Below are 266,528 nucleotides of genomic sequence, written 5' to 3'. Positions count from 1 at the left end.
TGAGTTTGCTTGCATTTCAGTTTTCCATTCAAACCATGGAAAACCTTGTAATCCACTGAGGAAGTCAGCAAAAACACATTTTAAGTCCAGGCCTGAGGTGATGATGTGGAGCAACTGAAAAAAATCTCGCTTAACCTGAAAGATGTACTGAGTCAAATCAACAAATTAAAGAGTAGTAAATCACCTGGACTGGATGGTATACACCCTAAGGTACCGAAAGAACTCACAATAAATTGCTGATCTGCTGATAGTGATCTGTAACCTGTCCTTAAAATTGTCCATAGTACCTGAAGATTGGAGGGTGGCCAATGTAATACCAATTTTTTAAAAGAGTTCCAGGGATGATCCGGGAAATTACAGACCAGTAAGCCTGACTTAAGTGCTGGGCAAAATAGTGGGAACTATTATAAAGAATAAAATTACGAAATACATAGAGTCCATGTGGATTTAGCCAAGAGAAGTCTTGCCTCATTTCTTTGAAGGCATGAATGAACATGTTGATAAAGGTGAGCCAGTTGATGTAGTGTATCTAGATTTTTTTTTTACAAAGTTCCTCGTGAGTGACTTCTGAGAAAATTTGAGTCATGGTATAGGAGGCAATGTTCTGTTGTAGATTAGGAATTGGTTATTAGACCGAAAACAGAGGGTAGGGTAAAATGGACATTTTTCTCAATGGAGGAGGGTGAACAGTGGAGTGCGACAGGGATCTGTGCTGCGACAGGTGCTATTTAACATAATTATAAATGATCTGGAAATTGGAACGAGTAGATTAAATTTGCAGATGACACAAACTATTCAAAATTGTTAAAACATTGCAGGAAGACCTTAGGAAATGAGATGACTGGGCATGGCAAATGAAATTTAATGTGGACAAATGCAAAGTGATGCACATTGGGAAGAATAATCCAAAACATATTTACCTGATGCTAGGGCCCACCTTGGAAGTCAGTACCCAAGAAAAATATCTAGGTGTTATTGTAGACAATGTTCTCAGATCTTCTGCCTAGTGAGTGACAGTGGCCAAAAAAGCAAACAGGATGTTAGGAAAGAGATGGTACTATAATGTCTCATTCCATGGTGTGACCTCACCTTGAGTATTGTGTTCAATTCTGGTCACCATATCTCAAAAAAGATATAGCAGAATTAGAAAAGGTTCAAAGAAGAGCAACCAAAGAGGGGATGGAACTTTTTTCATATGAGGAAAAGCTTAAGAGGTTAGGGCTCTTCAGCTTGGAAAAGAGAAGGCTGAGGGGAGATACGATTGAGGTCTACAAAATCCTGAGTGGTGTGGAACGGGTAAAAGTGAATTGATTTTTTTACTCTTTCAAAAAATACAAAGACTAGGGGACACTCAATTAAGTTACATGGAAATACTTTTAAAACAAATAGGAGGAAATATTTTTTTACTCAAGCAATAGTTAAGCTCTGGAACTCATTGCCAAAGGATGTGGTAACAGCAGTTAGCATAAAAAAACAGTTTCAGACAAATTCCTGGAGGAAAAGTCCATAGTCTCCTATTGAAATAGACATGAGGAAAGCCACTGCTTGCCCTGGGATTTGTAGCATGGAATGTTGCTACTATTTGGGTTTCTGCCAGGTACTTGTGACCTGGATTGGGCAAGTTGAGAAACAGGATATTGGGCTAGATGGACCATTGGTTTGACCAAATATGGCTATTCGTATGTTTTTATGTGAATCTGTATTCTCTGAACATCTCCTGACACAGTGGAAGATGTATGTATAGCACATGTACTGCCCCTCTATTGTTTCTAAGTCTAGCAGTCTGAGAAGTATGAATCAATTTCTGATGAAGCTTCCAACCACTGATATATCAGTTAAGGGTTTTGCCCAATGTTTCAGTGGACTTTTCATGAAAAAAAGTTCAACAGTTTGATCAGTGCCAAACCTCTACCCCTTTATAGCCATTCTGCAACACAAGTTTTATTAATTAATAATTTGGGTTTCTGATGCAACTCATGCAGGTAGGATCCCAGCATCCTCTGCAGTAATATGTCTGAAATATGCATGCAGCCACATCTGGGGTAGTGAGCCTAGGAGCACATGATCATAATTCAAACTGCACAGAATTTTCTAGGAACAGGCATAAAGTTAATATTATTATGATCAGCATGGCAGAGTGAAATAACCTGCCCTGCTCAGAGCCACACAGCATCAATTGTAGAAAAAACATGGCTGACCTCTAGAATCCGCTACCTACGTTCTTGTGCCCGCTCTGCCGAACGCCTTTGGCTGAAATCCCGTGCCCATGCTGACTTCATACATTTCAAATTCTTATTGATCTCCTTCCAGTCTGCTCTTTTACTTCCCAAACAGGACTATTACATCCAGTTGACAAATTGTCTTGGCTCAAACCCTCAACGTCCCTTTGCCACACTGAACTCTCTCCTCAAAGTGCCTTCACCTCCAACTCCCCCTTCACTTTCTCCCCAGACTCTGGATGAGTACTTTCATGATAAGGTTCACAAGATTAAACTTGAATTCTCAACCAGGTCACCTCCATCTCTCCTTCTCTTAGTCTATTCTCTCAACCCTCTAGCCCCTGCCTCTTTTCTTCCTTTTCTGAAATCAATGAAGCGGAAACTACACATCTTCTTTCCTCCTCAAAACTAACTACCTGTTCCTCTGATCCTATTCCCACCCATCTACTTAACACTATCTCTTCTACTGTCATCCTTTTTAATCAGTCATATCCTCAATCTTTCACTTTCCACTGCGACTGTTCCTGATGCCTTCAAAACATGCCGTAGTCACACCACTCCTTAAAAAACCTTCATTGGACCCTACCTGTCCTTCCAACTATCACCCCATCTCCCTCCTCCCTTTCCTATCCAAGATACTTGAACGTGCTGTTCACCGTCATTGCCTTGACTTTCTTTCATATCAAGCTATTCTTGATCCACTTCAATCTGGTTTTTGCCCCCTTCATTCAACCAAAACAGCGCTTGCTAAAGTCTCCAATGACCTGTTCCTGGCCAGATCCAAAGGTCTCTATTCTATCCTCATCCTTCTCGATCTATCCGCTGCTTTTGACACTGTTGATCACAGCCTACTCCTTGATACACTGTCCTCACTTGGATTTGAGGGCTCTGTTTTTCCTAGTTTTCTTCTTATCTCTCCAAGCGTACTTATAGTGTATACTCTGGTGGATCCTCTTCTACTTCTATCCCACTGTCAATTGGTGTACCTGTTTGTGCTTTTCGTGCCGCACCTCCAGAGTCTTTAATCACAGTCAGCACTACTTCCACAATACAATCCTCTCAACCGATATCTTAAGAGCTGGACAGCGGATAAAACTTATTTAGCCTGAAACAAAGAAAAAAGCACCAGAGAAGTGCTTCTCGGGGTTAACACTGGTTTATTTAATTATCCAAAGAAGATTAGGATAAAAAAATTAAGAAAAATAGTCATAGAAATAGTCTAGAATATGACAGAAATGAAAACATATATAGAAATGGAAATTACAATGGAAAGTGGAAGCAGGACATTCTTTCAAACTCCCTGGCTTGGGAGCCAAAAGAGATGTACACTGCCCAACCTCCTATCTGGCAGAGAAATATTATATAGGGTTTCTTTTCCCTTACAAGACAAAAAGGGAGCACAAGGGGGAGGGGTTGTCACACCCCCTTAGTTAGCACCTTACAGTCAGTCAGGATCTCTAGTATCAATAAAATACACAGCATCTGTTTATATTTCCTTTTGAAGATGCATTTGGTCTGTTGTCCAAAAGTTTTGGACCTCTTCTATTCATCTATAAATACATTTCTCAAACCTTTAATTAGTATTTCCCCTATTCTAAAAGAGGAGACAAAAGTTAACTACTGCTTCCAGTTGCTATAGAGGTGTTAGGTTTCTCTTGTCAATAGAACTATTGCTTTTGACTCCAGGTATCAGGGAGATAGTGTTTGAATTGTTCTAGGCAGAGAAGGAAATAAGGTGATACCTGGTTTATGGCTGTAAAAAAAAGGGTAATTCTCTCCTGGATAGTAGCCTTACTTCCAAGGGCATGGGAAAGAATTCTGTCTCCTGGCCATATTCAAAGGGAGAAATTCTCCCCCTTCTGCAATAATATTTTCTTATCCTGTCCTGACTACAGGATTTCTCTTTCTCTCCTCTGTCAGCCCTGCCCCCTTCACCTGGAACTTCCTTTGATCTGCATCCTAAAAGTCTCTCAAAGGCTAATAAACATACTCATGTAAACAGCAAATGGACAGCAAATGGCAGGAGCTCATTGTCTTTCACTTGCTTGGTCAGAGGAAGGTGGGGGAAGAGGTGGGGGTACTTGCTCCACCTGGCCTGCTTAATATCATTGTAATTTACAGAAAAAAAAGAGAAATTTCCACTTCTCGTCTGTACATTAATTCTTAGATATTAGATACTTAGCAGCACTGAAACTGCTTGGTTCAGGCCTTCATAAGTACAAAGTACACCTCCACCAACATACCTCAGGGATGTGTCCTGGGACCTCTTCTTTTCTCCATCTATACTTCTTCCCTTGGTACTCTGATCTCATCCCATGGTTTTCAGTATCATCTTAATGCTGACGACTCCCAGATCTACCTCTCCACACCAGAAATCTCAGCAGGAATCCAGGCCAAAGTATCAGCCCGCCTGTCTCACATTGCTGCCTGGATGTCTCACCGCCATCTGAAACTAAACATGACCAAAACTGAGCTTCTTATCTTTCCACCTAAACCAACCTCTCCTCCTCCCCCATTCTCTATTTCTGTGGATAACACTCTCATCCTTCCTGTCTCATCAGCTCATAACCTTGGGGTCATTTTCGACTCCTCCCTCTCCTTCTCTGCACAGAGTGCTAAAACCTATAATTTCTTTTTCTATAATATGACCAAAATTCGCCTTTTCCTTTCTGAGCACACTACCAGAACCCTCATCCATACTCTTATCACCACTCACTTAGACTATTGCATCTTGCTTTTCATAGGTCTCCCACTTTGCCATCTCTCTCCTCTTCAATCTGTTCAAACTTCTGCTGCACGACTAATATTCCGCCAATGTTGCTATGCTCATATTAGCCCTCTCCTCAACTCACTTCACTGACTCCCTATCCGTTTCCACATACAGTTCAAACTCCTCTTATTGACTTATAAGTGCATTCACTCTGCAGCTCCTCAGTACCTCTCCACTCTCATCTCTCCCTACACTCCTCCCTGGGAACTCCGTTCGCTGGGTAACTCTCTCTTATCTGCACCCTTCTCATCTGCACCCTTCTCCTCCACCGCTAACTCCAGACTCCGTTCCTTTTACCTTGCTGCACCATATGCCTGGAATGGACTTCCTGAGCCAGTACGTCAAGCTCCTTCTCTGGCCGTCTTCAAATCTAAGCTAAAAGCCCACCTTTTTGATGCTGCTTTTAACTCCTAACCCTTATTCACTTGTTCAGAACCCTTATTTTATCATCCTCACTTTAATATTCCCTTATCTCTTATTTGTCCTGTTTGTCTGTCCTAATCAGATTGTAAGCTCTGTCAAGCAGTGAATTAATTCAATGTAAATGCTTAGGTCTTTTTACCACCTCTCCAAATCTTCATATACCAGTTACCCACAATTTGTAGAGATAAAAGACCAAGGCTGCCACTTATGAGAAAAGTAATTTATTTACTTACCAAGTATAGATACAATTAATATTTTCGCATGGGAGGATAGAACTACTGCATACATATGCTTTCTATATCTATCACTCCAACATACTGAACTGAAACAGTTATTTTTATACACTTATATCTGTCTATTTAATTTTATTAAGACTTCCATGTGTTTGTATGTAACACCAATTGCTATCCTATAATCTGGAATGGCGAATGCCATAACGGTACATTGTAAGCAACATTGAGCCTGCAAATAGGTGGGAAAATGTAAGATACAAATGCAACAAATAAATAAACAATGATTTACAAGGCTTCAGCAAGTTATCTTACTCGGGATCATCTGGTCTTTTTTCAAAACTATCTGGTTTCCCTCGTCTGCTAGACCACATTCTCATGTTTGTGTATACTTCCTCCTTTCTCAGGCCTGTTTGCCCATAAGGATATCATATCAGATCATAAGTTCCTGGGCCTCATGATTTATGTCCTTTGCCCTTTGACTCTACTCCAGGGTGCATAACTGTGTTTATTATCTACAGCAGGGACTGTCTCTTCATGTTCAAGTGTACAGCACTGCGTACATCTAGTAGCGCTATAAAAATGATAAGTAGTAGTATTAGTAGTAGCCTGGATAGGCAGTCTAAGCCCAGTTTCTGTTGAGAAGGCACATAAAAGATGCATTTCCTGGGTCCTTAGTGACACATCCTCAGTAAAAGAACCCTTATCTAACTTCAAAGGTCAGGATCAAGTTCTCACAGAGTCCCCACCCTTGCAATATGTCATTCTCCTTTCCTTGTCTTTAGGCTACAAGAATATTCTCTCTCCTTCCATGTCAATTGCCTTGCTCCCTTCAAATGGTAATTAGTTCTCAACAGATAGAAACCTGCTGCAGCCAAGTAGTCTCCAAATGGCCTCTTTGAACACACCCACAGTGAATTGCATGACTCAGGGCCAGATGCACTAAACTTAACAAGCCAGCAACGTGGGTTTTAAACTGGTTCTAGCCAGTTTAGCGCACAAGTAGTAAAACGGGGACATGCACAAAAGGGCATTTTCCTGTCACAGTAGCAGCTAACGAAAACGGAATGCAAATGATCCAAAGACTATTATAATGAGATGCACTACCGTTTTCTGATCCCTTTACCATGGAAAACCTAATGAGAGGTCTACACCTCTCGGGGCAAAGAATAGAATCTGAAGAAAACAAATGTTGTCAGGGACGTCCTTTTTGGATGTCCTTCACTAAAAAAAAAAACCCTCTAAAAAGACATCCTTTTTGGACGTCCTTCACCTGTAACAAAAAAACCCCACTCCAAAAAGACATCCTTTTTGGACGTCCTTCACTTATTATTATAATAATAAAAAACCCACTCCAAAAAGACGTCCTTTTTGGATGTCCTTCACTTGTAGGATCCCACTCCAAAAAAGACGTCCTTTTTGGACATCCTTCACTGCGTGATCCCGTTTAGCTCAGCTGAGAGAGACCTGGAGGTCTCTCAGCCAATCAAAGTGCGTTTAGCTGAGCTAAACACGCTGTGATTGGCTGAGAGAGGCCTAGGGGCGGAAGATGGATGGGTGTCAAAGACGTGGATGATGGACGTCCTCAACTGCGCTCTCCTGCTAGGATCACAGAAGGGAGGAACCCGAGCCACATCGGAGCCTTCCTGCAGCAGGCCATGGAGGAGGTGAGCGGCGTGGCATCTTCCTTTCCCGGGCGGCACAGGGAGGCACAGGGACGGTCACAGGCAAAGCAGAAAAGGTGGACGTCATCAGGGACATCCTTTTTGGACGTATTTGGCATGTGCAGAGCAGCCAGCATAACGCTTGGCTGCTCTGTGCATGCTCGACCGGTCGACTGGCTTCGGAGGGAATAGAGAATGCAAGTGAGCTACAACGAGCAGCTCATTTGCCTTCCATTTCCTTGATGCATGGCCGTTCCCTACCGATTCACTGTGGAATCGGTAAGGGAAGGGCTCTTCCGAGGACCTTAGTGTATTTGGCCCTCATTGTCTTTCAATTACCTGGCCAGAAGAGGGGAGGAAGGGGGGTGCTTGCTTGTGCTGGGCACCAAATGGCCTTGTTTGTTATGTAATCCTCAGAAGAAAAAAAATGCTCCACACTTCACCATTTGTAGATTATGTTTTTTTCTTTATATTAAACATTACCAGCACTGGACCTGCATAGTCTGAGCCTTCATCATTGCATGCCCACCAACACCACATATATTTACATCTGCCCGTAGTCGATATATATATATGGATGCACTCTATATATGTAACTGAATATTTTATAAAATATATATGCACATCACAACTCCACCTCTGCTCTACCCAAACTATGCCTCAGGAACGTCTATATCAAATCGCAAAAAGTAGGCGCATATTTTCCATGCACATACCTTTTATGAGTGTATTCGATTGCACTATTTTTTAAAATCCCTTTTCTGTGTGTAAAGCAGACTTTATACTTGGAAAAAGAGGTATAAAATTATTCCCACTGAGGTCAATTTTTAAAAAAAGATTTGTTGGGCTAACTTTAGGAGTTAGCTGAACAGAATAAATTCCCCCCTCTTTCCCGCCCACTGCTTGGGTATATTTTGTCTGGGTGAATTGCTCTCTGCAAATCTTTCCCTGTATAAAAAGCGGCATGGCTGGAAGCAATCCAAGGGCATGGTTACACACTGATATTCAGTGCTGAGAAACTAAAACTTATGGGTGGAAGTCCAGTTGGGAAAAAGTACCATCCTAAAGTTCTCCAATAAATTTACCCTTATATATTCAGCAGTAGATTTATAAGTCCAGCTGAATATACAGCTATAATTATCCAAAAAACTTGCCCATCTAGCAGACTTTTTTCAAAATATAGAACTCCTTCTAACTGGCTTGTGTCCAGGTGCTAAGGCACTGCAGGTCTTTTTCTTGTGAGCTGTGGAGGGTGACTGACTTATCTTCACTGCTCTGTAGAACGCTCATGTTCTCTGCTCACAGAACCTTCATTGTGGAAGTAGTGTCTGGGACCGACATGTGGGGCAGGTCTGCTTCATGTCCAGCCACTTTTCAATGCACTGTGAAAGAAAGATGGAGAATATAGAGAGAGTTGAAACAGAGGGAACCAGATTAGTAAATGGTGTCCTAATTTGGGCAAATAGCAATCAAACACAGCAAAGATGACAATGAAATCACGAAAAAAACACAGATAATATTGGTGCTGATAGAACTTTGATCCAAACAAGGCACAACGATACGGGCCTGTGTTTCAGCCACCTGGCCTGCCTCAGGAGTCCAATCTCATAAACTGGTTTCTTTCATTTGAGACAACACGCCTAGAGTTTAACGAGCAGAACACGAGTGCAGTGGCGTAGCTAGGGTAGTTGACACCCGGGGCCGGTCATTTTTTAACACCCCCCTCCAAAATCCAGTACTAGGCATACCAAGAATACAAAACACTCAGGATCTCTAGAGCAATTCTACCATACCATAAGCAATAATTTCTACGAGTCACATAAGGAAAAGGAAAGCATTTTAAACACTACAGTGAGCACTACAACATCAATTCACCTATTGTAAAACGAAACCAGACAGAATAGTACAGATCGTCGTTCCTGCACAGTGAATGCCAACTGAGAGCCATGTCTTTTTCACAAACACAGATACACCCTAAACCACTATAGAATAAGTAATCATAAACTTTCTATTTAGACAAACATTAAACTGAACCCCCCAAGAGGCCAGACTGAGCATACAATGCAACACCACAGAAACAGAAAATGTCCCCAAGTACTGTGCGAAATATAAAGACACTAGATGTAAATTTGAAAAAACTAACAAATACCAATCACTTTACAAATTAACTAATAGAAATAAAACAAAAATAGAAAATAAAATAATATCATTTTATTGGACTAATACATTTAGATTTCAGAGGCCAAAACCTCCTTCCTCAGATCAATACAGTATAGTGCTGTTACAGTATCCTATCCTGACCTGAGGAAGGGGGTTTTGTTCTCCGAAAGTTAGTCAAAATGTATTAAAATTAGTCCAATAAAGCTTACCTTATTTCCATGTTCTATTTATAAGCATTTATTAACACAGCAACAATACTATATCCTAAAGCAAAAAAATAAAAATATATATTTTATTTACAGTTTGTTGTCTCTGGTTTCTGCTTTCCTCATCTTCTTTTCACTGTCTTCCTTCCATCCAGCATCTGCCTTCTCTATTTCCCTGCCATCCTGTGTCTGCTCTCTGTCTCCTGTCCCCTCCATAAAATGTCTGCCCTCTCTCCCTGCCCCTTCCATCCACTGTCTGCCCGTGCGCTCTCTCTCTCTCCTTTCCTTCTAGCATCTGCCCTCTCTCTCTCCTTTCCATCTAGCATCTGCCCTCTATCTCTGCCCCCTTCCATCCACTGTCTGCTCTTTCACTCCCTTCTATCCACTGTCTGCCCTTTCTCTCTGCTCCTTCGATCCACCATTTGCCCTCCCTCTCCCTCTCCCATCCATTCAGGGTCTGCCCTCCCTCTCACTCCCCTTTCCATCCAGGATCTATTCCCCCTCTCTCACTGCCCCCTCTTTTCGGCTCCCAGTTTCAGCCCCATTATCCCAGCTGCGGCTGCCCCTAGTTCCAGATCCATTGATTCTCCCACCTACCCCTGCCCCAGGCATAACCCCATTCTCCCTCCTGCCCACTTTTCAGACCCCAGTTCCAGCTCCATGCCCCTTCTCCCATCTGTCCCCCCACCCAGTCCCTTCTGCCATCTGAGTCCCTCTCACCCCATCTGTCCCCCACCCAGTCCCTTCTGCCATCCAAGTCCCCCCACCCAGTCCCTTCTGCCATTCGAGTCCCTCTCACCCCATCTGTCCCCCACCCAGTCCCTTCTGCCATCCGAGTCCCCCCACCCTATCTGTCCCCCACCCAGTCCCTTCTGCCATCCGAGTCCCCCCACCCTATCTGTCCCCCACCCAGTCCCTTCTGCCATCTGAGTCCCTCTCACCCCATCTGTCCCCCACCCAGTCCCTTCTGCCATCCAAGTCCCCCCACCCTATCTGTCCCCCACCCAGTCCCTTCTGCCATCTGAGTCCCTCTCACCCCATCTGTCCCCCACCCAGTCCCTTCTGCCATCTGAGTCCCCCCACCCCATCTGTCCCCCACCCAGTCCCTTCTGCCATCTGAGTCCCTCCCACCCTCACCCTGCCTTGTCTTCTCCCTGCCACCCGGTCTTTAAAAAGAAATCTCCGACGCGATAGAGAAGCACAGCACCTCGTGTCTGCATGTAAAAGAAGTGGATCTTCTCTCAGATTCGGGCCTTCCCTCACTGTCCCACCCTTGCAGAAATAGGAAGTTGCATCAGAGGAGGGCGGGACAGGTGAGGGAAGGCCCAATGAGATGATCCGCTTCTTTTGCTTGCAGTCGCAGACGCGAGGTGCTGCGCTTCACTACCGCATCGGAGATTTCTTTTTAAAGGGCTGGTGCGGTGGGGGGGTGCCAGAGGAGCAAGCAGCGGGAGCGGTGGAGCACCCCCTCTCTGCTGACACCCGGGGCAGACCGCCCCCACCGCCCCGCCCTTGCTACGCCATTGCACGAGTGACAGTTCTGCTTTCAATTACATTTGCTGATTAACAACACTTTTGGTGACTAGAGAGTACAGTACCTTTTATGAGATTGGACTCCTGAGGCTGAAATACAGGCCCGTGCCGAGTCGTGCCTTGATTGAATGAAAGTTCTATTAGCACCAATAGTGACCATCTGTGTTTATTTGTGATTTCATTGTCATCTTTGCTGTGTTTGATTGCTATCTGTGATATCTGCAAGAATTGATTCTTCTGTATTGGATGCAGCTGCAGCCATGAGCAGAAGCAAATAGGCATTACTTCTGCCAAAACAATCCCTCACTGGACCATCAGGGATGAAGGTAGTGCTGGGGAGTGTGTGTGTGGAGGGGAAGAGTATCCTGCTGAGAGGGGTCAGAAGCGATGCACTAAGATTATAGAATAATAGCATTTATATATGTGAATGTAACATTCATGTGTGTAAGAGCCAGTTGGACACTAAGCAGTATTCTACAAGCAATTCAGAGCTGCAAGAGGGTGTATACGTGGGCAGTGCATGGGCGGGTCCTACACTTACATGCTAAAATGGCACAAGTGAAAGCACCTAAATGTCAGCACACAAATACTGACTTACACTCAATTCTAGAACAGAATTTGGATGCCCAGCTGCCTTTATAGAATTTATGAACATGTATACCCTGGAGGAAAGGAGAAACAGGGGTGATATGATACGGACGTTCAAATATTTGAGAGGTATTAATCCGCAAACGAACCTTTTCCATAGATGGGAAGGCGGTAGAACTAGAGGACATGAAATGAGATTAAAGGGGGGGCAGACTCAAGAAAAATGTCAGGAAGTATTTTTTCACGGAGAGAGTGGTGGATGCTTGGAATGCCCTCCCGCGGGAGGTGGTGGAGATGAAAACGGTAACGGAATTCAAAAATGCGTGGGATAAACATAAAGGAATCCTGTTCAGAAGGAATGGATCCTCAGAAGCTTAGCTGAGATTGGGTGGCAGAGCTGGTGGTGGGAGGCGAGGCTAGTGGTTGGGAGGCGGGGCTAGTGCTGGGCAGACTTCTACGGTCTGTACCCTGAAAATGGCAGAAACAAATCAAGGTCAGGTATACACAAAAAGTAGCACATATGAGTTTATCTTGTTGGGCAGACTGGAAAACTCTTTTTATTGGAAAAAACTAAAAACAAATAACATACAAATCAAAACCAAGCCCCTAGCTATACACGGTCCTCCTATCTATGTACACCCCCTCCCCCTCCTCAATAGTACAGTGGAAACTGTTTATTAGAAAGACCAAAGAAAAAAACCGGACATGCAAATCAAACCCCAGGCTCCTAGCTAGACATGGTCTGCCTATCTATGTACACCCCCTCCTCAATAATACAATGGATCAACCCCCCCCCCCCCCCCCCGACCCTCCACAACCCCTTCAGACAACTGGCACACACTCCCCTGGGAAGCATGTCCCCTCATGGCGGCTTAAGCCTCACGTGTCTCCACCACCTCGAAGCCACCCCCACCCCTTTTTCCACCCTTTCCCACTTCGCCGCTTCCTGCACCGCCCTTACCACATCCCAGCTGACTACCTCCACCGGCCGGACCTCCTGGTACAGGGACACCCTGCAGCGCGCCATCCAGAGGCAGTACCGCAATATCACCGAAATCAGAAAGCGTGTTACCGGATCCCCGCGTCCCTCTCCACCCTCTGGGCCATACACCCAGTCCGCATAGCTGTAGTTGCGGAAACTGGGGATCTGCAGCAACGAGGAAACCCGGTCAGAGACCTGGACTGTAAATGGGCACCTCACCAGGAAATGCTCCATCGTCTCTTCAGTTCCAGCACATTCCTCCCGTGGGCACCCTCTATCCCGCACATTGCGATATTTCAAATTTCCTCGGACGTACAGTCTACCGTGAAAGGACAGCCACGCCAGGTCTTTATACTTCACCGGGATGCGGTTCGAAGCAATCAACCGTAACCCCTGCTGCATCCGTGGGGCCGGCGCGTCCCTCAGCGCCAGAGGAGCTGAGAACACCTGCGCCCGTACTCTGTCCATCCAGACCCCCCGTTGTCCTGCCTTCACCTCCCCCACCGTCAGCCCCCACACCCTCACCAATTTCACTAGGGTCTTGCAATAACTCACCCCCCCCGGAGCCCCCCTTCGCAGTGCCACTACCCTCCCCCCCTCCCGCCATAGGTCCCAATATCTCGGCCACCACTGCAGGACACTCCTAGCCCACCCCGGTGGCTCCCGCCCTACCGCCCTCCCCAGATTGAACTGCAGGAACAAAGCGCTGAAAAACAGGACTGGGTTTATCATGCCCACCCCCCCCTCCCTCCTAGGCAGATAGGTAACATTCCGTTTTACCGGATTCGTCCTGTTGCCCCAGAGCAGCCGGAAGAACACCCCATACAAGGCCGTGTACCGGCTCTCCGGCAGCAGGCAGATGTAACTGACGAACAGAAACAAAGGAACTAAGTGTGCCTTGATGAGCTGTACCCGCTCCCCCATGGTCATTTTCCACCCCTTCCATCTATCCACCCTCCCCTTCACTTCTTGGAGACACCTATCCCAGTTGTAGAGCCTATAATCCCCCTTCTCGAAGTATATTCCCAAGACCCGTATACGTTCCACAGCTGTAGGAAACCTACCTCCCAACTCAAATTGCAGCCCCTGATCCCCAACCCACAGGCTATTGGACTTTTGAAAATTGACCTGCGACGCTGTTGCCTGCGAGTATTCCTGGATCAGGTTCTGCAATCTACCTCCCTCCCTCTGGTCCGCTACCCACACTGTAACGTCATCTGCATACGCCACGACCCTTAACTGGTTATTGTCCCCCACCTCCACCCCTTCCAGCCCCTCCGCCCCCCCCTTCTCCAGCCGTCTTATAAAAGGGTCGATGGCGTATGCATACAACAGCGGGCTGAGTGGGCACCCCTGTCGGACCCCTGCCCCTACCTCAAACCCCTGCCCTCTCCACCCGTTAACCAGGGGAAAACACCCCGCATGCCGATAGAGTAGCTGTAATTGCTCTATCCAACCCTTCGGAAACCCATAGCGCTCCAGAATGCTCCATAGGACACCCCACTGCACTCTATCAAACGCTTTTTCCTGGTCGAGTGTTACCAACAGCCTACCATGCCCTCCCACTCTACTGCGTTCTACCCCCTCCCGCACCCACGCTGCAGCTTCCAAGACCCCTCTCCCTTTAACCCCACATGCTTGCGAGGCTGCTAGCAAATCCCCAGACACCTGCCTCATTCTCTGGAATAGCATTCGCGCAAAGATTTTTCGATCCGTATTAAGCAGTGCTATAGGCCGCCAGTTGGCCAGCATCGCCGGGTCCTTCCCCTTACTTAGTAGGATAAGAGCCGCCTCTGTCAAGGAACTAGGCAAGGAACCCTCCAACTGGGCTGCCCCCCATACCCTCACCAGGATCGGCACCAGCTGCTCCTTAAAGGCCTGGTAGAACTCAGTTGTTAGCCCATCCGGCCCCGGCGAGGTCTTCCTGTGGAGCGCCCCGATGGCTTCCTCCACCTCCTGTTCTGTCCACGGGTTCAAGAGGGCCTGAAGCTGGGGTCCCCTGTGACCTATCCCCGGGGTTCCTTCCACATAACACTCCATCTGCTCCATATCAATCTGCTGGGCTGAAAGGAACGCCGCAAAGTGGTCCCTCACTGCCCCCAGAATCCCCTCCTTGGTGTCCTGCAGGACCCCCTGTGCATCCCGCACCCCCTCCATCACCCTGCGCGCCCTCCGCTCCCGGCAGCATGCGAAGGGGTCCGGGCTACACATTTTCCCGAAGTCCCGCTCATACACCAAGGAGGTGTAGCGGTTGTACTGTACCTGCTCCAGGAGTGCTTGGAGATCATGTATTTCTTCCTCCCTCCCCCCTTGTGAAATCAATGTGTCCCTCTTTTTCTTTATTGCCATGCCCAACTTTGTCCTTTCCCTCCCCTCCCTTCTCGCCTGTCTGAGAAAGAATCCCCGCGTTCGTCTTTTCACTGTATCCCACCACTCCCCCAATGACTGAAATGCTCCCTGCACTGACACCTGATCTTCCAAAAACCGGCGGTACTCCTCCCGCACCTGCTCGCTACCTAACCACTTTAAATTTAGTCGCCATAACCCCCTCCCTGGCCTCTGCGCTGCCGCCCCCCCCACCTGAAGGAGGACCATGTGGTGGTCTGAAAAGTCCACGTCCACGGTTCGTGGACCCCCCAGACAAACCCCCTTCTTTACCAGGAATCTATCGATTCTACTTTTACACTGCCCTCGAAAGAACGTGAACCCCTCCTGTTCCTCACAGAAGGCCACATGCGCGTCTACCAGCTCCGCCTCCCGCATGATCCCTGCCAGCCTCACCCCGTCATAGCCCACCTGTACCGATCGTCCCCCACTATCCTTTTTCCGCAATATGGTGTTAAAATCTCCCCCCCAGACTACTTGGCGCGAAGTGTATAGGTAGGGCTTGATCTTCCCAAAGAGGAGCACCCTTTCCTTCTTGCTTTGGGGCCCGTACACATTCACCACCCTCAGTGCTCTATCCTCCCAAATCGCATCCACAACAAGACATCTCCCCACCCCCAGCTCCACCACTCGCTGAATATTCACCCGGTGGGACTTAAATAAGATCCCCACCCCACCATACCTCTCCCCCGCCAACCCCCACACCGAGGGACCCCACTTCCAGGCCCGCCTTGCCCGCCTGATCACCTCAATGGACCGCAGCCGAGTCTCCTGGAGCAGGAAGCAATCTGCTTGGACCCTCGCGAACCAGTCATACGCTAAACCCTGCTTCTTCGGAGAGGCGATGCTGGCCACATTCAGCGTGGCAAATGTCAACACTAAGCCTGCCATCCTCATTGCGAGTCACGGGTCTGCTCACTCCCAACTTCTTTCCTTATCTCCTGGGATACCCCCTTCTTACCCTGAAGCAGGTCCTCTGCTATGCGGTCTACATCATCCCCTGCCAGATCCCCCTCCCCCCCCCCGCAGCCGTCCTGTCTGCACCTTACCCCCCCCTCCCCCTTTCTTCCTTCCTTTCTTCTTTGCTCTATCCGGACCCACCCCCTGATCCCTCCCTCTCCCCTCTTCACCCCCGCCCCCTACCTCCTCCTCCGAGTCCTCCACCTCCCCCAAGTCCTCCAAGTCCTCCAGATCCTCCTCTAGCTCCACTCTGTCCCCCCAAGCCTGCACTTGGGCCTTCACCACCTGCCCGGCCCCCTCAGCTTTCCTCTTACTCCCCTTTCCCCTCCCTCCCTCCCTTCCCTCTTCCTCCTCCCTCACCCCTCCCCCTCCCCCCAGAGCCTTCCCGCCCTTCTTCCTACCACCAGTACCCTCCTCCAGTGCTTCCTCATATTTCCGTTTGCCCTCTCCAATCCCCCCTGCCGCCCCCTCTTCCTCCATTAACTCCACCTCTTCTCCTTCCCCCTGTTCTTCCTCCTCCCTCCCAACCTCCCTATCCTCCTCCTCCTCCTCCAACACCTGAAATCTGTTCCTCCCCCTCTTCCCCTGCAGCGACCCCTCCCTGCCCACCCCTACTTTCCCCCCCCTCCGAAACTTCCCTTTCCTCTGTGGCACTTGTACCCACTCCCCCTCTCCCCCCTGCTCCACTCCTGACACAGCCCCCTGCCGCCCCCCCTCCTGCATCCCCTCCTTCTCCCCCCCTTGCCCCTCCCTGCCTATCACCCCCTGCCCTATCCCCTCCTCCATTACCCCCCCTCCCCGTCCCTTCCCCCACATATCCCACTCGTTATGGGCCGCCCTAGGGCAGTTCCGATATGCATGGCCTAACCCGCCGCAGAGGTTGCACCTGATCGCGGTGCAGTCCTCTGTGGCATGCTGATCCCCGCATCTTCCACACTTTACCACTGGGCATGACATGCTGAAGTGCCTAAACGAACCACATCTGAAGCACTGCCGCGGCTGCCCCTTGTAAAAGCACAGTATCCTGTCACGACCGATAAAGGCAGCCGAAGGAATGTGCTGGACCACATGGCTCTCCTGTCTCAATTTGACCAGGGCTCCCCAACCTCCTGCCCAAACCCTGCTTGGATCCGGTAACTTTGTAAGTGGGGATCTCAGCTCCGCGTACCTCTGTAGCCAGTAGGCTAAATCTGCCCCAGAGATAGACTCATTTCTCACGAGCAGGGTGATCTGCACCAGGTCCGGCTTGCTGACTGGAATGGCCCTGAGGTCCCGCCACTCCCCCTTTCCCCTCACCCCCTCGTACCTTTCCCAGAATATTTCCATCCCCCTCTGGGTCATGAAGCTCAAGTCATATTCTGGGATGTTGATGGGGTGTATACACGCGTAAAAGTCCTCGGGTATAAACCCCATCCCCATCACCAGCCTCAAGACCCGATCCCTGGAGGGCATTGCCCCCTCCCCTATCCATTTGAGCTGTACCACATTTCGCCGCTTAGGCAGCTGTCCACCCCCTGTCCCCGCTCCCCCCCAACCCCTCCCTGGGCCCTCAAAACCACCCGATCTCCCCCCCTCCCTCCTTCCCCCTCCCTGGACTACTGCCGCAAAGGACTTGGACCCCAGCCCCCACCGCCCCCCCTCCACACTTGTTCCAGCCCTTCCCTCTGCCTCCCCCCCCTTCTGTCCCTCTGCCCCTCCCCTCATCCCTCTCCCTTCCTCAATATCCACCGCCCCCTCCCCCTCCCGTTGTCCCCCGTCCCCTTCCCTCTCAGACAAACATCCAGCAACGTCCATAGTCAGTTCTGCGGCTTGGGCTGCCTCCAACTGATTGTCCTGCCCATCACCACTTCCTGGAACGTCCCTGCTCGTCCCTGCCACTGCAGGCTCCAGCCTCTGGGCTAATCGCCTCCTCTCCTCTGTCTCCTGGCGATACTCTGGCACCTGCCCAGTCAGGTCTGCAGCTGGCGATACCAGACTCCCTGCTCGCTCTGCCCCCGAACTCCCTCCAACCTCCGGCACCAGGGGCGAAGCCTCCGGAACTCCGCCGCTCCCCTTGGCTCCTCGCTCCCAGCCGTCCTGCTGGCAGGTCTGCTCCACCACCCGCTGCACATCTGTTAGACTTGCCATGTCCACTTCTGTAGTCAACGAAAGTCTCTCAACAATCGGGTTACTTCCCTCTTGCTTCTGGTGCAGTCCCTCCTGCGTTCTCCCAATGGCTGGCGCTTCCCGGGGGCATGGCTTGTCTGTTCCTGATTCCGCCACAGGCTGGCTGTTAGCACCCCCCGATTTCACCTCTTGTAATGGACAGCTGGTCAAATGAGCTCCCAGCTGCTGCCCGCTCCTATTCCTCTCTCTCCGACCCCTCTCCTGTAAACCGCCAGCTACTCCATGCTCAGGGAAGACATCCCCTGCTCCCGGACTTCGTGGGCGGGGCTTCTCCAGATGCCATGCTGCTTCGGTTTCCACTTCAGTCATTGCAGACCCGGCCAAAAATACCGGAGTCTGCCTCTGCTGACCCTTTTCCAACAGGGCCTCCTTCACGGCAACTGTCTCTGCTGTTTGCACAACTGCAGGTAAGCCCTCTGAGACTTCGACCACCACCTCTGTAGAAAACAGGCTGCTACCTGCGTCTCCCTCTGCTGCCTCCATTATCTGGAGTTTTGAAAAGTTACTGAGTTCTGTCCTCCCCTCCACAGGTAGGATCTCTACTCCAGCCCCCACCTCAGAGCCATGTCCTGCCGCTGCCTCCTTATCCTCTGGCTGCTGGGTAAGTGCTCTAGACTGTGTTGCCAACTGTCTCATGTATTTTAAAGTGGGGTCACCTCTGAACCCAGACAACTCTTTTGAGTCTAATGCTGCTGAAGACACTGAAGCTTGCTGCAACTGTAGTGTTCCTGAACCCCCAGACTGTGGTATTGAAGCCATCCTTTCTCGGTTAACATAGAGCTCCCTCAAAGGATTCACAGAGCCCTTTTTTAAACAGTTCAACAAGTGTTCTTTTTTCCCCAACAACTTTGATATCCGGGCTTCCTCTTTAACATACATTTGTCTGTGCTCCGCTGGGGCAAATTTACACATAGTTCTTGCCATTTTCAGACGTTTTCCTAGCTCCACTACTTCTTTTTCCACCAGCTTAATTCGTCTTACAATATTTACCACACTACTTGCTGGATCATCAGGGTCATAGCTCACTTCAAGGAACTCCTCATCTGACGATCCACTCTCCTCACTCTCACTCTCAGCTGCCTCCAGCAAAGGCTTCTGGCAAACTTCCATCGCCTCTTCCTTCTCCCTTCCTTGGAAGCGCCCTTCTGGGGCCTGTACTATCTTCCTCCCCCCTCCACTGTCTTCTCGCTTACCTTCCGCAAGCTGGGCCATGGAGGGGGAAATGCTCTGGTGGCCTCCACTGGGCTGCTTCTCCCTTCGGTCCACTGGACTCCTTTCCCTTCTCCCGGTAGTCAAACCAGGGAGAGAGCCACTCCTTTCGGCCTTCTGGTCCCGGGCCCCAGGAGGCCCCATAGCCTGGGACTTTCCTGAGGCCTTCTCCCCAGGGACCCTCCTCATCTTTGGGGAGGGAGCTAGGTCTCACTCCCTTTCCACTGGAAGTCAGCAGAGCTCTCTAAAACACCTCCTTCCTCCTCAGCAGACTGGATGACCCGTGCAGGTCTTTTTCTGCCATCATCTACTATACTACTATGTTTATGTTTATTAAAAGCTTACTACACTGCCCTTCCTGGCAGACAGGTCGAATAAAAACAAAATTTTAGCATATAAATAATAGAAAAAATTAATCCAGAGATAGCATTCAAGTGACCTTGAATTTTTTTCAGGCAATCAGACCTACAGAGACCAAACTAAAGACTGCTGATCAAAAGCTAGTGTAAATAGGTGAGTCTTTAGCAGAACCTTACATTTTAAAGAATAATTCTTTCTTTAAGGAGACTGGAAGGGCAATCCACCATAAAGGAACAACAAAGAAAAAAGCTGATTGTCAAGTGGATTCCAAGTGGACACAGGCAGAAGGGAGAAGGACCAAGCGTTGTTTGTGAATGGATTGGAGAGAATAACCAAGGACATGTGGAGTAATCAGAGAGACAAATAAGATGAAAGAACTCAGAGCAGCCTTTATAGAATAGCGCTGGATGCTAATGCCCAAATTAGAACATAGAACAGAAGAAACAATCCTCGCAGATAGCAATCAAACACAGCAAAGATAACAATGAAATCATAACTAAACACAGATAGTCACTACTGGCATGACTCAACATGGGCCTGTGTTTCTGTCTCAGAAGTCCAATCTCATAAAAGGTACTGTACTCTAATCGCTATTCACCTAAAGTGTTATTAATCAGCAAATGTAACTGAAAGCACAACTCTCACTCGTGTTCCGCTTGTTGAACTCTAGGCGTGTTGTCTCGAAAGAAACCAGTTTATGAGATTAGACTCCTGAGGCAGGCCAGGTGGCGAAACACAGGCCCATGTCATTGTGCCTTGTTTGGATTAATGTTCTATCAGGACCAATACTATCTGTGTTTATTCGTGATTTCATTGTCACCTTTGCTGTGTTTGATTGCTATTTGCCCAAATTAGGACACCATGTAATGCATGATGAGTCTTGTGCTCAGTGCCCTGCATTTTAGTGCCCACATTTGGCTGACCTTTATAGAATTGCCCTCTGTCTATCCCAGGAGTAGGCAACCTTTTTACAGAGAGAGCCACATGAATCTATCTCTAGTGGGCCGCCACATTGCATAATATCAGAACTGGAAATGCACAGAGCTCCGTAGACCTTCTGTGATAAAAGACATAAGCAAAATGTTAACTAAAAACCAACGGCTACTCTGAAAACACCTCAAGACCTACCTGTTTAAAAAGTTCTTCCCCAAAGACAACAAAAACTAAACCATTCACACCATACAACACGTTGCAGACCCCCCCCCCCCCATAACCTCTCTTCTTACCACGTCCCTTCTCCTCTCTATGTTCCAATCCTCCACCTTTCCTATTAAAATGTAATTCACTACTTCCACTTTCCTATCAAAATGTAATTCACTACCTCCACTAACATTGTAGGCCACATCGAACCAAACATGCTTGGAGAATGTGGGGTATAAATGCTGCTATAAACAAAATAAATAAATTTGCAAAATACAGTATCTAAAATGGCCAAAACCCTAGTTAATGATGTTTTCTGTGTATACTTCCCATGGTCTCACGAGATGCAGGTTACCCACCCCTGGTCTGTCCCAAGGAGGTTTAATTGACAGTGACAAGGGTGAAGCCATAGCTGCCACCTTGATACACTCAAACCAAAGCAAACTATTGGTCCACACCAAGCCACGTATAGGCAGTCCTTATTTTTAATAATCATTTGCTATTGTTTTGGATGATTCAATATGGCGGCAAGCTTAACCTACTGGCTTCAGGTCATATAATGGGCCAAGCATGCTCCCGCTATCTTCTGTCCATTAAACCTCCTTGGTCTATCCTGTCTCATGAGTATCACATTCAGAGTCTTGTCATTTGCCAGTACCTCTTTGTGAAATCTGTGCCCGCAGTGAAGTTCCCTTATACTGCTAGTCTGGAGGTCATCATGGCAGATAAGACATGGATCCTCATCTTCGTCCTTCATAGGGAGAACTTGAGATGTTAGCACTTACATTACCATGACACAGAACAAGTACCTCTATGTAGGTGTCCTAGTCCAGCTTAACACACATATGAACATTGGAGCATGAATTACATGAAGGATGCCCGAGGTGGATGCAATTTAAGTCTCTGTTCTTCATACAAATTTAACCAGTACCTCATATAAAAGAAAAGTTTCATTCATTGACTGAGTGCAAATGGACTATATCTCTTCAAATACCGTGTAAAGGAAAGGTTTGTTATTGACTCACAGCATTGGTCTGATGAACACATCATACACTGTTCAAAGGTCCTACAGGCTGGGATCAATGAACTTGAACGGGGAAATATGCTTCAATAAATTTATTTTGAATTAATTATTATGTACCTCTTTTGTAAAATACCTGTACCTCCTTCAGAAAAACTGTAGGACCTGCTTGACAAATAGACAAGTACACAGGAGCAGAGGGAATGGGGTGTGACAAAGCATCCTAGTGGTCAGAATCATTAACTTTACACCAGGGAAACATGGGATCAAATCCTGCCTCTCGGCACTAACATGCCTTAGGCAAGTCCTTTTATCTCCCATTGCTCTTAAAGACACCAACTTAGTATCAATGTCCAGCACTGTATCCATCCAGTAGTAATGTAAAACAATAAGCAGTATTGACCCAACATTTTTAGATGACAAAATGCTAAATATTCCTTCTTTCCCTTAATGTATTGTCCCTTCTTTCCTTAGTTTTGTTAAAACACTCTAGCAAAAAGGTTCTATATTTTTGTAATACCAAATTGCTTCCCTCATCTTCGGATGCTTAAATTTGAGTAATTTGTATATATTTTGGAGGTCATTGTATAATGAATTTTCATGTGTACACACTAGTCTACATATGTAAAAGGCCTAGAAACTACCTCACATGTAGAAGTACACATGGTCCAATTAGGCACATATTTGCGTGTGATTTTAGAGCAGGCATGTTCAGGGGAGGAGCAGGGACTGAGCTGTGATTTATGCATATATTTTATAAAATATGCACATTTATGTGTACTATATGCACTAATATTTACACCTCCACCTGCGCAGGTGTAGATGATGGTAGATCAACCTAATCGCTATTTCTGCAGGATATACAGAGGCAAACTTTCAAAGCACTTGGACATACAAAGTTCCATAGAGGGGCATTTTCGAAAGAAACATCTAAATCAGAATTTGGAAGTTTTACAAAGATGTCCAAATTCCGAACAGGAAAGAAGGTTATTTTCGAAAAAGATGGACGCCTTATCTTTTGCGTTCAAAAATATTATGGACGTCCTGTGACTTGGACGTTTTGTGATTTGGACTTCTTTGTTTTTTGACCATTTTCAGGAAAAAAAACGTCCAAGTGTAAAACGTCCAAAATCAAGCCATTGGGATGTAGGAGGAGCCAGCATTTTTAGCAGACTGGTCCCCCTGACATCCCAGGACAGCAATAGGGCACCCTAGGGGGCACTGCAGTGGACTTAATAAAATGCTCCCAGGTACACATCTGACCATTGCTCCCTTACTTTGTCTGCTGAGCCCCTCAAAACCCACTACCCCCAACTGTACACCACTACCATAGCCCTTACGGGTGAAGGGGGCACCTATATGTGGGTACAGTGGGTTTCTAGTGAGTTTTGGAGGGCTCGCAGTTTCCTCCACAATTGTAACAAATAGGGAGAGGTAGGGGGCTGGGTCCACCTGTCTGCAGTGCACTGCACCCACTACTAGACTACTCCAGGGCCCTGCATGCTATTCTGATGGACTTGAGTATAACATCTGAGGGTGGCACAGAGGCTGGCAAGTAATGTTTTTCATCACATTTTTGGGGGGTGGGAGGGGGTTAGTGACCACTGGTGGAGTAAGGGGAGGTCATTCCTGATTCCCTCCTGCGGTCATCTGGTCATTTGGGGCACCTTTTTGTGCCTTATTCGTAATAAAAACAGATCTAGCTCAAAGTTTTAGTCCTGGACGTTTTTGCTTTGTTCCATTATGGCTGAAAGACGTCCGAGTCTTAGGAACATCCAAGTCCCACCTCAACCACACCCCTGTCACGCCCCATTGAGATTTGGACATCCTTCTGATGGACTTCAGAGAAAGACGTCCAAAAAGAGGTTTCGATAATACTGATTTGGACGTTTCTGTGAGATAAACGTCCAAATGCTGACTTATGTCACTTTTTGGACGTCTATCTCTATTGAAAATGAGCCCGTTTGTAACCTAATGAACTTTGTAAATCTAAGTGCTTGAAAATTAGCCCCACAGTATGCTAAAATTTTGTCGACACATAGAGGGGCATAATCGAACAGCACCGGCCATCTATATGGCTGGCGCCGCAAACAGCGGTCCCGAACCGTATTATCGAAAAAGATGGCCGGCCATCTTTCGTTTCGATAATACGGTTCGGGCCGGCCAAATGTCACAGATGGCCAGGATCGGTTTTCACCGATAATGGAAACTGAGGCCAGCCATCTCAAACCCGGCCAAATCCAAGGCATTTGGTCGTGGGAGGGGCCAGCATTTGTAGTGTACTGGTCCCCCTTGACATGCCAGGACGCCAACCGGGCACCCTAGGGGACACTGCAGTGGACTTCAAAAATTGCTCCCAGGTGAATACCTCCCTTACCTTGTGTGCTGAGCCCCTCAAAACCCACTCCCCACAACTGTACACCACTACCATAGCCCTTAGGGGTGAAGGGGAGCACCTACATGTGGGTACAGTGGGTTTTGGAGGGGGGGTTGGAGGGCTCAACACTTACCACCACAAGCGTAACAGGTAGGGGGGGGATGGACCTGGGTCCACCTGCCTGAAGTGCACTGCACCCACTAAAAACTGCTCCAGGGACCTGCATACTGCTGTCATGGAGCTCAGTATGACATTTCAGGCTGGCATAGAGGCTGGTAAAAAAAAAAGATTTTTAAATTTTTTTTGGGGGGTGGGAGGGGGTTGGTGACCACTGGGGAAGTAAGGGGAGGTCATCCCCTATTCCCTCCAGTGGTCATCTGCTCAGTTGGGGCACTTTTTAGAGACTTGGTCCTAAAAATAAATGGACCAAGTGAAGCCGGCGAAATGCTCCTCAGAGCCTTCTTTTTTCCATTATCGGCCGAAGCCGGCCATCTCGTAAGCACGCCCCCGTCCCGTCTTCATATCTGTCGAAACGCCGCCTTGAAGTTTGGCTGGCCCTGCGACGGAAAGCAGTTGAAGCCAGCGAAAATCGGCTTTCGATTATACCGATTTCACCGGCTTCAGAAGATGGACGGCCATCTCCCGATTTGTGTTGGAAGATGGCCAGCCTTCTCTTTCAAAAATTAGCTGGATAGGCACTTATATGTCTTTATAAAAATAGTTTCAAAATAGGTGCCTATGTGTCCTTCACATTTAGGCAACCTGTTATAAATTTACGTTCTTTATGTCCTTTTTCCTCTGGCTTGCAAGCCTGGGAACACACAATGGCCTTTCCACTCTTGATTGTGTAAAGTGTACTCAGATGGCTCCAACACTATTTTTCCTGTGTGCTCCGCGTCACCACACTTCTTCTGTGGGCACCAGACTGGGCATTCCCAACCTCTGAACCTCCCAGCCCTGCTGCCACCATTTAACCTTTCCACCTGTTCAGTTGTACCAGCTACAGATTCCGGACACCCTCCCTCCTGCTACAGAACTAATTAGCTGTACTTGCAGGTTGCCCTGTACCATAACTCATGAACTGTTGACAACGTGCTGTACTAATACTGTAGAAGTCCAAAATCCATTTCCCCTGCAACCCATCACTTCTGGCAGTGAAGCACTAAGGGATGAATTCTATAAATTGCATTTAAAAAATCAGCACCAAAAAAATGCTTAAACGCTATTCTATAAACCATGCCTAAAGTTAGGCGTGGTTAGTAGAATAGTGCTTAAGTCCTGGGGGTCGCACGTAAATTTAGCTGCATCCGTTTGCACCAGTGAAAACTTGGTGCAAATGCCCCTGGCTAAATTTACATGCAAAACCCCCTTATTCTATAATGCATGCATAACCCCAAACCACACCCATGATCTACCCCAAACTGCGCATGACCCTTCCATTTCTGTGACCCCCCCCCCCCCCCCCCCCCCCCCGTTTTTGGGACACGCTTAAAATTTAGGCACAGATCATGTGCCTAAATTTACACACATATCATAATTGATTCCAATTAGCACTAATAATTGTTTGTTAATAAGCCAATTATTGGCACTAATTGGCTTGTTTTTCAATTAAATTGTACACACAATTTTGGCGACTTTTATAGAATTAGGGGGTAGATGTGCTTCCAGAAGCCAGAAGAACACTTTCAATCATGTTTGCAAGCCCACAGCATGTTCAGAAGTACCGCAAAACAGGACTTGTTCAGGTTTCAGGCTTGTGGCAGAAGAAATGAACCTGCTAGAAAACCTATTCTTTAAAAGGATTTTGCTAAGGCAAAGAAAGGATGATTCTCAGAAACCAGTTCAGAGATCTATTAAGTTAGTACAACAAAAAGGTCTCACCTATAGTTTGCTGTCCATTATTTCCACACATCCAAGTAGACTAACATTCTTTGCTAAAGAAGGGCAAGACCCTCCTCCATGCTTTTCTTTTCTTGCTCAGGTCATGACATAAGACATCTGCTTAATGGAAATAGTTTTGTTTGTGATTGCCATATATCGCTTCCAGTTGGCACTGACCTACAGCCTCCTTTTTCTCTATCACCTCTCTCCCCACCCCAAATACACACACAATACTTTTCCTCTTATGACATCCAAAGTGTATTGGAGCCTGGCAAACTTTCTGCTTTATAACATCCCCCTGTTTCCAAGGAAGAGGAAAATAACTCTGCAGAAAGCACATTTTTGCCAGTGTTTTATTTCGTGTTTTCAATAAATATAATTCAGAGAATCATGGAAAATACAAGTAACACTGTTTAACAGAACCACCACCAATAAAAAAAATCATCATGACACATATCAGCAGCATTTTAAAGTTATGAAAAAGTACAATGATACAAAGTGCACAACAGAAGAGAGAAGAGAACCAGGATAATGCAAGCCTGTGGCAGTTCACTAATTCTCCAGTCTATCTTATTAATGACATGAATAACTGGGCTTTCAGACTAACCACAATGAATATGCATGAGATATATGTATAATGGTAACCCCCTACAGCAAATTTATCTTGTGTATATAGATAGCTTGAAAACCCAATGGGTTTTCAAAAAGAGTAAGGGGAACCACTGAAATAGATTTATTTATATTTGTATATGTAGACCACCTCTCCCCAGAAAGCTACATAGTGGTGTGGAGAAGTTATACATAAACAACCATCAATTCAGAGAGCAATAAAACAATTGGATTATAGACATACACTAAATTAAAATTAAAATACACGTAGCACACTGCAAAACTAATCACTCAAGGTCTTATGCCCTTGGTTTTCCAGCCTTTGAGGGCTGCCAAATGGTCAGGCTTTCAGGATATCCCTAACGAATACGCATGAGAGACATCTGCACATCCACTACTTCCATTGTATGCAAATCTTGCTCATGCATATTCATTAGGAGCATCCTGAAAACCTGTACTGTTGGCGGCCCTTGAAGACAGGGAGTGAAGACGAAGGTTATGCAGTTAAATAATAACCAGAGATAAACTTCTGAAGTAGGTTGTAAACAGAAATCAAATCAGAATCCACGCAATCCCAACGTAATATTATTTTAATTAGGTTTTTATTTATAGATGTTTGTAAAATTGTTAATTTAGGTGTTTATTTTCCAGCATATTAGGGGTTTTGTTGAGGCTGCAAAAAAGTGTTTACCTGTGTTTTTGCACCATAGGTGCTAATGCTTGGTATATTTTCCTATAAAAGATTGTGCGGATTATAAATACTGATAAAAATAAATAAATAAATAAATGCATGTTTGTATCACAGGCCACTTTCTAGCACTGCTTGGTTAAAGGGCCCCTAATTGTCTCTTTTGCCATATTTCCTCTTCCCTCTAATTTCAAATTTTTCTTTTGGCTCAGAAAAGAAACAATACAGAGTGAAGGATACAAGATAATGCTCCTCCCCTGGCTTAAGGAAATATAGTAGACACGTGGGAAAAATGAAATTACCGCAAGAGCCACATGGTAGCCGTGAAGTAACTCCAGTTGGGTGCGCATTGGGCGCACGTAGACGCTTACGCAGCTTAGTAAAAGGGTACCTCAATGCCCAGAAACTAGAGATGAGAAGAAGGGAGCCCTACAGATATGTTCCTAAAATTTAATTCCATGCACATTCTACTTTAGCTTATATTTGGTTTGTCTGAAGTACATATGGACTCTGTTTGAGGAAGGTGAAGATTCAGAATGCTGGGTCTGGATTAGCGTCTATTCCCAGCTCCAGGTTTACCTTGTATGGTACCTACCAAAGATGTAGGGTGCCTGCTTCTGAAATGAAATTGCTTCCCAAAGGATTCCAAAAACTGCAAGGAGTTGGAGCTCTTTTTTGGAACTTTACTTCCCTGGAGTGGACTTTCCATTAACAACATTTTGTGTGGCTTCATGTGGTCACTACAGTTGAAGTCTTTATCCTCTCTGGTCTCTTCACAGCCTTTGAGATACACAGGAGATGGTTCTTTCAAAGCTGTGTGAAGTCTAGCCACATGTATGGCAGAGAGCTGGCCCTGCAAGATCATATAAACATAGAAATAACAAAGACAATAACTGAAGAGATACCAATAGAAAGCTTAATATTCAAAAACCGTTTAAGCTCCTACATTTATGCTCCTAAGTTTGGTGCCATATTTGTTTATGCTTTGGCTTACAGGGCCTGCATCAGGAGTATTATTAGTTATGCTAGACAGTTTGGGCGTAAAGTTTTTTCAACTTACAGAGAAGCTGTAGTTTTGTCTTGACATAATTTGTAGTGACTCTTCAGCCCTAGTTCAGTCTTTGCATTGTATCAAACCTTATAAGTTATATGGTGACAAAATAAGACTCCTGGCCCTGTAAGCTGAAACATGGCCGTGTCGAGTCGTATAAAAATTGTTAATATGTTTCTTTTGCTACCTCCAATGTTTTCACTATGGTGTTTATTTGGTATTCTATGAGATATGAAACAAAAAGTGAGGAGAACGAATGAGGATACCAAAAAATATATTTATTCATATAAAAAATAATGAAAGATGACAACCCGACACGGCCGTGTTTCGGCCCAAAGGCCTGCCTCAGGGGTCTTTTTACAATCTAAACATAAACAATGGAAAAAATAAAATAGAACATTGTGAATAATTATATTGTATATAATAAAATAGCAAGTGACAAACAAGTACTAGGAGTTACAACATGACTTAATATGTAAATTTGAATTAAAATTATGTAATAAAAATATATAATAAAATTTCTTAACAAATATGGATTTTAAAACACATGGCATACACAATGGATACTGCATGAATCTATATTACGAAACATTATCATTTTATTTAAATTAAAACTAGAAAATGAGAGAATTTATGTGTAATTTATATGTAAAATTGAAAATTAAATAAAAATTATATAATAAAGGATAAGGAATGTGTGGATGTGCATACATCTTCGATTATCATATAACAGAATATCAACCATGAGCTAAGCATATTAAATAATAAATGAACTTAAAACTGAGGACACATCCATATGTATGCTTATTTCTAAAAAATCATAATTACCAGTGATGAAAACCACATCGTAATGATGGCTCAATCGTACACAATCAAAAGTTATACATTGCTCATACTGTAATTGAGAATCTGATCAATTAATTATAAAGTACCTCAGGTAGTATGATGTGCATACGCTCTGAGAAGAATATTGAAGCCGGACTCACTTGGATCTATATATGTGTATTGAAAAAAGAAAACAATAAAGAAATATTGTGAAAAGCGTAAATGAATGCTTGTATGAGATCAATCGTATCAGTCTGTAATTTCGTATGCAATGATTCTAAATGAGACTAATAATGTTAATGAAACGTGAAAGAATACATCTAAGATAGTGCGGTGTCAAACTAAACTGTGAAATAAAAAAGATTGAATGGTTAAAGAATAAATGCTACCAATTCTATACTGTGAACAAGAGACAATGAAATGTATTTGTGCAAAAAAACATTTGTGAACGGTATTTGTGTTGAACATGGTCTGGACTATAGAGAATCGGAACGAGCTTACCTCCTCTCCTTGGAAAAAATTCTGGTAATGATCAGGAACGAGCCTGTAATACTGCAAGAAGGAAAAAATGAAGTTGGACAAGAACAAAAATGAAACAGTCAGTGAAATAAACGCAAAGTGGAATGACATCTTGGAAAAAGTTTTTATATGCTACTCATATTGTGAATGACCGGAATTTATGAGATATGAAGTATGTTATTGCTAATTTTATAATCACTTGGTTATCTGTTAAAACGATACTCGCTCGAGAAAAAATTTTTTTTGGCAACCTATACTAAGTGAGTGCCTCTATAAATTACGTGTTATATAGGTATGTATCCACACGCTAGAAACCTATGTTACCAAAAGTATTATCTGTGCGAAACCAACGGAGATATGTAAACTAAATCATTGAAATGTTGGTGTGGTAGTCAAATGCTCTGAAACAAAGAAAAATGCTTGATTCTTAATGCTTACCTCCTCTCGTAATAGACGTTTGCAAATGCAAAATGCTATAAAAAATGGCGGTGGCAACAGTGCCTATTAAATAAATTAAATGAAGGAAATGACGTTTTTCAAATTTTTGGAGGGAAAAAACGTCTAATTATCACTTATTTCGAAACGGAAATTGAAGTGCTTCTAAACTTATACTAAGTCAATGATATGCGATAAGACGCAACTGATCTAAATGACAAATAGAGCCTACCGTTGCATGAACGTTGCCAATTATTTATTCCAATCAAAGAAGAATAATGATAGTAGTCAGTAAATAAGAATGTGATAAAACAAATTATATGATGTGTATCAAAAAAGAAAATGTGCAATAAAGCACTACTTATCTAAATGATAAATAAAACCTATTGTGTGTAAACATTATCAATTATTTATGCAAGTGAAAGAATATACGTGATTGAGAAATAAAACGCTCTGATTATGTGTTCGAGTGAAAAATAGAACCTGCTGTTGCTTGAACGTTACCACTTATTTATTCCAATAAAAAGGTAATAGTAAATATAATGAAGAATGAGAATGTGATGAAACGAATTGTGTGATGTGTATGAAAAAGAGAGATGTGCTATGAAGCGCAATTTAACTAAATGATGAAGAAAAACCTTTGTTATATGAACATTACCAATTGTTTATTCGAATGAAAGAATATACGTGATTAAAAAATAAGACACACTAATTATATAAAAATGAGAGGGGATTGTGCCGCCATGAAATACGAAAGAATGGATTTAAAAAGATGAGATATAAGTGATATCTAATTTTTAGTTCGACAATCTAAAATAATATATTAAAACTACCTCAGATACTTGATAGCAATCCAATAGTTACATATGACAAGGAAAAATGAAGCCTAAATTTGCATTAAGTTTCAAAAAGACTATATATATTGGATACGAATATTATATGACTTGATTATATGTAAATAAAAACTTAGCGGCAGAGTAACCAAGAGCTACACAATAGATCTACTCTTAATATAACAGTAGTATAAAACGAAGGAAAACGCAGAAAGGGTAACGCGCAGAATTGTAGTAATGTGCAAAACACATATTGGTGAAACGTTGTCCACGTAATGTGAAAAGTGAAAACCATGAACACGTGTTTCCAAATGTGATTCTGATATTTAAAGTGTAAAATTATGCCCAGAATATGCAAAATGCGAGATTTAAAGGACTTGCCTAATGGGTGATAAAGGTGAAAATAAAAAATGTATGTATATACTAAAAAAATATATTGCAAAATACAAGAATATGATGATGAAAAGAAAATTGTGAGGAAAATGTGAGAAAAATTATGAACATAGAGATATGTATTTGTATATTATATAGTGTAAATTAGGTAGCGGGTCTCATAGGATATTTATTTATTTGTTGCATTTGTATCCCACAAATAGACAAAATGGTTCATGGGACCCAGTTATGTAACCTCCACTCAAATCCTTCATGTCTGAGAATCCTGACCACCTGCCAGAGAAATAAGGAGAAGGTTCAGCAGTCCATAGCTCCATGTTCCAGAACAAAATATTGCTATTAGTATATTAGCAATAGTCAAATTTGCTATTAGTCTGTTGCTAATAGCATATTTATGGATTTTGTGTTCTGTTATATTTCTATCGCCTGCTGATGTGACCCTCTTTGGAACCAAAAATAAAGCGAATGCTACATACCTGTAGAAGGTATTCTCCGAGGACAGCAGGCTGATTGTTCTCACTGATGGGTGACGTCTACGGCAGCCCCTCCAATCGGAATCTTCACTAGCAAAGGCCTTTGCTAGTCCTCGCGCACCGCGCATGCGCGGCCGTCTTCCCGCCCGAACCGGCTCGTGTTCGTCAGTCCCATACGTAGCAAGACAAAACAAGGGAAGACACAACTCCAAAGGGGAGGCGGGCGGGTTTGTGAGAACAATCAGCCTGCTGTCCTCGGAGAATACCTTCTACAGGTATGTAGCATTCGCTTTCTCCGAGGACAAGCAGGCTGCTTGTTCTCACTGATGGGGTATCCCTAGCCCCCAGGCTCACTCAAAACAACAAACATGGTCAATTGGACCTTCGCAACGGCGAGGACATAACTGAGATTGACCTAACAACTTATCCAACTAACAGAGAGTGTAGCCTGGAACAGAATAAAACATGGGCCTAGGGGGGTGGAGTTGGATTCTAAACCCCGAACAGATTCTGAAGCACTGACTGCCCAAACCAACTGTCGCGTCGGGTATCCTGCTGCAGGCAGTAATGAGATGTGAATATGTGGACAGATGACCACGTCGCAGCTTTGCAGATCTCTTCAATAGTGGCTGACTTCAAGTGGGCCACTGACGCAGCCATGGCTCTGACATTATGAGCCGTGACATGACCCTCAAGAGCCAGCCCAGCCTGGGTGTAAGTGAAGGAAATGCAATCTACTAGCCAATTGGATATGGTGCGTTTCCCCACAGCCACTCCCCTCCTGTTGGGATCAAAAGAAACAAACAATTGGGCGGACTGTCTGTTGGGCTGTGTCCGCTCCAGATAGAAGGCCAATGCTCTTTTGCAGTCCAATGTGTGCAGCTGACGTTCAGCAGGGCAGGAATGAGGACGGGGAAAGAATGTTGGCAAGACAATTGACTGGTTCAGATGGAACTCCGACACTACCTTCGGCAAGAACTTAGGGTGAGTGCGGAGGACTACTCTGTTATGATGAAATTTGGTGTAAGGGGCCTGGGCTACCAGGGCCTGAAGCTCACTGACTCTACGAGCTGAAGTAACTGCCACCAAGAAAATGACCTTCCAGGTCAAGTACTTCAGATGGCAGGAGTTCAGTGGCTCAAAAGGAGGTTTCATCAGCTGGGTGAGAACGACATTGAGATCCCATGACACTGTAGGAGGTTTGACGGGGGGCTTTGACAAAAGCAAACCTCTCATGAAGCGAACAACTAAAGGCCGTCCTGAGATCGGCTTACCTTCCACACGGTAATGGTATGCACTGATTGCGCTAAGGTGAACTCTTACAGAGTTGGTCTTGAGACCAGACTCAGAAAAGTGCAGAAGGTATTCAAGCAGGGTCTGTGTAGGACAAGAGCGAGGATCTAGGGCCTTGCTGTCACACCAGACGGCAAACCTCCTCCATAGAAAGAAGTAACTCCTCTTAGTGGAATCTTTCCTGGAAGCAAGCAAGACGCGGGAGACACCCTCTGACAGACCCAAAGAGGCAAAGTCTACGCTCTCAACATCCAGGCCGTGAGAGCCAGGGACCGGAGGTTGGGATGCAGAAGCGCCCCTTCGTCCTGTGTGATGAGGGTCGGAAAACACTCCAATCTCCACGGTTCTTCGGAGGACAACTCCAGAAGAAGAGGGAACCAGATCTGACGCGGCCAAAACGGAGCAATCAGAATCATGGTGTCTCGGTCTTGCTTGAGTTTCAACCAAGTCTTCGCCACCAGAGGTATGGGAGGATAAGCATACAGCAGACCTTCCCCCCAGTCCAGGAGGAAGGCATCCGATGCCAGTCTGCCGGGGGCCTGAAGTCTGGAACAGAACTGAGGGACCTTGTGGTTGGCTCGAGATGCAAAGAGATCTACCAAGGAGGTGCCCCACACCTGGAAGATCTGGCGCACTAATCGGGAGTTGAGCGACCACTCGTGAGGTTGCATAATCCTGCTCAACCTGTCGGCCAGACTGTTGTTTACGCCTGCCAGATATGTGGCTTGGAGCACCATGCCATGACGGCGAGCCCAGAGCCACATGCTAACGGCTTCCTGACACAGGGGGCGAGATACGGTGCCCCCCTGCTTGTTGATGTAATACATGGCAACCTGGTTGTCTGTCTGAATTTGGATAATTTGGTGGGACAGCCGATCCCTGAAAGCCTTCAGAGCGTTCCAGATCGCTCGTAACTCCAGGAGATTGATCTGCAGATCGCGTTCCTGGAGGGACCAGCTTCCCTGGGTGTGAAGCCCATCGACATGAGCCCTCCACCCCAGGAGAGACGCATCCGTAGTCAGCACTTTTTGTGGCTGAGGAATTTGGAAAGGGCGTCCCAGAGTCAAATTGGACCAAATCGTCCACCAATACAGGGATTTGAGAAAACTCGTGGACAGGTGGATCACGTCTTCTAGATCCCCAGCAGCCTGAAACCACTGGGAAGCTAGGGTCCATTGAGCAGATCGCATGTGAAGGCGGGCCATGGGAGTCACATGAACTGTAAAGGCCATGTGGCCCAACAATCTCAACATCTGCCGAGCTGTGATCTGCTGGGACGCTCGCACCCGCGAGACGAGGGACAACAAGTTGTTGGCTCTCGCCTCTGGGAGATAGGCACGAGCCATCCGAGAATCCAGCAGAGCTCCTATGAATTCGAGTCTCTGCACTGGGAGAAGATGGGACTTTGGATAATTTATCACAAACCCCAGTAGCTCCAGGAGGCGAATAGTCATCTGCATGGACTGTAGAGCTCCTGCCTCGGATGTGTTCTTCACCAGCCAATCGTCGAGATAGGCGAACACGTGCACTCCCAGCCTGCGAAGCGCCGCTGCTACTACAGCCAAGCACTTCGTGAACACTCTGGGCGCAGAGGCAAGCCCAAAGGGTAGCACACAGTACTGGAAGTGACGTGTGCAGAGCTGAAATCGCAGATACTGTCTGTGAGCTGGCAGTATCGGGATGTGCGTGTAGGTGTCCTTCAAGTCCAGAGAGCATAGCCAGTCGTTTTCCTGAATCATGGGAAGAAGGGTGCCCAGGGAAAGCATCCTGAACTTTTCCTTGACCAGATATCTGTTCAGGGCCCTTAGTTCTAGGATGGGACGCATCCCCCCTGTTTTCTTTTCAACAAGGAAGTACCTGGAATAGAATCCCAGCCCTTCTTGCCCGGATGGCAAGGGCTCGACCGCATTGGCGCTGAGAAGGGCGGAGAGTTCCTCTGCAAGTACCTGCTTGTGCTGGAAGCTGTATGATTGAGCTCCCGGTGGGCAATTTGGAGGTTTGGAAGCCAAATTGAGGGTGTATCCTTGCAGGACTATTTGGAGAACCCACTGGTCGGAGTTTATGAGAGGCCACCTTTGGTGAAAAACTTTCAACCTCCCCCCGACCGGCAGATCGCCCGGCACTGACACGTTGATGTCGGCTATGCTCTGCTGGAGCCAGTCAAAAGCTCGCCCCTTGCTTTTGCTGGGGAGCCGAAGGGCCTTGCTGAGGCGCAAGCTGCTGACGAGAGCGAGTGCGCTGGGGCTTAGCCTGGGCCGCAGGCTGTCGAGAAGGAGGATTGTACCTACGCTTACCAGAAGAGTAGGGAACAGTCTTCCTTCCCCCATAAAAACGTCTACCTGAGGAGGTAGATGCTGAAGGCTGCCGGTGGGAGAACTTGTCGAAAGCGGTATCCCACTGGTGGAGCTGCTCTACCACCTGTTCGACTTTTTCTCCAAAAATATTGTCTGCTCGGCAAGGGGAGTCCGCAATCCGCTGCTGGATCCTTTTCTCCAGGTCGGAGGCACGCAGCCATGAGAGTCTGCGCATCACCACACCTTGAGCAGCGGCCCTGGACGCGACATCAAAGGTATCATATACCCCTCTGGCCAGGAATTTTCTGCACGCCTTCAGCTGCCTGACCACCTCCTGAAATGGCTTGGCTTGCTCAGGAGGGAGCTTGTCCACCAAGCCCGCCAACTGCCGCACATTGTTCCGCATGTGTATGCTCGTGTAGAGCTGGTAAGACTGGATTTTGGCCACGAGCATAGAAGAATGGTAGGCCTTCCTCCCAAAGGAGTCTAAGGTTCTAGAGTCCGGGGGCGCCGAAGCATGCTCCCTAGAACTCTTAGCCTTCGTTAGGGCCAGATCCACCACACCAGAGTCGTGAGGCAACTGAGTGCGCATCAGCTCTGGGTCCCCATGGATCCGGTACTGGGACTCGATCTTCTTGGGAATGTGGGGATTACTTAGAGGCTTGGTCCAGTTCGCCAGCAATGTCTTTTTTAGGACATGATGCATGGGTACTGTGGACGCTTCCTTAGGTGGAGAAGGATAGTCCAGGAGCTCAAACATTTCAGCCCTGGGCTCGTCCTCCACAACCACCGGGAAGGGGATGGCCGTAGACATCTCCCGGACAAAGGCCGCAAAAGACAGGCTCTCAGGAGGAGAAAGCTGCCTTTCAGGGGAGGGAGTGGGATCGGAAGGAAGGCCATCAGACTCCTCGTCAGAGAAATATCTGATGTCCTCTTCCTCTTCCCACGAGGCCTCACCATCGGTATCAGACACAAGTTCATGAACCTGCGTCTGAAGCCGTGCCCAACTCGACTCCATGGAAACACGGCCACGGTGGGAGCGTCGAGACGTAGACTCCCTCGCCCGCACCGGCGAAGCTCCCTCCGCCGACGTCATCGGGGAGCCTTCCTGGGAGGCGACCGCAGTCGGTACCGCAAGCGGCACCGATGCCGGAGACCTCACCCCGGGCAATGGGCCAGCCGGCGCCTCACTTGACGGTACCGGTGGCGCAAGCACCCCCGGTACCGGAGGGGAAGGGCGCAACAGCTCTCCCAGGATCTCTGGGAGAACGGCCCGGAGACTCTCGTGCAGAGCGGCTGTGGAGAAAGACATGGAAGCCGATGCAGGCGTCGAAGTCAGAGTCTGTTCCGGGTGTGGAGGCTGTTCCGGACTGTCCAAGGTGGAGCGCATCGACACCTCCTGAACAGAGGGTGAGCGGTCCTCTAGGTGCCGATGCCTACTGGGTGCCGACTCCCTCGGCGACCCAGAGCTCTCGGTACCGATGCGGGAAGGAGACCGGTGACGATGCTTCTTTGACTTTTTCAAACGAAGCATGTCACCGGAACTTCCCGGTACCGACGAGGAGGACGTAGAATCCAACCGTCGCTTCCTCGGGGCCGAGGTCGAAGAAGGTCGGTCTCGGGGGGGGCTGTACCGCAGGAGCCCTCAGGGTAGGGGGAGACCCACCCGAAGGCTCACCGCCACCAGCAGGGGAATGGACAGCCCTCACCTGCACTCCAGTCGAAGCACCACCGTCCAACGACATCAGCACTAGTGGAGGTCCCGGTACCACCGACGCCAACGCAGCCTTTCGATGTCTCGGTACCAACGATGCAGAGGGTCGATGCCTCGATGCAGTCGATGCCGAGGTCGAAGGTCTTGAAGCTGTCGACGTCGATGCACTCGATGCCCCCGGTGCTGTTGCCGACGAAGAGCCCGAGAACAACACGTTCCACTGGGCCAATCTCGCTACCTCAGTCCTTTTCTGTAAAAGGGCGCAAAGACTACAGGCCTGCGGGCGGTGCCCAGCCCCCAGACACTGAAGACACGGCGCATGCCTATCAGTGAGCGAGATTACCCGGGCGCACTGGGTGCACTTCTTGAAGCCGCTGGAAGACTTCGATGACATGGGCGGAAAAATCACGCCGGCGAAATCAAAACTAGTAATGGCGGTAAAGGCACCAAAAAGAGGGAGAGAAAAAACCCGAACCAAGGCCTCAAAAGGGCCTACCCCGAAAACGAAAGGAAACTTAGCAGGGCAAAAACTGGAAACACGGGAAAAGGGGAAAAGACCGTAAAGGTCTTCCTCCAAGTTCTTTTTTTTTTTTTTTAAGATAAAGCTCAAAGACGCGCGAGGGTCAACTTGAGCGGCGCAAAACGGCACAAACACGACCGTCCCGAGCGCGGACAAAAGAAGACTGACGAACACGAGCCGGTTCGGGCGGGAAGACGGCCGCGCATGCTCAGTGCGCATCGGCGCGCGAGGACTAGCGGCCTTTGCTAGTGAAGTTTCCAATTGGAGGGGCTGCCGTGGACGTCACCCATCAGTGAGAACAAGCAGCCTGCTTGTCCTCGGAGAAATAATGTTAAGGAATTACATTAGCAGGAAGGAACATGTCAGACTCTGAGAAGTTATAGCAGAAGTGGAATTATATTCCTTCAGTGGGAATAGCTGCAAGTGGGAATCTGCTTAGAGACCAGATCAGATATTTGGTGCTTAATGTCCCTGTATTTGGCTATCTGCTGTGCAAATGAGTTTGCATCAGATTAGGTAAACTGATTTTCTGATGCTTGTGGCAAAAAGAACCAAACAAAACAAACTGAATTATGTGAAGTCCTCCCACCCTCAAAATCGAATTCTGATTAATTCACTCATGACTGATTCTGCATGTTGCACCGAAGCCTTGTATACAGCTAATATCGTTCTAAAAGCAGCATGGGACAGACACATATAAAACAGAAAGTCATAGAAGACAGCTGTATTTTTGTTTATTCTTTTAGAAGGGGAGGGGATATAAGAGCATAATCCTTCCCCTGGTTTTTATTTGCCTTTTGGGGATATTTCAGTTTCCTAATTGATTGATGATCTCCAAGATGTTTCAGACATGTCATCTTTGTCACATCCGTCGCTCCCTCCGGTTCTGTTACTCGAGGCCAGTCTCCGTGGTTCCTGTGTTCAGTTGGTTTCCTGGTGTTGCTGATTTTGGACTTTTGGACTGTTTCCTGGTTTACTCTGCTAGCTGCCTGCCTTGACCTCTTGCCTGACTCTGACTACTCTGCTAGCTGCCTGCCTTGACCTCTTGCTTGTCTCTGACTATGCTGTTAGCTGCCTGCCCTGATCTGTTGCCTGATTGTGGACGTCTCTATTCCACCTGCCCGCTTCCCTTCTGGTTCCAGTCCCGGTCAGTCCGTCAACCCCGCGGTTCCTGAAGTCCCGTTGACCGCCTGCAGCTGGGGGCTCAACCCTTGGTGAATGGCGGTCGCCGCGGGTGAAGACTTGGGGTTGCACGGCTGTCCTTTGAGGTCCTTCGGGGCCTTACGGGACCTAAGGGCTCACCTTCATTGTGGACAAGACAATCTTTTACAACCAGATTTTTTTTTAACATATTTAAGGTTTATAAAAGGATAGGGTTGTGTGTGTGTGTGTGGGGGGGGGGGGGGGGGGTGGAGATATTTCTTGACCTCATGTTTACTTCACACAAAAATTGTAAGAAGTCAAACCTAAATAAATTGTAAGCCATATTCAACCGACATCTAGTCTGGAAAATGTATGGTACAAAGGCAGAAATAAATTAATAAGAATGTCTGAGTTCCATGTATCAGTTCAGACTCTGTTCACTTGTATGGAAATTGCTTCTCTGTTTGACTCTGTAGCTTAGCAGCGTCATTTATTATTTTGTGGGTGTAGATAATTCTTACATACCTTCCTTTTGTGTGACAAACCATGCTACTTCTTGGATGGGTCTTGGAGTCTGTTTCTGTATGATGTTTTTATGGCGATTAATAAGCTAGGGGAGGGGGAGTAGGGGATTTTATTGGAAAATTGTTCAATGATTTGAGTATTTGCTGTTGTTGGTATGGCTCTTCCTTCATGTTTTTTTTTAGACAGATACTTGTAAGATTTATAATGCCATGTCTTTTGTTTATATTTCATAATAAAATGAAGGGAGTGGCCTAGTGGTTAGGGTGGTGGACTTTGGTCCTGGGGAACTGAGGAATTGAGTTCAATTCCCACTTCAGGCACAGGCAGCTCCTTGTGACTCTGGGCAAGTCACTTAACCCTCCATTGCCCCAGGTACAAATAAGTACCTGTATATAATATGTAAGCCGCATTGAGCCTGCCATGAGTGGGAAAGCGCGGGTTACAAATGTAACAAAAAAAAAAAAAAAAGAATGATCCTGCTATAGAGAACTTACAATCTATTCTAGACAAACATGACAAAAACCTTTGGCATTCTATGCTCTAGGCAGAAGAATACTAAGGCCCCAGTTTATCAATGTCTTTTTCCAAAGATACGGAACAGGAGAAAAGCCTCAAGGGTCCTTTTACTAAGCCGCGTAAGTGTCTATGCACACCCAACGTGTGCCAAAATGGAGCTACCGCCCGACTACCGTGTGGCTTTTGCGGTAATTTCATTTTTGGCGCGCGACTGCTACACATGTCTGAAAAATATTTTTTATTTTCTGGCGCACATAGCAGACACATGCCAAGTGGCATCTAACATGTGTAGGTCATTACCACCCAAATTCTTTACCGCTAGGTCTATGGCTGGCAGTAAGATCTCAGACCCAAAATGGACACGCAACAATTTTAATTTTGCCGCACGTCCAGTTTTGGCTAAAAAATAAAAGGCCTTTTTAACAGGTGCGCTGAAAAATGATTCTGCGGGTGCTCAAAACCCGTGCCTACACTACCGCAGGCCATTTTTCAGCGCACTTTTGTAAAAGGACCCATCAGTCAATTAGGTCTTCATTCTTTAGTACTGAATCTTGTAGTGAATCTATGTGAAGCACCATCAAACACCAAACTAGCAGCTTGAGGGGCCCTTTTACGAAAGTGCGTAGGCACCTATGCGCATCCAACGCACGTCAATTTGGAAGTACCACCCAGCTACTGCGAGTCCCAGGCGGTAATTCCATTTTTTATGCGCATCTGATATGCGCGTCTGAAAATATTTTTTATTTTCTACCGCGTGGCACTAATCGGCAATGTACGTGTGCTGACGATTACTGCCCAGTTAACCCGTGAGACCTTACTGCTAAGTCAATGGGTGGTGGTAAGGTCTCAGGCCCAAAATGGGTGTGCGCCAATTTTTATTTTGCCGAATATCCATTTTCAGCCAATAAAAAAAGGCCATTTTGCAGGCGTGCTGAAAAATGGACCTGCATGCGTTCAATACACACGTCTACAACAGCGCAGGCCATTTTTCAGCGCACCTTAGTAAAAGGACCCCAGAAATACTAATCTGTGCTACTGTGCTATTAGTAACTAGGTCCCATGGCATAAAATAGGATCTGCAATAAAATAGTGCACACTATCAGTACAAAATTAACAAACCAACTAAATGACTGATATGGTCTCATCCATATTATTGTATTTTATTGGGCCCAGAGGTATATTATTGCTGCTTTAGGCTTCCAGCTCAATGGGAATCAGGGCTGAGATCCTTTATTTGCAACTCCCCATGCATTTGTTCACCATTTTTATTTATTTATTTATTTAATACATTTATGTATACCCCACATTTTCCCGCTACTTGAAGCTCAATGTGGCTTACACAAATCTGTATTTATCTCATCGCCTCTTCCCCTCCCCACCCAACAAATACACGCACACGCACACACACATATTGTCCCTAGTCCAGTCATTACAGTGATAGTCATTGGCTATGGGCCATTCACCAGGGCTTCTTCTGGAACCCTGTAACTGAACCTTAAATCCAGCCATTAGGTGTCACCCTTTACAATGTCTAGGGCCTCCTCTCCCTGCAGGCTGTGAATTAGAGGTGTACATGGGGATGGGGACAATGGGATACCCATCAAAATCCGTAGTGATCTGAGATGCTGGTGACAAAAAAGTCATTAATACCACTGGGAAGGGAAGGGTTGAATTGGAAGTGAATGAAGATGAGGGATGATGGGAAACAGATAATGCCCCATGTATACCTCGGCTCAGAAACTTAACACACCAACACCACAACTAAAAATTAAATAAATCTTGCATATTTAACAAAGTAATACCTATTGTTTTATGTTAAATTTTAACACGTTTATTTGAATTTACAAGATCTTTTAAATGTGAGTTCATTCGGTGGATGTGATGATCAAATTCAGTCTTCACAGAGGACATGTCCCTAGCTCTTGGAAATTTGCATCAGTCTATTCAAAACCTAAAATTGCTTCTCAATCTCTATCAGACCTTAGTAACTTCCGCCCTATCGCAAATATACCTTTTCTGGCAAAGATCATAGAGGCTACAGTCCATAACCAACTTACTGATTCACCCACACTAGACTGGCTTTCAATGCAACCACAGCACAGAAACAACCATGTTGGGTATCACCTCATATGTACAAACTAATTTGGATAATTCACGCTCCATTTTTCTCCTCTCTCTAGACCCAAGTGCAGCTTTTGATCTAGTAGACCATAAGATTCTACTGCAGCATCTTTACACCACAGGCTTATCTGGAACAGTTCTTAATTGGTTCAAATCTTCTCTCACAAATTGTACATATTGTGTCCACTACAATAACTCTACTTGTTTTCCTTACTCCCCTGCATCAGGAGTGCCCAGGGCAGTGGCGATCCTAGGTCAGCTGCCACCCAGGGTGGATCGCTGCTGCGAACCCCCCCCCCCCCCCGGGTGCAGCGGCGTCTGTCAATCCCCCCCCCCCAGGCACAATGGCACCCCCTCCCCAGCGCATCAAGCCCCCCCCCCAGATGCATTCTTGGCTGCTGGAGGGTGCAGAGAGCAGCTGCGCGCCTGTCGGCTCCACTGGCCCCGCCCTTGCTACGCCACTGGCCCAGGGTTCTATACTGTCCTCCATTCTGTTCAATATCTTTCTCTCACCTTTGCTCTCTTGCCCAATCTCTTGGATTCACACTATGGGCTAGATTCTATATATGGCACCTGAAAAATCCGTGTACGCTTATATTTTCTAGAATAGGCTTAAATTTCCATGTGACCAAATTTAGTCATGGTCATTTATGCCATGTTTTACTTGATGTAAATCCTGATGCCTAAATAAGGCGCAGAGCAGGTGTATTAATACGCATAGATTTTAGAAATGCCCACACCCCACCCATGGCCACACCCTATTTTCAACTATGTGACTTAGAATTTAAGTGCACTACGTTACAGAATATGCTTAACAAGTTGTCTGCATAAATCTTAATGCCAATTAGTGCTGATAATTGCTTATCATCCAATTAATAGAACTGATTAGCTAGTTAACCAATTAAGTTTCTCTGAATACATCTTAATGCCAATTAGTGCTAATTGCTTATCATCCAATCAATAGCACTGATTAGCTAGTTAACCAATTAAGTTATGCGCATTGTTATAGAATGTGAGTGGTTCCCAAACCTGGTCCTGGAGGCAGTCAGGTTTTCAAGATAACCACAATGAATATTCATGAGAGAGATCTGTATGCACTGCCTCCACTGCATGCAAATCTAACTCATGAATATTCATTATGAATATCCTCCAGGTGACTCCAGGATCAGGTTTGGGAACCACTGAAATATGATTTGATTTCCACACAGAAATTAAGGTACCATATATAGAATCCTGGGGTATATGTCTATGCTGATGACATTCAACTCCTCTCTCTGGTAGACCATCTTTAAATTTCACTAAGCTCTCGGACATCAACAATCAACTTCAGAAGATCACCAATTGGTTACAAGATAATCACCTCATTCTTAACTACAACAAATCCAAAATTATTTTATTTACCAATCATTCACTTAAACATTTCATTCAGCCTATCCACCTTTGCAATACCCCTGTTCCTCTACTTTCAGTCACCCATTTCCTTGGTGTATTAGTAGACAAGGAGCTCTCCATTCAACCACAAATTGGCCAGGAGATGCAATGCTTTTTATTTCGGCTACATCTTATACCAGTGGTTCCCAATCCTGGTCCTGGAGGCACTCCAGCCAGTCAGGTTTTCAGTATACCCACAATGAATATTCATGAGAGAGATTTGCAGTGGAGGCAGTGCATGCAAATCTCTCTCATGAATATTCATTGTGGGTATCCTGAAAACCTGACTGGCTGGGGTCAGGACCGATGCTAGGGTCTCTGGCGCCCCCCTGCAAACTATCAGCTGGCATCCCCTCCCCCCTGATCCAGCATCTCCTTTCTCTCTTCTCCCTCCCCCCTTCTCCCACCCCAGTGCCTTAAAAGTGAAGAACAAAAGTTGAGTTTTTTTAACTCGACAGCTTTTTAATTTATTTGAAAGCTTCCCACATGTAGATATAAATATCATGAAATAAAATTGAATATCACTAAAACTGCTTTAAAAATTGTAGCTGGTGGAAACAGCACTAATACAGAAAGCACGGCTTGGGTACACCTCTGAAATGCCAAAGAGTTCTCCCTTTTGTCCTACTCCTCCTCTTTCTCTTGAAAAATGTTCTCCCCTCTCTGCTTTGTCACATAATCATTCCTATCTCCTCTCTCTCTTGAAATATTTTATTGTAAGACACCTAGATGGCATAGCTGACTGGCGGATTAGAAAATTCAAATATAACTTGAAAGAAAACTGTGAGGATGGTGAGGGGATAGTACCATTATGTTTGGGGATGGGATGGGGATGGAAAAGAATTGACTGGTGATGGTGAGGGGATGGTAGCAATATGATGGGGGTGGGGACATAAAATAACTGACTGGGGACAGGGACCAGATTATGACCCTGTGCATTCTTCTACTGTGAATGCTGCCTCTGTGCAGCATCCTCAATGCTGGTTGGCCTAGGGAGCAGAAGGCCTGGCCCTGGAATTGACCACAGGTCTCCATATGTTAGTGCACAGCGCCATCAATAAACCAACAGGCTGGCCTCTTCATCCCATTTTGTAACAGACCATTACGGCACTCCCAAAAACATAAAACTATGATATTACACAATTGTAACAAACAACAGAGAATCATATGCTGTAGGGATAGCACAGAGGCCAATGCACTAAGCCAAACTGCACATCATGGAAATGGGTTTTTAACATGAAATATTTTATTACTGTATGTAATTATTATTAATTTGGACTTAGCTCATACCTTCTCGATAACAGTAGCCTTTTCATGAATTAATGCCTATTTGTTTGATATGTAAATTGGCTTCCCATAAATTCTCTTGCTTTAAAGATCAAGCAAAATATTGGACTTTAACATAACACACAAAAATTTAACTGTACCTCCTAGAGTGTGCCTAAGTTTCATGCAAATAGGCAGTTTTGCACGTTTTAACATAATTCTGTAAACATAGATAATGAGCAATTTTGCATGGTTTCTCGCTGACTGATATTCAGGTGGCGGTAGTCAGTGTTTTTTTAAACACTTACTGTTGCCGGCTAGCTTAGTCCCCAGTATTCAGTGCTGGGCCATGTCCAGGCACCAGCACTTAAGATTGGGGGCTAAATTTGTTGGGGATGGCTGCCAGAGCCTATGCAGGTCCCAGCCAATTATATCTGTGGCCTACAAAAGACAATTATGTGGGCCCTGGCTGAATATTGGCTGGGACCCACGATCTACATCCCGTTCAAACATGATTTAAAGGAAAACACCAATGACATCAACCAAAGCTTCCAAATCATTCATTCATGGGCGGATGCATTTCAGCTGAAACTTAATGCCGAAAAAACACAATCCAGCTTATAATCGAAAAAGAAAAACGCCTATATTTCGACCCAAATTGGGAGATGAGCGTTTTTCTCGCAAAGGCACCCAAATCGGTATAATCGAAAGCCGATTTTGGGTGTTTCCAACTGCACTCCGTCGTGGAAACGAATAAAGTTGATGGGGGTGTGTCGGAGGCGTGGTGGAGGCGGGACTGGGCGTGGTTATCAGCTGAGAAGAAATGGGCATCTTTAGCTGATAATCGAAAAAAAAAAAAAAGGCGTTTTGACCGCGATTTTGGGTCACTTTTTTTGGACCCTTTTTTCTCACGAACAAGTCCCAAAAAAGTGCCCCAACTGCCCAGATGACCACTGGAGGGAATCGGGGATGACCTCCCCGGATTCCCCCAGTGGTCACTAACCCCCTCCCACCAAAAAAAAACCCACTTTAAAAACTTTTTTTTCCAGTCTGTATGCCAGCCTCAAATGCCGTACCCACCTCCATGACAGCCTTTCCCTGGGTCAGATGTGGCTCTCGGGTGCAGTACAGGGTCACATCAGCATTGCATTGTGGTGGGTGTAGGGTATTGGGCTCCGTGATTTCATTAGCTTGTGTTACAGTCTCACGATGTTGGTAGTTGGTAGGCTCTTCTTCCATGGTGCTTTTCCCCCTGCCTACTGGGTCAGAGTGTGCCCTGTTGTGTTTCCTGTTGTAGTCCATGCAGTAGTGGCCATTTTTGTAAGCCAGTTTTAGTTCCCTTTCCTGTGTTAGCCACGTTAGAGAACTTAGTTCTTACCTTGAATGTGGCTGAAAGAGGGCATTGTACAGCATTCTGCCAGCTCTGACCTACTGCTAATCTCAGTACCAGGGAGACTCGTTGCCAGTGGGGCACAACCTCTGATCTGCAGTTAACTGTGAGTAAACGCGGTTATTCCAATAAAGGACGTTTTCGGAGAGATTAGTCTTCAGGTGTCAACTGGTGTGCCAAGGTTATACAGCAGCAACAAGTCCTAGAGGCCTGCGTGTATGCAGGTCCATGGAGCACTTTTAGTGGGTACCGCAGTGCACTTCAGCCAGGTGGACCCAGGCCCATCTCCCCCCCACCTGTAACACTTGTGCTGGTAAACGGGAGGCCTCCAAAACCCACTGTACCCACATGTAGGTGCCCCCTTCACCCCTAAGAGCTATGGTAGTGTTGTACATTTGTGGGTAGTGGGTTTTGGGGGAGGGGGGTTGGGAGCTCAGCACCCGTGGTAAGGGAGCTATGCATGTGGGAGCTTTTTCTGAAGTCCACTGCACTGACCTAGGGTGCCCAGTTGGTGTCCTGGCATATCATGGGGGCAAGTGTACTATGAATCGTGGCCCCTCCCACGACCAAATGGCTCGGATTAGGACGTTTTTGAGCTGGGCGTTTTTAGTTTCCATTATCCTTAAAAAAAAATCAAACGCCCAGCTCAAAAACGTCCATTTTTTCGAAAATACGGTTCTGCCCGCCCCTTCACAGACCTGTTCTCGGAGATAAACGCCCATGGAGATAGGTGTTTGCGTTCGATTATGCCCCTCCACGTCTCATACTTACTTCACAACACAACACAAGCAAATTCATCACCATAACCACACCAAACTTCTCCCTTCCCATCTCAGACACCCTGAAAATTCTCAGAGTTACCATTGATCGAAATCTTACACTTGAAAATCATGTGAAGAATACAACCAAGAAGATGTTCCATTCAATGTGGAAACTTAAAAGAGTAAGACCTTTCTTCCCAAGGACCATCTTTCGCAATCTGGTACAGTCAATGGTGCTAAGTCACCTAGATTATTGTAATGCACTTTATGCTGGTTGCAAAGAACAAATTATTAAGAAACTTCAAAACAGCTCAGAACACTGCAGCTAGACTCATATTTGGAAAAAAAACAAAATACGAAAGTGCAAAACCCCTAAGAGAAAAGTTACACTGGCTTCCACTTAAAGAACGTATCGCGTTCAAGGTATGCACTCAAGTTCACAAAATCATTCACGGAGAAGCCCCAACCTACATGCTAGACCTGGTCGACTTCCCACCCAGGAACGCTAAAAGATCATCCCGCACATTCCTTAATCTCCACTTCCCTAGCTGTAAAGGTCTAAAATAAAGACTAACACATGCGTCCAGCTTTCCCTACATATGTACGCAGCTGTGGAATGCATTACCGCTTAACCTAAAAACAATTTATGAACTAATCAATAGCTCAACGGTCAAGAACTGTAAATGTAACACATCATCACTTTACCTTAAATGCTGAACTGTTTTCTTCCTATATCTGTTTACTTAATTCTACTATGTCATCCATGATCTTTATGAAACACCAATTGTTATCTTCTACTCTGGAATGGCGAAAGCCATAACGGAGCATTGTAAGCCACATTGAGCCTGCAAATAGGTGGGAAAATGTGGGATACAAACGCAATAAATAAATAACTATATTTTAACTTTAAAGAAGTCCTGATCACCCTTCCAGCCTCCAACAAAGTACCCCTTCCTATCCCCTCCCCCAGCCCATAAGAATCAAAGCCCTACCCCCACACCGGAATGAGCCCACTCCCATCCCCAACTCCCCTGAGGTCTAGGTAGCCTAGGATTACCATATTTGCCCTAAGGAAAAAGAGGACAAGTGCCCTGCCCCCTTTTACACCCACCCCATCACATCCCGCCCCTCCCCCTGTCACACCCTGTCCCACCTGTCACACCCCCACCCCAACTCGAGAACTAGCAAGGCTGGAACTCAGGAACAAGCAAGCCTGGAACTCAGGAACAAGTGTGGCTGATACTCTGAGTTGCAAAGGCACCAGAAGAGGGTCTGGGCTTCCGCGAAATATTCCCAGACCCTTGACACCATCATGGATGCACCCCTGGAGGTTCCTGCTGCTAGCCCAATAATTTAATGGTTGCGGTACGCATGCATGCACCCTAGAAGGGTGACGCTCAGCTGACTAGAAGTGAGCCACCATCCCACAGAGGCCCTGAATGGAGCAGGAAGCCCTGGATGGGAGACATCACAGTAAGACCAATACATCAATAAAGAATGAGCCACCCAAAATTCGTAGAAAGTCTAGTCAATATTCAAATCAAAACTAAACCCACATATTTTGGTGTTCCTGCTCTGTTTGTTTGTTTTTAATTGTATTTTATTTACATATTATTATTTTTTTAATTTTATATGTAGGGCATAACACAGGAATTTGTTATCACTGGAGAATTCACACTTCATCCAGAAGCTGAGGAATTATTAAAATTTCACTGCAAAATATAGCTTGAAACCTGCAAAAAAGTCCTTTGATGTAAAGTCTGAATTTTAAGGTTTTGTAGAAAACCTGTCCAGCCAAAATATTGATGAAAACCATAGTATTTGTTTTTTATTACTCTGATATCGGTTATGTTTGTCAGTCTGTTTGAATTTGAAAATCCCAAACTTTCTCTACTTAAAGGAATTGTTTACCCAGCACAAGGATCCCATTCTTCTCTCAATCCCTCACCCAATACCAATGCCTCCAGTTTTGAAAGATTTATTTTAAAGCCCAGAAATGATTCAAAAGTCTCAAACATTACCAACAGAGTCCATAAAATCCCTTAAATGTACTAAAAGGTCATCTGTGATCACTGACATCTTAAAATTCAAATTTTTCTATTTTTATACCTTTTATTTGGGCATCTTCTTGAATCACTCTTAATAAAGAATCCAATGTTAAGATAACTAGTAATGGTGATAGAGGGCATCCTTGCTTAGTCCCTCTCTGGATCACATACTCCTCTGACTGTGAGACACTAGCTCATATCGCTGCCTTGGGTGCCTCTTGATAGAGCCCCCTCAAACCATAGGCATTCAACTAAAAAAAACAAATAATCCCAATCTACTCTACCAAATGCCTTCTCCACCTCAAAACTGATAAGCAGAGAAGGTATTCAATTTATCTGCATATACTATAGACGTCAGAATTCTCTGAACATTTTTTATTGGGTAGCATCTGTGCACAAATCCTGCCCGCATCTCAAACACTAATTCTGGCATTATAAGGGCCAGCCTATTAGCCAATATTGTTGCAAACAGCTTAACTTCACAATTTATTATTGACATATCTACTATAATAAAACGCACCCTCAACGTTCTGAGGACAAAGGTTCTGAACTCAGAGCACAACGATAAAGGGTTCATAACTTCATGGTAGTGAAACCATCCCACTATGACTTTGTGCCCCGCCCTCGCGTCAAACGTCATGACGACAAACGAACCCTTTAACGTTGTGCTGTGATTTCAGAACCTTTGCCCACAGAACGTTAAGGGTGACAACGAACGAATCGCAAACAAGCAGGGGGAGGAGTAGGGAAACACTCATCCCCGCGCCGCCCCCCACACAAAGCCAACCACGAAAAACCACAAAAAAAAGAAGCCCCGCTCCAACATGCTGGAGGTGCAACAACCACCCCCGCGCCGCCCCTCCACCAACCCACCCACGAAAAACAAAGCAACAAAATAAGCAAAGCAACACCCACCCCCACCCCTACCCACCCACCGACGCGTAGCTTTGCCGCCAGGGAACCCGAAACCCCGCAAGAACAAGTCCTGTCTTCTGACTCCGGTGTGATCTTCAGCATTACTAGCCTATGCAGGCAGGGCTTCTGTGCGTCTGACGTCCTGCACGTGCAGGACGTCAGACGCACAGAACCCCGCCCTGCACAGGCTACCAATGCTGAAGATCACGTCGGAGTCAGCACAGCACACAACACAGGACTTCTGCTGGCGGGATTTCGGGTCCCCCGCCGCAAAACTACGAGTCGGTAGGGTGGGATGGCGGGGGGGGAGCGGCATCGCGCGGCAGCGGGTGCCTCGCGCGGAGAACACTCCGACGAAAACCTTGCTAGCGCCCATTTCATAAGTGTCAGAAACGGGCCTTTTTACTAGTGTGCTTATAAGATTCAATTTGAAGTGGGTCCTGTTTTTTGAAATACTATAATATGGAGGCATATTTTCAAAGCACTTAAGAGGTCTTTTAATAAGGTACGCTAGCCTTTTTAGCTCACACTAAAAATCAGCTGCTGCTAAATGCTGAGATGCCCATAAGAATATAATGGGTGTCTCAGCATTTAGGGCTAGATTCTATATATGGCACCTAAAAAATCTGTACAGAAATATGCGTATTCTATAAAATATAGGCACGGTGTTGAACAAAAGTATGAAAGATTTGTTGAATAAAAGCATGAAAGATAGAAGTGGAAAGCTTCAAAGATCATGCAGAACAAGCTGTTTCAACACTAAACTAAATCTCCTGAGACATGAGGCCCACATCAGCCAAAGGCAGGCTCCAGAAAGTCTGTGGGATAATGGGAACCAGATGCAGCATATGTTCTGCTGTAGGATTTATGGTATGGTACAGCCTGCAAGCACGTGATATCAGGAGAAGATTATAAGGAGAGTGGAACAAAGAAATAAGTAAGCATTTTGAATTTTTTCTTTGTCTGTATATAGCATCCTGATTTCTTTGCTTTACATTGCTTTGTTTTGATCATTCATTCTGGCTTGTATATTGCTTATCAAGAAATGCTTCCTGACTACCCCAATTGATGGTAATCAGAGTAAAATTTTTATATTAAATATGAACTTCGTCTAGTCTTTTCTTCAAAGTGGCGAGCCAGCCAGGAGTAGGCCGCACACGGAAAAGAGAAGGCGAGACGAAGGACAAATTAAGTTGTTGTTAATGAAGTTTTTTACAGGATTTTGAGAGAGAGCAAGCGTTGTTTACGCCTGATTACTATGTACCACGGATTTGGGAGTGATCAAACTATTGAAGTGGACATACAGGTGACGACTCCTGGGCTTGCTAAAAAGAGAAATAAGAAGACGCGTGAGTAAGCTTACATTGTGGACGTATTAGTGGTATTTGTTTAGCTTTGTAGTTTTCTTTTTTGTATATTTTCTTTGTTTAAGTGCATTAGTATATTTTTGTAGGTTGTGGCTCTATAGGAGAAATTGTAATAGTCAGAATAAAATGAAAGGGAAAGGGGCAGATAAGAAAGAAAAGCCTCCTGTATATGCTATGTATTTAGATTTAGATAGTTCAAAAAAATGCTCCCCTTTGCAGCATGTCATAGAATTATTCCCATTAGAAAAAAAACAGATTGAAAAAATACATGAGAAATGGGTCAAATATGAAGGAAAAGATTCTGTTTTGAGCTGGTCTCAGTATGGATCGTTTGATCGTCCAAAATTATTATCTCTCCTGAGATACTTACAAGAAAATAAAAATAAGCAGAAGAAAAGTTTAGAACAACATCTTACAATTTGGAATTTATTTTCTTTAGCAGCAGATTTGTTTCATGCTGATGTAGATAGGATACAAAAAGAGGCAGAAAGAAATAATCCCCCGTCATATGAATCTAGCAGGGACACGTTGTGCCCCCTAAGGGCGACTGATAAAATGAAGGAATCCAAGGCAAAGCGACCTGTGCCATGCGCTGGGTATTCGGCTCTTGATGACCCCCCCAGTGATTCAGAAAGTGAAAAGGGAGGGGATAATGAGGACAGTGATGTGGGGACTTGGGAACAGAAAAAGGAAAAAAAACGGGTGTCTGGCTTGGCTACAGGTTAGAAAGAACTGAAATTTGTTTTGTTCCTTTTAAAAGATTGTTTTAGATTAGATTTAAATAAGTTCTTTGTCTTATAGGGAATTCTGATCTCTGTTTATTTTAAAATATGTGTTATTCTGTTTCTAGTTCTCTATGTGGAATGTCTTTGCAATTTAACTTTGTTTTTTTTTAAGTGAGATTCCTGCAGTGTTAAGAGATCATCTGGCTTGAATTAGTCACAGTCCTAGCTAGTTTTGTGTGTAGGGCTAATAGGTGAAAGAGGTGATTTAAAATCTTTAATAACATCTGAACAATATGATTTGTCAGCAATATGGTCACTATGCTTCAGAATGTTATCAGAATGCAGGAATGCCCCAAGTACAAATGCAGACGCAGCAAGGATTAATGCCACAAGTAGTAGGGATACCTGCGAGTGCCCCGCAGACTGCAATACAGCAGCCGGCGACGCAATCACAGGGACCAGGGGCTGCAGTACAGAGACAGGGTACTGTAAATGCCTTTCCAACTTGGCAGAATACTCCAGACCAATGCTATTGACTGGAAGCAAACCCGTGTCAGGAAGAGGGAATGATTTTCAGATTAGACACAAGGGAACCCTTTATTACATTGACAATTGGCAAATATGGAACTCCTGTGAGATTTTTGATAGATACAGGGGCGAGTACCTCTGTGTCGTGTGCAAAACCACAGGGAGTTAAACTTTCAAATCAGTATAGAACAACAGTGGGATTTACGGGGATAGAACAAAGAAAAAGGCTAACAGAACCCACTCTGGTGCGCTTGGAATGCCAACCGCACGGTTCAAGGGAGGCTGTGGTACCCTTCTTAGTGGCACCTGATTGCCCAGTAAATTTGTGTGGTAGAGACTTGTTGTCTCAATTAGGATTGTGTTTAGATTTTGGAAATAAAGAAATACCAAAGTTATTGACAGCTATAGTGGCTGCAGTAGGCAAGTGGAGAGCACAAATGCCTTTTGTTCCTATTGTAATACATACCAACCACACGATTAAAACGCTGTTGAGCCCTAGCCAGACGGCATTGACAGTCACTAGATTTGGAAAATATCAAGCAGTACTTTTAGGACAAGATATAAGAATAATACCATTAACTAAAGAACAGAGAAATAAGATAGATCTGCTTTTTCCTGTCGATCAAGAGGGTGAGATCGATACTATAGAAATCCCTACATTTCACTGTCTTACTTTTGAACCCTTATCTGATGGGTTAATATGGTTTACAGATGGAGCTTGTGAAAGGACTGTTGCAGGCTTTGCCTGCGTGCAGGTAGATGAGAATCTAAGAAAGATAATGCAAGTACAATATAAAACCCCTCCTGATCATACTGCACAGCATGCTGAACTTTTAGCCGTTATTACGGCCTTACAACACACTGATATGACTCAAAATGAAACTATATATACTGATAGTGGTTACGTTGCAAGTTCACTACAGTATCATATATTAAAATGGCAGCGTAGGGGGATGATAACCAGTGCAGGTAAAAATTTACAACATTACACATATTGGAAATTGCTGTTTGAAATTTTGGCAAGAAGGGAACGTGAAGGTAGAAAAACTGCAGTTGTGTGGACCCCGGCCCACACTGAAAGGTCAACCTTTGAGGCACTAGGTAATGCAATGGCTGATGCAGCAGCAACGGAGGTGGTTAAGCAAAGTGAAAAGATTTTGTATAATACTAGACAGACACAGGAAGGGCCACTTATGAATGTAGATAAGATTGAAATGTGGCAGCCAGAGGGACAGGAAAGTGAAAAATGGTTGAAGAGAGGATGTATGAAATTGGGAAGTGAATGGTTTAATGCAGAAGAAGGATTACCTTGTATGCCAATGAGCCAGGCGATTAAGGTATTGGCTGAGTGGCATGCAACCATGCATTGGAATAAGGAAACAATGAGGCAACAATTTGAGCAAAGATTTTGGACTTTAAAAATTGATAACCTGATTCAACAGGTTGTGCAAAATTGCATGGTATGCAATATTAACATACCTAAACGAGGTCCTAAAATATCACCTGGGACACTTCCAATACCAGAAGGCCCAGCAAAAGAATGGTATATCGATTTCACTGATATGATTGTTCCAGTGCAGGGAAAAAGATATTTGTTAGTTTGGGTGGATGCTTTTTCAAGGTGGATAGAAGCATTTCCATGTAAAAGGGAGACAGCACATGAAGTGGTACAATGCCTGGTAACTCATATTATGCCAAGACATGGGTGTCCGTCTAGAATAATTTCTGATAACGGGACACATTTTAATAACAGTGTTTTGAAAGAAATGGAAACGATTATGGGTTTAACACACAGAAAAGTATCAGTGTATCGCCCCACCTCCAATGGTTTGGTGGAGCGCTACAATGGTATTTTAAAAACTAAATTGAGAGTATTACTGAAGGCTTTAAACAAGGAAACAGCAGGTAAATCATATACCTGGCTTGATTTGTTACCATTAGCTTTGATGGTTATAAGGGCCCAACCTAATGGGCGTACTAAATTGACCCCATTCCAAATTCAGACAGGACGTCATTTCTTCCCGATGCAGACAGCAAGTACTGATAGCACAGCTCAGTACTGGCAAAAGCTACAACCTATGTTGAACCTGACAAGTGATATGATCCGAACAAATGTAGCATCACAGGCAGGGACTACTAATGATGTTTGTGCTTTTAAAGTAGGTGATCTAGTACTGCGAAAGAACTTTACACATAAAACATGGAAAGATCCTGTGTATGTAGGGCCTTTTGCTATCACGGCCCTTACTCAGACCGCTGCCCGTCTGGAAGGTCATACTTCCTGGATACATTTATCAGATATTCGACGAATCAATAATACTGAAATGGACAAAGAATAAACATGATGGTATTGGACTGTTGTTGTTTGTTAATGGACAATGAACACATATGATAATAGACTTGTTGCAGCGGCCAAGATGTTGAATTTGACTGATTGTATCATATGTGCCCACTGACTGACATCATCCTTGTCCTTGCCAGCTATGATATATGGGACTACAATGATAAAACCATGACTGTGATCCCAATAATACCTATGTAAGGGATGATGAAAACCTTCATTGGACAAATGAGACTATTTATAAGCAAGCCTTGCTTATGGACAAGTGCCCACAGACATCATGTTGGTGTCTGATTAATAGTATGACAACTGAACACATTCCCCCGATAAAGTGCACTTACATGCAGAATGTTGTAACAACTGATTCAATGAATGTTATGCTTTTAATTTGTGTAATTTTTAATGCCACATTAACTAATGCAATTGGGCATTATCCTTATAATTGTTCTTATATGAAACATAAGAATGACAGTGTACTTCCCTTTGATGAAGCTCACTGTCCTATAAATTATATACCTCAAGAGATATAAATTTTGTACCCTAGTACAATTGAATCTGTTTAATGCAACATGTATTAGCATGTTTGCAAAGATGTGCCAGGATGCTTTTAAAATAACAATGATAACTGAAATCAGGAATGAATAGAACGTTAATATGTCAGCAGAAATATTGAAAGATGTATAAAGATGATGAAAAGGCAGAGCTTGCAGGCACAGCATATCATAAATAACAAGGGGGAGGAGATTTAGAAGGGAGGTAAGGAAACAGACTGGAGCTAAAACAGATGTTTGAGTCCTGGAATACCAGGCCTCAAAAGGGAGGATTTGTTGAACAAAAGTATGAAAGATTTGTTGAATAAAAGCATGAAAGATAGAAGTGGAAAGCTTCAAAGATCATGCAGAACAAGCTGTTTCAACACTAAACTAAATCTCCTGAGACATGAGGCCCACATCAGCCAAAGGCAGGCTCCAGAAAGTCTGTGGGATAATGGGAACCAGATGCAGCATATGTTCTGCTGTAGGATTTATGGTATGGTACAGCCTGCAAGCACGTGATATCAGGAGAAGATTATAAGGAGAGTGGAACAAAGAAATAAGTAAGCATTTTGAATTTTTTCTTTGTCTGTATATAGCATCCTGATTTCTTTGCTTTACATTGCTTTGTTTTGATCATTCATTCTGGCTTGTATATTGCTTATCAAGAAATGCTTCCTGACTACCCCAATTGATGGTAATCAGAGTAAAATTTTTATATTAAATATGAACTTCGTCTAGTCTTTTCTTCAACGGTATATAGAATACACATTATCAATACTGCAGCACCTAAATCTACATGCGTTCATTTACGCCAATAAAAACCTGGTGTAAATCCATGTGTGTAGGGTGTAAATCCATGCATGTAGATTTAGGCGTACTGAGCCGTATTCTGTAATTGCGCACATAACTTTTGGAACATCCATGGAACGTCCACAAACATGACCTATTTCAGGTACGCATGTTTATTTTGAACTGTGCACTTTGCAATTTAGGTGCAGTTCTTTATAGAATATGCTTGGTGATTTCCACGCATAAATTGTAATTATTGCCAAATAGCGCTCGTTATTGCTTGTTAAATGCTGTTAAAAACACTAATTTATCTTGTTCCACCAATTAAGTTACGCAGTTATCCCTGCGCAAATCTAGGTGCCATATACAGAATCTGGGGGTTAGCGCCAGCTGATTTTTAGTATGAGCCAAAAACACTAGCACACCTTAATAAAAGACCCGCTTAGACTTATAAAGTTATGTGGAAGGGCATAATCGAACGCGAACGCCTATCTCCATGGGCGTCTATATCCGAAAACGGGTACGTGAAGAGGCGGGACAGACTGTATTTTCGAAAAAATGGACGTTTTTCAGCTGGTCGTTTGTTTTTTTTTAGCGAAAATGGAAACTAAAAACGCCCAGCTCAAAAACGTCCTAATCCGAGCCATTTGGTCATGGGAGGGGCCAGGATTTGTAGTACACTGGCCCCCCTGATATGCCAGGACACCAACTGGGCACCCTAGAGGTCAGTTCGGTGGACTTCAGAAAAAGTTCCCACATGCATAGCTCCCTTACCACGGGTGCTGAGCACCCAACCCCCCTCCCCCAAAACCAACTACCCACAAATGTACAACACTACCATAGCTCTTAGGGGTGAAGGGGGCACCTACATGTGGGTACAGTGGGTTTTGGAGACCTCCCATTTACCAGCACAAGTGTTACAGGTAGGGGGGGATGGGCCTGGGTCCACCTGGCTGAAGTGCACTGCAGTACCCACTAAAAGTGCTCCAGGGACCTGCATACATGCAGGCCTCTAGGACTTGTTGCTGCTATATAACATTGGCACACCTGTTGACACCTGAAGACTAATCTCTCCGAAAACGTTCTTTATTGGAATAAGCACGCTTACTCACAGTTAACTGCAGATCAGAGGTTGTGCCCCACTGGCAACAAGTTTCGCTGGTACTGAGATTAGCAGTGGGTCAGAGCTGGCAGAATGCTGTACAATGCCCTCTTTCAGCACCATTCAAGGTAAGAACTAAGTTCTGTAACGTGGCTAACACGTGAAAGGGATCTAAAACTGGCTTACAAAAATAGTCACTACCTCATGGACTACCGGAAACAAAACAGGGCACACTCTGACCCAGTAAGCAGGGGGAAAAGCACCATGGGAGTAGAGCCTACCAACTACCAACATCATGAGCATTTGCCACAAGCTAGTGGAATCACGGAGCCCAATACCCTACACCCAAAACAATTAATTGCTGATGTGACTCTGCAGTGCGCATAACAGAAAAGGTGTCACACTCACCCAAGAGCCACATCAGAACCAGGGAAAGGCTGTCACAGGATAGAACACATTCTGCTGTCATAGAGGTGGGTACGGCATTTGAGGCTGGCATAGAGGCTGGAAAAAAGTTTTTAAAGTGGGGTTTTTTTTGGTGGGAGGGGGTTAGTGACCCCTGGGGGAGTCCGGGGAGGTCATCCCCGATTCCCTCCAGTGGTCATCTGGGCAGTTGGGGCACTTTTTTGGGACTTGTTCGTGAAAAAAAAGGTCCAAAAAAATTGACCCAAAATCGCGGTAAAAACGCCTTTTTTTCGATTATCAGCTAAAGACGCCCATCTCTCCTCAGCCGATAACCACACCCCAGTTCCACCTTCACCACACCTCCGACACGCCCCATAGCAGCTACGCCCCTGGTGTACAGTGAATCAATATCCAAGGTGACCAGCAGAATGCCTAACAAAGCACCATCAAATTGTTCTAAAAGATTGATCATGTGACCTGAATCTCTAACATATGACCTAAATTTAGGGATGTATGGTCTCAAAAAAAGAGAGGTTGGAGGTGGCGTAGGGAACGTCCCACTTGGAAAGTATGCCCTGAGGGGGTTGAGATTTAGTTCCTCCTGATGAAGGTTTACCGAAATGCGGTAACACATTGAGGAACAGTCTGAATCAAGCCGACGGCTTGCCATAAATGTGGACGGGAAGTACAGACAGTTTTCCCTGACCAAGGCACAGAGCCCAGCTTGATTGACAAACAAACGTCCAAAATGTTTATAACCCTGAGTGGATTATTCGTACAGCTTGGATATTGGGAAAAGCTGTTGTGTGGACTACAGTTTGTTGACAGGATGTAGTGGTGTGAGTTATCATTGGAACACACCCAATAGAAGAACTAATAACAATGTGGGAGTATTTGTTGAAACCCAGAAAATTGGTGTATGTTTAATCATATGTTTATTATGTACGAGATAAGACTAGATGTATGAAAGCTGGTATGTATGTGAAGTGGCAGGGGGAATAGTGTCTGAGTAAGTTTATATGTTTGTGTGTAATGTGGGGATAAGTGTTTTGTAATAATAAATTATGAACATGGTTTGAGTTTTCAGATTGCAGTTTTATTGGGTATTTAAGATATAGCACTCTGTGTATAAGATTTGTTCCCCTGTTATATATAGGTTGCTCAAAAAAAGAGAGTCACAAAAACAGACAAGGATTCAAGTACAGACCCATTGCTCAAGTGAATGGGCCAACCAGGAGGATTTGTGACAATACACTAATAACAAACCAAGTGAATGGTTAACAGGATCCCCGACAAGATGGCAAGGCAAACATTCAAGGCCAGAATCAGAAAATGAATCAACTAGTAAGGGTAACAAAACTCTTATATACGATAACCAGAACTCCTCCTGCTTTGTTTACTTGAGGCATGTGTAATACCCTGTATCCTGGAGGATATAAACCTAGTAGTAATGCATCAGAAGATTCACTCAACCAGGTCTCAACTATAAACACAATCCCTACATCAGCTTCATAAATCATATCATGTAAGACAGTTGTCTTATTGCAACTAGATCTTGCATTTATATAGCAACATGGGATCTGTGTAGGGGATGGTAAGCATGAGGATGAAGCCAAAGAAATAGGTTTAACATGTACTTGAGAGGGCTTTAAACATACTGAATGTCATGGTCTATTACAGTCTATGACCACCTCTATGGGTTATTGCATCACTTCAGAACAGTCTAAAATCCATCTTTCATATAACAATTTCAGTGATGTCTATCTAGGTTTCCTAATATCAGAAACAATCACTGGAATTTTATTATGGGGATAGCTTAACACAAATCCATGCAATCTCTCTAGGGCTATAAGCCCAAGTATCAACAACATAAGCCACTATATAATTATTATATTAAAAACATCAGACTAAATATGAAATAATGAAATATAAACATACTTAACTTTAAAACCAATACCTTAAGATCCTTATAATCTCACTGTGATAAGGAGCGTGCCTTAGGCGATGTACCCTAATAGGGATAGCATCTGATGTCAGGAAAGTGGGTGGTGCAATCTCCCATGGCCAGGCACAGAGCAGCAGAGTAGTGAGCTTTCAGGAGATGGCAAAAAAAGAAACTCTAGGACACACTCTCTTTGTCAGCATTCATTCAAACAGCCCTGTTAGTTCCTGCTCCATGCTGTTCCTGCCTTGCTTCAGAAGTTCTGCCATAATTTGGTCTAAACTAGTGGCTTTGTTGTTATTCAATGTTTTTACTGCTTGATAAGTGTCTCTGATTGTGATCCTGCCCAGGTGTACATCCAGTTTGTCTGGGAGATTGGAGGTACTGAAATCATAGGGTGTACCTTGGCTTGGTGTATTAAGCAGCTAGCATGGGTTTTACCATGCATTAGATGTTAGTATCCACCTGCACTAACATAATACTAAAAGGGAATTTCAAAACCATCCAGAAATATAAAACCTTTGAAGTTAAAATGATGAAATATTTTTGACACTCACCAGACAGGACTTAACAAAGATCTGGGTTTCCTATCACATTATAAACCATAAAATTATACTTCTTTGTCACCTTTTTATCACCCATTCATCTCTACCTCACCCACTCCTACCTTTCCCCATGAGACTGTCATTGGAATGCTTTTATGTTTCACATATATATTCCGACATGTCATCATTTGCTCATTTTTGATCTGAGGAAGAAGGTATTGACTTGGAAAGCTAATCAAAACATGCATTAAGATAGTCCAATAAAAAAGATATCATCTTGTTTTCTTTTCTTTGTTTTATTTCCATTTACTTTAAAAGTGGACTAACATGGCTACCACAACACTTCCCTTAGGTAACAGAACAGAATGGGCCTATGGCCCAACTAACTTTTTGTCCCACCTAGCACTAACAACTAGAGAGTTAGAGAGCGCAGGGGTGGAAGCTGGTTTATTTGGTTCCTCCAACAAAAAATTCTCTCCTGCCCCTGGGTAGGCTAATGAATATACTTTACACCAGGTATGTCAAATTCATGACTAATGATGGGCTGCTATGGCAGCCACACATTCATCGATGGGCCACACTAAAACATCCTCCCTATTCTTCCCAATACAATTACTTAGGAGCCAAATTTCCATTATGTAATTAACCAAATGTTAAATATAGAATGGGCATTGGATACCACAATGCAGGCCGCACAGAACTTCCCTGCTTCACATCATGTTTTTTTTAGCTGGTGTATGGATACACACTTTTATCCTTATAACAAATTAATATTAAAACAAAATCCCTTGGGTCGCGGGTCTCATGTTGGCTCTGGGACATCAGATCCTCCTCCATTCCGGCAGCTAGGTCCCTAGGTGCATGCATGTGCCTTCATACACCTTTTCTACAGGCCAGCTGCCCTAGGCACACCCCAATGATATCATGCCTCTGACTATTGAAGGTGGACAGCCCATCCCTTGTTGCCTTTACAACTTTCACCAGCAGTACCTGCCCTGTGTTGTCTGCCCCCCATCTGTCTCCAGTTCCAGTTTCTAGTCAAGCCTGCCTGTCTCCAGTTCCTGTCAAGCCTGCCTGTCTCCAGTTCCAGTTCCAACCAAGCCTGCCTTGTTGCCTGCTTCTCTGTGCTTGCCTTTGGCCCTGCCTGCTTTCCACCTCTGGAGTGGCTCGTCTACCATCGACTTTGACCCCCTGGTCTTTGGGTTGAGGACCCAACGGTGGGCCTTTTTAAGTAATATAGATCTTATAAATTATACATATATGCATAAATCTTACTGGCACATACACGCACAAAGTTACTTTTGCCTCGGAGCTAGTATAACTTTTTGTGACAGCCTCCTGGTGGCCTATTTTATAAAGGCACATACATATATATTGCCTTTGTAAAACAGATCATATGTGTTTTTGTGCCTTCCCTGCCTAGGTGCCCTGTTAAAAAAATTAATCTCAATGTTTGTAAGTCATTCAAGTCTGAAAACTGGCTAAGTTTGTGCATGCTAAAATTGAGACTGTAAACTGCCAGTTAGTTATCCTACTGAATATCTGTCTCATGACTGTAACAAGCTGTATGCAGGCAGTGTAGCAGCACAGGGCACAAAGGAGGTGCGGATACCAAACTTGCACCCTGTGTCCACTGCCCCACAGTAATTCCATGACTTAGAAATTGGAACCATTTTCAGTTTACAAACTCTTTTGAATCAATGAGAAATTTATAAAGAAATTACCCAGTATGGGGTACGTATTCAAAAGGATTTAACTGGGTAGGAAGGCTCCTATCTGGTCACTCTGCCGGTCGGCCCCAGAGCACATATTCAGTGGCACTTAACTGGCTAGTGCTGCTGAAATTGTTCAGACTGCTGCTGTGCGACTATCCGGTTACTGCTAAGAAGATGTGTGTGCAGTGGTAGGGTAGAGATGGAACTTTTACCAGTTAGTGGCAACTTCCAGTCCACCAACCAGGTAAACGCCCAGACAAAGTTAGGACAGCAGAAAGGCTGACCTAACGTTATCTGGGCACGTTTGAATTTTGGACAAGACTGGGATAACTTCCAGCAGCTGGACATGACCTGGCTAGACAATCCCAGTGCCTGGATTGGGCCCAGCATGAAATATCTGGGTCATAGGAACCAACTTTTCAAAATGATTGGGGGTGCTTTTGTTTTTTTACAGGTGGTGCATTTGTCCTCCTCCCCTCACCCCCCTCCCCCCTCTCCTCAGAGTTCCAGCCCCCCTCCTCAGAGTTCCAGGCCCCCTCCCTCTCCTCAGTTCCAGCACCCCTTCTCCTCAGAGTTCCAGACCCCAATCCCTCCCTCCCTCCTTCCTCTGAGTTCCAGACCCCCCTCCCTCCCTCCCTCCGAGTTCCAGACCCTCCCTCCCTCCGACTCGAGTTCCAGCCTGACCTCTTCTCCCACAACAGTCCTTTGCCTGCCCCTCGCCTTCCTGCATGCCGCCCATAACTCAAAAGTCATCTTACCGGGGTCCCAGCGGCAGCAGTTGTGAATGGCGAGCATGAGCAGGCTCGGCGAGTCGGCGCTAAGTTCAGCCTGCCTTCCCTTCTCGTTGCTCTCAGCTTTGCCTCTGGTCCCGCCCTCATTTCCTGTTTCCGCAAGGGCGGGACCAGAGGCAGAGCTGAGAGCAATGAGAAGGGAAGGCAACGGGTCATATTCAGCCGGTGGCAGTCAGCACTTTTAAATTCGCTGGCCACCAAGGTCTCAATATCAACTGCTATATTAATTCTGTATCAAACACCAATGGTACATTTGGCACACTACAAAGAAATCACTCAAGTAAAGATAGCTACACAGTGTGCAGCTGACAGTTTGTATGCACTGATCACTGAATAAGTAGATAGCTTAAGGTTGGGTTATATTTAAAAATTGATAAACATGAGACATTCCCAACTTTCTAAGTGTTCTCATGTTTTTAGAAGTCAAGATGTTAATATGACTCTCACTTTTAAAGAAGCCTTGCTAGCAGCTTCATAACTTTCCTATTTTTTCTATGAAATCTCTGGGAGAACAGCAGACCGCTTCTTACCGGACACGGAAATGAGGATCTTCTTTCATTAAGTCCAAGTGTGAGACGCTTCTTAAATGCCCGCACGTCCTTCCCTGGCTCCTCCATCCAGCTGTGGCCCCAGAAGCTGCTCATCCATTTGGCAAAGAGGACATCGTCATCCTCCTCGTATTCCATGGACAATCAGGTCTGAAAAGGAGGAAAGAAAACTTCACTGCATGAGCCTCAAGTGCTTCTCTGTTAAACAGAAGGAAAACACTGCATCTGCAGAAGCACCCCCTTAAACTGACCCTCCTATAAAAAGCTAAAGCAGCTGAAAAGCATAGCCTTAATAAGCCAAGCTCTTGTAATCTGTTTAGTGATGGTGGGGGGAGGCTTGTAATCTTTCCATGGCTGTGTCTGCCCATGTTGCATAGCTGCAAGAGCTCTGAGGGGAGGGTGCAGGAACATGGCTGGGAGGTACAGTGTGTGCTAGGATTCTTACAGGGCTGCATGGCTTCGGAAAAAGGAATGGACATATTGACAATTGCCAGGAACTGGCATGGTCGTTAGGAGGTTTAACAGGATTCATGAAAAAACTTTCAGTTCTGCAGCCCTGAAAATATTCTGCCTGGGAAAAGTATCTGACAATGGCTCACAAACGCTACATATCAGATACGAGAGGTTCCTTTTCATTTATTTTTATTTGAAATTCTGGATGTCTGTGCTGCTGTTATTTCACTTCAAAAGCAAGAAGGACAAAACATTAAAAAACAGTAACTAAATATTTCTATAGCTATCTTTCTACTGTTAACAATAATCAGTTTTGAACCACCTTTCCAAATGAAGTGTGATTTATTTGGTAAAATTTGAGAAGGAATGGGCAAAACCTCTGCCAATTTTGGAAAACAATTATGGCACAGATTTATTGATGATGATTTTTTTATGGACAGGTGATCAGACAGAGTTAATATCTTTTTTTAGTGGATTAATATATATATATATATATATATATATATATATATATATATATATATATATATATATAAAACAACAACAACATACAATTTACTACTCATTTTTCAAAGATAAATATTTTAGATGTTTTGATATTTCAGACAGAATTTATTTTCATGAACGTTTACGGGAAGGAGACTGAAAGGAGCACCCTGTTAGATTACAACAGCTGCCACCCTATTGCTTTGAGAATTTACCCTATTCACAGTTTCTGAGAAGTAAAAGGATTTGTGCAACTAGACTCAAGTTTTACACACAATCAAGTGAATTACACAAAAGAATGATATAGTGTGGATATCAATAGAAAGTATGAAAGAAAGCTTTCAAATGAGCTCTATATAGCAACAGAGATTTATTATTGAAGCACATCCCAATAAACAATCAAAGAATGACTCTTCCACTTGTACTTTGAGATTTACCCTTCAGATTGTGAAAATACAGGGGCCCTTTTACTAAGCAACCAACAGGTGTGGGTTTAATTAACGTATCCCTGGAAGCCTCCCATTTGCCTGAAACACTTCATGGTTGCCTTTAAATTAAAGGTTTGACTGTGTGTAGGATCACAGAAGATTTGTGTGATTTTGCAATCCCCAGTGTCTCTCTGTGTGCTTTTTTATCACAGGGATAAGAACAGTGGTTTTATATTGTTTGCAGTGAGGATTTTCCCTCTCCTCACCTGAGAACTTGCTGGATACAAAGAGCAGCGACGTCTACTGCTGAAAACTGGGTTCTGTATGCCATTATTTTCTATGGCTAAGTGACTGATTTTTATTGAGTCTTGTGCTCTGATGATATACAGAGACTGAAGAAACTGCAATTTAGGGTCCATGATTACTGTTCTCTGTGGGATTTGCATATGTGATCAGGGTATAAGTGTGGTGTGGCTGGCTATGCGAGTGAGTTGCAGAGATATTAATTACTATATTACATCCACCAAATAGCAAACTCAAACTTTACTTCTTGGATAACTATGTTTGTTTAAAGAGGAAAGACTTCAGACTCCCGGTCTCGGCTTATCTTGCTATTAGCTAAACAGCTGACCGCAACGCTCAGCGTGATTTATTGTATACACACGCTGGCGAGAATCTTCATTAGTCAAAACCTCTATGCTATATGAACAATATAAATTTATTCCTTTTCTACTATTAATGCTATACTTAGCTGTGGTAGTTGTGCTGGAATAATTATTAGTGGGCGCGGACACTAATAATTATTCCAGCACAACTACCACAGCTAAGTATAGCATTAATAGTAGAAAAGGAATAAATTTATATTGTTCATATAGCATAGAGGTTTTGACTAATGAAGATTCTCGCCAGCGTGTGTATACAATAAATCACGCTGAGCGTTGCGGTCAGCTGTTTAGCTAATAGCAAGATAAGCCGAGACCGGGAGTCTGAAGTCTTTCCTCTTTCCTCTTTAAACAAACATAGTTATCCAAGAAGTAAAGTTTGAGGTTGCCATTTGGTGGATGTAATATAGTAGTATAAGACAAGAGCAAACGCCAGTGAGAGGGATATTATTTAGTAGTTTTTTAATGCACTGATTTATTCTCACTAATAAAGATTTTGTAATTTATATAGAACAGGAGTACTACTTGCTATCATTAAATTTTAACTGCCAGACCCATGACCATTCTTCTACCATTTGGAGATCCCTTCTCATGGTTTCAACTCCCTCCAGGGTATCCATTCTATTGCCTATCTTCATGTCATCTGCAAAAAGGCAAACTTTTCCTTCTAATCCTTCAGTAATGTCTCTCACAAATATATTAAACAGAATCAGCCCCGGAACTGACCCCTGGGGCACTCCACTACTCACTTTCTTTTCCTACGAACAGATTCCATTTAGCACCACCCTCTGCCACCTGTCAGTCAATCAGTTTCCTATCCAGTTCACCACACTGGGTCCTAAGTTCAGTCCTCTCAGCTTATTCATGAGTCTTTTGTGAGGGACCATATCAAAGGCTTTGCTGAAGTCCAAGTAGATTACATCTAGCACATGTCCTTCATCCATTGCTTTGGTCACCCAGTTGAAGACGTCAATAAAATAAATTTGGCAGGATTTTCCTTTGGTAAAGCCATGTCTCGGATCTTGTAACCCATTGGCTTCTAGAAAGTTAACCATCTTTTCCTTCAGCAGCGACTCCATTATTCTTCTTACCACTGACGTGAGGCTTACTGGCCTGTAGTTTCCCACTTCTTTCCTGTCTCCGCTTTTGTGAAGAGGAACCACATTAGCTCATCTGCAGACCTGAGAAGCTTCTTCCATCTCTAAAGATCTATTAAATAAATCCTTAAGAGGTCCTGTCAGGATTTCTCTGATCTCCCTCAGTATCCTGGGATGTATCCCATGCGGCCCCATAGCTTTGTCCACTTTCAGATTCTCAAGCTGTTTATAAATGCTTTCTTCCGTGAACAGCACAATATCCACTCCATTCCCAGATACTCTCTCGGCAGCCAACCGCGGTCCTTCTCTAGGATTTTCTTCTGTGAACACCAAAGAGAAGTATTTGTTTAGCACGTTCACTTTATCCCCATCACTCTCCACATAGCCATTCTCAGCATCTTTCAGTCTACCAATTCCATTCCTATCTTTTCTCCTTTCCCCAATATATCTGAAAAAGGTCTTGTCACCTTTCTTAACATCTTTAGCCATTTTTTCTTCCACCTGTGCTTTCGCTATCCATATTTCCCTCTTCGCTTCTTTCAGTTTAATCCGATAATCTTTTCTGTAATCCTCTTGTAACTGCACTTAGGTGTTATTCTATAAACTTAGGGCCCGATATTCAGCCAGCAGCAGGCAGTGCTTTTTCTGCGGTTTCCGGCAACCAGCATTGAATATCCAAGTTTTTTTTTTAACCACTAAAAAGTTAAGTGGTTAAGCCGATATTCAGCACTAATCCCTTAAAAGTTGCTAAAAATTGGGAGTGCAAATTTGGGCATATGTACCCAATTTGCGTGTGTAATTTAATTGAATGAGCTAATTAGTACTAATTGGCTTTTTAACAAGCAATTATTGGCACTAATTAGATTTAATTAAATGTATGCGCTTAAATTTAGGCACGGGATCCGTGTGTGTCAAAAAGGGTGTATGGAAATGGGCAGGTCATGGGTGGGTCAGGGACATTCTTTTAAGTTATGCATGTAGTTAGGGCATCCATGCCTAAATTTAAATGCAGGTATTTGTTCGACAATTTAGTTGGTGCAAATGGCCATGCCTAAATTTAGGTACAATTCCCAGGTGTAAGCGCTGTTCTACAAACTGTGCCTAACTTTGGGTTCCTTTTACAAAAGGTGCACTAGCGTTTTTGGCGTGCACTAAAAATAAGCTTGTGCTAAACGTTAGAGATGCCCATATATTCATATGGGCATCTCTAGCATTTAGCATGTACTAATCATTATCATGTCTTTGTAAAAGACCCCCTTTAAGTGCATTTTGTAGAATAGTGCTTTTTTCGGTGCCAACTTTTTGGGAGCCATATATAGAATTTACCCCCCTCCAGTTAACTTTATAACTGTTAAAGACAGACCTGTTATTCATGTGGCCTACTTTAAGTGCTGAACATAGCTGGTTAAGTACTGAATATCCATGCCTAACCAGGTAAGTCGTGCGATATAGCTGGTTGGCTGCTAGCCACTAACTGCAGATATTTGGTGGGAGATAACCGGTTATCTCCCGCTGAATATCTGTGTTTAGGCACCAATATGCTATTCAGCCAGTTAAATAGCTCTGAATATCGGGGGGGGGGGGGGGGGGGGAGCAAGTTCTATAAAAGCAAAGGGGATGTTAACATGGGAAGGGCATCGGAGAGTCAGAGGAGTGTCAGACACTTACACACTAAGGCCCAGATGATCAAAAGCCCTGCGCTGTTCCAAACAGCGCCCTAAAAATAGCGCCGGGACAGCGCAGGGCTTTTCTGCATCGATGATCAAAGATAATTCATGCAAATCTAAGCAGCGCTATTATCTTTGATCATCATGTTTAAAGTGCGGGAGAATTGTGCCGAGCATGCGCTCAGCACAATCCTCCTGCACTTGTTTGACAGGTCTGGGCTGTCAAAAGCCCAAACCTGTCAAACAGCCTGCCGAGGCCCGAACCTCCCCCCCCCCCCCCCCCCCCGCCGAACCCCCATAACTCGTGGTGGCCGCCTCCGGCCAAACGCTATCCCACCCTCCTTCCCACTCAGCGACGGGGGGGGGGGGCTGGAGGTTCGGTGGGTCTCCAGCCCACCCCAACTCCTCCCCCCCCCCGAAGCGTTCTGAATCCATGGTCCCCCAGCGTTCTGATTCCCTGGTGGTCCGTGGTCACCCACCCTCCCTGCCGGCCCCCCTGGCTGGCCCCCTACCTTTTATTGGAGGAGGGACGCAGCCTGCCTGCCTCCCTCCTCTTTCTGTCGACGCCGCTGCAAAATGGCGCCACCCAGCCCCGCCTATCGCATCCTGGGATGCGCTGGGCGGGGCTACAGACCATGGTCTGCAGCCACCACGAGTTATGGGGGTTTGGGGGGGGCTGGAGACCCACCGGATCTCCAGCCCTCCCTGGGCATGGAGGGGCTCGGATCGTCAGGGGGACCTCCAGTCCCCTGTTTGCGTTTGCTTTGGGGGGGAACAGGGGCCTGCCAGCATGCAACTGCATGCTGGACAGGGCTCATCATTCCTCCTCAATGATCCGCAAAGTCTAACGCCAGCTCAGAGCTGGCATTGATTTTGCCGCGGCCAGCAACCCAATCTTTGGCACGCTGGCCGCTGATCATTGGGGATGAATGCTGGAAGCCCTGTTTAGCATGCATTTGCATGCTACTTGTGTTAAGAGCCCTCGAGTGCGTTGTTGCAGGCGCTCGAGGGCTCTGATCATGGGTGGTTTGCAAACTCCGGCGCTAGTATGGCGTTAACAGCCTCTAGCGCCGGAGTGCTTTTGATCATGAGAGTGTCTCTTTCTAGAATAGTGTCAGTTATCCCCCAGATTCTATAAAGTGCGACTTAAGCTGCGCACGCAAATCTAGTCATATTCTGGATTTGCACAGGCAACTTAATTAGTTAACAAGCCAATCAGTGCTGATATTGCCACTTAACAAGTAATTACTGACAATAATTTGCATTAATTAGAATTTACGAGAACTGTCTAAGCTTATTCTATTGAGAAACAGAAAAAAAAGCAACACTGGGCCTTCAGGATAGAGATAACGGTCGTCCTTTAATCTGAAAATGACTGGGTCATTTTCAGATTAAAGGACGACCGTTATCGCTATCCTGAAGGCCCAGTGTTGCTTTTTTTCTGTTTATGCTTGTATAGCGAATGCTACATACCTGTAGAAGGTATTCTCCGAGGACAGCAGGCTGATTGTTCTCACTGATGGGTGACGTCCACGGCAGCCCCTCCAATCGGAATCTTCACTAGCAAAGGCCTTTGCTAGTCCTCGCGCGCCCATGCGCACCGCGCATGCGCGGCCGTCTTCCCGCCCAAAACCGGCTTCTGCCGGCCAGTCTCATATGTAGCAAAACAAAAACAAGGAAAGACACAACTCCAAAGGGGAGGCGGGCGGGTTTGTGAGAACAATCAGCCTGCTGTCCTCGGAGAATACCTTCTACAGGTATGTAGCATTCGCTTTCTCCGAGGACAAGCAGGCTGCTTGTTCTCACTGATGGGGTATCCCTAGCCCCCAGGCTCACTCAAAACAACAACCATGGTCAATTGGGCCTCGCAACGGCGAGGACATAACTGAGATTGACCTAAAAAATTTACCAACTAACTGAGAGTGCAGCCTGGAACAGAACAAACAGGGCCCTCGGGGGGTGGAGTTGGATCCTAAAGCCCAAACAGGTTCTGAAGAACTGACTGCCCGAACCGACTGTCGCGTCGGGTATCCTGCTGCAGGCAGTAATGAGATGTGAATGTGTGGACAGATGACCACGTCGCAGCTTTGCAGATCTCTTCAATGGTGGCTGACTTCAAGTGGGCTACCGACGCTGCCATGGCTCTAACATTATGAGCCGTGACATGACCCTCAAGAGCCAGCCCAGCCTGGGCGTAAGTGAAGGAAATGCAATCTGCTAGCCAATTGGATATGGTGCGTTTCCCCACAGCCACTCCCCTCCTATTGGGATCAAAAGAAACAAACAATTGGGCGGACTGTCTGTTGGGCTGTGTCCGCTCCAGGTAGAAGGCCAATGCTCTCTTGCAGTCCAATGTGTGCAGCTGACGTTCAGCAGGGCAGGAATGAGGACGGGGAAAGAATGTTGGCAAGACAATTGACTGGTTCAGATGGAACTCCGACACGACCTTTGGCAAGAACTTAGGGTGAGTGCGGAGGACTACTCTGTTATGATGAAATTTTGTGTAGGGGGCCTGGGCTACCAGGGCCTGAAGCTCACTGACTCTACGAGCTGAAGTAACTGCCACCAAGAAAATGACCTTCCAGGTCAAGTACTTCAGATGGCAGGAATTCAGTGGCTCAAAAGGAGGTTTCATCAGCTGGGTGAGAACGACATTGAGATCCCATGACACTGTAGGAGGCTTGACAGGGGGCTTTGACAAAAGCAAACCTCTCATGAAGCGAATAACTAAAGGCTGTCCTGAGATCGGCTTACCTTCCACACGGTAATGGTATGCACTGATTGCACTAAGGTGAACCCTTACAGAGTTGGTCTTGAGACCAGACTCAGACAAGTGCAGAAGGTATTCAAGCAGGGTCTGTGTAGGACAAGAGCGAGGATCTAGGGCCTTGCTGTCACACCAGACGGCAAATCTCCTCCACAGAAAGAAGTAACTCCTCTTGGTGGAATCTTTCCTGGAAACAAGCAAGATACGGGAGACACCCTCTGACAGACCCAAAGAGGCAAAGTCTACGCTCTCAACATCCAGGCCGTGAGAGCCAGGGACCGGAGGTTGGGATGCAGAAGCGCCCCTTCGTCCTGCGTGATTAGGGTCGGAAAACACTCCAATCTCCACGGTTCTTCGGAGGACAACTCCAGAAGAAGAGGGAACCAGATCTGACGCGGCCAAAAAGGAGCAATCAGAATCATGGTGCCTCGGTCTTGCTTGAGTTTCAACAAAGTCTTCCCCACCAGAGGTATGGGAGGATAAGCATACAGCAGACCCTCCCCCCAATCCAGGAGGAAGGCATCCGATGCCAGTCTGCCGTGGGCCTAAAGCCTGGAACAGAACTGAGGGACTTTGTGGTTGGCTCGAGATGCGAAGAGGTCTACCAAGGGGGTGCCCCACACCTGGAAGATCTGTCGCACTACACGGGAATTGAGCGACCACTCGTGAGGTTGCATAATCCTGCTCAACCTGTCGGCCAGACTGTTGTTTACGCCTGCCAGATATGTGGCTTGGAGCACCATGCCGTGACGGCGAGCCCAGAGTCACATGCTGACGGCTTCCTGACACAGGGGGCGAGATCCGGTGCCCCCCTGCTTGTTGACGTAGTACATGGCAACCTGGTTGTCTGTCTGAATTTGGATAATTTGGTGGGACAGCCGATCTCTGAAAGCCTTCAGAGCGTTCCAGATCGCTCGCAACTCCAGAAGATTGATCTGCAGATCACGTTCCTGGAGGGACCAGCTTCCTTGGGTGTGAAGCCCATCGACATGAGCTCCCCACCCCAGGAGAGACGCATCCGTGGTCAGCACTTTTTGTGGCTGAGGAATTTGGAACGGACGTCCCAGAGTCAAATTGGACCAAATCGCCCACCAATACAGGGATTCGAGAAAACTCGTGGACAGGTGGATTACGTCTTCTAGACCCCCAGCAGCCTGGAACCACTGGGAAGCTAGGGTCCATTGAGCAGATCTCATGTGAAGGCGGGCCATGGGAGTCACATGGACTGTGGAGGCCATGTGGCCTAGCAATCTGAACATCTGCCGAGCTGTGATCTGCTGGGACGCTCGCACCCGCGAGACGAGGGACAACAAGTTGTTGGCTCTCGTCTCTGGGAGATAGGCGCGAGCCGTCCGAGAATCCAGCAGAGCTCCTATGAATTCGAGTCTCTGCACTGGGAGAAGATGGGACTTTGGTTAATTTATCACAAACCCCAGTAGCTCCAGGAGGCAAATAGTCATCTGCATGGACTGCAGGGCTCCTGCCTCGGATGTGTTCTTCACCAGCCAATCGTCGAGATATGGGAACACGTGCACCCCCAGCCTGCGAAGTGCCGCTGCTACTACAGCCAAGCACTTTGTGAACACCCTGGGCGCAGAGGCGAGCCCAAAGGGTAGCACACAGTACTGGAAGTGACGTGTGCCCAGCTGAAATCGCAGATACTGTCTGTGAGCTGGCAGTATCGGGATGTGTGTGTAGGCATCCTTCAAGTCCAGAGAGCATAGCCAATCGTTTTCCTGAATCATGGGAAGGAGGGTGCCCAGGGAAAGCATCCTGAACTTTTCTTTGACCAGATATTTGTTCAGGGCCCTTAGGTCTAGGATGGGACGCATCCCCCGTTTTCTTTTCCACAAGGAAGTACCTGGAATAGAATCCCAGCCCTTCTTGCCCGGATGGCACGGGCTCGACCGCATTGGCGCTGAGAAGGGCGGAGAGTTCCTCTGCAAGTACCTGCTTGTGCTGGAAGCTGTAAGACTGAGCTCCCGGTGGACAATTTGGAGGTTTTGAGGCCAAATTGAGGGTGTATCCTTGCCGGACTATTTGGAGAACCCACTGATCGGAGGTTATGAGAGGCCACCTTTGGTGAAAAGCTTTCAACCTCCCTCCGACTGGCAGGTCGCCCGGCACTGACACTTGGATGTCGGCTATGCTCTGCTGGAGCCAGTCAAAAGCTCGTCCCTTGCTTTTGCTGGGGAGCCGAGGGGCCTTGCTGAGGCGCACGCTGCTGACGAGAGCGAGCGCGCTGGGGCTTAGCCTGGGCCGCAGGCTGTCGAGAAGGAGGATTGTACCTACGCTTGCCAGAAGAGTAGGGAACAGTCTTCCTTCCCCCAAAAAATCTTCTACCTGTAGAGGTAGAGGCTGAAGGCTGCCGGCGGGAGAACTTGTCGAATGCGGTGTCCCGCTGGTGGAGCTGCTCTACCACCTGTTCGACTTTCTCTCCAAAAATGTTATCCGCACGGCAAGGCGAGTCCGCAATCCGCTGCTGGATTCTATTCTCCGGGTCGGAGGCACGCAGCCATGAGAGTCTGCGCATCACCACACCTTGAGCAGCGGCCCTGGACGCAACATCAAAGGTGTCATACACCCCTCTGGCCAGGAATTTTCTGCACGCCTTCAGCTGCCTGACCACCTCCTGAAATGGCTTGGCTTGCTCAGGGGGGAGCGCATCAACCAAGCCCGCCAACTGCCGCACATTGTTCCGCATGTGTATGCTCGTGTAGAGCTGGTAAGACTGAATTTTGGCCACGAGCATAGAAGAATGGTAGGCCTTCCTCCCAAAGGAGTCTAAGGTTCTAGAGTCCTTGCCCGGGGGCGCCGAAGCATGCTCCCTAGAACTCTTAGCCTTCTTTAGGGCCAGATCCACAACTCCAGAATCATGAGGCAACTGAATGCGCATCAGATCTGGGTCCCCATGGATCCGGTACTGGGACTCGATCTTCTTGGGGATGTGGGGATTAGTTAAAGGCTTGGTCCAGTTCGCAAGCAATGTCTTTTTTAGGACATGGTGCAAGGGAACAGTGGACGCTTCCTTAGGTGGAGAAAGATAGTCCAGGAGCTCAAACATTTCAGCCCTGGGCTCGTCCTCCACAACCACCGGGAAGGGGATGGCCGTAGATATCTCCCGGACAAAGGAAGCAAAAGACAGACTCTCAGGAGGGGAAAGCTGTCTTTCAGGAGAGGGAGTGGGATTGGAAGGAAGACCCTCAGACTCCTCGTCAGAGAAATATCTGGGGTCTTCTTCCTCTTCCCACGAGGCCTCACCCTCGGTGTCAGACACAAGTTCACGGACCTGTGTCTGCAACCGTGCCCGACTCGACTCCGTGGAGCCACGTCCACGATGGGGGCGTCGAGAGGTAGACTCCCTCGCCCACATCGGCGAAGCTCCCTCCGCCGACGTAGTCGGGGAGCCTTCCTGGGAGGCGATGGCAGCCGGTACCGCACGCGGCACCGACGCCGGAGACCTCACCTTGGGCGATGGGCCAGCCGGCGCCACGCTCGACGGTACCGGTGGCGCAAGCACCGCCGGTACCGGAGGGGTAGGGCGCAGCAGCTCTCCCAGAATCTCTGGGAGAACGGCCCGGAGGCTCTCGTTCAGAGCGGCTGCAGAGAAAGGCATGGAGGTCGATGCAGGCGTCGACGTCAGAACCTGTTCCGGGCGTGGAGGCTGTTCCGGGCTGTCCAGAGTGGAGCGCATCGACACCTCCTGAGCAGAGGGTGAGCGGTCCTCTCGGTGTCGATGCCTGCTGGGTGCCGACTCCTTCGGCGACCCAGAGCTCTCGGTACCGACATGGGAAGGGGACCGGTGACGATGCTTCTTCGACTTCTTGGGACGAAGCATGTCACCGGAGCTTCCCGGTACCGACGAGGAGGACGTAGAATCCAGCCGTCGCTTCCTCGGGGCCGAGATCGAAGAAGGTCGGTCTCGGGGGGGCTGTACCGCAGGAGCCCTCAGGGTAGGGGGAGACCCACCCGAAGGCTCACCGCCACCAGCAGGGGAATGGACAGCCCTCACCTGCACTCCAGACGAAGCACCACCGTCCGACGACATCAGCAGACGAGGTCCCGGTACCACCGACGTCGATGCAGCTATCCGATGTCTCGGCGCCGATGCAGAGGGCCGATGCCTCGATGCACTCGATGTACTGGCCGCCGAGGTTGAAGGTCTGGACGCTGAAGACGTCGATGCACTCGATACCCCCGGTGCCGATGCCGACGAAGAGCCCGAGAACAAAATGTTCCACTGGGTTAACCTCGCTACCTGAGTCCGCCTTTGCAAAAGGGAACACAGCCCCCAGACACTGAAGACACGACGCGTGCCTGTCAGTGAGCGAGATTACCCGGGCGCACTGGGTGCACTTCTTGAAGCCGCTGGAAGGCTTCGATGTCATGGGCGGAAAAATCACGCCGGCGAAATCGAAAGACGAAATGGCGAAATTTGGCACAGAAAAAAGGGAAATTTCGACCGGGGCCTAAGTAAGGCCTACCCCGACGACGAAAGAAAACTTAGCGGGGCGAAAAAACTCGAAGTAGAGGGAGGAAAAACCAAAAGTGGTTAATCCAAATAATTTCTGGGATTTCTCACAGAAAGCAGTCGAAAACGACGCGCGAGGCCGACTTTTCGGGGCACGAACGGTAAAGCACAACCGCACCGAGCGCGGAGAAAAGAAGACTGGCCGGCACAAGCCGGTTTCGGGCGGGAAGACGGCCGCGCATGCGCGGTGCGCATGGGCGCGCGAGGACTAGCAAAGGCCTTTGCTAGTGAAGATTCCGATTGGAGGGGCTGCCGTGGACGTCACCCATCAGTGAGAACAAGCAGCCTGCTTGTCCTCGGAGAAGCTGTTTTTAACCCTCTCTTCTTTGACTGTGTAAGCTTATTCTATTAACATGATGTGCTTAAATTCTAAGTCACACAGTTGAAAGGGGGCGTGGCCATGGGCGTGGAATGGGCATTTTAAAAAATCTATGCGTGTGGTTATAGAATACATCCAGTCTGCGTGTAATTTAGGCATTGACATTTACACCAAGTTTCACTTGATGTAACTGCCCGCAACTAAATATAGGCACACAGATGGGCACTCGGCATATTCTATAAACCGTGCGGAAAGTTAGACTTATTCTATAAAGTATGCCTAGGCGTATTCTATAAAGTATACCTAGGCGTATATTGTTTCTGTGCTGATTTTTTAGGCATGATATATAGTCTAGTTCTATGTGTGCAACTGACAGTATTTAGGTGCAAGCATTTATACCACTCTTTGACATGGCGTAAATGTTTGTGCCTAAAGTTTGGCATTCAAATAATGACTTACACTAGTAATCTATTATGGCTTCAGTGCCCAACTTTGCTATTACAGAATACTTGCTTATTGCTCAAACTTTTGTACCTAATTTTTGTACCACTTTCTTGAATCTACTCTTGAGTATTGCATTTAACTGCACAAGAAATCATAATTTAAAAGAGATTTTGAGCCCTTCTATTTTATCAGCTGACAATACAGCAAATGCTATAACCGAAATCAAAACCGAACCCAAAATGCGGTTAGCCTCTAGTGGCAAATCTTTCCCCTTCATCCTCCTGGAAGTTTATTAACACATTTTGCATACTGACCGTGAAAATGATGTTAAGCGAAGTTCTTGTAAATTCATATGCTGAAGTGCATTAGGGAAGTTGAAAGCTAAATTTAAAACAAATGTTTACTCTTGCTTTCAACTGTTAATGTAATTCTATTTTTGGCCTAAATGTTCTTGAAGTGCATGCCTGAAAAAAATACTTCATGAATGATGTAGTAGCCTATCTTCTGTATGTATATTTTAATTTTTATATATACAGCCATAACAATAAACCCAGAACTAACATGCAAAACAGAAAGGACATTTAACAGTAGAAGTTTTTCTCAGACACCTTGAGATATTTCACCAATGGAAGTGAAGCCCATATCCCCAAAAGCACAGTTATGAAACAGTAAATTACTTTTAGAAAAACCAACAATGCAAAAAAAAAAAAAAAATCAGAATGTAACACACACAAAAAAGGCAATTGCAGAGCTGTAATGTTACCCAGTTCCAGAAGAGAGATTTTAGACCAGTTCTGAATCTGACAACCCCATCTTGATGCATTATAGGACCTGCAGCACTGATGTCAATGCATAGAATCAGGTACTACAAATACAACATTGCTTTGGATTGTAAGTCTGAAATCAGGATTGGCATAAAGCGAATGCTACATACCTGTAGAAGGTATTCTCCGAGGACAGCAGGCTGATTGTTCTCACTGATGGGTGACGTCCACGGCAGCCCCTCCAATCGGAAACTTCACTAGCAAAGTCCTTTGCTAGCCCTCGCGCGCCCGCGCGCACCGCGCATGCGCGGCCGTCTTCCCGCCCGAAACCGGCTCGAGCCGGCCAGTCCAGTATGTAGCAAGACAATACACTTCAAGGGAAGACACAACTCCAAAGGGGAGGCGGGCGGGTTTGTGAGAACAATCAGCCTGCTGTCCTCGGAGAATACCTTCTACAGGTATGTAGCATTCGCTTTCTCCGAGGACAAGCAGGCTGCTTGTTCTCACTGATGGGGTATCCCTAGCCCCCAGGCTCACTCAAAACAACAACATTGGTCAATTGGGCCTCGCAACGGCGAGGACATAACTGAGATTGACCTAAAAAATTTACCAACTAACTGAGAGTGTAGCCTGGAACAGAACAAACAGGGCCCTCGGGGGGTGGAGTTGGATCCTAAAGCCCAAACAGGTTCTGAAGAACTGACTGCCCGAACCGACTGTCACGTCGGGTATCCTGCTGCAGGCAGTAATGAGATGTGAATGTGTGGACAGATGACCACGTCGCAGCTTTGCAAATTTCCTCCATGGTGGCTGACTTCAAGTGGGCTACCGACGCTGCCATGGCTCTAACATTATGAGCCGTGACATGACCCTCAAGAGCCAGCCCAGCCTGGGCGTAAGTGAAGGAAATGCAATCTGCTAGCCAATTGGATATGGTGCGTTTCCCTACAGCCACTCCCCTCTTGTTGGGATCAAAAGAAACAAACAATTGGGCGGACTGTCTGTGGGGCTGTGTCCGCTCCAGATAGAAGGCCAATGCTCTCTTGCAGTCCAATGTGTGCAGCTGACGTTCAGCAGGGCAGGAATGAGGACGGGGAAAGAATGTTGGCAAGACAATTGACTGGTTCAGATGGAACTCCGACACAACCTTTGGCAGAAACTTAGGGTGAGTGCGGAGGACTACTCTGTTGTGATGAAATTTGGTGTAAGGGGCCTGGGCTACCAGGGCCTGAAGCTCACTGACTCTACGAGCCGAAGTAACTGCCACCAAGAAAATGACCTTCCAGGTCAAGTACTTCGGATGGCAGGAATTCAGTGGCTCGAAAGGAGGTTTCATCAGCTGGGTGAGAACGACATTGAGATCCCATGACACTGTAGGAGGCTTGACAGGGGGCTTTGACAAAAGCAAACCTCTCATGAAGCGAACAACTAAAGGCTGTCCTGAGATCGGCTTACCTTCCACTTGGTAATGGTATGCACTGATTGCACTAAGGTGAACCCTTACGGAGTTGGTCTTCAGACCAGACTCAGACAAGTGGAGAAGGTATTCAAGCAGGGTCTGTGTAGGACAAGAGCGAGGATCTAGGGCCTTGCTGTCACACCAGACGGCAAACCTCCTCCAATGAAAGAAGTAACTTCTCTTAGTGGAGTCTTTCCTGGAAGCAAGCAAGATGCGGGAGACACCCTCTGGCAGACCCAAAGAGGCAAAGTCTACGCCCTCAACATCCAGGCCGTGAGAGCCAGGGACTGGAGGTTGGGATGCAGCAGAGCCCCTTCGTCCTGCGTGATGAGGGTCGGAAAACACTCCAATCTCCACGGTTCTTCGGAGGATAACTCCAGAAGAAGAGGGAACCAGATCTGACGCGGCCAAAAGGGAGCAATCAGAATCATGGTGCCTCGGTCTTGCTTGAGTTTCAACAAAGTCTTCCCCACCAGAGGAATGGGAGGATAAGCATACAGCAGACCTTCCCCCCAATCCAGGAGGAAGGCATCCGACGCCAGTCTGCCGTGGGCCTGAAGCCTGGAACAGAACTGAGGGACCTTGTGGTTCACTTGAGATGCGAAGAGATCCACCAGGGGGGTGCCCCACGCCTGGAAGATCTGTCGCACCACACGGGAATTGAGCGACCACTCGTGAGGTTGCATAATCCTGCTCAACCTGTCGGCCAGACTGTTGTTTACGCCTGCCAGATATGTGGCTTGGAGCACCATGCCTTGACGGCGAGCCCAGAGCCACATGCTGACGGCTTCCTGACACAGGGGGCGAGATCCGGTGCCCCCCTGCTTGTTGACATAGTACATGGCAACCTGATTGTCTGTCTGAATTTGGATAATTTGGTGGGACAGCCGATCTCTGAAAGCCTTCAGAGCGTTCCAGATCGCTCGCAACTCCAGAAGATTGATCTGTAGATCGCTTTCTTGGAGGGACCACCTTCCTTGGGTGTGAAGCCCATCGACATGAGCTCCCCATCCCAGGAGAGACGCATCCGTGGTCAGCACTTTTTGAGGCTGAGGAATTTGGAAGGGACGTCCCAGAGTCAAATTGGAGCAAATCGTCCACCAATACAGGGATTCGAGAAAACTCGTGGACAGGTGGATCACGTCCTCTAGACCCCCGGCGGCCTGATACCACTGGGAGGCTAGGGTCCATTGAGCAGATCTCATGTGAAGGCGGGCCATGGGAGTCACATGAACTGTGGAGGCCATGTGGCCCAGCAATCTCAACATCTGCCGAGCTGTGATCTGCTGGGACGCTCGCACCCGCGAGACGAGGGACAACAAGTTGTTGGCCCTCGCCTCTGGGAGATAGGCGCGAGCCGTCCGAGAATCCAGCAGGGCTCCGATGAATTCGAGTTTCTGCACTGGGAGAAGATGGGACTTTGGGTAATTTATCACAAACCCCAGTAGCTCCAGGAGGCGAATAGTCATCTGCATGGACTGCAGGGCTCCTGCCTCGGATGTGTTCTTCACCAGCCAATCGTCGAGATATGGGAACACGTGCACCCCCAGCCTGCGAAGCGCCGCTGCTACCACAGCCAGGCACTTTGTGAACACCCTGGGCGCAGAGGCGAGCCCAAAGGGTAGCACACAGTACTGGAAGTGGCGTGCGCCCAGCTGAAATCGCAGATACTGTCTGTGAGCTGGCAGTATCGGGATGTGTGTGTAGGCATCCTTCAAGTCCAGAGAGCATAGCCAATCGTTTTGCTGAATCATGGGGAGAAGGGTGCCCAGGGAAAGCATCCTGAACTTTTCTTTTACGAGATATTTGTTCAGGGCCCTTAGGTCTAGGATGGGACGCATCCCCCCTGTTTTCTTTTCCACAAGGAAGTACCTGGAATAGAACCCCAGCCCTTCTTGCCCGGATGGCACGGGCTCGACCGCATTGGCGCTGAGAAGGGCGGAGAGTTCCTCTGCAAGTACCTGCTTGTGCTGGAAGCTGTAGGACTGAGCTCCCGGTGGACAATTTGGAGGTTGAGAGGCCAAATTGAGGGTGTATCCTTGCCGGACTATTTGGAGAACCCACTGATCGGAGGTTATAAGAGGCCACCTTTGGTGAAAAGCTTTCAACCTCCCTCCGACAGGCAGGTCGCCCGGCACTGACACTTGGATGTCGGCTATGCTCTGCTGGAGCCAGTCAAAAGCTCGCCCCTTGCTTTTGCTGGGGAGCCGCGGGGCCTTGCTGATTCGCACGCTGCTGACGAGAGCGAGCGCGCTGGGGCTTAGCCTGGGCCGCAGGCTGTCGGGAAGGAGGATTGTACCTACGCTTGCCAGAAGTATAGGGAACAGTCTTCCTTCCCCCGAAAAATCGTCTACCTGTAGAGGTAGAAGCTGAAGGCTGCCGGCGGGCGAACTTGTCGAATGCGGTGTCCCGCTGGTGGAGAGACTCTACCACCTGCTCGACTTTTTCGCCAAAAATGTTATCCGCACGGCAAGGCAAGTCCGTAATCCGCTGCTGGATTCTATTCTCCAGGTCGGCGGCACGCAGCCATGAGAGCCTGCGCATCACCACACCTTGAGCAGCGGCCCTGGACGCAACATCAAAAGTGTCATAAACTCCTCTGGCCAGGAATTTTCTGCACGCCTTCAGCTGCCTGACCACCTCCTGAAAAGGCTTGGCTTGCTCAGGGGGAAGAGCATCAACCAAGCCCGCCAACTGCCGCACATTATTCCGCATGTGTATGCTCGTGTAGAGCTGGTAAGACTGGATCTTGGACACGAGCATAGAGGAATGGTAGGCCTTCCTCCCAAAGGAGTCTAAGGTTCTAGCGTCCTTGCCCGGGGGCGCCGAAGCATGTTCCCTAGAACTCTTAGCCTTCTTTAGGGCCAAATCCACAACTCCAGAGTCATGAGGCAACTGAGTGCGCATCAGCTCTGGGTCCCCATGGATCCGGTACTGGGACTCGATCTTCTTGGGAATGTGGGGATTAGTTAATGGTTTGGTCCAGTTCGCAAGCAATGTCTTCTTCAGGACATGGTGCAAGGGAACAGTGGACGCTTCCTTAGGTGGAGAAGGATAGTCCAGGAGCTCAAACATTTCAGCCCTGGGCTCGTCCTCCACAACCACCGGGAAGGGGATGGCCGTAGACATCTCCCGGACAAAGGAGGCAAAAGACAGACTCTCGGGAGGAGAAAGCTGTCTCTCAGGAGAGGGAGTGGGATCAGACGGAAGACCCCCAGACTCCTCGTCAGAGAAATATCTGGGATCTTCCTCTTCCTCCCACGAGGCCTCACCCTCGGTGTCAGACACAAGTTCACGGACCTGTGTCTGCAACCTCGCCCTGCTCGACTCCGTGGAACCCCGTCCACGATGGGGGCGTCGAGAGGTAGACTCCCTCGCCCGCATCGGCGAAGCTCCCTCCGCCGACGTAGTCGGGGAGCCTTCCTGGGAGGTGGCCGCGGTCGGTACCGCACGCGGTACCGACGTCGGGGACCTCAACCTGGGCGATGGGCCAGCCGGCGCCACGCTCGACGGTACCGGTGGCGCAAGCACCGCCGGTACCGGAGGGGTAGGGCGCAACAGCTCTCCCAGAATCTCTGGGAGAACGGCCCGGAGGCTCTCGTTTAGAGCGGCTGCAGAGAAAGGCTGAGAGGTCGATGCAGGCGTCGACGTCAGTACCTGTTCCGGGCGTGGAGGCTGTTCCGGGCTGTCCAGAGCGGAGCGCATCGACACCTCCTGAACAGAGGGTGAGCGGTCCTCTCGGTGCCGATGCCTGCTGGGTGCCGAATCCCTCGGCGACCCAGAGCTCTCGGTGCCGACACGGGGAGGAGACCGGTGTCGATGCTTCTTCGATTTCTTCCGAAGCATGTCACCGGAGCTCCCCGGCACCGACGAGGAGGACGTCGAATCCACTCGTCGCTTCCTCGGGGCCGAGACTGAAGAAGGTCGATCTCGGGGGGGCTGTACCGCAGGAGCCCTCAGGGTAGGCGGAGACCCACCCGAGGGCTCACCGCCACCAGCAGGGGAATGGACAGCCCTCACCTGCACTCCACCCGATGCACCACCGTCCGACGACATCAGCAGACGAGGTCCTGGTACCACCGACGTCGATGCAGCTATCCGATGTCTCGGCGCCGATGCAGAGGCCCGATGCCTCGATGCACTCGATGCAGGGGCGGCCGAGGAAGATGGTCTGGACGCTGACGACGTCGATGCACTCGAAGATCCCGGTGCCGATGCCGACGAAGAGCCCGAGAACAACACGTTCCACTGGGCTAGTCTCGCTACCTGAGTCCGCCTTTGAAGCAGGGAACACAGACGGCAGTTCTGAGGGCGGTGCTCGGCCCCCAGACACTGAAGACACGACGAGTGTCGATCAGTGAGCGAGATAACCCGGGCGCACTGGGTGCACTTCTTGAAGCCGCTGGAAGGCTTCGATGTCATGGGCGGAAAAATCACGCCGGCGAAATCAAAAGCCGAAATGGCGAAATTTGAAGCACCAAATTTAGAGGGAGAAAAATCTCGACCGAGGCCGAAAAGAGGCCTACCCCGACGACGAAAGAAAACTTACCGGGGCAAAAAAGCTGGAAGTACGGGGAGGATTTACACGAAACCCGGCGGGGGGTTTCCGGAGCACTTCCCGACTAGGACAAAGCTTTCCCGAAGGAAAAAAACACGTTCAAACAAATTGGACGCGCGAGGTCGACTTTCCGGGGCTCGACACGGCGAAAACACGACCGTACCGAGTGCGGACAAAAGAAGACTGGCCGGCTCGAGCCGGTTTCGGGCGGGAAGACGGCCGCGCATGCGCGGTGCGCGCGGGCGCGCGAGGGCTAGCAAAGGACTTTGCTAGTGAAGTTTCCGATTGGAGGGGCTGCCGTGGACGTCACCCATCAGTGAGAACAAGCAGCCTGCTTGTCCTCGGAGAAAAGACTCATTTGTTTCAGCATGTCTTTAGTACTGTTGCCTGATGTTCTGATTGGATTAGTTTTGTGTTTACTGTTTGATATTTTGTTGTCATTTTTACGACTATGATTATATATGTAGTTCTGTACGCTACTGAGAATAGCAAATCATGCGGATTATAAGGCGTGGAAATAAAATAAATAAAAGTCTCTCTCCTGGAACTGGGTAACTTGGCAGCTCTACAATTGGCAAATATGTACAAAATACAAGATGATGTGGCCAGTTTGAAAATTGCACCTTCAACTCATAAGCCATGCCTGCTGATATCATTCACTTGGCCTTTACCTCAGAATACGCTGTTGTCAGAACCTACCAACAAGATAGAAATAATCCGACCAAGGCATTGCAAGGGAGTGTTTAAAGCTGGGACAATAAGGAAGAATCCTGGGGGTCACCCCAGCTTAAACTCTTCATAAAGGTGGTAAAATCCCAATAAATAAATAAACTTGCTAAGGATTTCTTTTCTCTAAATCTCACCAGAAATATCCTCCCTTTAAGAAATGATTGAATACAAGACAGTATTTTCCCTGACAACCCAGACAAGCACGTTTCAAACAGTAGATCAAACTTAACTAAAACTGAGGTTAGATCCAGAATAATCGCCAGCACAGAATCACGTAGTAAACTGAGTCCAAATGGCAGGTGATTTTTAATGTGAGCAAGTGCAAAGTAATGCATGTGGCAAAGAGGAACCCGAACTATAGTTGCATGATGCAAGGTTCCACATTAGGAGTCACTGACAAGGAAAGAGATCTACGTGTCATCATTGATGATATGTTAAAACCCTCTGCTCAGTGTGCGGTGGTGGCTAAGAAAGCAAATAGAATATTAGGAATTATTAGGAAAGGAACATGTTTATTTCAGTTTGTAATATTCTCCTTACAATACTTTATAATTCTATTTACTATGTAAGCCACATTGAACCTGCTGTGTGTGGGAAAGCGCGGGGTACAAATGTAATAAATAAATAAATAAAAACAAAAATGAGAACGTTATAATGCCTTTGTATCACTCCATGGTGCGACCGCATCTCAAGTACTGTGTGCAATTCTGGTCACCACATTCAAAAAAGATATAGTGGAATTAGGAAAGGTACAGAGAAGGGAAATGAAAATGATAAAGGGAATGGGAATGGGACAACTTCCCTATGAGGAAAGGCTAAAGTGACTAGGGCTCTTCGGCTTGGAGAAAAGACAGATGATGTGAGATATGACAGAGGTCTATCAAATGATGAGTGGAATGGAATGGGTAGACGTGAATCGCTTGATTACTCTTTCTTCATTCAACGTGTAATTAAACTCAGGAATTTGTTGCCAGACAATGTGATAAAATCGGTTAGCTTAGCGGGGTTTTAAAAAGGTTTGGATAGATTCCTAAAAGTTCATAAGCCATTACTAAGATGCACTTGGGAAAATCCACTGCTTATTTCTATGATAAGCAGCATAAAACGTATTGTACTGTTTTGGGATCTTGCCAAGTAATTGTAACCAGGATTGGCCACTGTTGGAAACAGGATGCTGGGCTTGATGGACGTTCAGTCTGTTAAAATATGGCAACACTTATGTAAGTGCAGGCAACAAGTATTTTGACCTATTCCCTTCTCTAGAACCTCCTTGTCCCTCATGTGAACAAGTGCAAAGTGGGTACATAATAGGGAAAAATAACCCAAATTATAGCTACACAATGCTGAGTCCCACATTAGGAGTCACCACCCAGGAAAAGGAAGCTGAGGCCGTTGCTGGAAGTCTTGGCAGCCATTTTTAAAGAGTGATGCAGCAACAGAGGGGTCAGTGCTGGCAGTGGGCAGGAAAGACTGCGGATCTTTCATGTCCCGAAGACTCCACTAGACCACCAGGGTGGCTTCAGGTAGGTGCCGGGAGGGCACCCTGCGGCTCGGGGGAGGGGAGGCAAGGAGTCAGATCGTAGCAATGGTGGGGAGGAGGGAGCACCACGGGGCCCCTGGAGGTGCGGGGTCCTGTGCAACCGCTCCTGTCGCCCCTGCCTAAGACCAGCCCTGTTGGCTCTGAATGCAAGGAAAGCCTCTCCCTTCTCTATTTCTAGGCCTCTCAATCGTGGAAGTAGTTCCCCTTTTTGGAGAACTAGGCTCAGATGAAGAAGTCATGACAGAAAAAGCATATTCCAGTCTAGGTTTTTATTCCAGCCCTATCAATTGGCTACAGATGTAAGTCACAAGCACTTCAAAGAGCAGGTTACTTCTCCAGCACTAGTATATAAGCCAGACAGCAGACTTTACATGGTCACGACTCCTCAGGCTTTATCCTTGTTATAGCAAGATCTGTGTCTCTAAACCTTGCACTGTTCCTGCCAAGCAGCATCAGGGTTTGTAAACAGGCTGACGGCACTGCTGGCACTAGCCCCCTTTAGCAGAGCTGCCATAGTAATACTGTCCCAACCCTCAAGTTCAATTCCCGCTTGCCAAAGCATTAAAAAAACAATACACTCCCAACTGGTGTTTCTCTCCAGCAGTCCTTTTTAACAAGTTGCTACCCTTTGCATGTCTCTGCTCCACTGCGGCTCCCCCCCCCCCCTCCCCGAAGCAGAGAGGAAGGCTCAACTCATTCCCTTAATTTCAGGGGCCCTCCCACACCTTCCGTGGGCAAGCAACTAAAACAAATACAAAACAGTTGAACAACAACTCCCTGCAAGATCAAAACAAAAGTCATAAAAACTTAAATCCTAGAGATGGCGTCTTTGCATCAATTCAACATCGAACTTGTCTTTACCTACGGTTCAGGGAGCTTAAACACAGTTCCAAAATACCTTCAACACCAGCCAACGACTGCCCAGATCCGGGTAGGTTCTGGCATGTTTACCAGCTGCAGCCCTTTTCGCTCTCCTCTGCCCTCTTCCCCTGGGGCATTTCTTCTGTTGCAGCAGCTCTTGTAATTTTGCCCCACCCTCACACTCCAGCCTTTGCAAAGCTGGTCAGGAGCTTCCCCTCCAATTGGGCCTCCTTGCATTACGGCTCCAGGAGACCTTGTGGGTTTAGCAGCCCATTCGCCTTCAGAACTTGGGATTTCCCTCCCAGGGAAAGGGCAAGCATTATGCTACTAGGATTTCCCTCCCAGCCCAGACTAGTCTGCATTAGGACCAATGGCGTAGCCACAGGTGGGCCTGGGTGGGCCGGGACCCATCCACTTAGGGCTCAGGCCCACCCAACAGCAGCACATATTTAGTGCTAGCTAGTGGGGATCCTAAGCTTCACCAGCTAAAGACCTCCCGCTGATGGTGCTGAAAACACTGCTTTCCACTTCAGCAGTCTAAGCTTCCTAAGCTGCTGATACTGGTCTCATCGCATGGGGGGGGGGGGGGGGGAGAACACTCGGTGCCCACCCACTTCTTGACTAGGCCCACCCAAAATCTGCTGTCTGGGTATGCCCCTGATTAGGACCCATTCCATCTCATTTCAAAAATCCAAACTTCATTGCTTTAGTCAACATTCTCCTCCCCCCACTGCATGTCATGATTCCAGGGAATAACACATATCCCTGTATACCCAGGTTCAGTATCTGGGTCCTCACTGCCTGGCAGTGCTGTTGACACCAAAAAGGTGTCACAATATATGAACTTGAACTGGCACTCCCTCAATTCTGCACTACTCACCCAATGGGGTATAGCCCTAATTAATCTCAAAAGATCATGCAAAGTAACAGGTTGTTGCAAATCTGCACTCCGAGTCACCAAACGAGAAAAGCCCTTGGAAGATACAGAGGGGCATTTTCTATAGTGCGCCTAAGTCGGACTTTGAACGTTTTGCACTAAACGCACCAAATCCAAATAGGAAATATACCCATTTTCAAAAAAAGAAAAACATCCTTTTTTTCAAAAATACCATTTCAAACAAGGTTTTGTGCTTTGTGCGTTTATCTTTTTATGGCCATTTTCAAACAAAAAATGCATGAGTTAAAAATGCAAAAAATCAAGCTATTGGGATATAGGAGGGGCCAGAGGACTGGTCCCCCAGACATCCCAGGAGAGCAATTAGACACCCTAGGGAGCACTGCAGTGGACTTCATATAAATGCTCCTAGGTACACATCTTACTGTTGATCCCTTATCTTGTCTGCTGAGCCCTCCAAAACCCACTACCCCCAACTGTACACCACTATAATAGCCCTCATGGGTGAAGAGGGTACCTATATGTGGGTACAGAGAGCTTCTGTTCAGTTGTGGAGGGCTCACAGTTTCCACCACAAATGTAACAGGTAGGAGGAGGTATGGGTCTGGGTCCACCTGTTACTGTGCACTGCACTGACCACTACAGTACTCCATGGACCTGCATGATGCTCTAATGGACCTGGCTATGACATCTGAGGCTGTCATAGGGGCTGGTGAGTACTATTTTTTTTCACATTTTTGGGTGGTGAGAGGGGATCAGTGACCACTGGTGGAGTAAAGGGGGATCATCCCTGAATCCCTCCAGTGGTCATCTGGTTCTCAGTTTCTCACTTTAACACCCTCTTTCAATCTTCACCTGTGTTCCACTATCCCTACTCACCAGAATGGCCACTGTCTTGATCTTGTCTTCTTCTCCAACTGCTCACTCTCCAGATTCTGCACCTCAGTTCTTCCCCTCTCTGACCATCCTTTGATAACTTTCACACTTAAACACCCTCCCCCCCCCCCCCCAGTCCCATTCAATCTCCACCAATACATTTAGGAATCTTCAGGTTATTGACTCTTGCACTCTCGTCACCAGTGTTTCAACCTTCTTCTCAACCACCACATTATCCAAGTCTGTCAATGAGGCTGTCTCTTCCTATAATACTGATTTCTCCTCTGCTCTGGATACTCTTGTTCTTCCCATTCTCCATTTTGTCAGACATACCAAACCCCAGCCTTCGCTGACCTCTAGAATCCATTACCTACATTCCTGTGCCCTATCTGCTGAATGCCTTTGGCTGAAATCCTGTGCCCATGCTGACTTCATACATTTCAAATTCTTGCTGATCTCCTTTCAGTCTGCTCTTTCACTTGCCAAACAGGATCAGTACATCCAGTTGACAAACTCTCTTGGCTCAAACCCTCGATATCTCTTTGCCACACAGAACTCTCTCCTCAAAATGCCTTCACCTCCAACCCACCCCTTCACTTTCTCCCCAGATTCTGGCAAAGTACTTTCATGCTAAGATTAACCTTGAATTCTCAACCACGTCACCTCCATCTCTCCTTTCGCTAGTCTATTCTGTCAACCCTCCTTCAACCCCTGCCTCCTTTTCTTCCTTTTCTGAAATCATTGAAGAGGAAACTGCATATTTTCTTTCCTCCTCCAAACTATCTGTTCCTCTGATCCTATCCCACACATCTACTCAGCACTATCTCTCCTACTGTCATCCTGTCACAGATTTGAGTATGGTGAGCCCTTTTGCTGTTCCAAGAGCAGATGTGGGACTTCTGTTCCAGGAGAAGCAGTTGGCAAAACCCGGATATTCACCTGTGATGATCACCATTCCCCAGTGGTTGAGCCCATGGGTGCGGGCAGTCGACAGGACTTGGGGTAACTGGGGCAGGAGACTAGAACTGGCTGAGCTAGGTGGGAACAGGAACCAGGAACAGTCAGTTGTAGCAGGAACAAGAGTCTGGAACAGACTTGGCTGTAGCAGACACAGGAATCAGGAGTAGACTTGGCTTGGCAGGAATCAGGAACCGGGAACAGACTTGGCTGTAGCAGGGACAGGAGTCAGGAACAGACTGGCTTTAGCAGACGCAGAAATCAGGAACAGACTGGCTGTAGCAGACACAGGAATCAGAACAGACTGGCTATACCAGATAAAAGAATCAGGAGCGGACTGGTTGAAAGGCGACGTCAGGTTCAGGCTTCTGGTCAAGGCAGACATCTAGCAGAAAGGCAATGTCAGGTTTGGGCTTCTGGTCAAGGTAGGTAGCTAGCAGAAAGGCCAACATCAGGTCCAAGCTAGTGGTCAAGACAGGCAGCAAGCAGAAAGGCAACAACCTCAGGTCCAGGCTTCTAGTCAAGGCAGGTGGCTAGCAGAAAGGCAATGTCAGGTTCAGGCTTCTGGTCAAGGCAGGCGGCTAGCAGAAAGGCAATGTCAGGTTCAGACTTTTGGTCAAGGCAAGCGGTTAGCAGAAGGGAAATGTCAGGTTCGGGCTTCTGGTCAAGGTAGGCGGCTAGCAGAAAGGCAATGTCAGGTTTGGGCTTCTGCTCAAGGCAGGTGGCTGCCAGAAAGGCAACATCAGGTTCAAGCTTCTGGTCAGGACAGGCAGCTAGCAGAAGGGCAACATCAGGTCCAAGCTTCTGGTCAGGGCAGGCAGCTAGCAGAAGGACAACATCAGATTCAAGCTTCTGGTCAAGGCAGGTGGCTAGCAGAAGGGCAATGTCAGGTCCAAGCTTCTGGTCAAGACAGGCGGCTAGCAGAAAGGCGACATCAGGTCCAGGCTTCTAGTTAAGGAAGGTGGTTAGAAGAAAGGCAAAAAGCAAACCAGGAACACACCAGCTCTGACAGGAAGAAGTAGCTGAGGCTCTGAGTCCCAGACCAGCTCCTCCTTAAAAGGTGAGGGTGTCTGACATCAGCAGGACGCCCCCACCCCAGAAGAGCTAAGCAGAGGAGGAGCCGGCATAGTTAAAGACGTGGCAGCTGCCCACACTGCTGCGTGGAATTCTGGAACTGCAGCTGTCACTGAGAGAGAGAAGGAGGAGGAGCCAAGTGCCACGGCGGCTGCCCGCATTACAAAGCAGGACCCGAGGCCAAACACTGTGGCAGCCGCCTGCACTGCTGAACCAGAGCCCGGCCCAGGGGGAAAAATGTTGAGTCTTGACACATCCCTTCTATTTGTCATATCTTCAATCTTTCACTTTCCATTGCAACTGTTCCTGATGCCTTCAAACATGCTGTAGTTACACCACACCTCAAAAAAACTTCATTGGACCCTACCTGTCCTTTCAACTATATATCGCCTCATCTCCTTCCTCCCTTTCCTATCCAAGCTACTTGAATGTGCTATTCACCGTCGTTGTCTTGACTTTCATCTCAACCTATTCTTGATCCACTTCAATCTGGCTTTCACCCTCTTCATTCAACTGAAACAGCCCTTGCTAAAGTCTCCCATGACCTGTTCCTGGCCAGATCCAAAGGTCTCTACTCTATCCTCATCCTTCTCAATCTATCTGCTGCTTTTGACACTGTTGATCACTGCCTACTCCTTGATACGCTGTCCTCACTTGGATTTCATGGTTCTGTTCTTTTCTGGCTTTCTTCTTTTCTCTCCCATTGCACTCCACTTCTATTCCACTATCAGTTGGTGTATCTCAGGGCTCTGTCTTCGTACCTCTTCTTTTCTCCATCTATACTTATTCCCTTTGTGCTCTGATCTCCTCCCATTGTTTTCAGTATCATCTTTATGCTGATGACTCCCAAATCTACTGCTCCACACTAGAAATTTCAGCAGGAATCCATGCCCAAGTCTCAGCCTGTCTGACACTGATGTCTGGATGTCTCACCACCATCTGAAACTAAACATGGCCAAGACTGAGTTTCTTATCTTTCTCCCTAAACCCACCTCTCCTCCTCCCCCATTCTCTATCTCTGTGTATAATACTCTCATCCTCCCTGTCTCATCAGCTCATAACTTTGGGATCATCTTTGATTCCTCTCTATTTAGAAGACTGCTAAAACCTGTTGTTGTTTCTTTCTCTACAATATCACCGAAATTCATCCCTTCCTTTCTGAGCACACTACTAAAACCCTTATCCACACTCTTATCACCTCTTCCTTAGACTATTGCAACTTGCTTCTCACAGGTTTCCCACTAAGCCATCTCTCTCCCCTTCAATTTGTTCAAAATTCTGCTGCACGACTTATATTCTGCCAGTGTCGCTATGCTCATATTAGCCCTCTCCTCAAGTCACTTCATTGGCTCCCCCTCAGTACCTCTCCACTCTTATCTCTCCCTTCTCCTTCTCCTCCACTGCCAACTCTAGACTCTGTTCCGTTTATCTTGCTGCACTATATGTCTGGAATGGACTTCCTGAGTCAGTGCATCAAGCTCCATCTCTGGTCATCTTCAAATCTAGGCTAAAAGGCCACCTTTTAGAGACTGCTTTTAACTCCTAACCATTATTCACTTGTTCAGTACCCCGTCTGTTTTATCATTCTCACCTTAAGTAATTCCCTTATCCCTTATTTGTCTGTCTTGATTAGACTGTAAGCTCCCAGGATGCACTGGGCAGGGCACGGCACTGCCATTTTGATGATGGCGCTGGAAGAGGAGGGAGTGTGCTACTCCTTCCTCCATCAGGGAGGTACAGAAGGGGGAAGGGGGCCGCTAGACCACTGGGGGTGTTGGGTTTGCAACCCACTGGGCCACCAGGGTATTTTTTTGGAGTATGAGGGAGGGTTAGGGGGGCTGGAGATCCACCGGATCACTGTCTGGGGCCAAAGCAATTTGGCGTCTGAAAAATCTACATGGAAGAAATTTCTGCCAAAGTGTATTCTATAAGTGGTGCCTCGATTTAGGCGCAGTATGTAGAATACACTTAGTTGAAATGCCAGCGCCTAGAGCTACGTGCATTCAATAACACCAAGAAAAATGTTGTATAAATACCGGTATGTAGATTTAAGTGCAGAGGTGCATATTCTATAACAGCGTGCATAAATTTTGGAACACTCGCTTCTCCACCCATAACCATGCTCCTTTTTGGCTGTGTGCATTAGAATTTTCATGCTCTGCGTTACAGAATATGCTTAGAGAGTTGTGCATGTAAATTCTAATTATTGCCAATTAGTGCTCATTATTGCTCTCATTAAGTGCTGTTATCAACACTCATTAGCTTGTTAAACAAATTAAGTTACACATGTTGTTAAAGAATATGCTTGGATTTCAGCATGGAACACTAAGCTCAATATATAGAATTCAGGGGTTAGCAAGAGCAAACAAGCAAAATACTGCAAAATGCTTTAACACATTTTGCAGTAGCCTGTTTTTCTCATGCTAAGTGCACATTAAGGCTTAATGAGAGTGGAGGAGTGGCCTAGTGGTTAGGGTGGTAGACTTTGGTCCTGGGGAACTGAGGAACTGAGTTCGATTGCCACTTCAGGCACAGGCAGCTCCTTGTGACTCTGGGCAAGTCACTTAACCCTCCATTGCCCCAGGTACAAATAAGTACCTGTATACAATATGTAAGCCGCATTGAGCCTACCATGAGTGGGAAAGTGCAGGGTACAAATGTAACAAAAAAATAAAAAATAATAATGCCCTTTAGTAGTAGGAGGGCCCTCTACAAGGTAAAATTATGTATCATACCTGATAATTTTCTTTCCCTTAATCATAGCCGATCAATCCATAGACTGGTGGGTTGTGTCCATCTACCAGCAGGTGGAGATAGAGAGCAATCTTTTGCCTCCCTATATGTGGTCATGTGCTGCCAGAAACTCCTCAGTATGTCGATATCAAAGCTCCATCCGCAAGACTTAGCACTTAGAGAATTACACCCACAAAGGGACACTCTGCCCAGCTCACCACCGCCGAAGCGGGGGAGGGGAAATATTCCAGCGCACCACCGCCGGGGGGAACTGGCTTATCCTGCTACCGCAACCGCGGGAGGAGCTGGCTTACCCTAACACCGCCAAAGAGGGAGGGATACAAAGCTACCCTACCGCCGCACGAAGCAGGAGGGAGCGCCGGCATAATTTAGTTATCAATCCAGCCACCGCCGAAACGGGAGGAGAGGAAGCAGCAGCTCACTGTAACACAAAATCGCCTCAACTCAAAGAGACTTCAATTGGAAGAACTTGAACATGTCCTCGTGAACAGGAAATGAAGACTGAACTTGAACCTGAAACATAACCAGAACACAAACAATACAGATATCTGGGAGGGGCTATGGATTGATCGGCTATAATTAAGGGAAAGAAAATTATCAGGTATGATACATAATTTTACCTTCCCTATCATCAAGCCGATCAATCCATAGACTGGTGGGATGTACCGAAGCAGTACTCACCCAGGGCGGGACATGGAAATCCCTGAACGCAACACTGAAGCCCCAAACTGGGCCTTGGCCCGAGCAGCCACATCCAAGCGGTAATGTCGTGAGAAGGTATGAGCCGATGACCAAGTAGCCGCTCTGCAAATCTCGCCTGCAGACCCTTACGAGGGCCTGCGAACAGCACGAACAGGTGATCCGACTTCTGGAAATCATTGGTCACTTCCAAGTATCTGATGATGACCCGCCTAACATCCAGGTATTTGAGTGCAGGGTACTCCTCTGGATAATCCTCCCTACGAAAGGAGCGTAGGTAAAGCTGCTGATTCACATGGAATCGAGAAACAATCTTGGGCAGGAAGGAGGGCACTGGGCGAATCGATACTCCTGCCTCAGTGAATCGCAGGAATGACTCTCTACACGAGAGAGCCTGGAGCTTGGAAACTCTTCTGGCTGATGAGATAGCCACCAGGAAGACCGCGTTCAGCGTCAGGTCCTTCAGCGATGCCCTTGGCAAGGGCTCGAAGGGCGGCTTCTGCAAGGTCCGTAGTACCAGATTGAGATTCCACGTAGGCACTATCGAGTGGCGCAGGTGATTAACTCCTTTGAGAAAGCGTACCACATATGGCTGTGAAGCCAGGGAAGACCCTTCAGGCGACTCCTGAAGCAAGCTAGAGCCGCCACCTGGACTTTCAGTGAACTGAGCGACAGGCCTTTCTCCAGCCCCTCTTGCAGGAACGCCAACACTGAAGAAATTGGAGCAGTGAAGGGCGATACAGAGCCTGCCTCGCACCACGATGCAAAGGTACACCAAACCCTGGCGTAAGTGGTAGAAGTAGAACGCTTCCTCACTCTCAGCATAGTGGCAATGACCTTGTCTGAGAAGCCCTTCTTCCTCAGTTGCTTCCGCTCAAGAGCCAGGCCGTAAGACCAAAGGGGGAGGGATCCTCCATCACCACGGGACCCTGATGTAAGAGGCCCCGCTCCGCTGGCAGCCGCAGAGGGACGCCCACCGAGAGTCTGACTAAGTCCGCATACCAGGGACGTCTGGGCCAATCTGGACCCACCAGGATCACCTGGCCCAGATGCTTTGCCACCCGGCCTAGCACCCGGCCCATCATGGGCCAGGGTGGGAACACGTAGAGAAGCTCCTGTGCCGGCCACTGCTGGAGAAGAGCATCGACTCCCAGAGATCGAGGGTCCCGTCCTCTGCTGAAAAAACGCGGCACTTGGCAATTGGCCAAGGTCGCCATCAGATCCAGGCTCGGCCGGCCCCAGCGTTTCGTGATGTCCAAGAACACCCGAGCAGACAGTTGCCACTCTCCGGGCTCCAAGGTGTGGCGACTGAGAAAGTCCGCCTTGACATTCATGACTCCCGCAATGTGGGCCGCCGACAGCTGTTCCAGATTCGCTTCTGCCCACAGGCATAGCTTCATGGCCTCCTTGGCTAGAGGGGCGCTCCTGGTACCTCCCTGGCGATTGGCATAGGCCACAGCCGTGGCATTGTCCGACAGGACCCGTACAGGCCTCAACATCAGTGCCGGGAGAAACTCTAGAAGCGCCAACCGAATGGCTCGGAGTTCCAGGAGGTTGATGGACCATTTCGTCTCTGCAGGAGACCAGAGCCCCTGCGCTGTCCGTCCCAGGCAGTGGGCTCCCCAGCCCATCAAGCAGGCGTCCGTCGTGACAACAACCCACTCCGGGGTCATAAGAGGCATTCCTGCGGACAGCTTGCCTGGCCTCAGCCACCAGCTCAGCGCCTTTCGGACCGCTGGATCCAAAGGAAGGCGTACGGCGTAATCCTCCGAGACTGGAGTCCACCGCCGCAGAAGAGAGTGCTGTAGTGGTCTCATATGAGCCCTGGCCCAGGGCACTACCTCCATCGTGGCCGTCATGGAGCCCAACAGCTGCACATAGTCCCAAGCCCGAAGAGTAGAGGAGGCTAGGAACTGGTCCACCTGGGTCCGAAGCTTGACGCTCCGGTTGTCCAGCAGGAACACTCTGCCCACTTGGGTGTCGAATCGAACTCCCAGATACTCCAGGGACTGAGTCGGGCGCAGCAGGCTTTTCTCCCAGTTGATGACCCATCCCAGGGAGCTCAGAAGAGCAATAACCCTGTCTGTAGCTCTCCCGCACTCCGCATAGGAAGGGGCTCGGATCAGCCAGTTGTCCAGATAGGGATGGACTTGCACTCACTCCTTGCAGAGGTAGGCCGCGATGACCACCATTACTTTGGAGAAGGTCCGCGGAGCCATAGCCAACCCGAATGGGAGGGCTCTGAACTGAAAGTGTCGGCCCAGCACTGCAAAGCGCAGAAAGCGCTGATGAGGCGGCCAGATGGGAATATGTAGGTAAGCTTCCTTGATGTCCAGGGAGGTCAGGAATTCTCCCTTTTTCACCGCAGCTATTACGGAGTGGAGGGTCTCCATCTGGAAGTGCCGAACTTTCAAGGTCCGATTGACTCCCTTGAGGTCGAGAATAGGCCGAGCAGAGCCTTCTTTCTTTGGCACCACAAAGTAAATGGAGTAGCGCCCCTTGCCAAGCTGATCTACTGGCACCGGGACCACCGCGCCCAGGCAGATCAGGTTGTTCAAAGTCTGCTGCACGGCAGCTGCTTTGACCTGAGACTTGCAAGGAGAGTTTACAAACCCGTCTCTTAGGGGTCGGCAGAACTCTAGCTTGTAGCCGTCTCTGATGACTTCCAGAACCCAAGCGTCTGAAGTTACCCTGGTCCATTCGCCCAGAAACGAGGACAACCTTCCTCCTATCTGCACTGGGCCATGGACCAGGTCCCCGTCATTGGGTACGCGACCCTGGGGGCGGGCCGGAGGACGAACCTCCTGGACGGCGGTCCCTACGAAAGGAATGCTGCTTGGGGGAGAAGTTCCGTTTGAAGGAAGTGGAGGCAGAGGAGGCCGACTTGCCCGGGCGATACCGACGGGCTTCCTGGAATTGGCCCTTAGAGGAACAAGGACGGGCACTGCCGGCCCGAGTCCTGACCTCCGGCAACCTCTTGCCCTTGGACGTGCCGAGCTCCATCACGATCTTGTCCAGCTCGTCCCCAAAGAGCAGCTTGCCTTTAAAAGGCAGCTTGGCTAGGCGAGACTTAGAGGCATGGTCAGCAGACCAGTGCTTAAGCCAGAGCCACCGCCGCGCAGAGACTGTCTGAGCCATACCCTTGGCCGAGGCTCTCAAAACATCATACAGCAAGTCTGCCAAGTAGGCCAAACCCGACTCCAGGGTCGGCCATTCCGCCCTCCAGGCAGGGTCCGAGGGGGAAGCCCGCTGCAAAACAGTCAGACACGCCCTAGCCACGTAGGAGCCCCAAACCGAGGCTTGCAAACTCAGAGCGGCCGCCTCAAAGGACGACTTTAAGGCCGCCTCCATTCTCCTGTCCTGGGCGTCCTTCAGGGCAGTGCCACCTTCCACCGGCAGCGCCGTTTTCTTAGTCACGGCAGTGATTAAGGAATCTACCGTGGGCCAGACAAAGGCTTCCTGTTCCCCCTCAGGTAAGGGGTACAGACGGGACATAGCCCTGGCTACTTTCAGGCTCGCCTCAGGGGCATCCCATTGCACTGAAATTAAGGTTTGCATGGCTTCATGAACGTGGAAGGTTCTAGGCGGGCGCTTCGTTCCCAGCATAATGGCGGAGCCAGTAGAGGCTGAGAGAGAGCCTTCCTCCGGAGAGGCAATCTTCAAAATGCTCATGGCCTGCACAAGCAGGTTGGGCAAATCCTCTGAGCGAAAAAGCCACGCTGCAGAGGGGTCATCCGCTCCATCTGAGAGAGGATCAGTCTCTTCCATAGATTCCGCTAAGGATCTCTGGGAGAACTCAGACACGCTGCCGTCATCCACATCAGAGGAGACCGAGTCCCCCGAGGGTGGAAGATCCACCCGAGGGCGCTTAAGCATAGAGGCCTCATCACCCCGATCAGAGAGGTGAGCAGGGGCAGTGTTCTGCATAAGAAAGGCCTGATGCAGCAACAAAATGAACGCAGGGGAGAAACCCCCCAGTCTGTGCATTTCTGCAGCCTGTGCCGTGGCCCTAGAGGCGCCCTCCATCTGCGCTCCCAGTAGTGGGGGAGAGGCGCCCAAAATGGCGTCCGGCGTGAAACTCCGAGCAGGAGCCGCGCGGGAAGAAGGGCGTTTTAATTTCGCTGATTTCTTACTGTCGCCCGATTCAAGGGCGACCAAGCTGTTAACGTCTCCCATCTCGAGGGCGGCCCAAGAAGAAGCCGACCGAGCCGCGTGGCTGGTCACGACCGGTAGGGCGGCCAGCGGGGGATGGGCGCCTAAGGCGGGAAAGACCGCTGCGCAGGAGGAAAAACCGGTGAACTCTCCCGGCTCCGAAAGGGCGACTCTACCTTCGAGCCCCCCGCTTCCCCGCTAGGCACGCGAATGCGTTCCGGGGAGCGTCTTTTCGCGCCCTTGCCATCCGAGGCCATAGCCACGTGGAGACCGTTCGGGGAACCCCCTGCCCGCTAGTAAAAGGTAAAAATTACCTGCTTCTTGCTCCGAGCAGCAACGACTTGTTCCAGTGAGCAGCTGCAAATGGACGTCCTTTTTGAACGTTTTAAAAAATGTATTTATTTATTTATTTATTTTTTAACGGAGCCAGCGGGAGGGGGGAGAAAAGGAAGGACCTGGCACCACCAGGTTTGCACTTGCTCCCGAAGAGCCCTCAACCCCAGGTACTCAACAAAACCTAAAGAATTAGGCTTGGAGACCTAGCCAGAGCTGCTGCTGTGTGACCACACACCTGCTGAGATAGAGAACATACTGGGAAGCTTCCGGCAGCACATGACCACATATAGGGAGGCAAAAGATTGCTCTCTATCTCCACCTGCTGGTAGATGGACACAACCCACCAGTCTATGGATTGATCGGCTTGATGATAGGGAATAGATTCATATACTGAATTTCAACAACATGAACAGGGGCCCATTTTGTAAGTTGCGCTAGTAAATAGGCTTAGTGCATCCTTACATGGGACTTTCTCACATACTAAGCCCATTTCTAGAGTGGCCCATAAAATAGGCATTTTTTTTTTTTTGAATTTGAGAATGTTTGGCTGTGCTCTTAGTGTAACCCAAGGGTTAATTTTATCTGCAAGGTACGGAGTTCTTTGGGCTGTTTTTGGCCCAAGATGTGCTTTGGTGGACAGTGGAGGCCACTTTATAGGCTCTGGGGTGGCTCTGGGTTTGGGGTTTAGGGCCCGGAATCGCAGCGATGACAATCGGGCTCAAAATAAAGGAAGGCAGGCAGAAGGCAGCCAGGAAAATGGCCTGTTTCGGGCCTGGCTGCCAGAGCTCTGGCAGATGTGTGTGTTTCTGCACATATATGGTTCAGCTCCGGATCTCCAGTAGGCCACAAATGAAGCTGGGGCCTCCATTTTTGGTCTGCCTGGTGGGGTTTTGCCACTGCTACAGTGTGTCCTTCCACACTCTGAAGCCCAGAGGCAGTCTAAAGATGACATGGGGGACCAGGATAGAGGTCTCCTGGCTTAGGTTTTAAATTATTTAATTTTAAATAGGGTCTTTTGGGTCCATGGTGCTGTGGGCTTCGAGGGTGTATTTTAAAAATTCTTTTTGTCCCTCAGGGGGTCCAGATATCTCCCTGAGGTGGATTAGGATGGTGAGAATTTTTTAAAAAATTATTTTAATTGGCTTTTGGTTGTTTTAAATGCAGGCAGATTCTTGAGCTTTTAGGTGCACATTTTGGGCTCCTGTCGCTTGTTCTAGTGGCTGAGGTCATGTTTTATTTTTTAGGAGTGACATTGGTGGGGTTTCGGGTGGATTCTAAGTATTTTTGTGAAGAAATTTGGTAACAACTTGTACAATGTGTTATTTTAAATTTGAAAAAAAGTATACAGTTGATACATGGTAAAATGGGATGCTGGTATAGTTTTTATTAAAATATGTCATGATTTTTGTGGTATTTCATTTATAATTTTATTTTTCCATTTATTTCAATGGGATTTTACACTTCCAAAATGGAGATCACGGTTGCAGAATGGAACTGATTGCATACAAAAGTTTTAGAATGTGTTTAAGTGCGTGCTTCTGATTGGGCAAGGCCAGACACTCCAAAGCGCCTTACACATAGATATGAACACCAGCAAGACACTTCTAATCATCCATTGTCTCACCTTACTCTTACGCGCAAACTTAACCTACAACCTAGACAACAACAACCCCATTACCCACAAATCACACTACATTCATATACACACAATGCACACCCTAAACAATCCACCAACTCAAAGATACAATACCAAACCAAAAGGAATAATCTCCGGATATGCACACCACCGACAAAACGAGGAAAACAACAACAACAACAACAAACTCCACCACCGAAGAAACAAACAATTAATAAAAATAAACACATCAAACCATCCCTTGGAACCATATCACTCAATCCAACTAGGATACATCAATGCAAGGTCAGCAGTAAGCAATTCAGTAGACATTCTAGACTGGATCATCGCAGACAAACTAGACCTCCTATTTATCACAGAAACTGGTTCCATAGTTCCACAGATCCCGCCATCTTAGAAACTTGCCCACCAGATTACAAAATCACCCACTGGACAAGAAATGGAAAAAAAAGAGGAGGCGGAATAGCTATAATTTACAAATCCGAATTCACTATCACAGTCACGGGCGAATCTACCTCCCCACAACTCGAAATTGCATCGACAAGAATTAACCATCCAAACTTAACAGGACACCTTAACACAATCCTATTCTACAGGCCTCCAGGAAAATGGCAAGACTCCCAAACACAACTCATGGATTTCATCTCGAACTCCTGCATATCTGCCTCAAACATCCTTATACTAGGAGACATCAACCTACACATAGAAGATGACACCTTACCAAACACACGAGAATTCAAAGAATTCCTAAAACTCTGGGAACTACAAGCACCCAACATGCTACCAACCCACGAAAAAGGACACACACTAGATATCATAACGAACAAATTCGAATCGGACTCAATTATCATACTCACTGACACAAGATGGACACCCACATTATGGTCAGACCACCATAAAGCAAATGTCACTCTTTGCTGGCGAAAAACACATTTAAACACGACCAATAACCGTGAGTGAACAACATACACAACGAGAGGAAAAATAGACCCCACAACATTCTGGCAACAGATCTACCAGAACGAATAAACAACAAACGCTGACACCATCCAATTCCTCCAAGAATGGGACGACCTATGTACAACAACATTAGACAAAATCGCCCCAATCCAAACCAGAACATCACACAGGAAAAAAGCAAACCCATGGTTCACCGAAGAGCTGAAAAAACTTAAAACGCAAGTCAGAAAACTAGAACGAGCTTGGAACAAAAAGAAAGACGAACGAACACTAAACGATTGGAAACTACTTCGGAGAAAATACAAATACACCATAAAACAGACAAAAAGACTACATTACAAAACAATAATAGGACCCAACTACAAAGACACACACAAACTCTTTAACCTCGTGAACAAATTGCTAGATACCACACCAGTTACAAACAACGGCAAAGATATGCCAGACGTCGACAACCTTGCGAAGTACTTCAAGGAGAAAATTATACTACTACGACACAAAATACCCGCTAGTCCTATAGAATACGCCACTCTTCTAGACTGTCTAGATCCAGAAGAAGGAACACACCCAGCAGACGGAACCTGGACTGAATTCGAACTACTATCAGAAGACCTCATCTCTAAGACTCTCAAAAGATATGCCAAATCCAATTGCAAACTAGACACATGCCCAAATAGCCTCATGAAATCTTCTCCTCAACAATTCATAATAGACCTAACGAACCATATAAACTACATGCTACAAAACGGACTCTTCCCAAAAGAAAAAGGAAAAATCTTACTCACCCCAATTCCTAAAGATACAAAGAAAAACACAAGCGAAATAACCAACTACAGGCCAGTAGCATCCATACCACTAATAACCAAGATAACCGAAGGAATGGTAACCAAACAACTCACAAACTATCTAAACAAACATTCAATACTGCACGATGCCCAATCAGGATTCCGGTCGAACCATAGAACTGAAACAGTATTAGTCACCCTTATGACTAAATTTAAACAAATAATAGCAACTGGCAACAATATACTCCTCCTACAATTTGACATGTCAAGCGCATTTGACATGGTCGACCACGGAATCCTACTACACATACTGGAATACTTTGGCATTGGAGGAAATGTCCTGAACTGGTTCAAGGGGTTCCTAACCTTGCGTTCGTATCAAGTCACATCAAATTCAACCACGTCCAAGGCATGGACACCTGAATGTGGAGTTCCACAAGGATCACCTCTCTCACCAACTATCTTCAACCTAATGATGATCCCTCTAGCAAAACTCCTATCAAACCATAACCTTAACCCATATATATACGCCGATGATGTGACGATATACATCCCTTTCAAACAAGACATCAATGAAATCTTCAACAAAATCAATCAAAGTCTATACATCATGAACACGTGGGCAGATGCATTTCGTCTGAAACTAAATGCAGAAAAAACTAAATGCCTGATACTCACCTCCCAATACAATACAAATGAATTCAACGTGATAAACACACCAAACCAAAACCTTCCAATCTCAGAAACGCTAAAATTCTTGGAGTCACTATCGCCACCTAACACTCGAAACTCACGCAAATAACACAACTAAGAAGATGTTCCACTGCATGTGGAAATTGAAAAGGATAAAACCATTCTTCCCAAGATTCATCTTCCGCAACCTAGTGCAATCCCTCGTACTAAGCCATCTGGATTATTGTAACTCACTATACACAGGCTGCAAAGAGCAAATACTGAGGAAACTTCAAACAGCCCAGAACACAGCAGCCAGACTCATCTTCGGAAAACCAAAATATGAAAGGGCAACACCACTACTAAAGAAACTACATTGGCTTCCACTTAAGGAACGCGTCACTTTTAAGGTGTGCACACTAGTCCACAAGATCATTCATGGTGAAGCCCCTTGCCTATATGTCCGAGTTGATAGACCTACCAACCAGAAATGCTAAAAGATCATCCAGAACATACCTCAACCTCCACTCCCCTAATTGCAAGGGCGTGAAATACAAGACGCTACACGCGTCAACCTTTTCTCACACGAGCACACAGCTTTGGAATACACTGCCGCGCAACTTAAGAACGATTTACGAACAAGCCTCCTTCCGCAAATTACTGAAGACTCATCTGTTTGAAACAATTTATGGCAAGAGCCAAAACACATAGAGTCCACACTCACTGATCTTCAATGCATCATACACCCACTTCTAACCCTCATCTCCCGTAATTCCACATCACTCATACATTTACTCACAGGAATATGTACACCATATGTCTCTGTGTCTTAATACTGCCCTTTAAGCTTCCCATTGTCTCTTTCCAACGTTTCAATGTTGATGTCCCGTTGTTATATTCTTAATGATACTTCGATGGTTTCACAAAACTTGTACAATGTAACCCATAACCAAGTTGTAACAAATGTATTTCCATTAGTCATATCTTATTGTAAGCCACACTGAGCCCGCAAAGAGGTGGGAAAATGTGGGATACAAATGCAATAAATAAATAAATGTCATCTAAGTCACTGTCACCCACCCTGGAAATAGCTTGGGTGGCCATTGCTCAGAAGAGCTGTGACCCTGAGAGAATGAGAACGCGAAGATGTGTGGCTCTGTGTGGTGACAGTGAATTGTCCTCAAAAAAATGTAGTTTTGTGACAGCCGTTGTACCACTGCTGTGTGAGAGTGACTGGCTTAACAGATTCAGAGTGAATTTTGAGAAATTAATTTACCCTTTAAAAAGTAACAGTGCTGAAAGTATTGTGATTGAAGCTAACTGTGAAACTGGTCTCAGGGTATGAGATATTAAATGGCAATCTACAGTGAGGAGGTTCTGACACACTGCATGCCCAGGGAAGACCTCCTTAAAATCTTGTGTTAAGGTTCCATTAGGTTTTAGGCCTGAGGTGATTACGCCTGTACAGTGTGACCATGGACCTGATTGGGTTAGATGAGGCTTGGTAATATTGGCAGCTGTGGTGAATGTGAATGATTTCTGTGTGAATATATATAGGTCTTTCCTATCATATTATGGTGTTCCTTTTATTTATTTATGCATTCACTGAGCCTTTTACAAAGCTGCACTAGCATTTTTAGTGTGTGCTAAACGCTATTTTGTATAGTGCTGTAAACTGCTTTGGTCTACTCAAGTTAAGCGGTATATTAAGTTTTAAATAAACTTAAACATACTAAAAGGGCCCCATAGTTGCCCTGCAGAACCCCATTTACAGATAAAGTAGGTACTTGTGTGCTTCCTTACCTGTGTACTTTATCTCTACCTGACCTAATCAAAATTGCCTTCATAATGCTGCAAATAATGTAATTGTACAAACCTGCTAATAAGTCCACCAGGTTCACTGCTAGCATCGAATCCATATGCCTATAAAAATTAAGGTTAGTCACTTAGGTTCCCTTTTGCATATGCAATTTAATAGAATAATGAGCCAATTAGTGCCAATAATCGTGCTTAAGCATTTATTCTATAAACCGTGCTGAACTTTAGGCGTGGCTTATGCAATACCGCTTACATGGAGATTTTTTTGGTGCCAATTTTTTATGCATCATATATAGAATCTAGCCCAAGTGTATTTTATAAAATATGTGCATAAATTGTGACTCCACTCCACCTATGATCAACTCAAATGCCACCTTTGTGCATGCCTACTGTATCATTATAAATGCTGGCTTTGCACATACTTTTAGATGTGATCCAATTTAAGAGCCTGTTTACACATATAAAACACAGTTTTATGGACAAAAATGGGTTTTAAAATTACCCCCTATATGACATGTTCTACACAAAAGAACAGGAAAGAAATAAAATAGGTGGGAAAATGTGGGATACAAATGAAACAAATAAATAAATCAATAAATTAATCCCTCTGGAATCATTTAACAATTTATTTACACTTAGAACCCCGCTATGTACAATTTAGGAAACCTTTCAAAGCATTTATTTTTAATGATGCCTTTTTGCACCTGAAGCATGGGCCTTGACAGCATGACTATATCTTTTTCTCTTTTCTATTGTACTTATGGATGTAAATTTTCCTCTACTTCCTACTTCTCTTTTATTCTGTCAATTGTATTTATTTTTGTAAACCGCTGTGCCAGTTCTACCTAACAGCAGTATATCAAGCCTAATAAAGTAAACTAAACTAGGGGTATGTTTAATAAGGCGTGTTAGCATTTTTAATGCGCCTTTAAAGTTAAGGCGCGTTAACACTAATGCGCCAATACATTCCTGTAGGCATGTGTTTGACATGCATTAAATACATTAACGTGCCTAGAGCGCGCCTTTGTAAACACAGGCATAAATTGAACAAACAAGTTACAGAAGCTTAAAACGTTCACCTCCAATTTACGATTTAACATGTAATAGTATAAAATGATTTACACAGTAGAAAAGAAACAATTGTTCTGCCAGTAAGTAAATTCATTTTTAGCATTCATGAAATCATTAGCTTGACAATATCACCTATCCATTAACCTGAACTAACTGCTGCTTAATTATGACAATGAGGGGTCAGGCACTTTTGCTTCTGGGCCTGGAAACCTGGAGAAGTAGGAAGATCCATCCGAGTACAGGCACTCCAAAAAGAGTCTGGGAAAGGTCATTCATCCTAGTCAATGAGTCTAAGAAGGAAGAATTAGCATCATAGGACAGAGTGGAAATGTTATCCTTCCCCTGATGAGATGGCATTTATGGAAACAGAGCTCTGTACTTTCTCAATGAGGCTAATTTAGGAAAGGCAAAAAAAAAAAAAATCTGTTTGTTGACTCTGCAAAAGATTTAAGCCTTGCTGTGTGTCTTGCTGATGATGTGGGTAACATAGCAAAAAGTGTCTGCAGACAGGAAGCTGGCTCAGATGATGCATTTTGAACTCCAACTTGGAATGCCACCATCTCATCACTACCCCCACCACCCCGGAGGAGTACCAAACCATATGTGATACTCCCTACATAATTACCACGAACAGTAACTGATAGCAAAAAGATATGCTTCCCCTTTTCAGTGACTAAAATCCTTTCTCTTTCTATCCAATCTCAAAAGATCATTGTGGTAATGTGAATGAGGGTGGTGCCGGAACTCAAGTATGGCAGAACCATGCAGTGGTTGAATACAAAAAAAAATAACATTTATTAAAGCTATATATCAAGGGCCCTATTGCATTCACAGATAGGAGAAAAAGGCAACATAAAATCTAGTCCGTAATGAAACAATGTTCTCATGTGGCCTGTTCCTAAAGGGCCACTATGTACTTTACTGTCTCTCAGCAGAGTGGCACACTTTACTTGTCCCTGGACTGGTTCCTCTAGTACTCAGGTTAAAATACAAAATCTGAAAGGTTCCAAGTGAGGCTTGGCCTATCTGACTGTAGCAGTGGCAATTCACACATAGATGGTGGAGGCATACGCCACAGGGCATCTCAGCTTCCTTCTGGGCCTCCTTAATCTAGCTGTGCCCCTCTAGCTTTTATACTTCCTAGTTCCTACTCTTCTGGCTCGACTCCTCCTGAGTCATTTTCCCCTTGGGTGACTATCAGGCTTATTTTCTAAAGAGAAGGACGCCCATCTTTCGACACAAATCGGAAGATGGGCGTCCTTCTCCCAGGATCACCCAAATCAGCATAATCAAAAGCCAATTTTGGGCGTCCCCAACTGCTTTCTGTCGCAGGGACGACCAAAGTTCACGGGGGCTTATCGAAGGCGGGACTTGGGTATAACTAACACATGGGCATCCTCGACCCATAATGGAAAAAAAGGGTGTCTCTGACGAGCACTTGGACGACTTTACTTGGTCCTTTTTTTGTTACGACCAAGCCACGAAAAGGTGCCCGAACTGACCAGATGACCACCGGAGGGAATCGGGGATTACCTTCCTTTACTCCCCCAGTGGTCACTAACCCCCTCCCACCCTAAAAAAAATAGTTTAAAAATATTTTGTGCCAGCCTCAAATGTCATACTCAGGTCCATTGCAGCAGTATGCAGGTCCCTGGAGCAGTTTTAGTGAGTGCAGTTCACTTCAGGCAGGCGGACCCAGGCCCATCCCCCCCCCCCCCCCCCCCCCACCTGTTACACTTGTGGTGGTAAATGTGAGCCCTCCAAAACCCACCAGAAACCCACTGTACCCACATGTAGGTGCCCTCCTTCACCTGTAAGGGCTATGGTAGTGGTGTACAGTTGTGGGTAGTGGGTTTTGGGGGGCTCAGCACACAAGGTAAGGGAGCTATGTACCTGGGAGCTTTTTCTGAAGTCCACTGCAGTGCCCCCTAGGGTGGCCAGTTGGTGTCCTGGCATGTCAGGGTGACCAGTGCACTACGAATGCTGGCTCCTCCCACGACCAAAGGGCTTGCATTTGGTCGTTTCTGAGATGGGCGTCCTCAGTTTCCATTATCGTCGAAAATCGGGGATGACCATCTCTAAGGTCGACCTAAACGTGGATATTTGGGCGTTCCCGACTGTATTATCAAAACGAACGATGGCCACCCATCTTGTTTCAATAATACGGGTTTTCCTGGGGTGTCCACAGGAAAACTTGGGCGCCCCTTTCGATTATGCCCCTCAAAGGATCTTAAGGTGGTTCTGACACTGTGAGGGAGTATCCTTAACAGGAAAGGCAGTGTCCTTTAGACTCTTTCACACTCATCTACAAAAGTATCTTTGGATATTTCTTAGGTTTAACAGCAAAGAGAAACACAGTATGCATAGGCAGACCAGGAAGACCAAATGAAAAACCAACAATGAATGACAATCAGTATGGCCGGAAGATAAGCATAAATAATTCCTACAATCATATATGTTATTTTAATTCATCTATTATTTTCACCTGTATGGCTTATATAATTTTAACTAGTAAGAAATGCCCGTTTCTGGCAAAAATGAAATGGGCGCTAGCAAGATAATCCCCCCCCCCCCCCCGTCCTCCCTCCCGAGTTGCAGACACCCCCTCCGTGCCTCCGTTCTGAGTTGCACACCTCTCCTCTTCGTCCCTCAGTGACGTGGTTGCGAGGGCCGCCCCGCCCTCAACATCATCGCGTTTTGATGCGAGGGCAGAGCTACAGTGACTGGAGCCTGCAGGCCAAACCGGATATCTCGGGCGCCTCAAGTTTCCGGCTTGAGGCTTCAAAGTGCCTTTTATATATATAGATTTCTTGTTTAATATATTAATGTATTTATTATATGTTTGTTATTCATTCTTAGATGTTGCACCTCTGATGCACTCACTGAAACATGGCCACGATGGGTTTGCTTCCTGTCATCTTCCAGCCATACTGGTCATCATTCTTTGTTGGTCTTTCATTTGGTCTCCCTGCCATCTGCAGGTCAGGTTGGACTTTTCCATTTGTCTATTTCTTAGGTTTAGCCAACAAAAGGTATCAAAAACCTGCAAAGAAACCAGTTTCCTTGAGGACCAATACAGCTACCAGAACTCTGTGTTACATAATTCCATCAGAAAATGAGCTTATATTGGAAGAAATCATGCAGCTGTCTTGGAGAATGAAGGCCTGTCTGAGATCTGTTTGTTCTACTGCAGTACAGTCCGAATGAATGAGTCTGGATAAGAAAAGATACATGTCCAGACTCATTTATCACCCAATATATTTCATGTTGTGTGCAATATATAGACATTCTTAGCTGCTCAACAATCCAAACATTTGTGAGACAAGCAGTTCCAAAGTTACCTTCATAAGGACTCGCAGTGGGAAATCCCAAATATCACCTTTAATCAAATAGCTGTTCACGTGACAGCACCCCCTCCCCCTATTGTTTTATCAGCTTCACACAGTTATGCTAGTCAGAATCCTCCAAATGAACAACTTGCTGGGGTCTTGGCTCTGCCACCTCCTCACACATTTTTGGGAACAAAAAGTCCTGACACACACAAGGGGTGTGGACAGAAGTCCATGTTTGGGGAGGGAAGCCAGGGGATGGACTGGGGAGGCCATGCATTTCCTATCATTTCTCCCCCCCCCCCCCTCCCGTGGAGTTAAATCCTACCTTTGCTAGTGGGGATCCCAAGCCCCGCCACCAAAGCCTCCTTCCGTGCTCCTTGAGCAGTGAAGAAGTCAGTGGCATGATTTTAATCACTGATGCTAGCACTCCCCTGCAAGCTCTGTTCATGCTGCTGAATCGAGCATGCACAGGAGTGCCGGCATCAATGGCTGAAGCAAACAGCCAACTTCTTCACTGCTCAGGAAGCACAGGAGGAGGATCAGGCAGTTGACCGCTTCAGCTGGTGGGGCTTGGGCATGGGTGCCACGATTTTGGAGGGGGCCCAGAACCTCAAGGCACCCTCCCCCCACCCATGTCTACTCCACTGCTACACATACTTAAAGGGCTTGGAAAGAATTCTATGAGTCATATGCTGTCTGCTTTCCCCACATGTACGGGAACAAAAAGTCCTACTTTATAAGTATCAGCATGGAGTTTTGATGAGTGACACAACCGCTTCTCTGTATTACTGAAATTCATAACACTGAGAGTGGCTTCAATTTACTATTAAGAGGGATGGGGGGAGTGGGTTTATATACCAGTTATGTTGTATAATGGAATTAAGCGTGTTTATTCATAGTTTGGTATCTCAGGGGAGTTGCCAAATTAGATATGATCTCACTCTTCCTATAGTCCATGTCAGTGTTCTTTGAAGATTTATCTTTTTACTAAATACTTGACATCATAGTTGAGTAATTTTTATCCCTGCTTGTGCTGTAATTTTTTTAATGATTTTACTGTATTTTTTCCCTCTAATCTTTTGGTAACCTGCTTTGGACTATATGATTGGGATTTAGCATGATACAAAACAGTAGATTGGATTGGAGTGGAAGCTGAAGAGTAGTAAATCACCGGGACCTGATGGTATTCATCCCAGAGTATTAATAGAACTAAAAAATGAACTTGCGGAGCTACTGTTAGAAATATGCAATCTGTCCCTAAAATCGAGTGTAGTACCGGAAGACTGGAGGGTAGCCAATGTTACTCCGATTTTTAAGAAGGGTTCCAGAGGAGATCCGGGAAATTATAGACCGGTGAGTCTGACGTCGGTGCCGGGCAAGATGGTGGAGGCTATTATTAAGAATAAAATTGCAGAGCATATACAAAAACATGGACTGATGAGACAAAGTCAGCACGGATTTAGTGAAGGGAAGTCTTGCCTCACCAATCTAATGCATTTTTTTGAGGGGGTAAGCAAACATGTGGACAATGGGGAGCCGGTTGATATTGTATATCTGGATTTTCAGAAGGCGTTTGACAAAGTGCCGCACGAAAGACTCCTGAAGAAATTGCAGAGTCATGGAATCGGAGGTAGGGTATTATTATGGATTAAGAACTGGTTGAAAGATAGGAAGCAGAGAGTAGGATTGCGTGGCCAGTATTCTCAGTGGAGGAGGGTAGTTAGTGGGGTCCCGCAGGGGTCTGTGCTGGGTCCGTTGCTTTTTAATGTATTTATAAATGACCTAGAGATGGGAATAACTAGTGAGGTAATTAAATTCGCCGATGACACAAAATTATTCAGGGTCGTCAAGTCGCAGGAGGAATGTGAACGATTACAGGAGGACCTTGCGAGACTGGGAGAATGGGCGTGCAAGTGGCAGATGAAGTTCAATGTTGACAAGTGCAAAGTGATGCATGTGGGTAAGAGGAACCCGAATTATAGCTACGTCTTGCAAGGTTCCGCGTTAGGAGTTACGGATCAAGAAAGGGATCTGGGTGTCGTCGTCGATGATACGCTGAAACCTTCTGCTCAGTGTGCTGCTGCGGCTAGGAAAGCGAATAGAATGTTGGGTGTTATTAGGAAGGGTATGGAGTCCAGGTGTGCGGATGTTATAATGCCGTTGTATCGCTCCATGGTGCGACCGCACCTGGAGTATTGTGTTCAGTACTGGTCTCCGTATCTCAAAAAAGATATAGTAGAATTGGAAAAGGTACAGCGAAGGGCGACGAAAATGATAGTGGGGATGGGACGACTTTCCTATGAAGAGAGGCTGAGAAGGCTAGGGCTTTTCAGCTTGGAGAAGAGACGGCTGAGGGGAGATATGATAGAAGTGTATAAAATAATGAGTGGAATGGATCGGGTGGATGTGAAGCGACTGTTCACGCTATCCAAAAATACTAGGACTAGAGGGCATGAGTTGAAGCTACAGTGTGGTAAATTTAAAACGAATCGGAGAAAATTTTTCTTCACCCAACGTGTAATTAGACTCTGGAATTCGTTGCCGGAGAACGTGGTACGGGCGGTTAGCTTGACGGAGTTTAAAAAGGGGTTAGATAGATTCCTAAAGGACAAGTCCATAGACCGCTATTAAATGGACTTGGAAAAATTCCGCATTTTTAGGTATAACTTGTCTGGAATGTTTTTACGTTTGGGGAGCGTGCCAGGTGCCCTTGACCTGGATTGGCCACTGTCGGTGACAGGATGCTGGGCTAGATGGACCTTTGGTCTTTCCCAGTATGGCACTACTTATGTACTTATGTACTTATGTACTGTGACTATGATTGTTGATTCCTGGAACCTTTTAATCTACTAATAAAGACAATGTTTTTTTACAAGGTCTGCCTCATTGTTTTATCTTCCATATTGGATTTGGCAGACCAACTTCCTTGTTGTTTTGTTCACTCTGATATGTCATCTCCAAAATGGCACGCCTAGCAGCAGTCTGACGCTATTACTACTAGGGGTTATGTTTCCATAAGTCACAAACTAGTTTTTACATAGTAATGAGCTGCTTTATGTGCATTTGCACGTTTTGCTGTATTACTATGTAATGCACGGTGACCTAAATTAGGAACAAACCAAATTTTGGTTTTGGTTACAATGCTGAAACTGGCTCAAAATCCTTTTCCTGCCCAGTTTCGGTTTCAGCCAAAAGGCTACAGCCATGGTTTCGATTTCGGCTGAAACTGACCGTGTGTTTTTCGGTGAAGCCAAAAATTTGTAATGTATCCCGTTTGTCTCCCTCCCTCCCTCCCCCACCCCAAACAGGAGTTGCCACCTGTAGATGCCCCACTCAGGCCTATTTTACAATCCCTAGTGGCCTAGTGGTGTATTCAGGGCAAGAGTGATCCTCAGTCGCTCCTGCCCATGCTGGCTCTGCTCTCAAAGTAGCTGCCATGACCATTTGTGGCCAGGGGTGTAGCCAGACTTCGGCGGGAGGGGAGTCCAGAGCCTGAGGTGAAGGGGCACATTTTAGCCCACCCCCCGGCGCCACCAACCCCCCCGCCGCCGCCGCCGCCACCACCACCACCACCACCAATAACTTTGACCGCCCCCTGCTGATGACCCTGCCGAGAGTCTCGACCTCCCTCCCAACGCCAACCCTCCCCCGCCGCCTACCTTTGCTGACGGTGGACCCCAACCCCCGCCAGCCAAGGTCCTCTTCTTCCGGCGCAAGGCTTCGTTCTGTTTCTGTGAGTCTGACGTCCTGGGCCACCAAGAATACTGCTGGTAGGCCCTTTGAGGGGGTGGGGGAGCTTGATTGTGCGGTGGGATGAAGTGATTGGGGGGGCTTGACCGTGGGGTTATGAGGTGTACTCAGGGGGTGGGGTAAACAGCACAAAACCTGCAGGTTCCAGCATGGAAGTATTGGGCTGCTGCTTTGAGGCCCAATGCTCCTGTACCGCTGGAATACCACGGTAGTCAGCAATCTGCGGAACTGTGTTATATCACAGGTTGCTGTTTCCCATGGTAAATTAAAGTATGGTAAGGACTCGCCTTTTAATGCACTTTGATAGCTTTCCCCTTAATCATTTACATTTTTGGTTGAATGTTCATTTATGTATTTGTTACAGTATTTCACTCTTTAGTTGAATGTTCATTCATGTTAAATATTATCATATGAATCTCCAACATAAACCCTAGGAAATGCAGTGAACTGGAAGCAGTAATGAATCCACAGTGCTGATGTTTACCCTGTCATCAGTGTTTGTCTCAAGGAGAAAAGTAGTGTAGCTAGCAGTGAATGGGCCACAGGCAGAAAAATTAAGATGGACCCCTATTGCAGTATGTTTCTTAATATAGTGGGGGCAAGGGGTATCCCATTCTGAGTGTCAGTCAGAGAGCAGGGAGGTGAGTACATATGAAAATCGAGGGGCATCTGGGGTAGAAAATATGTGGGTGGATATCAAGATAGGACTATGTGCAGGCAAACAAAACAGACTAATATCTACAAAATCCAAACAGGAATAAGAGCAGACCACTAGCATAGAATAGATCAAAAGTCCAAACTATGAAAGTGCAATAGTTGGAGATCAAAAGGGATTAGTTATCCGCCCTGACCATGTTTCACCCTCACAAGGCCTGTATCAGGTGTATTCTGTCAAATTAATATAATAAATATGCATAAAAATCAAATGAATCCCAATAAATAAATAAAATGCATAAAAAGAACTGACTTACAAAACATATCAACATATTGAACTCATAATAAAAATTTAAGAATTTACATAAAAACATCTATTAACTCAACAACTATGGCAGTCCATTAATTGACACAATACAAATAGAAAGTAATAGGTCAAGTAAAAATAAATAAATGAACGTATAACAAAAACAGAAATGAAAACTAAGATGATACTGGCACATACCCAGAAAGAGCTATAAAGTCAGTACTTCCTTCAGAGAACTATAGTTAATCCAATGAATCTAAAAAACAATCGATGAACACAGTAGCTTCAAAAGTCTTTAAAAAAGACAGATTACTGGGGAGAAGCAAGGTGATGGTAGGCAGTACATCAAGTAACAGCTTAGCTTGGCTTGCTGCAAAATGGGCAAGAGGAAAGGTCAGGTCCATTCTTACCTGTCTGAGGATGGGGTGAAATCTACCTTAGCCCAGCAGTTGATGACCAAGTTCACAGTTCCTGCCAACTTGGTCAATATTAAAGTTAATTTGGAGAAAAAGGACAGTGTTTCTGAGGTCTTGTCCTCAAGCGTTTGTGACATCTCACTCAGCATGAATTACTGTGAAACCCCACCCCGACAGTGAGGAGCAGAGGTAGCTGGAAACAAATCTCTCACACTGGAGGCAGAAGTCACTGCTACGGTGAGTGCTTCAGGTGGGATGGCTCCAGCTGCAGGAGCCTTAGACCTTTCAGGCCCCCAAGTAGTCCAAGGCAAAGAAGGGAAGAACTTGGTTGGTGGTGAGTCTTTTTTGGGGGCCGTGGAAATGGATTTATGATTGTTGGATGGGACCACAACAACTAATTTTGCTGTGGAGGAGTGGCCTAGTGGTTAGGGTGGTGGACTTTGGTCCTGGGGAACTGAGTTTGATTCCCACTTCAGGCACAGGCAGCTCCTTGTGACTCTGGGCAAGTCACTTAACCCTCCATTGCCCCATGTAAGCCGCATTGAGCCTGCCATGAGTGGGAAAGCGCAGAGTACAAATGTAACAAAAATAAAACAAAAAAATATAAAATGATCTAAAAATATCAACAATATCACTTTGAGTGATGTTTGGGAGACAATGAGGCATATTTTCAAAGCACTTAGCCTTCCAAAGTTCCATAGGTTTCTATGGAACTTTGGAAGGCTAAGTGCTTTGAAAATATGCCTCTATAGGAGAACTGGAACAGCCTTTGGTTATTTGTATTGATAAAGCTGTGGAAGTTTCTGGATCTGTCCAGACAAGATGAAGCAACAGGAAGAATTATTAGACGCCTATAGCAGGAGACTGGATAAAGTGGGAAAAGGCTTGGGAGTAACCCATAACTATCAAGCTGCGCTTGTTAAAGATAAAGGTTTAGTTTAGCAAAAGTTAGAAATGCTTGCTAACTTTAATAAAAAATATAAATGAACCAGGGTTCAATTTGAACTCAGCTCTGATCTTTAATTAAAGGGTATAGATATAGAACTTAATGTACTTGTCTAATATATAATAAACTAATAATTTTTTGTGAAATGAGAAATTCTTAGAGGCTAGACTCACCCAAGCGGACAAACCACATTACGCAGGCTGTTCCTAGTGGGTGGATGGGTTTCTCTATCATAGAATGTCTCCAGGTGTTAGTAAATGCACCCGTGAGCAACCAGTATGCTCTCAATCAAATCAAGTGAAGGCAACAACAATGATAACGTGCCTGAATATGTTAACTAAGCCAAAAATAAGCTCTCTATCTATATTCCTATCTATATCCCACACTTACAGGTTCCCTATTCTCATTCAACACATTCACCAATAAAAAAACAAAGCTCCAACGCACTCATTCCTTTTCAAAACGTGAGCCTTATTTGCTCATCTTTTTTTTTCTGTGTTAAACTGTGTGAAACGGGTCCACTGCTTCCCAGCAAGGTGGAGCCGTCCACCAGCCATTCTTCCAGATCTCACCACAATTGCAGACAGTGGCTAGGCTAAACGGTTTTTATTATCAAGCCAATAACAGCTGTCACAAACTTCAGCAAATAGGTTTCCAGTAAAGCAGGTAAATAAAGCAGGTTTCCAAATACATCAGGCTTCCACTAAAGAAGGTAAATTAAAGCAGGTTTCCAAATACATCAGGCTTCCATTAAAGCAGGTTACCCTCACCTCCAACCCCTTCCAAACCCTCAGGAGCTAGCCATCCCCCCCCTTGGAACTCTCCCACTCCATAAAGGCTTCTCCCCCCACCTGGGATTCCTCCTCCTTCTGATCTACCCCCCCTTCCATATAATCCATCCAATCGTCTTCTTCCCTCTCCATGGGCCCCCTCTTTATTCCAGCTGGGCCGCATGGTATATTAATTGCGTATCCAGGGGAACTGAGCCTCTTCCCGCCGCCTCCCCCAGTGGGCGACAAAATTATAGGCTCAGCCTGGCTATCCCCCTGGCTCCCCCTGCTGGAGCTGGGAATCTATTCCCTTGTCTCCAGACTACTCTCTGCCTCCCTCCTTGCAATGGCTTCTGGTACTTGTATTTTAGGGTCTAAATGCTTCATCCTAGCCACCCTTGCAGTAGCCTTATCACAACTGTTCGTGAGCCCTTGTGCCCAGGCCGAGGCAAGGAAGGACCTTGGCCAAGGCCTAGGGTGGACCAAACAGGCGCTAAGCAAAACCCCGGCCACAAAGCCCCATACACTCAGGACAAACAACTAGCACCACCAGAAAAGGGAGATAGACCACTCAGGCGGGCCAAACGGGAACCCACTCATAAAGAGTCCAAGCGTGCGGGCCTCATGGCCGAACTGGAACCGAGTCACACACTGGGGAAGGGAAAAAGAACAACGAGGGTCCCAAAAGGAACTGGCACACATGCAACGCACACAGTGCTAGCTAGACACAAGGAAAGGGTGACAGACAAGAAGCTGGCAGGTACAAGCTACGACCAGGGGAAGAGAAAGTCAAGGACAGAATGGGACACAGACTCTGTAAGAGTGAAGCTCCACAGGAACACTCTAGGCTGTATCATACAGCCCACAAATACACTAGGCTGTGCCACACAGCACCCAAAGGAAAAGGGAAGTCACCTAAAGGAATACACAAGGCTGTGCTACACAGCACTCAAGGAGAAGGGAAACCACTATAGCAATACAAAGGACTGTGCCACTCAGCACTCAATGGTCAAGGGAATCCACACACAAGAGTACGCAAGGCTGTGCCACAGATACTAGAGGCAAAGGGAAAAGCAAGCAAACAGGAAAGGCTGCCTTTACATACACCAAACAGATAAGGGCAATGTTCACAAGAATCAGGAGACAAGCACAGCAGACAAAGCGTAAAAGCAGGCTAAAGGGAAGGGCTGCTAAACACAAGTCAGGGAGAAGCAGGCTTACACTGCAGTTAAAGGATAAAAGCTAACAAAGGGGGAAAACAAACAACGTTCTTACCAGAACTCAGGGCCAGATGCACTAAACTTAACGAGCAAGTAGTAAACCTTGGCATGCACTAAAGACTTCTCCGAGCCATTTTCCGACGACGGTAGCAGCTAAACAAAAATGGAATGCAGATGAGCAAATTGTGTAGAAACCCTATTGTAATGAGATGCACTAACCTTTTCTGATTGCCTTAACGCTGGAAAAGCTAATGAGAGGTCTGTACCTCTCATTGAGGCTGCACGGGATTGAAAACTTCAAAAAATGTAACAAAAAAAAAATCGGGGAGGGGGAGGGGGGGGGGAACGTCCAAGTGCTCGTCAGGCACGTCCATTATGGACGTCTTCACCCGAAACAACGCTCAAGTGCTCGTCAGGGACATCCTTTATGGATGTTCTTCACTCAAAAAAAAAACCCAACAAAACCCACCCTTAAGCTTTAGAGGTTATTATTAGCGCTCCGCTTCAAAAAAAGATGTCCTTTTTGGACGTCCTCCGCCCCCCCCCCCCCCCCTGCAATAATAAAAACTTCCTTTTTGGACGTCCTTCACTCAGCTGAGAGACCCGGAAGTCTCTGAGTCAATCACAGCGCGTTTAGCTGTGGAGGGGAGGACGTCCAAAAAGGACGTCTTTTTGGATGGACATCTTCAACTGCACTCTCCTTGGATCAAGCCGCATCGGAGCCTTCCTGCAGCAGGCCGTGGAGGGGGTGAGCGGCGCGGCGTCTTCCTTTCGGGCGGCACAGGGAGGCGTATTTGGCATGCGCAGAGCAGCCAGCATAACGCTTGGCTGCTCTGCGCATGCTCGACCAGCTGACTGGCCGACTGTTTAGCGATGGAATAGAGAATGCAAATGAGCTACAACGAGCAGCTCATTTGCATTCCCTTTCCTTGATGCATTCCCGTTGCTTACCGATTCACTAAGGAATCGGTAAGCAACGGGCATTAACGATTGTTTTAGTGCATCTTGGCCTCAGTCAGCACACAGAGACAGAGCAACAGAGCACCCACAGGTACAGGGAAGCAAGGTAATCAGGGAAAGCAGCTTAGCTAGGGAAACAAACAAGCATACGCTGGGAATAACCAGCACACAGAGACAGAGCAACAGAGCACCCACAGGTACAGGGAAGCAAGGTAATCAGGGAAAGCAACTTAGCTAGGGAAACAAACAAGCATATGCTGGGAACAACCAGCACACAGAGAAGCTACGAGCAAGGAAAGGAGTAAACAAACTCCCACAAAAGCACGGTGTGCTACAAGCACAGGTAGAGAGAGGGTAACAGGCTTCAGCTGACAGGGATCAACGCTAAAGCATGGACTGTAGGGAAATGTAGGTTTAAATAGATCTAACTTTTGACTGCTGCTGCCTCAGGCGTCAGCTCAATCCCTAACAGACCAATCAGAAGCGAGTCCCAATCACTCCCCTGCCTGTCTAGCAGAATCATAACAGTCTTTTTTTGTCTTGCTGAATAATTCAGTCAGGACCTAAATGCTCAATTCACATAATAAGCATATACAAATAACGCTCTGTATATAAGAACAGAACTTATGTGTCCTATGTAAGTGCATAAGGATACATTATCTCCAATAATAATGTAAGGAAACACATAATGTAGAAAGAAACGTCCTTGGAGAAAGTTCATGAATGATACATTCTAAAGAAAAGGCGCACTGATCTCTGCGCTGCTAGGTGCGTGCACGACACCCAGCAGCTACTGTTGAAACCGGCGTTGACCAAATTTCCTTCGCCGCTATTTCCACTAATTTCCTCTGATGGTGGCAGGATACCGTCTGTGTCCAACTCTGCAGGGTTTCCAGACGATCTTCATCAGGGACCCGGTTTATAACTGCCTCTTCCTGAAAATAATTGCACACTGTGCCAACTTTCTGAAAGCTATCTCTTTCAGAAAGTTGGTGCAGTGTGTATTTTCAGGAACTAATGAGCTGCTTTACATTCATTTGCATGTATCTCATTATTATGTAACCTGCAGTGATCTAAATATCATCATGGTAGGGCAAGACAAGCTGTGTTATAGGGGCAAATAACGTGACTTAAGGCCCTAATCAGTTTGATATCTTTTCTCCAAAGTATTGATTCAAAAAGGTGCACAAAATTAATTTGTTCCCTTATTTTTTGATTACAACATTTTTTGGCTTAACATACATTTTTGATTTATATTAAAAATTGCTTTGATATAAAATATATTTTGGGCATGACAATAGTTTGCTATAAAAATTGATTAATATTACAATTGGTCACCCCCTTTTACAAAGCCACTCTAGTGGCTAGAAGTGTGCTTATGCCGACACAGCCCATTCAGAATGAATGGGATGTGCCGACATTACTGCGTGGCTTTGTAAAAAGGGGGGTTGATTAATAAGACTCTTTTCTAGGTTTACAAATTAGATGGCTTAAAAAGATTTATTTGACTTTTCTTTGGACAATATTGGATATGGCACCATAGTCATGCATCAAACAGTACATTTATTTTTGTACTGTGCTTTCCAGCTGCAGCAATACTAAGATAGCAGACCCCAAGTCAGGCCCAGTGTCTTTAAAAGGATCAGATTGGTGATAGAAAAAAATTCCCTTATCCATATCCTTTAAGAAATAGCATTGCCCCCCTTGAACCTAACCCCATTGTGCTCTGTTTTCAGCTCACAGCTCAAACCCCAATCCATTTTAAACATAACACTGCCCCCTTATGACAGATGTAAAAAAGACCACACATTCAGCTCTTTTACAGGAACAACAGTATAAATTCTTACTGCAATCATATAGTGGAGGAGTAGCTGTTATGACTCTGCCCCGGTATCATGCTCTCATTCATCTCGCCCCCTGGTGGTCAGACCTGGTGGTCGCAATGGACTGTCTGTTGATGGTTTTCCCAGTTCCAGAAGTCATGCCGGTCCGGTCTGGATTTTCTAGCCTGCCAGTTGGTCTCGAGACTTTTTGGAACTCAGCTGTTTCCGTACCTGGTGAACTCCCTGGCTGTTGGCCTTTATTAACCACCTGGAAGTGTTTCTAGTTTGCCTTGCAACAGAGGTCCTCAGAGGTGTGTCTTCTGTGTTGTTTGTTGCTGTGCTTTCCCTGCTACTTTCAGCTTCTGCCTTTGAACCCTTGCCTGGACCTGGACTTTGACTTTGTTTGCCGCCTGCCTTTGAACCTTTGCCTGGACCTGGGCTTTGACTTTGCTTGCCTTTGAACCTTTGCCTGGATCTGGACTTTGACTTTGTTTGCCGCCTGCCTTGGAACCCGTGCCTGGAGCTGGACCTTGACTTTGTTTGCCTGGCCCCAGTTCTGCTGGGTTCGTGGACTATCTTCCTACTCCCTGCTGTGGCTTCTGTTCCGGTGAGTGTTCCTCCTGCCGCTGCCGCCCTCGGCAGTAGCCCAAGGGCTCACTATCCGGTGTTTCGTGTGAAGCGTGACAGTAGCCTAGTGGTTACTAGTTTGACATCCAGAGGTGCCCGGTTCAAATCCCACTGCTGCTCCTTGTGATCTTGGTCAAGAAACTTAACCCTCCATGCCTCAGGTACAAAATTAGATTGTGAGCCCTCCAGGGACAGGGAAGTGCCCAGTGTACCTGAAAAAGGTGTGAGCAAAATCCAAAGAAATAAATATCTCCCCTCAAAGAGCTTTTCTTGACAAATTTGCTGTCACTGATTCTTGCCCAAAATGCTACTTTGGTCCATATCTTTTGGGCTTGTGTACATGTCCAGGATTTTGGCAACAGATGACTGATTATGTAATGAGAATTTAACACTTGCATATCCCGCTTAAAGTAGAAACTCAATTGTTTTGATGATGTACATGTTTCACATTTATGGAAAGGGGAGAAGGCATTTCTCTTGGGAAAGAAATGTATGTTGTCCACTTGGAGACTTCAAGATCCACCTTTGATGATGCACTGGAAAAATAATCTACTTCAGTTACTGAAGTTGGAGAAAACTGATGTCAAAAGAGGCTCAGTCAGAGTGTGGAAACTTACATGCAGATTTGGGCGTCTCTTTGGGAAACTTTGCCCCATAAAGCATGTAGTCTACTGATATAGAGAAGAGCATTGGGGGAGGGGAAAGTATTACAGGAGGGGTGCATTCAGGACTAGTCTTAGCAATTCGTGCAGACCAGTTCAATGGGCCCCTGCCCGCACCCACCACCATAAGGTAAAATTATGTATAATCATACCTGATAATTTTCTTTCCATTAATCATAGCTGATCAATCCATAGACTGGTGGGTTGTGTCCATCTACCAGCAGGTGGAGATAGAGAGCAAACTTTTGCCTCCCTATATGTGGTCATGTGCTGCCGGAAACTCCTCAGTATGTCGATATCAAAGCTCCATCCGCAGGACTCAGCACTTAGAGAATTACACCCACAAAGGGACACTCTGCCCAGCTCACCACCGCCGAAACGGGGGAGGGGAAGTAACCCAGCTCATCCCCACACAAGTGGGGGAGGGGAATCCGTCCAGCTCATCCCCGCGGAGCGGGGGAGGGACACCACACCCGCCGATGCGGGGGGATCTGGCTTATCCTGCAACCGCAACCGCGGGAGGAGCTGACTGACCCTAACACCGCCGAAGCGGGAGGGGTACAAAGCTGCCCTACAGCCGCACGAAGCGGGAGGGAGTGCCGGCAGAATTTAAATCTCAATCCAGCCCCGTAAAACGGAGGGGAGAGGAATGCAGCAGCTCACTGTAACACAAACTCGTCTCAACTCTTGAAGAATCCAAGTGAAGGAAGAACTTGAACGCGAAGTCTTTCTGAAGTAACTGAAGACTAAACTTGAACCTGAAATGCAACCAGAATAAAAACAGTACAGATATCTGGGAGGGGCTATGGATTGATCAGCTATGATTAATGGAAAGAAAATTATCAGGTATGATTATACATAATTTTACCTTCCATATCATCAAGCTGATCAATCCATAGACTGGTGGGATGTACCGAAGCAGTACTCACCCAGGGCAGGACATAGAAATCCCTGACCTCAACACTGAAGCTCCAAACCGGGCCTCCGCCCGTGCAGCCACAGCCAAACGGTAATGCTTGGAGAATGTATGAGCCGAAGCCCAAGTTGCCGCCTTGCATATCTCTTCCAAGGAGACGGATCCGGCCTCTGCCATCGAGGCCGCCTGAGCTCTCGTGGAGTGAGCCTTCAGCTGGATAGGCGGCATCTTCCCCGCGGCCACATAAGCCGCTGCAATGGCTTCCTTGACCCATCTTGCCACTGTAGGCTTAGTAGCCTGCAGACCCTTACGAGGACCTGCAAACAGGACAAACAGATGATCCAATTTCCGGAAATCATTGGTCACTTCCAAGTATCTGATGATGACTCGTCTCACGTCCAGATATTTAAGAGCAGAGTACTCCTCTGGGTAATCCTCCCTACGAAAGGAAGGGAGACAGAGCTGCTGATTCACATGGAAGCGAGAAACAATCTTGGGCAGGAAGGAAGGCACTGTGTGAATAGTCACTCCTGCCTCAGTGAACTGCAGAAAAGGCTCTCGACATGAGAGCGCCTGGAGCTCGGAAACTCTTCTGGCTGAAGTGATAGCCACCAAAAAGACTGCTTTCAACGTCAGGTCTTTCAGAGATGCCCTTGACAAGGGTTCAAAAGGCGGCTTCTGCAAGGCTCTTAGCACCAGGTTGAGATTCCACGCAGGCACCACTGAGTGCAGAGGAGGGCGCAGGTGATTAACCCCCTTGAGAAAGCGCACCACATCTGGCTGTGAAGCCAGGGAAGCACCCTTCAGGCGGCCCCTGAAGCAAGCCAGAGCCGCTACCTGGACTTTAAGGGAACTGAGCGACAGGCCTTTCTCCAGACCTTCTTGCAGGAACGCCAACACTGAAGAAATTGGAGCAGTGAAGGGAGAAAGTGAGCCTGCTTCACACCACGCTGCAAAGATACGCCAAACCCTGGCGTAAGCAGTAGAAGTAGAGCACTTCCTCGCTCTCAGCATAGTGGCGATGACCTTGTCTGAGAAGCCCTTCTTCCTCAGACGCTGCCGCTCAATAGCCAGGCCGTAAGACCAAAGGGGGAGGGATCCTCCATCACCACGGGACCCTGATGTAACAGGCCCTGCTCCACTGGCAGTCGCAGAGGATCGTCGACTGAGAGCCTGATCAAGTCCGCATACCAGGGACGTCTGGGCCAATCCGGACCCACCAGAATTACCCTGCCGGGATGCTTTGCCACCCGGTCTAGCACCCTGCCCAACATGGGCCAGGGCGGGAACACATAGAGGAGCTCTTGTGTCGGCCACTGTTGGAGAAGAGCATCTACTCCCAGGGATCGAGGGTCCCGTCCTCTGCTGAAAAAGCGCGGCACTTGGCAATTGGCCGATGACGCCATCAGATCTAGGCTCGGCTGGCCCCAGCGCTTCGTGATGTCCAAGAACGCCTGAGCAGATAGCTGCCACTCTCCGGGCTCCAAGGTATGGTGACTGAGAAAGTCCGCCTTGACATTCATGACTCCGGCAATGTGGGCCGCTGAAAGCTGCTCCAGGTTTGCTTCCGCCCACTGGCAAAGATTCATAGCCTCCTTGGCTAGAGGGGCGCTCTTGGTACCTCCCTGGCGGTTGACATAGGCCACAGCCGTGGCATTGTCCGACAGGACCCGTACAGGCTTCCACACCAGTACCGGGATGAACTCCAAAAGCACCAACCGAATGGCTCTGAGTTCCAGGAGGTTGATAGACCACTTTGCCTCTGCAGGAGACCAGAGCCCCTGCGCTGTCCTTCCCAAGCAGTGGGCTCCCCAGCCCGACAAAGAGGCGTCCGTCGTGACGACAATCCACTCTGGGGTCACCAGAGGCATTCCCGCAGACAACTTGTCTGTCTGCATCCACCAGCTCAGCGCCTTGCGCACTGCTGGGTCCAAGGGAAGTCGCACAGCATAATCCTCCGACATCGGAGTCCAGCGCTGCAGCAAAGAGTGTTGAAGTGGTCTCATATGAGCCCTGGCCCAGGGCACTACTTCCATCGTGGCCGTCATAGAGCCCAACAGCTGCACATAGTCCCAAGCCCGAAGAGGAGAGGCTACCAGGAACTGGTCCACCTGAGCCTGAAGTTTGACAATCCGATTGTCTGGCAGGAACACTCTGCCCACTTGGGTGTCGAATCGAACTCCCAGGTACTCCAGGGACTGAGTCGGGCGCAGCTGGCTCTTCTCCCAGTTGATGATCCATCCCAGGGAGCTCAAAAGAGCAACTACCCGGTCCACAGCTTTGCCGCACTCTGCATAAGAGGGGGCTCGGATCAACCAGTCGTCCAGATAAGGATGGACTTGTACCCCTTCCTTTCGTAGGAAGGCCGCGATGACCACCATTACTTTGGAAAAGGTCCGCGGAGCAGTAGCCAACCCGAATGGGAGGGCTCTGAACTGGAAGTGTCGTCCCAGGACTGCAAAACGCAGAAAGCGTTGATGAGGAGGCCAGATGGGAATATGCAGGTACGCTTCCTTGATGTCCAAGGAAGCCAAGAACTCTCCTGCCTTCACTGCCGCTATAACAGAGCGGAGAGTCTCCATGCGAAAGTGCCGCACTTTCAAGGCCCGATTGACCCCTTTGAGGTCGAGGATAGGCCGGACAGAACCTCTTTTCTTTGGTACCACAAAGTAAATGGAGTAACGTCCCTTGCCAAGCTGACTTTCTGGCACAGGAACGACCGCGCCCAGGCGGATCAGATTGTCCAAGGTCTGCTGCACTGCCACAGCTTTGACCGGAGACTTGCAGGGAGAGAGTACAAACCCGTCTTTTAAGGGTCGGCAGAACTCTAGCTTGTAGCCGTCTCTGATGACTTCCAGCACCCAAGCGTCTGAAGTTATTGTGGTCCACTCGCCCAGAAACGAGGACAGCCGTCCTCCAATCTGCACTGGGGCGTGGACCAAGGCCCCGTCATTGGGTACGAGACCCTGGGGGAGGACCGGAGTGAGCACCTCCGGGACGGCGGTCTCTGCGAAAGGAATGCTGCTTGGGGGAGAAATTCCTCTTGAAGGAAGAGGGGGCAGAAGAACCCGACTTGCCCGGGCGGTACCGACGGGCTTCCTGCAACCGTCCTCTGGAGGTACCGGGACGAGTACTAGCCCGAGCCCTGACCTCTGGTAATTTCTTGCCCTTAGACGTGCCGAGATCGGTCACGATTTTGTCTAGCTCGACCCCAAAGAGCAGCTTGCCTTTAAAAGGCAATCTAGCCAGGCGGGATTTAGAGGCGTGGTCAGCAGACCAATGTTTCAGCCAAAGCCACCGCCGCGCAGAGATTGTCTGAGCCATGCCTTTAGCTGAGGCCCTCAAGACATCATACAGCAAGTCTGCCAAATAGGCTAAGCCCGATTCCAGGGCCGGCCAATCAGCCCTCAAGGAATGATCCGAGGGGGAAGCCCGCTGCACCATAGTCAGGCACGCCCTGGCCACATAGGAGCCGCAAACTGAGGCCTGCAAACTTAAAGCAGCCGCCTCAAAGGACGACCTTAAGGCCGCCTCCAATCTTCTGTCTTGGGCGTCCTTTAGGGCCGTGCCACCTTCCACCAGCAACGCCATTTTCTTAGTCACCGCAGTGATTAAAGAATCCACGGTAGGCCACAGATAGGCCTCACGTTCACTCACAGCCAAAGGATAGAGGCGGGACATAGCCCTAGCCACTTTAAGGCTCGCTTCCGGGACATCCCATTGAGCCGAAATTAAGGTGTGCATGGCATCATGCACGTGGAAGGTTCCAGGCGGGCGCTTCGTCCCCAGCATAATGGCGGAGCCAACAGGGGCTGAGGGAGAGACGTCCTCCGGAGAGGAAATCTTCAAAGTGTCCATGGCCTGTAACAACAGGTTGGGCTAATCCTCTGGGCTAAAAAGCCGCGCTGCAGAGGGGTCATCCGCTCCATCCGAGCGGGGATCCGTCTCCTCCAAGGAATCCGCAAAGGACCGTTGGGAGACCTCAGACACGCTGCCCTCATCTACATCGGAGGAGACAAAGTCCTCCAAGGCCTGGGAATCAACCCGAGGGCGTTTACCTCTGGGAACCTCAACCTCTTTACCAGACGAGGGAGCAGGGGCAGCGTTTTGCATGAGGAAAGCCTGATGCAGCAGCAAAACAAACTCGGGGGAGAAACCCCCCAGACTGTGCACTTCCGCAGCCTGGGCAACAGCCCTAGACGCACCCTCAACCGGCGCTCGCAAGAGCGGGGGAGAGACATGCTGCGCATCCAAAATGGCGTCCGGAGCGACACTCCGCGAAGGAGCCGCGTGGGAAGAACGGCGCTTAACTTTAGCCGCTTTTGTGCCGTCGCCCAAATTAAGGGCGTTCATGGCATTAATGTCTCCAACCTCAAGGGCGGCCCACGAAGAAGCCGTCCGAGCCGCGTGGCCGGCCAAGATGGCGGAGGCGAGGAGCGGGGGATGGGCGTTTATGGCGGGAAAAAACCGCCACGCCGGAGGAAGGACCGGGACATTCATCGGTCACGAAACTGTCACCCAACAAGGGCGAATCAGGCTGTAAGACCCCCGCATCCCCTCTAGAAGCGCTCAAGCGATCCGGGGAGCGACCCTTTGCGCCCTCGCCCTCCGACGCCATATGCCACGAGGAGAAGAATCGGGGAACCCCCTGCCCGCTATAAAAAGGTAAAAATTACCTGCTGTCCGCTCCGAGCTGTAACGAACCGTGTCCCAGTGAGTAGCTGCAATGAACGTTTAAATAAACGTCGAAATAAACGCCTTTAAGGACGTTTAACATTTTTTTTTTTTTTTTTTAACGGAGCCAGCGGGAGGGGGGAGAAAAGGAGGGACCTGGCACCACCAGGTTTGCACTTGCTCAAAAGAGCCCTCAACCCCAGGCACTCAACAAAACCTAAAAATTAGGCTTGGAGGCCAAGCCAGAGCTGCTGCTGTGTGTGACCACCACCTGCTGAGATAGAGAACATACTGAGGAGTTTCCGGCAGCACATGACCACATATAGGGAGGCAAAAGTTTGCTCTCTATCTCCACCTGCTGGTAGATGGACACAACCCACCAGTCTATGGATTGATCAGCTTGATGATATGGAAGCCATAATTTATCAGAGTTTAAAAGGAGGTTTAGAGATCTCGGAACCCCACCTCACCCCATATCTTGATGTGTATCCACCACGTTTCAGTAGACAGCAGCAGACAGCGGCAGCAATTTTCATATCCCATCAGCTGCTGAGCCCAGAGCCTCCTCACTGTTGCATCCCGCCCTTGCAGAAGTGTCATAAAAAGGGGCGGAACAGCAGCGAGGAGACTCTGGGCTTGGCAGCTGAAGGGATATGAAAATCGCTGCCGCTGCCTGATGCTCTCTACTGAAATATGGATGCACATTAAGGTATGGAACAGGGAGGTGTTCTGACATAGGAGGACAGACGTGCGGGGCCCTAGGAGCATAGGGCCCTGTGCGACCACCCCTAGCTAAGACCGGCCCTTGGTGCATTGCCTTTGTGTTGTGACTGCAGTGAAGAATCAACACTAGTGATCGCTTTGTTACTGATATTTCTGAAGGTGAGGGTGTGTGATGGGCCTTGGTTGGGTAATAATTAGGCCTGGAGGGGGGAAAAGCTTGCATACAAAAATAAGCCAATAATTGTTTTTTCATATTTGATTCGCTATTCATTTTACTGTAATATGCTCTGTTGTCTATTTGATTCTTCGGTTGTTAATATTGTCTATTAAAATAAAAATTTAAATATCATCCCTTGCTCATCCCCAACCCCTTCACCCTTCCCAGCAATCTACCAGGGGGTCTCCCTGGTGGATAGAGTGGAAGCAGGACACTAACGGCCCCCTCAGTCAAAAAGGCAGTCTCAGTCCTCTAGTGCTAGTACTATTGCTAGGGGTTTGATGCTGTAATTTTGACTGAGGGAGCCCAGGGGGCAGGAGCACTTGTGATTTGCTCCTGCCCCACTACTTACTACCCACCAAATAACTCTGAATAGGTGCCAAGGGATGCAGGGGACATGGTGGTTAAGATAGGCATTTAAAATGGATATAAGGGGTGGAAGATAGGTTTGAGGAGGAGCATGATTAGAAAACAGTTCAGGGACGGGGTTTATTTTTACTGGGCACCAGCCCCCTTTCCCCCTGAAGCATCAAACTGCACTTTGATGTGTTAACTTTCCATAAACAATGCAGCTTGAGGGATTTAATTCAAACTGTGCTATTTATTTTGCATGCATCATAGTTTATTATTATTTAATAAGCATGACAAATAGCATATGTTATTACAAATAACTGTGTTAACTGGCAACAATGATCAAGCATGGAAATTACCTATTGTAAATGAATTGTAACTCACCTTGAGTTCAAGTTTGGGAAAACAAATGCAAAGGCAAAATTCTTTCTCTGTAATTTCTGTGGATTCATTTTAAAACCATGCTGTCTGGTGCTCTCCAGCCCTCTGCTGCACTGATGAGGAACTGCAAGTTCATTAAAGGCGACAACATGAGAATCAATAAAGTAAGACAGAATGAAATCCTACTTTATTCAAAATACAGCCATTAAACTTATAACAGGACACAAGAAATACAATCATGTGACACCGCTTTTAAGGAATGCCCATTGGCTACCCATTTCCTATTGTATTAAGTATAAAATGCTCGCTATGGTATATAGAATTCGTTCTTCGGCAGAGCCTATCTTTCTCTTCTTGCTGCTTCTCCCTTACAGACCTTCTCGATCTTTACGTTCTTCACAGCAGAATCTCTTGATTGTTCCATCGCTACATGATATTCGCTCAACTACTGTGCATCATTTTCTTTTTTCCGTGCAAGCCGTACAACTATACCCCTGCTTTTTGGAGTTCCCTATCTTCTCATATACGAGAGGGAAAACTATAGGAGAGAATTTAGCAGGAAATAAATGTATTGTACCTAGGATTAGAGAGGTGGGGGGAGAACATATAAAATGTGGAAAGTGTCAATGATGTAATTTGACAATGGAGGCAGCTCAGTGGGTAGATTCAGGTACTAAAAAGATTTTGAAGGCTAGGAGCATTACAAATTGTGAGACAAAAAATATCATTTATTGCATTAAATGCCCATGTGATTTGATTTATATAGGGAGGAGTAGTAGGTCGATTCGGACACGTTTGACTGAACATAAATTGCGCATAATGACAGGTAATACCCAGGCCCCCTTAGTTGAGCATTGGATGGCAAAGGATCATAAAGTGGAGGACATTAGATGGAGGGTTTTAGAGCAGATTTATCAAAGGGGAGAGTTAAAAAGATATTAAACTATCGAGAACAGTGGTATATTTATTATTTAAATACAGTTGGTCCAAATGGGTTGAATATAGAATTGGAGTGGGGCTCTTTAATGTAATCTGAGCACCTCCTCCTCTGTCCAATAGGATCCGGGTTCTGCATTAGATAAAAAAAAACTTTAGGATAGACGCCGGCGCCATCTTGACAGGAATAGTTCCTTGAATAAAGTTGGTCAAGCTGGTGCTGGAATGGCGTAAGGGTAATTATGAGAGAGGGTTTATAATATACTACTATGGGGTGGGGGGTGGGGGTAGAAAAAGAGGGTGCTTTTCCATAGTATTATTAAGACGGTGTTTTATATAATGTTTTGTAGGGGAGGTCCTTGACACAGCCGGGAGGCCAAACATGCATGTCGGACGGTTTTGAACCCCCAGTCCGAATTAAGACAAGTCCATCTTATTTCTGTCAGCACTTGTCCTCATAGACTCCCTGGAGAGAACCTGATTTTTTACCTCATATATATCTTGCCAATGAGATTTTCAATCTCCCATCTGTGAGCTGCTCTGCCTGTGTAACTGCTTTTCTACTTAAGTAGTAGAACTGCCCTTTTCCTCAGGTCTCTGATTCCATCTACTGAGGCAGCTTTCAGAACACGAAGTCTCTGTGCTAAGAAGCACCTCTTCTGATCTGTGAGTAAACTGTTTGTTATTCATTAAAGGACATTTCAGAAATATAAAGGGACTTCAGGGTGTATTGATGTGCTGAGGTTATACATCAAGATACTAGGATCTTACAGTAACAGATCCTGGGAGGCTTGAACACCTACCTCTCCCTACCTATTAAACTTGTGGAGAAAACTGTGAACCCTCCAAAACTCACCAGAAATCCACTGTACCCACATATAGGTGCCCCCTTCACCCGTAAGGGCTATGGTAGTGGTGTACAGTTGGGGGTAGTGGGTTTTGGGTGCAAATGGTGAGATGTATACCTGGGAGCATTTTATGAATTTGGCCGGGCTAAACCGTATTTTCGAAAAAAAAAGATTGCCGGCCATCTTTTTCGATAATACTGTTCCGGCTAGATGTTGGGCCGCCGCCAAAGTACATCGCCAGCGACGTTCGATTATGCCCCTCCATGTTACCTCATCCCACCTCCTGCTACTCCTGTCTATCCCAGCTAACCTTCCATAGGAATCTAGAAGAATGGTCTAAGGTTTGGCAATTAAAATTCAATGCGAAGAAATGCAAAGTGATGCACTTAGGGAATAGAAATCCACGGGAGACGTGTGTTAGGCGGTGAGAGTCTAATAGGTACGGATGGGGAGAGGGATCTTGGGGTAATAGTATCTGAGGATTTGAAGGTGACGAAACAGTGTGACAAGGCGGTGGCCGTAGCTAGAAGGTTGTTAGGTTGTATAGAGAGAGGTGTGACCAGCAGAAGAAAGGGGGTGTTGATGCCCCTGTATAAGTCGTTGGTGAGGCCCCACCTGGAGTATTGTGTTCAGTTTTGGAGGCCGTATCTGGCTAAGGATGTAAAAAGAATTGAAGCGATGCAAAGAAAAGCTACGAGAATGGTATGGGATTTGCGTTACAAGACGTATGAGGAGAGACTTGCGGACCTAAACATGTATACGCTGGAGGAAAGGAGAAACAGGGGTGATATGATACAGACGTTCAAATATTTGAAAGGTATTAATCCGCAAACTAACCTTTTCCGGAGATGGGAAGGTGGTAGAACGAGAGGACATGAAATGAGATTGAAGGGGGGCAGACTCAAGAAAAATGTCAGGAAGTATTTTTTCACGGAGAGAGTAGTGGATGCTTGGAATGCCCTCCCGCAGGAGGTGGTGGAAATGAAAACGGTAAAGGAATTCAAACATGCGTGGGATAAACATAAAGGAATCCTGTTCAGAAGGAATGGATCCTAAGGAGCTTAGCCGAGATTGGGTGGCAGAGCCGGTGGTGGGAGGCGGGGCTGGTGGTTGGGAGGCGGGGATAGTGCTGGGCAGACTTATACGGTCTGTGCCAGAGCTGGTGGTGGGAGGCGGGACTGGTGGTTGAGAGGCAGGGTAGTGCTGGGCAGACTTATACGGTCTGTGCCAGAGCCGGTGGTGGGAGGCGGGGCTGGTGGTTGGGAGGCGGGGATAGTGCTGGGCAGACTTATACGGTCTGTGCCCTGAAGAGCACTGGTACAAATCAAAGTAGGGTATACACAAAAAGTAGCACATATGAGTTTATCTTGTTGGGCAGACTGGATGGACCGTGCAGGTCTTTTTCTGCCGTCATCTACTATGTTACAATGTTACTATGTTACTGCAGTTCCCCCTAGGGTGCCCTATTGCTTTCCTGGGATGTCACTTTTCCATTATTCTACCTGATGCTGAGCTTTCTATTTTTTTATATCATCTGAGCCTTGTGTCTATTGTTTATCAGTAGATTTGGGCTTTGAATTCCGATCTATAGATAAAAAGGAGGTCTCATTACATATATCTAAATACCAGAGTGCTATTTTTCCATACTTCATAGCAAGAGTGTACATTCCCCAATTACGTGTCCCAATGCAACTGAGGCTTTTACTTCCTCAGTGCACGTAAATGGTTTCATCCCTGTGTGGATTCTCTGATGCCATGTGAGGCTTTCTTTCCAACCAAAGCTTTTACCACACTCAGAACATGTAAATGGTTTTACTCCTGTGTGTATTCTCTGGTGCATTTTGAGGTTTACCTTCTGACTAAAGTTTTTATTACACTCAATACATGTAAATGGTTTCATTCCTATGTGCATTTTCTAGTGCACTGTGAGGTTTCCTTTCCAGTGGCAGTTTCTACCACACTCTGCACATATATGTGGTTTCACCCCTGTGTAGATTCTCTGGTGCACTGCAAACAATGCCTTCTTTCTGAAGCTTTTACCACACTCAGAACATGTAAATGGTTTTACACCTGTGTGGACTCTCTGGTGAACTATGAGGGATGTCTTGCCTGTGAATCTTTTACCACACTGAGGACATGTAAATAATTTTACTCCTGTGTGGCTAGCACCACAGTCAGAACAAGCACTAGTCTCTCATTTTTCTGAATGTTTTGATATTTTGAAATATTAGTCTTCCTACAACATAATTTTTAGATGTAATAGAACTGACTGATTCTACAGCAGTTTGAACTTTGTTATCCTCTATGAATGCTTTCCTGTGGCTGAAACATTTCTTAGGGTCTGTATCCTAATGGCTTGATTTTGTGCAGGGGCAGGGTGGTCATGTTGGTGAGAGAGAGGGGGTGCTTGTAGACACCCACTCCTCTCAACCAACCCTTCTATGCTGCTCCAGACCCTGACATTATTTTTCCCACAGTAGTCGTTTGGCAAAGCTCTTTTTTAAATTTGTTATACCACAGGATTCAAAATGCACCACATGTGCATTCATATTAAATGCAATTGTGGTAAGGGTTTCCACATGAGTTAACACTCGCGCTGAAACCCTTTTGGCATTACTATCCCAATTACAACTGAGTTAAACCTTTGGTAACCATGCAGGAAACTTTCTGCATTTGGATCTGTTTGTGGAGGGACTTAAACGTGCAGTTCTGCACCTATTTTATAAGAGGTTCTACATTTGGCAGAGCCTCTTGTAGAATACTGTGGAAACTTTCCATGTCTTGACCTGGACGTGTGAATTCCTCTCCACATACTCTCTAAAATCTGCCTTCATATGTTTTATTTAAAAAAATACACACCTATATCGCAACTCTACCCCAAGTGCAGTCCACATTAGAGTAAGTACACTCATGTGAACAATATCCACAGATCAGATTCACTATAAAAAGACGTGATTCATAGTATATATCTTTTTGTGGTTTTCACATAAGAGTAAACACAATCTTTTAGCATGTGCAACTTTTTTTGTAATTACACGTCTTCTTAACGGATCAGAAGGTGCATTGGGAAGCAGGAAAATACCCAAAGAAACTACAGGGAGAAAGAAAAAACTAAATTCACCATATCTATGTAATTCCACCTTAAAGAACATCCTCCATAGTCAATTTTTATACCCTTCTGCAGCAAGAACTCAGCAGCAATGAGCAGGGACTCATTGTCAGTGGCAACAAGGTTAAAAAAAAAAAAGATTAGCACTAGCCTGCAGGTACCTCTGCTTATCAACTCTTTGAGGCAGTGCAGTGGAGAGTTGCAGAAACGTTGGTAGGGCTACGGCCAGGTATTCACCCCCTTCCAATTCAATTCAATTAAATGTGTTCTCATCGAGCTCCTACATTTCAAGACAAACAATACTCTATTTGCTTATGTACTGCTCAAAGTTTACTTAATTTTGCTCAGTCTACATCGGGGGACCATTCCTGAATGTTATTTGTACTTTGACTTTCCTTTCTTCACTTAGTTAATTTCATTTGTTTTGTTTGGATAAATACAACTTTTTCTCTTCCCTGCATTTTTCATGCAAGCACACTCTCTCTTTGAATTGACACCACCACTACAACTTGTGAGTTAAAGTTTATATCTATAACTTACATTATCTCTAAATCTCTAATATCTTGCTGAAGCTTCCCCGGCATTAAAACTTCCAAATAATTTCACAGAAGTGAAACACAGCCATCTGATGAATGTCTCTAATGAACAGAAGTGCCTGTTAAATATTAGATACTGGACTTTAAAAACCAAATTACATTGCACAAGTATTAAAAGTAAAAAATATAGGTAGAATTAGCTGACTGACTTCATATCGCATTCCAAATAAGAAATCTTTATTGAAGAAATGCAGCTAATTTTTCTTGGAAGCTGATACTTCAAAGAGTCTCAGTCCCTCAGCAAGCATGCTCTATATAATTAACACACTATTGTTAACTGCTCCCAAAGACAAACCATCTTTAGCTATACTCTGAAACGCTACAAGTCTAAATGCAGTGAATTCACAACCAAGAAAAATAATATTTCTGACTTAAATGAGACTGTTTAAGTGAATTTAGAAAAAAAGTTAAAAAATAAATTGACTAAACATTTCATACTAATAAGATAACCAAGGGTAATTATCAAGACCCATGTTTTGTGATTTAAAAACAGCACTGTATCAGCATTTCCTCTGGCTACATTCCAAGGTGTGCTTAAGGTAAATGACGCCCCTTTGTCTTACAAATACCTGAACTGCTCAGATCACCTCCTCCCCCTCTCTCCAGTGACTGCAGTAATTCCAGTCCTGCAACTTGAATAAGAGAATTATCTGGATTTGTAACCATGAGAGCTACACTGTGGCCTGTCGCTCACCCTAAACTCTCCATTCAAAGCTGCACGACTGACTATGGAAAACCGGCAGCCAGATAGAGGAACACAAGGAGTGCTTAAGGTCATAAGTACATACGTATTGCCATACTGGGAAAGACCAAAGGTCCATCAAGCCCAGCATCCTGTTTCCAACAGTGGCCAATCCAGGTCACAAATATCTGGCAAGGTACCAAAAAAGTACAAAACATTTTATACTGCTTATCCCAGAAATAGTGGATTTTCCCCAAGTCCAATTTAATAATGGTCTATGGACTTTTCCTTTAGGAAGCCGTCCAAGCTTTTTTAAAACTCCGCTAAGCTAACCGCCTTTACCACATTCTCTGGCAACGAATTCCAGAGTTTAATTACATATCGAGTGAAGAAATCTTCTCCGATTCATTTTAAATTTACTACTTTGTAGCTTCATCGCATGCCCCCTAGTCCTAGTAGTTTTGGAAAGTGTAAACAGACGCTTCACGTCTACCCGTTCAACTCCACTCATTATTTTATAGACCTCTATCATATCTCCCCTCAGCTGCTTTTTCTTCAAGCTGAAGAGCCCTAGCCGCTTTAGCCTTTCCTCATAGGGAAGTCGTCCCATCCCCTTTACTATATTCCACCATATAAAAAGGATAAAAAATAAAACATCAATCAAGTTGAACAAGAAGCAGAAGTCTCATTTGATACGTTGAACCTTACGCAAATAATTCAAGATGATGTGATGGGTATTATACCAGCAACCCTAATAGTGACTTTTGTATTGGAACCAGATCGCGATTGGATTTTGAGACAATTTTTCCGTCATAGGGACAAACTCTTTATGAATTACAAGATTAGAATATTTCCTGATATTGCAAGAGCAACTCAAAAGATGCATCAATTGTTCCTAAAACTTCGTCCCCAGGTCATACAGTTCACTGGATTATTTTGGCTTAACTTTCCCTGCAAATGTGTATTGAAAGTTAATTCAGTTAAATATATTTTCTATGACCCTACTCACTTGAGTTCCTTTTTAGATTCGAGGGTTGTTTGCAATCTACAGCCAGCAGTAATATTAACATCTACTCCATAATAGCTATTGATGGCACTTAAGTTCTCCTTTTTATTTCCTAGCTTTAATCAGTGGAAAACATATTTCATGGAATTGTACCTTGCTTTCTCTCTTATATTGTGGACTACAGACTGGAGGGGGGAATAACATACATCTTATAATTTGAATATTTGTATAATTTGAATCTATATTACCTAAGCCCCTCTATTTTCCAAATTAAGAATTTTCTTGAAATGTTGTGAATATTTACAAAAATGAAATTAAAATAAAATCGTGTTCCTCCTTGTTCATGAAAAAGGACATTGGTGTTTATATACTGCAATCAATTATTTTCATAATTACTTGCAACTCAGTGCTTTTCATTATCCAGATCTGGAGGATCCATGCATCTAGAACATGAAGCATTATTCCCCAGATTCTATATAGTGCGCTTACATTTAGGCACCGAAATCAGCATGGATTCTATAACACCGCGCGTAACTTAATTGGCTTATCATGCTGAGTGCTGATAACAGCACTTAACAAGCACTAATTAGCACTGATTAGAATTTAGGCACACAACTCGTTAAGCATATTCTGTAACAATGTGTGCCGAACTTCTAATGCGTGGAGGCAAAAAGGGGCATGGTTATGGGCAGGAAAATGGGTGTTTCATGGGCGTTCCAAAATTTAGGTACCTATTTATATAATATGGCCCAGTGCGCCTAAATCTACGCACTGAGATTTACACCAGGTTTTCATTGGTGTAAATGGATGCGCGCAGATATTGGTGCTGAAATATCAATTAAGCATATTCTATAATCGGCGCCTAAATGTAGGTGCCGATTATAGAATATGCTTAGTGGGCACTGATTTCAACGCCGATTTGTTTAGGCACCATATATAGAATCTCCTCCTATTTGCCTATTGCTGGATACATTAATTCTCCCAATAAGACTGATTGCTGCAACCACTTATTTACAGTAATTTGATATATCGCCTGAATTACCATGTAGACCTAGGTGGTTTACAATTCTAGAAAAACAAATAGTAAAAACATGAGAAAGAAACTACAAATTTCTGATAGGAAAGCGGATAGCACATATACTCAAAAGGACAAAGGCATATCCAGACAGAGGTGAGGCAACCAAAGGAGGGAGGGGGCAGGGGATGGAGTTTGAAACCGACAGCTGTAGGCCACAAACGGCTAACTTGGATGATCAAACGCCTGACGGAACAGCCAGACCTTTAAGGCAGGTTTAAACTTTTTACAGAACAGGTCAGCATGAACTGCTTGAGGAAGGGAATTCCAATAGGCTGGGGCTGCAAAAAAGAAGGCACAGTGTCTAGTGGATTCTAGACTAGCTTGTTTGGGGCTTGGCAGAATTAAACAGTAATCATTGAGTGATTGCAATAGACGGGGAGGTGAATAGGGAATGGTGAGATTAGCTAAGTAATCTGGGAATCTTAACCAGAAAGCCTTGAAAGTAAGAGTAAGAAGTTTGTGAGTGATTCTTTGCTCTATAGGAAGCTGGAAGTATTTCTAGAGTAGAGGTGAAACATGGTCAGTTTTTTTTAGCACAACAGAGAAGTTTAATTGTGGTGTTTTGTAATGTTTGGAGACGCTTTAGGGAATAACAAGGAGGTTCCTAAGTATATTATGTCGCAATAATCGATTTTTCCCATCAGAAGAGAAAGTAATAGTAAATGAAATGTATCATGATTGAAATAACTTCTGACCAGTCGGAGTTGTCAGAGAACAAAGAAACCTGACTTGCATAAGTAGGAAATCTGTGTAGTGAATGTAAGCCGGGAGTCTAAAATAACACCCAGATACCTAAAGGAGTCTACTGGGGTAATAGAGGTGCCAAAGAGACATTCTGCATTGTTTTCATATCTGTAGTTCTAAGTTGTGTTCAGTGCTGCTTTCACTTCCTAATTGTCCTTACATTTTGCACTCTGATAAGTCAGTTTCTGCATGTGACCCACTTCCTCCAATCACTGAAGTCCTGGCAGATGCTTACAACAGTGCTTTTAGGGCTTCTTTTACAAACCTGCACTAGCAATTCCTGTGCAGCAAATGAGAGGAAGGTCTTTCAGTTCCTATGGGCTTCCTCTCAATTGCCACAACAGAATCGCTAGAGCGGCTTTGTAAAAGAAGCCCTTAATGATATGCATTGGGTCTTATTCTCAGGCTCTGATCCTATTAGTCCCTTTTCTCATCCTCTAGCCATGTAGGTTTTCTCCTTGCTCCCACCTCCCTTCAAGGCAGAATTTCCATTTTGGCTCAGAGCGTGCAATACTGCTCTGCCCTTCTCCCGGAAAGCTATTTTCTTTCACCATCACAGCACTCTCTTTTCTTTGCTCAACAACTTTTTACTCAACATCTTAATGTCCCAGTTTATTCTCCACATAGCTCCACCCCACTTCTAAAATAAATCAGCTCATTCTTCAGAAACTCCATATCCGCCTCTCTGCAATATTCTCAGTTAACTGTGAACATCCAGTCAAAGATGCTTGTCCTGGGACAGAAAGTATGTGGTTAAACAGTTGAAATTCAGGAAAAACAGAGTCTTCTTTGTAGATGCAGGGTTGCTGGTTTAACTGCCTTGATATAAATGCATGCACATGCTTTATGAGACAAAACAGAACCCCAAATTCTCTTATGGTCAATTAAAAATAAAAAAACGTGTCTGCTCAGCCCAATGGAGAATTCTAAAAAGATTTTCCAACACACAAAACAGATTTTCTGCTCTATACAAATTGGACTGTCTAGAAAAAAAAAAGCAATGGGAAGCGCCCCCCCCCCCCCCCAATCACACTCAGCACTATATTGGGGTTAGCAGTTTCGTGATCTGCAGGCAGCCAGAAACTGGCGTCACGAGTGGTTTCTCATGCAACATCTACACTTTATAAAATTTGTTGTTGTTCTTCTTCCCTTGCCAAGCACATGCTGCCTCTGTCTAGTTCACCACCTCCCTATTTTTCGGGAAAAGAGTGTTTCTGCTGCTTGCTGCAGGCATCTGTAAAAACTGGATCTAGAAAGTATCTGGAGAAGTGGATATAGATAGGGTTACCATATGTCCGGTTTTACTCGGACATGTCCTCTTTAGGGTGTCCGGGCAGGTTTTGCCATCCTGCCCATTTGTCTGGGTTTGCGGGTGAGATGGGAAGGCTGGCTTGCAGGTGGAACTCAGGATGTCCTGTCCTTCCCTCCCCTCCTATACTTTATCGACATGCCGTGGTGGTCTACTGGCCTCTTCGGGGCAGGAAAGAGACTCCCCCTTTTTCCTGCCCAGTGCTGCTGCAAACCTCTCGCTCCTGGCGCTGCTTCAAAATGGCTGCCGAGAGTTCAAGTGGTGGCCTCGTGAGACTTCCACAGATAAGGACCATATGGTCTATCAGTCTGCCCATCCATGCCATCTATTCTCCTTTTCACTCCCTTAGAGATTCTATGTACTTGTCCTAAGCTTTCTTGAATTCAGATACAGTTTTTATCTCCACCATCTTCATCGGGAGGCCATCCCATGAATTCAGCACCCTTTCTGTGAAAAAGTATTTCCTCAGGTTACTTCTGAGAGTATCCCTTTCATTTTTATCTTATGCCCCCTCATTCCAGAGCTTCCTTTCAATTGAAACTTGCTTCCTGAGCATTTATGCCATTTAAGTATTTAAACACCTCTATCACAGCTCTCCTCTCCTGCCTTTCTTCCGAAGTGTACATATTGAGATCTTTAAGTCTGTCCCCATACACTTTATGATGAACACCACTGACCATTTTAGTAGCCACCCTCTGGACTGACTCCTTTCTGTTTTTATCTTTTTGAAGGTGCAGTCTCCAGAATTGTACACAGTATTCTAAATAAGGTCTCACCAGTCTTAAACAGGGCATCATCACCTCCTTTTTCCAACTGGCCATTCCTCTCCCTATGCACCCAATCATCCCTCTAGCTTTTGCTGTCACCTTCTCTGTTTGGCCACCTTAAGATCATCACATACAAACACACCCAAGTCTCGCTCCTCTTTCGTGCACAAAAGTTCTTCACGCCCTAACTGTACCGTTCCCTCAGGTTTTTGCACCCAAATGGCCTCGTCGGACTCGTAGCTCAACTGGGCCAAGTAGTTATCCCACCCTTGAGGCTATCTGGTGCAGGACACCCCTGGCACTGGCACTGTACACAGGGGGTCCTCAACTAGAAAGCCTCCATGCTGATAGACACCCCCCCCCCCCGGGCTAATAAGACTCACCTGGCCTCAGATGTCCTTGTCCCACTGCCATCTTGGAAAAGACAGTGCCTGACCCCTAGCAGTGCACAGGGACACACTGCTAGGGGGGTCAATCTGCCAAATAAGGCAATGCTTCCCCCCCCAAAAAGGAGACAAAACAAACTGACCCAATTTCCACGATGGTGGCAGAGAAAGGCGGCCACCACTAGAAGCCTCCCTAGACCAGGTAAGTATTGTCAGTCCAACAGCATGGAGGAACTCTCTGTACTGGATGCCCAGGCCAGGGGTGCCAGATAGTCCCAGTCGAGAGGTGGGGAAGTCTAGGGTCCACCATGGAATTATTACAAGGTGAGAGGTTGGAGGGGTATGGGCTCACCAGAGAATTGTTACAGGGTGTTGGTAGGGGATGGGGCATTTGTTTGTAAATTTCTCCCTTCCTGTCGGTGTGTAAGTGGTGTTTTTATTTACCCCTCTCTAGACCCCCGCTGGATCCTTGTCCACGGGGGTGAAGGGAGGGTTCCAGAAGGCTCAAAATAAGTCCCTTTAACATGACAGTGGGGACTGGCTTCCTAGCTAACAGGAAGGGAAACATTTTATTCCCCATGCAAAAAGCTGAAGATTGCCACAGCGTTGTGCACTGTTTCTTGTCCATGCATACTTTTTAATACTGCAGTAATTTGCATGCCTTTAATTTACTGCATCAGTAGTAAAATAGTTTTTCAGTACTTATGTTAGAATGCTCTGCAGTGATACTTAATGCATCACATGGCTTATTAGATCGGCTCCATAATACTGTAGAAGGGGTGGGGTGGCAATGTGAATTATTACTTTAAAGTGGGTTGGGAAAGAATCCTAATGTGTGTTTGCGTGTGTCCTGTGGAGCAAAAAGGTATCAAAAGTGGGGTTACAAATAACAGAGATAAAGGCTATAAAACTTTGGAGGGGTACATTTGACAACTCATTTTTGAAAATGTGTACTTATATGGTAGGTAGAAAGAGATTATGCTTTTTTTTCTATGGATTACAGAGCTAGAGATGTTTTGTCTGTTTTCAAAAGCATTTTTCCGAAAAACTTACCTTTTATTGCTAAACAATTCCATTTTCAAAGGTGTAATTAGTCCATACCAGAGGCTGAAGTTTTGCAGGATTATGCAGTTGCTATCCCTCTATCTCGTGCTATACATATGTCACTTACTCCACTTTTGGTACCTTTTCGCTCAGCGGGTTTTATATATATATATATATATATATATAGTAGATGAAGTCAGAAAAAGACCTGCATGGTCCATCCAGTCTGCCCAAGAAGATAAATTCCTATGTGCTACTTTTTTATTTGTACTGTCCTCTTCAGGGCACCAGCTCTGGCACAGACTGTATAAGTCTGCCCAGCACTATCCCCGCCTCCCACCACCGGCTCTGGCACAGACTGTATAAGTCTGCCCAGCACTATCCCTTCCTCCCACCACCGGCTCTGGCACAGACCGTATAAGTCTGCCCAGCACTAGTCCCACCTCCCAACCACCAGCCCCGGCACAGACCGTATAAGTCTGCCCAGCACTAGCCCCGCCTCCCAACCACCAGCTCTGCCACCCATTCTAGGCTAAGCTCCTGATGATCCCTTCCTTCTGCACAGAATTCCTTTATGTTTATCCCACGCATGTTTGAATTCTGTTACCGTTTTCATCTCCACCACCTCCCGCAGGAGGGCATATATATATATATATATATATATATATATATATATATATATATATATATATATAAATATAAAACACAACTAAGCCCTGTCGAACAAAAAAGAAACCGTAACTGTTCTATCATTTTTTTTCCAGGCTTTTAGCTAAAACCATGGACTCTTTTGGTGAGACTAATGCAATTTGTATGACTAAAGCCCTGCCTCCGAATTGCACTGAGATGACAATGTTATGATATATCCACTGCAAAAGCAAGAGAACTTAAAATAAATAGTACTGCTACTGCTAACAATAAAACATCTTTAAGCGCTCATTTTCTACACAGTACTTCTCCCTCCAGCGCTTTCAAATGTCACAAAGTGTTTTAGAATCAATTCGTTTTGTTGTTGCTATTATGATTTGGAAACATAAGAAACTTTAAAAATACAGATAAACCAAAATGAAGGGGGAAAAAAAGCCCGCGAACATCCATCCCACTTCCACCCAACTGCTCACTGTCCGGCGTCCGCCGGCCGAAAACACTCCTCGTGCCGGAAGTGATATTGAGCACTCCGGCTCCCGGCATGCTCCTGTCTTCCGGTGACCCCACGCCCCCCATCCCTGTGTCAGTGTGTGGACTGCAGTATCATGGCCGCCTCGAAGCCCGTGGAACCGCAGGCCGGGACTGCTTTGCCGCGCTGGCAGTTAGCCCTGGTGGTGGGTGCACCGCTGCTGCTCGGCGTCGGGGCCGTGTACCTGTGGAGCCGCAGGAGAGCCGGCAAGGAGAGCAAGAGGACGAATGCGGAGGGGCAGACCAACTCCGTACCGGGCGTGGGACAGCAGCCGGGTCCCGGGGGGGATGCGGCGTCCTGCGGCCTGGAAGATACGGTAAGAGGTTGGCCTTTCACGTTGAACGGTCACTTTTAAACTACGCTGGTGCCTTTATAGTTGTGAAGAAGCTGTAGCTTATGATGATGGTTTTGGCACAGCATGATGTGTCCAGTTCTCTTCCGCCGAGAGAGGATCAGGTTGTTCTGTTACTCCTGGCCTTAGATGCACGTTGCAGCATAAGCCTTTTTCAGTCTTTTTTTTTTGTCACAGCGTTGTGTAGTAGTTTTCGCTTTGTTTATAAAAAAAATAATGGCGTCTATAATTGTCTGTCTTGATAGTTGAAGGTGGGCATGTGGACATGTGCGCCTTATCTCTTCCTCTCTCAGATCATCATCTGATCACCTTCACACTTCATCACCCTCCCCCTCAGTCCCGCCCTACACTAACCACTATTTTCAGGAATCTCCAGGCTGTTGACCCTCCCACCTTATTCTCTAGTATCTCTAATCTCCTCTCCTCTCCTCCATCATGTCTCCGAGTCTGTCAACAAGGCTGACTCCGCTTACAATGCCACTCTCTCCTCTGGACACCCATGCACCATCTCCATCTCCCATCCCACAAGACATACTATTCCCAAGCCCTGGCTGACCCCTTGCATCCGATACCTTCGCTCCTGCGCCCAATCTGCTGAACGCCTCTGGAGGAAATCTCGCACTCATACCGACTTCATTCATTACAAATTCATGCTATCCTCCTTCCAGTCCTCCCTATTCCTTGCCAAACAGGACTATTACACCCAATTGACTAATTCCCTCAGCTCCAACCCTCGTCATCTCTTTGCCACCCTTAACTCCCTCCTCAAAGTGCCCTCCGCTCCCACCCCCCCTCGCTCTCTCCTCAATCACTAGCTGATTACTTCCGCGACAAGGTGCAAAAGATCAACCTTGAGTTCACTACCAAGCCATCTCCTCCTCTTCACCCTTCAACCCTCTCCCTCAACCAACCAACCCAGGCCTCCTTCTCCTCTTTTCCTATTATCACCGAAGAGGAAACTGCCCACCTTCTTTCCTCCTCGAAATGCACCACCTGTTCCTCTGACCCCCATCCCCACCAACTTACTTAACACCATCTCCCTTACTGTCACCCCCTCCATCTGTCATATCCTCAACCTCTCTCTCCACTGCAACTGTCCCTGACACCTTCAAACATGCTGTAGTCACACCACTCATCAAAAAACCATCACTAGACCCCACCTGTCCCTCCAACTACCGCCCCATCTCCCTCCTACCCTTCCTCTCCAAGATACTTGAACGCCGTTCAGAGCCGCTGCCTTGATTTTCTCTCCTCTCATGCCATGCTCGATCCGCTTCAATCCGGTTTTCACCCTCTACACTCGTCAGAAACGGCGCTCACTAAAGTCTGTAATGACCTATTCCTTGCCAAATCCAAAGGTCACTACTCCATCCTCATCCTCCTTGACCTATCCGCCGCTTTTGACACTGTCAATCATAATTTACTTCTTGCCGCACTGTCCTCATTTGGGTTCCAGGGCTCTGTCCTCTCCTGGTTCTCCTCTTATCTCTCCCACCGTACCTTCAGAGTACATTCTCATGGATCTTCCTCCACCCCCATCCCGCTCTCTGTCGGAGTTCCTCAGGGATCTATCTGTCCTTGGACCCCTTCTTTTTTCAATCTACACCTCTTCCCTGGGCTCCCTGATCTTATCTCATGGTTTCGAATATCATCTCTATGCCGACGACACCCAGCTTTATCTCCACACCAGACATCACTGCGGAAACCCAGGCCAGAGTATCGGCCTGCTTATCCGACATTGCTGCCTGGATGTCCAACCGCCACCTAAAACTGAACATGGCCCAGACAGAGCTTATTGTCTTTCCACCCAAACCCACTTCTCCTCTCCCTCCACTTTCTATCTCAGTTGATGGCACCCTCATCCTTCCCGTCTCATTTGCCCGCAACCTCGGAGTCTCGACTCCTCCCTCTCCTTCTCTGCGCATATCCAGCAGATAACCAAGACCTGTTGCTTCTTTCTCTATAACTTCAGCAAAATTCGCCCTTTCCTCTCTGAGCACACCACCCGAACTCTCGTCCACTCTCTAATTACCTCTCGCCTTGACTACTGCAACCTACTCCTCACTGGCCTCCCACGTAGCCATCTAATCCCCCCTTCAATCCGTTCAGAACTCTGCTGCATGTCTTATCTTCCGCCTGGACCGATATGCTCATATCACCCCTCTCCTCAAGTCACTTCACTGGCTTCCGATCAGGTACCGCATCCAGTTCAAGCTTCTCCTACTAACCTACAAATGCACTCAATCTGCAGCCCCTCATTACCTCCTTACCCTTATCTCCCCTTACGCTCCTACCCGAAACCTCCGCTCACAGGACAAATCCCTCCTCTCTGTACCCTTCTCCACCACCGCCAATTCCAGGCTCCGCCCTTTCTGCCTCGCCTCTCCCTATGCTTGGAATAAACTTCCTGAGCCCATACGCCAAGCCCCCTCCCTGCCCATCTTCAAATCCTTGCTCAAAGCCCACCTCTTCAATGTCGCCTTCGGCACCTAACCATTATAACTCTATTCAGGAAATCTAGACTGCCCCAATTTGATTGTTTGCACATTTTGTCCATTAGATTGTAAGCTCCTTTGAGCAAGGACTGTCCTTCATTGTTAAACTGTACAGCGCTGCGTAACCCTTGTAGCGCTTTAGAAATGTTAAGTATTAGTAGTAGTAGATTTCTCCCCCCCCCCCCTCCCCATTAAAGTATGTAGGTAAACTCCACCTGAGTTCCTATGTTGCTTTCTTCGCATACAGTTTAGATTATTTTTGGTTTTATAGATCGCCCAAAACCATGAGACCAAGTAATTAAATTGTCAGGCTTGCAAAACAATGTCAGATTGTGATGGTGAGTCTTATACATGTGTTGGGGTTGGCACTGACGCTTAGACCACCAACTAATTTTACATGGAGGTGTATTTTCAAAGCACTTATTTGTAACCAGTGGAAATTTCTAAGTTTAAATGCTTTGAAAATGAGCCCCATAATTGTCAAGCTCTCCGAACACGTTCATGGTTATTTTTGGCACCATCACCTTAATGTGGATTTGATCCTGTAGCCTAACAGTGAGGGCTCAATATAATAGTTGTGGTAATTCACTTAGCCAATTTGGAAATATGGTTTCTAAAACTAAGTTGAAAATATCAGGGGCAGACTGAGAGTGGTGTGGGCCCCCGCCTGGCCGCTGCCTAATGCCCCTGCCATCCCGGTTCTTTCCTGCCCACTGCGCTGCTGCCATTCCCCTACCGGCAGATGCAAATTTCAAAACCTGACATTTCAATCACTATGCTATAGGTTAACAAATACAAATAAAACAAAAAATGAAAAATATGATACTGTTTGATTTGGACTAAGTACATTTTCCAATTAGCTTTCAGAGGCCAAAACCTCTTTCTTTAGGTCAGGACAGCATACTGCTGTTAAGGTATTCTGTTCTGACATGAGGAAGGAGGGTTGGGTCTCCAAACATTAGTGAAAAATGTATTAAAATTACTCCAATAAAGATAGTACTTTATATTTTCTGTATTAATACAGCTACCACACTACTTTAAAATTCATTTTTTCCTACCTTTGTTGTCTGGCCATTTACTTTTTCTGATTGCGTTTGTCCCAGTCTCTTGTTTCTTCTTTCCTCGATCTCTTCTTAACTGTTGCCAATGTCTATCCCTCTCTCTCCCCTCCTTTCCATCCAGTATCTGCTCCCTCGCTTCCCTTTCCAGCCAGCGCCTGCCCCCTCTTTCCACCCAGCGCCTGCCCCCTCTCTCTCCCACTTTCCATCCAGCGCCTGCCTCCTCTCTCTCTCTCCCCCCCTTTCCACTGTAGCTGGGTCTCCCTTCCAGGACCCAGCTGGGCTTGACCCTGCTTAGCTTCCTTCTTCACCCGACTGTTGCCTCGCTCCACACCACCTTGGCCTGTTCTGGGAACTCAGCGCCAGACCCCCTGAGAGCTTGCAGGACTTCCTCCTCTCTCTATTGTTTCCACAGAGGCTCAATCAAGGCAAAACGTTTATAGGAAAACAAACTTTATTTTCTTGCTTCCATTCAGCATAGACACAAAAGGAAAACACCTTACTCCCAGGTTGTTAAGGTTTGCTGCCAAAGTCTCATTCAGGGTTTAAACAGTCCATATAACTTCACTTTAGCCAAAATTACTTCTTTTAGGGAACAGTACATTATCAGAAAGAAAACACAATAGCTTGGTAGGTTGCAGGCCCAGACCTTTCCAGTATGAAACAGTTTACACAGTCTTTCTTACAGCACAGCTACACAGCTTTGGTCCCACCTGGTTCAGACTGGGGTTTCAATTGTGCCCAGCCCTCTTTCTCTGCCAGGGGCTGCACCTGTTTCCTCTTTAGTAGAGATCTCCCCCAGCGCATCAGTCTCTCTCCTCAGGTCTTCCACCAGTCTCTCCAAGGCACAGCTAGCCACCCTCTTACAGCAGCTTTTCGGGTTTGAGCCAGAGCTCCAATCTCCATCTGTTCCTCCTCTAGTCCTCCAGTAACCTCCATTTTATCCTCCTCTTCAACTTCCCCTGCCCCCAACCTCTCCAGCTGGCCCTCATCACCTTCCTCAGAGACCATTTCCCAATCTTCAATCTCCTCCCCTAACTCTTGCACAGCCGGGTGGGGAAGAGAAGGATTCTGGGACTGGTAGTTCCTCCTCTTCTTCCTTAACCCGGCCAACCTCTGTGCCTCCGGTAGCGCAGCTTTCTGAATGTGGGTGTTGTGCACATGAAGTCTGCCCCGTTGGGGTTCCCCGGCTGCCTGCACCCCCCTTCTGCGTGCCTTCCCGGATCCCCTTTCACCTACCCTCTCACACCACCCAGCGCCTGCCTCCTCTCTCTCTCTCTCCCCCTTTCCACCCAGCGCCTGCCCCCCCCCTCTCTCTCTCCCTCTTTCCACCCAGCGCCTGCCCCCCCCTCTCTCCCCCTTTCCACCCAGCGCCTGCCCCCCCTCTCTCTCTCTCTCCCTCCCTTTCCACCCAGCGCCTTCCCCCTCTCTCTCTCCCCCTTTCCACCCAGCGCCTGCCCCCCCTCTCTCTCTCTCCCCCTTTCCACCCAGCGCCTGCCCCCTCTCTCCCCCTTTCCACCCAGCACCTCCCCCCTCTCTCTCCCCCTTTCCACCAAGCGCCTGCCCCTTCTCTCTCTCTCCCCCTTTCCACCCAGCGCCTGCCCCCTCTCTCTCTCTCCCCCTTTCCACCCAGCGCCTGCCCCCATCTCTCTCCTCTTTTTCTCCTTCCTCCATCCAGCATCAGGACCCTCTCTCTCCTCACTTCCATCCACTCAGGCCCATGTCTCTCCCTAGTTCCATCCAACATCTGCATCCTCTCTCCCCTTCATCCAGTGTCTGTTCCTCCTCTCCCTCTTTCCATCCGGCATCTGTCCTCCCTCCCCCTTACATCCAGCATCTGTCCCATCTCTCCTCCCTTCCATCTGGCCTCTGTTCCCTCTCCCCACTCCATTTTCCATCCAGCGTCTGTCCCCCTCCCCCCTTCATCTGGCATCTGTCCCATCTCTTTTCTCTTCCATCCCACATCTGTTCCCACTCTCCATCCAGGATCTGTCCCCCTCCATCCAGTTTTTCAGTCCCCCCCAACACCCAAACCTTCTCTCCCTCCCCCCCCCCCCCCCCCCACTGGACACCCCCACTACCACTGGTGCACCAGGCTCTCCCCACTCCCACCCAGTAGCCCCCTGCTGCTGCCGCCCTGCTACTGTTTCAGCAGTGGCGGCAAAAATAGAACCAAAAGATCGCGGGGCTACACTGTTTCCGCTTGCGGCTGACCAGCTCTGCCCTGGAACAGGAAATTGTCAGAGGAAGACGGGACCAGCAGACGTAAGCAGAAACAGTTCAGTGCCCTGATCTTTTTTTCTGTTTTTGCTGCCACTGCTGTAACAACAACAGCAACAGTGGTGGCCGTGGCAGGAGGGTATTGTGTGGAAGTGGGGAGAGTGGCGGGCATCCGGGCAGAGCCTCGTGACCCTTGGGCACTACCCGGTTGCCCGAATGGTCAGTCTGCCCCTGGCTATCATGATGAAAGCATTGGTGCAGAAGGTGTGTGTGTGTTTAATCTGTATTATCCAACAACAACAAAAAGACTTGCATAACAATGGCCATACTGGGTTAGACGAATGGTCTATCTAGTCTAATATCCTGCTTCCAAAAATGGCTAATCCAGCTCACAAGTATCTGGCAGAAAGTCGATTAGTAGCAACTTTTTAAACCTGTGCTGCTATTGTTTTGATTACCATGGTTTTAGGACACTTATTAGTTTTGTGTTAAATAAAAAAAATAATAATCTGTTCAGTGAGTCCTGTGGCTAGTACTTTCTGGGTAGGGCAATGAATTTTTTTTCTTCCTTTTTATGACATCAGACCTCCTGGACTATCACTCTACTGACCTGGCTTTTTGGTTGTGATCCAGGTCTTATTTATGAAGTATTTAAAGTGTTGTCCATTCTTGGTCACTGTGCCTGTATTGAGAATTTGTACAAATAAGGAGAGTCAATGAACTGCCACCCAAACCCAGTGGGGAGATGATGTAATGACCATTATTAAAACTAAAGAATTAAACTACATTTGAGGAATATGCTGCTCATATAGACTTTACCAAAGCAGTACCAATCACCCAGGACCAATCTCAGTAACTCCTACACATATATCAACATGATACACCTAGTCTAGGCTAGTGGTTTTCAACCCAGTCCTCAGGGGCCACCTGGCTAGTTGGGTTTTCAGGGTATCCCCAATGAATATGCATATGAGAGATTTGCATAACTGCCATCTCATGCATATTCATTGTGGATATCCTGAAAACCTGACTGGCCAGGTGGTCCCAGAGGACTGCGTTGAAACCACTGGTCTAGGCAAGAAGTAACAGCCTCAGCTGTTAGGTGGTCAAGTACTCACTAAGCTCCCCTTTTTCTTTTGGTCACCATGGTGAGTAAACTATCAGACCTGGAACCTAGGGTTCAGAGCATGTGGCAGTGTAGCAGTTTCAGAGCTGCTCAAAGGATGATATGTATAGGCATTGAAATGGGGGCAGGGGAGCATACTAAAATGTTGCTGCTAGCTGCCCCTATCATCATCCTCATCCTTTTACCTGTAACATAGTAACATAGTAGATGACGACAGAAAAAGACCTGCACAGTCCATCCAGTCTGCCCAGCAAGATAAACTCATATGTGCTACTTTTTGTGTATACCTTACCTTGATTTGTATCTGCCATTTTCAGGGCACAGACCGTAGAAATCTGCCCAGCACTAGCCCAGCCTCCCAACCACCAGCCCCGCCTCCCACCACCAGCTCTGCCATCCAATCTCGGCTAAGCTTCTGAGGATCCATTCCTTCTGAACAGGATTCCTTTATGTTTATCCCACGCATGTTTGAATTCCGTTACTGTTTTCATCTCCACCACCTCCGGCGGGAGGGCATTCCACCAAGTATCCACCACTCTCTCCATGAAAAAATACTTCCTGACATTTTTCTTGAGTCTGCCCCCCCTTCAATCTCATTTCATGTCCTCTAGTTCTACCGCCTTCCCATATACGGAAAAGGTTCGTTTGCGGATTAATTCATTTCAAATATTTGAACGTCTGTATCATATCACCCCTGTTTCTCCTTTCCTCCAGGATATACATGTTCAGGTCAGCAAATCCCATACTGTTCTCGTAGCTTTTCTTTGCACTGCTTCAATTCTTTTTACATCCTTAGCAAGCTACGGCCTCCAAAACTGAACACAGTACTCCAGGTGGGGCCTCACCAATGACTTATACAGGGGCATTAAAACCTCTTCTTCCTTGTCATCAAGCAGATGAAGCCATTACATATGGGTTGTGTCCATCAACCAGCAGGGGGAGATAAGAGAGCACTCAACTTTTCACAGTGCCTCATGGCCAGCCAGCTCCACTGCCTCTCCAGTATTCTCTATCTCCCCAAGCAGGGTGGCTGCAGCTTCTTTGAGCTCCATCAAAAATCTGGGGGTGGCTCCTGGCTTGCCAGTTGTTAGCCGGGGTGTTAGAGGCTATAGCAGCTTCACTTTGAAGGCACATAGGTTAGCCCTTTCCCTGCCTTACCCATGCCCCCATGGATGTGGACATATTAGCTTGCTTTTCCCTGTCCTTTCCCACTCAGTGGATGCAGGCACATTGGTTCGCCTTTCCCACTCATCTGAGCCTCCGGAGTTGTTATTACCTCTGCTTTCCTCACAGCGTTTTAAAAAAAAAAATGGAACAGAGGTTTTCCTTTGATTCTTCTATGGGACCGGAGCTGTGATAGTCGGTCTGGTGAGGTGAGAGTGTTTTCTAACTCCTCCGGGGTGGGCCCTCCATCGGGGCGTTTTTGGTTCAAAACCGCCATTTTGAATTTTCCCACCATTTTCGGCGATGGCTGCAGAGAATGTAAAGCGCTGTTTCCGGTGTGGCAAGCGCAAATTAGCAGCGGGGCTCTGTAAATTGTGCTGTACAGGTGTAAGAGCCGGCCCGAGCATGGCGAGCGATGATTCTTCCCGCTCAGAGCTGGCAGCAGACGCCATTTTGAATTCTCCGCATGGCGCGGCCTCCGTAGAGACGGAGAGCCCTGAACCCGGGGGGGACCTCGAATTGAGGCTATTCAGGGAGCGGCTAGCCCCGGACGGGATCTGGGTGCCCAGGGCGAGTTTTTCTCCCCTGATTTTGTGTTATTACTGCATAAAGCATACATGCTGAAAAGAGCTCTCCCTCAAGGGTCGTCTGAGGCCCCTTCTATTGTTCCCCCCCCCCCCCGTGGATTCTGGCCTGGGACTGCCCGCTGAGGCTATTTTCCCTGATAATTGGCATAAAGAAAAGCGTAGAAGGGCTAATTCCCCTTCAGATTGTGGTGCACCCCCCCCCCCCCCCGTGGACGGGCTGTGAGGATTCGGAGAGTTCTGGCAGGCCTTCGTGGTCTGAGGAGCCAGAGTCAGGTGCAGAATTACCACAGGATCTGGATGATCCCTCCGTGGTGTGGATTTTCCACCGTGATGAGCTGCCAGCACTTATTTCAGATGCCCTACAGGTCTTTCTTTTGAAGAGCCTGACAGTGGCACGGCCTCCTCTGTGAATCCTAGGATGGCTAGTACCAAAAAGCCTGCTCAAGCCTTTCCTTTGCATGACTCCATCCAAGAGCTTATTTCCGCTCAGTGGGCTGACCCCAAGGGACCTTTGAAAGTTTCCAGGGCTATGGGGCAATTATACCCTCTGCGTGAGGAGCATTTGGCTCACTTTGCAATGCCTAAAGTAGATGCCCTAGTCACTGCGGTGACAAAGAAAACTACCCTCCCTGTGGAAGGAGGAGTTGCCCTGAAGGATATACAAGACCGTAGGCTGGAAGCAGCACTTAAACGGTCCTTTGAAATTGCAGGTCTTACTGTTCGGGCGTCTGCATGCAGTTGTTATGCTGCTAGAGCCTGCCTGGCAGTGGAACAGTCCGGAGATGGAGCGGAGCCATTCTCGGATGTGGCTCCGCGGCTGGAGTCGGCCTTGTCCTTTTTGGCTGATGCCCTTTATGATATTGTCAGAGCTTCGGCTAAACAAATGGCAGTAGCAGTGGCGGCTCGCCGTCTTATTTGGCTACGACATTGGGCAGCAGACATGGCCTCTAAGCAAAGGTTGGTGAAGTTGCCCTTTCAAGGCCTTCTCCTATTTGGTGAGGAGTTGGGGAAAAAAATTGTTAAAGGCCTGGGAGATCCTAAACCCCAGCGCTTGCCCGAAGATAGACTGAGGCCTTCCTCCAAGGGCCAGGCGGTCCACTCCTCTTATAGACCTCGCTTCCGTGAAGCTAGAAGGTACCGCCCGGGGCGTTCTGCTGGGTTCACTTCTCGTGCCCGTTTTTCAGCAGAGGAACTCCTTTCGCTCAGACAAGCGTTCCGCAGCTACCGGCTCTAGGCCTGGAGTTCAGGGGCGACCCTCTCAATGATGGTGCGCCGGCCCCCTCCTCGCTTCCTGTCATCGGAGGACGTCTTTCCCTCTTTGCTGAGGAGTGGGCCAATATTTCCTCAGATCAGTGGGTTCTGGACCTGATCAGAGATGGCTACAGAATAGAATTCAACGCCCCAGTAAGAGACATGTTTGTGGAGTCCCGATGCGGTTCTGCCGCCAAACGGGCAGCAGTAGAGGAGACTTTGCAAGGTCTGATTCAGTTAGGGGCCGTGTCCCCGGTACCTCCCGCCGAACACGGCTACGGCCGATACTCCATCTACTTTGTGGTGCTGCAAAAAGGTGGGTCTTTTCGCCCTATTCTGGACTTAAAAGAATTAAACAAGTCCCTGAGAGTGCGGCATTTTCACATGGAAACCCTGCACTCCGTCATTGCTGCGGTACAGCCAGGAGAGTTTCTCACGTCTCTAGACCTGAAAGAAGCTTACTTGCACATACCAATTTGGCCCCCGCACCAGAAGTTTCTGAGGTTTGCGGTGTTGGGAAAACATTTCCAGTTCCGGGCCTTGCCTTTTGGCCTCGCCACAGCTCCCCGAACCTTTTCGAAGGTAATGGTGGTACCATTTGCTCAGGCGAGAAGGTATCAGGGTTCACCCGTACCTAGACGACTGGCTCATCAGAGCAGACTCTGTAACAGAGAGCTATCAAGCTACAGCCAGAGTGGTCTCAGTACTTCAATCTCTAGGCTGGGTCGTCAATATGGCCAAAAGTCACCTGACCCCCTCGAAATCTCTAGAATATTTGGGGGCCAGGTTCGACACAGACTCGGGCTATGTATACCTACCCGAGCTAAGGCGGTGCAAGCTTCAGAATCAGGTCCGCATGCTCCTGAGGATGCCCCGCCCGCGAGCTTGGGACATTGTCCAGCTGCTGGGATCGATGACAGCCACATTGGAAGTGGTACCCTGGGCAAGAGCGCACCTGAGACCTCTACAGTATTCCCTACTTCAAAGATGGTCTCCAGTTTCTCAGGATTATCAATGCAGACTTTCTTGGCTCCCTGCGGCCCGACTCAGCATGGAGTGGTGGCTCTCAGACAGCATGCTGCGACGAGGAATGCCGCTGGCGCTCCCCGATTGGTGTCTAGTAGTGACAGATGCCAGCCTGAAGGACTGGGGCGCACATTGCAAGGGGAAGCATGCCCAGGGTCTATGGACACCCGAGGAGTCAGAGTGGTCCATCAACCGCCTGGAGTTGAAAGCGGTGTTTCAGGCGCTTCTGGCCTTTCAAGTGACCCTAGAAGGATTGGCTGTCAGAGTGATGTCGGACAACACGACAGCAGTGGCCTACATAAATCGACAAGGCAGCACTCAGTGCAGAGCACTGGCCGCGCAGGCCGAACAGATTTGCCACTGGGCTGAGCTGCATCTACAGTTTCTGTCGGCAGCTCACATTGCAGGTCAGAGCAACGTGCAAGCCGATTATCTAAGCAGGCATCAGATCGATCCAGCGGAGTGGGAACTTGCAGACGAAGTATTCCTGCAGATATTTGCCAAATGGGGCAAGCCTGTGATGGATCTTATGGCGACAAGTTCAAATGCCAAAGTCCCGTGCTTCTTCAGCAGACGGAGAGATCCTCACTCGGCAGGGTTGAATGCCTTGACTCAGCCCTGGCCTCCGGGCCTACTATATGTGTTCCCTCCGTGGCCCTTGATAGGGCGCGTGCTCCTGCGGATTCGGCTGCACCCAGGAGAAGTGGTCCTCATCGCCCCGGATTGGCCCAGGAGGCCTTGGTATGCGGACCTCCGACAGATGCTAGTGGAGGCTCCCCTTCCTTTACCTCTGGTACTGAACCTGTTGTCACAGGACCCGGTAGCCATGGAGGACGCCTGCCGCTTTGGTCTTATGGCATGGCGATTGAGAGGGCACAATTGAGGGACAAAGGCTATTCAAACACAGTCATTTCCACTCTCCTGCAGGCCCGCAAGCGTTCCACTTCCGTGGCTTATGCCAGGATTTGGCGCCAGTTTGAGTCTTGGTGTGCTTCAAAAGTGATCACACCCAAGTAGGCTCCTGTCTCGCCGATTCTGGACTTTTTGCAGGATGGTGTACAAAAAGGCTTGGCCTATAATTCCCTGCGGGTGCAAGTGGCAGCGTTGGCCTCCCTTCGTGGTAAGGTTGAAGGCGTGTCTTTAGGTGCTCATCCAGATGTGGCACGGTTTCTTAGTGGGATGCTTCGGCTTTGGCCTTCCGTGCAAGCACCCTGTCCAGCTTGGAACCTAGGGCTAGTTTTGAAGGCCCTGCAGGCTTCTCCTTTTGAGCTGCTTCGGCGAGCATCGGAGAAAGATTTGACACTAAAGGCCGTTTTTCTTGTGGCCATTACTTCGGCGAGACGGGTGTCAGAGCTCCAGGTGCTGTCCTGTAGAGACCCATTTCTGCAATTCTCAGAGTCCGGGGTCACGGTTCGGACCGTGCCTTCCTTCATGCCTAAGGTGGTTTCAGCGTTTCACCTAAACCAGCCTATTTTCTTGCCCTCCTTTGATAAGGAGGAGTTTCCAGAATCTTTTGGGCAGTTGCACCTGTTGGATGTGCGCAGGACTCTGCTGCAGTATCTGCGAGTTACTATCTCTTTCAGGATCTTTGATCATCTGTTTGTTTTGCTATCAGGTCCTTGCAGAGGGTCTCCAGCGTCTAAAGCTACTATTGCCCGCTGGCTCAAAGAAACTATCTTTTCAGCTTATCTGCTTGCCGGCTGGTCTCCGCCTATAGCCTTTAAGGCGCATTCTACCAGAGCGATTTCTTCCTCTTGGGCTGAAACTGGAGCACTCTCTCTTCAAGAGATATGCAGTGCAGCAACATGGGCTTCTAAGCTCTCTTTTGCCCGACATTACAGGCTGGATGTGGCTGCTAGGAGGGATGCGCGTTTTGGAGCACAAGTGCTAGCGCGTGGTGTGACCTGTTCCCACCCTATATAGGGATTGCTTTATTACATCCCATACGTAATGGCTTCATCTGCTTGATGACAAGGAAGGGAAAATTAGGTTCTTACCTTGGTAATTTTCTTTCCTTTAGTCATAGCAGATGAAGCCATGAGCCCTCCCTGTATGATTGTCTGTATGCTGTGAATCTGTTTCAGGTTCTGTTCTTGTTTCCTGAAGTTCCTTCCTTGGGAGAAAGTTGGAAAACAGTCTTCAGGCTTCATGTTCACTTATAGGAGGATGAGTCCATTCCCTCCAGTTTATGTTTTGGAGGATGAGTTTATTCCCTCCAGGAGGCTGCGTGTATCCCCTTCAGTTATACAATAAGGAGGACGAGTTTATTCCCTCCAGGAGGATGTGTTCATTCCCTCCTTTTGAGTTCATGCCCTTGTTAAGGGGCCATCGTTCGCTGTGAGGAAAGTTCATGTTATTCCCATTGCGGTTTGCCATACTGCTTTGGAAGCTTCAAATACTGAAGAGGCAGTGGAGCTGGCTGGCCATGAGGCACTGTGAAAAGTTGAGTGCTCTCTGTCTCCCCCTGCTGGTTGATGGACACAACCCATACGTAATGGCTTCATCTGCTATGACTAAAGGAAAGAAAATTAACAAGGTAAGAACCTAATTTTCCCTTCTGCTGGTCACACCTCTCTCTATATAACCTATCAACCTTCTAGCTACAGCCACCGCCTTGTAACACTGTTTCATCGCCTTCAGATCCTCAGATACTATCACCCCAAGATCCCTCTCCACGTCCGTACATATCAGACTCTCACCGCCTAACACATATGTCTCCTGTGGATTTCTACTCCCTAAGTGCATCACTTTTCATTTCTTCGCATTGAATTTTAATTGCCAAACCTTAGACCATTCTTCTAGCTTCCGCAGATCCTTTTTCATGTTTTCCACTCCCTCCCAGGTGTCCACTCTGTTACAAATCTTAGTATCATCCGCAAAAAGGCAAACTTTACCTTCTAACCCTTCGGCAATGTCACTCACAAATATATTGAACAGAATCGGCCCCATCACCGATCCCTGAGGCACTCCACTACTCACCTTTCCCTCTTCCGAGCGAATTCCATTTACCACCACTTTCTGGCGTCTGTCCGTCAACCAGTTCCTATTCCAGTTCACCACGTCGGGTCCTATCTTCAGCCTGTCAAGTTTATTCAAGAGCCTCCTGTGGGGAACCATGTCAAAAGCTTTGCTGAAATCTAAGTGTATTACGTCTATAACACGTCCCTGATTTAGTTCTCCGGTCACCCAGTCAAAGAATTCAATTAGATTCATTTGGCATGATTTACCTTTGGTAAAACCATGTTGTCTCGGCTCTTGCAACTTATTGGCTTCCAGAAAATTCACTATCCTTTCCTTCAGCATCGCTTCCATTACTTTAGAGTGGTGAGAGCTTGTGTTTTTGCTGCTGCTGCTCTGCTTGTCCCATTCAGGAGTTGAAAGCAGAGAGCAAGTGCTTATTGTACAAGAAATAAAGTACTTGCTTTCTACTTTCAACTTCTGCACAATGCCATTGGACAAAACTGGTTGAGCACAGGCTAAGTGGCAGCAGTAAAAACACACACACACTGCAGGAGATTTAGAAATGCCAGGCAGCTAAAAGAAATGTTATGGGGCTGGGAGAGGAGGAAAGGGATTGGAGATGGCAGAAGGGGGCCAGTCAGGTTTTTAGGGTATCCACAATTAATATGCATGAGAGACTTGCATAGGGTGGAGGTAGTGCATGCAGGTTTATTTCATGCATATTCATTATGGGTATTCTGAAAACCTGACCGGCTAGCTGTATCTCAAGGACTGGGTTGAGAACCCCTGCATTATAGGGTAGTCGTAAATAGAATTCACTCTAAGGAAATAGAGTGGAGTGGCCAGGGACTGGTCTTGGGGCTGGCTGAGTTCAGCATCTTTGTAAGAGAAATTAGAAGTAAAAGTTTGCCTTTTTGCAGATAATACTAAGATCTGCAATAGGATGGATCATCTGAGAGAATAAGACAAATGAGAAGAGATCCGAGAAAGCACATGAAGTCATTTATAAAGTGCAAAAACGTGTGGTATGCACTTGGAGTGCAGAAATCTAAGGGAGCACTGCATTGGCAGTAGGGTGGGGAAAGAAACCTAAGGGTGATGGTGTTGATGATCAAAGTAGTAAATCAGTGTGATATGGTGGTCGCCAGAAGGGTTCAAGGGTGTATGGAGAGTGATATAATCAACAGAAAAAGAGGAAGTGATTATGCTTCTCTATAAATCATTGAGATCATGAGACTTCAACTGGAATATTGAGTCCAATTCTAGAAGCTGTTTCTCCAAAAGAAAGTAGCTAGCTTAGAGGATGTTCAGAGAGAGACCATTAAAATGGTCTGGATCTGCAACATAAATGATATGGCACAAGACTTGGGTTCTTTAAGTACGTAAATCTTAGAGCAGGGGTTCTTAAGCTTTTTTTGGTTCCAGCATCCCTTTAACTGATCAATGAAACCATTGCATCTCCTTCCTAAACCACATGGACTCCAGTGACTACTGACAGCTGCATATGTTGCTTACTGTTAACAGCTAACAGTGCTAACTGCTAGCATGTTGTTAAAATTATAGTAGTACATGGTTATACTACCAATAACTGTCCAAGGGGCCGATGCACAAAGCTTACCATGCTAGGAACAGCCAGTTTTGACTGCAACTATGTAGTTTAGCGTGCATGTTATTTAGCGAGTAATACACAAAGGCGTTCTGCATCCATCTTGTCAATTGCAGTATCAGGCAACGATAATCCAATGCAAACTTGTCCAAGAGCAGAGAACAGCTTAGAGAACCAAGAGGGGGGGGGGGTTCAAATTGTTACGATGCTGACTCCACCTTATTTCTGCAGCTTACTTGCCTTCCCTCAGGCTGCCCCGGATGATTTTGCTTGTGAGGGGCAGAGAAACAAGTAGATAGTCAATTGGTTGTGGGAATGCCCCTATGATGTCAGCCGGAGGAAAGGCAGGTAAGCTGCAGGAGGAAGGTGGAGCCAGAATCACAACACTGCAGGGGAAAGGAGACTGGGACAATGGAGCCAGCAAGTACTACAGGGGAAAAGAGAGAGTACAGTGGGGGATTCTTAGGCATGCACAGAACATGGACATTTACCAAGAGACTTTCTATGCATGTTCTAGCTGCCTTCCCTACTGAGCTGCTTGCTGAATTTACGTGAATCTCATTTACATGCGATTTCCTTTGAACATCACTCGTTATTTCAAAATCGGTAACTTCTACCTTTGATCTAAACAGGCACAGTTTTTAATGGGGACTTTTGAGTATTAGCCCCCCTAATAATTTTCTTCACTCTGTGTAGAAAGTTTCAATAAATTGCCTCAGATTTTAAGACCCTTCTCTACGCTCAATTTGATCTCTTCCTGCTCCTCTTGAACATGCGGACACTGCTGGTTAAGAACCTCCGTCTTAGAGAATTTCAAGTTACTCTTTTCCCACACTCTTACACTTATGGTAAGGAGGAAAAAGAAATATCTACTAAATTTCTAATCAGTTATTCAAAGTCTCCTTTAAAAGAAAAACACAGTTTTTCTCTTTGAAAATAATGGACACTTCATTAAGCTGAGTATTTCTGTTAGAAAGGAGGATATATGTAAATAAGGTCCCATGCTTCCACCATATGCAAACTAAAGCCCACACGCCACATATGCAAATTACCACAATGTCTCTTCCTCTCTTTGCCATCCAAAACCAAGTTCCTTAGGCTTTAAAAAAACAAACAAAAACCCTCCTAAATATCTGTCCAGCCTCTTATTATAACTTCTTGCTTCCACTTTTGAACTTATTTGGGAGAGGTTCTCTTTGGTTCCCCAAAAGGTTACTGTTTTTAAAAGTCCACGACAGACAAACAAACAAATTAACAATTTCCTTCAATCCACTTGTCAAAAGTCTTTTCCCTGCCCAGATAGTATAAGACAGGAAAAAGGAGGAAGACCACCACCCACCTGCTTTCACAGCCAGTTGCTTCCCCACTGGCCTTTCTACAAGAAATTTCAGCAAACAGCCAAAAGGAAAACTACCTTAGGTTTCATATGGCTCCACCACCTTTTCTTCCTGGTTGTCCTATTCAGTAATATCCATAGGTTCTTCTCTTCTTCTCCAGCCTCCCAAACCATTTCAGAGACTTCCAAAATCTCCCTCCTTTCTTCTTTCAACCTAGGAAAAGGACCCTTAAAAGCTAAAAGCTCTACTTCCTATCTATCTTCTCCTTGATTGGGTCCCTCTTTCTTGATCTTCCATTGGCCAGAACTGCCTTACCCTCCCCCTTCCTGAGTTCTATGGGATTTCCCATATGCTTTCCTTTGGTCTCTCATAAAGGGATTCTCCTCCTTCCCCTCCTCCATAGTGGGAAAAAAACCCCTCTTTTTCTACCTCCCCTGGCTTAAATAGAGTTCTCCTCTGCTCTAGTGCATAATATTCCCTGACCTGGTTTGTTGGGCCATAGTTTCCAATAGATTTTGAGGATTTTGTGGCTGGTGGATTTCTTACCTTCCCGTCCTTGAGTTGATGATATTAAGGTTATATTTGAAAATAATGGTCCCCCCATTCATAGAGAGGAATATTAGAGGTTAAATGTTAGTATAGTAAATAAGATGGAAAATGACTAAATGCTGTCTTTACCATATGCAGATGCACTGCAAGTTCCTCCCTACTCATTTATATAGGCTGAAATTGTCGATCAAATTCGGATAGGCTTGCCCAATAGGATGGACTGAAATGCCAGCAGAGCCTTGCAGACTGCCTTGAGCTCCAGGTGGTTTACTGGCTACTGCATTTCTTGTTCCAAACACCATGAGTGTTGTAATGAAGGCAGTGGGCCCCCCAGCCTGTCAAGCTCGCATCAGTCGCTACCACCATCCATAAAGGAGATGATCCTTGGCAGAGTTGATAGATGAAGCCACCACACCATGCTGTCCCTCATTTGAAGAGTCCAATCCAGGCGAAGATCATAATTTTGAGACAATAGAGACAGCTGAAGCAGATGCACCTGAGCCCGAGCCCAGGGAACTACATAAATTGATGGTCTCTGCCATGGATTCCAGAACCTGAACATAATCCCATGCTCGAGGGTTCGGAGAATGCAACAGGTGAATTTTGTAGCTTGTCTCTTCTGTGATCTGCAAGAACTCCTCCCCTTGAAAAGTGTCAAAATAAAAAAGACCCGACACGGGCCATGTTTTGACCTGATGGCCTGCCTCAGGGGTCTGAACAATCTGTTAACATTGCAGGTTATATAAATAAATTCAGACGTTGAGACCAGGAAACAAGGGCATCTGTTGCAAATATCAGAGGTTCCCAGACAACAGATTAATAAAAACAAGGATCACCACTTGTAATTCCAACGTAAAGACTCCAAATGATACCGCGCAATATTAATATGCATTTTTCGTTGTCGCCACTGTTTTGAATCCCTGAACTCCTTTGTGGCGCTTTGTGTTCCTGTTTTCAGTACCGTTATCCCTTCCTACCAGCAGGTGGAGGTAGAGAAAACTGAATTCTGTCAATGACATCACCAGTATAAGCTATAGTGCTCCTGGAACAATCCAGTATTTTTCTCTACCTTCAGTAGGTTGTAGGTTGTGCTGTTAGGTGTTCCTGTCCCTGGCCTAGCTCCCTGCTCTGCTGGCTGCAGCTGGACAGTGTGGTTGAGCCTAACAGCTGCTCCCAGGTCATAGTCTGGTTGAGCACAGAACTTTGCTCTGCAGCCCCCAATCACACTTCTTAGTTCCACTGTGTGAGGCTTTGGCTCTGTCCTGCGGGGTCTTGCCCAAGGGGTGCAGGTACCCATCCCCCCACCCCTATTAGGGTGTATTCCCCATGGGCTCCCCCTGCAACTGGCAGACTTTCCAAAAGTGCTTGCTTTGGCAGCATATACAAGTAATAAACAAACCTAATTAATTGACCTGGCTAGCTTTACGCCCTTTGTCAGGGTTAATGCTGTTGAAGAGAACTAAGTAGGGAGTTTCCCTCTAGGTGCACCCAGAGAGAGCCAGAGATGGCCGAGATATGCCAGAGCTCTGGGCCAAGGTAGGCCAAAGCAGTCGGGCAGCCCATGCATGTGTCTACCATGCGTGTGCATGTTTGTGGCTCACTTTGCGCAGTCTGCAAAGCCAGCAGGGATAATAGATTATTTTTTATAGTGCATGAATGTGACTTCTTCAGCCTCTCTCTTTCTCTGTGAGCATTTTCCATGTGCTATTCCACCCCCCCACCCCCCCAAAAAAAAAAAATACCTCAAATGATTCCTCCTCCTCACAGGGCCAAGGCAAATTGACAGAATCGTCCCTTCTCTCTCAGTTCACTCAGACTGGGAGAATAAATCCCTGGTCCTGTGATGAACTTTTCTTTCCTGACCCCCTCCCCAGGTCCATCTGCAAGGAGGGTCCCGGTGAGGCCCCTGGTGGTTAATTTAGCTCCAGAGCTTGACCCAGATGGTTCAGCAAAATCTGCACAAATTCTCTCTTGGTCCCTAACCCTCATCCTCTTGGTGGGGGCCCCGAGGGGGTCAGCAGGGCCCCCCCATTTTGGGGTCTAAGTATTGTAGAATGGATCGTGGTCATTCCGGAAGGTCCGGGTTATTTAGAGGGAGCAGAGGAGGTGTCAAAGGTCCTCCCTGTCTCCTCTGCACTCTGGTTCTAAGGACCCTCTGTCAGGAGGCTGTGGAAGAGCAGCTCTATAGGTTCTGGCTCTTTCATCGTGAAGAGCTGTCTCGTCTCTTAGACGAGGTCGTGGGGGCCTCTATGCTTAAGCTCAGTGGGCTCCTCAGGGCCCCAAAGCATTTTCTGCTCCATAGGGCCTTCATCCACATGATGATGGTGGAGCTGAAGTCCCTGGATGGTCCCCTTGAGAGGGCCAGGATAATTGATATATAAAATCACTGGATTAATATATAATAGAAAACTAAAGTATATCTTTTTTGGAAAACAATAAAATACATAGTCAAACCACCCCAACAAGCAGTTGAAAGACATACCCCCTTACTCATGATATGACATACACCTTAAACCACTAAAAGCTTTCATACTACAATGTCCAAAAAAAGTGTCCAAAAATGCCTGTAAATCAAAATTGGAAACAGCAAGCTTTAAATATGTCCAAATGTCAAAGATCAAGTGTGCCCAAACCTATGAATCTGTTCACAGAATAATCCACCATTGACTCAAAGAAAACTGGGACTACTACTACTACTTAACATTTCTAAAGCGCTACTAGGGTTACGCAGCGCTGTACAATTTAACATAGAAGGACAGTCCCTGCTCAAAGAGCTTACAATCTAAAGGACAAGTGAACAGTCAGTCCGATAGGGGCAGTCAAATTGGGGCAGTCTAGGTTACCTGAAAGGTAAGAGTTAAGTGCCGAAAGCAGCATTGAAGAGGTGGGCTTTAAGCAAAGACTTGAAGATGGGCAGGCAGGGGGCTTGGCATAAGGGATCAGGAAGTTTGTTCCAAGCATAGGGTGAGGCGAGGCAGAATGAGTGGAGCCTGGAGTTGGCAGTGGTGGAGAAGGGTACTGAGAGGAGAGATTTGTCCTGTGAACGGAGGTTTCGGGCGGGAAAGTAAGGGGAGATGAGGGTAGAGAGGTAGTGAGGGGCAGCAGACTGAGTGCATTTGTAGGTTAGTAGGAGAAGCTTGAACTGGATGCGGTACCTGATCGGAAGCCAGTGAAGTGACTTGAGGAGAGGGGTGATATGAGCATATCGGTCCAGGCGGAATATAAGACGTGCAGCAGAGTTCTGAACAGATTGAAGGGGGGATAGATGGCTAAGTGGGAGGCCGGTGAGGAGTAAGTTGCAGTAGTCAAGGCGAGAGGTAATGAGAGCGTGGACGAGAGTTCGGGTGGTGTGCTCGGAGAGGAAAGGGCGAATTTTGCTGATGTTAAAGAGGAAAAAGCGACAGGTCTTGGCTATCTGCTGGATATGCGCAGAGAAGGAGAGGGAGGAGTCGAAGATGACTCCGAGGTTGCGGGCAGTTGAGACGGGGAGGATGAGGGTGTTATCAACTGAGATAGAAAGTGGAGGAAGAGGAGAAGTGGGTTTTGGTGGAAAGACGATGAGCTCGGTCTTGGACATGTTCAGTTTCAGGTGGCAGTTGGACATCCAGGCAGCAATGTCGGATATGCAGGCCGATACCTTTGCGTGGGTCTCGGCGGTGATGTCTGGTGTGGAGAGATACAGCTGGGTGTCATCAACATAAAGATGATACTGGAAGCCATGAGATGAGATCAGTGAGCCTAGAGAAGAGGTGTAGATTGAGAAGAGAAGGGGTCCAAGGACAGATCCCTGGGGAACACCAACAGATAGCAGGATGGGGGTGGAGGAAGATCCATGAGAGTGAACTCTGAAGGTGCGGTGGGAGAGATAGGAGGAGAACCAGGAGAGGACAGAGCCCTGGAACCCAAATGAGGACAGTGGGGCAAGAAGTAAATCATGATTGACAGTGACAAAAGCGGCGGATAGATCGAGGAGGATGAGGATGGAGTAGTGGCCTCTGGATTTGGCGAGGAACAGGTCATTACAGACTTTAGAGAGTGCTGTTTCTGTCGAGTGTAGAGGGCGAAAACCGGATTGAAGTGGATCGAGGATGGCATGAGAGGAGAGAAAATCAAGGCAGCGGCTCTGAACGGCACGCTCAAGTATTTTGGAGAGGAAGGGTAGGAGGGAGATGGGGCGGTAGTTGGAGGGACAGGTAGGGTCAAGTGATGGTTTTTTGAGGAGAGGTGTGACTACGGCGTGCTTGAAGGTGTCAGGGACAGTTGCAGTGGAGAGAGAGAGGTTGAGGATATGACAGATGGAGGGGGTGACAGTATGAGAGATGGTGTTAAGTAAGTTGGTGGGGATGGGATCAGAGGAACAGGTGGTGCATTTCGAGGAGGAAAGAAGGCGAGCGGTTTCCTCCTCGGTGATATCAGGAAAGGAGGAGAAAGAGGCCTGGGTTGGTTGGTTGAGGGAGAGGGTTGAAGGATGAAGAGGAGGAGATGGCTTGGTAGTGAACTCAAGGTTGATCTTTTGCACCTTGTCGCGGAAGTAATCAGCTAGTGATTGAGGAGAGAGTGAGGGGGGATGGGAGCGGAGGGCACTTTGAGGAGGGAGTTAAGGGTGGCGAAGAGACGACGGGGGTTGGAGCTGAGAGAATTGGTCAATTGGGTGTAATAGTCCTGTTTGGCAAGGAATAGGGAGGAGTGGAAGGAGGATAGCATGAATTTGTAGTGAAGGAAATCTGAATGGGTGCGAGATTTCCTCCAGAGGCGTTCAGCAGATCGGGCGCAGGAGCGAAGGTAACGGATGCAAGGGGTCAGCCATGGCTGGGGATTAGTACGCTTTGTGGGACGGGAGGTGGATGGTGCGAGGGTCTCCAGAGCAGAGGAGAGAGTGGCATTGTAAGCAGAGACAGCCTTGTCGACAGACTCGGAGGACATGATGTACGGGAGGAGATTAGAAATACTAGAGGATAAGGTGGGAGGGTCAATAGCCTAGAGATTCCTGGAGGTAGTGGTTAAAGTTGGACGGGGCTGAGGTGGGGGGTGAAGAAGTGTGAAGGTGATCAGGTGGTGATCGGAGAGAGGAAGAGCTGAAGCGTGGAAATTGGAGGGAGAGCCGGAAGAGGAGAGGACGAGGTCAAGACAATGGCCGTCTCGGTGAGTAGGGGTGGTGGAGCATAGCTAGAGGTTGAAGGAGGATGTTAGAGTGAGGAACTGAGAAACGTGAGGGTTGGATTGGTCATCAACGTGTATGTTAAAGTCTCTGAGAATGAGGGACGGAGATGAGGGTTCAAGAAAAACGGAAAGCCAAGCATCGAAGTCGGTGAGGAAGGAAGAGAGGGATTTATCAGGGGGGCGGTAAATGACTGCCACTCTGAGTGGCAATGGGTAGAATAGCCGGATGGAGTGTGCTTCAAAGGATGAGAAGCAGTGAGACTGCGGTAGGAGGAGGGGTTGGAAACTACAGGAGGGCGAGAGTAGTAGCCCGACGCCTCCACCGCAGCCAACTGGGCGGGGAGTGTGGGAGAAGAGAGAACCTCCATGGTAAAGGGCCGCGACTGAGGCAGAGTCATCAGGGGAAAGCCAGGTTTCAGTTAAGGTGAGCAGTTGAAGGGAACGAGAGATGAAGAGATCGTGGGTGAAGGGCAGTTTGTTGCAGACTGAGTGGGCATTCCACAGGGCACATGAGAAGGGGAGGGAAGAGGGGGGAAGGAGGGTAATAGAGACGAGATTGGAGACATCACGGAATAGTTTGCATGGATAGGAGGAGGACAGGTGAGGGGGGCCTGGATTAGGATTAATGTCTCCCGCGGATAGCAAGAGGAGGAGCAAGAGAGTGCGGAGGAGGGTGGGGGAGGTCGGGCGACGAAGACGGGATGCACTTAGAAGGAATGGTGATGGGTTAATGGCAGGAAGGAAGTGTTGAAGGTTGAGAGCTAGGAAGGAGGAGGGGGCCAAGAGAGATGGTGAGGTGGTGAGGGATGGGGGTGAATAGGGTATGGCCATAGCGAGCAGGATGGGAGAGGACATGGGTGGGCAATGAGTTCCAGTGGTAGACAGCGGTAGGGGGAAGGGAAAAAGATTAGGAAGGGACAGGGCAAGGAAGAGAATGTGGACAGGGGCCATAAGTAGTGATTGAGGTGTAACAGGTGTATGTGTAGTGACTGAGGTGTGAAGCAGATAGAGCGGGAAAGCTGGATTGGAGGCTTGGAATTGATGGACTGGAGAGCAGGTAAGTCAATGGCTGACAAGTTAGCAGGCAGGCAAGTAAGTCAATGGCTGACAAGCTAGCAGGCAGGCAGGTTGGTTGATGGTTTAGCAGGCAGGCAGGAGCAGGACTGGAGTCAGCTGGAGCAGACGGATTGAAGTAAACTGGAACGGATGGACTGGAACACGCTGAAGTAGACCAGCTGAGACAAATGGACTGGAGCAGGCGGCAGGACTGGAGCAGGCTGTAGCACTTTGGAGGTTGGTTAGATTGGCTAGCAGGCAGGCAGGAACAAGCTGGAGCAGACACACTGTTTAGGCGGATGGGACAGGCTGGATCAGGCGGGCTGGAGAAGCTGGATCAGGCGGACTGGAACAAGCAGGGAGCAGATGGACTGGTACAAGCAGGGAGGAGCTGGATCAAGCTGACTGGTACAAGCTGGAGCAGATGGACTGGAACAAGCAGGGAGAGGCTGGATCAGGCGGATTGGTACAAGCTGGAGCAGATGGACTGGAACAAGCAGATGGACTGGAATAAGCAGGGAGAAGCTGGATCGGTGGACTGGAACAAGCAGGGAGTGGAACAAGCAGGTACAAGCTGGAGCAGATGGACTGGAACAAGCAGGGAGAAGCTGGATCGGTGGACTGGAACATGCAGGGAGAAGCCGGATCGGCGGGCTGGATTGAGCAGAGAGAAGCTGGAGGAACAGGCTGGAATCGGCAGACAGGAACAAGCTGGAGAAGCTGGATCAGGCGGACTGGAACAAGCTGGGGCCGATGGACTGCAGAAGCTGGAACAGGCGGTCTGGAACATGCTAGGGCAAGCTGGGTCAAGCTGGGGCCGATGGACTGGAGAAGCTGGAACAGGCGGCCTGGGGCAAGCTGGGTCAGGTGGACCGGAACACACTGGAACAGAATGGGTCAGGTGGATGGAATAAGCTGGGTCAGGCGGACCGGAGCAGCCAGAGCAGAGAGCAGCGGGGCTGGGACAATCCGGGGCACACAGATCAGGCAGACTGGAACTGCAGCACAGACACAGACTGCGAGGCTGTGAGGGCTTAACGACAGACCCTCAGGCCCATCACAGCCCTGGACGATGCTGTAGCGTGGTCGGGCCTGGTCAGACGAGGTGATCCGCCACGCCGCAGGAGTCAGCCTGCAGGAGCAGAAGGTGCTAGCGTGGCCCACCTCTACCACTTGGTCTGGCCTTACGGGTAATCTTCCCGTGTCGGTGCGCCCCCGATCTGTGTCTAGTGAGCCCGGGCCGTTCCAGCAGGGGAGTGCGGCGGTAGCACACTGAGACATGCCGGATCTCTGCCTGCCCGGTACTGGGGGTCGCCTGGATGGCTCGGGCCACGCCAGAGAGGCCCGGTACCGGGGGTCACCTGGATGGCTCGGGCCATGCCAGAGAGGCAGTCGGGGACGCACCGCGACCACGAGGCAGGCCCGCTGCCGTGATCAACCCCGCGACCAGTCCCGGCTCACTGCTGTCCAGAATCCAGAGTCCAGCGAGGCCGTTGCGAACCTGTGGTCCCCCACTTAGCAGCCAGACGGCCCCCGGTTTCCTCCAGCCCGATCGGAGACAGCGCGGCGTGGTCCAGGCAGGTCCAATTCCCTAGACCTCGGGAGCTCAGTCTCGGAGCTCCTTACCTGTCGGCCATCTTAGCCTCACTCACTAGCCTCTTTCTTACTTGTTGCAAGTGTATCATGTATCGATGAACCAAATTGATCTCACTCGTAGATCCTCAATATAGATCCATATTTCACTTAACACTTCCTCAGGAGGAGCTAACGAACTTCTGGGAAGGAATATTTCTCCAAGCTTAGGATGGTCAATGCCTACCCTATTGTAGTATGAAAGGTTTTAGTGGTTTAAGGTGTATCACCCCGTTGGGGTGGTTTGGCTATGTATTTTATTGTTTTGCAAAAAAGATATACTTTGGTTTTGTATTATATATTAATCCGATTTTATATATATTATTCATCTTTAAAGCTTACCCTTCAGCATCTCTGCAATCTAGGAGTGCTGGAACCCATTCCACTGGCAGAGCGCAGCCTGGTCAGGTACTCCCATCTATTTCAGCCTCCCAAAGCAGGGCGGTTCCTATCACCCATCCTGGACCTCAGGATGCTTATCTGCGAGTCAAGCAGTTCTGGATGGAGATGCTTTGCATGGTCATTTCTTTGGAGTGGCCGAGTGAGTTCTTGACTTCCCTGGACCTCGAGGAGGCCTACCTTCACTTTCTCTTTGCAGAGATCTACACTTCCTCTGCATTGGGGTTACAGTTTCAGGTTTGGACCTTTCCCTTTGGCCTGGCTTTGGTGCCCTTCATGTTTTCCAAGGTGATGAGGGTGTTGGCTGCGCACCTTTTGGTGTTAGGGTATTCAGTTTGATCCCTGCTTGGCCCACTGGCTGATTTGGGCTGACTCGGCTTCGGAGGCTAGTTTGGTTACTTATTTTCTTCCCAGGGGTATTGAATCAACCCGCGAGCCATCTGTCTGCCTCAGCCCCTGTTGTTTTTCGGGTCTGCTTCAGCATTGCCAGAGGGATGGTGTTTCTTCCGCAGAAGCTCCAGGTGCAATTGTACCAGTTGTGGGATTTTCAGTTCTTGGGCTCCATGGCTGCTATGCTGGAGGTGGAGGCTCCTCTGCAGCCATGGAGCCCTGTTGCCTCAAAGATCATCAGCCTCACAGGATTCTGTTGTCCTCTGCCTGTCCTGCCCAAGGTGAGGCTCAATCTTGCCTGGTTGGATAGTCTGGTTCACCTGCTGAGAGGTGTTAGTCTGGATCCCCTGCAGTGGCTTCTGGTCACCATCGATGCAAGTCTCCTCGGTTAGAGAGCTCACTCTCTGGGCCGGGAGGTGGAGGGCACCTGGTTGAGCCAGGAGGCGACCTGGGCTGTAAATCGCCTGGAATTCCTGGCAACCCACCTAGCTCTGTAGGAGTTTCAACCGCTCCTTGGGGTAAAGCAGAGTTATGTCGGACACTGCCACAGCTGTGGCGTACATAAACTAGCAGGGCAGCGCCTGGAGTCGGGCGGTGGCCCTGGAGGCAGCGTGTTTCTGTCAGTAGGAGGAGACCCATCCGCAGGCCCTTTTGAGTGGTCCACATTGCGGGTAAGGAGGCAGACTTTCTCAGTCGTTTCCTCTTGGAGCTAAGAAAGTGGGAGCTGGGGCAACAGGTCTTTCAGCTCATTCTGGATCATGGGGCACTCCACAGTTCGATCTGATGGTATCCAGGGTCGGTGGAAAGGCAGAGCACTGCTTCATCCAGTAGAGGGAGCTGGCCTCCCAGGCGATATACACCCTGGTTCAACCATGGCCATTGGAGGAGCACATCTATGTCTTCCCTCTGTGGCCTCTGATAGGTCATCTCTTGCGCAGGATTATGCGTCATTGTCATCTGGTCCTGCTAGTGGCACCAGACTAGTCTTGCAGGCCATTGTATGCAGTTCTCCGGTGTCTCCTGGTGAAAGATCCTCTTTCACTGTCTATGGACTGGAGTCTGCTCTAGCAAGGGCCAGTAGATATTGAAGATCCAGATTCCCTTTGGCTTACGGTTTGGCCGTTGGGAGGAGACATTTAGAGACATGTGGGTTCTCCCCAGGAGTGGTCTCGATGCTGCTGTGCTCCAAGAAGGCCTTTAGGTCCATGGCTTATGTCAGGGTCTGGCGAGTTCTTGAATCTGCTCCCTGTCTCCCTGGAGGCATCAGATTGATATTTTGGGGTTTCTGCAACTAGGTCTGGATCAGGGGCTGACTCTGAGCTCCATGAGGGTCCAGGTTGCTGTTCTGACCAGTTTGTTTGATGGTGAATGGTATCTCTCTGGCTTTGTATAGAGAGGTGGCGCAGTTCCTGAAGGGGGTGGCTCATCTGCACCCTTTACTATGCCCTTCTTTCCCTTTGTGGGACCTCATTCTGGTGCTCCGGGTACTGTTTGAGCCTCTGCACCTGGTTTCCACCAAAGATCTTGCCGTCAGGGTGGTGTTGCTTGTAACAATCGGCTCTGCTTGTAGAATCTCCGAACTGCAAGCACTGTTTTGCCGGGACCTGTGTTTGTCCTTCATGGAGGACTCAGGGTCTCTGTATAAGGTCCCCTCCATTATGCTGAAAGTGGTGTTTCTGTTCCATATTAATCAGGAGGTCTGCTTGACCTTCCTTTTTGACAGAAGCTCCACAAACTAGATATATGGCTGTGTATGAGTGGTCCCAGCTTTTCTATATGAATTTTATAGTTCTTTTCTAATCTTCTCTTTGATTTTAGCATTTTAACCTCTTTGATTTGCTAAGTTAGTGAAAGCAGTATAGCAAATACAAATAAATAAAATGTCTGGAGGATGCTGCTCCAGTACCTGAGAATGAATTTAGTCCTTGTCCACCTCTTTGTGCTTTCCATGGCTCTTGGATGGCAAGACTAGGACGCCATTGCAAGGTGAATCAAGGCAAGAATTGTCTGGTACTTCCAAGAACTGAAAGCCCACTCTTCTAGGGCTCAGGCCACTGCCCTTGAGGATATTTGCAGGACAGCAGCCTGGTCGTTACTCCATTCCTTTGCTAAGCACCACCACTAATACTACTTAGTATGCTGTACACACTAAACATGGCAGAGACAGTCCTGCTCAACAGAGCTTACAGTATAATCAAGACAGACAAACAGGACAAATAGGGATTACGGAATTATGGTGGGAATGATAAAACAGGCATGGGTACTAAACAAGTGAATAGGAGTTAAAAAGCCTCAAAAAGGTGGGCTTTTAGCCTAGATTTCAATACTGCCAGAGACAGAGCTTTACATACTGACGCAGGAAGTCTATTCCAGGCATACAGTGCAGTGAGATAAAAGGAACAGAGTCTGGAGTTGGCAGTGGAGGAGAAGGGTACAGATAAGAGATTTACCTGATGAACAGAGTTCGTATGGAGGAGTGTAGGGAGAGAGGAGTACAGAAATACTGAGGAGCTGCAGAATTTGAACTATATACAGAAATGAATGAGCCAATAAAGTGACCTGAGAGGGCTAATATGAGTGTAGTGACACTGTTGGAATATGTCGTGCAACAAAAGTTTGAACACATTGAAGGGGAGAGAGATAGCTTAGCGGGAGACCTGTGAGAAGAAAGTTGCAGTAGTCTAAGTGAGAGGTGATGAGAGGGTGGGTAAGGGTTTTGGTAATGTGCTTAGAAAGGAAGGGATGAATTTTGGTGATATTGTATAGAAAGAAGCAACAGGTTTTATTAGTCTGTTGGATATATGCCTCTAAAGAGAGAGGAGTCAGATGATCCCAAGGTTATGAGCTGATGAGACAGGGAGGATGAGAGTATTATCCACAGAGATAGAGAATGGGGGAAGAGGAGAGATGGGTTTAGGGAGAAAGATAAGAAGCTCAATCTTGGCCATGTTTAGTTTCAGATGGTGATGAGACATCCAGACAGCAGTGTCAGAAAGGCAGGCTGAGACTTGGATATGGATTCCTGCTGAACTTTCTGGTGTGGAGAGATAGATTTGAGAGTCATCAGCATAAAGATGATATTGAAAGCAATGGGAGGAGATCAGAGCACCAAGGGAATATGTATAGATGGAGAGAAGAAGAGGTCCCAAGACAGAGCCCTGAGGTACACCAACTGATAGTGGGATAGAAGTGGAGGAGTATCCACCAGAGCATAACACTAAAAATGCAGTGGGAGAGGTAAGAAGAAATCCAAGAAAGAACAAAGCCTTGAAATCCGAGTGAGGACAGCGTATCAAGGAGTGTGTCAAAAGCAGCAGATAGGTCGAGAAGGATGAGAATAGAATAGAGACCTTTGGATCTGGCCAGGAACAGGTCATTAGAAACTTCAGTAAGGGCTCTTTCAGTTGAACATAGAGGGCAAAAAGCCAGATTGAAGTGGATAAAGAATAGCTTGAGATGAAAGAAATTTGAGGCAATGGCGGTGAACAAGCACGTTCAAGTAGCTTGGATAAGAAAGGGAGGAGGGAAATGGGCGATAATAGTTGGAAGGGCAAGTAAAGTCCAATGAAGTTGTTTTGAGGAGTGGTGTCACTACAGCATGTTTGAAGGCATCAGGAACAGCTGCAACTACAGGTTGGAAATGTTGGCCAGTCCACTTTCAGCAGAGCTCTTATTCGGGGGGGGGGGGGGGGGGGGGGGGCTTGTCCTCCTACCCAATAGACTGCTTCAGTACATCCCTTTTTTTTTTTTTTTTTTTTGCAGAACTGTAGAGCTGATTCTAAGAAAAAAAAAATGTTGTCTTTCTGGATAATTTTATTTTCTTTACTCAGTGACAGCATTCTGCAATCCCACCCATGGACAACATCGGCCTGGGGTTCTGGGTGTGCTCTGTGCGTTAAAAAAAATGTGTGATTGGCAGTCATATGGGGTTCCCGTGACGTGGTTATATCATGGTATATACAGGGTAGCGAGTGCCACTGTGGTGTTTTGCTCACTTGATTATCATTGCAGCCTCAGTGGTTGATGGGGTATAGGTGTGTTACAAAGGGACCTTCTGCTGCTTGGGCAGATTCATACTGGATTGTTCCAGGAAGCACTACAGCTTATATGGTGATGTCAATGGCAGAATTCATTTTTCTCTACCTCCACCTGCTGGTAAGAAGGTATAACACCCATTTGTGCAGAATAGTGTCACTGACTGAAGAAAATAAAATTATCCGGTAAGACATTATTTCTCCTTTGTCTAAATATTGCAGTACTTTTTCATGTGTTTCTTGGGGGGGATTAATTTGTATCTGATAATTCTGTAAGGTATCTGTATATTCTTTGTAAGTGGAACACTGCCTCCAGGCAGCTAAATGAAGGCATTGAGTTCGGCTTGAGGCTGCAGGTCCTCAACTGCATTGTTTATCAGCCAGCATGCTTCATCCATTTTGCTAGCTTGTACACCCTTTAGGAATGTATTTAGTCTATAGTTTGAACAGAATGTTGTTTTACAATTTTCCTAAACATTTTGCCAAATTAATGTAAAACCTCAAATTGCACATTGACCCTTGTTTGGAACAATTTTAATGACTTGTAGAAATGGTAGTGTTTATAACACAGCAAAGTGAATTTGAAGCACTGTTCCACTGCTCATTTTGAACTGGGCTCTGGCGTTGGTACACCAAACCTTGGACTCCAAACCCTCTCTTTTTCTGTTGTCCAACTCCGACTCCTACTATGTGTAGTAAATCTAAGAGAGATTTGACTAATTACAGAAATGTAGGATATTTCTTTACAAAAGTAGGACTAATAGACCACAAAATATATTTATGTGAAGTTTGAACAAAGAATCTGAACAAAAAATGTAACTGTAAAATGATAATTTTACCATATACTATAATGTAAGTTTCAATTTTGAAGCTGGAATTGGAGTTGGTACATTTTTACCTACTCAAAATTGCTTCTGACTCCACAGCCCTGATTTTGAAAGAACTGCTGGGTACATGCGACTTTAATGATCCTGTTGAACATGTATAGGCAGTAAATGATTTGTTTGAGGATCTGCTCTCTGCTGATGTAGGTGTATGTGATGATGCTGAGCAATTGATAAGCCCGATTCTCCGAGGACAAGCAGGCTGCTTGTTCTCACTGATGGGTGACGTCCACGGCAGCCCCTCCAATCGGAAACTTCTCTAGCAAAGTCCTTTGCTAGTCCTCGCGCGCCCGCGCGGCCGTCTTCCCGCCCGAAACCGGCTCGAGCCGGCCAGTCTTCTTTTGTCCGCACTCGGTACGGTCGTGTTTTCGCCGTGTCGAGCCCCGGAAAGTCGACCTCGCGCGTCCAAATTTATTTTGACGTGTTTTTCTTCGGAAAAGTCTTTTCAAGTGTCGGGAAGTGCTCCGGAAACCCCCCCCCCCCCCCCCCCGGGTTTCGTGTTAATCCTCCCCGTACTTCCAGCTTTTTGCCCCGATAAGTTTTCTTTCGTCGTCGGGGTAGGCCTCTTTTCGGCCTCGGTCGAGATTTTCTCCCTTACAAATTGTTTGGTGCTCTTTTTCCGTCATTTCGGACTTTGATTTCGCCGGCGCGATTTTTCCGCCCATGACATCGAAGCCTTCCAGCGGCTTCAAGAAGTGCACCCAGTGCGCCCGGGTTATCTCGCTCACTGATCGACACTCGTCGTGTCTTCAGTGTCTGGGGGCCGAGCACCGCCCTCAGAACTGCAGTCTGTGTTCCCTGCTTCAAAGGCAGACTCAGGTAGCGAGACTAGCCCAGTGGAACGTGTTGTTCTCGGGCTCTTCGTCGGCATCGGCACCGGGATCTTCGAGTGCATCGACGTCGTCAGCGTCCAGACCATCTTCCTCGGCCGCCCCTGCATCGAGTGCATCGAGGCATCGGGCCTCTGCATCGGCGCCGAGACTTCGGATAGCTGCATCGACGTCGGTGGTACCGGGACCTCGTCTGCTGATGTCGTCGGACGGTGGTGCATCGTCAGGAGTGCAGGTGAGGGCTGTCCATTCCCCTGCTGGTGGCGGTGAGCCTTCGGGTGGGTCTCCTCCTACCCTGAGGGCTCCTGCGGTACAGCCCCCCCGAGACCGACCTCCTTCGGCCTCGGCCCCGAGGAAGCGACGGCTGGATTCTACGTCCTCCTCGTCGGTGCCGGGGAGCTCCGGTGACATGCTTCGGAAGAAATCGAAGAAGCATCGACACCGGTCGCCTCCCCGCGTCGGCACCGAGAGCTCTGGGTCGCCGAGGGAGTCGGCACCCAGCAGGCATCGGCACCGAGAGGACCGCTCACCCTCTGTTCAAGAGGTGTCGATGCGCTCCACTCTGGACAGCCCGGAACAGCCTCCTCGCCCGGAACAGGTTCTGACGTCGACGCCTGCATCGACCTCTTTGCCTTTCTCTGCAGCCGCTCTGAATGAGAGCCTCCGGGCCGTTCTCCCAGAGATTCTGGGAGAGCTGTTGCGCCCTACCCCTCCGGTACCGCCGGTGCTTGCGCCTCCGGTACCGTCGAGCGTGGCGCCGGCTGGCCCATCGCCGGGGGTGAGGTCCCCGACGTCGGTACCGCGTGCGGTGCCGACTGCGGCCACCTCCCAGGAGGGCTCCCCGACTACGTCGGCGGAGGGAGCTTCGCCGATGCGGGCCAGGGAGTCTACCTCTCGACGCCCCCATCGTGGACGTGGCTCCACTGAGTCGAGCCGGGCGAGGTTGCAGACACAGGTTCGTGAACTTGTGTCTGACACCGAGGGTGAGGCCTCGTGGGAGGAAGAAGAAGACCCCAGATATTTCTCTGACGAGGAGTCTGAGGGTCTTCCTTCTGATCCCACTCCCTCTCCTGAAAGACAGCTTTCTCCTCCCGAGAGTCTGTCTTTCGCTTCCTTTGTCCGGGAGATGTCTACGGCCATCCCCTTCCCGGTGGTTGTGGAGGACGAGCCCAGGGCTGAAATGTTTGAGCTCCTGGACTATCCTTCTCCACCTAAGGAAGCGTCCACTGTTCCCTTGCACCATGTCCTAAAAAAGACATTGCTTGCGAACTGGACAAAACCTCTAACTAATCCCCACATCCCCAAGAAGATCGAGTCCCAGTACCGGATCCATGGGGACCCAGATCTGATGCGCACCCAGTTGCCTCATGATTCTGGAGTTGTGGATCTGGCCCTAAGAAGGCTAAGAGTTCTAGGGAGCATGCTTCGGCGCCCCCGGGCAAGGACTCTAGAACCTTAGACTCCTTTGGGAGGAAGGCCTACCATTCCTCTATGCTCGTGGCCAAAATCCAGTCTTACCAGCTCTACACGAGCATAACCATGCGGAACAATGTGCGGCAGTTGGCGGGCTTGGTTGATGCTCTCCCCCCCGAGCAGGCCAAGCCTTTTCAGGAGGTGGTCAGGCAGCTGAAGGCGTGCAGAAAATTCCTGGCCAGAGGGGTGTATGACACCTTTGATGTTGCGTCCAGGGCCGCTGCTCAAGGTGTGGTGATGCGCAGGCTCTCATGGCTGCGTGCCGCCGACCTGGAAAATAGACTCCAGCAGCGGATTGCGGACTCGCCTTGCCGTGCGGACAACATTTTTGGAGAGAAAGTCGAACAGGTGGTAGAGTCCACCAGCGGGACACCGCATTCGACAAATTCTCCCGCCGGCAGCCTTCAGCATCTACCTCTACAGGTAGAAGATTTTTCGGGGGAAGGAAGACTGTTCCCTACTCTTCTGGTAAGCGTAGGTACAATCCTCCTTCTCGACAGCCTGCGGCCCAGGCTAAGCCCCAGCGCGCTCGCTCTCGTCAGCAGCGTGCGCCTCAGCAAGGCCCCGCGGCTCCCCAGCAAAAGCAAGGGGCGAGCTTTTGACTGGCTCCAGCAGAGCATAGCCGACATCCAAGTGTCAGTGCCGGGCGACCTGCCAGTCGGAGGGAGGTTGAAAGCTTTTCACCAAAGGTGGCCTCTCATAACCTCCGATCAGTGGGTTCTCCAAATAGTCCGGCAAGGATACACCCTCAATTTGGCCTCAAAACCTCCAAATTGTCCACCGGGAGCTCAGTCTTACAGCTTCCAGCACAAGCAGGTACTTGCAGAGGAACTCTCCGCCCTTCGCAGCGCCAATGCGGTCGAGCCCGTGCCATCCGGGCAAGAAGGGCTGGGATTCTATTCCAGGTACTTCCTTGTGGAAAAGAAAACAGGGGGGATGCGTCCCATCCTAGACCTAAGGGCCCTGAACAAATATCTCGTAAAAGAAAAGTTCAGGATGCTTTCCCTGGGCACCCTTCTCCCCATGATTCAGCAAAACGATTGGCTATGCTCTCTGGACTTGAAGGATGCCTACACACACATCCCGATACTGCCAGCTCACAGACAGTATTTGCGATTTCAGTTGGGCACACGCCACTTCCAGTACTGTGTGCTACCCTTTGGGCTCGCCTCTGCGCCCAGGGTGTTCACAAAGTGCCTAGCTGTGGTAGCAGCGGCACTTCGCAGGCTGGGGGTGCACGTGTTCCCATATCTCGACGATTGGCTGGTGAAGAACACATCCGAGGCAGGAGCCCTGCAGTCCATGCAGATGACTATTCGCCTCCTGGAGCTACTGGGGTTTGTGATAAATTACCCAAAGTCCCATCTTCTACCAGTGCAGAAACTCGAATTCATAGGAGCTCTGCTGGATTCTCGGACGGCTCGTGCCTATCTCCCAGAGACGAGAGCCAACAACTTGTTGACCCTCGTCTCGCGGGTGCGAGCGTCCCAGCAGATCACAGCTCAGCAGATGTTGAGATTGCTGGGCCACATGGCCTCCACAGTTCATGTGACTCCCATGGCCCGTCTTCACATGAGATCTGCTCAATGGACCCTAGCCTCCCAGTGGTTTCAGGCTGCTGGGGGTCTAGAAGACGTGATCCACCTGTCCACGAGTTTTCTCGAATCCCTGTATTGGTGGACAATCTGGTCCAATTTGACTCTGGGACGTCCTTTCCAAATTCCTCAGCCACAAAAAGTGCTGACAACGGATGCGTCTCTCCTGGGATGGGGAGCTCATGTCGATGGGCTTCACACCCAAGGAAGCTGGTCCCTCCAGGAACACGATCTACAGATCAATCTCCTGGAGTTGCGAGCGATCTGGAACGCTCTGAAGGCTTTCAGGGATCGGCTGTCCCATCAAATTATCCAAATTCAGACAGACAACCAGGTTGCCATGTACTATGTCAACAAGCAGGGGGGCACCGGATCTCGCCCCCTGTGTCAGGAAGCCGTCAGCATGTGGCTCTGGGCTCGCCGTCTCGGCATGGTGCTCCAAGCCACATATCTGGCAGGCGTAAACAACAGTCTGGCCGACAGGTTGAGCAGGATTATGCAACCTCACGAGTGGTCGCTCAACTCCAGAGTGGTGCGCCAGATCTTCCAAGCGTGGGGCACCCCCTTGGTGGATCTCTTCGCATCTCGAGTGAACCACAAAGTCCCTCAGTTCTGTTCCAGGCTTCAGGCCCCCGGCAGACTGGCATCGGATGCCTTCCTCCTGGATTGGGGGGAGGGCCTGCTGTATGCTTATCCTCCCATTCCTCTGGTGGGGAAGACTTTGTTGAAACTCAAGCAAGACCGAGGCACCATGATTCTGATTGCTCCTTTTTGGCCGCGTCAGATCTGGTTCCCTCTTCTTCTGGAGTTATCCTCAGAAGAACCGTGGAGATTGGAGTGTTTTCCGACCCTCATCACACAGGACGAAGGGGCGCTTCTGCATCCCAACCTCCGGTCCCTGGCTCTCACGGCCTGGATGTTGAGAGCGTAGACTTTGCCTCTTTGGGTCTGTCAGAGGGTGTTTCCCGCATCTTGCTTGCTTCCAGGAAAGATTCCACGAAGAGGAGTTACTTCTTCCAATGGAGGAGGTTTGCCGTCTGGTGTGACAGCAAGGCCCTAGATCCTCGCTCTTGTCCTACACAGACCCTGCTTGAATACCTTCTGCACTTGTCTGAGTCTGGTCTCAAGACCAACTCTGTAAGAGTTCACCTTAGTGCAATCAGTGCATACCATTACCGTGTGGAAGGTAAGCCGATCTCAGGACAGCCTTTAGTTATTCGCTTCATGAGAGGTTTGCTTTTGTCAAAGCCCCCTGTCAAGCCTCCTACAGTGTCATGGGATCTCAATGTCATTCTCACCCAGCTGATGAAACCTCCTTTTGAGCCACTGAATTCCTGCCATCTGAAGTACTTGACCTGGAAGGTCATTTTCTTGGTGGCAGTTACTTCAGCTCGTAGAGTCAGTGAGCTTCAGGCCCTGGTAGCCCAGGCCCCTTACACCAAATTTCATCATAACAGAGTAGTCCTCCGCACTCACCCTAAGTTTCTGCCAAAGGTTGTGTCGGAGTTCCATCTGAAACCAGTCAATTGTCTTGCCAACATTCTTTCCCCGTCCTCATTCCTGCCCTGCTGAACGTCAGCTGCACACATTGGACTGCAAGAGAGCATTGGCCTTCTATCTGGAGCGGACACAGCCCAACAGACAGTCCGCCCAATTGTTTGTTTCTTTTGATCCAACAAGAGGGGAGTGGCTGTAGGGAAACGCACCATATCCAATTGGCTAGCAGATTGCATTTCCTTCACTTACGCCCAGGCTGGGCTGGCTCTTGAGGGTCATGTCACGGCTCATAATGTTAGAGCCATGGCTGCGTCGGTAGCCCACTTGAAGTCAGCCACCATGGAGGAAATTTGCAAAGCTGCGACGTGGTCATCTGTCCACACATTCACATCTCATTACTGCCTGCAGCAGGATACCCGACGCGACAGTCGGTTTGGGCAGTCAGTTCTTCAGAACCTGTTTGGGCTTTAGGATCCAACTCCACCCCCCGAGGGCCCTGTTTGTTCTGTTCCAGGCTGCACTCTCAGTTAGTTGGTAAATTTTTTAGGTCAATCTCAGTTATGTCCTCGCCGTTGCGAGGCCCAATTGACCATGGTTGTTGTTTTGAGTGAGCTTGGGGGCTAGGGATACCCCATCAGTGAGAACAAGCAGCCTGCTTGTCCTCGGAGAAAGCGAATGCTACATACCTGTAGAAGGTATTCTCCGAGGACAGCAGGCTGATTGTTCTCACAAACCCGCCCGCCTCCCCTTTGGAGTTGTGTCTTCCCTTGAAGTGTATTGTCTTGCTACATACTGGACTGGCCGGCTCGAGCCGGTTTCGGGCGGGAAGACGGCCGCGCATGCGCGGTGCGCGCGGGCGCGCGAGGACTAGCAAAGGACTTTGCTACAGAAGTTTCCGATTGGAGGGGCTGCCGTGGACGTCACCCATCAGTGAGAACAATCAGCCTGCTGTCCTCGGAGAATACCTTCTACAGGTATGTAGCATTCGCTTTACCCCCCCCCCCCCCCCCCCCCCCCACACACACCTTTTCCAATGTCTCTCTGCCATACAGTTATGCTTAGGCTTCTGCCTCTGTCACATGTTAAATGAGATCCAAACTACAAATCCACATTCTGCTATTTTTATTTTTAAATCTTAATGCTTAAATAATTACTGAGGTGGCTTATGACCTACTACAAATGTAAATGGGTTGCTCTGAGTGACCACTACTTTATGCTTTACTTGCTTGAATAACATTTTTCCCCCATGCCAAAAACCAATGCACTTAATGATGGAATCTGGTAGACCACCTTTTCCATTTCCTTCTAGTGATAGAATGTTTTTCTATTTTTTAGAGTCCCCTGGATAAGGCCCAGGCTGCAAAGAACAGAGGCAATAAGTATTTTAAAGCTGGTAAATATGAACAAGCCATCCAGTGTTATACAGAGGCCATTAGTCTCTGCCCTTCAGAGAAGCATGTTGACCTGTCTACGTTCTATCAGAACCGAGCTGCTGCCTATGAACAGTTGGTATGTGCCATTCATCCTGTTCTGTATTTCCTTCTTTCATTGCTCAAAAGTAAAAAAAAAAAAAAACAAGGCAGGCAGTCTGCCAAATCCAATATGGAAGGTAAAACAACAAGGCAGAACTTGTTAAAAAAAAAAAAAGCAGTCTTTGTTAATAGATTAAAATTTCCCAGAAGTTCAACATAAAATGACGGATATGACCACGTTTCGCCAGTACAAATGGCTGCATCAGGGGCAGTAGATAACCAGCTGATGTAAAGTTCCAAAATCATCCTGGCTGGTGCAGCTGTTAAAACATAGCAAGCAATATTCTGCAATCAATCTCTCATAAAAACGCTGTGAATGCATTTTATGTTGAACTGGGAGTATTTTATCTGTGTTTTTTACAAGGTCTGCTTTGTTGTTTTACCTGCTTTCACTTCTAGCGCTTTGTTTTTGGAATTTGTTCATACAGTTAGTAGTAGCTCAAGGTTATTTATATACTCATATACAGTAGGTAGTTCCCAGAGTGCTTATGATCTAAGTTTTTGTACCTGTGACAGTGGAGGATTTAGGTGACTTGTCCAGGGTCACAAGGAGCATCAGTGGGATTTCTTTATTCTGGTTGTGAGCTTAGAGCCCAGATGAAAATATTTTTCTAGTGGTGAGCTTAGAGCCCAAATGAAAATAATTTTCTAACTAAAATGAAGTATCATGTAAGCGATAATGATTTGGTTTTGACACCATTTTCTTCTTAATTATAGTAGAAAAAATGTTTGTGTATTAAAAATCTACAGATTGTTCTTTCTTTCATTGTCTCATGTTACCATTGACCGCTGAGCAGATCCTGTTATGGGACATTTAGAAAAAAATAGGTTACAAATTACAATGATCAAGTACAAAAACCCAACCTGTGTAGCAGTGTATATTGGTACAGGTAAAACCATAAACTGAAGAAAATGAAATTACATATAGGAATCGTAATACCCATATACCTCTAATTCACAAATTAGGGATTCAAACCATAAATAAAAGAAATAATATTTTTAAATGGCAGTGGATGCACTGCTCTATTGGAGATTGATAAAATTCAATCAGCAGACGTCAGGCATTGCTGAGGAGTGTGTCTGTTATTGATAAAAGCTCTTTATTGAGACCAGTTCAAAATAAAACACATTTTCTTAGCACCAGCTCCACCGTTGTGCACAAATGGGTATTATCCCTTCCTACCAGCAGGTGGAGGTAGAGAAAACTGAATTCTGCCAGTGACATCACCAGCATAAGCAGAGGTGGTCCCTGGGACAATCCAGTATTTTTCTCTACCTTCAGCGGGGTGGTAGGTCCTGCTGACGGTGCTTCTGTTATTGGCCTAGCTTCCTGCTCTAGTTGCTACGGTTGCACAGCATGGTCAAGCCTAACGGCCGCTCCCAAGTGTAAGTCCTGGGACCGTACTTGCTTGAGCTCGGAGCTTGGCTCTGCAGCCCCCAATCGCACTTCCTAGTGCAACTGTGTGAGGCTGTGGCTCGGTCCTGCAGGGCCTTGCCCGAGGGGTATGGGCAGTGGTGTGCTGGAGCAGGCTCTTACAGGCTCTCGAGAGCCGTTTAAGTTTTTAAGAATTTTGGGAGCCGGTTCTCCATGGCTACTTTAACAAATGGATCCCAAAATGTGGGCTTGGGCCCCTCCTGAATTCTCTTTTACTTTGCTGGCGAGAGAGAGCCCCCTGTTAACAATTTACCAGCACACCCCAGGGTATGGGTCTCTATTCTCCCACCCCTCGTTCATTTATCCTGTTTGGGTGTGCTTTCCACAGACTCCACCTGCAGCTCTCACTCTTTCCAAAAGTGCTCGCTTCAGCAGTACATATACCAAAAGATAAAATTAAATTGACTAGGCTAGCTTTATCCCCTTTGTTAGGGGCTAATGCTATTATAGAGAAATAAGTAGAGAATTTTCCTCTAGGCACACCCAGAGAGAGCCCTAGACAGTATACTGGTCCCGTGGCCTGAAGTAGGCCGAGGCAGTCAGGCAACATCTGCTGAATGGTAGGGCATGCTGGCCGGCACAAGCAATGTGGGCCGCTGAGCAGGGATAGTGTGTAAATGTGGCTTATTCAGTCTGTCTCTTCTCTGTGAGCGTTTTACATTAGTATTTCCCAAGTCAGTCCTGGAGTACCCCTTTGCCAGTCAGTTTTTCAGGATATCTGCAATGAATATGCATGAGATGGATTTATTTATTTATTTATTCATTCATTCTTATACATGGCAATTGGGTCATTCCATGCCAAGTGGTCTAAACCTTCCCACCATCATGTCTCCAATTTTGTTCAAATTTTATCTTTTGCGCAAGTCAGGTGTTAAACGAAGTTTCCCAAAATTTGAGTTGCAGATCTAGACCCCCTTTTCTGAAAGGTGGTCAGTCCACGAGCGCGCGACATTTACCAAAATGCCATTTTTGGGGTCTAATAAAATCCAAACACATAAGAATGGCTAAAAAATTCAAATCCTGTACAGTTTTTTATGCTAATTCCGATGAAATACATTTTAACATTATGAATGCAAAATCCAGTCAAACAAGTTGACTCAAAGTGTGCATCAAAATTGGTCGCAACTCATCGTTGTTTGGACCAATATTCAGACCGCAACAACTTCCATGTAAACAAAGATACGGACTTGAAATTTTGAACAAGCATTATGCTTGTGCTGGACATAATACTGTCAGATTTGCAACTAACCAGCATCTATAACCACCCTGCAGGATCTCTTCAAAGTTGGCACTGTCAGCGCAAATGGTAAAATGTACCAAAGTTCAAAGCCAATTATTAAAAAAGAGTCTGTCTGAATTAGCTTGTGAACAATATCATCTGAAAGAGAAAATTGTGCTCTACAACACTGATATGTTTTTGTTTTGCAATGCCACCAAATTTGAAGTTCATCTTCCTGGACACATCTCAAGCTAAATTCAGAATGGCCTGGTGGCTGTGAGACAGCAGTATCGGTCAAGGAGTGAATCTTCTTTCCCTGGGCTTGGGTCATGGGCTGGATGCGAGTCTATACAGTTGGGGAGCTTAAGCAACGAGAAATTGGCACAGGGCACAAGGACACCACAAGAGGCGACCTGGTCCATCAATCAACTGAAACTCAGAGCAGTTGAGTTGACACTTTGAGTGGCCTTGTTCTTGATATAAAACAGAGTGACAGTGTGACGACAGTGACCTACGTAAGCAAGGGGGTGGTCAAAGTGTACCAGTAGCCAAGAAGGCAAAGTTTTTGCTGGACTGAGCACAGAGGAATCTGCTCTGTCGGCAGCACGTGTAGCCAGAATTCAGAAATCCCAAGCAAATTACTCGAGCAGACACTCCTTCGATCTGGGAGAGTGGAAATTGTCAGCAGAGGCTTTTTAGTTAATCATGAAACAATGGGGCACTTCGCGTCTGGATCTCCAGTGCAACAAGGAGCAATTCCAAAGTCCTGTGAGTCTTCAGTAAGAGGAAGGATCCAGGTTCTGATGGCCTAGCTGCACTTCTTCAGCCTTGGCCAACACAGCAACTTCTTTACATTTTCCACCTCTACCAATGCTAGGCAGAGTACTTAGAGGATCGTTTTGCACTCCGGCCTTGTTTTACAGATATCATTTGTCTACAGATAGATAAAACACTTCACCTTCCATAGAAAAGGGCCGCCTGATTCAAGGACTGATAGTGGAGGATCCTACAACCTTTTTTCTTACAGCCTGGTTCTTCAGAGGTTGCAACTGAGAAGGAAAGCTTATTCAGAAGAGGTAGTTACCACTTTGCTCTAAGCTAGTAAGCATTCAATTTCAAATGCATACGCATGGGAGATCCAAGATGGCACATTGTTTCTTCAATTATTGTGGCGTTTTCTTACTTTTGTGATGCTTAATTGGAAGGAGAAGATTCCTGTAGCTGCCAGACAGCCTTTGGCCCCTGATTTGTGGCAAGCAGTCATTACGGGCTTCTTATCGACCCCTCAGGGCATTCCGGCTGGCTGCAGTGCAAGGGAGAGCCTGGGCCTTGGGAGTGAAGTATCACTCGGCCCACAAGGTCTGGCAACTCCTCAACCACTGCAAGATTTGGCAACTTCGGGGTCCTTGCTGCTGACATTAGTAGCGTCGGGCAGTAGAGCCAAGGGTATGCTGCAGCCACTGGATCCCTCGCGGCAGGACACAGAGGATGGAATGCTGGATTCAAGATCTAGTGTTGAGGAGTGACATGGGAGTGATTCAGAAGGGGTTTCCCCCCTGGTGCCATCAGTTCCTCCCCTGGAAAAGCCGACAAAAGTGACTTTGAAGACCATTTGGAATGCCTCGGATTCTCTCTACAGAATATGTTTTAAGACAGGGGTAGGCAACTCCGGTCCTTGAGAGCCGCAGGCAGGTCAGGTTTTCGGGATATCCACAATGAATATGCAGGAGATAGATTTGCATACCATGGAGGCAGTGCTTGCAGATCTATCTCCTGCATGTTCATTGTGGATATCCTGAAAACCTGACCTGCCTGCGGCTCTCGAGGACCGGAGTTGCCTACCCCTGTTCTAGGACATCCACCCTACTTAATCTTCACATTTGCCAACTTTTTGTGTATGTTGAAGTTTTGACTGCTCATTCTGTGAAGGTTAATGCCTTGGAAACTCAGGTTCAGCAGTCCCAAGCCTTGCATAGTTTGCCTTAGGACAAACTGTTGGTTCATCGCAAGTTGGAAAACTTTGATAATTGTTAGACATTTAAACTTAAGCTTATTAAATTTTCCTAAACTTTTGACAAGGCTACCAAAAGATCTGTTTTACAGATTTTTTTTTTTTTAAAGGAAAAACTTAATTATTCTGATACTGGTTTTCCACCATTGCATAAGATTTATTATCTTCCAGTACCTAGGCAACGTTCAAGTTCTCCAGATGCTGCCTCGGTTGTGGATGTTTCCTCAGATAGCTTGAATATAACTCAAATTTTGGAGAGTTCTGAAGAAGTGGTTGGAAGGTCAACTTTATTGGTGACATTTGTATTTTAACAAGATAGAGGCCTTACTTTGCCTCTTTTTTTAGGCTCTCAAATTCTGCTTTTCTGGGAGGGAAAATATCTATTTTCCCAGATATTTCTAAATGGACTCAATTACATAGGAAGAAATTCCTGGCACTTAAACTTGTTTGTTTAGGAGCTAGGTTTCAATTGAGATTTCTTTGTAAATGTATATTTTTTTTCTTATCAACATACATATGTGTTTTATGAACCTGTTGAGTTGCAATTCTTTTTAGAAGGTAGAGGGATGTCAACTTGACCTCTTAAGTTACTTAATTTAGTTATAGATTGGTAACCACCTATTTCATGTTAGATTTTCTTAATTGAGAAACTAGTCCCTTGGAATTTGAATTGGATCTATCCTTCAATATGGTTAATCAAGCTTAATTTTTTGTAGTTTCGTTTCCTAGTTGGAGGATTTTCATATCATCTTTCGGGCTGTTTATTTATTTATTTATTTATTTATTTAAATAATGCTTGTTGTATTTCGAGTTTTTCTTGATGTAAAATGTAATATTTATTTATAAATAAAAATAAAATTTTAAAAAGCTTACGCAAAAGTATGAAGGACCTTTGAGTTATGATGGTGTGCTGCTGCAGGGATTTCTCCTTTTAGGCTAGGATGTGGGCTATAGAAGCTGTTCTGCAAGGGGGTCAGGTTTGGTTCTAGGTTCCTTAAAGATTCAAGTATCTGCCTTGGCTTGTTTTTGAGGCTGGATTGAGAGATCATTGTTAACAGCACATATGGCTATGGTCTGGATTCTTAAGGGAGTCTCCTGCAAATGCCCTGTCCCAAAAGCCTTTCCAGAACGGAACCTGAATTTAATGGTGAGGGTCTTATTTTTCACACCTTTTGAGCCTTTAAATAAAGTGTTCTTGAAAAATCTGACACTTTAGACGGTCTTCTTGCTGGTGATTTCCTCAGCATGCAGAATTTTGGAACTGCAAGCTTTGTCCTGCAGCCCGGCTTCCTTTCTCCACTTTATGGAGGCAAGGGTCTCAATTATATATTTCCCACAGTTTCTATACTGTACTATCTGCATTATTAAATTTGTATTATAAGACTTTGTATTTTGAATTACTATGTAAGCCGCATTGAGCCTGCATTGTGTGGGAAAGCGCAGGGTACAAGTGTAATAAATAAATAAATTACTAGGCAGTTCACAATTTAACATTCGTAATTTAAAACCATTAACGGACACATTACAATAAAAATTAAACAACAAGAAAAATCCAGAAGTATGGGCTCAATTTGAGTGACTCAGTACAATGCCTTCTTTGCTTTCAAAGGTGGTTTATTCTTTTCATGTCAATCAGGATCTTGTGGTTACTTCTTTTTTTTTTTCTTTTTTAAAGAGAAAAGTATGGTCAAGAATTTAAGACTCTGCAGTTGTTGCATATACACCGTGGTCTCATCAGATACATTGAGATAATAAATGTCAGGAAGTCCAGTAGATTTTTGGGGCTTTATGGTGGGGCTAAAAAGGGCCAGCGGGAATTGGGAATTTTTCCACCAAAGATGTCTCAGCTTCTTAGGTGAAGCCTCTGTGGTGGATATACTGGAGATGTGTGAGGACCATGTTGCTGCTTTAGAATTGATCTAAGCTCAAGAGAAGAAGCAGTGATTGGTGCTTAACTTCTTCAACCTAAGATTTCACAGGTCCACCCTTCTTAAGGATTGCTTTGCTATATCCCATAAGTCCTAGATTGGTCTGGTATGGACACTGAGGAAGGAGAAATTGTCTTACCTGATAACATTCTTTCCTAGTCCTACCACACCAGGCCAAAGTCCCACACAAGATATTAGTTCTTCGTCTTTCAGCATACAGTTGATACATATATTCTGTATGGAACTGCTAAAGTTTCTAATTGTTTCAAGGTTCTGTTTTTCCAGCTAAATAGTTTGGTACCTTTCTTCTTTTTAGGGACATTTGCTATATTAAACTATCAAATACGGCATCTCCAGTTCACTATTGTCTTCTCATTCAAAATATTGAATGCTTAATGCCATTATAAGGCAGACACCACAAAGTCTTTAGTTCCTGTCTCTGCCAACAAGTCTTGGACTGGCCTGATAGGACTAAGGGAAAGAAAATTACCAGGTAAGATTTAATTTTTCCTCAATAAACTAAAGAATAGCAAATCACCTGGTCCAGATGGTATATACCTCAGAGTCCTGAAAGAACTAAATTAAAAAAAGATCTACCATTAGTAATTTGTAACCTATCATTAAAATTGTCTGTGGTACCTGAAGATTAGATGATGGCCAACATAAGGTTGATTTTTAAAGAGAATTCCAGTAGTGAACTGGGAAATAGACCAGTGAGCCTGATATCACTGCCAAGCAAAATGGTAGAAGCCATTATAAAGAACAAACTTACTGAACAAATGTTTTGTTAATAAAGGGTTCCCCTTACCACTCTAGTTTTATAGAACGAAATTTAGCCAAGGGAAGTCTTGCCTCATCAATCTACTACATTTTTGAAAATGTGAATAAATGTGGATAAGGTGAGCCAGTTGTATCTGGATTTTCAGAAAATGTTTGAGTTCCCCTCATGAGATTCCTGAGGAAATTAAAAAGTCATGAAATGGGAGGCAGTGTTCTATTGTGGAATGCAAACTGGTTAAAAAAATATAAAACAGGATTAGGGTTAAATAGAATAAAAACTCAATTGGCTTGCCGGACCCACTCATGATTTTATAGACTTCTGTTAAATCTCCCCTCAGCTGTCTTGTCATCTTATATAGAACCCAGCATGGTGTAACTATAATTTGTTTGTTTTGAGTTATTCTCCATGTGCATCAGTTTACACTTGTCCCAATAAATTTCACCAGCCATTTGGATACCCAGTCTCGCAAGGTCCTTTTGTAATTTCACACAGTCTATATGGAATTTTTAACAACTTCAAATAATTTTGTCTCATTTGCCAATTTGATCACCTCATTTGTTCCTGTTTCCAGGTCATCTATTTATTTGTTGAGAAGCACCGGTCCCAGTACAAGTACATATTGTACTCCATTATTAAAATTTCACCATTGAGAAAACTGACCTTCAAAAAGTACAGAGTCTAGAAGACACACTATGAAGTTGCTAAGTAGTAAATTTGGGGGAAAAAAAGTTTTGTCCTATTTGTTTTAAATCATAAAGCATAATTAGGCTCTGAATTATTTCCAGAAGATTTGGGAAAAGTGGTGTAGCTGAGTTTAAAAATAGTTTGGTTAAGTTCCGAGTGGAAAAGTTCGTAAACTGTTATTAAACTAGACCTGAGGTAAAGAGCATAGATTCTTGCTGCTTTTTGGGATCCTTTCAGGTTTATGACTTGTATCAGCCACTATTGCAAACATGATGTTGGGCTTGATGGACCTTTGGGTTGTCCAAGTATGGTATGTTCTTATGCTCCTCGCCTCCATTGGCCAGGCTAGCTTCTGTGTGGGGAAGTCCAGTGAGGCAACTCCTGCGTCAAGTCTTTCCCCTCAAGTTGTCAACATATGTATCTTTCTCCTGTGGCTTTGTAGCCAGTTGAACTTCATTCAGTAGTGCACAATTCAAAAAAAGAACTGAAGAACCATTTTTTTCTTCACGCGCATGGACCAATGGAATAATAAGGACATACCTGTAATATACTGGTGACAGTCTTGCCTATAATGTTGATTGTTTATATTGCTGATTGTTTTGATAAGAGGTCTTCTAGTATTTTGTCTGTGAAATGTTATTTTATTATATATGTAATTATGTTCCTCACTTAGAATTTTATAACAATGTGGGTTACAGATTGTATTATTATTATCAAACACTTCCTTAAACAGCAGCTATATTTTTAAATCATTAGGAAATACACTTGATATACACACATAGCACATAAAAAGGACCAGATTCAGAACAGATGTACAGTTACCACCCGTCTGTTCCTTCACAAGGCACAACTTTGCTATGAGTGGCACTTATTGAAGACTGCAGGCATTCAGGCTCCAGGCCTTGTGAGCCATGATCACCCAGGCCAAGAGGCCATCTATCCTCCCCAATTTTTAATTAAATCTGGATTTGTATTTACCAGTGATCTACTTTGTTTATTTCCATATTGTAGCCAGGACATTCATGAGACTTCTCATCATGGTGGAGGAGGCTCGTGCTACCCAGGGCTTAAAGATGTATTCAGCTCAAGAAATTATGCCAGGCCAGCTGCCCCTGTGGTCAATTCAGCCAGGACCACAGCTGGGTTATGCTCCTGAGACCCTGAGTATTGCATAAATGAGTCTATTGGACCCACAGAAGCAGGTGACTGGGTCTCAGGGGAGAGAACCTGTGTGGCCTACTTTTTCTTTTAAGTATATTGATAGCAGCAAGTGAGAACAGTCACAGCAAGAAAATGTAGCTGCGCCATCTTGGTTCCCTGTACCTATGTGTATCTGATATGGGGCATTTTGACACTTTGTGCTGTCTGACAAACCCAGATTTAATAGATGGCCTCTTGGTCTGGGTGGTCATGGCTCACAAGGACTGGACTTAAATTCAATATGCCATTTCATGGGAAGCCAGTGCAGGGACCTCAGGACAGGAGAAATGTGACTGAAACAAGATGTACCTGTGGTCACCCCCTGGCTATAGAATTTTGGATTACCTGAAGTGCCCTCAATGAAATCTTTGTAATGACAATAAAAAGACCATTGCAGTAGTCCATTAAAGGACAAACTACAGTTTGAACTACCTTAAGAAAATTTTGATCTGTAGCATAGTGTTTAATACATCTGACTGCACTAAGTTTTTATTTAAAAAAAAAATGTATAAATTACATTTAAAAAAAATTATGAATCACATTTAATGAATGTGTCTTCAGCACAAGTAACTGGTCTCAGAATACACAATGGAGATGTAACCAACTGCTTTTCCCATGGAATTGGATCAAATCACTCATGTTTCCTCCTCTGTCTTGTAGCAAAAATGGAAAGAAGTTGTGCAAGATTGTACAAAAGCCGTTGAGTTGAACCCCAGATACATCAAAGCTCTCTTCAGACGTGCAAAGGCACACGAAAAACTAGACGATAAGAAAGAATGTTTAGAAGGTTTGTGGCTTTGTTTGATCTGACCGTATACCTGCTGAGGCAATATCTATAATGTTTAAGTAAAATGTTATTAGTACTTATTAATAGCAGGTATTATAGCATCATGTTCTGTTATATACTTCGTTATGACATCTGTTCTAAGCTAGATTTTGTGCTTGTAGAGGTTGTGTCAGCACAGAGACTACTGTTTGTGCAATGCACACACACTGGTGAATGGTATTACTAATGTATTCCTGATAGCTGATTCAAGAGAAGAATTGTTGAGTTCAAGAGAGCACCCCCAAAAAATATGTGGGGAGAGGAATGAGGGCCACTGCTTTATTCAGTATTAATGAGAATTGTTTATTGGTATTCACAGATGTGACAGCGGTCTGCATTTTGGAAGGTTTCCAGAACCAACAGAGCATGCTGCTTGCTGATAAAGTTCTTAAACTCCTTGGGAAGGAAAAAGCCAAAGAAAAATACAAGGTTAGCTTTTACCTTTGCAGGTTCTAGGTCAGTGTTTCCCAAGTCCAGCCTGGAGTACCCCTTGCCAGTCAGGTTTTCAGGATATCTACAATGAATGTTCATGAAAGAGATTTGCATATAATGGAGGCAGTGTATGTGAATCAAGTTCATGCATATTCATTATGGATATCCTGAAAACATGACTGGCAAGAGGTACTCCAGGACTGGACTTGGGAAACACTGTTCTAGGTAATGCATTTGAAGAGACTTGCGTGCCAGAAGTCTTTTTTTTTTTTTTAATGTAACCCAGTAAGGTTAAAGTTTAAAAAAAAAATAGTACCAGGGTCCTGCAATGAGGTGGGGGTTCAAGGCCAAGGCTATGTGTGTGCGGGTGCTGCAGTTGCTGGAGCACTGTGGTATCGGGCAGAGTTGTGCTGGCCACGATGTTTTCAGGTCACAAAAGGAGCGCTGAGCCGGAAACAGCTGATGTGACCCGGAAGTAGATGCCATGCTCCATGTATGCATGGGTGGGCTGGCTGCGCATGTGTTGACAGCAAAAAGTGAAGTAAAGACAGCCTGCACTGGGCCTGCCATGCGTGACCGTTCGCACATTCACAGAGATGCCAGGAGTCAGGCCTGTGCTGGAGCCGGCTTAATTTAGAGTGCTGGGCTGGATCTGGTGGCGTGGCACTGCCACAGGGGTGTTTGGGACAAGATGGGGAGAGCTCCGGAGAGCCTTCTGAACGTATGTGGGTTTTGGGAGAGAGCCGTGTTGAGATTCATTGTGTGCACTGAAGGTATTGGAGAGAGGAGGAGCTTGTGTTTGAAGAGCCTCAGGCTCACGAGCAGAGCTGTGCAGCAGAAGGTGCTTTACTGCATATAGAAAATGAGGACATTGCTGAACAGAAAGACCCTGTTCAGGTAAGGGAAATTGTGGGAAATGTATTTACATTTTTTTTTTAATAATTTTAAAGGAAATGGTTTTGTGTGTGTGTGTGTGCTAAGAATTTTGGAATGCAGCACATGCACTGCCTAAGCTGTCAATGGATGATGAGGTGGATGTGTTCTGTGAGTAAAAACAGGCTTCAGGTGTTTTAAATGAGGTTTGTTCACTATGCATGAGTGGTGTGAGTGACAAATTATGGAAGCCACACGAGTACTTTTGGCTTCAGGGAAAGCATGATAGTCAATGAGAGAGTAAATAGAATACTGGGAAGAATATTGTATTACTTATAATATATATATATTTTAAGAAGTTTCAAATACAATCAAGTATAACACTTGTACAGAAAAGAAAACTGGCATGACATTATTTTCACCCACAGATTCAAATTCAGAAAGAAAAACTGCATTACTGCCCTTTTTTACTCAAGTCCACTATGCGAAGAAGCTAGATGTTACCTAATGGAGATAAACCCTCAAATACAATTTTACTTAAGAATTCTGCATGCATGATTACCCTATTGGTTTTTATATTATATGTCAAGAGCAGCAATGTTAACCCTCCCCCCACCCCCCCATTAATTCTAGCTGTTAAAAAAGTTGTTAACTGGGCTTGTTAAAAAAAAACATATTTTGTTGACTGATATTTAACTACACATTTACACGGGAATCTTAAAAAGAAAGTAGCCCCTAATGGTAAGACTCCCGGTTTTAAAAGAAGAAACTGTTGACGTCTCCTCTGTGTATTTTTGGAAACGTCTGGAAATATTTGGATTCTGTGTCCCTAGAATAGTTTTTCTTTATTTTTAAAGAATAAAGTGAATAACCAGTTTTTGTCTGGGGCTAAAGCTACCGTTGCAATTAAGGTTGATGATGTTACCATATCACTGTTCGATGATTCTAAGATAGCCGAAACATTCAATTCTTGGTTTTCTCGATCTTTTTGTTATTTAATTGGAAGGTAATAAATCTGTGAAAATGGAGGAAAGGCCTCTTCAGCCACTCCCAAGTATTTCCTTCACATATCTCCTTAACATGTCTCTCGAAGGAGCAGCAAATTGTTTCGGAAAATTTAAGAAACGGAGAGTATTACTCCTTACTGAGTTTTCTAGGAATTCCGTCATCCTCCGTAGAGATGTTAAATCTTTAATCATGTTTTCTTGATAAGATTGTAATTTTTGAATTTCTTTTCCGTATTCAATATTTTGTTGCTGTAAAGACGCTTGTTTCAAATCCACTTCTTTTGGATTAGTTTTTGAATTTGAGGACACATTGCTTGCCCTAAGTTCACAATGAAAGTCCATAAGTTATCCAGGGTGACTTCTTTAGGTTTATTTATTGAAATAGGAAATTGTGTAAATAGTACCTCAGTCTCTCCTGTAGTTTTAGCCTGTACAATATCTCCAGGCTCATTCCCCTTCGATGCTGTTAAAATGGTCAAAGGCCCCTCCTGTGCTCTTTGATCTCCGACTGTCCGAGTAATCTCTGCTGGTAGTATCGCCTCCCATCCTTCTTCTCCCGTACCCATTAAGGAAACCGGGGTAAGGGACGCCGACAGTGGAGAACTGCTACACGAGGGTTGTGGAGGAGGAGCTCTTGCATCGGGGCTGAGCGACAACTCTAACCCTGGGGACGCTCTGGAGGCTCCATTCACTCCGGAACGAACCAACGGGACTTCCTTTCAGCGATATGGGAACCATTCCTCTCTGAAAATATGACTGAATTCCTACTGCGGTTGGAGGTTGCCGCTGAGGAGCAGTGGAGGCAGAACGGCCCCTTCTCTTCGGCATCTCAAAAATTAGAGGAAATCAGAGAGCTAACAGGTAATCATGCGTCTGCAGCAGTGGCCATCTTGCTTCATAATATTTTTATGTAAGAGGAAATTAGCATTCTGAAAAGGAAGTTTATTTGTTTAGCAGTAACTAAGTTGTCAGTGGATAGCCCTGACAGGGAAAGGGGCAAGCTGACAGGTGCTACTTTTAACCTGTTCTGATTATAGCACTAAAAGAAATTGTCACTGTCATTTAGGGAACTAAATTCCAGTGAAAATTGACAGAGGTTTATGGTGTTTGACCTTGCTCTTGAGATGCTCTATCTTAACAATCAGTGTGAGATAGGAGTGAAAGAATAAAGTGAACACTTTAACTGCTATATGAGAAGGTGCTTAACAAAAATCAACTTTGAGTGACAGGTCAGTGGCAAGTGCTGTGTTTACATTCTGTGTCTTAAAAAAAAACTAACAACAGAAAAACAGAGTAGCTGTGTGTACATGTTGGTTGTTTGGGGAAATAATTTTGTGGGTGAGGTATTTAGGAGGGACCTTTATCTTTTCTCTTCACTAGTTAGGGAAAGATAAGAAAAGTTCTTTTCCTTAAGACAAAAATTTTATTTTAAAAGCCTAATTTTAGAAAGTTTAGGGTTTTATCTTTTTGAGTTTTTAAAGGTAGGGAATAGGGTATAGAGAAGAAGACACAGATTTGGAAGAGAGCTCCAACTTAAAGGAGAAGAAGTGAACCAAGAAAGACCAAAGGGAGGTGACAAAAAGACATTTAAAGGCGCATAGACAAAGTTCAAACACCAAGTTATACTTACCTGAGAGATTTGAGTCCTGAAATGGATGTTGATCCTGCAAAACAAGAGGTTAACACAGAAAATCAACTCTTAGGCTGGAAATTTTATTGCCAACACTAAATTTTAGTTAAGAGTATTAAAGAGGGGGTACTGATCTGATATATGCTTCCTTTTGCTGTTCAAATATTTTCTTTATTGTTGTTATTTTTAGTTTGTAAACTGGATCCAGTCAGATTGCTAAAGAAAAGATACAAGGAATATTTAGTACATGACAGTGTTACTGAGTATTATTTAAAGTGACTAGTGAAAATTGAAGTTAGCAGATTTTATCTGATTCCTGCCTTAAACCTTTTCCTTTCCCTTCTTTATTTCCTTTTTATTTCCCTTCTAGTAGGCACCTGTTCACCTGGGGAGGGAATCACACCTGAGGTAACGGCCACAGACTACAGAGGCAAGGTAATTGTAGGGTGTGGTTCAGCTCCCAGGGGGTGGGGCTTATATTCACTGAATTTTCAGATTTCTGCTCTTTTTATTCCAGAGGTGCTTTGTTTTATAGCAAATCCATCTTATAACTTTTGTCTGGGGGAAATGTGGAAGGGAAATTGGAAAATACTAAATCTTATGCAGGATGACAGAGATACGCAAGGAGAGGACAGGAAAGTGCTGTGCAGAATAGCCATCTGAGGAAAGAAGTGGGAAGGATAGTGGAGATAGGACTTGTAGAGAGGGATAAATGGGGAAACACAAGTATAAAGTGACGTTTGCATCCCTTTCAGAACCGGGAGCCTCTGATGCCTTCTCCACAGTTCATCAAATCGTACTTCAGCTCTTTCACAGATGATATCATCTCCCAGCCCCTACTAAAGGGAGAGAAATCTGATGAGGACAAGGACAAGGAAGGCGAGACTGCAGAAGTGAAGGAGAAGTGAGTGCAGGCAGGGGCTAGGGCCTAGTCTTGGTCCCATTCCCTGGAATTTACTTAAAATAAAAATCTCAACTCATAAATTGACAATTATTTTAATTCTCTTCTGCAAATACAACACTAATTGACTGTGATACCTTATCCATGTGCAAGCTTGACCAAACTCAAAAGGTTTTTGTACATCTCTTTCTCTGTTGCTGTGTCTTTAAACCAGTATATTTGGGGGGGGGGGGGGGGCATCCATTTTGTGTATAACAGTGGGTAGCTAAAATCAGGCTAACTGTCCACCAGAGAGAGGCAGACACTACCACACACACACAGGACATTCTAATGGAATTTAGAACCAGTGTATTAGCTTTGCAGACCTGGGTTGCTGCAGCTGTTATACTTTTCACTGCATGATAAATTTAAATGCAAAAATTCTCCATGTAGTGGTGGGTGTGCAGACAATAGCTTGTTGAGGTTTCCATATCATCAAGCTGATCAATCCATAGACTGGTGGGTTGTGTCCATCTACCAGCAGGTGGAGATAGAGAGCAATCCTTTTGCCTCCCTATATGTGGTCATGTGCTGCCGGAAACTCCTCAGTATGTTCTCTATCTCAGCAGGTGGTGGTCACACACAGCAGCAGCTCTGGCTAGGTCTCCAAGCCTAATTCTTAGGTTTTGTTGAGTACCTGGGGTTGAGGGCTCTACTTGAGCAAGTGCAAACCTGGTGGCGCCAGGTCCCTCCTTTTCTGCCCCCTCCCGCTGGCTCCGTTTAAAAAAAAAAAAAATTTTTGAACGTCCTTAAGGGCGTTTATTTCGACGTTTATTTAAACGTTTATTGCAGCTACTCACTGGGACACCAGTTCGTTACAGCTCGGAGCGGAAAGCAGGTAATTTTTACCTTTTTGTAGCGGGCAGGGGGTTCCCCGATTGATCTCCACGTGGCCTATGGCGTCGGAGGGCGAGGGCGCAAAGAATTGCTCCCCGGATCGCGTGTGCGCTTCTAGAGGGGATGCAGGGGTCTTAAAGCCTGATTCGCCCTTGTTGGGTGACAGTTTGGAGACCGATGAGTGTCCCGGTTCTTCCTCCGGTGTGGCGGTTTTTCCCGCCATAAACGCCCATCCCCCGCTGCTCGCCTCCGCCATCTTGGCCGGCCACTCTGCTCGGACGGCTTCTTCTTGGGCCGCCCTTGAGGTGGGAGACGTTAATGCCATGAACGCCCTTAATTTGGGCGACGGCAAAAAAGCGGCTAAAGTTAAGCGCCGTTCTTCCCGCGCGGCTCCTTCGCGGAGTATCGCGCCGGACGCCATCTTGGATGCGCAGCATGTCTCTCCCCCGCTCTTGCGAGCGCCGGTTGAGGGGGCATCTAGGGCTGTGGCCCAGGCTGCGGAAGTGCATAGTCTGGGGGGTTTCTCCCCCGAGTTTATTTTGCTGCTGCATCAGGCCTTCCTTATGCAAGACGCTGCCCCTGCTCCCTCGTCTGATAAAGAGGTTGAGGCCCTCGGGTGGATTCCCAGGCCTTGGAGGACTTTGTCTCCTCCGATGTAGATGAGGGCAGCGTATCTGAGTTCTCCCAACGGTCCTTTGGGGATTCCTTGGAGGAGACGGATTCCCGCTCGGATGGAGCGGATGACCCCTCTGCAGCGCGGATCTTTCGCTCAGAGGATTTGCCCAACCTGTTATTGCAGGCCATGAGCATCTTGAAGATTTCCTCTCCGGAGGACGTCTCTCCCTCAGCCCCTGCTGGCTCCGCCATTATGCTGGGGACGAAGCGCCCGCCTAGAACCTTCCACGTGCATGATGCCATGCACACCTTTGATTTCGGCTCAATGGGATGTCCCGGAAGCGAGCCTCAAAGTGGCTAGGGCTATGTCCCGCCTCTATCCTTTGCCTGAAAGTGAACGTGAGGCCTTTCTGTGGCCTACCGTGGATTCTTTAATCACTGCGGTGACTAAGAAAACGGCGTTGCCGGTGGAAGGTGGCACGGCCCTAAAGGACGCCCAAGACAGAAGATTGGAGGCGGCCTTAAGGTCGTCCTTTGAGGCGGCTGCTTTAAGTTTGCAGGCCTCAGTGTGCGGCTCCTATGTGGCTAGGGCGTGCCTGACTATGGTGCAGCGGGCTTTCCCCTTGGATCCTTCCTTGAGGGCTGATTGGCCGGCCCTGCAATCGGGCTTGGCCTATTTGGCAGACTTGCTGTATGATGTCTTGAGAGCCTCGGCTAAAGGTATGGCTCAGACAATCTCTGCGCGGCGGTGGCTTTGGCTGAAGTATTGGTCTGCTGACCACGCCTCTAAGTCCCGCCTGGCTAAATTGCCTTTTAAAGGCAAGCTGCTCTTGGGGTCGAGCTGGACAAAATCGTGACCGATCTCGGCACGTCTAAGGGCAAGAGGTTACCAGAGGTCAGGGCTCGGCGCCCAGGTACCTCCAGAGGACGGTTTCAGGAAGCCCGTCGGTACCGCCCGGGCAGGTCGGGCTCTTCTGCCCCCTCTTCCTTCAAGAGGAACTTCTCCCCCAAGCAGCATTCCTTTCGCAGAGACCGCCGTCCCGGAGGTGCGCCCTCCGGTCCTCCCCCAGGGTCTCGTACCCAATGACGGGGCCTTGGTCCACGCCCCAGTGCAGATTGGAGGACGGCTGTCCTCGTTTCTGGGGGAGTGGACCAGAGTAACTTCAGACGCTTAGGTGCTGGAAGTCTTCAGAGACGGCTACAAGTTAGAGTTCTGCCGACCCTTAAGAGACGGGTTTGTACTCTCTCCCTGCAAGTCTCCGGTCAAAGCTGTGGCAGTGCAGCAGACTTTGGACAATCTGATCCGCCTGGGCGCGGTCGTTCCGGTGCCAGTAAATCAGCTTGGCAAGGGACGTTACTCCATTTACTTTGTGGTACCAAAGAAAGGAGGTTCTGTCCGGCCTATCCTCGACCTCAAAGGGGTCATTCGGACCTTGAAAGTTCGGCACTTTCGCTTGGAGATTCTCCGCTCTGTTATAGCGGCAGTGAAGGCAGGGGAGTTCCTGGCATCCTTGGACATCAAGGAAGCGTACTTGCATATTCCCATCTGGCCTCCTCATCAACGCTTTCTGCGTTTTGCAGTCCTGGGCCGAACACTTCCAGTTCAGAGGCTTCCCGTTCGGGTTGGCTACTGCTCCGCGGACCTTCTCCAAAGTAATGGTGGTCATCGCGGCCTTCCTGAGAAAGGAAGGAGTCCAAGTCCATCCTTATCTGGACGACTGGTTGATCCGAGCCCCCTCTTATGCAGAGTGCGGCAAAGCTGTGGACCGGGTGATTGCTCTTTTGAGCTCCCTGGGATGGATCATCAACTGGGAGGAAAGCCAGCTGCGCCCGACTCAGTCCCTGGAGTATCTGGGAGTTCGTTTCGACACCCAAGTGGGCAGAGTGTTCCTGCCGGACAATCGGATTGTCAAACTTCAGGCTCAGGTGGACCAGTTCCTAGTAGCCTCTCCTCTTCGGGCTTGGGACTATGTACAGCTGTTGGACTCTATGACGGCCACGATGGAAGTAGTGCCCTGGGCCAGGGCTCATATGAGACCACTCCAACACTCTCTGCTGCAGCGCTGGACTCCAGTGTCGGAGGATATGCTGTGCGCCTTCCCTTGGACCCAGCAGTGCGCAAGGCGATGAGCTGGTGGCTGAACACAGACAAGTTGTCTGCAGGAATGCCTCTTGTGACCCCGGAGTGGATTGTGGTCACGACGGACGCCTCTTTGTCGGACTGGGGAGCCCACTGCTTGGGAAGGACAGCGCAGGGGCTTTGGTGTCCTGCAGAGGCAAGTGGTCTATCAACCTCCTGGAACTCAGAGCCATTCGGTTGGCGCTTTTGGAGTTCCTCCCGGTACTGGCGCTGAAGCCAGTACGGGTCCTGTCGGACAATGCCACAGCTGTGGCCTATGTCAATCGCCAGGGAGGTACCAAGAGCGCCCCTCTAGCCATGGAGGCTATGAATCTTTGCCAGTGGGCGGAAGCGAACCTGGAACAGCTGTCAGCGGCCCACATTGCCGGAGTCATGAATGTCAAGGCGGACTTTCTCAGTCGCCATACCTTGGATCCCGGAGAGTGACAGCTATCGGCTCAGGCGTTCTTGGACATCACGAAGCGCTGGGGCCAGCCGAGCCTAGATCTGATGGCGTCATCGGCCAATTGCCAAGTGCCGCACTTTTTCAGCAGAGGATGGGACCCTCGATCTCTGGGAGTAGATGCTCTCCTCCAACAGTGGCCGACACAGGAGCTTCTCTATGTGTTCCCGCCCTGGACCATGTTGGGCAGGGTGCTAGACCGGGTGACAAAGCATCCGGGCCGGGTAATCCTGCCAGCGGAGCAGGGCCTGTGGCATCAGGGTCCCGTGGTGATGGAGGATCCCTCCCCCTTTGGTCTGACAGCCTGGCTATTGAGCGGCAGCGTCTGAGGAAGAAGGGCTTCTCAGACAAGGTCATCGCCACTATGCTGAGAGCGAGGAAGCGCTCTACTTCTACTGCTTACGCCAGGGTTTGGCGTACCTTTGCAGCGTGGTGTGAAGCAGGCTCACTTTCTCCCTTCACTGCTCCGATTTCTTCAGTGTTGGCGTTCCTGCAAGGAGGTCTGGAGAAAGGCCTGTCGCTCAGTTCCCTTAAAGTCTAGGTAGCGGCTCTGGCTTGCTTCAGGGGCCGCCTGAAGGGTGCTTCCCTGGCTTCGCAGCCAGATGTGGTGCGTTTTCTCAAGGGAGTTAATCACCTGCGCTCTCCTCTGCACTCAGTGGTGCCTGTGTGGAATCTCAACCTGGTGCTAAGAGCCTTGCAGAAGCCGCCTTTTGAACCCTTGTCAAGGGCATCTCTGAAAGACCTGACGTTGAAAGCAGTCTTTTTGGTGGCTATCACTTCAGCCAGAAGAGTTTCCGAGCTCCAGGTGCTCTCTTGTCGAGAGCCTTTTCTGCAGTTCACTGAGGCAGGAGTGTCTATTCGCACAGTGCCTTCCTTCCTGCCCAAGATTGTTTCTCGCTTCCATATGAATCAGCAGCTCTGTCTCCCTTCCTTTCGTAGGGAGGTCTACCCAGAGGAATACTCTGCTCTCAAATATCTAGATGTGAGACGAGTCATCATCAGATACTTGGAAGTGACCAATGATTTCCGGAAGTCGGATCATCTGTTTGTCCTGTTTGCAGGTCCTCGTAAGGGTCTGCAGGCTGCTAAGCCTACAGTGGCAAGATGGGTCAAGGAAGCCATTGCAGCGGCTTATGTGGCCGCGGGGAAGGTGCCGCCTATCCAGCTGAAGGCTCACTCCACTAGAGCTCAGGCGGCCTCGATGGCAGAGGCCGGGTCCGTCTCCTTGGAAGAGATTTACAAGGCGGCAACTTGGGCATCGGCCCATACCTTCTCCAGGCATTACCGCTTGACTGTGGCTGCTCGGGCGGAGGCCCGGTTTGGAGCTTCAGTGTTGCGGTCAGGGATTTCTATGTCCCGCCCTGGGTGAGTACTGCTTCGGTACATCCCACCAGTCTATGGATTGATCAGCATGATGATATGGAAGGTAAAATTATGTATCATACCTGATAATTTTCTTTCCATTAATCATAGCTGATCAATCCATAGCCCCTCCCAGATATCTGTACTGTTTATATTCTGGTTGCATTTCAGGTGCAAGTTTAGTCTTCAGTTCAGGAGGACTTCGTGTTCAAGTTTTTTCAATTGGATTCTTCAAGAGTTGAGACGAGTTTGTGTTACAGTGAGCTGCTGCATTCCTCTCCCCTCCGTTTTACGGGGCTGGATTGAGACCTAAATTCTGCCGGCGTTCCCTTCCGCTTCGGGCGGTTGTAGGGCAGCTTTGTACCCCTCCCGCTTCGGCGGTGTTAGGGTCAGTCAGCTCCTCCCGCGGTTGCAGGATAAGCCAGATCCCCCCGCATCGGCGGGTGTGGTGTCCCTCCCCCGCTCCGTGGGGATGAGCTGGACGGATTCCCCTCCCCCACTTGTGTGGGGATGAGCTGGGTTAATTCCCCTCCCCCGTTTCGGCGGTGGTGAGCTGGGCAGAGTGTCCCTTTGTGGGTGTAATTCTCTAAGTGCTGAGTCCTGCGGATGGAGCTTGGATATCGACATACTGAGGAGTTTCCGGCAGCACATGACCACATATAGGAAGGCAAAAGGATTGCTCTCTATCTCCACCTGCTGGTAGATGGACACAACCCACCAGTCTATGGATTGATCAGCTATGATTAATGGAAAGAAAATTATCAGGTATGATACATAATTTTACCTTACAAGGCTGATGCACCAAATTTATATTCTGGAAACGTTTTCCCCCATCATGGATAGTTCAGCATAGTGTGTACTGTTGGTTTGTTCTTTTCAGCTGAGGGCTCTTAGGTTTGGGGATATACGAACATCACAGCTGTGTTGCTGCTGTGTACAAAATGACCTCCTGCAGTTGTGTGTACTGAAAGGAAATGGGAGAGAGTGTGGGTAAAGTTTGGTAAGCTGCACAATATAGCTAATTAAATTTAACTATGGCTTGCTGTTCTCACTTTAAGCAGTTCTCTTCCACTTCTTGCAGTGTGCTAACATGAGTGTTGCTTATGACTTCTCCACAGTCTCCTGTCTCCCAGGATTGACTTGGGAAACGTTGCTCTAATGCCACAGGACAAGGTTTTCAAGTTATCCACATTGCATATGCATGCAGTATATTTGCATATGCTGCCTCCTGCCTCTTTTATATGCAGATAACACTCAATTTCATTATGGTTATCCTGGAAACCTGACCAGTTTTATGACGCACTTAGAGATTTTTCATACCTTAAGTTGAGGGGCACCAAGAATTCCAATAGTTTGTTTCCTTAAAGTATCACCATATCTGGTTTTCACCAATTTGAGTGGTCTTGCATATGCAGAACTTCATATGTTCTCATTAAGTCAGTCTTCAGATACAAACTAATCAGTTAAAAAAAAATACTGTGTTTTGGCAGCTCTAACACATTTTATTTTTACCATGTGCTTAGTTCTTTTTAAAAAATGTAACTTTTGCATATTTTATGGAAGAGTAAAATTGAGCTGCTGTCAGTTAAGATTCTGGAAGAATTTTATTTGAAGAGTTTGTTTTCAATTCTAGCAGTTTTTAATTCTGGATTTTTCTGTGGTGGTATAATCCAGAATTTTGTACATTAAAGCTAAGTAAATGAAAGTTTCTTATCTCTCCTGATGCTGTTTTTATAGATTATGGAATCTTTCTTTTATTCCTAGTTCTGGCTATTTGAAAGCCAAACAGTATATGGAGGAAGAGAACTATGACAAGATCATCAGTGAATGCACAAAAGAAACAGAATCACAAGGCAGATACAAGGCTGAGGCGCTGCTTCTGCGGGCCACGTTTTATCTGCTTATCGGCAATGCAAATGCTGCTAAGCCTGACTTAGACCAAGTAATCAGTCTGGAGGAAGCAAATGTTAAGGTAGGTTCAGGTTCGTCAGGGACATAGTGCCGTTATCCACTACTGTTCAATAACTGGGTATGCAGTATGAGACGAACTGTTCGGTGACTAGCACGTAGCTTCGTTACAAGGTTCGTCATTAATGATTTCTGCAGTAGTAGCTTAATGGAAAACAATCTTCTATCTCACTTTACTATTACTACTTATTTCTATAGCGCTACTAAACGTACGCAGCGCTGTACACTTGAACATGAAGAGACAGTCCCTGCTCGACAGAGCTTACAATCTAATTAGGACAGACAAACAGGACAAACAAGAGATAAGGAAATATTAGTGAGGATGATAACATAAGGGTTCTGAACAAGTGAATAAGGGTTAGGAGTTAAAAGCAGCATCAAAAAGGTGGGCTTTTAGTTTAGATTTGAAGACAGCCAGAGAATGGAGCTTGACGTACCGGCTCAGGAAGTCTATTCCAGGCATAAGGTGCAGCAAGATAAAAGGAACGGAGTCTGGAGTTAGCAGTAGAGGAGAAGGGTTGCAGATAAGAGAGATTTACCCAGTGAACAGAGTTCCCGGGAAGGATTGTAGGGAGAGATGAGAATGGAGAGATACTGAGGAGCTGCAGAGTGAATGCACTTATAGGTCAATAAGAGGCGTTTGAACTGCATGCGGAAACGGATAGGAAGCCAGTGAAGTGACTTGAGGAGAGGGCTAATGTGAGCAACTTTAAACCCACTTTAAACTAGGTATGTATTTCTATTAAAATCTCCAATCGCGATTAAAAAATTTTATTGTGTGGCTGATCTCACAATTAAAGGTGGAGCATAGCCAGCAGTCCATTGGGAAGGAGGCACAGGGATAGACTGGGGGGGAGGGGGCATGCATTTCCTCTTCTTCCCCATATCATCCCTTTGCTGGTGGGGATGCTGAAGCCATGCTAGTTCAAGAAATCCATTGCCAAAGTAGCCCCCTTCCTCTTTGTGCTGCCTCAGGAGCAAGGAAGCCAACGAGGTGCCGCTAATGCTGGTACTCCCTGAGCCCGCTCAGTTCATGCACAAACTGAGCTTGTTTAGGGAGTGCAAGCGTTGGCGGCTGGAGGCACCCCGCTGACTTCCTTCTGAGGCAGTACGAGGCGGAAGAAGATGACTCAGGCAGTGGGTTTCTTCGGTTGATGGGACTTCAGCTACCCCTACTACAAAACTGAAAAACAGCCAAACCCAATCTCAAAGGATCATGTGTGGTGAATATACAACAATAAATGACAAATGGGAAATACCCTCAGAAACCACTCAACTTAAGCATAATTGTTGGGGTATGAATTTCTAGCTGTCCAAACTTCTTGGAGACCAGCTCTAAATTTAGAGCTGGTCTCCAAGAAGTTTGGTTCCTGACGAAGCCCTGAAATGGACGAAACGATTTGGGCCCCGTTGAAAGTCACCAGTTGGAGTGTGGGGTATTAAGCCAGCAATGAGACAGCTAAGTTTGTTTGTTTATTTAAGTAATGCTGCTGCTTGGAGAGTTTTTTGTACTCAGCAATGTTTGGAAGTAATGGTTTCATTGTGAATCAATTCTATTGACAAGATATGGGAAAATATACCCCATGAAAGAGATAAGATTACAGGCATATAAATCTTATATAGATATCACTGTCTTGATGGTCAGACCTTGGCAGTGACCTTGGTTTCTGAGGGTATTTCCCATTTGTCATTTATTGTTGTATATTCACCACACATGACCCTTTGAGATTGGGTTTGGCTGTTTTTCAGTTTTGTAGTATTAGATTACCTAAGTGTGACTAACAGCCCATACTGTTCATTGAACTTTGGTCGACTTCAGCTACCCCACCAGCCATTGAACAGAGCCTGAGCTCAAAGTGGGGGGGCCCAAGTCTCCACGTCCCCTCCCCTTCCCTGTGGCAGTTCAACTGATTTAAAGGCCCAATATCTTCCTTTCTCCCACCTCCAGGTTCAACTCTTCCTTTTTCCCTTCTACCCCCAGGTTCATTCTTTCTTTCTTTTTCTTTCTTTCTTTCTTTCTCTCTCTCTCTCTCTCTCTCTCAACACCCACCCCCACCATAGCAAAACACTTCTTCTTATGTTAACAGTGATTTATTACTCGCCAACTCTCAGATTCAAGGCGAGTTGCAAATTTAAAAACTTAACATAATACTAAAACCCCCGTGGCCTAGTATAAATAGGTTAGCTTAGCAGAGTTTAAAAAAGGTTTAAGTAATGCCCTAAAAGAAAAGTCCATAAATCATTATTAAAATGGACTTGGGAGAATTCACTGCTTATTTCTAGCATAAGCAGCATAAAATCTGTTTTACTCTTGATATTTTCCTCGGTATTTGTAACCTGGCTTGGCCACTTTTGGAAACAGTATACTGGGCTTGATGGACCTTTTGGTCTGTCCCAGTATAGTAGTACTTATGTTCCTTCCACCCTATGCACCCCAGGCCCCTCCCTCCCTCCCTCTGAACCCAACGTCTCTTTCTCTCTTCCCTCCCTGCATCCTTCTGTCCTTCAATTGGCATTCCTCCCCCCCCCCCCCCCCCCCCCCCCGTGCACAGTTCAGCATATCTCTGTCCCCTTTTGGCCCTGCCTGCAGTTCTCTCTCCCCCTTCCCCCCCCCCCCCCACCCAAGTTTCTCCCCCCCCCCCCAAGTTTCTCTCAATTCCCTCCCCTCTTCCCCCCCCCCCCCTGCATGATTTAAGGCCTGCAGACATAACAGTGGAACATGATTCCAAGAGCCAGTTGTAGCTCAATATACTGGAACAGGAACAAAGCCAGACAAGGTTCCAAATCAGAAGGTGTAAAATCCCTAGTCATATCCTTGACTTTGAGGTTCCTCTGCAGCTTTCCAGCCACTCCTTTTGTTTAGCTCACACTGTGCTTGCTGCAGCTCACATTGATCCATAACCTGCCTCCCTCCCCTGCACGCATGATCGGTCTGGCATCTCTTCTGGTCCACAGGTGGCTCTCTCTCCCTTTCCCTTGCAACCCAACCCAGTTTACCTTTTCAGGAAGCTATTGAAAGGTTGCCTGCAGCCTGCACCAGGCTTTCCCTCTGACCCATCTCGCCCCCTTATGACGCAATTTCTTGTTTTCAGAAGGGGGATGGGACAAAGAGGGAAAGGCCCAGTGCAGGCTGCAGGCAGCCTTTCAGTAGGGCTGCCTTTGGCGTTGCAAGGTGAAGACTTCCTGAAAAGATAAACCTAGTTGGGAGGATAAGGAGAGAGAGCCGCCGGCGGTCCAGGAGGGGGGGAGGAAGAGTTGCCAGACCAATTGTGCATATGTGGGGGGGGCAGGTCAGTTACTAATCGCGATTAAATTATGGGCTACATGTTCACCGCGATTAATGCATTCATTATTGACCACAATTTAAAAATTTAAAGTAGCATTTCATACTTTTTTATGCTGTGGAATCTTCGCTCCAGAGCTTCCTTCGGCAAAAGGTCTTAGTAGCAAGGACATCACTTGTTTACTTATAAATCCATGCAGTGCGTTGAATTATGAATGAGAGAGCACTTGCAACTTTATATATATTAACCTCTTTCGGTTTGCAGCAGGGCTTTCATAACAGAGATACCCAAATAGACCATTTGGCCAGAGACTTATCTGTATTGGGTGATATTTATTTATTATTTTATTTATTAGGATTTATTTACCGCCTTTTTGAAGGAATTCACTCAAGGCGATAGTTTTTCCTTTGCTGTTTTTCTTATTTTCAATTACATATTGGCACATACATTTAACACTTCTGAAGCAGACCCATCTATTGAACATTCTCCAGACAAGTAACTGTTTTAAAATGGATCAGAAGCTGGTTTGTAAGTGCTGTTTCATCTCATTTTCAATGCTCCCTATGGGTATGCCTCTAAGTGCATTGTAAATTTTAAAAAAAGCAAAACACACATACATACACGATGCATCATACTTGCCTCTAGCCAAGCTGAAGCAAACAATATCTTAAATGGATGCAGAGAAAAATAGGAAACTCAAATGTTTGTCTGTAAACTTCAGATATTTGGAAATCTCTGGAAGAGAGATCTGTCCGTCCCCCACCTACCGCAATGTAAAACCTGGGCAATTTGGAGTTTTGCATTGTCTGTTGTACTAGATAGAGACCCCATTGGGCACATCATGGAAGCAGAAGTTACTTTTTTGTCTTTTGTTTTGAATAGCTTAGAGCCAATGCACTCATCAAACGAGGAAGTATGTACATGCAGCAACAGCAGCCTATTCTGTCCACTCAAGACTTCAATATGGCTGCTGATATCGATCCTCAGAATGCAGATGTTTATCACCACCGGGGGCAGGTAAGAAAAAGTCATGATCTTTGAACAGGGTTGTGATAATTGATACTTGATGGATAATGGAGATGCTTTCTGTGGTCTGCTTCCTTACAATATGTTTGGAGATCACGGAACAGTTTTCTTTGCCTACTCCTAGCAAGAACATTCTCCTTTTGTGCAGTGATTGGGAAGAAGGCCACAAAAACTTTTAAACTGAAATTATTGTGAACAGGGTTTGTTGTATGTACATCTTCATGCCCTTTAAATAGGAATTTGGGGCTGTAGCCATACAGTTCATTGTGATGCTGGGTTTATTTTTCTTTTTTAGCTATAATTTTAGACCTGTAATCTGAAAGTTTCCAAGAAATATGGGGCATGTTTAAGTGTCACAAGGATAAGTTGGACATCACCCGTATGTTTTCGATATGAAGGAACATGGCATACCAGTTTGTGTGTGTGTGATTTTTTTATTAAGGAGAACAGGGCTCTCTGATTCCTTCCAAAATGATAAAATCAGTATTTAAATGATGTACTTACTGAAATGCATTAGAAATTATAGCAAACTATGATAATGTGTGCTGGAGATTTTTTGTTTGTAAGTTCTATGGGGTTTATGAACCTTAGCTATCAACATGTAGTTTCATGAGCATAAAGTACATATTAGAAAGTCAGCAAAAGTTACAATCTTGGGTGTTTGTGTCAGATAAAATGGAGTGATGTCATATACAGGAACAGAGGCAAAAAGCTTTATGGAGCTGTAGTTTTTTATTAGAGTGATTATCCTGGATCCAGGGAGACCTTGTGATCTTTTACACTTTCTATCTCCACCAGGTGGATGGACACGCTTTTCAGCCTCTGGTTCTGAGTGTGTTGCTCCTGATCCCCAGTTGAGCTTTGCAGGTGACTTGAGTCTGCAGTCATGTCTAGAGGTCTTCAAATCCCTGTCTCTGGTTTCCCCGCAAATTTATTTCTTCCCTCCCTTTACCTCTCCCCTGTTTCCTGTGGAGCTCTCCTTTTCCAGCATAAGAACTTTAAAAAAAAAAAAAAAAAGAAAGGAGAAAGAAAGAGGTTTGCTGGCGAGCTTGGGACAGAGTATCAGACCTGAGCCTTTCTCATCTGTGGTAAGACTTATGGAGAGTCTGAGCTTGGGGGGAACAGTCATCAGCGGTAAGTCTAACTTGGAACCGCTTGGAGGGGCTGCAAGTTCTACTTGGTGCAGGGAAAGGATCCTGACTCACCGCTTGGGACACGTTGTGCTGCGCTACCATCAGTTGGGGTGAAAGGCAACTCCCATAGAGGTGGTTAAGCGGTGTTCCCGCTGTGGAACCTGCTGGCCGACGTTGAGGCATTGCAGTATGTGCAAGCCTGGAATCCCGCGGGACATGGAGAAAAGTCAGGGGCAGCACATCTTCGGATGTGGCACAGCATCAGAATATGCCGGGGTCTTTGGGGTCCCCGGCACAACCAGTGCACAGTTTGATGCAGAACACAGCTACCATTTTACAGCCTTAGGGCCCGACAGAGCATTCAACTGCGTCGGGATCTTTGTTTTCTCCGGAGTTTATGATGCTCTTACACCAGGCGTGTTTACTGAAGCAGGGACAGTCAGAGTTGCTGCAAAGTGCTTCAGTTTCTCGCCCCTCTGGCTCCTAAGAGATTTTGTTTAGACCTCCAGGGGTGAGCAAATAAGGCTATCTCTGTTTCTCCCTCCTTATCTGATGTGTCCTTGGTCTATTTAGAGGAGAGAGAGCTCCCTCCTGAGCAGGGGGATGATCCAAAAATACTGAGGTTGTTTCATAAAGAGGAGCTCAGTACTCTTATTTCTGAAGCACTGGCAGTGCTTTCCATAGAGGAGCCTTCTGCTTCGTCATTAGGAGTTCCAAACATGCGTGGGATAAACATAAAGGAATCCTGTTCAGAAGGAATGGATCCTCAGAAGCTTAGGCGAGATTGGGTGGCAGAGCCGGTGGTGGGAGGCGGGGCTGGTGGTTGGGAGGCAGGGCTATTACTGGGCAGACTTCTACGGTCTGTGCCCTGAAAATGGCAGATACAAATCAAGGTAAGGTATACACAAAAAGTAGCACATATGAGTTTATCTTGTTGTGCAGACTTGATGGACCGTGCAGGTCTTTTTCTGCCATCATCTACTATGTTACTATGTATCTTCGTCGATCATGAGGGGACTTAGAGGTCCTAAGGCGTTCCTGATGCATCCAGACATTCAGAACCTGATTACAGCAGAGTGTGTCTCACTGAACGCCAGGCTGAGAGTGGAAAGAGCCATGGCTCGCCTCTACCTGTTAGTTCCCGAGGAGAAAATTTAATTGTAGCTTCCCAGGGTGGACTCCTTAGTTACAGCGGTGACTAAGAAGACCACTTTGCTGGTGGAAGAGACAGCGCTGCGTAACCCTAGTAGCGCTATAGAAATGCTAAGTAGTAGTAGTAGAAGAGGGCATTTTCCTAAAAGTCCTACAGGATAGGAAGCTAGAAGGTTTGCTGAAACAAGGCTTTGAAGTGGCCTTTTTGTGACTTCAAACGACGATATGCAGCTTATTCATGATAAGAGCATACTTGAAAGTGACCTCAGTAGTTGGCATCATTGCCAGCTGGAAGCAGGGTTGGCCTACTTGGCAGATGCTATTTGACATATTACGGTTTATGACCCACGATATGTCTTTGGATGTCACGGTACATCAGCAACTCTGGTTGTGGCATTGGGCAGCAGATGCAGTGTCAGTCACATCTAGTTAAACTGCCCTTTCGAGGCAAGTGGCTATTTGGAGAAGATCTCAGTAACTTGCGGAAAGAACTGGGGGAAACTAAGACACAATGGTTGCTGGAGGATAAGCTGACAGCCTCTGGTCATCCATCTTCAGGGGGCTTTTGATCTTGATTTCAAGACAGCAGATACTCCCAACTTGGTAGTCAACAATGTGATTAGAAGTCCCGCTTTCAGGCATGTTAATCTTCCTTTCGTGTGGACAGGAAGTCTTCCTTTCAGTCAGCTAGAGCTCCCAATGCCTCCAGAGCTTTGCAGTGATGCAGTACTGGTCCACCCTTCTCTTCTTCCAGTGGGAGGACGTCTGCAGGAGTTTTGAGAGGAGTGGGCCAAAACCACATAAGACCAGTGGGTTCTGGATAGTCTTGCAGAAGGTTTCAAGTTGAAATTCTCCTGCCTGGTCGCTCCTCTGTTCTTGCGCACTCTTTGTCAAAAGGGAGCCAAGACGGTCGAGGATCAGGCCACATAGATTCCTTGCTGGTGCTTTGGGCCATTATTCCAGTTCCCCAGCAACAAGGCAGATACTCCTTCTACTTCATTGTCCCAAAGAAGGAAGGTACCTTTTGTCCGGTATTAGATCTAAAATGTCTAAAGCGCTGCATCAGAGTGTCCCGCTTTTCGCATGGAGGCACTAAGAGCCAGTTATAGCCTCGGTTCAATCTTGAGGCATACTTGCAGATAGCCATATGGCCGCCATATCAGAGGTTTCTACTTTTTGTGGTGCTGGGTTGTCATTTCCAGTTCAGGGCTTTGGCCTTCGGTGGCAGCGGCAGTGTCCTTCCTTGGGCACCAGGGAGTCAGAGTTCACTGGTATCTTGATAACTGACTTGCTCATTCATGCATCATCTTATTCGGATAGTGTGACGGTGACAAACAAAACTGTCTTCTGCAGTCGTCGGGTGATCAATTTTGAGAAGAGCATACTAACTCCATCGCAGACGCTGGAGTATCTGGGCATTCTATTCGAGACAGCATGGGAGAAGATCTTACTCGCAGAGCACAGGAGTCGAAACTGGTTCAATAGATTCTCCTCAGTCAAGGGAGGCCCAGGGTCTGGGACTATGTCCAGGTTCTGGGGTCAATGATGGTGGCGATGGAAGTGGTGCCATGGGCAAGTGCTCATATGCGGCCATTACAGAAATCTCTTCTCAGTCACTGGTCTCCGGTGTTACAGAAGTACAACCTTCATCTTCCTTGGACCGGTTGCCAGACAGAGTATGCAGCAGTGGTTGTCGCCTAGGAATTTGACCATCGGAGCTCCCTTTCTGATAACACAATGGGAGATGGTGACAACGGAATCCAGCAGGTCAAGTTGGGGAGCTCATTACAAGTTCCATGTGGCACAGGGCACCTGGACAGAACAGGAGTCTCAGTAGTCGATAAATTGCTTGGAGCTCAGTGCAGAATACCTTATGCGTTTTTGCTCCCTTTCTGGCGGGGGTTCTGGTCTGAGTTTTCTCCGACAGTGTGACAATGGTGGCTTATATCAACAAGCAAGGCAGAACATGTAGTTGTTTGGTGGAGGCAGCCTCCCTCGTGAGTTGGACAGAGAAACATCTTCTTTGCTTGTCGGTAACTCACATCGCGGGGCCCTTGAATGTGGAGGCAGAGTTTCTCAGCAGGCACTCTTTGGACTCGGGAGAATAGAAACTATCCAGCCAGGGGTTTCAGCTGATAGTGGACCATTGGTGTTCTCTGCTTCTGGACTTGATGGCAACAAAAAGTAATGCCAAAGTGCCCAAGTTCTGTAGTCGTCTGAAAGAACTGGGCTCGATGAGGATTGATGCCCTACTGCAGCCCTGGCTGGAGAGGCGCATCTTACTGTATGTCTTCCTGCCTTGGTCCACGGTGGGCTGCATGTTGAAAAGGATCGCATTGCACCGGAGTCGAATAATTCTCATAGTCCCAGATTGGCCACAGAGGCCATGGTATGCAACAGTGGTGTCAGAATTTCATCTCAATCTGTGGAGCTTCTGTCCTTTCACAGAGGGGACGAAGAAGCTCTGTATTCTTCCTTGAAGCTTCTTGAAGTGCATACTGTCCTCATCAGATATCTGGAAGTCACAAATGAGTTTTACAAATCTGACTGTTTGTCATTTTTGGTAAACAGAGGCTTGGCCTGATGGCTTCCAAGCCCACAGTTGCTAGATGGCTGAAGGAGACTATTTCGTCAGCTTATTTGCTTGCAGGGAAGCAGGATTCTCAGGCCTTGAGGGCTCAGTGGACTCATTCTACAAGGCGTACAGCGACATCCTGGGCAGAGACTATCTTATTGTCTCCAGTGGATATTTGCAAGGCGGCAACATGGTTGACACTGCATACATTTGCCAAACACTACAGAGTGGATGTTGCAGTGCATTCAGAAGCCAGTTTTGGGGCTTTGGTCCTCAGGGTGGCAGTGGCGCCAGGAATCCATCCACTCTAGGAATTGCTTATGAACATCCTACAGGTTCTGGAATAGTGGGCCAATATGTAACTGAAGGAGAAATTAGGTCATACCTGATCATTTTCTTTCCCTTAGTCCTTCCCACTATTCCAGAGGCCTGCCTGAGGTTTCTGAGATGTTTAGTTGGTGCAAAGAATGGGTCAAATAACTGTCACCTTGCATGGTGCTTCCTGCATTTCTCTTGTTCTCTACAGGTTGTCCACACATGTTTGGTTATTGTTAGGTTAGCGAGTTGTTTAAGGTGGTTGTGTTTTATTCAGAGTTTCTCCTTACTGCTTGTCTACATAAATAGTGAGGAGCTGGACTGGATCCCAAGAGTAATCTCAGCTCAGTTTTCAGTTCTCTGTCTCCACCTGATGGTTGATGGGCATAGTTATTCCACAGGTTCTGGAATAGTGGGAAGTTGGTGCTCTCTGGAAAGCTCCAATATTTTCTCTACCTCCAGCAGATGGTAGGTAGGATTGTATGCACATCATCTTCCTGTTCTAGTTCCCAGCTGTGCAGGTTAAGGCAACACTGCTTGGTAGAGCCTAAGGGCTTCAGTCTAAAGACCTGTCTTGATAGAGTGTGGCGCTTGGCTCTGCAACCCCATGTCATTGTCCATGGGCAATATCTTGGTGTAACACACAACAGAAAGAAGAATTAATAATCTTTCTCCACAAGGAATTACAGTGGGGAAAAAAAACAGTGCAGATGACCAAATAAAACAAACAGGGTAAACCAGTATCCTGAACACACATGGGTTCTTAGTTTTTCGGTACACAGCCCTGTGTACTGAATAACTAAGAACCTAAGTGTGTTCATTTTAATAAAGGACATTATTTTAAGATACTTAGTTACCCTGTTTGCTTAAGTTATTCAATAACTTGGTGAGGCACTCAACCCAGTATACCCTGTGCCCTTACTGTCGGGGGTTGTTGGACCCCATCCTCTCCTCTTCCGCCCTTACCCTACAGCTCCAGTATGCCTTCTAAAAGAAAAAAAAACAGGCTACCTGGTTTTTAACCTTATTTTCCTGTTGTCAAAGGAATTAAGGGGGGACTGCAGAACTCTTTGAGTCCCCAAGCTGGGGTTTAGGCCAGGTGCAAGGTGAAGGCTTATGCATGCCAACCATGTGGCAATCTGGCAGAGTGGCGCAGTACTATACTGCCTGTGGTAGCTAGCAACTGAGCACAGCTGCTGCCTCTTTTTGTGTGCTATGTGATGGACCGTTTCCAACACCAAAGCTGTTTGTGTCAGCATTGGGACCCACGATCCTGATTCCTTTAGCAGGAAGGGCATTCATTAGTTCCTGTTGCACTCTCAAACACCATTGGGGCTTGGGAGAGGGTGGGAGCCAGTGATCCTTCACTCATTCCATTCCACTGATTGGCTGCAACATTTTTTCTTGCTGGTTAATCGGGCACTGGCAGCTGACACTAGACCCCCTTGCTAGGGGCGACCCCTCTCCTGGAGCCAAAAGACTCGGGAGTGACCCAGTACTGGTGAGAGGTTTCATGACCTCCGGGGCAGCTAGGATGATGCAGGAGATCTCTCAGATTCTTAGTCATTAAGGGACTACAGGTAGGATGTTGAAACATTCTCCTCCTCCTCTTCATCCAGAGATACACTCCCTGATGATTCCTCATGTTTCTATGGGAAGAGCTCTCACCTCATTGGTTTAGTTTTGGAAGCTCAGGGTCTTTCTTCAGGATTCCATTGAGCCTAAAAGGGTCTTTTTTCAGTATTCCTTTTAGCCTACCTAGGGGGAGCCCATTCTGGAGGGCATTGTTTTCATTTTAGTTGGCTGGCCCAAAAGCTTTTTGAAAAAAGATTTCAGATTTACTTTAAACTGTTTAAAAGAACCTTCCCCATGTACCTCGCATTCCATGATACTGGATCGCGCCAAAAAAAAAGCGCACTCTCACATTTCGGTCAAACTAGCCTTAACTCCTACCTGGAGTATAAGGACAAAGTAAGGATACCAAATATCATGATATCCCCAATACAGCACCCTTATGTGGGCACACTAGCTGCCTTCAATCACGAGAGGGTTGGCACTTCTAGCTTTGAGTCCTCTCATTTGGCCTGACAATGGTCCCTTGCACTTTCTAAGGTGCTAGTGGTGACAGCAGCCCATTTGTGCTGTCAGGGCATTTGTCCTGGGGTCCATGGCAGTAACTCTGGAAGTGGTGCTCTGGGCTCGGGCCCACATAAGACATCTTCAGTCAGACCTGTTGTTGCAGTAGGCACAATAAGTTAGACTTATTGTTGCAGTGAGCATCGGTTGCCTCTCTTCTCAGATCAGGGTGCAGAATAGCCTGCTGGGATAGCCCTTCCTGATTGATTCACCCATCTGGGTGGTGGTGACTACCAATACAAGCTGCCTTGGTTGGGGAATTCATTGCTTGGGCAGAGTGGCACAGGTGTATTGGTCCCCTCAGGAAGTCTTGCACCATTGCCCACTTTGGTATGCAAGCGATCCAGTTAGCTGTAGCAGAGTTCATACTCCTGCCTCGGAAAAACCAATACGGGTGATAGTGCATAATGCCATGGTGGTTTACATAAACACCAGGGCTGGTACTGGGAGCCAGGCAGTAGCCCTGGAAGCAGAAGCCATTTGATGGGTGTAGTCCAGCCTCTTGGCACTCTTGGCTGTCCACATAGCTGGGAAGCACAGTGACCAGATGAACACTTTCAGCCACCCACTGCTGGATCCAGGGGAGTGGGTGTTGGGTCATGCAACCTTCCAACTCCTCCTAGACCGATGAGGGCAGCTTGCATTTGACCTCATGGCCTCAAGGGGATGGGGGGGGGGGGGGGGGTTATAGCTACAAGAAGAAACCAGGACAATGTAGAAAAAAATTTAAAACAAATTAATTTTTTCAAAATAAAATATAAGTGTGATGTGCTCAGAATATAATACACGACATATCAGTATGATAAAACACATCTCCAGCCACTGTCATCTATCATCGCATATCAGGCCACCCCTTTCTATGTTGATATATCCCTGCAATGTTAAAATGATTGCAATCGGAGGAAGTGACGTCACGCAGCCGAATGGACGCTTGATCCTCTAGCTCCGCGATCCCTCGCCGTTTACACAGCAACAACTGCACTAAACCTCGACAAATCGGGCGAAAAAAACGCCATCGGTGTGCCGGTGGATACTCCACCATAACTATGAGTAAAAAAATCGCTGCCCTCCCGCGAGACAATGAGCGCCTTTCGACGAGGCAGGTGGCGCGGGGCCTAACGCAGCCAGCCTCTCCTAAACCACGAGGCTCACAGATGGCTGACTCTGAAGCTGCCGGTTCCCGCGCCGGCGCCGGTGAATCTGCCCTGATACCGGCTCTCCCGGCTGACCTGACAAAATCCTGGAGGTAATTCGCGCCGAAATACGCACATCTAAGGAAGAAATCCTGGAGCATGTAGATGCGCTGAACGCGGACTTGAAGTAGCTGGGGAGCAGGGTGGAGCTGCTGGAGGAGAAAGCAGATGAACAGGAGGGGAAAAACGTAGAGGTGGACAGGAGACTAAAGATGTTGGATGAGAGGGCGGAGGAGCTACAATACCAGATGGACGACCTTGAGAATCGAGGGCGCAGGCAGAATTTACGATTCAGGGGAGTCCCGGAAAGTGAGGACATGGAAGATGTCCAGAAGGTGGTGAGAACCATATGTGAGCAGCTGATGGGAGAGAGCTTCGACGCTGCAGCCATGGGCATTGACAGAGCCCATAGAGCGCTGGGTAAAAGCAGAGACAACAGGCCACGAGACATAGTGGTCCGATTCACTTCATTTGTCAGCAAAGACCAAATATGGCAGAGGGCGCGCCAAAACCCTTCCCTGGAATTTAATGGAGCACGAGTGGCGATCTACCAGGATTTATCTATATTTACCCTCACCCAGAGGAGAGCCATGAAACCGGTTATAGAGATCCTGGTGAAGGAAAAAATAGTCTACAGATGGGGTTTCCCATTCGCTCTTTGCTTTGCGTTAAAAGGAGAAAATGTCCGCTGCAGAAAGGTTGATGCATGGAAGGCCCTGCGCGAAGCGGGACTGACCCCGACAGATACAGTGCCTTTGGGTATGGCGTCATCTACCAAGAATCGGATGCAGAAGTGGAAACGCGTGGAGAAAACAAGCAAAAGGACTGTGGACAAGACATGAGAGACTGGACTGTGGTCTGGGTGAATTATCTAATTTAATACTTACCGGGAAGTATGGGGGAGGCATTTTGAAGTTGGAGGGATGATAATAAGGGTTGCATAAAAGTATGGGGAGAGGCTTGCAGTTGGATTAAGAAAAGGATTTATGAAGGGGGGTTGGGGGACGGGGGATTGAGTGTCATACTCTGGGGGTTCATAGGAACCATCTTATTTTCAATTCGGCTGGGGGGGGTTTCTTTCTCCTGGTTCCCAAGTAGTGCTCTTAAGCGCTAGTTAGTGGGAAATGATAGAGGGGGGGGATTAGGGATGGGGGAGGGGTAGAGAGAGGGTGGGATAAGGTTAAGGGGATAGATTGGGAAGGGAATAGGAGGGAGGGAGAGGATCATAAGACCGTGGAATATGAAGTTCACTTAAATTCTTCATCAAAAAAAAAAAGGCAATGTAATAGCAGAGGTCCATGGCTAATTTTAAATTACTAACTTATAATGTAAAAGGCTTGAACTCTCCATATAAGCGACATGCCTTGGGGAGGGAGTTGCGGGTGATGCATCCACATGTGGTGTTCCTACAAGAAACCCATTTCTTAAAAACACACGAGAGGTGTTTGGCCTTTAAGCAATACCCGACAGTGTACTTTGCCTCTGATGCTAAGGGAGCCAAAAAGAGAGGGGTGGCTATTATGTTCCATAGGGATGTACAAGTTCAGATACTACATGTGAGAAGGGAAATGGAGGGACGATATCTCTTCCTACACGTCCTTTTAGAGCAGGAGGAGTACACTCTAGTTAATGTGTATGCTCCGAATGAGAGACAGGAGCGCTTTTTTGGGCAACTCCGTAGAGACCTGCAGAATTTTACCAGAGGGAAGTTGCTGGTGGCTGGAGATTTTAATGCCACCATGCAACCTGGACTAGACAGGTCAAAGTCTCCAGCTCTAACCGATTGGAAGATATCTCGAGCCCTGAAGATCTTTGTGGAGGAGATGGGTTTATATGATGTATGGAGAGTGGGACACCCTAGAGGGAGGGATTACACATATTATTCCCAGGTACACCAGTCTTATTCTAGATTGGATTATATATTTGTTGATAAGACTCTCTCGGAGGGGGGAGGGGATTCTCACATAGGTCATATTACTATTTCAGACCACGCGCCGATGTGGGTTGGCCTCCCCTCTTTGAGAGAAGAGACGAGGGACAAGCGATGGACTCTTAATAACTCTCTTTTGCAGGACCCAGCAGTGGTGGCTAAATGTATAGCGGTTTTGCAAGAGTACTTTCTGCATAATATGGACTCAGGGCCAGCCTTGGACATAGTGTGGGACGCCTTTAAGGCGGTGGCCAGGGGATTTTTTGTTAAGTGTGCTAGCCAGAAGAATAGAATACGTAAAGAATGGCTGGCCCAGTGCATGGAGAGATTGGGGGCCTTGGAGGCCAGATACAGGGCCTCTGGCTCGGTGTCTGATTACCGAGGGCTCCAAGCACTGAGAATGGAGATAGCAGATATCCATGAGGAAAGCTTGAAATTTGTACATGCACGGTTGAAACAGGTGTACTATGAGTCCACAAACAAACCTGGGAGGTTATTGGCTAATAAATTAAGAAAGCTGAGAGCAGATAGACACATCTTGAGAGTGAAGGACGATAAGGGAACTATGCTACATACCTCAACACAGATTAGGGAAAGATTTGCACAATATTATGAATCTCTGTACTCGGAGGATGCCGCTGTACAGACAGATGAAATTGAGGACTACCTGAAGGAGAGGGGACTAGGGAGACTGACAGAACAACAAAAGAGTGATTTAGATGCTCCGGTGCAGGTGGTTGAAGTCCTTCAGGTTATCAAAGATCTGCCAACCGGGAAGGTACCTGGTCTTGACGGATTCACCAATGAGTTTTTTAAAACATTTGGGGGAACGGTGGCCCCATACCTTGCATTGGTCATTAACTCGGTGAGAGAGGGCTTTCCCCTCCCTAAGACCATGATGGAGGCATGGATGGCAGTCATTCCGAAGCCAGGCAAAGATAAAACTGACTGTGCAGCGTATAGACCAATTTCAATACTTAACGCAGATGTCAAAATATTAGCAAAGGTACTAGCGAATCGACTGGGAAGGGTGTTACCATGCTTGATCCACCCGGACCAAGTTGGCTTTGTAGCTAAAAGACAGGCAGGAGACAATATCCATAGAACGCTGGACCTGGTGTTTCAAGCACAAAAGAAAGCTAGCCCGATGGTGCTGTTAGGATTAGACGCCGAAAAGGCATTCGATAGGGTCCACTGGGGCTATCTGGACAGGGTTCTGCAGAGAGTAGGGATTGGACAGTTTTACAGAACTTGGATTCGGGCGTTTTATACCTCCCCTGGGGCGTGTGTACGAATCAACTGGGGGAACTCAGGGGCTTTCAAGCTTGGAACGTGGTACACGGCAGGGATGTCCTTTGTCCCCTCTCCTATTTGCACTGGCGATGGAGCCTCTGGCGGAGGCCATAAGGGAGAATGTAGATATAGCGGGGGTTAGCGTGGGAGGACGGGAATACAAACTTGCATTATTCGCAGACGACGTACTATTGTCACTAACCAAACCCCTGATATCCCTTCCCAACGTTATGCGAGAGATAGATATACTCGAGTGTCAGACTATAAACTTAATGCGAGTAAGTCGATTGGGCTAGCTGTGGGAGTGCCAGAGGCCATGCTAACATCACTGAAAACATCTTTTACTTTTAAATGGGAGGAGCGGGAACTAAGATACCTGGGGGTGCAGATTCCGCATAACTTGTCGTCGTTGTTCAACGCCAATTATCCGGGCCTTCAGAAAGAAATACAGCGGGATTTGGAGAGATGGACGCCAATGAGCTTATCTTGGATGGGGAGAATAGCGGCCCTTAAAATGAATATTTTACCTCGGCTGTTGTACTTGTTCCAGGTGATACCACTTAGACTCCCAAGAACCTTTCTCTCAAGGTTACAGGATAGTCTGGTCAGATTTATCTGGAACAACAAAAGACCACGTTTGCCATGAGCTTCTTATACAAAAATAAAAGGGATGGAGGCCTGGGGGTGCCCAACTTATATGGGTACTACTGTGCTGCACAGTCGAGAGCAGCGGTGGAGTGGTTCCGAAAGGAAGATCACAAAATATGGGTGAAAATTGAACAAGCATTGGTTGGGACGCGAACATTGGGACATTTAATGTGGCTCCCGAGTAAACACAGAGGACAGGTTGACAAGTTCCCACCGACAGTTCAAGCCACATTCCACTATTGGGATCGTATGTTTGAGGGCCGCCAGCCCGTGGTGTCTGTGTTGGCACCCACAGTAGATAACCCAAGCTTTAGCCCGGGAGTGGGTAACACTACGTTTTGCAGGTGGGCAGAATTGGGATTAGATATGTGTGAGCAGTTACTTGTGGGTGCAGATATGATACCATTTGACAGACTAGTAGAAGACTACGGACTCAGGACTGAGGACAGATATGCATACATACAAATACAGCATTTTTTGCAGGGACCAAGCTATTTAGAATGCATGAAAAGAGAGGTACATCCACTGGAGGAGGTGTGTGTAAATCCAGGGCCCATGAGGGGTATGATTACTCACCTGTATGAATTAGTGGGCACACAGATTAAGCCATATACATTACATAGGCGGAGATGGGAACAGGAATTAAATTTCACATTACCAGACGTGGACTGGCTTAGGCTCGAGAGGACGATTTTGCGCTCCTCCCGGGCCGTAGCAGTAAAGGAGAATGCCATTAAAATATTTTATAGATGGTATCTTACCCCGCTAAGGCTGCACCGTATGTATAACCATGTTTCAAAGGACTGTTGGAGACAGTGTGGAGGAGTAGGAACTATGGGCCACATCTGGTGGACATGCCCTAAAGCGCAGGCATATTGGAAAAGTGTGTGGGCGCGCATTCAGGTCTGGACGGGAAGGGCTGTGCAGTGGCATCCTTTGACTTTCGTCTTGGGCCGGAGGCCAGCAGGGCTTACAGCTGATCAGTGGGTTCTGGTGAGAGGGTCTTTGCACGCTGCCCGCTTGAATTTGGCTCAGCAGTGGAAAGTGGTGCGGGTCCCCTCATTGGTGTCCTGGATTACGAAAGTGAAATATATTTGTGAAATGGAGAGATTGACAGCGATTAAACATAAAATCTTGCCAAAGTGGGGAAAAGCCTGGAAACCTTTTGTGAATGCAAATGTTTGATAAAGGTAACAAGGCTCGGGAGGGGGTAGGTCAAGGGGGGGGGGGGGGATAAGGTTAATAATAAAATCAAAAATGTTTTGAAGTGTAATTTGACCTAAATTTAAGTGGACACAGAATTTCACTATCTATTTCAGATTGTCATTGATGAAACACTTATTGTAGATTGTATTGATATGAGCTGAGTTGAATTGAAGTGTTGTTTCTTTTTGTTCTGTATTCTATACTTCAATAAAGACTTCTAAAAATTTAAAAAAAAAAAATGATTGCAATCAATAAACACAAAAATTTTTTAAAATAGTTCTAATATTGCAGCATACTGAAAAATACCTTACATACTTTCGATACTTCACACTGACATGCTTCTGATCGCAGTCTCCATTAACTTATGTTCGGGGGGGCCTTTTTCTGATAGATGCAGAGCTTCAGACTTTCTTAATCCCAATTGAACACATTCCTTTTAAACCAGTCCCAATTCGGATCCAAGTTTCACCACCCAAAATAGCTTCTTCAGGGGATAACTAACAGAAACAAAAAAAGACAAAATTCTTTTCAAATTAGCATATATCCTTCAAAACTGAAAAAAACACACAAACTGACTTACAGAAGGATGTGTGCTCCTCTGCTCCAAGATGGCACCCAGGGAATTCAGAGATATTGAGCCTCCTTTTGAATCCAAGGCCAGGCTACCCCGCACATGCTCAGTATTTATCTATAATGAAAACTACTCTATATTTTTATTCAGCCCCTTCAGGGAAACCATGTTCCATTCAAATATTTGTTGTTGCTCCCTACATAATAATGCTTGTGCCACATTTCCTCCCCTAGGAAGATGTAAAGACAAATTATTACAAATCTTAAGTCCTTCAATCAGTGATTCATTGTCTGCCAATGTTCCACCAGTGGCGTTTCCATTCTCGAATGTTTGATGTTGCTAAAATGTTCTGCAATACAAACTTAATCTTATGGGTGGTGTATCCAATACAATATTTCCCACAAGGACACTAATATAGTATACTATTTAAAGTATTGCAATCCAACCTCTGTTTCAAATGAAAAATCCTTTGTTGTCCAGGGATAGGAACCTCTGCCGTAATCCATGCCAGGTCAGAATAACTACATTGACCACAACTAAAATGGCCAATGGACAGACTCACAGTCACCGAGACAGTGGACAACACCATGGAACTCATCAGCTGATCTCCCAAATTCATATTTCTTCTATATACAAACCTTGGAATACAGTTCAATTGAGAATAATATTGTAATACTGGCCAATAGTTTTGCACAATTCTCAAAACTTTTAGCAGAATATAGTAGAAAACAAGTCAATTCTTGAGTTGCATTTTCAGGTTTAGAGGATAACAACCATCTGCATTTAGCATATAATGCCCTCTTAATAAGCATTCTTAATTACACCCTTGGGATAACCTCTGTTAATAAATTGCTGAAACATGTCCACCGCCTTGGTTTTAAATTCAGATACTGATATACACAATCTTCGCAGTCTAAGAAATTGACCTGTGAAATATGTAACAAAGAATTACAATTGGTCTTCTTTCGATGTATATTAGTATCAAACTGACCATGTTGATAAATAAATCTAGTCCAAAAAAGAAATGGATTGAGAATCAATTTCAGCAGTAAATTTGATGTCCGGATCACAAATATTAATCCACTGTATAAAATTAATCAGCAAGTCTGTCACCAGTCCAGACAAAAAAATGTCATCAATAAATCGCTTCCAGGGGGGTGACCTGATGTGCGATGATAGTTGACAACAGCTGGAGATGTTTTATCACATTGATACACGTCACATATTATATGCTGAGCACATCACATTTATTAAAACCATTTTTTTTTTATTGTATATTGCTCTGGTTTTTTTTTTTTTTCTTTTTGTAGCTATACTTCTTGTACCAGGCAAGGTACTAATGAGCAATTGTTTTTGATTGTATTTTGAACTCCCACATTTTTTGATACTCAAGGGGGTATGCCAAAGCGGAGCACTTCTTTAGCTGCAGGATGGAGGCAGGGTCAATGAGGATAGATGCTTTGGTGCAACGGTGGTTCAGAGAACAGCCCTGTCTTTTTCTTAATGGCCCCTGATTGGCAGGGTCCTTTGGAAGCTAGCACGCCATCTTTTTGACTCTTCTGATGGCTCTGGATAGGTCCTGAAGACCAAGGTATGTAAATCTCATTTGGTTTCTGGTGGAGCCTCTGCTTCCTCTTCCCAGGGATCACGGACTGCTCAGATAGGGACCAGTGGAAATTGAGGATCCAGATCTATTGTCTTACAGTTTGGCCCTTGAAAGGAGATGCCTTGTGAGATGAGGGAGTTTCACCTGCAGCAGTAGCCACCATACTCAAGGTCCACAAGTCCTCTGCAGCATTAGCTTACATGCAGGGCTGGAAGATTTTGAGTTGCTGCCAGCTGAGCTTCCTCTCCCTGTTGAAAGCCTAGATCCTGGGAGATGCTCGACTTTCTGCAGCAGGGTTTTGACCAGGATTTAGGGTTGAACTCGCTGAAAGTTAGCTGGCAAATTGACAGGTGTTCCTTGGCAGCTCATGCGTTCATAGCGTAGTTTCTGAAGGAGGTCGCCCATCTGCACCTGCCCACCCTATCTCTGTTTGACCATCCCTTCCCTCTTGAAACTTGAATTTATACTTTCAGGGGCCCCCTTTGAACCCCCTGAAAACTGCCTCCCTCAAGGATCTTATGTTGATGCTAGGTTCCAAATTAGGAATTGCCACCGAGGAAATGGATTTAGGGGTCGTCCTGAACAGTATGTTAAAATCTTCTGCATAGTGGCCAATAAATTAAACAGAATGTTAGACATTATTAAGAAAGGAATAGGGAATAAATCGAAGAATATCATAATACCCGTGCATCACTCCATGGTGAGATTGCATCTTGAGTATCTTAGGCAGTTCTGATTGTCACATCTCAAAATAGAATATAGTGAAACGGAAAAAGATATAGAGAAGGATGGCCAAAACAAGGGGATGGAAGGCCTCTCCATATATGAAAAGGTTAAAGAGGTTAGGGCTCTTCAGTTTGGAGAAGAGATGGCCAAGGTGGTGATATGATTGAAGTCTATAAAATCCAGGATGGAGTGGAATGGATAAAAGCAAATCAATTGTTTAATCTATCAAAAAGAACAAAGACTAGAAGACACTCCATAAAGTTACATAGGACCACATTTAAAACAAATAGAAGAAAATATTGTATTACTTTACTCAACTTATAGTTAAGCTCTGGAACTCTTTGCTGGAGAAAGTGATAAAAGCAGTTAATGTTTCTGGGTTTTAAAAAAGGTTTGAACAGATTCCTAGGGGAAAGTTCATAAGTTGTTAAGGTAGACCTGGGGATGCTACTGCTTATCCTTGGAATTAAGTACTATGGAATGAATGCTGTGTCTTGCCAAGTAGAGATCATACAGATACTGCCAAATGCTGGCATCAGCATTTAATACTTATATACATACAACACCACCGATTACTTCATTTGTTTATACGCCGTTTGTTCCTAAGTTTCTTGCAGAAAAAACATACATAAAATTCAACTTAAAACCAGCACATTAAAATCTAAGAAATATAATGAAACATTATTAAAAAATTGGGTTCTCAATGCCTTTTTGAATTGCTTTAGAGTGACACACAATCATAGGTGTCGTAGAGTTTATGCCATATGTGTAGTGTGGTCGGTGTTAGTGCCACTTTTACTGTCCATTTTAGTTTAGGCCTAACTGTTACCCAGATAGCAACTACACACTGCTGCTATCCAGATAATTTTGCAGCTCCTCCCTCCCTCCAACCCTTCACTATACAGATAGTATGAGGCTGGCTTAGAGGTGTTTTCATCCTGACATTCTCCATATGTCCTTTGCAGATATATGGATAAGAGACTTGCATGTTCACGAGGTCCCACTGGACGTATAAATCCATGAAAATTGACACCCCCCCCCCTCCTTTTTTTTTTTTTTTTTTTTGTACATTCCTTTTGAATTATCCCTTGAAAATAGCTTTTGGTCAAGTAGAATAAAGGTTGGAGTCAGTTGGTTTTCCTCCAGCCTGTCCAGTGTCAGAATTTGATTGGTCTAAGCCAGTGCAGACTTGTGTAGTTTGTCATGGCTTTTAGATTTATACACCTGGGTAGTGGCGACCAAGTTTGCAAAGTTTTGTTTTCTTCTTCCAGTCATGTTGCCCTCTAATTTTTTGAAATTGTGACACACACAATTAAACTTTCCCCAGTGCAAGAAGCAGGTAACATGCCAAGGGTCTTCTCGTAGAAGTTAGAGGAGAAATGCCATGTGAAATGCCATGTTAGGTTTTGTTTGGGCTCTTACCTGCCAACTGCAGACGATCTCTTGAGCATATCATCTCCAATTGTATGAACGTTTTAATCCTGATGGGGCTGTGGCATGTGTAGCCTGCTTCAGTAGTTTTAAAGCTCTTTTTTTTTAATTCTTCTTAAATCCAATTGATCAAATTTTAAAAATAGTGTATTTTTTTTCAACAAGGTTTATACATATTTTCTTTGAGGTTTGGCTATAGCTAATTACTCAGTCTGATGCAGACTGACCTCTGAATTAATTTTCTCCTTTTTCCTGTGTTTCCTCCTTAGCTGAAAATACTCTTGGACCAAGTGGAAGAAGCCGTGGCAGATTTTGATGAGTGTATCAGGTTGCGTCCTGACTCTGCTTTGGCCCAGGCTCAAAAATGCTTTGCATTAGTAAGTGTTGCTGCCTTCTGCTTCTCCGTATTTTATGTTTCTCCATGAGGAGAGCTTGCATGTTGGCTGGCTAGAGAAGCTGGTGCGTTAATTCTTAAATGATTTATGTCAAAAACTAATATCGTACAGGGATCCAGGACTTTGAAGATTTAAAAAATTAATTGAGCAAAATATTGAGTGTTGATGTGAACTGATAGAATATAAATGAGTGTACAAAAGAATAGAGGATCCTCTCTGCAGAGAAAAACAGCAATACAATAAAGTAATGGTTAATACAAAAATAAATAATGCGATTACCAGTCAAGTAAATATCACAACCATCCAAATTAGCCAGTTCATTTATGCCAAAACAATCTTAATTGAAAAGGGCCCCACTTTTCTCTCCTTCATATTGCTCTTTTTTTTTTTTTTAAGTGTGATATTATACAGATAGCTAAACCAGTCCAGTATTTGTAAAGGAGACTTAGAGAGGAATTCATCAAAGCTGTAGCTTTATACCTATGGGCTTCTTAAAGCTTTAATTTATGAATTCTTCCCCCCATCCTACCCCTTAGTTCCTAACAGTTTAATATAGATAAGTAAAGCCAGCAGGCTTGCTGCATGAAAATCCTTGAAACCAGAGCAGAGATTGTCTGAATTATTCATTGTTTAACAGCCACTGACAGGATGGGCTGCTAGATTAGTTGAATGACCTCCCTGGGAAATAAATAGAGATCATTGCTGCAGTTGATGAATGCCAAACCAGTGAAAAAAGTGAAGAATTTGCAGGGATGAAAAGGAAAAGGAGGGACTTGTGAGACCTTGCTTTGCCATGCTGGAGCCCAGATGGAGATTTTCTTCCTTGGGAGAGGACTGCAGAAGACCTCTCACAGGGCTAGGGGTTCTGGAATTGACAAGAAGGTCCAAGGTTATACCTGGCTGAGGTATGAGCGTAGCGATTGGTACAATACAAACAATGTAAACATGCACACATAGCAATGTGGGGCAAAACACCCAGTCAAAAAGCTAATTCCAGTATTCTCAAGGAACAGTTTTAGAGTGCAACAATTATTAAAAACTGTATTTAAAATAAAACTGTATTCATGTTTGGTTTTAAAAAAGCAAAAATCCTTTAGAATTTCATTTTTTTTTTTTAATATAGACTTTTAAGGAAGGAAGGAAGAAAATAGACCTCCGTTTCTTCCCACATTTTGAATTTAATTGTTGTGGCTAATTTGTTTCAGATTTATTAATAACTTGCTATCCCACCTATCGGGTATACCAACTAAGCAACTTACAGGCTAATCAAGAAAGAGAGGTGGAAACGAAAGAGCAACAGAAACATTACAGATAGAAGGGGAGAACTACAATATTCATGAAAGGAAAGAGGAGTAGGGGAGCACAATAGGAGGGGAAATGTTCTCGGAGCCAAGCGATGCCTACCCATGTATGAGGCAACAGTGGTCAGTGGAATGTCTCCGAGAAAAGATAGATCTTGAGTTTGGATTAAAACCGAGCAAAATGGTGTTCTATCTAAGATGTTCTGGGAGCTGGTTCCAGAGCTCAAGGCCTTGCACAGAAAAGACAGAATTTCTCATTTTGGAATGACCAATTTCTCGATAGGATGTTTGTGATCTTAACCCATTAGTGCACAGTGTTCCCATAATAAGCCAAATGGGAACATCGGGCACTAATGGGTTATAGTTCAACATTTTTATTGGTGACAAAACGTAAAACAACACATGTCCAACATTATACATTTACATATTCAGCTAAACATGTACATCTTTAAAACTGAATAATACAATCTGTCATCCATCTTTTCATATTTTCTCCCCGCCCCACCCCTCTATTCCATCTCTTCAATTATTTTATTGGGAATACTACATATCCAGATATCTACTGGTGTAAGGAACTCTGCTCCAATCTTAACATGCACTCCTTTGCAAACAAACGGCTGTCATCAAACTTTTACCTTACACCTCTTCCCCTCGGGCACTAATGGGTTAATTTGTCTAGGTGATGTGTACCGTTCTTTCCTTGTATTTATGATTGGTAGGGAAAGGGAAATGGGACTTGATATACCGCCTTTCTGTGGTATTTTGCAACTACATTCAAAGTGGTTTACATATATACAGGTACTTATTTTGTACCTGGAGCAATGGAGGATTAAATTACTTCCCACAGTCACAAGGAGCTGCAGTGGGAATTGAACCCAGTTCCCCAGGATCAAAGTCCACTGCACTAACCACTAATAGGAACCATTAAAAAACCCAGTATGTTTGTTTTGGTGATATGCCTTCATCAAGGGTAAAGATATTAGTATAATATAGTCAAACCAGGGTTTCTCAACCCAGTCCTCGGGATACACCCAGCCGGGATGCCCACAATGAATGTGCATGAGATAAATTTTGTATGAACTACTTCCATTCTATGCAAATCTATCTCAGGAATATATTCATTGTGGGCATCCTGAAAACCTGATTGGCTAGGTGTGCCCCAAGGAATGGGTTTAGAACTCCTGAAATAGACATTAAGGGGGAAAGTTATCAACCTGGGCTACCATTAAGAAGTGTAATTTTACTATAGTAACAAGGTGTCATTGCATAAAATTGAACCTGTGGTAAAATAGCACATCTTAACAGTAGACACACATTTGAACACTGGGACATGAGTAGCATGAAAGTATAAACATCGTTCAGCAAAGGATAACCCATGGATGTCAAGATGATACTAAAAAAAAAAAAGAAGAAGAAAAAAGAAGGGGGGGAATGAATAAACTATGGGCCAAAGGTATAAAACAACAAACTGTTTATCCAAACACAAAAGGGCTAAACCAGCTCTGTGTGGAAGAGCACAACACTTGTTAAAAATAGATCAAATTGACAACAAAGTGGAGGAGTGGCCTAGTGGTTAGAGCACCAGTCTTGCAATCCAGAGGTGGCCGGTTCAAATCCTGCTGCTGCTCTTTGTGATCTTGGGCAAGTCACTTAATCCTCCATTGCCTCAGGTACAAATTTAGATTGTGAGCCCTTCTGGGACAGAGAAATATCCAGTGTACATGAATGTAACTCACCTTGCGCTACTACTGAAAAAGGTGTGAGCAAAATCCAAATAAATAAAGGTATGTGGAAATGAATGAAAAACTACAAATAATTGTATAAGTATACATAATAAATTCAAACTGGTTTTAAGACCAAAACAATGGCTTATGCCTAAACAAAAATCTTCAGATTCTATACACACACACGTTCTCACTCATACTCTCACTGTAGGTCCAGTCTGGTATATGTACACACGCTTTCTCTAACTGTAGGTCCAGTAGCTGTGAAATTTGTCAGGATCAATTTAGTGTCCTTTAAAGATGATAATCTGGAATTGTTGTGTTTGCCTTCAGCCATGCCCCTGCCCCCAACCAGCCTTTTTAGCTGCTTAGTTTCTGATGTGCTATTTATTTTTAACTTTTCTAGTATCGCCAAGCATATACAGGAAGTAACCCTTTACAAATACAGGCAGCTATGAAAGGCTTTGAAGATGTCATTAAAAAATTCCCAAAGTGTGCAGAAGGCTATGCTCTGTATGCTCAGGTAGGTCTTAATACTATTTATCTGATCCTTTGGACTTATAACTGACCAACAATGTTGGGGTGTTAAGTAAAATGTTTGGGTGACTGTTAATACTGTTAGCAGAAACCAACCAGCAAAACAAAATGGAGCTTACTGTTTGTGTTTCCAAGCACTTGTTAATCCTGTGGAGGAGTGATACATAGATGGAGCTGTTTTTTTATTTAATAGTGGGTGTGACAAATTAAGCAAGAAAGAAAGAAACAAATTGTTTTCGGCTACTCACTACTTTGAAGAATTCTACTTGTATAGAGTTCCAGGTTTGGAAAGATAGGCATTGGTACAGGGCCTGACAAACCCCAGGCGCCAGTTTGCCATGGCACCTAAGGTTTGCACCCTTGCCCGAGCATATATTTTTGTCCCTACTTGCAGTCCCTCTCTCACCATCTCCAAGCTCTGAATTGAGCATCTCTCGCTCACTCTCCTGCTTTCCGCATCCTGCTCCCTGAAGCTTACCTTGATCCTCAGTGTTGGCGTCATTAGCAGCAGCCTTCAGGACACACTACTCTTGCTGGCGTCAGGGCTTTCTCTCTGCTGGGTCCCACCTGTACTGAAGCAGGTAGTTGCCTCACAGAATGCGGAACCTGGCAGAGGGAAGACCCCAATGCCAGTCAGAGCAGCGTGTTTTGAAGGCTGCAACTGCCATCAATAAAGGCAAGTTCCATATCATCATGCTGATCAATCCATAGACTGGTGGGTTGTGTCCATCTACCAGCAGGTGGAGATAGAGAGCAATCCTTTTGCCTCCCTATATGTGGTCATGTGCTGCCGGAAACTCCTCAGTATGTTCTCTATCTCAGCAGGTGGTGGTCACACACAGCAGCAGCTCTGGCTAGGTCTCCAAGCCTAATTTTTAGGTTTTGTTGAGTACCTGGGGTTGAGGGCTCTTCTTGAGCAAGTGCAAACCTGGTGGCGCCAGGTCCCTCCTTTTCTCCCCCCTCCCGCTGGCTCCGTTAAAAAAAAAAAAAAAAAAAATTTTGGACGTCCTTAAGGGCGTTTATTTCGACGTTTATTTAAACGTTTATTGCAGCTACTCACTGGGACACCAGTTCGTTACAGCTCGGAGCGAGAAGCAGGTAATTTTTACCTTTTTATAGCGGGCAGGGGGTTCCCCGATCGATCTCCACGTGGCCTATGGCGTCGGAGGGCGAGGGCGCGAAGAATCGCTCCCCGGACCGCGTGTGCGCTTCTAGCGGGGATGCGGGGGTCTTAAAGTCTGATTCGCCCTTGTTGGGTGTCAGTTCGGAGGCCGGTCAGTGTCCCGGGTCTTCCTCCAGTGCGGCGGTTTTTCCCGCCATAAACGCCCATCCCCCGCTGCTCGCCTCCGCCATCTTGGCCGGCCACTCTGCTCGGACGGCTTCTTCTTGGGCCGCCCTTGAGCTGGGAGACGTTAATGCCATGGCCGCCCTTGATTTGGGAGACGGCAAAAAAGCGGCTAAAGTTAAGCGCTGTTCTTCCCGCGCGGCTCCTTCGCGGAGTGTCGCGCCGGACGCCATCTTGGATGCGCAGCATGTTTCTCCCCCGCTCTTGCGAGCGCTGGTTGAGGGTACGTCTAGGGCTGTGGCCCAGGCTGCTGAAGTGCACAGTCTGGGGGGTTTCTCCCCCGAGTTTGTTTTGCTGCTGCATCAGGCCTTCCTTATGCAAAACGCTGCCCCTTCTCCCTTGTCCGATAAAGGGGTTGAGGCCCCCGGAAGTAAACGCCCTCGGGTGGATTCCCAGGCCTTAGAGGACTCTGTTTCCTCTGATGTAGATGAGGGCAGCGTATCTGAGTTCTCCCAACGGTCCTTTGGGGATTCCTTGGAGGAGACGGATTCCCGCTCGGATGGAGCGGATGACCCCTCTGCAGCGCGGATCTTTCGCTCAGAGGATTTGCCCAACCTGTTAGTGCAGGCCATGAGCATTTTGAAGATTTCCTCTCCAGAGGACGTCTCTCCCTCAGCCCCTGTTGGCTCCGCCATTATGCTGGGGATGCAGCGCCCGCCTAGAACCTTCCACGTGCATGATGCCATGCACACCTTAATTTCGGCTCAATGGGATGTCCCGGAAGCGAGCCTCAAAGTGGCTAGGGCTATGTCCCGCCTCTATCCTTTGCCTGAAAGTGAACGGGAGGCCTTTCTTTGGCCTACCGTGGATTGTTTAATCACTGCGGTGACTAAGAAAACGGCGTTGCTGGTGGAAGGTGGCACGGCCCTAAAGGACGCCCAAGACAGAAGATTGGAGGCGGCCTTAAGGTCGTCCTTCGAGGCGGCTGCCTTAAGTTTGCAGGCCTCAGTTTGCGGCTCCTACGTGGCCAGGGCGTGCCTGACGATTGTGCAGCGGGCTTCCCCCTCGGATCCTTCCTTGAGGGCTGATTGGCCGGCCCTGGAATCGGGCTTGGCTTATTTGGCAGACTTACTGTATGATGTCTTGAGAGCCTCGGCTAAAGGTATGGCTCAGACAGTCTCTGCGCGGCGGTGGCTTTGGCTGAAACATTGGTCTGCTGACCACGCCTGTAAGTCCCGCCTGGCTAAGTTGACTTTTAAAGGCAAGCTGCTCTTTGGGGTCGAGCTGGACAAAATTGTGACCGATCTCGGCACGTCTAAGGGCAAGAGGTTACCAGAGGTCAGGGCTCAGGCCAGTGCTCGCCCCGGTATCTCCAGAGGACTGTTTCAGGAAGCCCGTCGGTACCGCCCGGGCAAGTCGGGCTCCTCAGCCCCCTCTTCTTTCAAGAGAAACTTCTCCCCCAAGCAGCATTCCTTTCGCAGAGACCGCCGTCCCGGAGGTGCGCCCTCCGGTCCTCCCCCAGGGTCTCGTACCAAATGACGGGGTCCTGGTCCATGGCCCAGTGCAGATTGGAGGACGCCTGTCCTCGTTTCTGGGCGAGTGGACCAGGGTAACTTCAGACGCTTGGGTGCTGGAAGTCATCAGAGACGGCTACAAGCTAGAGTTCTGCCGACCCTTAAGAGACGGGTTTGTACTCTCTCCCTGCAAGTCTCCGGTCAAAGCTGTGGCAGTGCAGCAGACCTTGGACAATCTGATCCGCCTGGGTGCGGTCGTTCCGGTGCCAGAAAATCAGCTTGGCAAGGGACGTTACTCCATTTACTTTGTGGTACCAAAGAAAGGAGGTTCTGTCCGGCCTGTCCTCGACCTCAAAGGGGTCAATCGGGCCTTGAAAGTTCGGCACTTTCGCATGGAGACTCTCCGCTCTGTTATAGCGGCAGTGAAGGCAGGGGAGTTCCTGGCATCCTTGGACATCAAGGAAGCGTACTTGCATATTCCCATCTGGCCTCCTCATCAACGCTTTCTGCGTTTTGCAGTCCTGGGCCGACACTTCCAGTTCAGAGCCCTCCCGTTCGGGTTGGCTACTGCTCCGCGGACCTTCTCCAAAGTAATGGTGGTCATCGCGGCCTTCCTGCGAAAGGAAGGAGTACAAGTCCATCCTTATCTGGACGACTGGTTGATCTGAGCCCCCTCTTATGCAGAGTGCGGCAAAGCTGTGGACCGGGTGATTGCTCTTTTGAGCTCCCTGGGGTGGATCATCAACTGGGAGAAAAGCCAGCTGCGCCCGACTCAGTCCCTGGAGTATCTGGGAGTTCGATTCGACACCCAAGTGGGCAGAGTGTTCCTGCCGGACAATCGGATTGTCAAACTTCAGGCTCAGGTGGACCAGTTCCTAGTAGCCTCTCCGCTTCGGGCTTGGGACTATGTGCAGCTGTTGGGCTCTATGACGGCCACGATGGAAGTAGTGCCCTGGGCCAGGGCTCATATGAGACCACTCCAACACTCTCTGCTGCAGCGCTGGACTCCGGTGTTGGAGGATTATGCTGTGCGCCTTCCCTTGGACCCAGCAGTGCGCAAGGCGCTGAGCTGGTGGCGGAAGACAGACAAGTTGTCTGCAGGGATGCCTCTTGTGACCCCGGAGTGGATTGTCGTCACGACGGACGCCTCTTTGACAGGCTGGGGAGCCCACTGCTTGGGAAGGACAGCGCAGGGGCTCTGGTCTCCTGCAGAGGCAAAGTGGTCTATCAACCTCCTGGAACTCAGAGCCATTCGGTTGGCGCTTTTGGAGTTCCTCCCGGTACTGGCGTTGAAGCCAGTACGGGTCCTGTCGGACAATGCCACGGCTGTGGCCTATGTCAACCGCCAGGGAGGTACCAAGAGCGCCCCTCTAGCCAAGGAAGCCATGAATCTATGCCAGTGGGCGGAAGCGAACCTGGAACAGCTGTCAGCGGCCCACATTGCCGGAGTCATGAATGTCAAGGCGGACTTTCTCAGTCGCCATACCTTGGATCCCGGAGAGTGGCAGTTATCGGCTCAGGCGTTCTTGGACATCACAAAGCGCTGGGGCCAGCCGAGCTTAGATCTGATGGCGTCATCGGCCAATTGCCAAGTGCCGCGCTTTTTCAGCAGAGGACGGGACCCTCGATCTCTGGGAGTAGATGCTCTTCTCCAACAGTGGCCGACACAGGAGCTTCTCTATGTGTTCCCGCCCTGGCCCATGTTGGGCAGGGTAATAGATCGGGTGGCAAAGCATCCGGGCCGAATAATCCTGGTGGGTCCGGACTGGCCCAGACGTCCCTGGTATGCGGACTTGATCAGGCTCTCAGTGGACGACCCTCTGCGGCTGCCAGTAAAGCAGGGCCTGTTGCATCAGGGTCCCATGGTGATGGAGGATCCCTCCCCCTTTGGTCTTACGGCCTGGCTATTGAGCGGCAGCGTCTGAGAAAGAAGGGCTTCTCAGACAAGGTCATCGCCACTATGCTGAGAGCGAGGAAGCGCTCTACTTCTACTGCTTACGCCAGGGTTTGGCGTACCTTTGCAGCGTGGTGTGAAGCAGGCTCACTTTCTCCCTTCACTGCTCCAATTTCTTCAGTACTGGCGTTCCTGCAAGAAGGTCTGGAGAAAGGCCTGTCGCTCAGTTCCCTTAAAGTCCAGGTAGCGGCTCTGGGGTGCTTCCCTGGCTTCGCAGCCAGATGTGGTACGTTTTCTCAAGGGAGTTAATCACCTGCGCCCTCCTCTGCACTCAGTGGTGCCTGCGTGGAATCTCAACCTGGTGCTAAGAGCCTTGCAGAAGCCGCCTTTTGAACCCTTGTCAAGGGCATCTCTGAAAGACCTGACGTTGAAAGCAGTCTTTTTGGTGGCTATCACTTCAGCCAGAAGAGTTTCCGAGCTCCAGGCGCTCTCATGTCGAGAGCCTTTTCTGCAGTTCACTGAGGCAGGAGTGTCTATTCGCACAGTGCCTTCCTTCCTGCCCAAGATTGTTTCTCGCTTCCATATGAATCAGCAGCTCTGTCTCCCTTCCTTTCGTAGGGAGGACTACCCAGAGGAATACTCTGCCCTCAAATATCTGGATGTGAGACGAGTCATCATCAGATACTTGGAAGTGACCAATGATTTCCGGAAATCGGATCATCTGTTTGTCCTGTTTGCAGGTCCTCGTAAGGGTCTGCAGGCTGCTAAGCCTACAGTGGCAAGATGGGTCAAGGAAGCCATTGCAGCGGCTTATGTGGCCGCGGGGAAGGTGCCGCCTATCCAGCTGAAGGCTCACTCCACTAGAGCTCAGGCGGCCTCGATGGCAGAGGCCGGTTCCGTCTCCTTGGAAGAGATTTGCAAGGCGGCAACTTGGGCATCGGCCCATACCTTCTCCAGGCATTACCGCTTGACTGTGGCTGCTCGGGCGGAGGCCCGGTTTGGAGCTTCAGTGTTGCGGTCAGGGATTTCTATGTCCCGCCCTGGGTGAGTACTGCTTCGGTACATCCCACCAGTCTATGGATTGATCAGCATGATGATATGGAAGGTAAAATTATGTATCGTACCTGATAATTTTCTTTCCATTAATCATAGCTGATCAATCCATAGCCCCTCCCAGATATCTGTACTGTTTATATTCTGGTTGCATTTCAGATTCAAGTTTAGTCTTCAGTTCCTGTTCAGGAGGACTTCGTGTTCAAGTTTTTTCAATTGGATTCTTCAAGAGTTGAGACGAGTTTGTGTTACAGTGAGCTGCTGCATTCCTCTCCCCTCCGTTTTACGGGGCTGGATTGAGACATAAATTCTGCCGGCGCACCCTCCCGCTTCGTGCGGCTGTAGGGCAGCTTTGTACCCCTCCCGCTTCGGCGGTGTTAGGGTCAGTCAGCTCCTCCCGCGGTTGCAGGATAAGCCAGATCCCCCCGCATCGGCGGGGTGGTGTCCCTCCCCCGCTCCGCGGGGATGAGCTGGACGGATTCCCCTCCCCCACTTGTGTGGGGATGAGCTGGGTTAATTCCCCTCCCCCGTTTCGGCGGTGGTGAGCTGGGCAGAGTGTCCCTTTGTGGGTGTAATTCTCTAAGTGCTGAGTCCTGCGGATGGAGCTTGGATATCGACATACTGAGGAGTTTCCGGCAGCACATGACCACATATAGGGAGGCAAAAGGATTGCTCTCTATCTCCACCTGCTGGTAGATGGACACAACCCACCAGTCTATGGATTGATCAGCTATGATTAATGGAAAGAAAATTATCAGGTATGATACATAATTTTACCTTTCAAGGACCTGGTGGGGGGCGGATGTAGGTGATGAGGACATGCTGGACTTGAGTGGGGGTGGGATGAGGGAGAAAGATATGTTGGACCCCTGGAGGGAAGGAAGAAGAGTGAGATGGGCTGGACCCAGGGATGGGGGGCTAGAAGAAGATGGAGATTCGCTGCACCTGCCAGGAAGGGGAGCACAAGAGTGGGGAGGGGGAGAGAGAGAGATCAGATTGGGGGAGGAAGAGATAGAGGAGGAGAGATGTTGGACCCACAGATAGAGGGAGTTATCCCAGACCACGAGGTGGGGGGCAGGGGGGTGACAGGGAGAGATGCTGCATCCGGGGTTTGGGAGGAAGGGAAGAGAGGGGCGAGACAGGGCACAGATGAGATGCTAGGCATGGAGTTAGAAAAGAGGGATACAAGGCAATTCTGGAAAAGGGGTGCGATAGGAACACAGAGGGGCATTGTTGATCATAGACGGAAAGATACGGACACAGGAAATACTGAGTATAAGGGGAGGATATGGATACTAAAAGGGCAGATGCTGAACATGGAGGGCAGATAGGAACAGGGACAACCAGGAAAGATGCTGGGCAGGACAGATAGGGACACACAGGAAAAAATGGATGGCAGACATGGAGAGAGAGAAGAAATGTCAAATGGACAGGAGACCCTGGAAAGGCAGGAAAAACAGAGAAGAGCAGAAGAGACACAGACCAAATCAAATGGAAAAATAAAATGCTCAGAGTACAAAGGTTGGACCATGTTAGCTTTGGGAAATGTGCATCTCTGATATCTTGCATTTGTTTGTTTCTTTAGTATTGCTAGGGGTGGGGGAAACGTGTGTATGTGCTACTGGAGAGAGGGAGAGTGGAGTGCAAACTGGTGTCGGTGTGGAGGTACGTGCAGGTGAAGAAAAAAGCTGGAGAACACTATTGAGAATTCAGTTTGGTGGAGGGGGGAGTCATTGGGAGACAACTACCGGAGGGGGGTATGCCCAGTAGGGCATATGGGTTGGTGAGTGACAGATTTGTGGATATGCTGGGGGAAGGCACAGAGAGCGCTATGGGATATGTGTGTGCTGTGGGGGAGGCTGAGAGAGAGCTATGAGGGTGTATTTGTGTGTGTGCATAGATGCCAACTCTGTGGATGCTTGAACACCCCAAATAGTGAACAAATATCTTCACTTTATCAAAGGAGGAATCATTTCTGATGGGTTTAACACCCCCAATCATTCTGAAAAATTAGTTCCTATGTGTGTGTGCTGGGGGGGGGGAGGCAGAGAGAGCTATGGTTATGGAGGCATGGTGGGGGGGGGAGGCAAAGAGAGCTATGAATGTGTATGTGTTTATGTTGGGGGGAGGGCAGAGAGAAAATTGGGGGTATCCATCCTGGAGAGGCAGCCCACATGGAGCCACTTTGATCAGGAGGATACTTGAATTGCTAGCAACCGCTAAAGCAGCCCTTAGGAACAGAGGAGGTGATTCTCCAGCAGCCCTGTTGGTAGGATAAATTTTAACTTTTTTTTTTTTAAGAATCTGTTTTTTTCTTGGGGGGGGGGGGAGTGGGGATTGAGAGAAGCTACTGTTTTGGGGAATAGAGGCTACTGATTGGGATGTGAGCCAAGGCTGCTGCTAGGGTGGTTAGGCAGTGAAGAATGACTGTGTTTGCTGGCACTGCATGGGAGGAATTCAAATTGCAACTTCTGGGAGCAGGTGGGCAATGGAGAGAGGCTAAGACTGCAGCTTTTGGGGGTAGGTGGGTAGATACACTGTTCCACCCACCCTTAGTAGCTGCAGCTTTGGCTTCTCTCCCATTGTCCCATAATCCATAGCATAAAGCCTCTCACCATTGCCAGACGGTAGGCTGTAGGTGGGTGGGCGAAGGGAGAGCAGTTGCCTCCCATCTGCTCCTTTCCTGCTACTGTGTTAACTTGCTATGCATAATCTTGAGCACATTATGAATCTGCAGTTTATAAATATGCATATAAATGAATATAAATACCAGTCATTTCAAGTCTGGATCCTAGATATTTAGCCTGTCTCCTAGATCCTAAGAAACTTTGTCAAGCCCTGCATTATTGGGTGATGTAAGTCTGAAAATCACAGTTTGATCTTCAACTACAGTTTTATGGTACCATTGCTGCTTTACTAGTCCATCTGCCCAATCTACAGGAGTTTATGATACAGTGTTGGAGGTCATCATAAAGTATTTTGTAGCGTAATGAAATTTGCTGGTTAAAAATACCCTCTCTGCTGACAGGATCCAGTTTGGAGATATAGATAGCTGGGTGGCTAGTGGATGTGAAGATCGCCTGGTCACTTGCCTGCCTGGTACGAAGGTAGCAGACAAAAGATTGCAAATTAACACTGTCAACTGCTGAGCAAGATGTAAATAGGAACAACAAACATAGTTTGAAATGTCTATATGCAAATACCAGAAGCTTAAGAAATAAGATGGGAGAGTTAGAGTATATTGCACTAAATGAAAAATTAGATATAATAGGCATCTCTGAGACCTGGTAGAAGGAGGATAACCAGTGGGACACTGTCATACCCAGGGTACAAATTCTATCGTAGTGATAGGGTGGATTAAATTGGTGGAGGGGGTAGCATTGTATGTTAAGGAGGGCCTTGAATCAAATAGATTGAAAATTCTGCAGGAAACAAAACACATCTTGGAATCCCTATGGATTAAAATTCCATCTATAAAGGGGAAAAGGATAGTGATAGGAGTGTACTACTGTCCACTTGGCCAGGATGAACAGATGGATGTAGAAATGTTATCAGAAATTATGAAGGCTAACAAACGGGGGAACACAATAATAATAGGTGATTTCAATTACACCGATATTGACTGGGTAAATATAACAAGGCATGCTAGGGAAGTAAAATTCTTTGACGAAATAGAGGACTGCTTTATGGAGCAGCTGGTACAGGAGCCAACAAGAGGAGGAAAAATTCTAGACCTAGTCTTTATTGGAGCGCATAATCTGGTACAGGAGGTACTGGTGATGGGGCCACTTGATAACAGTGTATTCCATATCATCAAGCTGATCAATCCATAGACTGGTGGGTTGTGTCCATCTACCAGCAGGTGGAGATAGAGAGCAAACTTTTGCCTCCCTATATGTGGTCATGTGCTGCCGGAAACTCCCCAGTATGTTCTCTATCTCAGCAGGTGGTGGTCACACACAGCAGCAGCTCTGGCTAGGCCTCCAAGCCTAATTTTTAGGTTTTGTTGAGTGCCTGGGGTTGAGGGCTCTTTTGAGCAAGTGCAAACCTGGTGGTGCCAGGTCCCTCCTTTTCTCCCCCCTCCCGCTGGCTCCGTTAAAAAAAAAAAAAAAAAAAATTTTGAACGGCCTTAAAGGCGTTTATTTCGACGTTTATTTAAGCGTCTATTGCAGCTACTCACTGAGACACCAGGTCGTTACAACTCGGAGCGGACAGCAGGTAATTTTACCTTTTTATAGCGGGCGGGGGTTCCCCGATTCTTCTCCTCGTGGCACATGGCGTCGGAGGGCGAGGGCGCAAAGGGTCGCTCCCCGGGTCGCTCGAGCGCTTCTAGAGGGGATGCGGGGGTCTTCAAGCCTGATTCGCCCTTGGTGGGTGACAGTTTCGCGACCGATGCATGTCCCGGTCCTTCCTCCGGCGTGGCGGTTTTTCCCGCCATAAACGCCCATCCCCCGCTCCTCGCCTCCGCCATCTTGGCCGGCCACGCGGCTCGGACGGCTTCTTCTTGGGCCGCCCTTGAGGTTGGAGACATTAATGCCATGAACGCCCTTAATTTGGGCGACGGCACAGAAGCGGCTAAAGTTAAGAGCCGTTCTTCCCGCGCGGCTCCTTCGCGGAGTTTCGCGCCGGACGCCATTTTGGATGCGCAGCATGTCTCTCCCCCGCTGTTGCGAGCGCCGGTTGAGAGCGCGCCTAGGGCTGTTGCCCAGGCTGCGGAAGTGCACAGTCTGGGGGGTTTCTCCCCCGAGTTTGTTTTGCTGCTGCATCGGGCCTTCCTCATGCACAACACTGCCCCCGCTCCCTCCTCTGGTAAAGAGGTTGAGGTTCCCAGAGGTAAACGCCCTCGGGTTGATTCCCAGGCCTTGGAGGAATTTGTCTCCTCCGATGTAGATGAGGGCAGCGTGTCTGAGGTCTCCCAACGGTCCTTTGCGGATTCCTTGGAGGAGACGGATCCCCGCTCGGATGGAGCGGATGACCCCTCTGCAGCGCGGCTTTTTCGCCCAGAGGATTTGCCCAACCTGTTGTTACAGGCCATGGACACTTTGAAGATATCCTCTCCGGAGGACGTCTCTCCCTCAGCCCCTGTTGGCTCTGCCATTATGCTGGGGACGAAGCGCCCGCCTAGAACCTTCCACGTGCATGATGCCATGCACACCTTAATTTCGGCTCAATGGGATGTCCCAGAAGCGAGCCTTAAAGTGGCTAGGGCTATGTCCCGCCTCTATCCTTTGACTGTGAGTGAACGTGAGGCCTATCTGTGGCCTACCGTGGATTCTTTAATCACTGCGGTGACTAAGAAAACGGCGTTGCCGGTGGAAGGTGGCACGGCCCTAAAGGACGCCCAAGACAGGAGATTGGAGGCGGCCTTAAGGTCGTCCTTTGAGGCGGCTGCTTTAAGTTTGCAGGCCTCAGTTTGCGGCTCCTATGTGGCCAGGGCGTGCCTGACTATGGTGCAGCGGGCTTCCCCCTCGGATCATTCCTTGAGGGATGATTGGCCAGCCCTGGAATCGGGCTTAGCCTATTTGGCAGACTTGCTGTATGATGTCTTGAGAGCCTCAGCTAAAGGCATGGCTCAGACTGTCTCTGCGCGGCGGTGGCTTTGGCTGAAACATTGGTCTGCTGACCACGCCTCAAAATCCCGCCTGGCTAGATTGCCTTTTAAAGGCAAGCTGCTCTTTGGGGTCGAGCTGGACAAAATCGTGACCGATCTCGGCACGTCTAAGGGCAAGAAGTTACCGGAGGTCAGGGCTCGGGCTAGTGCTCGTCCTGGTACCTCCAGAGGACGGTTTCAGGAAGCCCGTCGGTACCGCCCGGGCAGGTCGGGTGCTTCTGCCCCCTTTTCCTTTAAGAGGAATTTCTCCCCAAAGCAGCATTCCTTTCGCAGAGACCGCCGTCCCGGAGGTGCTCCCTCCGGTCCTCCCCCAGGGTCTCGTACCCAATGACGGGGTATTGGTCCACGCCCCAGTGCAGATTGGAGGACGGCTGTCCTCGTTTCTGGGCGAGTGGACCACAATAACTTCAGACGCTTGGGTGCTGGAAGTCATCAGAGACGGCTACAAGCTAGAGTTCTGCCGACCCTTAAGAGACGGGTTTGTACTCTCTCCCTGCAAGTCTCCGGTCAAAGCTGTGGCAGTGCAGCAGACTTTGGACAATCTGATCCGCCTGGGCGCGGTCGTTCCGGTGCCAGTAAATCAGCTTGGCAAGGGACGTTACTCCATTTACTTTGTGGTACCAAAGAAAGGAGGTTCTGTCCGGCCTATCCTCGACCTCAAAGGGGTCAATCGGGCCTTGAAAGTGCGGCACTTTCGCATGGAGACTCTCCGCTCTGTTATAGCGGCAGTGAAGGCAGGGGAGTACCTGGCATCCTTGGACATCAAGGAAGCTTACCTGCATATTCCCATCTGGCCTCCTCATCAACGCTTTCTGCGTTTTGCAGTCCTGGGCCGACACTTCCAGTTCAGAGCCCTCCCGTTCGGGTTGGCTACTGCTCCGCGGACCTTTTCCAAGGTAATGGTGGTCATAGCGGCCTTCCTGCGAAAGGAAGGAGTACAAGTCCATCCTTATCTGGACGACTGGTTGATCCGAGCCCCCTCTTATGCAGAGTGCGGCAAAGCTGTGGACCGGGTAGTTGCTCTTTTGAGCTCCCTGGGATGGATCATCAACTGGGAGAAGAGCCAGCTGCGCCCGACTCAGTCCCTGGAGTATCTGGGAGTTCGATTCGACACCCAAGTGGGCAGAGTGTTCCTGCCAGACAATCGGATTGTCAAGCTTCAGGCTCAGGTGGACCAGTTCCTAGTAGCCTCTCCTCTTCGGGCTTGGGACTATGTGCAGCTGTTGGGCTCTATGACGGCCACGATGGAAGTAGTGCCCTGGGCCAGGGCTCATATGAGACCACTACAACACTCTCTGCTGCAGCGCTGGACTCCGATGTCGGAGGATTATGCGGTGCGTCTTCCCTTGGATCCAGCAGTGCGCAAGGCGCTGAGCTGGTGGATGCAGACAGGCAAGTTGTCTGCGGGAATGCCTCTGGTGTCCCCAGAGTGGATTGTCGTCACGACGGACGCCTCGTTATCGGGCTGGGGAGCCCACTGCTTGGGAAGGACAGCGCAGGGGCTCTGGTCTCCTGCAGAGGCAAAGTGGTCTATCAACCTCCTGGAACTCAGAGCCATTCGGTTGGCGCTTTTGGAGTTCATCCCGGTACTGGTGTTGAAGCCTGTACGGGTCCTGTCGGACAATGCCACGGCTGTGGCCTATGTCAACCGCCAGGGAGGTACCAAGAGCGCCCCTCTAGCCAAGGAAGCTATGAGTCTATGCCAGTGGGCGGAAGCGAACCTGGAACAGCTGTCAGCGGCCCACATTGCCGGAGTCATGAATGTCAAGGCGGACTTTCTCAGTCGCCATACCTTGGAGCCCGGAGAGTGGCAGCTATCTGCTCAGGCGTTCTTGGACATCACAAAGCGCTGGGGCCAGCCGAGCCTAGATCTGATGGCGTCATCGGCCAATTGCCAAGTGCCGCGCTTCTTCAGCAGAGGACGGGACCCTCGATCCCTGGGAGTAGATGCTCTTCTCCAACAATGGCCGACACAAGAGCTTCTCTATGTGTTCCCGCCCTGGCCCATGTTGGGCAGGGTACTAGACCGGGTGGCAAAGCATCCCGGCAGGATAATCCTGGTGGGTCCGGATTGGCCCAGGCGTCCCTGGTATGCGGACTTGATCAGGCTCTCAGTCGACGATCCTCTGCGGCTGCCAGTGGAGCAGGGCCTGTTACATCAGGGTCCCGTGGTGATGGAGGATCCCTCCCCCTTTGGTCTTACGGCCTGGCTATTGAGCGGCAGCGTCTGAGGAAGAAGGGCTTCTCAGACAAGGTCATCGCCACTATGCTGAGAGCGAGGAAACGCTCTACTTCTACTGCTTACGCCAGGGTTTGGCGTATCTTTGCAGCGTGGTGTGAAGCAGGCTCTCTTTCTCCTTTCACTGCTCCAATTTCTTCAGTGTTGGCGTTCCTGCAAGAAGGTCTGGACAAAGGCCTGTCGCTCAGTTCCCTTAAGGTCCAGGTAGCGGCTCTGGCTTGCTTCAGGGGCCGCCTGAAGGGTGCTTCCCTGGCTTCGCAGCCAGATGTGGTGCGCTTTCTCAAGGGGGTTAATCACCTGCGCCCTCCTCTGCACTCAGTGGTGCCTGCGTGGAATCTCAACCTGGTGCTAAGAGCATTGCAGAAGCCGCCGTTTGAACCCTTGTCAAGGGCATCTCTGAAAGACCTGACGTTGAAAGCAGTCTTTTTGGTGGCTATCACTTCAGCCAGAAGAGTTTCCGAGCTCCAGGCGCTCTCATGTCGAGAGCCTTTTCTACAGTTCACTGAGGCAGGAGTGACTATTCGCACAGTGCCTTCCTTCCTGCCCAAGATTGTTTCTCGCTTCCATGTGAATCAGCAGCTATGTCTCCCTTCCTTTCGTAGGGAGGACTACCCAGAGGAGTACTCTGCTCTTAAATATCTGGATGTGAGACGAGTCATCATCAGATACTTGGAAGTGACCAATGATTTCCGGAAATCGGATCATCTGTTTGTCCTGTTTGCAGGTCCTCGTAAGGGTCTGCAGGCTGCTAAGCCTACAGTGGCAAGATGGGTCAAGGAAGCCATTGCAGCGGCTTATGTGGCCGCAGGGAAGGTGCCGCCTATCCAGCTGAAGGCTCACTCCACGAGAGCTCAGGCGACCTCGATGGCAGAGGCCGGATCCGTCTCCTTGGAAGAGATATGCAAGGCGGCAACTTGGGCTTCGGCTCATACATTCTCCAAGCATTACCGTTTGACTGTGGCTGCACGGGCGGAGGCCCGGTTTGGAGCTTCAGTGTTGAGGTCAGGGATTTCTATGTCCCGCCCTGGGTGAGTACTGCTTCGGTACATCCCACCAGTCTATGGATTGATCAGCTTGATGATATGGAAGGTAAAATTATGTATAATCATACCTGATAATTTTCTTTCCATTAATCATAGCTGATCAATCCATAGCCCCTCCCAGATATCTGTACTGTTTTTATTCTGGTTGCATTTCAGGTTCAAGTTTAGTCTTCAGTTACTTCAGAAAGACTTCGTGTTCAAGTTTTTTCACTTGGATTCTTCAAGAGTTAAGACGAGTTTGTGTTACAGTGAGCTGCTGCATTCCTCTCCCCTCCGTTTTACGGGGCTGGATTGAGACTTAAAATTCTGCCGGCACTCCCTCCCGCTTCGTGCGGCTGTAGGGCAGCTTTGTACCCCTCCCGCTTCGGAGGTGTTAGGGTCAGTCAGCTCCTCCCGCGGTTGCGGTTGCAGGATAAGCCAGATCCCCCCGCATCGGCGGGTGTGGTGTCCCTCCCCCGCTCCGCGGGGATGAGCTGGACGGATTCCCCTCCCCCACTTGTGTGGGGATGAGCTGGGTTAATTCCCCTCCCCCGTTTCGGCGGTGGTGAGCTGGGCAGAGTGTCCCTTCGTGGGTGTAATTCTCTAAGTGCTGAGTCCTGCGGATGGAGCTTTGATATCGACATACTGAGGAGTTTCCGGCAGCACATGACCACATATAGGGAGGCAAAAGTTTGCTCTCTATCTCCACCTGCTGGTAGATGGACACAACCCACCAGTCTATGGATTGATCAGCTATGATTAATGGAAAGAAAATTATCAGGTATGATTATACATAATTTTACCACATAGTAGATGACAGCAGAAAAAGACCTGCACGGTCCATCCAGTCTGCCCAACAAGATAACTCATATTTGCTACTTTTTGTGTATACACTACTTTGATTTGTACCTGTGCTCTTCAGGGCACAGACCTTATAAGTCTGCCCAGCACTATCCCCGCCTCCCAACCACCAGCCCCGCCTCCCAACTACCGGCTCTGGCACAGACCGTATAAGTCTGCCCAGTACTATCCCCGCCTCCCAACCACCAGTCCCGTCTCCCACCACCGGCTCTGGCACAGACCGTATAAGTTTGCCCAGCACTATCCCCGCCTCCCAACCATCAGCCCCGCCTCCCACCACCAGCTCTGCCACCCAATCTCGACTAAGCTCCTGAGGATCCATTCCTTTTCCTTTATGCTTATCCCACGCATGTTTGAATTCCGTTACCGTTTTCATTTCCACCACCTCTCGCGGGAGGGCATTCCAAGCATCCACCACTCTGTGCTTGGAATAAACTTCCTGAGCCCATTCGCCAAGCCCCCTCCCTGCCCATCTTCAAATCTTTGCTCAAAGCCCACCTCTTCAATGTCGCCTTCGGCACCTAACCTTTATGCCTCTATTCAGGAAATCTAGACTGCCCCAATTTGACTGCCCTATTTGACTGACTGTACACTTGTCCTTTAGATTGTAAGCTCCTTGAGCAGGGACTGTCCTTCTCTGTTAAACTGTACAGCGCTGCGTAACCCTAGTAGCGCTTTAGAAATGTTAAGTAGTAGTAGTAGTAATATGATCATAATATGATCAGATTTGATACCAGCTTTGGAGTAAATACACAAATCCAATACGTTAGCATTTAACTTTAAAAAAAAAAAGAGACTATGATAAAGTGAGAACAATGAAAAAAAAACTAAGAGGAGCATCTGCAAAGGTCAAAAATGAACATCAGGTATGGATGCTGTTCAAAAATACCATCCTGGAAGCCCAGGCAAAATATATTCCGCATATTAAAAAAGGAGGAAGGAAGACCAGACAACAGCCAGCATGGTTAAAAAAATGAGATGAAGGAAGCTATTAGAGCTAAAAGAAAATCCTTCAGAAAATGGAAGAAGGATCCGACTGAAAATAATATAAAACAGCATAAGGAATGTCGAGTCAAATGCAAAGCGCTGATAAGGAAGGCAAAGAGGGACTTTGAAAAAAAAACATTGCGTTGGAGGCAAAAACACATAGTAACATTTTTTTTTAGGTATATTAAAATCAAGAAGACGGCAAAAGAATCAGTTGGACCACTGGATGACTGAGGGTAAAAGGGGCACTCAATGAAGACAAAGCCATAGCGGAGAGATTAAATGGATTATTTGCTTCTTTCTTCACCGAAAAAGATTTGGGAGAAATACCAGTGCCAGAAATTCAAAGCTGAGGAGTTGGAGAAACTGAATGAAATCTCTATAAACCTAGAAGATGTAATGGCTCAATTTGACAATTTGAAGAATAGCAAATAGCCTGGGCCTGGATGGTATTCACCCCAGAGTACAGATAGAATTGAAAAATGAACTTGCAGAACTATTATTAGGAATATGTGATTTATCTTTAAAATCAAGCATGGTATCAGAAGATTGGAGAGTGGCCAATGTAACGCTGATTTATTTTTTACAAAAGATTCTAGAGGTGATCCGGAAAATTATAGACCAGTGAGCCTGACGTCGGTGCCGGGCAAAATGGTAGAGACTATTGTAAAGAACAAAATTACAGAGCATATTCAAAAGCATGGATTAATGAGACAAAACCAACATGGATCTAGTGAAGGGAAATCTTGCCTCACCAATCTATTACATTTCTTTGAAGGGGTGAACAAACGTGGATAAAGGTGAGCCGGTCGATATTGTGTATCTGGATTTTCAGTACCTCATGAAAGACTCCAGAGGAAATTGGAGAGAGGTGGGATAGGAGGTAGTGTTCTATTGTGCATTTAAAACAGGTTAAAAGAAAGCAGAGAGTAAGGTTAAATGGTTAGTATTCTGAAGGGTAGATAATGGGGTTCTCCATGAGTCTGTGCTGGGACCGTTTAACGTATTTCTCTATATAAAACGCACCTCCAACGTTCTATTGAAGCCTCACTCTCCCAACGTTCTAAAAGTGAAGTGTCAAAGATCGATTCTGCGCAATGAGTGGTGAACTGGGTAACATTGATTTGGCTCCAAGAGTGTCTGCCCCGCCCACGCGTCACAACGTGATGACGTAGAGGGCAGAGCAATGACACTCACCCAATCAAACAGAACGCCACCCATAGTCCACCCTCAAGCCAACCCGCATCTACTCCTGAGATCCATCAAACTGACACGCCAACCTCCCCCCCTCCCCCCACACACACACACACAAAACACCATCTTCTCAACTAAACAACTGCCTGCCTGCAACGGATCCCTCCAGTGGGTTTCATCAAAACTACAACTGCCTACAAAGTGCCCACCTGAGTGCCGTGCTGGAGCGTTGATTGGTGGATCTGTCCTTAGGAGGCGGCCCGATTGGGCAACAGAACGATGATTGGTGGGTGGAAGAACGGAAAGGGGCATACCTGATGGCATAGAGAGCAGTGATTGTTGAATGTGACCGTGGGGGCGGGGACAAGTTCTCAACATAAGACTGATGGAGATGTAATTGGTGGATTGGCATCTGGTAGGCGGGCTGAATGATTGCCAGGTGAAGAAATGATTGATGCATTGTGTTTTGTGGCTGGGGCCGGTGCCGGCCCGGACACTGTGTTGTTATCCTAAAGAGCTGTGTACAGTACAGTAAGCTTTGACGTTTTTCTGCTACTCCGCATCGCAATGCCTTCTCGCCTCTTTTTCGACCTACCGCTGTTCGGTTGTTTGGTGCTTACTGCCCTCGGGGGCGGCGGCAACAACAACAAATATTTGCGGGAGGTGAATGAAAAAGAGACGCAGTGTGGGCCAACCAAATTCCGCCCTCTAAAAGTGAACCAACTGTGGGAGAAAGCACCATGGCTGAGTGGTTGAGGCTGGTAGAACTCTCTCACCCGGCAAAACAAATGGTAACCTGCTTTCTGTGTTCATGCTCATACACACTGGGCTTTTTCTCCCACTGAGTGTATTCTGTGTGTGGCCAATTATGGTAGGCACATGTTTACTTTTCAGTAGGATTGAGGTTTAAGCAATTCTGATTTATTTTGGTGGAAGCGGACTAGGAAAAAGGCGGATCTTGTACATTCTTTCTTCTCAGAAGTACCGCTTTTCACAGGATGCGCCATTTCAGCCGCTACAGATGTCCTGGATCTTCCCATCGGAAGTGTAGGATCCGCAGGACAGACAGCATCTCTCTTTCACACTCACAGACACACACTCCCTCCCCCAACCCCCAAGTGAAACAGTAAAAAAACATCTGTCTCTCACACACACCCACAGACCCCCACAACCCCCCCCCCCCAATAAAGACACATACGCTCATACAGAACAACCGTACCCTACCCCACAACAGTATCTCATACCCACACTGAATCACTCTCTCTCTCACACAGCCTCGCTGTGTCTGTCTGTGACACACACACACAATCAACATTCTGTCTTTCTCTCTCCCACACACTAACTCGGCCACCACACACACACACACAGTCTCTGTCTCTCACACACATAGTCACACACACTCTGTCACATACACACTCACACATTCACTCTCTCTCACACACACACAGTCACTGTCAAACGTACACACACAAAGGAAAACCTTGCTAGCGCCCGTTTCATTTCTTACAGAAATGGGCCTTTTTTTACTAGTTTATACATAACGTAGAGATGGGAGTAACTAGTGAAGTAATTAAATTTGCTGATGATACAAAGTTATTCAAAGTTGTTAAACTGCAAGAGGATTGTGAAAAATTGCCAAGAGGACCTTACGAGACTGGGAGATCAGACATCCAAATGTCAGATAACATTTAATGTGAGCAAGTGCAAAGTGATGTATGTGGGAAAGAGGAAGCCGAACTATAGCTACATAAGGCAGGGTTCCACATTAGGAGTCACCGACTGGGAAAGGGATCTAGGTGTCATCATTGATGATACGTTGAAACCTTCTCAGTGTGCGGCAGCGGCTAAGAAAGCAAATAGAATATTTGTATGGAAAGCAAAAATGAGGACCACATCTCAAATATTGTGTGCAATTCTGGTCACTGCATCTCAAAAAAGATATAGTGGAATTAGAAAAGGTACAGAGAAGGGCGAAGAAAATGATAAAGGGGATAGGACGACTTCCCTATGCGGAAAGGCTAAAGCGGCTAGGGCTGCAGCTTGGAGAAAAGATGGCTGAAGGGAGATATGATAGAGGTCTATAAAATAATGAGTGGAATGGAATGGGTAGATGTGAATCGCTTTTTTACTTTTCCCAAAAATTCTTGGACTATGGGGCATTCAATGAAGCTACAAAGTAGTAAATTTAAAACTAATCGGAGAAAATATTTCTTCACTCAACATGTAATTAAACTCTGGAATTTGTTGCCAGAGAATGTAGTAAAATCAGTTCACTTAGCGGGGTTTTGGATTGGCCACTGTTGAAAACAGGATTCTGGGCTTGGTGAACCTTCGGTCTATCCTGATGGCAGTTGGCTGTCTCCCAAAGAGTTGCGTGCTGGTCCCAGACTGTACAGGAAGCAGCCTGAGGGGCTATAGTGTCACTAGTATGCTTTAGTCTAAACCTAGATTCCAGAGCTGCTGCAAGGGTATAAGATGCCATCAATAAATATTCAACTTTATACCCCCCCCCCCCCCCCCCCCCAAAGGATTTTGATAGTTCGACTCGGCTATCATCACTTCAACACTACTTCAAGGACAGTCCTGTAAAAATGCAGGCATCATATTTTTTTAATATTAAACTTTGTTTTCTATTCATATACATAATAAGGGTAAGTAGCTGCCTATTTGGGACTTGCTTTTCCCCGCATACATTTACAGAGCCCAAACTCTTCCCCTGAACATGCCTACACTCAGGTCACATGTAAGCAGGGCCGTCCCAAGGGCTGTGCAAGCGGTGCAGCTGCACAGGGTGCAAGGGAGACAAGTGCAGAAATCACTTCTTGTCCATTGCCTCCCTGTGGTGGCTGTTGCGCAGTGGGTGGCGGGGCACTGGGGGGCATGCCACACAGGGCACTATGCAGCTCAGATCATTCTTGCATCTAAGTAGAGAGTGAACATTTTTCCACACCTACTTTATTTGCACGTAACCTCAGGGTAAGTTTATAAAATCCCTATTCTGTGCATAAAACAAGGTTTACCCACAAAGAAAAAAAATTATATTTCCAATGACCGTTTTCCAAAGCTATTTATCTGGGTAAATAGCCTGTCTGAAAATAACCCACCCTCCCTGCTATTAAAAATATATGCCTGTGGTTCTTTCAGTTAGTGTGATAATTATCTGGACCTGTTCAGCTTTGACTGCAGCTATTCATGTTGCACATAAGAAATTGACACCCTATGTGACCTTTTAGTCTGTTTTTATCTGAATGTAACTCATCTTGAACTACTACTGACAAGGTATAAGCCAAACCCAGCCCTGCCAGATTCACAACTACGGGAGAGCACATAGGAATCCATTGAGGGTGCTGGTGAGGGAGATGCACAGCCATTGCCTTTGGTGCCTTCAGTTACTCCCCCTCTGCAGCAATTCCACAGTAAAGACAACATGTGAAGGGCTGGATTAGTGGCAGTAGAATTGCAGGCCACTGGAAGTTTTGCATACATTTTGATCATACAGTGGAAGAGCACGTTTCCAGAACTCATTCAGTCTATTTTATTCAGTTTTGAGCTATATGATTAATTGTGTTCATCAAGGCAAAATTCATTTACTATAGCTTATTTCTGTGCCCATGGACTGATTGAGTTTTGGCACAGAAATGAGCTACAGTAAACAAATCTTGACTTGATGAACAAAATTAATTGCTTAGCTCAAAACCAGACCAAAAAAAAATGGACTGAGTTTTGGAAAAGTGCTCTTCAGTTGGGGTTGACAGCTGACTAACCTGCTTATTTTCGAAGGAGAATGCCAGCCATCTCCCGATTTGTGTCGGAAGATGGCTGGCCTTCTCCTTCGAAAATAAGCCTAAACCCGGCCAAATTGGTATAATCAAAAGCTGATTTTGGCCGGCTTCAACTGCTTTCCGTCATAGGGCCGGCCAAAGTGCAAGGGGGCGTGTCGGCAGGGTACCGAAGGCAGGACAGGGGCATGGTTAAAAGATGGCCGGCTTCGGCCGATAATGGAAAAAAGAAGGCCGGTTCTGACGAGCACTTGGCCGGCTTTACTTGGTCCGTTTATTTTTAAGATCAAGCCTCAAAAAAAGTGCCCCAGCTGACCAGATGACCACCAGAGGGAATCGGGGATCACCTCCCCTTACTCCCCCGGTGGTCACCATCCCCCTTCCACCCAAAAAAAAATTTTTTTTAACATTTTTGTGCCAGCCTCTATGCCAGCCTCAAATGTCATACCCAGCTCCATCACAGCACTATGCAAGTCCCTGGAGCAGTTTTTAGTGGGTACTGCAGTGGACTTCAGGCAGGCGGACCCAGGCCCAACCCCCCCCCCCTACCTGTTACACATGTGGTGGTAAATGGGAGCCCTCCAAAACCCACCCGAAACTCACTGTACCCACATGTAGGTGCCCCCCTTCACCCATAAGGGCTATGGTAGTGTTGTACAGTTGTGGGTTTGGGGGGCTCAGCACACAAGGTAAGGGAGCTATGCACCTGGGAGTAATTTGTGAAGTCCACTGCAATGCCCCCTAGGGTGCCCGGTTGGTGTCCTGGCATATGAGGGGGACCACTGCACTATAAATGCTGGCTCCCACGACCAAATGACTTGGATTTGGCCGGGTTTGAGATGGCCGCCATTAGTTTCCATTATCGGCGGAAACCAATGACGGCGATCTCTAACGCCAGCCCAAATGTTGAGATTTGGCCGGCCCCGACCGTATTATCGAAATGAAAGATGGCCGGCCATCTTGTTTCGATAATACGGTCGGGTATGCTGCTTTACGGGGCCGGCCTTAGAGATGGCCGCCCATATAGATGGCCGTCCCCGTTCAATTATGCCCCTCCATGGCACAATGAGACACAAAGGAGTAATGCATGGCTGCTGTATTTAGTGACAGAACAATTTAGCTGTATGTTAGGGACCATAGGTATGCATGAATAGCTCTGAACAAGGATATTACAGTGTCTAAGAGCAGATTCTGCCACATTATCAATCTTAAGTTGTTGGGGTTTTTTTAACTCTTTAAGTTGCTGCTATCCTACTGCACTTCTCATGTAGCCCCGAGAGTTGCTATGTTAGCAAGAGTCAGACTGCCTTCCAGCAGATCCAGTTGACCCATAGAGGCTGTGAAATCCCAAATAAAAGTTTAAAGGGAAAGTAGGTACTTTGGTGGACTTTGCAAATGCCACAAATCTTCAAGGTAATCCTCTAGGAATGACTGATTACAGTAAAGCTTTGAAAGTTCTGATGAGGTATCTGCTTTTTTATGAGCTTCAGAGTCTATAGAGGATAAATGGTTCTTTTCTCCTTTCAATGGACACAGCCCTATGAGCTTTGCTAATATTTGCAAGCAATTCTTTTCTCCTTTGTTTTTGTTTTTTGTTGTTGGGGTTGCCTGTGATGCCATACATTGCATTATGAACAGCATGCAGCAATCCAAGGGGAAACGAACACATGGGAGTCACATAATGCATGTTGGATTTAACATAGATGTTATGTTTTGAGTTGTCCAAGGTGAATATTACTGTTTGTCATCTGGTTGGCTGAAATGTTAAGCTATGCACTGCAAGTTTTCATTTTAAAGGGTTTACATATTCAGAGAGGAATTATGTATTTATGAAGAAAAATATCTCTCTTAATTCAGGCTCTAACAGACCAACAGCAATTTGGTAAAGCAGATGAAATGTATGATAAGTGCATTGAGCTGGAGCCGGATAATGCTACAACGTATGTTCATAAAGGGTATGTATCATCTAAAGAGGCGTCTGATATTGAGAGAATTTTATAAGTGCGTGCATGCATATATGTGTATTTCCATGTGTGCATGCTTCTGCTTTAAAAATTATCTCAGAATTTTTGCATTTAGATTTATACCTTTTTTTTTCACACATACAAATTTTTCAGGTTAAAAGTACATAAGACCAAATTTTAGAAAGTGTGCCTGCAAATGTAAACACCACCCTAAGCCTGCCTGCCCAGACTAGGTAAAAGTGGTGTGTACAGGCTGTAAGTTCACATATCAGGTGCACACTTTTATAAAAGCTTATTGCTTCACACCCTCATCAGACCAGTAGTACTTGTATATAATATGTAAACTGCTTTGACTAACCAGAGAAAGATGGCATATCAAATCCCATCCTCATCCCTTAGACCAGCAGAGAAATAAAAAGTCCTGTGCGCTTAGCCCAGTAAGGGCACTCTGCAGCCTTAGATGCTCAGTATTTCTCTGTCTCCAGTGGGTGGTGACAGGCAGAACATGTAGCTCCTGGACTGATTACTGAATGAGCACCAGACCCTGTTGGAGAATTGGGCATCAGTTGAGCAGAGAGTTACCTCACTTGATGTTTTAAGCTTTAAAAAAAAAAAAAAAGATGGTCAGAAGAGTCTCAAGTTCTTCCCCCACCCCCACCCCCCTCCAGTTCACTGCTTTTCTTACTTTCCCTGAAAGGAGTTTAAATAATTGGTTGGGGAAATTGCTTCTTCACTTTCTGTAGTGTTTCTGCTATCCGCTAGTGCAGTCTCAAACAAAGTAGGCATATGCATTTGTGCCATAAGGCGGGATGATTTCCTTTCTTCAGCTGGTCCTGAGGGACCTTGGCTTAGAGGCAAACTGTTCAGAACTACCTGACAAAGAAAATAATAAAAGAAAATCATCCAGAGCACCACCATATAATGTTTTAAAAACTAAACAACAAAGTTTTAAAACAATTTATGCTTCTATAGGGAGCCAATAAAGAACAGCATATAATGGGGTCATATGATCAAATCTACTTTTCCTACAGATCAACCTTAGCTTCTTCAGTAGTTTCTGCAAAATACCTAGATATAGTGAATTACAACAGTCCAAAGATGATAAATCAATACTCTGAAATGTTGAGGAATAAATATAGATTGAATTAAATGTAATTGCTTCAGTTTAAACGCAGATGTTTTTTGACTGCAGCATTTAATCTGAGGTTCCATCGTGAAAGATGTCTAAAGCATCCCCAAGATTCTGGGTGTCTTATCAATGAAAGGCATGACCCATCCAGCAATATAATCTAATCTGGTATAGAACTCTGATTAATAGCAAACCACAGTAGCTTAATTTTATCAGCATTCAGTTGTAAATGATATTGTACAGGTTGCTAACTTATAGCTATTCAGTTGGTTGGCTTCCCAGCTCACCAATATATCTCACTTTTACAGAAGCCCAATTTCTTTTTGGTTCTCTAGCTGGGTTATCTTTTTTTTTTTTTAGCTTCGCAATACAGCTGTACCTACCCTGCTAGTCAGAATCTTTAAGTGTATGCCTCAGTCACCCCTGGTGAAACATAATCCAGAGCAAGGGTTCTTAACCCTGTTGACGGGACACACCTAGCCACTCAGGTTTTCAGGATATTCACAATGAATATTCATGAGAGAGATTTGCATACAATGGAGGTAGTGCATGCAATTTTTCTTATGCATATTCATTATGGATATCCTGAAAACTTGATTGGCTTGGGTGTGTCTCATGGATTGAGTTGAGAACCGCTGATCTAGAGTGATACCGCCCTGGGTCGAAGTGAGGTGGTACAAATATGTCAACTTGGTGGAATGTGACAGATAATCTATGAGTACATCCAGATGGGCAATAAGTGGAAGGCCACAGTGAAGAGAGTGCCATCCTGGATGGGATGTGTGCAGAAAGGAGCAGTGGTGAGACTGGGGTAGAGAATGTGAGCAACTTACCCATAATGAGAGAGAATTTGAGAACGTGGTTTCTCAAGTTTAAACAGGACTTTTCAGGAGTGAAGGAAGAAATTAATGAGCTCATGATGGAACTGAGAACTGATCTAGGGCAAGCTAGGACATAGGTTGGATGAATGTGAGGGCCACATGGGAAGGAAAAACCACAAAGGAGCTCAGCAATTTGCCACAGATCTGAAAACAATTAATGAAGGCTTGGCTTCTAAGGTCATACACTTAGAGAACCATTCCAGAAAGAGCAACCTCCATGTTTAGGGGATACCAGAAACAGCAGATTTTAAAGACTGTAAATTGATAGCACATGAGATCTTCATGGTGCTTCTGGAGAAAACATATCTGACACAGCAGGTGGCTGACACAGAGATAAACCAAGCACATCGATCAATGGGAGCAGCAGAGGGAAACTTTCCCAGAGATGGCATTATTTGTTTACATGATTAATCAAGGAAAAAATAGCAATTTTAGTGGAAAGGATGCAAAATAGCTATTTATTCAGACTAAGCTCATGCCACTTTCCAGCAGCGAAAAGCATTTGCTTGCATCACACACTGCCTGTAACAGCAAAAGATAAGATGTAGATGGCTGTTCCTTCGGAGCTGGCATTCACAGCCAGCAGAGCAACAATGCATAAGATGCCTGGAAGAGGCAGCAAAAGCTGTGTCAGAGGCAAGCCTTGGGGAGGTGAGACTTGACAAGCATGGACAGCAGACAGAGAAGGTAACTGTAATCAGACCACAGTGGCATAAGATGCCTCTGAAAGGTAAACGGTGCAGAAGCAACTTGAGAAGCAAACATAGGAAAGCAGCAGATGGGATAGAGGCTGTTTTAATATTTTGGGTTATACGTTAGCCAAATCTATGATGCTTTGAACTGCATGAATTCTGTCTGTAGTATATTGGGGTAATTCCTATCACCTCCTGTTTCTTGATGGTTTGATTTTACAGGGATAATATAGAGAGTGGGAGGGTTAAAAAAGGGAGTAATGGTTAGATGAGGTAATGTAAAGTTTTTGATTGGTATGAGTGTTGATTTGAATGTGAGACGGGTAGGAAAGACATTAGAAATGTTGCTGTTGGGAAACGGGGCACCATTTATGTAGAGGTAAAGAAGTATACAGTGGTGTGACTCGAAGAGCCGCAGGACAGGTGGTGGGGCCAGGGGCGTAGGCAGACCTGTCATTTTGGGTGGGCCCAGAGTTAACTTGGGTGGGCCCTTCCCACCCCCTACCCTTACCCCTGTACATACATATAATATAGTGGGGGGTTTTTTTTAATGACCCAGCATCTGCCCATTTCTCTCTGAACCTCCTCCCTCCGTTCTACCTCAGAGCTGTTGCCCATCGCAATTCCTATAGGCAACCTATGCCAGCTCTGCAGGCTTCTTCTACCATGTCCCCAGCAACGAAACAAGAAGTGACATCATTGAGGGCAGGACATGACAGAGAGATACCTGCAGGGCTGGCACGGGATGCCTATAGGAATTGCTGCCAGCAGTAGCTCTGAGGTAGGCCTGGAGGGGGGGGGGGTTCTAGAGAGAGACAGGCAGATGCCAGGCCATGAGTGGAGAAGAAGGAAAGAGAGTAGTGAGGCCTCATGGGCTGCTGACTGGGTGGGCGAAGGGGAAAGAAGGAATATGATGGGCTGGCGGAAAGAGATCACTCCTTTATGTGTAGTCGGTATGGGGTGGTAGCAGCAGACTGTAATGGACAGGTGGGGGGAGGTTGGGGGCATTGGGAGGGAAAAGGAGGGGTGGAGGAGATTGGGAAGGGTGGAATGGAGGGAGGCGGTTGATCAGGTCTGTGAGCATATGAGGGATTGTAATAACACTGAAAATTATTTCCTGAAATGTGAAAGGACTTAATATAGTAGCAAAAAGAATGAGAATTATTTAAGGAGGTGAATAGGTTAATGAAACCCATCTCAGAAAGCGAGATGAACATCTGCTGACTAATAGCACCATCTCACACCAGATATATGGTAGCAAATACCATGTTACACAAGAGGAGGATTGAATATATGGTTTTCTAGTAAATGTAAAGTGGATATCTCGAGGGAGATACATGATAAAGGAAGGAAGGTATTTCATTCTGTAAGGCGAAATTGAAAGTAAACCGTTAATCTTGATATGTTTATATAGGCCAAATGTGGTGCAGGGAGGTTTTTATGAAGAAATGGGGGCCCTCTTGGAGACAAGGTGATCAGGGGAATTCCTTATAGAAGGTAATTCTAACCTTATGTTAAATCCTAGGTTGGACAACACCAAGGATGGTGAAACGTAGGGCTAAATTAAAGAGGTTTATAGATGATATAAACAGGGAATATGAGAGTGTACATTTCTACTCGCATGTACATTGGTCATACTCATATATCATTAAATACGTACCTCTCAGGGAATTCAGATTTTGTGCCAGGGGTGGATAGGGCCGTTTTTCGTAGATGGGCGACTAAGGGGTTGATATATGTAGCTGATTTTTTAAGTGAGGGGGTAATTTGAAACCTTTGGCTGTTCTTTTAGAAATACCAGGGGGTTCACTGGACAGATATATTTATGTACAAGTATCTCATTATATTACTGTGTTAACAAGGGGAAGATGTTCAACAGGAACAGGCTTGTTTGGCATTTTATGTAAAAAAAATGTCCAGAATGAAGAAGACTAAAATCATTTGTGTATTACTCACCTCAATTGCTAGCTTAATAATATCTTTTGCAGTACCACTAACTTTGCATCAGAGTATGCTTAAAATAGGACGAAAGCCTCAGAACCCCATCCTCTCCTGCTGGAGTTATCAAGACCTCTGGGGTGAAGTCTTCTAGCCAGTTTCTTTACCTCTTCAAGGCCAGGTTTCAGTATGAAGTCTGTACAGGGCACTGGATGCCATAGTTCTGAAAAAGAATTATGATTACCTAATTGTGAAATGGAATGAGGTATCCAGCTGTAGGGGGCTGATATATAGCTAAAGCTATACAACATATTCCCTCAATGGTGCATAGTGCCATGCATAGAGTGTGTTAATTTCATATGCTTACCAGATCATATTTTTCACAAAAAAAGCTGCTTATGTTGGTTGTGTCCCATCTCCACTTTGTTCCAAATGTGGTTCACAAGATACTACAGCTCATTCGTTTTGGTTGTGCCAAGCAATACAACGATTCTGGTGTAGATTTCTCGCTTATTGAGAGATACCTTCTTTGGCTAAGATTGAGATGGGTTCAGCCTTTTTGGTGGATACTTTATACGATTTTCTGAGAGCCTGTTCTAAACCTATGGCCTTAGGTTTGGCTGCAAGACGTTCTCTTTGGCTGCGAGGTTGGTCAGCGGATGTGGCTTCTAAGCTGAGCAGGTTACCTTTTTGGGATCCCTTTTGTTTGGAGAAGAGTTAGTCCGCAGTCTGGGAGATACTAAGGTGCCTCGACTTCCGGAGGACCGGCCTAGGGTGTCTGATCGCGGCCTGTTTGCTGGCTACAGTCAGGGATGAGATTTTCATTGGTATAGGCCTGGTAGAGTGGCTCCGGCTCAGCAGTCCCGTTTTTTTCAGAAAAAAATCAGTCTTTTTGAGGCGCTCAATGGGGAGGCAGAGATGCTGCAGCCTCTTTCCCGTCAACAGCCCATCCTGCCCAATGAAGGTTGCCAGGTCCAGCTTCTGATCCCTGTGGGAGCTCGCTTAACACATTTCTGTTGGAGGTGGGCCCAGATTATTTTATTTTAGTTATATTTGTACCCCGCGCTTTCCCACTCATGGCAGGCTCAATGCGGCTTACATATACAGGTTCGGCTTACATATACAGGTACTTATTTGTACCTGGGGCAATGGAGGGTTAAGTGACTTGCCCAGAGTCACAAGGAGCTGTGCCTGAAGTGGGAATCGAACTCAGTTCCCCAGGATCAGAGTCCACCACCCTAACCACTAGGCCACTCCTCCACTTACCTCCAATCAGTGGGTTCTAGAGGTACGTTTGGGAAGCTTGCCAGGTGCCCTTGGCCTGGGTTGGCCGCTGTCGTGGACAGGATGCTGGGCTCGATGGACCCTTGGTCTTTTCCCAGTATGGCATTACTTATGTACTTATGAGATGGGTGTACCGTAGAGTTTGCGTGGCATCTTCCAGATGCCTTCTTGGAGTCTCCCTGTCTGTCTCTCCTCAAGGCGAGCATGGTCAGGGATACTCTGAAAAGGCTTATCGAGCTGCAGGCTATTTGTCCAGTTCCCTCTACAGAGATCAGATGGCCATTATTGTACTTCATCATCCCAAAGAAAGAAGGATCTTTCAGGCTGATTCTGGACCGCAAGGCTGTCATTCAGGCTCTCTGTCACCAGTTTTCGTATGGAGATTCTTTGCTCATAGTGGCGGTTTCATCCAGGGAGTTTCTGACCACGCTGGACTTAATGGAGGCCTATCTGCATATGCAATTTGTCCAATGCACCAACGTTTTCTTCGCTTTTCAGTTTTGGCCAATCATCATCATTTTCAGGCTCTGTCTTTCTGTCTCGCTACAGCCCCTCGCACATTCACAGAGGTTATGGTGGTAGTTGCAGCAGCTCTCAGGAAAGAAGGCATTCTAGTTCATCCTTACCTGGACAATTGGCTGATCAGGACAAAGTAGTATCAGAAGAGTCTATAGGTCACGGCCCGGGTGGTTCAGTTCCTTCAGTACCCTTGGTTTGGGTGGTCAACTCGCTCAAGATTCGCCTTGTTCCGTCTTGGTCACTAGACTATCTAGAGATTATCTAGGGGTGTTCTTTGACACACCGAAGGGTCGTGTGTTTCTTCCCCAGTCCACAATTCTCAAGGTGCAGACTCAAATTAAAATTTTTCTCACAGGTCGGTACCGTGTGCACAGGATTATCTTCAGATTTTGAGTTCCATGGCAGTGACGATAGAAGCAGTGCCATGGGCTAGGGCACACATGAGATCTCTGCGGAAGTTCCGACTGTCCAGATGGTGGACACAGAGGGATTCCCTGCAGGTGAGATTGCCACTGTGAGCTCAGGAGCACTGCAGCCTCCGCTGGTGGCTTCGGACGACCAACCTGTCCAAGGAGATGCCACTGGATCTGCCACAGTGGATTGTAGTCACAACAGATGCCAGCCTCAGAGGCAGGAGAATTCACTGTTAGGGACAGTATGCACAGGGTCTTTGGTCTTGGCAGGAGACATCCTGCTTGATCAACCTCTTGGAAACAAGAGCAATTTGGTTGGCGCTGGAAGGGTTTCGCCCTCTGCTAGTAGGCAAGTCGGTATGCATCCTCTCAGACAACGCTACAGTGGTGCCTTATGTCAGTCGACAGGGGGGAACAAGGAGTCATCAGTTAGAACAGGAAGCAGCGCATCTCATGAGTTGGGCGTAGCTTCATCAGACCGCCCTCTCAGTGTCCCGTGTAGTGGGAATGGCAAACGTTCAGGCAGATTTTCTCAGTCTTCAGACCCGGGAGAATGGGCTGTCAGTGCGACGGCATTTTCAAATGGTTGTGAATCGCTGGGGGCTTCCAGTCATGGATCTGTTGGCCTCAAATCTCAACACAAAAGTGCCACAATTCTTCAGTTGAAGAAGAGATCTCAAAGCAAAGGGCATAGATGCTGTTCTCCAACCTTGGCCATTGGGGCTTCTGTATGCATTTCCTCCATGGCCCCTTTTGGGGTGCCTAATTTAGAGGATCGAGGCGCACAGGGGTCTTGTAATCTTAGTGGCGCTGGATTGGACTTGCAGGCCTTGGTGTTTATTTATTTGCTACATTTGTACCCCACATTTTCCCACCTATTTGCAGGCTCAATGTGGCTTACATTATATTACAAAAGATATAGTTATGAACAGAGTAAGAGGTTTGTTCTAAATTAACATATTACTATATAAGAAATAAGGAAGATATGTCTGTAGAATAATTTACATAACACATAATAAAAAAACAATAATATATGATGACCAATAATGATAATATGGCTAATATAATCAATTCAGAGGGATCAGTAGGTGGTTGGTTTAGCTATAGAATAATCAAGTTCTTAAGGAGGATTCTTATTGTAAGTATGGCAATCTCATGCGGCTTCTCATCGGCCATCTGCTTAAATTGCCAGAATTTCACGGTCTTCTAGTCCAGGGCCCGGTGGTTCATCCAGACCCAGCTTCATTTTGTCTTACGGCTTGGCTCTTGAGTGGGCTCGGCTGATGAAGAGGGGTTACTCTGCCAGTGTGGTTGCCACGATGCTTCGGTCGCGTCGTCGTTCAACTTCTCTGACTTGGCGGGTTTTCGAGGCTTGGTGTTCAGATCGGGACAATTCTCCATTTCATGCTTCAGTGGCTGAAGTTTTGGATTTTTTTTTTTACAATGAGGTTTTGATAAAGGCATGGCAGTAGCTTCTCTTTAATTGCGGCACTATCTTGCTTTCGGGGGCATATTCAGGGAAAGGCCTTAGCTAGTCATCCAGATATAACTGTTTCTTCGCAGAACGGGTCTCATTCGTCCTCCTCGTAAAGCCATCTTTCCAGCATGGGACCTTAATCTGGTTCTCTTGGCTCTTAATAGGTCTCCTTTTGAGCCCTTGGCGTCCTGTTCTTTGAATGATTTAACGCTCAAACAGTATTTTTGGTAGCCATTGCTTTGGCTAGGAGACTATTGGAATTGCAAGCTTTTCCTGTCTTCACTTTTGGAATTTTCTGAGGCGTGGGTAGTTTTACACCACATCCCTTCTTTTCTTCCTAAGGTCTCGTTGCAGTTTCATGTGTCCTAATCGATAGTTTTGCCTGTGTTGGGTTCTTCCTCCAGATCGGAGAATCAGCGGTGTTTGTGGAAGCTGGACATCGGGAGAGTTCTGAAGCACTATTTGAAGTCCACGAAGGACTTTAGACGGATGGATTTAAAGAGATGATTGCTTCCATTTACCTTCTTTCTGGGAAAGCTATTCCAGAAGGAGTGACATCCCATTCTACCAGAGGGCAAGCTGCATCATGGGCAGAATGCATCTTGGTGTGCCGCCTTTAGAAGTTTGTAAAGCAGCAACATAGTCCTCCTTGCATTCATTTTCTAAACATTATAGATTGTATGTGCATTGTTGTCAAGAGGCAGTTCTGGGGGCGAACATTTTCACGGCAGGGTTACTAGGATCCCCACCATAAAGATACTGCTTTGTTGCTTCCCATCAGTCACATTCTGGGCCAGTCCGGAGGGATGCTGAGGAAGGAGAAATTAGTTCTTACCTGCTAATTTGCTTTCCTTTGGTCCCTTTGGACTGGCCCAGATCCCTTCTTGTAATTATTTGAAATTATGAAGTTTGGTTTGTATTCAGTTCGTGGAGTTTGGATAGAGCTGATTTGTGTGTTTGCAGTTTCTTTGTTGTTAACAAAAAAAAATGTGCAGCAAGTATATTTACTTTCACAAGAGGCACATACTCATTGATAGTATGTTGTTGGCTGCTCAAGTTTCCCAGTTGCACAGAATATGGGTCTTTCCTTTTCTTCTGCTTTATGATAATATTGAATCTATATCTATCTAGTCAGGGCTCTTATAGGCTTTCTCTAGATTCAGAGTTTTCTGTCTCCACCTGCTGGAAATGCACTGTATATTTTGATTCCATCCTCTTGCTGTATAGGGATTACTTGTGTCTTATCTCACATATTTTTGAATTCCGTCACTGTTTTTGTCCCTACCACCTTCCTTGGAAGAGCATTCCAGGCATCCACCACCCTTTCATTCTGTCTTCTTGTAACTGCATTTCATGATCTCCCTGTTTTTTTGAAATTGAAGAGGGTTCTACTAATATGAAAATGTTGCTTTCTTTACAGTTTACTTCAGCTGCAGTGGAAGCAGGATCTGGACAAGGGCTTGGAGCTCATCAGCAAAGCCATTGAAATTGATAACAAATGTGATTTTGCATATGAAACAATGGGAACCATTGAAGTGCAGAGGTAATACATGGCCTGGTCCCTGAATGTGGGAGGAGGAGAGGACAATGATGTAAAGATAATGGTTGTTTTGACAAAATTCAGGACATATAAAGGTATTTATCAACTCTGGTTCTCCAGCCCAGTCTTGCAAGGCCTCATCTGGCTTTCTTGGAAATTTACTGAATATATATGAGAGGGGTAGGTGTATTGTTGTTACATTTGTACCCCGCGCTTTCCCACTCATGGCAGGCTCAATGCGGCTTACATGGGGCAATGGAGGGTTAAGTGACTTGCCCAGAGTCACAAGGAGCTGCCTGTGCCTGAAGTGGGAATTGAACTCAGTTCCTCAGTTCCCCAGGACCAAAGTCCACCACCCTAACCACTTGGCCACTCCTCCTGTTTGTAGATTCATAGTTACATAGTAAATGATGGCAGATAAAGACCAGCATGGCCCATCCAGGGTGGCCAGGATTTTACCTGCCCTCTGCTCCATGCAGGTTACACACCCTCCCTTTTTTTTTTTTTTTTTTTTTAAAGATCTCATTGTGGCTATCCTGCAAATATGATCAGCTAGATGACCTTTGAGGACTGGCTTGGGAGCCACTTTTGATAAAAATATGTTTGATTTGGGCTAGAAATTTTAAAGTATAGAACAGAGAGAATTCTGTTGCATAACCCACTTTAGATTTTCCAATAGTGGCTGTGATGTAATTGCTTATCTGAGTGATTAACTGACAAACTGTAGTTCAGTGTGTTCTAACTGCTGTTCCTGTGGAGTGTAACTTATCTTACTTGTTATGAAGAGCAATTTTCATTATTTTGTTTATTCCATCAGGTTTATTTATGCTAAAGTGGAATTTGTTAACCTTTTGAAGATCTTGGAGCCCCCCCCCCCCCCCCCCCCCCAAAAAAAAAAAAAAACACACTTACTGGCAGTTATAATTAATTATGGGGTGAAATTGTAGATGAATTTGTGACATAAAATTGCATCAGCCAGGATTAAGCTCTTTGCAACTGCAGGAGAAAACCTATGGCAGTGTGTGTTTTGTGTATAGCAAGCTGTCTCTCGCCACTGGGTCAGCCCTGATCCAGGTCATTTTTAACAAGAGTTGAATTCATCTGGTCACTGTAATGTAGGAGCATTTGAGTATTCTCTCTTGCCACTGGAGTTACATATATAGAAATAAAACAGGCTCACTTTATTATATAAAATAGGCTTAAAAAGAAATGGTGCCTGTTGCTGAATAGTGGTTAGTACATGTGCACCCTCCCCCGGCTGTATAGATTGGCTGGGTGTGAATATGAATGTCAGCATCCATGTGCACCCCATAGCAGACAAAGTCCACTCACAGGACACATGAGGAGCAGTTCGCTGGTATCAGAAGCCATCAGGATGGAGTTGTGTGTCCAGCTGGGGGACAACATTCTTGTACATTGTGGTCTGCTGAGGATAGCATGGCCCAGCTGGTTGGGGGGGGGGGGGGGAGTGCTGGGGGTCAAGGTTTCTGCTAGTATGTGTGCTCAGTTTGTTTCTAAAATCTGCTCTTATAATTTTTGTTCTGTTTTCTGATTCAGAGGCAATTTGGACAAAGCCATTGACATGTTCAACAAAGCCATCAACTTGGCCAAGTCTGAAATGGAGATGGCTCATCTGTACTCACTCTGCGATGCTGCCTACGCCCAGACAGAAGTTGCAAAAAAATATGGATTGAAACCTCCAACACTATAAAAGACAACACAAGATTTGAGAGGAGAAGTGTGCTGACCTTGGGTGGGGAGACAGTGCACCATGTCAAGTCAAGCCGAAGAGAACTCTGTTGCAAGCTGTTGAGTGGTGGCCTTTGGTTTTGCTTTGGTGGTGTCTTCGTTTGTTCCTTCTGTTTGATGTTTAGGTGTTGTGGGAGTGGGTATTTGAGGACACATACAGTTCTGCAGTGTAATCCTGGTGCAGCTGACATCATAAGAACCTACCGGAGAAAGCAAACAAAGCCACAAGGGAGCGCCATTATGTTTCGGGCCATGCAAATAAAAACTGATTCATCTTTTGGGTTTTTCTCCCTACTCCTCCTTTCTTTCCCTTAAATGAATGAAAATACATTTTGTTTTATATAGATCATCTGAATTTTTCAGAATATATAGTTTGTTTTTCTTTTGAGGCTTATTATAGATGATTACTGAAAAATGATTTTGGTTTATATGCATCTTATCCCAGCAGGTTGATTTTTAGTTTTATATAAAATGAAACTGCAAAACTCTTGAGCGATATAGGGCCAGGTGTGCAAAACACTTTTCCCATAGATATAAAATAGTAGAAAACCTTTAGTGCATCTGGCCCCTTAGTGATGTCTTTCTTGTTTTGATTTTTTTTTTTAAGGCATCAAAAGAAATCTTGTAAATACACTTAGCATGCACAGCCTGTAGTCTCTTTCCCCCCGCCCCCCCCCCCCCCCCCCTAGTTTTTGCAAAGCTGGCTCAAAATTGTCCACTGAGAAGGATTTGAACAAACCTGTTTCATTTCTGTCAACCACCATCTTGCTTTTGCAAAGCTTTTGAATGAAATGTCCTGTATGATTAAGCCAGTTACTCCCTTCTCCAGAATACTAAAGGTATAACATGACTAAAAGTATGATACTTGGCAGGTGCTTTTCCAGAAAAGACCTTTATGCCTGGCGTTCTGTGTACAGTTGATTAAGTAATGTGTTATGTAGAAGTACTATTCAAGGGTTTCCACAAATAAGGACAGAGGAACAGCACTGGGGATGAACTGTAGAACAGGCTTGCTGAGATGAAACCCCTTAAATTTCCATAATATCTTCTGCTCCTTTTCCTGTTGTGACTGAAAATGTAGTAGAGGGAGAATTATCCAAAGAGATGTGGCCAGTTCCTGATACTATTTTCAGGAAATGTGACTGACAGTTTAAGGGCATATGATGCTGTTTTTAGAGTTGCACCTCCGTTAAAATAAAATGTCACAGCTGTTTGCCTTACAGATTTGTGCTGGAGTGGTCATACAGTTTTCAGGGCTTGCCCTTTTGACTTTGATGCTTGAATTCTACTGCCCTGCTCTCCACCTTTGTTGATTCTTCTTAATTTAACACTGGTTGGATCTGACCTTCTATGCACCACTTTTCAGCAGGCACATCTTAAAACCTGCTATATTCTTTGAATTCAAACACTGGAAATAAACTGTGAAAACTGTTGAGCATGAATACATGATTGTTTCTCTATTGCACAGAGGTTACTGTACGTTAACAGCACAACAGCCAGAGCTGATCTAGGCCTGAGGCACTAACTGGTGCCTTTATTAGCTGGGCTTGTTGCTGTTAACCTGCCAGAACTATGTTTTGGGGTTTCATGTCATGCTTCTCATTTTGTGGGCATTTGCAATGTTGGTTTCCAGCTGTTAGAAATGAGTCTGCTTGATGGATTGCTGTAATTGGCTTTTCTGGGAATTACTGTCCTGATTCAGACAGCAGTAAAGGAGTGCTGAGCTGATTTGCTGTAGGATTCAAGTGAAATAAGGCAGGAAGATGAGGAGAACAGATATGGAATGATCTGCGGGTCCCATCATTTTTGTTTCACAGAGTTGATACATTTCACTTCTGTGTAAATGGCTAACCAGTTAATTACACTATCATGGTACTCCTTGATACTCAAACTCTAAGTTACTGATTAGTTGCTTGCTTCAAAAAGAGAGTGACAGGCTGTCCAAGCTAAGCTACTATTTTTCTGAAAGTTGTAAGTGATAAAAAGGGCCCACATGAAAACTTAATTATGTGCAGTATTTGCCCTCTGATGTCCTGCAGATGTAAATTTTGTAGTAAGTGGGAAGCATTGGTGCCTTTTACATTTCTCTGATACAGCTCCCTCTTGTGCCTAGGACAATTCCTGTTTTCTGCTCCAGAGAGAAATACTCAAGTGCTTCCAGATTACAGTGCGTTTTTCAGCCTGAGGCCTGCTTCAGGAGTCTTAAGGTATTAAGTTGATTATAATTCTTCAATACTGTGCCTTGTCAATCTTGTAATGTAACCGGTGGGTCTTTAAAAAAGACCTTTGTAGTAATGATGTGAACAGTACTTTTTTTAAGACCTACTGGTCACGTTACAAGATTGACAAGGCACAGCATTGGAGATTTATAATCAACTTAATATCTTAAGACTCTGGCACCATGTCGAGTCTTTGCTCAATAAACATTTTTAGACATCAAGCTTGTTGTTTCTGGAGTCCTTGTCCATTTCCCATTTTTTTTTTCTTTATCTTGACTTTATCCTGTGGGATTACAGAGTTCTCCACCTGGGTGGAATTCTACTGAACCCTAAATTACAGTGACCAGGTGAATTCAGCTCTTGTTAGAAATGTCCATCAGGGCTGACCCAGTAGCAAGTACTCTGCATGGTGAATGGAAAGTCTCTAGTTTGGTTTTCTGCTCCCTTGGTCAGCCTGGATTGTGGAGTCTGTGGAGGCACTAGATGGGCAAGAAGTTCTAGGAGAATTGCAGTCACTGCCTAAGGACATAGGCAGTGGGGTAGGGCAGACCACTAGTGCCATGACCTACCAATATTTTGCCCAACATACGAGCAACCAGAGAGCTTCGCAGTGGAGCCAGAGATTGGTTTATTTGACCTGTCCAATCAAAAAAGTGTTCTAATGCCCCTTCTTAAGGGTGACACCTAGTGACCAGATTCAAGATTCATAGTTGAAGGTTCCAGAAAAAGCCTTGGTGCTTTGATCCCCAGTCTAGGGCTGTCATTTTCTTGGGACTATAAATGCAAGCTAGGAGGGGATGTGAAACAAGAAAAAAAAATCCTCAAGTTGTGAATGGTCATAAGAGATCCCAACCTTGGTCCCAGTTAAGCTAGAAGTACAAAGGAATCAGAAGAGGCTGCTGGGTCAACAAAAGGTCTTGGATTGATGGAGTTGTCGGGTAAGCATAGAATTGGCCAGTTGACTTGGCCAATGCAGTATTTGCATGTGTGTAAGGTATCCAGCAGATCAGGTTTTCACACTTTCAAGGTCTTATCCATTGTGTAGTTTTCAGCCTCTTAACCAGTTTGGATTGCTTTGATTGTGATGCAGTTCTTGCCTGGAATAGTTATATTTATACATTATGCTGTTTACTCTGAAATTATTTGCAAGAATGGGGGGGAAATGGTGGGTGAAGTGAGACCTAAATGGCTGTAGAATTGTTTGCCCTTTTTCCAAGTCATGGAATGGTAGGAAGTGTGTATTCAGAACCTAGGGTTGGTTGTCTGAAACAAAATTAAGTGAAATTTTTTAAGGGAAGAAAGTGATTTTGTTTCTGCATGTCTGTA

The 266,528-nt window shown here is 46.7% G+C and overlaps 2 protein-coding genes across 3 annotated transcripts; one reads left to right on the top strand and one right to left on the bottom strand.

Annotated features, from left to right (window-relative positions):
- Positions 1-7,631: 7,631 nt before the first annotated feature.
- LOC115470684 (E3 ubiquitin-protein ligase At3g02290-like) lies at positions 7,632-30,397 on the bottom strand. Of its 2 annotated transcripts, none has more exons than XM_030204073.1 (4): positions 29,949-30,397; positions 28,167-28,424; positions 21,654-21,746; positions 7,632-8,688 (listed from the first exon to the last, which is right to left on the bottom strand). In XM_030204073.1, exons 1-4 carry the CDS (start codon positions 30,075-30,077, stop codon positions 8,617-8,619), a joined length of 552 nt encoding a protein of 183 aa, XP_030059933.1. In that variant the 5' UTR covers positions 30,078-30,397; the 3' UTR covers positions 7,632-8,616. The 2 variants fall into 2 exon arrangements, with proteins under 2 accessions (XP_030059933.1, XP_030059934.1); XM_030204074.1 differs by lacking the exon at positions 29,949-30,397 and adding an exon at positions 29,555-29,628.
- A 110,873-nt stretch (positions 30,398-141,270) lies between these two features.
- On the top strand, positions 141,271-266,006 carry TOMM70 (translocase of outer mitochondrial membrane 70). Its single transcript, XM_030204072.1, has 12 exons — positions 141,271-141,548; positions 179,250-179,423; positions 189,365-189,491; positions 189,850-189,959; positions 194,228-194,376; positions 201,573-201,780; positions 205,943-206,077; positions 224,271-224,378; positions 227,828-227,944; positions 251,255-251,352; positions 261,115-261,237; positions 262,792-266,006. Exons 1-12 carry the CDS (start codon positions 141,309-141,311, stop codon positions 262,943-262,945), a joined length of 1,743 nt encoding a protein of 580 aa, XP_030059932.1. The 5' UTR covers positions 141,271-141,308; the 3' UTR covers positions 262,946-266,006.
- Positions 266,007-266,528: the final 522 nt, after the last annotated feature.

Source organism: Microcaecilia unicolor, chromosome 5 (genome assembly GCF_901765095.1).
Source record: "Microcaecilia unicolor chromosome 5, aMicUni1.1, whole genome shotgun sequence".
NCBI classification, from domain to species: Eukaryota; Metazoa; Chordata; class Amphibia; order Gymnophiona; family Siphonopidae; genus Microcaecilia; species Microcaecilia unicolor.
Note: the sequence above shows the minus strand (reverse complement) of the source record. Positions and strands in the feature narration are given on the sequence as shown.

Excerpts from the sequence above, each read along its gene's own strand:
- LOC115470684 (XM_030204073.1), bottom strand. The coding sequence starts at position 30,077 with ATGTCATTCCACTTTGCGTTTATTTCACTGACTGTTTCATTTTTGTTC. Across the intron at positions 28,425-29,948 it reads ATTTTTTCCAAGGAGAGGAG|GGCCAGCTCTCTGCCATACA; the intron begins GTAAGCTCGTTC and ends ATGATCTTGCAG. Across the intron at positions 8,689-21,653 it reads GGCACAGATTTCACAAAGAG|TGCATTGAAAAGTGGCTGGA; the intron begins GTACTGGCAAAT and ends TTTCTTTCACAG.
- TOMM70 (XM_030204072.1), top strand. The coding sequence starts at position 141,309 with ATGGCCGCCTCGAAGCCCGTGGAACCGCAGGCCGGGACTGCTTTGCCG. Across the intron at positions 201,781-205,942 it reads TGGAGGAAGCAAATGTTAAG|CTTAGAGCCAATGCACTCAT; the intron begins GTAGGTTCAGGT and ends TGTTTTGAATAG. Across the intron at positions 224,379-227,827 it reads CTCAAAAATGCTTTGCATTA|TATCGCCAAGCATATACAGG; the intron begins GTAAGTGTTGCT and ends TAACTTTTCTAG.